This window comes from Tamandua tetradactyla, chromosome 5 (genome assembly GCF_023851605.1).
Source record: "Tamandua tetradactyla isolate mTamTet1 chromosome 5, mTamTet1.pri, whole genome shotgun sequence".
NCBI lineage: Eukaryota > Metazoa > Chordata > Mammalia > Pilosa > Myrmecophagidae > Tamandua > Tamandua tetradactyla.
Window position 1 is genome coordinate 13,163,982 of NC_135331.1, and position 288,358 is coordinate 13,452,339.

The 288,358-nt window shown below is 40.3% G+C and overlaps 2 protein-coding genes, 2 non-coding genes and 4 pseudogenes across 6 annotated transcripts; 3 read left to right on the top strand and 5 right to left on the bottom strand.

Annotated features, from left to right (window-relative positions):
* Nucleotides 1–6,820: 6,820 nt before the first annotated feature.
* Nucleotides 6,821–16,690, bottom strand: RPL6 (ribosomal protein L6). 2 transcript variants are annotated; one of them, XM_077159894.1, is made up of 7 exons: nucleotides 16,666–16,690; nucleotides 10,058–10,297; nucleotides 9,869–9,967; nucleotides 8,866–9,009; nucleotides 8,187–8,235; nucleotides 7,445–7,629; nucleotides 6,821–7,009 (listed from the first exon to the last, which is right to left on the bottom strand). In XM_077159894.1, exons 2-7 carry the CDS (start codon nucleotides 10,295–10,297, stop codon nucleotides 6,857–6,859), a joined length of 870 nt encoding a protein of 289 aa, XP_077016009.1. In that variant the 5' UTR covers nucleotides 16,666–16,690; the 3' UTR covers nucleotides 6,821–6,856. The 2 variants fall into 2 exon arrangements, with proteins under 2 accessions (XP_077016009.1, XP_077016008.1); XM_077159893.1 differs by lacking the exon at nucleotides 16,666–16,690 and adding an exon at nucleotides 11,160–11,230.
* Nucleotides 16,691–16,794: 104 nt separating this feature from the next.
* On the top strand, nucleotides 16,795–134,142 carry PTPN11 (protein tyrosine phosphatase non-receptor type 11). Of its 2 annotated transcripts, none has more exons than XM_077159891.1 (16): nucleotides 16,795–16,991; nucleotides 44,829–44,951; nucleotides 54,397–54,591; nucleotides 56,266–56,458; nucleotides 59,828–59,944; nucleotides 60,603–60,716; nucleotides 90,367–90,463; nucleotides 94,661–94,740; nucleotides 94,850–95,008; nucleotides 101,875–102,006; nucleotides 107,643–107,809; nucleotides 108,796–108,863; nucleotides 109,383–109,534; nucleotides 123,728–123,840; nucleotides 128,911–129,012; nucleotides 130,138–134,142. In XM_077159891.1, the coding sequence occupies exons 1-15, from the start codon at nucleotides 16,978–16,980 to the stop codon at nucleotides 128,978–128,980; spliced, it is 1,794 nt and encodes a 597-aa protein (XP_077016006.1). In that variant the 5' UTR covers nucleotides 16,795–16,977; the 3' UTR covers nucleotides 128,981–129,012; nucleotides 130,138–134,142. The 2 variants fall into 2 exon arrangements, with proteins under 2 accessions (XP_077016006.1, XP_077016007.1); XM_077159892.1 differs by having other exon boundaries at nucleotides 107,655–107,809.
* LOC143682248 (transcription initiation factor TFIID subunit 9-like) lies at nucleotides 35,695–36,486 on the bottom strand (annotated as a pseudogene).
* On the top strand, nucleotides 111,326–111,432 carry LOC143685307 (U6 spliceosomal RNA). The gene has a single exon (XR_013176554.1). It is a non-coding gene; the product is annotated as a U6 spliceosomal RNA (small nuclear RNA).
* A 95,649-nt stretch (nucleotides 134,143–229,791) lies between the features above and the next one.
* On the bottom strand, nucleotides 229,792–230,518 carry LOC143682132 (vesicle transport protein SEC20 pseudogene; annotated as a pseudogene).
* A 485-nt stretch (nucleotides 230,519–231,003) lies between these two features.
* On the bottom strand, nucleotides 231,004–231,746 carry LOC143682249 (shieldin complex subunit 3-like; annotated as a pseudogene).
* Nucleotides 231,747–233,586: 1,840 nt separating this feature from the next.
* On the bottom strand, nucleotides 233,587–234,574 carry LOC143682250 (vacuolar protein sorting-associated protein 26A pseudogene; annotated as a pseudogene).
* Nucleotides 234,575–277,827: 43,253 nt separating this feature from the next.
* Nucleotides 277,828–277,962, top strand: LOC143685433 (small nucleolar RNA SNORA64/SNORA10 family). The gene has a single exon (XR_013176658.1). It is a non-coding gene; the product is annotated as a small nucleolar RNA SNORA64/SNORA10 family (small nucleolar RNA).
* The last annotated feature ends 10,396 nt before the right edge of the window (nucleotides 277,963–288,358 follow it).

Genomic DNA, 288,358 nt, shown 5'->3' on the forward strand with positions numbered 1-288,358 from the left:
ACTTTCTGTCTCTGTGAGTTTGCATATTTTAGCTATTTTATCTAAGTGGAATCAAACAATATCTCTCTTCAGGGTTCAGCCATGCAGTGGTACATATCAGAACTTCATTCCCTTTAGAGACTGAGCAATATTCTATAGTATGTATATACCACAATTTTTAAATTCATCTTTTCTTGTACATTTGGATTTCCACCTTTTGGCTGTTATGGAACATGCTGCTATAAACACTTGTGTACAAGTTTTGGTGTGGCAATAAGGAATTGCTGGATTATAGTGCAAATTCTATGTAACTTTTTGAGGAGTCATCAAACTCTTCTGCAGCAGCTGTACCATTTTACACTCCTACCGGCAAAGCATGTAGGTTTCTGTTTCTCCATATCCTTATCAACATTTATTTTCAGGGTTTTATTATTTTTTTTAATTACAGCTAGCTCAGTAGGTATGACGTTTTATTTCATGCTTTTGATTTGCATTTCCTTAATAACCAACGGTGTTGAACATCTTTTCATGTGCTTGTTGGCCATTTGTGTGTCTTTGGAAAAATGTCAGTTGAAACTTTTGCCCATGTATTTCTTTTTGTTTTTGAGTTGTACCCACGGAAATCTGAGTTAATGGCAAACTGGAGCAAGCTTGGGTTCAAATCCTAGCTCTTTTACTAGTGACCTCCAATAAATAACTCAACTTCTTTGTACCCTAGTTTGTACATTTAAAAATATGAGGTTGTTAAAATTAAAGTTTACATATGTACTCAGACTTGTTGTGCCTAGGGTATTCAGTAAACATTAGCTAACTATTATTTGACTCTTTGAGACAACATAACCCGGAATGTCACCTGACATCTAAAGGGCATGAAACATGGCTGAGGTCTCAGGCTAGATTACCTACAAGCACAGCCCTGAGATGGAGATTTCTTGTGCAAATGCTTTATTGAGGGTGAACTTTTAGGAGATACCTTAAGGAAGTAAGGGAAGCTGGACACAAGATAGGGCAGGTGAAGCAGCTAGGGAAAGACATGGTTTTGCTGAAATCTAGCCCAGCCTGATCCCACGGGGAGCTCGTGTGAATGCCATCACAAATTGTCACACCAAGGCAAGCCTGGACTGTTCTAGCCCCACATCAATTAGTCACTAACCATGAGCTGCTCCCTGGGGCAGTGATCATAACTCTCCAGGATTCTCTAGCTAAGGTGGCACCCCTCTAGAAAATGGTGCAGTTGTGAACTGTTAGTGGCCAACACAAAGAGCAGCTGAGGGGTGGGCATGGAATCTGAGTGAGGCACCGGCAGCCATCAGCTTCAACTGGTATCCAAAAACCAGTGTTGGCTTTCAAATACTCTTTTGGGACTAGAGAGATCTGATGTGTGACAGAAATAAGTATTTATCTCCGCAATGTTCTGCCACTTCAGACTCTTCAGACTCAAAGCCCCATGAGTAGGAATCTCAAAGTAAAGCATAACCTACGACTGACTTTAATCCCAAATTTCTTATGTGGAATAGGACAAAGATACAGGACAGCCTCTGATTGCCCAGTAAGGATATACATTTAAAGTTTAGATTCAGGAAAGCTTAACGGGGAGAGCAGTCTTTCAATGCACCTGCCTACCAAGAAGTCACCATTTGGCTGATCGAAATCTGAGTCTGCTTCTTAGCTTTACAAGATCAGAAACATGATTTTTAAAGTATGATCCAGGGATCCTTAGGCATCTCTAATGTATTTAAAATGCTAAGATCTTCAAAATACTAAAATCTTGTCTTTCCCTTCAAGTGTAGAATGGAATTTTTAAGAGGCTATATAGCACATGTGATATTGCAAAATGACTAGATGCAATAGATGAGAATTCAGCGAGAATTCTCTCATCTGCAGATGAGATTTGCAAAAACAATGCCATTCTTTTTGTTTTGCAAGCTAATTCTCAAATTTGAATTTGTATGAAATGGATTTATTTTAAAATTTTTAAATTTCACATCCGGGTCAAGATGGCGGCTTAACGTGTGCATTTTAGTTCGTCCTCCAGAACAACTACTAAATAACCAGAAACAGTACAGAACAGCTCCTGGGGCCACATCAGTGACCAAACACACAGCATATCCCAGTCTGGACCAGCTGGACTGGCTGCGAGCCCCCCCAGAACCGTTAGTTCCCAAAGCTGCGGCGGCCAGCGCCCCTCCCCCACAGGCCGCTTCCCAGAGGGGAAAGAAAAGGACTTTACCAGCAGCAGGGACTCGGCACAATCAAACGCCAATTGTGGAACTAATTAACAAATTCTGACTACTAAAAATAGGCCCCCAGCTTAGGTGAACCTGATCAAAGCAGAGGTTGTTCATTTTTGCCCTGGCGCCAAGGGGGCAGGACTGACAGAAAAAGGGGGGGAAAAAAAAAGGAAACAGAGGTTTTTGTGGCTGTGTATCTACAAAGGCTTGACTGCCTCTGGATACAGCAGCAGGACTTTTCAGGCTGCAACTGTGCCAGGCATAGGTAGAAGTGAGCTCTTTTGGGGGCTTATCTGGAGCTTGCGCCTTCCCCAGGGGAGGGGTGAAGCCCCACCCAAGTGGAATCCCTCCATGAAGGAATTCAGACACCAGGGCTTGGTAAATTGAAGCCATTAAAACCAGCCTAGAACCTCTCCCTCTGTCTCCACCACACCCCCAGCAGGGAGAGTCTGCCAAAGTTAAAGGTGCTGCATCATCTTATGCTGGTGGGACCTGCAGTCAGACAAGCGCCACATACTGGGCAGGATAAGAAAAACAGAGTCCAGAGACTTCGCAGGAAAATCTTTCAACCTGCTGGGTCTCACCCTCAGGGAAAACCAATGCAGGTGACTCTTTCCCCCTGATAGGAGGCCAGTTTGGTCTGGGAAAATCTGGCTGGGGTCTATAATATCTAAGTAGACCCTCCTAAATGTGTGTGGGGGAAAGGCACCACACAAGCAGGGCAAGAAACAAGAAAACAAGAACTGAAAAATTCTCCTCTGTTAAACAGAGGTCCAGATAAAGCTGAATGGAATGTCAAAGAACAGACAGACAACAAATTCATCCAGCAAGAAAACCCTATATAAAAGAAGTGAAAGCAATCTCCAGAATAAACTAATTAAGGTAATTAAATGCCTAGACACCAGCAAAAAATAACAAATCACACTAGGAAAATTGAAGATATGGCCCAGTCAAAGGAACAAACCAACAATTCAAATGACATACAGGAGCTGAAACAATTAATTCAGAATGTACGAACAGACATGGAAAACCTCATCAAAAACCAAATCAATGAATTGAGGGAGGATATAAAGAAGGCAAGGAAAGAACAAAAAGAAGAAACTAAAAGTCTGAAAAAACAAATCACAGAACTTATGGGAATGAAAGACACAGTAGAAGAGATGAAAGAAAAACAATGGAAACCTACAATGGTAGATTTCGAGAGACACAACATAGGATTTCTGAACTGGAGGACGGAACATCTGAAGTCCGACAAGAAACAGAAACTATGGGGAAAAAATGGAAAAATATGACCAGGGACTCAGGGAATTGAAAGACAGTATGAAGCGCACAAATATACGTGTTGAGGGTGTCCCAGAAGGAGAAAAGAAGGGAAAAGGAGGAGAAAAACTAATGGAGGAAATTATCACTGAAAATTTCCCAACTCTTATGAAAGATTTAAAATTACAGATCCAAGAAGTGCAGCGTACCCCAAAGAGAATAGATCCAAATAGACATACTCCAAGACATTTAATAATCAAAATGTCAGAGGTCAAAGAGAAAGAGAGGATCTTGAAAGCAGCAAGAGAAAAGCAATCCATCACATACAAGGGAAGCCCAATAAGACTATGTGCAGATCTCTCAGCAGAAACCATGGAGGTGAGAAGACAGTGGGATAATATATTTAAATTATTAAAAGAGAAAAACTGCCAACCAAGAATTCTATATCCAGCAAAACTGTCCTTCAAAAATGAGAGAGAAATTAAAACATTTTCAGACAAAAAAATCACTGAGAGAATTTGTGACCAAGAGACCAGCTCTGCAAGAAATACTAAAGGGAACACTAGAGACAGATACAAAGACAGAAGAGAGAGGTGTGGAGAAGAGTGTAGAAAGGAAGACTATGAGTAAAGGTAAAAAGAAGGAAAATTAGATATGACACATAAAATCCAGAAGGCAAAATGGTCGAAGTACTACCCATGAACAAATAACATTGAATGCTAATGGATTAAACTCTCTAATCAAAAGACATAGTCTGGCAGAATGGATTAAAAAACAGGACCCATCTATATGCTGTCTCTACTCAAAGGACATGAGGCCAAGGACACAAATGGATATTTACACACCAATGTTTATAGCAGCATTATTAACAATTACCAAGAGATGGAAACAGCCAAAATGTCCATCAACAGACACTTGGCTAAACAAACTGTGACATTTACATAAGATGGAATATTATGCAGCTGTAAGACAGAATAAAGTTATGAAGTATGTAACAATATGAATGGACCTTAAGGACATTATGCCCAGTGTGATTAGCCAGAAACAAAAGGACAAATACTGTATGGTCTCACTGATATGAACTGACATTAGTGAATAAACTTGGAATATTTCCTTGGTAACAGAGACCATCAGGAGATAGAAACAGGGTAAGATATTGGGTAATTGGAGCTGAAGGGATACAGATTGTGAAACAGGACTGAACATAAAAACTCAGAAATGGACAGCACAATATTACCTAACTGTAATACAATTATGTTAAAACACTGAATGAAGCTGCATGTGAGAATGATAGAGGGAGGAGGGCTGGGGCATAAATGAAATCACAAAGGAAGACGATAAAGATTGAGATGGTGTAATCTAGGAATGTCTGGAGTGTATAGTGATAGTGACTAAATGTACAAATTTAAAAAATGTTTTTGCATGAGGAAGAACAAAAGAATGTCATTACTGCAGTGTGCTGAAAATAGATGGTACTTAATATTTTAAAATTTCAACTAATGTGTGAGACTAAAGCAAAAAAATATTTGGTACAAATCTATACTTTGACTAGTGCATCTCCTAATATAACTTCTGTAGATAGTTGATTGAACACCTTAAATACATGGAACTTTGGGGAGGACATGAGATTTTGTTGGTTTGCCCAGGTGATGCCCTGATGAATCCCAGAGTGATTTGGTCAGTGAGTGGAAAAGTATTTGCAAAGTCCCCTTCAGGGAATGGTGAGAACAGGGGAAAACTCAACTTCCCCAAGTTGAATTTTTGATATTCTCACAAGCAGTGTGGATAACCAAAGCTATAGGCTGAGCCCCCAGTTTTGGGGTTTGTTCATATGAAACTTAACCCCACAGGGGATAGGTCAAGCCTACTTAAAATTAAGCCTAAGAGTCACCCCCAAGAGAACCTCTTTTGTTGCTCAGATGTGGCCTCTCCAGCCAACACAGCAAGCAGACTCACCACTCTTCCCCTGTCTATGTGGGACATGACTACCAGGTCTCTTCCTGGCAGGGAAGTGGATCTTCCTGGCAGCGTGGGACAGAAATCCCAGAATGAGCTGAGATTCAGTATCAAGGAATTGAGAAAACCTTCTTGACCAAAAGGGGGAAGAGTGAAATGAGACAAAGTGTCAATGGCTGAGAGATTCCAAACAGTCGAGGTTATCCTTGAGGTTAACTTAGTAGACATCATCACCTTGTTATCCAAGATGTAATGGAGAGGCTGGAGGAACTGCCTGAAAATGTAGAGCTGTGTTCCAGTAGCCATGTTTCTTGATGATTGTATAATGATAGAGCTTTCACAATGTGACTGTGTGATTGTGAAAACCTTGTGTCTGATGCTCCTTTTATCTACCTTGTCAACAGATGAGAGGAACATATGAAATAAAAATAAATAGGGGAACAAATGTTAAAATAGATTTAGTTTGAAATGCTAGTGATCAATGAAAGGGATCAGTAAGAGGTATGGCATGTAAAAATTTTTTTTTCTGTTATAGTTTTCTGTTGTCTTTTTCTTTTTTTGAATTGATGCTAACATTCTGGGAAATGATCATGATGATGAATATGCAACTATGTGATGATATTGTGAATTGCTGAGTATATGTGTTGGGAATGTTTGTTTCTTGTAATTTTTTTAATAAAAAATTTAAAAAATATTTTAATTTTAGTTAAATATCAAGTTATACCCAGGTAAACAGGTTCTTTCAAAAAGATCTTCAATAGTTTAAGGTTATAAAAAGCATTGGTCTAATACTGGAACAGGAAGATTTCTTGTAGCAATTTTTGCATTCTACCTTGTGATCTTTTAGCAATATTCAAATTTTGCTAATTGTCCCCAAATTTCCTGTATTGGTTCATCTACATACAGATGGATTATGCATGTTGAAACTATCACTGCCACATTGTGTTGTTAAAATTCCAAATGATGAAAATACAAATATCCACACAATGGGATCACTATACAGCTGTAAAAAAAAAAACGTCATTATTTTCTATGGATCAAAATGTTAACTAAAATTGTGTACAGTAGTTTTTAAAAAAAGAATCAGGATAAATATTTAAATTCTTATTTGCCATATATGCTTAAACTGTAGATATACAAGAGACTGCCATCACTATAGGGAAGGAGCTAAAGGAGGTAAACACTGGGCAGATGAGTAGATGGGAGAGTGATGGACATTAGATAATTAAAAGGGAGGAAATAACTCATGTTAACAGTTTCTCATCCATGTGCAATTTAGTATACAGCTGAAACCACTGTCCCATTTCTCTTAGCAGTGGCAAAAATACCATTAAGCTGGCCGCATTATAACCAAATGTCCACCCAGAGAATTAACAACAAAAAAGACACAAACAAAATTTATCAATTATTTAATTAGGTTCTTTGCAAGTTTAGAACACCAATTTGTGAGGATAAACTCCATTTGTGAGAGAAAACACAGAACGCAGGTATCCTTGGAGCTGAGGAACAGCTTTGATTTTTGGCATAAGTTGTGAGTCCACAGTTTTCTGATCAACCTTGCGCTGCTCTGTAAGCTCGTATTTCTAAAGAAAGAACATTTAGAATTTAAAAAGCAGGGCAAAAAGTACCAAATTCCTTGGTCAACCAAGGAACCCTATTTCATAAGTACTAATTCCCAGAAATATTAAGACAACTGAAGGCAATTTTGAAATTTTGATAATTCTTTTCTTGGATTGCTATGAAATACCTCTTTTACCTAATAAAAACAAGTCTTATCCTTTTGTCTGCTGCAATTCACACCAAGCCTTGGGATTCTTGAGTTTAGCTCCCTGCCCCCATTAAGAACTGAATTTAGAAGAATCTGGAGCAGTACTAAATACTTCCCAGACATTCCTCATTGCTTACACTTTACTTTTCTTCTCTCTGTCTAACAATGCTTAAATCCTGTTGTTTATTCATATTCCCAACCTGAGGTGCCAATGATATCATCACAGTGTATTAGAAAAATAGAACCTTACCTCTTTCTCTGTGTCGAAGATCTCACCTTCCTGGTGTCTGGGCTTACGCAGCTTCTTCTTCTTGAAGTAAGTATCAGTGAGATGTTTTGGGATTTTCACACCACTTATGTCAATTTTGGTGGATGTGGCAATGACAAACTTCTGGTGGGCCCTACGCAGAGGAACTCGATTGAGGACTAGGGGTCCTAAGGGAAAAAAAATTGGCAAGGCAAAGGAGAAACAAACACTTAAGGACTAAGTAGATATTAAGCTCAGATTTGCAAAAACATGGTGAGTAGAATTTGTAATTTGTCTGTGAAATTTGAAGAAATCCAAAACACTCTCTACCGTCAGTATCACAAATTATTCAAGATCTCAGTTTGTCCAAGGCTTTTTCCCCCCTTAAATCTCCCAGGGTGGGAGAGGACAGTCATAGATCAGAACCTTCAATAACTACAGGGGCCTGATAGAGCTACACTGGAAACTGGCTGCCCAGCTGTGAGAGTGAACTACTTACTTTTCACCTGTTTAGAACAAACCCCGGTGTGATCAGTGACAGGCCCATTACAATTTTATGCAGGAGGCATTCCTTGGGGCTAGCAGCCAACCACTGTATTTCAGATGACAGGTTACTTGGTGCTATGTTATCACACAAAATTTAAAAATCACTTCCATTAAAGGCACACATGAAACTTCCCTGAAGACACTACAACCATTTAAAAATTTACGTTCAGAGGATACAAAATCTGTTAAGTTTTCTTACCAGTCACAAGTAGCAAGCCACTGCTTAGCTGCTTCAGGAAAACCACTCTCTGCAAGTTAACCAGAAATCATGTTTCTGCAATTAGAAACTGAATGTTGAATTAATCAAATCACAAATGTTCAAATGTGGTAAAGGAAATTTCTAGACATGCTCAGCAATTCTGGAAGTAATCATGCCAAACTAACAGGGGCAAACCAAGAATACAAGCAGTATGCTTGATTTAAAAAAAAAAGACCAGAAACTACTTTTAATTATAATAATAATAAAAACCCTTTAACTCAGTAATTTCATTCTAGCAATCCTATCCTAAGTAACTTTAAAATACAGAAACATCTTCAGGTAAAAGTTCATTTGAATCACCTGTAACAAGTGATATAACCAACAGCAGGAAACGGCTTAAATAAATAATTGTATGTTATGTATTAAATGTTATTTGTAACAAAGGAAAACATTTCCATTACATAAAAAGGTGGGAAACTATGCACAGTATGTATGACCATTTCTATACTGGAATGGCTACAGAATGACTGGATTTTACTGGATCATGTTTTCCCCCTATAATGGAAAACTACAATCAACACAGGTAAGTAAAGGAACTCTAGCTGGAGTACAAACACACAACGAACAAGCACTCCAGGGAACTAAAAGGAAGCTCTACCAGTGGAGGAGTTTCACTCACCTTGCCCCTGTGGCGACCAGTGAGGATGATCAGGACGGTCCCAGGAGTGATGCTGGATCGCAGCTTTCTCACATGCTGACTGAAGGGCTTTTTGCCATGGCTCAACAGCTTCCGAGGCACATCTTCAGTAGGATAATATCTAGGCTTGAAAGAATCATCATTCAAATTTATTTGAACAAGCCATTCAGATTAGTAAAATTGAGCTCAGTTACATACTTATTCTTTTGCACTTTTAATTTGGAAAAGGTCAACATTATATTTCTATAACCAATACATGAAGAACATAGGATGGGAAGCACTTAATGAAGGAACTGTGTTTAAGCAAAGTTGAAAAGGATCATGGAAGTTATCTTTGTAAATGTGGTATGAAACTAAACCTTAGATATCACATGGCAAAATAAATTATACACTGTTACGGTGTGATTCTCACGTTTTCCTGGGGTCCTTGGCCCTTAACATATACCATAACGCTTCATACCACATTTTGCACAGTGTAATTAAGAGGCTGCTTCCAATTCCAATAAAGTGCTTCACCATTTTATCTGATTCCCACAGTAACATGCATTGCTGATTATATTATATACAAATAGCAAAACAAAAGGTATAAAACTACTGCCAGTTTATTTTATTATAAAAATAATATACAGGATATGACAACGAATGACCCAAAAATCTGCTTCCAACTACGCCATATTTTAGTTGTCAGTCTTTCTTGACCGCCTGATAGAAAAACCAGCTCATTGTTGGATGGTCCAGGTAGTATCCCAGAGTATTATATTAACCCTCAGTTAAACCTTTATTACTGTTTTACATGTGAAGGAAGCAAGGAAAAGTAACTCAACAGTTAGATGTAAAGCCAAAAAGCAAATCCAGAACTATTACCTTAGATGATCAATTCTCTGGTAGACATACATAAACTTCTAAAATCTGAGTGCATAAAAATATTCACAGTACTCAAGGTTAAGCTAAATGGATCCAATTTACCATTTCCTTCAAATCTTACCATTTTGCGAAGCTTAACCACTCGGGTTCCTCCATTTTTGTCACCCCCAACGGGTTTTGTGACAGTAGCAAGAACCTTCTCCTTCTTTTTCTTTTCAATCTACAAGGAGATAAATACATCAAAAAGCCAAATAACAGACAAAATCTTCAAAGTTAAATGATGGTCTATGGTTCCTCTCTTCTCTTTTACCCTAGATTTAGCTGCTGAATACTTCCTCTTGTACATGGCCTTTCTGGAATACATTGCAGATCGGGAATATCTGCCTATTCCTCTGACGAGGACCGGGTTTCTGCTGCAGTGAGGCTTCCCCTTCTTGGGCTTTCTGGTCTTGAGGTTACTACCCTTCTTAACCTTGCCACTCGCATCAGTCTTCTTGGCTACCGGCTTCTTCTCCATAGCAGCCGGCTTCTCAGCCTTTTCACCCGCCATCTACCAATACCAAAACAAACAAACCAAAACGGTGTGATCCCTTAATAAGGCAATACTTAGAGCACAATGATGGGCTCCCCAGATCATAGCCTTCCCTCCACACTTTTACCCCGGCTGCATTATGCTTAGTATTTGCATGGCCTCCCCAAGACACCATAAACTTGATGACTTCGGGGTATTTTAAATTCGTTGCATTTTCACTAAAAGTTTAGCAGTCAAAAGTCCCAACCACCATCATTATCCCTATTTCGCGAAACAAACAACTTAGGTACAGAGACTTTTAACAAACCTCCACTGCTGGGAAGCAGCAAGGCTGGAACTTGCAATTGTCTGCTCCCTTGGCTTTTGTTTTTAACCTTTAAAAACTATCTCATTCATGAAACTCGATTTTAGGTGAAGATACCCGCACATTTAGATGAAACTCAGCCCCTACAGAACGAATAGCAAGGCCCAAAGCGGCAACTTCCGGCTGCGAATGGGGAAAAGTAGCATTTGGCTTCACACCCAAGTCCCAACGTGGCTGAGACAACCCCAGCGGCATCTTCTGCAACCGGAGCTCGGGATCTGAGGGCGCGAACCACCGCTGTGGTCCCTCCGGCCTCATCAGCCTACTACGGGTCCCCACAGGGGCCCTCTGCCCCCAGACCAGGAAGGTGGCGAGCTGCCGCAACCTCCGCAGCATTCCATCTCAAACCTTAAGCCGCAAACCCAATCGAAATAAATGGAGCGTCTCAGACCCCTCCTAGTTAGCCCCGAGCACGCCCGACCCCCTGCAGATGTGGTCTTCATGCCCGCCTGGTTCGGATGGCGAAAGATTAGGGTCTTGAAGTCGAGTCTTGCAAAGGAGGCCCGCCATTCTTACCTCGCAAGATGGGAAAGAGAACTAAGGAGCCAGCTTCCGGTCTATAAGCAATCACGGGAGTTCTCGAGTCCCACTTCCTTCCGGGTATGGGGCATTATGGGAGATGTAGTTTTCCCTTCTTTGGGATTTATAAAGAGGCAAGGGAAGTCATATTTTGTCTTCAAGTGTTTCATTTTATACATCAATAAAATTCTGGAAGTATCTCTGGGAACCTAAATAGGGTTACCAATTTTTTAGTTTGCCTAATATTATTAGACAATAACTACCATTTTCAACGTAAGCATGGCTAGATAGTTGAAGGAAATCCAAATCAAGTGAAATCTTTCATATGAAAAGCCTAATTGGATCCCTTTCACGGCCATTTTCTTCACAGTTGATTTAATGCCTATATTCCATAATAATAGTCAACGACGCTGGGTTAAAAAAGCTAGGATTTAAAATGCAGTGATCTGAGTCCTCTGAGGACCTCAGAGATTTCACTTTCAGCTGTTACACTCGTGGTTTACCATATATAAAATGCTTTGAAATTTGTGCAGTACTTTAATATTTTCAAAGCAATAATGCAGAGTTGTCAAGCTTGCTGAAAAGTATCGCTTATAAAGGTGTCTTCCTTCCAAACAGATTAAGGATAAGCATGATCCTATTAGGCTATATGATTTTAGGATTATACAGTCTAGGTATATGATCTTCTCAAGGAAAAGTTTAAGTACTGCTTATTTTTGAGATTGGGAATATCAGCAGCTTTATTTGTTCAGCTTCCTGAGCAAAGCTCTTAGAAACCTGCTTCAGGAAATGTATCAGAGTGAATCAACTGCAGAATAGCTTACTTGAGCCCCTCAAAAGTTCTCACAATCTCAGACACTAGTAAATTCCACAAAATATTTGTTAAAAGAACTGTCATTTAAATAGAACATAAATGAGCCCCTCTTTGTATTTTGTTGAGGTATGGCAAAACTTACAGTTTTTAGTTGGGCAAAATATCATAAGTAGTATAATAATCATAATGTTAATTATAAAGTAGACATTTTTATTACACTCCTGGTTTACCATATATAAAATGCTTTGAAATTTGTGCAGTGCTTTATTATTTTCAAAGCAAGCATTTTTACACTTACTCATTTTAAGCTTCATCATAACCTGTCTGTGAAGTGGAATTTCAGAAGAATTGAGGATTGATTAGAATAAATCACTTATCCAAGTCACACATATAGTTAAGTTGAATCATATCTCTTTGTGCCATAGAAAGGGCCACAGAAAAATATAAAACCACTATGCATTTGTGCTGCAGAAAGAGCACTGTCTTTCTAACCTAGAGACCACTTGCTGTATGACTTATAATAAGCCTCTGTACCTCTGTTTTCTTATTTATAAAATGGGAATGATATTAGTGATATTAATAATACCTCACACAGTATTAATGTTAAGATCAGCATAGTTATTCAATCACTCACTCAATAATGAAGTTCATGAAAGAATATTTTTAGTGTGTGGCAACCCTGAGATTAGAATTCCCTCTCTTAGGAGAAAAGATTAAACCTTAAGCACACAGTAGCCTGTGTGACCAGAGCACAAGCCAGAAGAAAAAAGACTCCCCAGAGGAGGAAAAAATGGTCAAGCCACTTATCTTAGTTATACATTAAACAGACCTGCAGAAACTTCTTTGATGATAATTTACCGTTTTTCTATATCTATGCTGTTGTAGTACTATTATCTTAGAATTACAGCCTAAAGATCCTTCTGACACATGTTGATTCTAATCTCAAAACCTCCTGAATCACGAGACCCAACTGTACCATGCTATTTGTCTCAGGCCCCTATAACTGGTCCTGTTGATTCCTACTTAATTGCAGAGCGCTATTCATGTTTGTTCAGACTGCCACTGCTGTCTCCTGTTCGTAAGTCCTAATAAACTCATGTCTAATTCCATGCCCGGTGTGTTCTTTGGTCTTGGAGCTGCTCAATCCCATACCCTAAAAGAGATAGGTCTAGACCGTAACAAGTGGCAAAAATCCCCTGGAAATTAATATGATGTCCATTTAAACAGAAATAGTTGACTAAATAACGCGCAACCACACTACAGAATATTATGCAGTTATGGGAAAGAATGAATTAAATTTGAAGGTCTAGAACTGCAGTGTCCAGTGCAGTAGCCAAATGTGGCTATTGAACACCCAAAATATGGCTAGTTCATATCGAGATGTGATGTAGGTACAAAATACACACCGGATTTCAAAGTCTTAGTAAGAAAAAAATATATATATAAGAATTTTTTATATTGAGTACATGTTGCATATTTTGGCATATTATGTTAAATAAAATATATTCAAATAAATTTCACCTGCTTCTTTTTATGTGACTACTAGAAAGTTTAAAATCATATATATAGCTCATAGTTTTACTGACAAGCAGAATTGTCCAGTAAGAGAATCTCTCTCTATAGAGAGAGTCCCTTACATAATTAAGTGGAAAAATAGATCACAAAGATCATGTGTGAATGATATATGCGTATTTAAAAAATAAAACAGGAGAAAATCTTGTTTATATTGTGTATGCGAATGACTGTGAGTATAGGTATAGAGAAAGCTATAGAAAGATACTCATCAAACCATCAGTGCTGGTGCGGGTTGGAGTAGAGATGTACACATTGAGGAAGGGGGACAAAATAACTTTTATTTGGCTTGTTGCAAGGAAATTGTGTTGCTTTTGTAGTTGAGAAAGGAATTCAAATAAAGTATCTCAAAAATGAATATTTCTTATTCATTTTATTATATTTGCCAGGCACCATTAGGCTCTGGGGATATAAGGATGATACATTTTTATTTAAAAGGAGCCTCATAATCTAGAGACAATGGCACTGAAGTGTATTAGGTACCAACAGAGGCACAAACAGGCTGCACCAAGAGCAGAAGGGGGCCTCTATTATATTCTCAGCAAGTGATCTAGGGGTGTGTGTGCAGAGAATGTTTTCTGAAGTGGGTGCCTGAGTTGGAGCCGAACCTTGCATGACATTTAGTTTTCTAGATGGAGAAGGGTTTGAAGGGTATTCCAGGCAAAGGCAGAGGAATTAAATTTTGGAAGGCAGGGATATAACAGTCAGTAGGAGGCCTTTGGAAACTGCAGGAGTATATGAGGGCATTGATTGTACATTTGGATGATAATATGGTGAATGTATCTCAATAAAATCACATTAAAAAGAGAAGAAAAGGAGAAAAAATAAGAATAAGGGTTGGGGATAAATGAAGTTGAGTAAGTAGGCATAGGCCATATCCAAAAGGGCAGTACTTGCTAATGGAAGGATTTTAATTTAATGCTAAAGGCTTTGAGCCTCCTTCATAAAACAAGGGAGTGACATGATTAGATTTGCATTCTAGAATGATCACTTTAGCTGCAGAGTGTACTGAATATACGAGAGACCAGTGAGGTATGGCTTCTGTATTCAAGGAACTTATAGTTTACTTGAGAAGAGACAAATGATAACTTGCACTTGTTACATTCTTACTTTGCCAAGCATTGCTCAAGTACTTCACATTAACCTTTTTAATCTTCACAACTACCCTATGAGGTAGGTAGATTTTTGATTCCCTCTTTACAGAGAAGCAAACTGAGACATAGAACAATCAAGTAATTTGTCCATGGCCACACAGGCACACAGCCAGGCTGAGCTTCACAGGTCAAAAATGTAATCCCCATATTACTGCCTCTTAGATTTACAATATTTAACTAAGCCAGGATAGATGTCTTTGGGATCTCCTAATCTGGACTGGGAAATCAAGTAAGGCTTCCTATTGCAAAGGAGTGACTTCTTTGAGATCTGACGCATGTATGGGGAGGTGGGGCAGGAAGAACCCTACAGAGACAGGATGCTATTATTTAAAGGCTCTGAGCTAGGAAATTGGCATTCTGAGGGGAAGTGAAAGTCATTCAGCATAGTGAAGCAAGGGCTGGGAGAGGAGGGAGCAATGAAGAGGGTAGGAACCAGACCAGGCTAGGTCTTGTACTGCATGTACCATGTCAAAAAATTGTTTGACTTAATCAGTGCAGGGAGTGTCTGGAGTTGCATTTTAGATTACTCTGGCTATTAAGTGGAGAATGCGTTGGAAAGGGCAAACCTGCAGTCCTAAGAACCATTTATTTGTGGTTTGGGTTATGTAGGGGAAAGATAAGGGTGGTCAAGATTTAGGGAGATTAGAAACAGGGGCTTGTTGAACAGGTATTATCTAAATGAAATAGGCACATAAGACAATTTTGTAAAGATAATTTTGCAAATAGCACATCAATGCTGAAGCAGTTTTTTGTAGAGGAGTGAGATGGGCATCACTCAGAGAAAAATGGTAATTTTGGAAGTAGATTGATATGTATTGAAATCATAGCTCTGCTATTTTATTAGCTCTGTGGCTCTTAGCCAGTCATATGGTTCATAAGGTAAGGGCTCTACCTTCTCTTCCTCTGAGTCGCTATCATCTCCAGCCTGGAAAGCTATAGGAGCCTCTGACCTGTTCCCTCTGACCTCACTCCCTTGATCCTAGACTTCAGAGTATCCAAAGTAAGACTTCAAAACATAGATTATGTTCCTCCGCTGCTCAAAATTCAAAGGCTCACATTTCATTATGAAAAAGCCCAAACTTATTAAATTAGCCTAGGGCCCTATACCAACTCTACCCCTCTTTTACTACATCTCCTGTTACTCTTCCCACCTTCAATCTGCTCCAACCACAGAGACCTCTTTATTGTTCTTCAAATGTAGGAGGCAGCCTCCTGCTTCAGGGCCTTTGAACTCATTTCTCCCTGGGCTTGAAATGCCCTTCCTTCAGTTATTCCCAGGGATTGCTCCTTTACTTTCAAGAGCTCTTTATTCAGATGCCATCTTAAGTTTCCCCTAAACACCCTGTTTAAAAATATAATACTCCCCTCCTCCTTCCTTGCCTTTTCTCCATATCACTTTATCTCCACTTCTGTCTATATTTTACTTATCTTCATTATTGTATCTTCTCCCACGAGCATGCCGAGTTCGTTTTTTTCTTTGCCTTTTTAATTCACTGTTATATCCTCATAGTCTAAAACAGCGCCTCGCATTTGAAAAACAATCAACAAATGTTTAATCATAAAGATAAAAAGAGCTAACTTAAAAAGCACTTACTATACAGGGCAAACTCAGTACTATGGACTTTACATGGTTAATTCTCATAATAATCCTAAGAAGAAAACATCATTACTTCCTCAATTTTACAGATGAGGAAACTGAGGCACAGAGAAATGAAATAACTTTCCCAAGGTTACACAGATAATAAGTGGAGCGGCGATTTATGGAATGAAATTAAGGAATGATTTTGGCAGTCTCGCGCGCAGGGATGGAAACTGCCACCATGCAAAAGGATGCAACAGGTCCATAGGAATTGGTACAACACCCAGCGCGGAGCTCACGCCCGGCGGCCAAGGTTTAGAGGGCTCGAGAGCGCTTTGGGTACTATTCTGCGACGGCTCCTCGCACTAACCGACCTACCATTACCTGTCTCCGCTCAGTCCTAGGCTGACGGGAAGCAGGAAGTGGCAGTGGGCGTCGCGCGAGGTGACGTCACGGCGGAGCCTCAGGCAAAGGGCGGGGGAGGAGGAGGAGCGAGTCGGGCTGTGGGGTGGGGGGGCCGGGCGGCTGCACTGTCTCCGGGATCCCCAGGCCTGGAGGGGGGTCTGCGCGCGGCCGGCTGGCTCTGCCCGCGTGTCCGGTCCCGAGCGGGCCTCCCTCGGGCCAGCCCGATGTGACCGGGTCCAGTGGAGCCTGAGCAGGAGCGGGTCCGTCCCGGAGCCGGAGGGCGGGAGGAACATGACATCGCGGAGGTGAGGAACCCCGGGGGGCCCGTTCCAGGCCTCAGCCTAGCCCCCGCTCCAGCTAGTCCGCCCCGCCCGGGAGGGGGCGCCCCCGCCGGGTTGCCGACTCTGGCTCTGTGTTGGGGAAGCAGGCTCTCCCAACCCTTTTGCTCTTACCCGGCCGGGGCTCCGGCCGCTCCGCGCCCCCACCCCTCGGGGACCCATTCATTTCCTGCCTTCCTGAGTTCCGGCTCCCGCAGCCTGGAGGATGCCTGTCGCTACGCGAGCAGGTAGAGCTGCCCGAAGATCCACCGACTCCAGCGGCTCGGCTCGGCGCCGCATTCCTGACCCATTGCCTCATGAGAATTGCCTCATGGTGATTCCGAAATAACCCCGTTCACTCGGGGAGGCTGGTCGACCCAGTACGCGGGAGGGGTGAGGAAGGAGCTGCCGGGGGCCAGGTCCCGATGGTCGAGCGGTTCTGGGTCACTCTGCGTCCTGCGTACATTTGAGGGCTTCACTCAGTATCCCTGACCCCGTTATATACCTTTGCATCCCTGTTTCCCCCCGCCTCTCAAGTGCCAGAAATGGAAAAATTGACGGTATCTGTAGCTATTAGAAGTATTTCCTTCCTCTGCGATCTTCGCTTTGGGAGATGGAAGGGAAGACAGCTCTATCTAGTTATTTAGTGATTAGCACAACTTTAAAAGTCAGGTAGTTTAATCATTCCCATTTTGTGTATGTGGAAACAGGCTCAAAGTAACATACTAGTAAATGGCAGGATTTGAACCTAAATTTGTGTCATTCTAGGGTTAGAAGGAGGATTAGTGAGTTAATGAGAGCTTTTGAAAGTAAACAGTATACTACTAAAAACTAACATTTAGCTTTTACTCTAAGCTTAACACGTTTAATTTTTGAACAGCCCTATAAGGTAGTACTATTCCTGTTTAACAGAGGAGTAGTAAGTTAGAAGAATACTCTAACTCTAATTCTAACTGAAGAAGTTAGACAACTTGCCCAACGTCGCACAATTAGTAATGATGAAGCCAGAATCCGCCGTTAATCAGCATGCTACTATTATTATTTTATAACTATTGCTAATCATTTGTAAACCTTAATTCTGTTGGTAAGGGGGAGTGTTACCTATTGTTTTCAGATAGTGATTATGCTATTTTGTATTACCACTCTCTTTATTCAACTCATACATAGAAGTTATCTATTCTTTTCCTTGATTATGGTCACCATCTTAGATGTTTGAAAAACTTTCAAGTTGCTGGGTGTTTTTGAATGAGAGGCTTTTCAAAATATTGGAATGTCTCGTTAAAACACACCTGCAAGTTATTCACTCATGGATCTGGAAAGAAAAGAAATAGAAAAAAGAAAATGCGAAGCTCCTAGAATTGAGTGACGTGGACAGGTCTGTTGGCAAGTGTCTGCAGTTTTGGGTAATATATAATTGCATTTCAGCAGAACAGTGTATAGCATCAAATGTTCTAATTCTTTAGGGATTTTTAAAATAAAACAGTTGTCTATTCTTTAATCTGTCAAATAGTCATTGAGCCTTTTGTTCCCTGTGTCTGCTCTTCCAGACATGTAAGGATCTGCTTCTTTAGGAGACAAAAGACTGAGATTGGGGGTAGGGTAAGGGCCTGGATAGTAATAGACCCTGCATTGTCCAGCTTGTTGGTTTAGAAGCATGAAAGTGTGGGCATAACCAGCTCAGCAAGTGGTACCGATGACAGTTTTAAAGGGAATAATTTCTCCTCCCCTCCAGCCTTGATATTTATTACTCACCTATTATAGAAAAGAACCTAAAAAGTCAGATTATGAACACAACACAAAATTGACGTTATTTTTTTATCGTAAATTTTATTACTTTTATTCAGCTTTATTGAGTGATAAATGACATGCAATAAATTGCATATATTTAAATGTACAAGTTGATAAATTTGACTTATATATATACTTGTGAAGCCATCACTATAATTTCCATAACAAACATACCCACTAATCCTCATGCTCCTTTATAATCCCTCGCGTGTTCCTAGGCCACCATCCACTGTTCTGCTTTCTGTCACTATTCATTGTTTTTCATTTCCTAGAATTTTATATACATGGATTGGTATTATACAGTGTGTACTTTTGTCTGGCTTTTATGCTCAGCGTTCTTACTTGGAAGTAAATCCATGTTGTAGTGTGTTTCAATAGTTCATTCCTTTTTACTACTGAGTATCCATCACATGGATATCCATTCATTTGTTGATGAACATTTGGATTGGCAAGTGTTTGTGTGACTTTCATTTCTTTTGGTGTGAAATAAGTTGATTATATAGTAGTAGATGTATATTTAATCTTTTCAGAAAAAGTTAGTTTATTTCTTTAGTTGGAGTGATGCAAATGTTCTGAAGAATGATCATGGTGATGAATATACAACTGTGTGATGATATTGTGAGCTATTGATTGTGCATTATGTATGAAATGTTGTATGTTGGGAATGTATGTGCTTGTGCATTGTTTTATCAATAAAAATTAAGAAAGAGAAAAAAGTTAGAATGGCCATAGCTCAAACACCCCTAAAGAGAGAAATAGAAAGATCAAAGGTAGTGGTGAATCCATACAGAAGAGACAGGATCTAACAAATGAATATCATTGCTGAATCATTAAATTGATATCTCTTTTAGTCTCCAGTATCTTAGAGCAGCTAGAAGTAAAAACCTAAAATTGTAATATTGTAACCAGTGTCAAACTCTGAAGTATAGTCTACAACTAATTGTGGTGCTGTGCTTTGAAATTTATTGCCTTTTTTGTATGTATGTTATTTTTCACAAGAAAAGAAAGGGAAAAAGTTGATTGTGGTGGTAAAAAAATATTTAAGCCTTCTAGCCTCCTACATTCTGGAGCAGCTAGAAGGAGAAATATGAGAGTATCGTATGGTAGCCCATGACAAACTCTGGCATCTGCCCTGTAACTACTTGTTGAAGAGTGCTTTGAAAATTATTGCTTTTTTATTTCTTTGCTTTGTATATATGTTATACTATATAATAAAAAAGTTTAGAAAAAAGAAAAGGAAAGGTCAAACTGTTTTCCAAAGTGGTTTTACCATTTACATTCACACCATGAGAGTTTCATTTCCTCACTTTTTACATTCCCACCATGAGAGTTTCACCACTTACATTTTTTTCATTCCCACCATAAGGGTTTCACATTTACATTTACATTCCCATCATGAGATTTTCACTTCCTGTACATCCTCACCTATACTTGTTATTATCTGTCTTTCTCATTGTAACCATCCTAATAGGTATGTAGCAATATCTCCTTGGGGTTTACTTTGCATTTCCCTGATTACCTATAACGTTAACCATCTTTCCATATGCTTGTTTGCCATCTGTATATCTTCCTTGATGAAGTATGTATGCAAATAGTTCGCCAATTTTTTATTTGGTGGTTTGTGTTTGTATTGAATTTTAAGAGTTCTTTGTACAAGTCCTTTTTCAGAATAACAAATATTTTCTCCAGTCTGTGGCTCGAGTTTTCATTTTTTTTTTAACTTTTTATATTGTAGAATATCATGTATACAAAGCAAAAGAAAGAAAAAGCAATAGGTTTCAAAGCAGTCTTCAACAACTAGTTACAGATCCCAGAGTTTGTCATGGGCTAACATATGATCCTCTCAGATTTTTCCTTCTAGCTGCTCCAGAACATTGGAGGCTAGAAGGAATAAATATTTTTTTGTCATCACAATCGATTTTATTTTCATTTTTTTAACAGTATCTTTCGATGACCAAAAGTTTTTAATTCTGATGAAGTCCAGTTGATCTGTTTATTCTTTAAAGGATCATACTGTTGATATTATTTGTGAGAAACTTCACTAATACAATGACTGATATTTTCTTTTTCTGTCTTCTAGAGATTTTATGGTTTTTAGGTCCATGATGCATTCTGAGTTAATTTTTTATTTGGTATGAGTTATAGTTAAATGTTCTCTTTTTTTGTATATGATATCCAGTTGTTCCAGCACCATTTGTTGGAAAGACTATATGTCTTCACTGAATTTACACTTTTGTTGAAGATCATTTGTGTGTGGGTCTATTTCTAGATTCTGTTCTGTTCCAATGATCTGTTTGTCTGTCTTTTTGCCAACTCAGATGTTCTTGATTACTGTTGCTTTATAATAAGTCTTGAAATCAGATAATGTTAATCATTCAACTTTGTTCTTCTTTTTCAAATTATTTTTAACCTCATTATTCATTTGTTTAACAAGTAGTTTTAGAACCATGCATGATAAAGGAGTGAGGGAGGCAAAGGTTATTGTTCTCATGGCTGAGAGAGAAAATAAACAAACACTGAATAAAAGATAGTATTGGGTAGTACTCAGGGAGGAAAATAATACTTGGGAATGTGAGAATGACTAGGGAGAATATGGTTCATTTTAACAGGAAATGTAGGGAAGGTCTCTTCAAGGAGTTTGATAATATGACTGGAGACCTGAATGGCAAATGTTATTCTGTTTTTGGTTTTGCTTAATTATGAAAATAATGTATCTGATTAGTATGTTTACAGTTTAGATTTTCTGTGTGTAGTAATTAAAATGTCAGTATATTTAGTGTACTGATTCTTTTCAACATCATAAATAGGAAAAATGGGGGATCGAACAATTAACTGATTTCCCTTTAGGTAATTACAGGTCAGTTGTAGTACTGAATTTAGATTTGAGAACTTTTTTCTGCCCCACTCTGCCTTTTTCAACTGACAAAACTGTATTCTCCAGATCTTGCTACAGCATATAGTACATCCTTCTGAAAGGCATGTGTGACAACTTGAGTTGATAAGAGCAGAGAATTTGATTTGTTCTCAGGCTGCGGGCTTTTGGTTTAGCACAGGTCAAGTACATTTTGTTCCAGCCTCTCCCTGGTGGCCATGTTTGTTTATCTCCTGTGGGAATAAATAAACATGCCTTGCTGAAAAACACCAGTTCTGTGTCTTTCCAGTTGAAACTGGGTTGTCTTTATTCATGTTATGTCCCAATTTAAGGTCAGACTTTTGGCCAGAGCTGTTGAAGTGTACAGGCTGCCACTGAGCTGACTCTTGCACACTGTCAGTATGGAGACAGCTACAGGGTATCACAAGATCCTGGAAAAGCAGGGCCGCTGTTTGTAACTGTTAGTAGTAGGCCTTGGTGTACTTTGTTAGGCGGTTACAGAACAATAGAGGGCACTGTGCTTATTCTAGTCTTTCCCTTTGGGAATCACAGACAGCCCTTGCCATCTAATACTGATGTTTTTAAGGAAAGGAAAGGCTGGTACTGATGATCAGCAGACTCTGTTGGTGTTGTGGACCCATGAGTAGAGTTCTACACCCTAAAATAAAGCCCAGTTCATTACTATGCAATTTAGAGGATAAAGCAACATATAAGTGCTTGGTTCTCTGGCAACATTGGAATATGAAAGATACCATTCCTATTTGCAAAGATGACAGTTTGGGAGAGAGACAGACTTGTATGCCAGGAATTAAGTGGATATTATAAAGTCAGTACCAAACTGAATTTATCAATATGGAGAAACAAACACACACATAATACATATGCATATGCATATATACACACATACGTATACATATACATATATATCTACACACACCCATTTTTTCTGTACAGATGATAGATTATAGAACCATTTCTTTATCATCCCATTGGCCTACCCTAATGAACGATCTAATTTTTCATTCAGGAACCTTTTATTGTGGGCTTTCTATGTGTCAGACACTGTGCTAGGTACTGGGTGTTCCATATATGTAAAAGTGCTGAGGTAGGAAAGTTCTAGGAGGATTGAAGAACAGAGGGAGCACATGGGAGCAGGTACAAGACTGGTAGGTGGGGACTTGATCACACAAGGATTTTTAGTATCTTCAGTGTCATGTGGACCATGGAAAGGCATTTGTCTTTTAAGAGCAATGCAAAACCATAAAAGGATGTGATCAGAGGAGTGACATGAGCTGATCTATTTAAAAATATTCTTCTGGGTGCTGTGGGTAGGAGATCAGAGAGACCATGAGAGAGGCTTTAAACTAGGGAAGAAGCAGTTAGTAGCAGGACTTTTTTGGAGGTAGTTTCCTTGTATTTCCATGTCATCAGAGCAGAGATGCTGAGCAGTGAAACTCCATGATAGTGATTTAAAAGGATGTAGCTGCTTTCACAATTTATTTTTAGCCTTCTGTTACCTAGAATGCTTGTCCCTATTGACTGCTTCTGTTCATGTCTTAACACTTTTCCTATAGAATATTAAAATTTTATTAGAAAAAAGGGATATTTTGAGAAATCTGAGGAGTGCCACAAACTATACACTTTCTCCCCAGGGATAAAGATAGTGATTTTTCTGGAGGAGTGGCTAGGAAAGATATACTGAATAAATTATCACTATTCAGGCAAGAAACGGAAAGTAGACTTTGGATCCCTACTTAAACTCTCTTTTTAGGGATATATAGCAATTTTGAGAATAAGTTCCTGAAATGACTAGCCTACTTGACTATTTCCCCATAATATTGGAGGTGGAGGATCCACAGCTATAACAAAATATTCGGCATCATTATATTTTCTTTGTAATCATCAGCATTTTTTTTTTAAAACTTGACATAATTAACTTCCTAGCTTCAGAGAGCTAAGCCTTTACAGAATGTGTGTTCCCTAATGAAGGATTTAGATTTCTCATGTGATTCACTGGCACAGTTTGGGTATATAAACTCTTTTGCAAGCAGGGATTTTGTCTTCCATTTCTTCAAGCCCGTTCAGCACAGGGCTTGTATATAGTCGGTACTGAAGCCTGCATAGATATTGATTTGAGGTGCTTTTTCACTAGTGCTGGTCTTGTACCTGAGTGTCCCTGTGTGTGCTTATGATTCTGAATGAGATGGTTGTTAACCATGTAAGCCTTATTATAACTTGAACCCTTAATTAATAAAAAATAATTGCAGAAGATGACCAGTTAGAAGGTGTTGGCAGGGGCTGGCAGGTTTTGCAGGTGTTAGAATAAACTAGAGGAGAATGAATACTTCTGGCCACCTCCCCATATAACTTTCCTTTTCTTTCTTTCTTTTGTTAATATTTTTATTGAGATATCTTCACACACCATACAGTCCATCAAAAGTATACAATCAATGGCTCACAGTATCATCACATAGCTGTGTATTTGTTTACCACCATGATAATTTTTAGAACATTTTAGAATTTTTAGAACTCCAGAAAGAGAAAGAAAAAAAAAAAGAAAAAACCCTTACATCCCATACCCTTCACTCTCCCCTTCATTGACTACTAGTATTGCAATCTGCTCACTTTTTTTTTACCCCTACCCCCCCCATTATTTATTTATTTTTTGTCCTTATTTTTTTACTTATCTGTTCATAGCCTAGATAAAGGAAGCATCAACCACAAGGTTTCACAATCACACGGTCACATTTAAAAGCTATATAGTTATACAATCGTCTCCAATAATCAAGGCTACTAGAATATGGTTCAGCAGTTTCAGGTACTTCCCTCTACCCACTCCAATACACCTTAAACACAAAAGGGATATCTATATAATGCATAGGAATAATCACCGGGATAACCTCTCAACTCTGAAATCTCTCAGCCACTGAAACTTTTTTTGCCTCATTTCTGTTACCTGTTTTGGTCAGAAAGCTTTCTCAATCCCATGATGCCAGGTCCAAGCTCATCCCTGTGAGTTGTGACCCACATTGCCAGGGAGATTTACACCCCTGAGCATCATGTCCCATATAGAGTGGGGAGGGCAGTGAAAATTCACCTGCTGAATTGGCTTGAAGAGAGAAGCGACATCTGAGCAACAAAAGAGATTCTCTGGGGGTGACTTTTAGACATAGGTATAAGTAGGCTTAGTGTCTCTTTTGAGTAAGTTTCATTGGGGTGAGCCCAAAGATTGGGGCTCAGCCTATTAAAATGGTTGGCCCCAGTGCTTGGGAGAATATCAGGAATTCCCCATGTGGAGAAGTTTAATATTTCCTCCTTTCTCCCCAGTCCCTCCAGAGAGCTTTCAAATACTTTCTAATTCTCTGCCCTAGTCCTTGATCCAGGTTTGGGGGTTTCACTGCTAAAGGAATTTTAGAGGTGAAAGGGCCAGTAGGAGTAAGTAGTAAAATTTATTTAAAAAGAGAGCGTACAGGATACTCTGCCCAAGGGAGGGGCAGGATGGAATGGGTTAGCTTGTTTTATAGGAAAGTTTTGTTGGTAGCAGGGTTCCATAGTAACCTTTGAATGCTAGGTATCTTCTTTATTCTAGGAGGAGATAGCTGGCTAGCATGGTTTGTTGTTACATACCTAAAATTTATGATGCTATGCTTCTATCATTAACTAAGAATTTTGTTCTGGGCCCAGAATTTTATAAACTTTTATGGTTTGGGGAGGTTTTGGAGCTTTAGGGGAAGTTTGCAGCTGAAGTTTGCAGTTTGCATTAGTTCCTTTGGAGCTAGATAAGAAACAAGAGACTTGCAGTTGTTGTTAACTCTTTCAGTGCTGAAGACCAGGGACTTGCAGTTGTCCTGTTTTCTCTTGTATCGGGGCATTGCACTGACCTGTACAAACCAACAAGATCTCACTCCCTATTCAAGATTCCATATAATTATATATTCGAAAAACTGACCATATGAGTTAAAAAAGATATTGTGCTACCAAAAATATAAATATTGCACCAAATAAACAGCTCTCCCTTTGGCCTCATGCAGAGGTTGACGTTTTAAAACATAGACCATATCATCTTTTACCTTGTCTTCTGGCTTACCTTAGTCCTATCCAGATCAGCTTCATTCATATCTTTAGTTGAAGTCCAATCACTTTTTCAACTTTTTTAACAGTTGCTGTATGGGGTAATGCTGACTTTCATAGCTTCAGAGCTCTAACTTTAAGTCTCAGGTATCACAAAAATACCTGAAGATTCAGGGAATGACCAGGTTATACACAAATAGCTCAGCATCTCAGAATTTAGAAACAACACTTTAAACTCCAGAATAGATGTGACTGCTGTAAGAATTTACAATCTAGGAACCTTTATAATAGGTCTTAATCTGATAACCTATGCTCTCGATTTCAGTTCTTTGAGTTTGTTTATGTTCAGTTTGTTGAGTAGTTAGTCCTTATGAGTGAGTCATGATAATATTTGTCTTTTTGTTTCTGACATTTCATTCAACATACTGTCCTCAAGGTTTATTCACCTAGTTGCATACCTCACCATTTCATTCCTTCTTGCAGCTACTCAGTAGTCCATTGTTATGTATACAATTCTCCCTGCCATTCCTCAGTGGGTAGACCCTTAGGCTACCTCTATCCATTGCAAATCCTGAAGACTGCTGCCATAAACACCAGTGTACAAATGTCCATTTGTGTTCCTCTCTCAGTTCCTCTAAGTATACACTTAGCAACCAGGTTGCCCAATCATATGGCAACCTCACACCTCGCCTCCTGTGGAGTCACGAAACTGCCCTCCAGAGGGGCTGCACCACTCAGTTTCCCTATCAGTTGTGAATAGGTAACATTTCTCTCTTAACATTTTCTTTGGCGTTTGTATCTCTCTGTTCATTTTTAAACAGTTCACACATCATACAAGCCAACATAAGTAAAAAATCAGTGGCTCCTGGTTATGATCACATAGCCATGCCTTCACCACCACTATCTATATGAGGATATCTCCTTTTCTTCCTCAAAGAATCCCATATCTCTATCCCATATCCCCCAATTACTGACATTTACTTTTGGCATATTGCCTTTGTTACATTCAATGGAAGCATATTACAATGTTACTGTTAACTATAGACCCTAGTGTGCATTGATTGTATTTTTTCCTGTATACCATCCCATTTTCAACACCTTGCCATGTTGACATTCATTTGTTCTCCCTCATGCAAAACTTTCCTATATTTGTACATTTAATCACCATCATTGTCCCCCCATAACTCTTTCTACCATACTCCCCCTACCCCAATGTCTTTTACCCTATCTATTTTCCTTCACTTCTTTCACTCCCCCTAAATTCATTCAGTCAACAGCAATTTATCAGTGGCCACTGTATACATGGTGAGAACTGTAAACTGGAAATTTACCTGTCTCTTCTCATCTTGTCTGGACCTACTTGCTTATCATCTTGATAACTCAAATGGAATCATACTAGTTTGCCATTTTCAGATATATAGTTTCATTAGCATTACATTTTTTGTAGACCAACCCCTGCCATATTCAATTCACTGTTTGTGGAAAATGGGAAATTAAGGATGTCTTTTTTTTTTTTTGCTCTTCCATCAGTACCTAATGTTACAAGTGCTTATGATCCTTGAGGCCAGTCTTCTAAATTAAGATTTCTATTAATTCTCCTGTTTGTCTTTACCCTCCCTCACTAAGATCTTAGGGGCTGAATTAATTTTTATTAACAATAAACATGGTGCAAATCTCAATCAGTTTTTGGAAACTAAAATTAAAAATACAATTGTTAGACTTTTTTTGGCAGTTACAAATGCTTTTAAAAATTTAACTGAGGGGCTGCAAGGGTAGTTCAGTGGTAGAATTCTCACCTGCATGCAGGAGACCCGGGTTTGTTTCAGTCCACGCACTTCCCAAAAAGAAACAAGCAAAAACAAACAAACAAAAATTCAACAAATGGTGCTGCAATAATGGGATACTCACGTGGAAAAAAATAGTGAAATGTGACCCCACTGTTCAGCATACAAAAAAAAAAAATTAACTGAGAAATGAGAGCCTAAAATATATTCAAGTGCAAATAGATGGGTTATGGAATAGAAATTGCAATTTCTAGTTACATGCTATTTAAAATAATATGCATCTAGTCCCTGAACCATGATGAAATTAAGCTTTTGAAGAGACAGTGTGGCATAAATTATATATGTTAAAATGGCTTAGTGAGCAATTATGCATGAGAAGTTGTCTACCCTGTACAGCTTCCACTAATAATAATGATAACAACAGTGATAATTAATGTTTATTAAGGCCTAACTTTGTCCAGGCTTTGTGCTAAATGCTGTTTACCAAGCTTCCCCTGTAAACATCACTCATCTGTTCACTCTTAATGACATCTGTAGGTATAATTATAAGTTGTAAATGAAATACTGTGGTTCATACAATGAAAGGTAAGGAGATGACCACCCTCCTTGTCTCCTGTTGATGATCTACCTAGTGGGCATAGGTGGTGTTTACTGCATTTCACCTTCAGCAGTGGAATCCGCTTTTGCCATGTCTTGTACACCCTCAGCAGAATACTCTACATGTTATTTCTGTAAAATATGCAAAGGTGAAAGCACATAGTTACAATTGGAGACTTTCTGGGTTCAGAGTCTGCTTTAGAATTTTTTAGAAACAGAGTAGAATGTAATGGTTAAAAGCTTGATTTTTTTTGTCCACTTCATACACTGGCACATTCAGTAAATGTATCTATAATTTTAATCAACCAGAATGTATGATAAGACAATATATTATTTTTTTTCTTGCTATTAGAGCTAGTTCATAATTGCAGGAAAAAAGTTTGCAATAATATAAACATAGAGAAATCTTTTTTTTTATAATTGCTAAAGGTTTTTAAAATTATAAAATATTATTATATACTCTCTCGATATAAATCATCCTCTTATCTCTTATTTACTTTCCTCTTGCAGGCATCCCTTTTTAGTACCTACTTCGGGGCTAAGGATGGCTTAATTCCTGTATTTCAGGAAGTGACAGTTTTTGCTGATGATTTAAGTCATAGTGGTAACTTAAGCATATGGATTTATCAGAAAATTTTAAAGCAGTTTAAACCTTTTTATTTGAAATTAGTTGTAAATTTAGAGAAAAGTTACAAAAATAAAAATAGTACAAAGAAAGCCCAGAATAGGATACATTTTACCCCCTTAGTGTTAACATTTTCTCCCATTTGCTTTATTCTCTCTCTCTTTCATGTATGTGTACATACATATATATAATGAATTTTTTACTGAATCATTTGAGGGTAAGTTATACACATTGTGGCCCTTTTCCTGAAGTACTTCAGTGTATATTTTTTACTTTAATTCTTAAGTAAATTTACCATTGATAAAAATACTTTTGTCAAATCTACTGTATTCCGGCTGTATCAGTTGACCCAGTAATGTCCTTTATAGCATTTTCTCCTCACCAGTACAGGATCCAGTTAGATTTACTTATTGGGTCTCTTCACTCTGGAACATTTCTATAGCCTTTTCCTTTTACAAGAGTGCCTTTTTTTTTTTTTTTTTTAAAGAATAGAACCCTTTCTCTCCTTTAAAAGTAGAACATTTTTCATTTTGGATTTCTTTGATGTTTCTTCCTTGTTAGATTCAGCATTTTCAGCCAGAATATTTCTTAGGTGGAGGAACACAATGTCCATCAATAATGTTAATTTTCCCCCTTTTAACTACATACAAAATTAACGTTTAATTTTTATTATGTTTTGATCACCTGGTTAAGAGTTTGTCCAGTTTACTCTTTTCTCTCTTATAACTAATAAGAGTTGATCTCTTGTGACTAATAAGAGTTGATAGGGAGACAGTGTAAGACAATGTGAATATCTTGCTCCTCTTAGAATTTCTCAGTAGATTTAGAACCCCCCTTTAAAAAAAAACATTTCTTATTGTGAAATATAACATATATACAAAAAGTGAGAAATTTCAAAGTACATTTTAACAAATAGTTATAGAACAAACTTCTAAGTATGGTATGGGTTACAGTTCCACAGTTTCAGTTTCAGGTATTTCCTTCTAGCTGCTTTAAGACACTGGAGACTAAAAAATATCAATATAATGATTCAGTAGTCATACTCATTGTTAAATACTGTCTTCTCTATTCCAATTCTTCCTTCTTCTTTGATCCTTCTCTCAATCTTTAGGAATATTTGGGCAATGACCATTCTAACCTCTTGTTGAAAAGAGGGGCCCACATTATGAGGTAAGGTTATGTAACTGGTTGATACTCTTGGAGAGACTGGTAACTCTGGGTTTCAGCACTTATCTGGAGGTTTTATGTTTCTGAAAAATAAACTTAGCGAGTGAAACTTTTATAGAGTCTCAATAGACCCCTGAATATTCTTTAGGGTTTACATAAATACTGTTGGTTGGGGCTTGACATACCATGCAATTAGCAATATCTTGCTGAAGCTTGTGTAAGAGCAACCTCAAGCATAGCCTCTCTATTTGAAATCTCTTAGCCACTGATACCTTATTTTATTATGTTTCTTTCCTCCATTTTTGGTCACATAGGGTTTGTCAATCCCATAGTACCAGAGCCAGGCTTATCCTTGGCAGTCTATGGCTCACGTTGCCAGGGAGATTGACACCCCTGGACATCATGCTCCACGTAGGGGAGAGGGTAATGGTTTTACTTGCAGAGTTGGGCTTAGAGAGAGATAGAGGCCATATCTGAGTAACAAAAGAAGTTCTCTGGAAGTAACTCTTAGGCATAATTATAGATAGTCTTAGCTTCTCTGTTACAGAAATAAGTTTCGTAAGGGCAACAGAAAATATCATCAGAATACCCTGTATTCTGATTTACCTTAATTCCAACAAGATTGGCTTCATTTTTGTCTCTAATTGAAGCCTGATCTCTCTTTTGGCTTCTTTAACAGTTGCTGTCTGTAGGAATGCTGACTTTCAGAGCTGCAGAACTCTAACTCTGCGTCTTAGATATCACACAGGTATCCAAAGTTCCAGGAAAATGCCAGCTTATACACATATAGCACAACCTCTCAGAATTTAAAAATAACCCTTAAAACTCAGGAATAAATGTGACTGCTATAAGACCTTACAATCTAGGCCCCAATTTTCTTACAAGTATTTTCTAAAAGAGACCATAAAATATTTGTCTTTTTATTCCTGGCTTATTTTGTTCAACATAATGTCTTCATGGTTCATGGACCTCCTGACTTCATTCCCTTATATAGCTGCACAATATTCTCTCATATGTATATACCACAGTTCGCCTTTTGCTTCTCAGTCAATGTACCCTTCAGCCACCTCCATCCATTGGGAATCATGAATAATGTCACCATAAATATCAGTGTGCAAATGTCTATTTGAGTCCCTGCTTTCAGTTCTTTCAAGTATATTACCAATAACAATCATGATTGCCTAATCATATGGAGACCCTATATTTAGCCTCCTGTGGATTCACTACATTACCCTCGGGAGGGGCTGCCCCATTCTACTATCCTACCAACATTGAATAGGTATACCTCTCTTTCCACATTTTCTCTGGTACTTGAATCTTTCTGTTTATTTATTTATTTAGAATCTGCAGAGTGTGTTGAGATATATTCATATAGCATATATTCTATCTAAAATGAACAGTGTTTCATAGTATCCACACTTAGTTGTACAATCCTTACTCTCAATTTTAGAAATTTTTCATTGCTCCAAAGACAAAAATAACAGACACATACATCCATACCAAAGAGAAAATCCAAAACTCTCCTTGCTCTTGTCCCCCTCCCCCAATTATTTACCCCTAGTATTGTGGTACTAATGATAAATTCCTGCTATAGACCATAGCATGCAATAAGTAGTTTTTCCCATATACTCCTCTAAACTCTTTGTACAAGTGTCATATTTTTGAAGTAGTTCATGCAAGAACTTATTTATATTTGTGGTGCTATTTGGTGAGGTATATGACTCTAAACAACCCCTTTCAATCATATTCCTCTTCAGTATGGCGCTATCACTTATAAACCCACTAATGATCTACCATCGCCTTTATCCACTCCCAGACTTTTAAATTCAGCCTCGTTAACTAGTCTGTAAATATCAGGTAGCTATTCCCCCTTCTCTAGCTTCTGTCTATCTCTAGGTCCTCTGTATTCTACATTTTAAGACTGAGTTTACATTTTCCAGGGAGTTCATATTAGTGAAATCTTATAGTATCTGTCCTTTTGTGCCTGGTTTATTTTGCCCAGCTTTAAATCCTCAAGGTTCATCCTTGTTGTCATATGCTTCAGGACCTCATTTCTTCTTACTGCTGCGTAACACTCCATCGTATATGTTTATCTGCTTGGCTGTTGATGGACACTTGGATTGTTCCCATCATTTGGCAATTGTGAATAATGCTGCTATGAATATCAGTGTGCAAATTCAGCTCTTTGGGTATATACCAAGTACTGGTATTGCCTTGTCATAGGACAACTCGTTTATCAGAAACTTTTTTCTTTGAAACTTTCTGATTATCTATCTATCTATCTACCTATCTATCTATCTTTATGTGTCTTACTACATATATGTGTTTTTATATCTATACATACACACACATGAGGTGGATATATGATCAATGTATCTATCACAGGGAATTTTGTTCACAGCTTTTTTGGGGGGGGGGGCCAAAATTTGCATGGGCCAGGAATGGAACCCAGGTCTCCTGCAGGGCAGGTGAGAAGTCTACCACTGAACTACCTGTGCACCCTATCAGAAACTTTTAAAGCTGTAATTCAGTTTCATACAGCATTAGCTTTTTAAAACAGACAAAACAAAAGCAAAAAAACAATTTTTTAATGTAATTTGAAATATTTCTTTCCAAATTAAATTGCAAATGGAAAAAACAAAACGGTACCTCATCTTCATTCTCTTTTCAATACAAAGAATTAGGAAGGGAAGGATAAGCTAGTGTTTTACCTTTTTGCTTGCTATGATAGGTGGGCTGTTTAATATTTAGAAAAATGTTACTCATATCAGTAAATAGAAATACCCGTATTTCTTTATGTTTACTTATTGGCTTTACTGAAGGGAAGGATAAATTCAGAATATACATGAGATTTTTTTTGGTTAAATGCACTTAAAAGAAGTGACTCCTAAATTAAACTTAAAATAAAATTTAAAACCAAAGTTTAGATTGTATCTATCATAATCCTGGTAGAATAGTTGCCAAACTTCATAGAAGTGTTTGTGACTTTGGTTCTCTCCTCTGCCATCCGGTATGATAGAACTTTCCAGTTACACCAGAGTGAATATAAAATTTCATTGCTTTAAATGGGGTCTGTAAAATGGACTGTGCAGGGTGTTCTACTTCATCTGGTCGTCGTGTAGAAAGAACTGTTGAAGCAGCCAGCAAGCGCTAAGCAGCTGTTTTTCATCTGCATTTGTTACTGTGGTTACCAATTGATGCACATTTATAACTGAGAGGCACAAAGCAAAACTGGGTGAAGTGCTGTAAAAAGGTACCAGTGTTGAAAAAAAGTAGGCAAAATTTCTTCTAACAGAGAGCAATGTCAAGGTCTTCACTACTGTATCCCTAGCCCCTAGTCAGTGGGCATACACGGAACAGTTCTTTAATTTGTATTTGAGGACAGAAAGGAAGGAAGAAAGCAGTCTGGGGTGAGCCCAGACTTAATAATATAAATTATTAAGTTTAATTAATAACTTAATTAAAATATCAACATTTGGTGTTTCTAAACACAAGGGGAAGCTTTCCAGAAGTTTTTTGACTTCTGCGCAGGTGTCCTAGATACTTTCCAAATTCCTATTAAAGTTATAATAGCGTACAGAGAAGGAAAAATACCCAACTCAGCACCACAAATCAGGGATGAGAACTGAGTGTATCCTCAAAACAGTAAGCATCTTAATAAAAAGAGCTGGTAGGGACAGTTTGTAGAGCGTCTTTGCCAGCTGATGTCTGTGTCTCTTCCTGACTAAATGCCTACAAGTAAGTAGAAGTGATCTTTGGCAGCCTCCTGTTGGCCTCAGTCAGAGATGCAAAGCTGTATGAAACCCTGGGGCTCACCCCAGACTGCTTTCTTCCTTCCTTTCTGTCCTCAAATATGAATTAAAGAACTGTTCTGTGTCAGCCCATTTGCTAGGGGCTAGGGATACAGTAGTGAAGACCTTGACATTGCTCTCTGTCAGTTTAACCTACCAGTTGTAGAAGCATGTAATTAGACATGATATATCACATGGGGGAAGCAGATGGTGTACTCAGAAGATAGGAATCACATGGATGGAGGAGTCTGACAGTGGGGCCCTTAGAGGGATAAACAGCACATGCAGAGCCCATGTGTGGCTGGATGAAATGTGGCACATTTAAGTAAAACCGAGCATCAGAGCATAAGAGTCAAGTATAGGCTGGACCTTTTGCAGGCCCATATTAAAATCTTTGACTTTATTATAACAAAGTATTTTATTTTGGCTTAAAAACTAAATTCCTGTTGTCCAGAGGTAAAAATAAGAGCTGATTCTGTGCTAATCATTTTGCATTTATTAATATATTTCTACTAAAACAGCAGTGCCATGAACTGAGTTTTCAGAGCGCGGCAGGAAACCCAGAAATGATAAACGAAAAATCTGATTAATTTAACCATGCCGCAGTTAGCTTCTTTAGACAGTAAAAAAGCAAAAAGTTGAGACAGATGTTAGCCACACATATGTTTTTATTTTAAACTGATACCTTTAGAAGGCAAAAAATTTGCCAATTCTTTTCAGGGCAAAATTTGGAAATATTTGTCAAAAAAGTCTTTTGACAAGGCAGTTTTGTTTTTAGAAATTTAATTTACAGATACGTTTGTAAAAGTGTGCAATTTTTGTAAAGGATCTGCTCTGCTGCATTATTTGTAATAAAAATCCGGGAATAACATAAATGTCCTAAAATAGGGATTAAATTATGGATGGTACAGTCATGTAGTGGAATCCTTTGTAGCCATTAAACATCAGAAAGTACTGATTCAGAAAGATCTTTAAGATGTAGTGAGTAAAAAAACCAGTTTGTAGGGCAGGATGTGTGGGAGGAATCCTATTTGTATGTGTGTTTTACACACCTGGGCATCGTGGGGGTAATGCGAATAAGCATACAGATATACATGTGAGTGTGTGTATGTGTATATATATATTTGTGTATATATATATGCATATGTATATATGCATAAAACATTTCTGGAGGATTAAGAAACTGCCAACCGTAGTTACCTCTCAGGAATATAACAGGGCACCCAGGGAAGCATGGACTTTTTCTTTGAATGTCATGCTTTTCTGTGCTATAATTATAACACTTTTCTGTGTTATAATAAAGGAATTGAACAGATTTTTTAAAAAAGTTGATGTTTGCGTTCTCAATAAAATTCAATTATTTATTTAAAAATTAGACCAGTCTGAAATAGCATAGATAAGAAAAGATTAAATGGGAATGAAAAACAGGACATCCAAATAAAACAAAATTCATTGAAGCAGTAAATAGTGTACTTGAGGCTGCCATCACAATGGTGAGGTTGAAGACCTATGAAATTCTTTTAGAACCTATTTAAAAATGGAATGACAGTGGTAAGAGCAAGGGTTGAATCAGAAGATAGATCGGAGGGGCCCAGGCTGAAAGACTGGTATTTAAAAAAGAAGAAACTGCTGAACCTGCCACTTTTCATTTAGTGAAGACTGATAATAGGCTAGAAAGCTGGGAGAGAGCAATAGCAGGAGTTCTCTACCTTCCATAAAGGGGAGACAAAAATTATTTTCCCTTCATTCATTTTTTTTTAACAATCAAATTGATGAATACAACTTTGTTTTTTACACTTAAAAGCTGATGAAAAACCACTGTTAATCCTCATAAAGAAAATCCAACATCTCAGTTGAAAATTATGGTAACCATATTTACTCATTAATTACTAGTTAAGTTTTCCAAAACAGAACTTCAAAAGATCCAGAATGCATGTTCAATTTAAGTACAATGGGTTCAAGACCAAGTATATATGTTACATGCATCGAGGCTAGATTACAAATTATCACATTCATCATCATCATCATCATCATCATCATCATCATCATCATCTTGTTTTCTTTTCAATGCATTTGATGATTCACTGGCAGTATTTTGTGATAGCACCATGTTAGGGGTAATAAGAATGTTTTTGGACCCAATTGATGATGGATTAATCAAAACATTCTCAACTGCTGATGTTGCAGGAAAGGATGCTTTTACAGCTGGGGACTATGAAATGGGCATCTGCGCTGTCAAACTTTGTCCTGTGAGGGATTTTGGAGCCCCTACTTTAGTTGAAACAGGCATAGTTTATGGAGTTGGTATGCCTAGTGTGGTAGTACTAAGTCTGCTAGCAACTTAACCCACATATAACTGGGGAACTTTAATTCTTCCTGCAGAAATAGGTGCTTTTTTTTTTAAATTAAGACTTAAGTTAATAGTTTAGAGCAGTTAAGGAGTATCTATCACATGGCAACCTAGGACCTGAAAATGGTTTGATTAATGACAAAGGGGTCTGATTTCTTTGCCTTGCAATATCTACAAAAAATCTCTTGGGGGAGGAGAGGTAAAAAAGACTGGTCATCAGGACACTGGATTGCCAATCACACATCATTGGCATCAACAATAGCTTTCGTAGCATGGCTTGAATAAATTTTTGCATCTTCTAGAATTGTGGTCACATATCAGAAGGCAATCTCCAGATTCTTGGCTTGTATTCTGTAATACCCATTCCTTCAGGATTTGTGCCATCCTCTGGGCCTGTTTCTGCATGCTCTTGGGAGAGGCCATCTTGCCAGACTCCATGATATCCCGTGATCAGACTTTAGCTAAATCACCCATATAAAGGTATTTCGGTCCTGATCTTAATGCAAGTTCTTTGCCTAGTGTAGTTTTTCCAATCCTTGGTGTGCCACAATGGCTCGGGCGCCCCCCCACACAACAGGGAGGAGCAGGAAGGGGCCCACAGTAGCAAGTGCCAGCAGCTGGGGGTTCTCTAGCCCTTGCACTGCAGTCCTGACCTACCCTCTCAGCCCCACTGTGGACCACTGGCTACCTGTTCTTTGACATGGTCCCGTCGTAGGGCCTGGGCCCCTTCATTCACTTCGATAACTAAATAATTGTAATTTTAAGAATATTTTTGAAAAAAAAATACCATGAGCCATTATTCTAATTACTAGAATAATTAGGATATTATTAGAATTAGAAACAGTGATCTTACAAATCACTGAAGTAGCTAAGTAGCAAAAGACAGAAAGAAAACAAAAAGATGGCAGGTGAAAACAATCGGTAGATATGAGACCTAACATAAGCTGTTAATGACAATGTAATGATAATGTCCCCCAATTAAAGCAAAGAGTTGGATGGAGTTTTTAAAAATCCAGTTGTGTTCTTAGAAGAGAATGACAGAGAATGATTAGCACAGAAAGAATGACAAAGAATCAACAAACATGGGCAAAAGGAATTTGGGTAGCAGCAACAATATATGGTTAAGTAGGATCCAAGATAAAATGTATTAAGTAATTATTTATTACTAGTGTAATTTCATATTAATGACAGGTCTAATCCATGGTAGAGAGATAATAGTTAAGACTCTTTTAATGGACTGAATAAGGCAGCAGCAAGCCCACAAACTATAATACTATTAGAGCTGTTTTACATTTATTAACTCATTTAGCCCTCATATCCTATAAAGTAGGTGCTATTAATAGCCACATTTTAAAGATAAAGAAATTGAGTCAGAAAGTTATTATCTAACTTGACCAAGAGGCATGGCAGAGCTGGGATTTGAAATAATGGTTTGACTCTGTAGTCTGTACTTAGTTATTTTGCTGTGCCACCTCAATAACTGAGAAGAGGTTTCAATCAGGTTTTTAAAATGTGTTTTTCTTTAGTGTTTTCTTGATATTTCTACCCTTGGATGGGTTTTAGACTTGCAAATTTGAAAACATGAAAAAATGATAGAATATACAAAATACTGCAGCTAGATTTAATAATATGACTGTCTGTCTTCTCTCTGAGCTGTGGAATCTCCTTACTTCTATCCGTGCTTCCTTGTAGCTCCTGTGGTTTTTGCTTCATAAAGGTGGTTGCTATGTTATTTGATGCCTAAGTATTCATGAGTGTTATATCTTCATTGTAGAGTGTCAATTTCTTTTCTTTTCTTTTTTTTTAACGTTTTTAAATTGTAAAATTTAACATATATACAAAGCAGAGAGAGAAAACACAATTTTCGAAGCACATTTAGATCCCAGAGTTTGTTATGGGCTACCTTTCCACTATTTCAGATTCTTCCCTCCAGCTGCTCCCAAACACTGGAGGCTAAAAGGAATACTAATATAATGATTCAGGAGTCATACTCATTCGTTAAATCTTATTTTCTTTGTTGTACCTCCTCCTTCTCTTCTGATCCCTCTCCCAAATATATAGGGATCCTTAGGCAATACCTGTTCTGATTTTTTTCATGTTGAGAAGGGGTGTTGACACTGAAGGATAGGGGGATGTAATTAATCCCTAATCTTGGAGAGGGTGGTCCCTCTGGGTTTCAGGATTTATCTAACCTAGGACCCTTCTGGAAATTATAGGTTCCTGGAAAGCAAAGTTAGTGCATGAAACCTTTATAGAGTCCCAGTTCAAGCCCTAGGTGTTCTTAAGAGGCAACAGGAGTGATGTTACTTGGGATTTACTCACTGGGGTTTGGTATGTTTTCTTTTTTATTAGCAGGTAAATTAGAAGTTTGGACATTTTCTGTCCTTTAATTAGTTGAGGTTTGGTTTTTATATGTTGTTATTTTTTGTTATTCTTTTTATTTTGTATTGTTTTTGGAGGAAATTTGGGAAGATATGATATAGGCAAACATCTTTGTCCTTGGGTACCCAGAAGCCCAGGTACGTTATAAACGTTAATTCATTTTATCCTTTCAACAGCCCTTTGAGTCTATCTAATTCAAGGATAAGTTAGCAGAGAGGTTAAATAACTAGCCCAAGGTCACCAAAACCTGGGATTTGAAGCTAAGCAATCTGGCTCTATAGTGCATATGCTCCTACCCACAAGGCTTTGCTACTACATGCCAGTGTTCTCCAGTCTTTTCACCACTAGGATTGTGCTCTCTTTCTTTTCACCATAAGCCCAATATTCTGAATGATTTGCTCTTCAAACCTTTATTTATTATATACTAATTAGTTTTCTCATGTTTTTTCCATGGTTGAAGGCATATGTTGCCACTCAGAGCTGGTCATGCTACTATACCAACTAACATAATTGCTTTATAGCCAGAAGCAAAAGAGATTTGGCATTTTAATTAACTTATATAGGTAGACAAATTGAGGGTTAATATAAGATTTCCATTATACTTTTTGAAAAGTTATAAATAGCTAGAAGCCTTTTATTACCACTTTTGATTCCCTAGAGTGGGGTCCCAGCTGGGAACCACAGATCAAAAGAAGCTATGGACATTTTTTTTTTTAATTGGATAGTTTAGCCATGCCTAATGCAGAAGTATTGGATATTAGAATGACAGGTATAAAATAAATTGAAGTTGAAGTTTCCTGGGGGGAAATTCTGTCTTGATCTTCTGAAAAGTTCCCTGTGAGAATAAAAAGCAAACTTATATTTTATTCTTTTCATATGAACCTTGTTATTTTTCTCCAGGGCAATTAATTAATCAGAATGATGTTTAGCTTCACCAACAAAGTTAATAAGACGCTACAGGTAAAATTTAAAATAAATTTCAGGAAATGTAAACAACAGAAATGTTGATATCAGACTACATCTTTTTTCTGATTGTTTCTGGGCAGGATAATCATATTTATTATGATGATTATCAATAATAATATCTAGTATTTAGTGCTTACTGTGTACCACACAGTGGAATGACTAGTAGGCATTCAAAATTAATGTTTCTGCATCTCTGTTCATGACACCTCCAACCCTCTAGTTGTTCAGGCCGAAATTCTGGAGTCATCTTACTCTCCTATCGCATTTGTAACCGATTAGCAAATCCTGTTAGTCATTCCTTAAAGTATTCCTAGTTGGACTGCTTATCACTGCTCCCTTACTGTTCCCACCCTGGCCGTGGCACTGTCATCTCTTACCTGGAGTATTTCCTTAGCTTACCAGTGATCTTTGCGCTTCTATCCTTGGTTTCATATGGTAACCTGAAGGATCATTTAAACATTTAAGTTAGATCCTGTAGCTCCTCTACCTAAAATCCTCCAGTCCTTTCCTTTTCTGAATTGATGTAAATGTACTAAGAAATGATGAATATGCATCTATGTGATGATATTAAGAATTACTGATTGTATATGTAGAATGGAATGATTTCTAAATGTTGTGTTAGTTAATTTTTTTAATTAATAAAAAAATAAATAAAAGCAGAGTTTCAGGAAAAAAAAAAAGATATATCTGATAAAACTCGTAAAAATCTTTTAAAACTATAAAATCTTATCCAACCTTAACCACAACCAATAAAATTCACTTCCAACAAGAAAAAAAAAAACAAAAAAATCCTCCAGTCCTTTTCCATGTCATAAAAAGTAAAAGCTGAAGTCTTACAGTATCCTCTGAGTCCCATGTGAAGTGGCCTTTCATTACCTCTCTGGCCTTATATCCTACCTCTTTCTCTCTTGCCCACTCTGTTCCAGCCACAGTGGCCTCTCACCTGCTTGAGCATGCCAAATATGGTTCCTCCTCTGGGTCTTTGATCTTGCTCCTCCCTTTGCCTGGTATACTCCTCTTCTATATGTATGCATATTGCTGCCTTCTTCCATGTCTCTGATTAAATATTACCTTATCATTGAGACCTTCCCCAACTGCCTTATATAAATAACATCCATTTTATCCCCCTACTTCTATTCCCTTTTCCTTCCTTTATTCCTCTTCATAGCATTTATCACCATCTGGCATCTTATGTATTTTCTTTCTTCTCCCATTATAAAAAGTGCTCCATGAAGGTAGAAGTTTTTGTGTTAACTGCTGTGGCCCCAGTGTCTTGATGCCTTACCTATAATAAGTGCTCAGTGAATGTGTGGAATGAATGAATTTCGTAAGTCCTTCTCTTTTATTATTTCATTTTGTTCTTGAACCGGACCTGTGAGGTACAAACTGTCATCTCCATTTTGCAGACAAGGAGTCTGAGGTAGGGAAAAATTAAATAACTTTTCCAGATCACAGAACTAGTAAGGGGTAGAGCTTCAGTGCACACCCAGGTCTGTCTAATCAGGAGCTCCTAACCATAATACCGTACAGTTTTCCATACGCTTTATGCATTTTTTTTTTTCATGGACAGGCACCGGGAATTGAACCCGGGTCTTTGGCATGACAGGCGAGAACTCTACCTACTGTACCACCGTGGCCCACCCTATGCATGATTTTTTTTTTAAATGCAATTTTATTGAGTTATATGCACATACCATATAGTCGTCTAAAGTACACAGTCAGTGGCTCACAATATTATCATAATTGTGCATTCATTGCCACAATCAATTTTAGAACATTTTCATTACTCCAAGGAAAGTAAAAATAAAAAAGAATGTCTAAAATGTCCTATGCCTCTTATCCTTCTTATTATTTGTTTACTTTTCTGTCTTTATGTTCTTACTCATCTGCCCATACGCTAATTAAAGGAAGTGTCAGTGACATGGTTTTCACAATCACATGATCACACTGTAATAGCCATATAGTTATTCACTCATCATCAGGAATCAAGGCTACTGGATTGCAGCTCAACAGTTTCAGGTATTTCATTCTAGCTATTCTAATACACCAGAAACTAAAAAAGAATATGTAATACATAAAACCTCCAGAATGACCTCACAACTCTATTTGAAATCTCTTAGCCACTGAAACTTTGTTTCATTTCTTTTCTCCCTTTTGGTCAAGAAGGCTTTCTCAATCATAGGATGCCAGGATCACACTTATCTCTGGGAGTTATGTCCCACTTTACCTGGGAGAATTACACCCCTGAGAGTCATATTCCACTTAGAGGGGAGGGTATTGAATTTATTTGCAGAGTTGGCTTAGAGAGAAAGGCCATATCTGAGCAACAAAAGAGCTTCTTGTGGGCGTGTTTAGGCATAATTATAAGTAAGCTTAGCTTCTCCTTTGCAGGAATAAGTTTCATAAGGGCAAACCTCAAGATCGAGAGCTTGACTTATGAATTTGGGAGTCCCTAATGCTTGTGAGAATATCAGGAATTCCCCAGGTGGGGACATTTAAAATTTTCACCTTTTTCACCAGTACCTCAAAAGGGAATTTTGCACATACTTTTTTTTTTTTTTTAATTTTCTACCCAAATTACTTTGGGATGTATTGGGTATTACATTAACTTGTCAAAACAAATCTCATTTCCTATTCAAGGCTCCATGTAATTATGTTGTTTGAATAAACTGACAGATTAAATCAGGTAGTATGCTACAGAAAATATAAATTTTGCACCACATAAACTTCTCTTCCTTTGGTCTCACACGTAAGTTGAAGTTTTAAAAAACAGTCGATATCTTCCTTTACCCGGTATTCTGAATTATCTTAGTCCTATCCAAATCAGCTTTACTCCTATCTCTAATTGAAGTGTGATCTCTTTTTCTGCTTCTTTGAGGTGGGGTAACCTGACTTTCAGAGCTGCAGAACTCTTAACTCTGAGTCTCAGGTATCAAACAGATACCCAAAGTTCCAGGGAACAATCAGATTATACACAAATAGTTCAGCATCTCAGAATTTGGAAATAACAGTTACAACTCAGAAATAGATGTGACTACTGTAAGAATTTACAATCTAGAAGCCTTTACAATAAGCCTTATTTGAACATTTTGTATTCCTTGCTTGTCAATTACCCCATGTCTGCCATGTTCTATTGCTTGATAAACAATGTTCTCATTCAGTTCTCAGAGTTTGCACATTATAGTTAGCCCACATTAGTGAGGCCTTACATTATTTGTCTTTTTGTTTCTAGCTTAATTCACTCAACATAATGTCCTGAAGTTTCATTTACCATGCCTCACTACTTTATTCCTTCTTGCAGCTGGTCAATATTCCATTGTATGTGCTTGATTTTTTTTTCATTTAAATTTATTTATTTTTTATTTATGATCTATAACCACATACAAACACAAATATGCTTGATTTTTTAAAAAAAAAACCTTTATTGGAATAATATATAAAAAACAAAAGATCCCATTTTAACCACTTTCAAGTAGTGCATGATTTATGACAGTTTTTCACCCTTGTGTTAGCTCTCTACTTCATTCTTAAAATACTTTAATTGGGCCATATTTGTTAAGAAGTCTCTTAAAAGTTCATGTAGTTTTCAGTGCCTTATGTTAGCATTGATTTATGTTCCTGGGGGCATTTAAAGCCATTGAGTTGGCTTATAAAAGTCCAGGGTAATTTGACTTTAGAAATTTGCTTTCTTTCTGTGAATCTTGATGACTGTTGGGATCCATGAAGGCAGTTTCCTTGCTGGAAACTAGAGAGGACTCTGTTGAAGTGAATGCTATCCATGGCAGATTATGTCATTTGTGTGTTGTGTGTGTGGTGTGTGTGTTGGGAGAAGGGGGTTAAACTTTTTATTTTAAAATAATTTCAAATTTACAGAAAAGTTGCAACAATAGTACAGAGAATTCCAGTTTACTATTTACCTAGACTTACCAGTTGTTAATATGTACTGCACTTGCCCTCTCTCTCTCTGTCTATATTATATATATAATTTTTCTCTGGACTATTTAGTTTCAGACATGATGTCTTGTTACTACAGAAAACTTTAGTGTGTATCTCCTAAAAACAAGGACACGTACCACAGAACACTCATCAAAATCAGGAAATTTAAAATTGATACAGTACTGCTATATCCTCAGGCTCTTCTCAAATTTTATTGGTTGTTTCAGTAAAATCCCATAGCAAAAAGCAAAAGAAACAAACAAAAAACCCGCCTTCCCTTTTTTCCCTTTCCTTCTGGTCCATGATACAATTCAGGATTGTTCATTTTATTACTGTATGTCTGGTTACAGCCTTCAAACTTCTACCCACAAGTTTCAGCATTCATTGATGATTCTTGCCATAACTATTGCTGTGATGGTTGCCAGATTGAAACTTTCTGATACTATCATTCCTTCTACATTTATTATTTGTGCTTTTATTGCAGAGAACTTTCCCTCTTTTGCCATGTCTTTTAAAATCAGTTTTTTAAAATATTAACATCACTAAGGGCTGTTGGTTTTGTATTTCATTCAATGATTTATAATCCATTAATATCATTGTTTATTTTGAAGTTCAAATTGTCCTTAATTTGGTCAGTAGGAAGAGCTTCAAGCTGGCTCCTGTATCCTTTTGGCATGTCCTCATTATTATTGGAACTCTTTCTTACTCAGGCACAATAAGATGTTCTAGGCTTATCTTCTTTTACTGCCCCTGCCCTAGAATCAGCCATTTCTTCTAGGAGTTTAGGTTCCTTTTAATGGAGAATGGTATTTAGAAAGCAAAATAGGAGTGCTAGATATGCTAGATTGCTATTAGGTGTTGTTGCTTCCAGGCCCTTACACAAGAGAGAGCCATTGTATTGTATACAATGTATACAATACATACATATATATGCATATATATACACACATACACAAACATCTGTATTTCTTTATCAGTATATCTATCTACATATATACATTAAAAACTGTAGTTATGTGATACTTCCAATTTCATTATAACACCACAGAGTTTATTCTGACTTTCTCCCTTTCCATATTTGTATCTCCTCCTTCAACAGTGAGAAATCTGGTTCTCATTATCTTAAATATATTTACTTATTAAGTAATTTATTTACTTACTTGCTTTTTTGTTTTTTATTTGCTTAATCCCACTCCATGTGCTTAATCTCCTGACCATGTGGACTGTCCTTCTGGGCCTGGCCTCACCAGGTACACTGGCTTTATACCCCCAGCTCCAGTCCCCATCAGCCATACCTCCAGTACCACCTGCTGTGCGGGCTGGATTCCAGGTCCCTACCAAGGAAAATGCAGGGAGGGGATGGCAACTAAGAGATGCGAGAACAGTCTTGATTTGTATTTTTATCAGCTACTCATAAGGTATATTATCGGTGATGGTGTGAAAGTAGTGCTGACAAAGTCCTTTGTTTTTCACTCCACTTCTCTCTCTCTTTTAAGATGGTTTCACCCAAATATCACTGGCGTGGAGGCAGAAAACCTACTGTTGACAAGAGGAGTTGATGGCAGTTTTTTGGCGAGGCCCAGTAAAAGTAACCCTGGAGACTTCACACTTTCTGTAAGGTAAGAAAAACACAGTATCCTGAGAGTGTTTTCCAGATAGGAAGTGATAAAATCACACTTGTACAGCTAGCTGTCCTCATTTTGAGTTGGAAGGCCTGTTTGTGGCACTGTTAGGAGACCATGCCGTAGCACTGGGTCACAGATCAGACGTGGGGTTTGGGGAGTGGCTTGCATGGGCAAGCCAAGAAAATTGTCTCCTTCCTGAAAGACCCCTGAGGATGAGTTGGCATGCTTCATTTGAGTTCTTATGTTCTTAAGGCCTCCAGTGCTTGATCCTCTTTCTACTCCTCTGGAGCCTGATTCCCCACATTTTTCTTCCTTCTGTTTCTTTCTTACTTTTTTCTAACATTTAGAAGCACTTATTTTATGCAAAAAACTTTAATATGATTTTGTGTACACAAAAAGTACACACATTACCTATGCTGAGCAATGCCAAGAAACATAATATATTGATGCAACAGTTGTCTTCTAAAATAAACATAAAAACTAAGCCCAGACTGCCAGACAAAAACAGACTTATTTCCATATAGAAATCCTAAACACTTCCAAGTTCCTTACAAAGCTGCCAAAGTCCAAATATTTCTAAAAATTGCCTTATTTTTTTTACATCAATAATAAGAATCTGGTGATGTCTTTACTACTTTAAAATTCCACATATTCCAACATACTCGCAGGAGTAAAAATCATTTTAAAGTGATATGCTTTATAAAACAAACGACAATGTGTACATTTATTGCAAATTATATTTAACTAAAATGGAGGGAAAGCAATAAAAGGAAGTGTTTACTACTTGCAGATCAATAATAATTTTAATTATTTTCTCATCCTGGTAAAAATCAGAAAGCAACATTTATAAAACTGCCATCACATCAATTTTCATGGCAGGGAATTGAAACCTGTACATCTCAGTTTTGCAGAAGAGTAGGCAGGCAGAAAAGAATTACACATAAAAATGTCCAAAAGGAAAAACAAATATCTGATCTCCTTTCTTCTTAAAAATCAATTCAGTAGACTTCTATTTTTTCTTGTGTAACATGATAATTCCTGGCTCTAAAATTGATGAATTTTCAGTTTCAGTGTAAGGACATTGTGTTACTTTCTTTTAAATAAAAAAATTCAGCATGGAAATTAATAGTGTATTATCCACTTTAAACTACAGAAATGCAGGAACTGGAACCAAGTGTTGAGCAATTTACTTAATTATTGACTTTTCATAAGAAAAGTCTGGGGGAAGGAGTAGGGAAAAAGAGTTGCTTTTTGGCCTCTCTTTCAAGTGTTTTTTTTCTTAATGGAAAAGCTTTTTAAGAGTCTTTCTCCATAACAATTTTCATTTTCAAGAAATATAACATTCCTGAGGAAGTTGTGGTCCCCTTTGTTCTCCTGCCAGTCCCATTCTGCATCCCACCCGCCTTTCCCAAGAGGAAACCACCATTGAGAAGTTGGCATATATCTTTCCTGAACATTTTGTTTGCTTATACTGCATTGTTGATAGATCAACAATATAGTTATTTTGTGTGTTTTTCGAATTCATATAGTTTTATGACATATGCATCATTCTGCAGCTTTAACTTTTTTTTTTGGTTTCATGTTAGTACCTATAGATCTATTATTTATTTTAACAATTATATATTATATAGTACAAATATATAATATAGTATTCCAATATATAGTACTCCAATAGTGTGACTATACCATTATTCAGTCTTCTATTGATGAAGATTATTTTCAGTTTGTAAAATTTTTCTGAACAATATCACAATGAATATCCTGTTACATGTCTCTAATCACATGGAGTTTCTCTAGAAATTGATGTTCTCCTATATGCTTAGCCTCCTTATCCTAGCTTAATCTAGGAGCTAGAACTGAACTGCTTTGTTAAGGTGTGTTCTAGTTTGCTAGCTTCCAGAATGCAACACACCAGAGATGGATTGACTTTTAATAAAAGGGGATTTATTTCATTAAAAACATGTAGTTCTTCAGAGGAAAGGCAGCTAACCTTCAACTGAGGTTCTTTCTAACATGGGAAGGCACAGGGTGATCTCTGCTGGCCTTCCCTCCAGGCCTCTAGGTTCTAACAACTTTCCCCAGGAGTGAGTCCTTTCTGTCTCTCCAAAGGCCTGAGCTGAGCTGCAGGTGCTGAGATGAGGTATGCTGAGCTGCTTAGGCTGTGCTACGTTGAGCTCTCTCATTTAAGCTTCCAGCCAATTAAATCAAACATCATTGCAGCAGGCACGCTTCCTAGCCAACTGCAGATGTAATCAGCAACAGATGAGTTTCACATGGCATTGGTTCATGTCCACAGCAATAGAACTAGGCATCTTCACCTGGCCAAGTTGACACTTGAACCTAACTACCACAAGGTACTTTTTTTAAAAAAGCACTTTTCATTTTGAAATAATCTCGAACTTACAGGACAGTTGCAAAATTAATAAAAACCCATACAAAAAATAAAACCAAAAACCCATACAGAAGACTACAACATACTTTCATCCCCCCAGATACCCAGATCACCAATTTTAACATTTCACCACATTAGCCGTTATCATTCTATTTACTGAATCTGTCTTTCCCTCCATCCACCCATCTGTCTGTATTAAGCTACTTTTTTTTTCACAGTTTAAAAACATATTTTATTGAGAAATATTTACATACATACAATCCATACATAGTATACAATAATGGCCCACAATTTCATCACATGGTTGTGTATTCATCACCATGATCCTGTTTAGAACATTTGCATCACTCCAGAAAAAGAAATAAAAAGAAAAATCTCATACATCCCATACCCCTTACCCTTCCCTCTCATTGACCACTAGTATTTCAATATACCCAATTTTTTTATTAATTAAAAAAAAATTAATAACGAACAAACAAAACAATAAGATATCATTCCATTCTACATATATAATCATTAATTCTTAATATCACATAGTTGCATATTCATCATTTCTTAGAACATTTGCATCGATTTAGAAAAAGAAATAAAAAGACAACAGAAAAAGAAATAAAATGATAATAGAGAAAAAAAGTTATACATACCATACCCCTTACCCCTCGCTTTCATTTACCACTAGCATTTCAAACTAAATTTGTTTTAACATTTATTCCCCCTATTATTTATTTTTATTCCATATGTTCTACTCTTTTGTTGATATGGTAGTCAATCTACCCAATTTTTTACCCTTTGTCCTCCCTGTTATTTATTTTTTATACTTTTTTTTTTTTTACTCATCTTTCCACACCCTGGATAAAAGGAGTATCAGCCACAAGGTTTTCACAATCACACAGTCACATTGTAAAAGCGATATTGTTATACAGTCATCTTCAAAAATCAAGGCTACAGGAGTACAGTTCAACAGTGTCAGTTGAGTTGTGTTCAGTTTCCCTCGAGCCACTCCAGTACATCATAAACTAAAAAGGGATGTCTATATAATGCGTAAGAATAACCCCCGGGATAATCTGTTGACTCTGTTTGAAATCTCTCAGCCACTGAAACTTAATTTTGTCTCATTTCTCTCTTCCCACTTTTGGTCAAGAAGGCTCTCTGAATCCCATGATGCTGGGTCCTGGCACATTATGAGGGAGATTTACACCCCTGGGAGTCCATGTCCCGCATAGACAGGAGGGCAGTAAGTTCACCTGCTGAGTTGCCTAGGGAGGCCATATATGAGCAACAAAAGAGGTTCTCGGGGGTGGCTCAAGCATACTTGTAAGTAGGCTTAGCTTCTCCTTTATAGGAATAAGTTCATAGGGACAAACCCCAAGGCTGAGGCCTCAGCCTATTGAATTGGTTGTCCCTATTGCTTGCAAGAATACAGGAATTCCCCGGATTGGGAAGTTGAATATTTCTTCCTTTCTCCCTATTCTCCCAAGGGGACTTTGCAAATACTTTTTTATTCTCTGCCTAAATTACTCTGGGATATATTGGGGCATCACACTAACCTGGACAAACCAACAAGATCTCACGCCCTATTCAATATTCCATATACTTACGGTGTTCAACTAAACTGACCATACAAGTTAAAGTAGGTAATGGGCTACCCAAAGTATAAATTTTGTACCAAGTAAGCATCTCTCCCTTTGGTCTCACATAGAGGTTGAAGTTTTAAAATATGGACTACATCAACCTTTACCCTCTATTCTGATTTACCTTAGTCCTATCCAGATCAGCTTCATTTATAATTCTCATCGAAGTCTGAGTTTTCACCATTTTTAACAGTTGCTGTATGGGGCAATGCTGACTTTCATAGCTTCAGAGCTCTAACTCTGAGTCTCAGGTATCACATAAATACCTAAAGTTTCTGAGAATGACCAGGTTATACACAAATAGGTTAGTATCTCAGAATTTAGAAATAACAGTTACAACTCCTGAATATATGTAACTGCTGTAAGAGCAGTCTGTCTATATTAATGTACTTTTATTATTATTTTAAGTAAAGTAAAACCTGTTCTTGAGGATTTATGTAGGATATATTTGAAACTTAAGTATTCCCTTTTTGGCTTCGATTAGTTTCTTGAAAGGTCCCTATCATTCACTTTTACTTTCCATTTACTGTAAGAAGTGGGTGGATGACTTCACATGTCTCTTGGGCTTATCTCAGCACAGACTTCTCTCATCTAAAGTTATGTGACATTTGACCTGTAAGAATTTGGATGGAAATTATAATAATTACAACTATGACAATGCTGATGATAGCAAACATTATTGAGGAGTTGCCATATACCAGACCATTGTGCTAAGCACTTTATAGTTGTAAATACTAGTTAGTATTTCAATTAATTCTCACAAACGTCTGTGAATAAGTGCCATTATCATCTTCCTTTCATAGATGAGGAAGCTGAGGTATAGCAGTTAAGTTACCTATCTGGAATCTTACAGCTATTAAGTGGCAGAGCCCAGACTTAGAACTAGTGTTTATTTTTTCCGAAAAGCTTTTCCTAGGTTTTTAATTTGAAAAAATTCAAACCTTTAAAAAAGTTGATACAGTGTGCAATTTCCCTTCTTTTACCTGTTAACACTTTGTCATATTTGTTCTTTCTCTTTATAAGTATGTTTATGTGTATGTATTTTTATATATATATATATATATATATACTTTTCCTGAATCTTTTTATTTTTTGTTCTTTTTTTCCCCTGAATCTTCTAAAAATGAATTGCAGATATCACAACACTTATTTTTACCTGTAAATAATTTACCGTGTATCTCCTGTGTGCCAGGAATTCTCTTGTATAACCACAAAATTATTATATCCAAGAAATTTTAATAATTATTCAATAATATTGTTTAATATGAGGTCTATATTCACATTTTCCCTGTTATCTCAAAAGTGTCTTTTGAAGTAGTTCTCTATCCCTAGCCTGACCAAATTCAGGATCTTATATTACATTTGACTGTTATATATCTAGAGTTTCAGATCTTGTTTAATGTAGAACATTCTCTGCCCTACCCCACCCCGCCTCTTGTCCTTAACATTTATTTATTTATTTATTTATTTATTGCTTTTTGGCATTGATATTTTTGAAGAAACTTGACCAGTTGTTTCATAGATTGTCCCCCAGCCAAGATTTGCTGATTGTTTCCTCATTTTTAGATACAGACTCAACATTTTTGTAAGCAAATTATTTGGATGATATTGACTCCATCTCATTGTTTTGTGTTTGCATCAGGGACTCATAATATGTTTGCCCCATCTTTTGGTGGTGTTCAGTTTAATTACTTGGTTAAAGTGTTTGCCAGATTTTCCTGTCTCATAAAGGTACCTTTTTCCTTTTATAATTAATAAGTAGTGGAATAATACTTTGTATATGTTTGAATATTCTGTTCCCCAACACATTTTCATGCAATGCTTTTAAATGTGTAGATGAATTTTGTCTGAATAAATTATTATATTGGTAATGGAAAAATTTGTATTTTTCTAATTTTGTTATTCTACATTTATTAGTTGGCATTCCTCTGAAAAGTAGTGCTCCACCTACCCTTTTATTTTTATTTTTGAGTATCAGTATGGACTCAGGAATGCTTTCTTTTTCACCAGTATGTTACATTTCATTGGCATTATTCTTTTTGATGTTCAGGTTGACCCAGATTTGACCAGCATGGCTCCTGTATCCTTTTCTTCCCCCTTTTATTTATTTATTTTTTATTTTATTTTGTTTTTTTCCTACATCCTTTTGAAATGTCTCTAGTAGTCTTTAAGTATTTCTCTACTTTCTGCTCAGTGAGATGTCCCAGGCTACTCTTAATGTTTTCCTCAGGGTGCATGGGTAGTTCAGTGGTAGAATTCTCGCATGGTGGGGGAGACCTGGGTTTAATTCCTGACCCAGGTCCCTCTCCCCCCAAAAAAGAGTTGTGAATAACACTCCCTATGATATTCATATCATGTATCTACCTCTGTGTGCCTGTCTATATAGATATACATATATGTGGAGAGACACATAAAAAATAAGTTTTCCTCTTCTTAGCATGGACTCACTCATTTCTCTAAGGAACTTTAGTTCTTTAGTTGGGATGCTTTTTACAAACTGAGAACAAGATGGTAAGTATGTTTATGCTTTTGGGTGCCAGTGCCTCTAGGCCCTCTCAGTGGACAAAAGTGGAAATAACATTTACATATTTATAATCATCACGTACAAGGGAAGCCCAATAAGACAATATGTGGATTTCTCAGGAGAAACCATGGAAGTGAGAAGGTAGTGGTATGACTATTTAAGATTCTAAAAGAAAAACTGCCAACCAACAATTCTATATCCAGCAAAGCTGTCCTTCAAAAATGAGGGGTAGATTAAAATATTTTCACTTAATCATTGGGAGAATTTGTGATTAAGAGACCAGCTCTGCAAGAAATACTAAAGGGAACACTACAGGCAGATAGGAAAAAGCAGTAGAGAGAGGTCTGGAGAACAGTATAGAAATGAAGACTGTCAGTAAAGATAAAAAGAGAAAACAAATTACATATGACATAAAATCTAAAAGACAAAATGGTAGAAGAATGTATTCACTTTTTTTTAATCCTTTTTTATTTATTGGTTTATCTATCACCAGACTCTAACCATCACACTCAGTGAATTTTAATTTTCATTTCTCATGCTTGAAGGTGGACATCTTTTCATAAGTTTAAAAGGCCATTGGTATATCTTTTTGTGTGACCTTAGAACCAATGCTTTTAACATCTGTAACTATATGTTTCATTTAAAAAAAATTAGTATGGTAAAGTGTTTCACTTCTTATATATTTGTTTATATGTGATATGTATTACAGACACTTTACATGTGTGCATGTGTGTGTCCATGTGTGCATGTGCGAGTGTATTCATATATGCTTTTTGTTCTGATTCTCTGTAGAGAATGACACCTGCAGGTGATGTCAAAACCTTTTTGTTATGTGTCCTTGCTGAATATTTGATGATTATTTTGCCATAAAGGAAGATCCTCTTTTTAAAACATTTAAGGAAAAATACAAGAAAATTCTTTGCCTCTGAGGCAACAACTATCTTGAATTTTATACGTATCTCTTTAGTACGTTAAAAAGGAAAAAATTAGCATAAATGTGTGTATCCTGAATAATATAGTATTATTTGTGTGTGCTCGAATTTATATAAATGGTACGAACTCAGCAAATCGTTCTGCATCATGCTTCTTTCACGTAGAATCATATTTTTGAGATTCATCCATGTTGCTATATATTGATGTAGTCTGTACCTGGAAAAATCTATGTTTGTATTATGTCATTAAATAAAGGCCCAGGTGTTAAAATAGAGTCAGGTGTACTTGGAGGAGAGTATCACCTGAAGTGCCTTTTTTACCCCTTGCAAAAGGTTGTCATCAAAAATTAAAAGTAGATATTGTCAGTAACATTATGAGGTAATAGTTCTTTGGTCCTTAGTTCCTTTTTCCTTTATTATTTGTTCTAAATACATTTGTATTTCCCAGCATCTTCATTAATAATGCTACAAGGTTAGACTAAAAGAAATAAACGTCAGTGGTTACCGTTTTGGTATTGCTAGATTCCTTGGGGTCCACAAATGTGGAAATGGGTATACTGGAGATTTCTTTAGTGATTCGGACAACCAGATGGAAATCACAGTAAAACTATTCAGACTAACTAAAATGACAAGTTTTAAAAACTTTTGGCAGTGTTATGTTAGCTCAGTGGGACAGCACATTAGCTATCTCATGATGGACACACTATCAATTATATGTGTCCTTAACATGGTTTTTAAAGATATAATTATATATAGTATCTTTTTTAATTCTTTTATTTTTTTAAACAAAACAACGTGCAAACATTCTTGCATGTGATCATTCCATTCTTGGTATGTAATTAAAAACCCACAATAGCATCACCATGATCATTTCTTAGAACATTTGCGTCAATTCAGAAAAAGAAATACACAATATATTTTAGTCTCTGGTTCCCCTATTTTTTTCTATACACTTTACCATGCCCTTTCATTGATCACTAGCATTTTAATCTACTAAGTTTATTTTAACTTTTGTTCCCCCATTATTTATTTATTTTTAATCCATATGTTTTACTCATCTGTCTATACCGTAGATAACAGGAGCATCAGACACAAGGTTTTCACAATCACACAGGCACATTGCGAAAGCTATGTATATATAGTATCTTAACATGTATAATGAGAAAAGTTTTGATGAATGTGTTTATTCATGTACCCAACATTCCAATAAAAATATAGAACATTTTTATTGTCCTGGAAATTTCCTCTGTGCTCCTTTCCAATAATTTCACTCCTCCCTAGAAGCAAGCAAGTCCTATAGGCCAGTTCTCTTTATTCTAGAATTTCATATAAATGAGGTTGCTCAGGATATACTCTTTTGGTCTGGCTTCTTTCTCTTAACCTAATATTTTGAAATTCATTCGTCTTGTGTGTGTATATATATATATATATCAATGGTTTGTTCTTTTTTTCTTATTAATTAGCAGTGGTCCATTGTTTGAGTATGCCACTGTTTGTTTACTGTTCTGATAATGGACATTTGGGTTTTCAATTTTTTGCTAATATGAATAAACTTGTTTTACAAGTCTTGTTGGCCACATATTTTAATTTCTTTTGGGTGATGCACTTAGGAGTGGATTTACTGGATCATAAGGTAGGTATATGTTTAACTTTAATTATGTATGACCTTGATCAATTAAGGATGGGAAAATTATTGTCACTTAATGTATATAATTTGGCAGCTCCAATCTTTAAAAAAAGGGAGATGTACAGGAGGAAGAAACTAATATATAGAGTCTTTTACGTTGGCATCAATGGCTGTGATGTTATTTAACCCACAGCAATTGTTACAAGAGAGGTATAAAGTCTTTTCCTGAGTTTGTTTCAACATTTGGGTAAAATCTGATATGGAACATGAGACCCATTTTTACTAGTATAGCTCTTTATTTATTTATGTTTCTCTTCCAATGGACTATTTTAGAAGAAATGGAGCCGTCACGCACATCAAGATTCAGAACACTGGTGATTACTATGACCTGTATGGAGGGGAGAAGTTTGCTACTTTGGCTGAGTTGGTCCAGTATTATATGGAACATCACGGGCAGTTAAAAGAGAAAAATGGAGACGTTATTGAGCTCAAATATCCTCTGAATTGTGCAGATCCTACCTCTGAAAGGTCAGTGCCATTTTAGTAACCACTGTGCCTGTGGTTTCTACATTTTCCCTTGGCCACGTGTGTCATACACATGTGTTATGGAGATTTGGCTTGCATCCTTTTCTCAAGCTGCAATCTTTAAAGCTTTACTAAAGGAAGAATAATAGGATCAGATTGTTTTCAGAGGGTCCTTTTCTTGCAAAAGCTTCACTGTTATTTATACTCATTCTATCCCTGTATATACTTGGTACATGTAGTAATTAGAATTTTATTGAACTTCAGCTGATAGTCTTTGAGAATTATTAGGGAAAAACAAAGGATAATGGAGACCAAAATAGCAGCAGTTTTCTGTGGTAAATCTCCATCAGTTATTCAGCAGTATCACCAACAGATGTCAGTTTAAGCTAAGAAGTGGAAAATCAGGGAACTGAGCGTCAGAGTTTTCATCAATTCTTTTACGTTATATCCATAAATAGGAGAATGACCTTGCTTAAAGGAAATTGTATTACTTTAGAGATCTTTCCCCTAGGGTTGGAACTTACCTGATAAAAGCTGAGGCTTGATTTATTTGTGTTGACTTTATTGGTTTTCTAGATTCCCAATCTCTTCTCTGACTCAGAGAGTCTCTTAGGGACTCTTCATTAGGTTTGTGTGTTTTTTATTCTTCAGGTACTTTTCTATTTTTTTGACCTTCCACCTTTACTTTAATGCTATTGTGTGCTGGTAATCTGTTGCTCCAGCTATTACTGTAGCTTCAAGCAGATGTCTGTCAACCCACTATTTATTTATGTTTCTCTAAATCATACAGTTTATTTAATAAATTTTACTCTGTTCATTTGAGTTCAGATGAAAACTAACTCAGAGTATATCCTTTTAATGAGGAGTCATTAACATTATCTGCCATGAATAGTACCTTACTTTCTTACTATGTTAGGATGTTTTCCATAGTAACTTAGAGCAGTGTTGTCTCAAAGTCAGTCCTTGGATGGCCTACGTCAAGATGATCTGGCATATGAATAAAAAATGCAGATTCTTGGGTCCTGTTCTGACTTAGTGTATTAGTATCTCTGGTTGTGGAGCCCAGGCATCTACATTTTTAGCAGAATCCCTCATTGCCACTCCAAGTCTTATGTGCATGAAAGTTTAAGATGATAACACAAACACATTACTAGCAAATTTGGAGGCTATTTAAGGGTAGGTTAGAAATATGGGATAATTTGGAATGTTTGAATTAATTTAAAGTGAAGATCCTTTATTTATCTAGTTTCACATCCCAAATCAAGGACAGACATTCAAAATGTTTCTCTGTCTCTACCGTACCTTTCTGTTATAGCTTCATTAAATGGCTATGATTGAAGAGTTCATCCTTTTAGGGTTGGGCAGTGGAAAAATGACAAATTGCTTTTGTTTTTTTGAAGATGGGAGATTTAAAAGAAAAAGGGAAAGATGGAGAACATTTGTCTCCAAATGAGTGTGGATTCATTTAAGAAATTTTTATCGTCATTCTAAACTTCTTTGTCATTTTTCCTGACAGCTGAGATGCAAGTTCTGTCTGTTAGGGATCAATTAATCCTTTGGAGGGATGTGTTTGTTCTTAAATTGTGCTCAGGAGTGCGACTATGAATGGTTGTTTTGTGAAAGAATGTTGGGAACCCATGACAGAACTACAGTTCATTTTCATTTTTAAAAATTTAGGTGGTTTCATGGACACCTTTCTGGGAAAGAAGCAGAGAAATTATTAACTGAGAAAGGAAAACACGGTAGTTTTCTTGTACGAGAGAGCCAGAGCCACCCTGGAGATTTTGTTCTGTCTGTCCGCACTGGTGATGACAAAGGGGAGAGCAATGATGGCAAGTCTAAAGTGACCCATGTCATGATTCGCTGCCAGGTGAGTCCCAGTTGAACTGTGAGTCTGGTAAAAAAAAATGTCTGCTTTGGATGATTTTTCTACTGGGAGAAGCTGAACACCATTATATCCAAAGCCAGAGTTTCTCTGCTTATTTAGTCAGAATTTCTTTGCTCATTGCTAAAAGTGCAGAAGGGCTTCTACAATTTTAGTAATGGTTTCATCATTTTGAAATTCTATTAAGTTGTTTATTTCCCGTCTATCTTGGACAGATTAAATTATGCCTCAGGGCATCGCCTTCTGCCCTGTGGTGTCCACTGTGTGAGTCTGGTTGAACCTGGAGTCTGCCTCCAAGTCTCAGTTTCTAAAGTGGAGCCTCAAGGTCTCAGGTCTTTCTTAGGGTTATTACAGTCTCACCTTCATATTATATAGACCCTGTATGAAGGCTGTAGAATTGAACTCAGTATTTCTTGTTTTTAAGGTGGCATCTGTATCAAGAAGATTGAACCTTTGTTTTGATATAGTTTCCTAAATAGAAACTCTCTAACCTCTTAGTACTTTAGTTTTTCAATTAAAAAAAAATTTTATAATAGCCTTATTGAGATATAATCATTATACCATACAATTTGCCCTTTTCAAGTATACAGTTTAGTGGATTATATACAATTTAGTGGAAATCTCTGGATTTGCCTATTCTGGGCATTTCATGTAAATGGAATCATATATGTGACCTTTTTTTTTTTTTTAGTAATTCACAATATCATCACTTAGTTGCATATTCATCATTTCTTAGAACATTTGCATTAATTCAGAGAAAGAAATAAAAAGACAATAGAAAAAGAAATAAAACGAACACAGGAAAGAAAAAAAAAAAAAGATTATACCTACCATACCCCTTACCCCTCACTTTCATTGATCACTAGCATTTCAAACTAAATTTATTTTAACATTTGTTCCTCCTATTATTTATTTTTATTCCATATGTTCTACTCCTTTGTTGACAAGGTAGATAAAAGGAGCATCAGACACAAGGTTTTCACAGTCACGCAGTCACATTGTAACAGCTGTATCATTATTCAATCATCCTCAAGGAATATGGCTACTGGAACACAGCTCTACATTTTCAGGCAGTTCCCTCCAGCCTCTCCATTACATCTTGAATAAGATGTTATCTACTTGATGCATAAGAATAACCTCCAGAATAACCTCTTGACTCTGTTTGGAATCTCTCAGCCATTGACACTTTGTCTCATTTCCCTCTTCCCCCTTTTGGTCCAGAAGGTTTTCTCAATCCCTTGATACTAAGTCTCAGCTCATTCTAGGGTTTTTCTCAATCCCTTGATGCTGAGTCTCCGCTCATTCCAAGATCTCTGTCCCACATTGCCAGGAAGGTCCACACCCCTGGGAGTCATGTCCCACGTAGAGAGGGGGAGGGTGGTGAGACTGCTCGTTGTGTTGGCTGAAGAGAGAGGCCTATGTGACCTTTTTTTAATGTATCAATCGATGGATGTCTGGGTTGTTTCTACTTTTTGGCTATTATGAGTAATGCTGCTGTGAACACTTGTGTAAAAGTTTTTGTGATATTCTCTATTTGATGAAACATCATTCTCATGCTTTCTTTTAATTTTTTAAATGTGATTTCTTTTAGTTCTTAGAACATATTTATACTAGCTAATTAAAAATCTTCATGTAGTAAATTCAGTGTTTGGACTTCCTCCAGGGCAGTTTCTATTGGCTGCCTTGTTTTCCTGTGTATGGGACATACTTTCCTTTTTCTTTGCACCTCTCATAAATTTTTTTTGAAAACTAGATATTTTAAATTTTGTGGCAACACTGGAAACTGGAAGTCTCCTCTTCCCAGAGTTTGTTGTTGTTGCTGTTTGTTTATTTAGTGACTTTTCCTGAACTAGTTCTGTAAAGTTTATATTCTTTGTCATGTGCACCCCCTGGCATCTGCTCAGTTAGCAAAGTGGTCAGTTAATGATTGGACAGAGATTTCTTTAAATGCCGTGAACCAAGTAAGCCTCTCAGCTTTGAATAGAGGGTTCTGTTTGTGCTCCAGCAGTTTACAACTCTGCCTTAGCCTTCACTTCCTGCTTGCACAGAGCCTCAAGGTATGGCAGAGTGGAAGATTAGGGCCCTCTTGATTCTTTCTTGGATTTCACCCAGCCTTGCCATGTGCACGTGGCCTTCCAGATTCCCAGGAATATGTTGGAGGTTTTTCCAAGCCCCTTGGGAATATTCCTCAGAATTTCCTTTTTATGTGTTGGTCAGTTCCTTATTTGCACAAACTGATAGTACATCTTCATTCAGTGCCAGTATTAGACAATTACTGCTGGTTGTTTTTGATACCCGCCCCCCCCCCCCCCTTAAGATAGGGCTATTCTCATTGAGTGAACTCTGAGTCAAGTCAAATAAAGATAAACTCTAAAAATGAGGCTCTTCCAGGGAACTGCCATATGCCAGATAATGACATTTCCCTGGGGATAGGGATCTTAGGGGAGTTCCAAACCCATTCTGGGCCCCTCCAGTTGTGCTCGGCTGCTTGTTTTCATGGCTACTCTTTGGTTGCAAGGATGTTGATTTTCAAGGCTAGTCTGAAGCTGGGGAGAGGTTGATGGGAATAGGGCAAATTGAAATGTCACAGAATTCTCTGTTCCTACCAAAATTCAGCCATTTTTCCTGAATAAATGCTCCTCAAATTATCGTAAATTCATTTTGACAATTTTTGCCAGTGTTCTTGTGACTTTTATGGAGGATCAGATTTTGAGAGGCCCTTATCTTTTCATTTTGGAAGTACTTCTCCCCTCTAGTTTTATTCTGAAATAAAGGATAACACTCAAATATTTTCATATATAATTTCTAGCATTTTGTATTTTCTGAGTTTCACTGTTTTCCTTAAATAGCCTATTCTGATCTTCTTTTCAGAAAAAATCTCCTTGTCTCTGTTTATAATTTCCCTTTTAAATTTTCATGAGATGATGAAAGTAATGATACGTATACTGAGATTTAGTATTGCCTCACCCGTCTCAGAGTTTGTTGTGCTTTGGAAGAAAATAGCTACTTTCCTTTTATTTAGCAGCTTTATTTATAGTCACTTAGCATAGACAATAAGTAAATAGTAAAGAATACATTTTTTTTCCATTTCTTTAACTGTTTCATTAACTTAGGAAGGAGAAACTTTTTTATGGACTAGTAAATTCTTGATACTTTTTTAGAGCTCCTCACAATGAGCTCCTTCTCATTGGATTAGTTTCTCTATTTTTATCATCTCCGTCACTTCCTTTACATTTTATTTCTCTAGCTGTTTGATCTTTACATTTCTGGATAGAAGACTGTCTCTATACTTCAGTTGAGGGAAACATTAGTTTAACATAAAGATAATTAAACATCATTTCTTTGCCTTGAAAGGAACTGAAGTATGATGTCGGTGGAGGAGAACGGTTTGATTCTCTGACAGATCTCGTGGAGCACTACAAGAAGAATCCCATGGTAGAAACGCTGGGCACGGTACTACAGCTCAAGCAGGTGAGCAAAAGCTCCATCTCCTTACTGAGTGTTAAAATCTCAATATAGACTATGTGGAACACACAGAAGTAGAAAAATACCACGGACCCCCAGGGGCCCACACCCAGCTCCTATCATGATGCATGCACCAGATCCTGTTTCATTTATACGTCTACTGCTTCTCTATTATTTGGAAACTGATTCCAGATGCTAAATTCATTTTTTGCTCATGACTATTTCCAGGTGTATGTCTAAAAGGCCTTTTAGAGTTTTATAGCAAGTTTTCACCAAATTCCACCGAAGATCCACTTTTCATTACCTTTAGGTGATCACATTCACTTCTTCTGGAATTACTGCTAGTTAAAAATTTACCAGTATGACTTAGTAGCAAATGATCTCATCTCTTGAAACACTGTTATGTGATATATTTGTAAAGAAAAATAGGTCTAACTTTATATCAGTGGAGTAAAATATGTGTGGAGTTTGAAGAAAGATACATTTCCTGACAGAACAAAAAAGAAAGTGAAACTTTTGAAAGCTTTTATTGTGAACTGCTGTGTCCTGTGAACACCCTGTCGTAGTCTTTATGAATATCAACATAGAAGTCTTTTTTTTTTGCATTAACACCTTTTTTCTTTAATATTTTCTTCATTTCACATCAACTGCTGAAATTGATTAGCCCCTCAACACAACTCGTATCAATGCTGCTGAAATAGAAAGTCGGGTTCGAGAACTAAGCAAATTAGCTGAGACCACAGATAAAGTCAAGCAAGGCTTTTGGGAAGAATTTGAGGTAAGTTATTAAAAAAAATTTTTTTTTTTTTGCATGGGCAAACACTGGGAATTGAAATTGGGTCTCTGGCATGGCAGGCAAGAACTCTGCCTGCTGAACCACCCTGGCCCACCCTAAAAAAAATTTTAAGAGGCGTTATTAAATCCTTTTGTTAAGGTAAGTGAAATTGATCTTGTGTTTGGAATTGGATCCATCTGAAAGATGGATCTGTCATCCTTTTTAAATTTGGCCATTGATTGACAAGGAACAAGTTGCTGAGGGGGCTTCTTTTAAATTGAAGAGGATTGTATTCTGACAGAATAAAGTTGCATTTAATATTAAATCGATGAACCAATAGCTCCCTTTGGCTTGACTCTTTTGGTTTGGACTGCTGGTCAAAATAATAATAATAATAATAATAATAATAATAATAATGATAATAATAATAAAAAGATCTAACTATTTTAGATTTCCAGCATTTGCTGGGGGTCTTTAGAAAGAATCTATAGCCTTATGGCAGTGGTTAGAGAAATATCTCATGGTAGCTTTAATTAAAAGTTTTGACAACTTTGTGAAGTTAACTGAACTGATTTCTTTCCTGAAACCAGCTTGGGTAGGAGCATTCTACCTATAGGAATTTGCTATGTTCCTATTACACTCTGGTATACTGCTTACCAATTAATATTGTCATCTTTTTCTCTCCTTATCCATTTGACAGAAAACTTTCTCAACAGCAAGGATTGTGGCATATTTACCTTCAGTGTTCACCCTAGTCCGTAGCATACTGCCTGACATGCAGCAGAAGCTCCTTAGATGTTGCTTAGATGAGTGTTTACATTTAGCCAATGTTTACCTGTAATCTTATTGTTACTACTCTGCTTATGGGACTAGTTATTCCATACTTTTCATAGAATTTTAGAGTTTGCAGGTATTTATGACAATGAGTGAGTAAATGAATGAATGGGCAAGTGAAGAACTTGTAGTCACATGTCAGAACAGCTTGGTGAGATAGATATTATTTCCACTTTACAGACGAGGGGCCTAAGATTCAAGAAGGTTAAGGAGATCAACTTCCATACCTTTTTTTTTTCCCTTACATGGGCAGGCTCTGGGAATTGAACGCAGGTCTCGGGCACAGCAGGCAAGACCTCCATCCATTCCTTTTAATGATCGTATTCGAGTCCTGGGGATGGGTACAGAATAGAGCTTTCACAGTCCTTGCTCAGCCTTGCTGAACAAGGACTTGAATGCAGGTCTATTTTTTTATTAAAAAATTATTTCTTAAGCACCTGCTGCATAGTAGGCATTGGGTTAAGTCCTGAGGACACCATGGTGAACAAGATGGGTAGGATTTCTGCCTTTAAGGAGAGGGAAAACAGTGATGTTGAGCGTCCCTGAAAAAGTGGGATTGAATTTTAAATCAGAATTTTAGCTCTCAGATTCACTGCTCTCTTGAGGCCACCCTTGCTGCCTGAGTAATAAAAGGCAGCATTGCATCACATGCACTTCATTTCATTCATTTCATTACATTCCTCTCATTTGGTCTTTGTAAAGCCTCATGAGCTAAGGTGGGTGGGTACAGAAGTTTTAGAAACCTTACATCAAAATTTGAAAATAAACTAATGTGGGAGATTACAAATATATACAAAAGCAGAGAGAAATATATACCTATAGCAAAGTACTTATCTTTCAGCCTTAACAATTTGTTGATATATGGCCAGTCATTTTTTTAAACTTTTTTTATTGTAAAATATAACATATATACAAAGCAAAGAAGGAAAAGAGCAATAATTTTCAAAGCACACTTCAGCAAGCAGCTACCGAACAGATCCCAGGGTTTGTAATGGGCTACTGTTCCACCATCTCAGATCTTTCCTTCTAGATGCTTCAAAACACTGGAGGTTAGAAGGAATACTAATACAGTGATTCAGCTTCATCCTCTCCTCTATACTTCCTCCAGCCTCTTCAATCCTTCTCCCAGTCTACAGGAATCTGTGGGCATATCTGTTCTGACTTCCTCATGTTGAGAAGGGTGTCAACACTGAAGAATAGAGTATGCAGCTAATTGATAATCTTGGAAGGGCTGGTCCCTCTGAGCCTCAGGACCCATGTGACCTAGGAACTCTGGAAATTATAGGTTCCAGGAAGGCAGACCTAGTGCGTGCAACGTTTATAGAGTCTCAGTTCGAACCCTAGGTGTTCTTATATATGTATTATATATTTAAATATATATATATAGAAAAAATATATATTTATTTATTACAAAATCTTCACACACATATAATCTATACATAGTATACAGTCATTGGCTCACAGTATCATCACATAGTTATATATTCATCACCATGATCAGTTTTAGAGCATTTGCTTTACTCCAGAAAAAGAGATAAAAAGAAAAATCTCGTACAGACTGTACCCCTTACCCCTCCGTCTTATTCACCACTGGTATTTCAGTCTACCCAATTTTTTACCTTTTATCCCCTCTATTATTATCTATTTTTTAATCCTTATTTTTTTACTCATCTGTCCATACCCTGGATAAAAGGAGTATTAGCTACAAGGTTTTCACAATCACACAGTCACATTGTAAAAGCTATATAGTTATACAGTTGTCATCAGGAATCAAGGCTACTGGAACTCAGCCCAACAGTTTTAGGTATTTCCCTCCAGCCACTCCAAGACACCATAAACTAAAAAGGGGTATCTATATAATGCATAAGAATAACCTCCAGGATAACCTCTTGACTCTATTTGAAATCTCTCAGCCACTGAAACTTTATTTTGCCTCATTCCTCTCTTCCCACTTTTGGTCAAGAAGGCTTTCTCAGTCCTATGATGCCGGGTCCTGGCTCATCCCTGTCCCAGGTTGCCAGGGAGATTTACACCTTTGGGAGTCATGTTCCACATAGAGGGATAGGGCAGTGAGTTCACCTGCCCATTTGGCATAGAGAGAGAGGCCACATGTGAGTACCAAAAGAGGTTCTCTGATATATATCGGGGCATCATACTAACTTATAAAAACCAACAAGATCTCACACCCTATTCAGGATTCCATGTAATTATGGTGTTCAAATAAACTGACTATACAAGTTAAATTAAATAATGTGCTACCCAAAATATAAATTTTGCACCAAATGAACATCTCTCCCTTTGGTCTCACATAGAACTTGAAGTTTTAAAATATGGACCATATTATCCTTTACTCTCTATTCTGATTTACCTTAGTCCTATCCAGATACACTTCATTTGTACCTTTAGTCGAGGTCTGATCACTTTTTCAACTTTTTAAACAGTTGCTATATGGGGTACTGCTGACTTTCATAGCTTCAGTGCTGTAACTCAGAATCTCAGGTATCACATAAATATGACCAGATTATACACAAATAGGTCAGTAGCAGAATTTAGAAATAGCAGTTATAACTCCTGAATATATGTGACTGCTTAAGAGCTGCCATACGTATTCTTAAGAGTCAACTGGAATGATGTTGATTGAGGTTTAGTTAACAGTGGCAATTAGCACTATTTAATTGAAGCTTGCATAAGAGTAGCCTTCAGAATAGCCTCTTGACTCCATTTGATCTCTCTTGGCCACTGATGCTTTATTTTACTACACTTTCCACTTTTTGGTCCAGAAAACATTGCTTATCCCATGGTGCCAGGGCTAGACTCATCCCTGGGAGTCACACCCCATGTTATCAGGGAGGTTGTCACCCCTGCGTGGCTTGTCCCATATAATGTAGAGGGCAGTAATTCTCCTTGCCGAGTTGGGCTTAGAGAAACAGAATGGCTAGTCATTTGTAATAGCATCCCACTCACTCTCTGGCCCTGGTTTATCTTGAAGCAAATCCCAGACGTCATTTTATATGCAAATATTTCATTATGTCTTTCTAAGAGGCTTTTTCAATACCATTAGCAGACCTAAAAATATTAACAATATTTTTTAATATTAGCACATATCCAGTTACTTTCTATATTTTTCTGATTGACACACACACATTTACATTTATAGCTTGTCTGAATTGAGAAGTGCTCTTATTTTTCCCATTTGATTATATTTGTAAATGTGAAACATTTATAAAATAGATTCATACAAAGGACTGCCCCCAAATATAGCATTATCAGCTTTGTCAGTTATCCCATCCAACATCTTATTTTATTCATAAATATTGCTACACATTTCTAAAAGATGAGGCAAATCCTTAAAAAAAAAATTAACCAAAATACTATTACCATATCTAAAAAAGATAGAAATTCATCAAGAATCTAGTCATTGTTCAGATTGTGCCAGTTGTCTTATAATTTTTAAAAATTTGCTTGCTGACTCATGGTTCACATACACTACACATTGTGGTTGGTTGATAGATATCATATGTACTTCTCTCTCTTATTAAAATTTTAAGTCTCTTTTAATCTTTTGATTTCCCTCCTCTCTCTTTCTTGTTTCTGTTTTTGTTTTTTTTGTTTCATTTTTGTTATTGAAGAAAGCAGGTCCTTTGCCCTGATAGTTATGGTCTAGATTTTGCTGATTGTATCTCTGTGGTGAAGATAACATATTTCTCTGTCTTTTGCATTTAAGTTGATAGATCTAGAGGCTTTATGAGACAGTTTTTTTTTGTTTTTTTTTTTAAAAGACCATATCTGTGTTGATGTCAGGGCATTTTACATACATCCTGTTGTTTCTCTTTTTGTTTTATAAGCAGTGACTGATAAATATTGCCTTGATTCATTGATTCACAAGGGGTTGTAAAATATGATATTCAGTCATTCTTTCTTCATTTTTTACTGGAGTATTTCTATAACGAGAAGCTTCCTGTCACTAAGGCAGGGTAAATGTTTGATTCCATCCTTTTTACTAAGCAGTTTTCAAAATGGCATCCTCAGATTTTATTTATATGTTCCGTTCTTTTTTTGAGGGGGTGGGGTGGTATATCATTACTGAACTCATAGATTTTAAGACATTTGGTGTCATTTATTATCATTTTTGATGCTCAAATTTCCCCATCTTTGGCTAGTGGGAGCTTCTGCAAGTTGGCTTCCAATCTTTCTTATGTAATGTTAGTAATCTGGTCTCCTTATTTTCTGGTGTGATAAGTTATTCAAGGTTATACATTTCCTGTGTTAAAACTGGAATGGGTCGTTTTTCCTAGTTAGCCTGTTTCATTCTCCTTTTCTTCTTCCTTCCCTCCCTCCCTTACTTCCTTCTTTCTCTTCATTCCTTTTGTGGGAAGAAGTATTTAGAGACTACATCTGGGCTCCAGGGTGTTCATTGCTCCTGGATTGGTTAGTGTTTATAGTTTTTCTTAATGGCTGTAACTGTATACAATTTTTTTTTCTTGAAATTAAATGCATTGAGTTAACTGTTACTGCTAGTTCAAAATCAGGACATTAGGGTTATTACTAACCTTCTTTCTCTTATTTCTGTATTTCCTTTCTTCCATACTGCAAATCCTACTTCTTAAAGCCATACATCTGATTACTCATTTGCTTTATCCCACATTGCGCATTCAACAGTTTCAAAATAAAAAGTTATACTACCACCAATAATATGATTACTGAAAATAATTTGATATTTTATCCAGCATTTTTTTTTAATCCTTGGAATAGATCCTTCTAGAGGAGTATAGTCAAATTACTGTGCTTTAAGATCGTTCGTAATAGAGTTCTCTGTGTGATTGTACAGCAAATGGATATATAGTTAGATGGATTGTTTCACTTTAGTTTAAATTTTAGAAATTTCTTCTGTTAAATTTTATTTATGATTACATAAAATATTGACTTTGATTCCAAAGTCAAATCTATAAAACAAGTTATACTCAGTGATATGTAGCTCATATCCCTGCCCTTTCTTCTCCACATTTGAAGCCATTGTTTTAAAATGTAATGAATTATGCTACATTGAAAAAAAATATTGACAAATATGTATATATTTCCATATTCCCACTCTTTTTTAGTAAGTAGTAGCATACTTTATACACATTTTTCTCCTTTGCTCTCTTCAGTATACTGGACACCATTCCATAGAAATATCTGGTGATAATCTTTTTTACTGCACAGTACTCCATTGTGTGGCTGCACCATAGTTTATTCAACTAGCAAGGGGCATCTGATTGGTTCCCAAATGTATTACAAAGAACATTACAATGAATAACCTTGTACATGCATCATTTCATATTTTTGGTATCATTAATATTAACATTTTTTATGTCCTATACTACAAAAATAATGATTATTACTCATTTTTAACTTTAATCATGCATGATTTTGGTTAGCATATTTAGAGTCTGTAAAATTCCATTTTTTTTATTAATTAAAAAAAAATTAACTAACACAACATTTAGAAATCATTCCATTCTACATATGCAATCAGTAATTCTTAATATCATCACATAGATGTATGATCATCATTTCTTAGTACATTTGCATCGATTTAGGAAAAGAACTAGCAAAACAACAGAAAAGGATATAGAATGATAATATAGAGAAAAAAATAAAAATAATAATAAAATAAAAAATAGAAAAAATATATAAAAAAGAAAAAAAAAAACCCAAACAAACAAACAAACAAAAAATCTATAGCTCAGATGCAGCTTCATTCAGTGTTTTAACATAATTACATTACAATTAGGTATTATTGTGCTGTCCGTTTTTGAGTTTTTGTATCTAGTCCTGTTGCACAGTCTGTATCCCTTCAGCTCCAATTACCCATTATCTTACCCTGTTTCTAACTCCTGATGGTCTCTGTTACCAATGGCATCTTCCAAGTTTATTCTCGAATGTCGGTTCACATCAGTGGGACCATACAGTATTTGTCTTTTAGTTTTTGGCTAGACTCACTCAGCATAATGTTCTCTAGGTCCATCCATGTTATTACATGCTTCATAAGTTTATCCTGTCTTAAAGCTGCATGATATTCCATCGTATGTATATACCACAGTTTGTTTAGCCACTCGTCTGTTGATGGACATTTTGACTGTTTCCATCTCTTTGCAATTGTAAATAATGCTGCTATAAACATTGGTGTGCAAATGTCCGTTTGTGTCTTTGCCCTTAAGTCCTTTGAATAGATACCTAGCGATGGTATTGCTGGGTCGTATGGCAATTCTATATTCAGCTTTTTGAGGAACCGCCAAACTGCCTTCCACAGTGGTTGCACCCTTTGACATTCCCACCAACAGTGGATAAGTGTGCCTCTTTCTCCACATCCTCTCCAGGACTTATCATTTTCTGTTTTGTTGATAATGGCCATTCTGGTGGGTGTGAGATGATATCTCATTGTGGTTTTGATTTGCATTTCTCTAATGGCCAGGGACATTGAGCATCTCTTCATGTGCCTCTTGGCCATCCGTATTTCTTTTTCTGGTAGGTGTCTGTTCGAGTCTTTTTCCCATTTTGTAATTGGGTTGGCTGTCTTTTTGTTGTTGAATTGAACAATCTCTTTATAAATTCTGGATACTAGACCTTTATCTGATATGTCATTTCCAAATATTATCTCCCATTGTGTAGGCTGTCTTTCTACTTTCTTGATGAAGTTCTTTGATGCACAAAAGTGTTTAATTTTGAGGAGCTCCCATTTATTTATTTCCTTCTTCAGTGCTCTTGCTTTAGGTTTAAGGTCCATAAAACCACCTCCAATTGTAAGTTTCATAAGATATCTCCCTACATTTTCCTCTAACTGTTTTATGGTCTTAGACCTAATGTTTAGATCTTTGATCCATTTTGAGTTATCTTTTGTATAAGGTGTGAGATATGGGTCTTCTTTCATTCTTTTGCATATGGATATCCAGTTCTCTAGGCACCATTTATTGAAGAGACTGTTCTGTCCCAGGTGAGTTGGCTTGACTGCCTTATCAAAGATCAAATGTCCGTAGATGAGAGGGTCTATATCTGAGCACTCTATTCGATTCCATTGGTCGATATATCTATCTTTATGCCAATACCATCCTGTTTTGACCACTGTGGCTTCATAATATGCCTTAAAGTCTGGCAGCGCGAGACCTCCAGCTTCGTTTTTTTTCCTCAAGATGTTTTTAGCAATTCGGGGCACCCTGCCCTTCCAGATAAATTTGCTTATTGGTTTTTCTATTTCTGAAAAATAAGTTGTTGGGATTTTGATTGGTATTGCATTGAATCTGTAGATCAATTTAGGTAGGATTGACATCTTAATTATATTTAGTCTTCCAATCCATGAACACGGTATGCCCTTCCAACTATTTAGGTCTTCTGTGATTCCTTTAGCAGTTTTTTGTAGTTTTCTTTATATAGGTTTTTTGTCTCTTTAGTTAAATTTATTCCTAGGTATTTTATTCTTTTAGTTGCGATTGTAAATGGGATTTGTTTCTTGATTTCCCCCTCAGCTTGTTCATTACTAGTGTATAGAAATGCTACAGATTTTTGAATGTTGATCTTGTAACCTGCTGCTTTGCTGTAGTCATTTATTAGCTCTAGTAGTTTTGTTGTGGATTTTTCCGGGTTTTCGACGTATAGTATCATATCGTCTGCAAACAGTGATAGTTTTACTTCTTCCTTTCCAATTTCGATGCCTTGTATTTCTTTTTCTTGTCTAATTGCTCTGGCTAGAACCTCCAACACGATGTTGAATAATAGTGGTGATAGTGGAGATCCTTGTCTTGTTCCTGATCTTAGGGGGAAAGTTTTCAATTTTTCCCCATTGAGGATGATATTAGCTGTGGGTTTTTCATATATTCCCTCTATCATTTTAAGGAAGTTCCCTTGTATTCCTATCTTTTGAAGTGTTTTCAACAGGAAAGGATGTTGAATCTTGTCAAATGCCTTCTCTGCATCAATTGAGATGATCATGTGATTTTTCTGCTTTGATTTGTTGATATGGTGTATTACATTAATTGATTTTCTTCTGTTGAACCATCCTTGCATACCTGGGATGAATCCTACTTGGTCATGATGTATAATTCTTTTAATGTGTTGTTGGATATGATTTGCTAGAATTTTATTGAGGATTTTTGCATCTATATTCATTAGAGAGATTGGTCTGTAGTTTTCTTTTTTTGTAATATCTTTGCCTGGTTTTGGTATGAGGATGATGTTGGCTTCATAGAATGAATTAGGTAGCTTTCCCTCCACTTCGATTTTTTTGAAGAGTTTGAGGAGAGTTGGTACTAATTCTTTCTGGAATGTTTGATAGAATTCACATGTGAAGCCGTCTGGTCCTGGACTTTTCTTTTTGGGAAGCTTTTGAATGACTGATTCAATTTCTTTACTTGTGATTGGTTCGTTGAGGTCATCTGTTTCTTCTTGAGTCAAAGTTGGTTGTTCATGCCTTTCCAGGAACCCGTCCATTTCATCTAAATTGTTGTATTTATTAGCGTAAAGTTGTTCATAGTATCCTGTTATTACCTCCTTTATTTCTGTGGGGTCAGTGGTTATGTCTCCTCTTCCATTTCTGATCTTATTTATTTACGTCTTCTCTCTTCTTCTTTTTGTCAATCTTGATAAGGGCCCATCAATCTTACTGATTTTCTCATAGAACCAACTTCTGGTCTTATTGATTTTCTCTATTGTTTTCATGTTTTCAATTTCATTTATTTCTGCTCTAATCTTTGTTATTTCTTTCCTTTTGCTTGCTTTGGGATTAGTTTGCTGTTCTTTCTCCAGTTCTTCCAAGTGGACAGTTAATTCCTGAATTTTTGCATTTTCTTCTTTTCTGATATAGGCATTTAGGGCAATAAATTTCCCTCTTAGCACTGCCTTTGCTGCGTCCCATAGGTTTTGATATGTTGTGTTTTCGTTTTCATTCGCCTCGAGATATTTACTAATTTCTCTTGCAATTTCGTCCTTGACCCACTCGTTGTTTAAGAGTGTGTTGTTGAGCCTCCACGTATTTGTGAATTTTCTGACACTCCGCCTATTATTGATTTCCAACTTCATTCCTTTATGATCCGAGAAAGTGTTGTGTATGATTTCAATCTTTCTGAATTTGTTAAGACTTGCTTTGTGACCCAGCATATGGTCTATCTTTGAGAATGATCCATGAGCACTTGAGAAAAAGGTGTATCCTGCTGTTGTGGGATATAATGTCCTATAAATGTCTGTTAAGTCTAGCTCATTTATTGTAATATTCAGATTCTCTATTTCTTTATTGATCCTCTGTCTAGATGTTCTGTCCATTGATGAGAGTGGTGAATTGAAGTCTCCAACTATTATGGTATATGTGTCTATTTCCCTTTTCAGTGATTGCAGTTATTCCTCACGTATTTTGGGGCATTCTGGTTTGGTGCATAAATATTTATGATTGTTATGTCTTCTTGTTTAATTGTTCCTTTTATTAGTAGGTAGTGTCCTTCTTTGTCTCTTTCATCTGTTTTACATTTGAAGTCTAATTTGTTGGATATTAGTATAGCTACTCCTGCTCTTTTCTGGTTGTTGTTTGCATGAAATATCTTTTCCCAACCTTTCACTTTCAACCTATGTTTATCTTTGGGTCTAAGATGTGTTTCCTGTAGACAACATATAGAAGGATCCTGTTTTTTAATCCATTCAGCCAGTCTATGTCTTTTGATTGGGGAATTCAGTCCATTGACATTTAGTGTTATTACTGTTTGGATAATATTTTCCTCTAACATTTTGCCTTTTGTATTATATATATCATATCTGATTTTCCTTCTTTCTACACTCTTCTCCATACCTCTCTCTTCTGTCTTTTCGTATCTGACTCTAGTGCTCTCTTTAGTATTTCTTGCAGAGCTGGTCTCTTGGTCACAAATTCTCTCAGTGACTTTTTGTCTGAAAATGTTTTAATTTCTCCCTCATTTTTGAAGGACAATTTTGCTGGATATAGAAGTCTTGGTTGGCAGTTTTTCTCTTTTAGTAATTTAAATATATCATCCCACTGTCTTCTAGCCTCCATGGTTTCTGCTGAGAAATCTACACATAGTCTTATTGGGTTTCCCTTGTATGTGATGGATTGTTTTTCTCTTGCTGCTTTCAAGATCCTCTCTTTCTCTTTGACCTCTGACATTCCAACTAGTAAGTGTCTTGGAGAATTCCTATTTGGGTCTATTCTCTTTGGGGTGCGCTGCACTTCTTGGATCTGTAATTTTAGGTCTTTCATAAGAGTTGGGAAATTTTCAGTGATAATTTCTTCCATTAGTTTTTCTCCTCCTTTTCCCTTCTCTTCTCCTGGGACACCCACAACACGTATATTTGTGCGCTTCATATTATCATTCAGTTCCCTGATCCCCTGCTCAAATTTTTCCATTCTTTTCCCTATAGTTTCTGTTTCTTTTTGGAATTCAGATGTTCTCTCCTCCAGTTCACTAATTCTAGCCTCTATCTCTTTAAATCTACCATTGTAGGTATCCATTGATTTTTCCATCTTTTCTACTTTGTCCTTCAATCGTATAAGTTCTGTGATTTGTTTTTTCAGACTTTCTATTTCTTCTTTTTGTTCAGCCCATGTCTTCTTCATGTCCTCCCTCAATTTATTGATTTGGTTTTTGAAGAGGTTTTCCATTTCTGTTCATATATTCAGAATTACTTGTCTCAGCTCCTGTATCTCATTTGAGCTATTGGTTTGTTCCTTTGACTGGGCCATATCTTCAATTTTCCTGGCGTGATCCGTTATTTTCTGCTGGCGTCTGCATATTTAATCAGATTTCTCTGGGCGTGGGACCCAGCAGGGTGAAAGATTTTCCTGTGAAATCTCTGGGCTCTGTTTTTCTTATCCTGCCCAGTAGGTGGCGCTCGTCTGTCTGCGGGTCCCACCAGTAAAAGATGCTGTGGCTCCTTTAACTTTGGAAGACTCTCGCTTTGGGGGAGGGTCGCCAGCCGAAGCGGCTTGGAGGAGTGCCGCTCCAAATCTCCCAGCCAGCCCGGGAATTGCGCGTGGGGGGGGGGGCGCTGGGTGCTGCGGCTTGGGGGAGTGCCGATCCAAATCTCTCAGCTGGCCCGGGAATCCACGCATGGCGGGGGGGCGCCGGCCACCGCCGCTTGGGGGAGTGCCACTCCAAATCTCCCAGCCGGCCCGGGAATCCGCGTGGGGTTGGGGGCGCCGGCCGCCACTTCTTGGGGTAGTGCCACTCCAAATCTCCCAGCTGGCCCGGGAATCCGCGCGTGGGGGGGCGCCGGCCACCGCGGCTTGATGGGACCGCCTGTCCAAATCTCCAGGCGGCCCTGGAAGGAGGGAGGGAGTGTCTCCGGCCGCCAGCTGCCACGGCCCGGGAAAGCGCGCGCCCCTTGTGGATCTCACCGCAGTGGATTCTCCCAGTGGTTCAGCCGTTCCAGAATGGGGTACGCGCTCTTTTTGGTTTCTGTCGTGGCTCCGGGAGCTGTTCTGTACCATTTCTGTTTCTTTAGTAGCTGTTCTGGAGGAGGAACTAAGACCTGCGCGTCTTACTAAGCCGCCATCTTCTCCGAAAGTGTCTAAAATTCCATTTTTAATTAAAACTGAAAGACATTGACTATCTTAGGTTAAATATAAATAACAGTGAACTATTTTTTAATTCAGACCCCATTTTGATGTTACACTTTCTTTTAAAGTGGAAGCTGAAGTGATTGTTTACATAAACGACTTGTTTTTTTAAAGTAACTATGTACTTTTTTTGAAATTACAGCAGCAAGGTGAATATGTGGTACAGCAGTACATTGTTTGAAAACTAGGTTCAGTCAGGACAACACTGAGTTTTGGAAAAAGAATCAGACTTTCCCAAAGAGCTGTGGCAGCAGAGGTATTTTTCATGATCTCCTTGATGGGGGAAGACGAGAACCGAGAAGGACTTGTAGCCTGATTTTTCTGGCCGTGGAGAGAAAAGGTTGATTCTGGATGTTGACCTGATGGTTTCACTCTGCGACAGCTTAAATTCAACAACAAAAAGGGAAAAAATTGAGTTGATTTTAGGGGGAAATGGAAAAAAGCGAAATCACGTTTGTACTTTACAAATTCTCCATAAAGGTAAGGTGGAGGTGGTAAAATTGTTATGCACTAAATCAAGACTTTTAACTGAAGCTACGTCTAGATAGCCAGTGGTCTACATTTACATTCTAGATCCCTTATGTGCCTGCTTCTCCAATTCATTCACATTTTTAAAATGCCTTTTAAGGTTGGGGCTATAGAAATAAGGCTGAGAATAAAGTAAACCATTATAGAAAAAGTGAGATATTTGGAAGCAAAGACTCATTATATTCTAAAATGCTCTGAAGTTGAAGTTTGATCCATATCAACAAGGCCTTATTATTTTAGGGATTGCCATCTTAGTTATTTCCCAGAAGGTAATACATTTGGAATTAGTTCCTTTTTACAGTGTACTCTGATAGTCTTTAAAAGGAACAAGAGTTCTAAATGTAATGCCATTAGTGATTTAACTCCGAGAGCCATGGTTTCTGTGTCTCTTTTCTCAACTCTTGGTTTTCTGTAAAATGCCACGTTTTACTTATAAACTATAAAAGTAATACTTATAAATTACTTTTGCGCTTCTGACACATCTTAAAATATGAAATCTCCTGTGAAGTTCTTTGATTCTTTTCCCCTTTGTTCCTGAAATAAATGCAGGTTGATAATTTTTTTCTTGGATATGTTGTATGCTAAAGATTTTATGAACCCAAGTCTTTAATTTTTCTTAGAGATTGCCCATTTATGATCTGTGTAAATATCTTGTGTCTCCTGCATATCTCTGTTCATACATGTAAAGAGGCAGATAACAGTTCAAGATTTGTCAGAATGAAATAAAATTCTGCTCAAATGAGACTGGCTCTGGATAAATAAAAAGAAAGTTTACAATCTTGTAATTTTGCACCTGTGATGTGCGTTTTACCAGAAACCTGAGTTAGCCCTTGCGTATTGTGTTAGGTGCATATTGCATGGCCACACTTAAAGGTATTTAAGTGTATGTATGCACTTTCTGTGCCTGGTTCTCCCTGTGAGCCCTCTAGGTCTGAGCTGCCAGGGGACACAGTAAGTGACCCTGGATGCTGTTGGCCTGCAGGATGCTGCAGGGCTGAGTTGGGGAGTGGAGATCTAGGTGCTGATAGTCCTTCTGGCTGCTTTTTCCCTTCACCCTCCTCCTCCATCTCGCTCCTCTCTCTATACCTGAGATCTCTGCTCTTCACACACCTGCTTTGTTCTTTCCCTTCAGACTGATTTCTCTGCTACTTACTGACAAACCTAACTTCTAGCCCCTTTCAGATATTGAGAATAGCAACTTCAGACTTTATACCAAAGTCTTAGAGAGAGATTCTCATTGGCTCAGATGGTATCTATCCATCCCTGATTCAAAAAGCAGTGCCAAATATAGTATCACATAGAACAACTATGCCTGCTATGGGTCATCCTGCTTGGGAGAAGAATAGTTCTCAGACATGAGGGCTGTTGACTGTTGAGCAGATGTCCCCAAAACACCTACCCAAGACAGTAGATATTAGTGGTTGCAGTGAGTCCTACTGTCCTTCAGCAAATATTTATTAAATACATACTGTATGCCAGGCTTTCTTCTGGATTCTGGGGATGCATAACCAAATCAAAGTCTTTATACTTATGGAGTTTATAATCATTTGGAGGAAACAGACAGTATACAAAGAAGTAGGTAAATATTCAGTGCATGAAATGGTGATGAGAGCTATGGAAAAAATAAAGTAGGGTAAGGGAAAAAGGGAATTTTGGTGGGGCATTGCTATTTCACATAGCCTCTGTGACAAGGTGAATTTTGAGCAGAGACTTGAAGGAAATGAGGGAATAAGCCTTTGTAGCTAATCTCAGAAAGAATATACAAGGTGAGTGAATTGGGGGTGTGCTTAGCATGTTCCACAATTAGCAAACAGACCAGTGCAGTTGGAGTGAAGTGGGCAAGAGAGAAAATATACATGGAGCCGTAGTGGGTGGTCAGATCCTGAAGGGCACTGTAGCTCTGTGTAAGTAAGGTGTGTGTGTGTGTGTGTGTGTGTGTGTGTGTGTGTGTGTGTGTGTGTGACTGCACAGAGGAGTGACGTGATCACCCTGGTTGCCATGTGTAGGACAGTTTGGAAGGGGAAGCATAGATAGATGCAGGGAGACCAGTAGGGATACTATTGCGATAATCCAGGCAAGAGAAATGATGGTGTCTTGGACCAGGGCAGTGGCAGTTGAGGTGATGGGGTTCTAGATATATTTTGCAGATAGAATTGATGGCATCTGTAAGTAGCGTAGACAGGTTGTATGGTATGACAGAGCTGAGTCAAGGATAAGATGAAAGTTTTTAGCTGAAGCAATGGAGCTGCCATTTATTTAGATGGGGAAGGCTTGGAGGACAGGTTTGGGGGAAGATAATCACCTTTCATTTTGGACATGCTAATGTTTGAACTTCTGATTAGACATCCAGTTGGAATATGAGTCTTCATATTCTGCAGCATTACAGTTGGGATTGCTGTTCTTCCTTCCTCCCTTCACCCAGCTAACTTCTCTTCACTGTTCTGCCCCAGCCTCTGGCATTTCCTCGGGGAAACCATCCCTGATCTCCTACCCAAGACTGGATTGGTTCTTCCTGATATATATGTCATAGTAGTATATCCTTTTCTTTATAGTACTTACCACTCTTGGAATTCATGAATAATTTATTTGGTTATTGGTTTAATGCTTGTCTCCTGTGCTTTTAATCCAAACAAGCAGGTAACATTACTAAGTCTATTACCATAAAGAGGTTTTGCCCAAATGAGAATGAAAGTAAACAAATAAAGAGGCAAATTTTGATCCTATTTTTTAATCTGCTATTTGCATTACTATCTAAGAAAAAAACCTGGATCAGTCCATGGGCCCCACAAGGGTAGATATTCTCATTTTGTTCATTGTAGTCCTGGTAGCCAGCAGAGAGCCTGGCACATAGTAGGAACATTGAACCTTAGCTGTTTTCTGTACAGAGAGTAAATTATATTGAATTCAAATCCTTTGTATATATTCACTTGAGAGCGGCTTTCTAAAGGTGAAAAAGTATGGGCTTTGCCTTAAGATGTTCTGCTTTACTATCATATAGTTTGTTTTCATTTTGAGCTCCTGTTTGAGGCTTGGTAGATAGTACCTACATACCTTACCCAGAGCATCTAGTTCAGGTTCATAGCACTAAATTTTAGAAACATTTTGGTTTCTGAATCTTCTGTTTCTGATTAAAAAAACAAACAGAAATAAAACACTTTATTAACTGGGGTTATTTTTTCCTAAGTGCATTAAAACTTATTTTCCATGGTAATTTGATTATTTTCTTTGCTTTTTTTTTTTTTTTATTTTCTTAAGTCCAGACTCCTTCCTTTATGCAAGCTTCTCTTGCCTGGTGGTTGGAAGCTGCTTCCAGTTTGCACAGGCATTGCAGTCATTTCCCTGATGTCTATACAGATGTCCTGGATGACCAGCAGCCCTGCTAACCAATGTGTCTCCGGGATAAGCTAGTGCCCGTTTTTAAATCCACTGTCCATTTTTATTTCTTTAAGATTATTACATCCTCTTTTAGGAAAGCTATAAATTCTACTCATAATGGTTAGGTTTTATGGAAGCAAGACTTTAAGTGTACCCAAAAGCTGTGTCTAGAATAATAACTCTTGTTGGTGAATTCTAGTGGAAATCTTCCCTTGGTGACTAAGCAACACCACAGTGAACAACAACCCCCAACCAGGGCTCCACCTGAAACTTAAAAATGCTCTAGGATGACAGCCTTGAGCTGTAACCAGGATTTTCCATCAGGGCCTGAGCCTATTAAGTTGCTTAATAGAAGAACAGCTACCTTCTTATGGGCAGAGCATTTTAGCGGTTTGAGGTCTCATTCCACAAGCAGAATACTCCCTTCCAGGGAAATTCCTTTGTTTCCTTTGGAATATTTCTCTTTCAATGTCTCTCTCTCTCTCTTATTCCTTGCCCTCCAGTGGCAGGCTGTTCTCTTTAGGGTCATTTTCATTTGCTGAAGGTGCTTGACATTTGTATACATAATTGAAGAACCGTGTTTTTACGTTATCATATCTGCCTAACCTGTTCCCTTTACCTTTAATTGACTTTGCTGCTCACTTCTTTGAGTGAGGCTGTGCTGGATCCTCTATTTCTTCTTTGCTCCTTCCTTCTTTAACCTTGTAGTATATTAGTGACTTCGCTAATGTATTAAAATGACACTTTTGAAAGACACCATGGCTTTCTTTTTTGGTAATTATGATAGCTTTTTCTCTATCCTTTTTCTTTCTTGTGCTGCTTTTGAGTTACTTGTTTAACTTCCTCATTCCGACAGTTCTTTTTTCTTGATTTATTTTATTTCTTTTTCTCTTTCATGCCTCCCTTGCTGTTCATAACCTTTTCTACTACTTTCCAGCTTACTCTGATGGTTCTCTATGCTCATTCTGCTTTAAACTCACAGTTTCTTTGCGAGAACATCATTCTCATCCTGAGTTGAATACCCCGAAGTTTGTGTTGCTTTTGAGCTCCAGTTTTCTCTTTTGAATTGTGCGTTCCACATTTCTTGTTGACTTCCAGGTCTCTTCAGACATGAACCTTCAAAGGAGGACCTGTTACTTTCTCTTTCAAACCTAATGCCACCTTTTACTTCCCTGTCTCTCCTGGTTGTACTCTTTATTCTCTGCTTCCTTACTCTTGTATCCTCAAAACACCCTTTAACTCCTCTCTTTCCTCTTTCTCCCATACCTTGGCATTCACCAAGTTCTGTTTATTTTTTTCTTTCCTAATGTCTCTCTGAAGGAAAGACAGAAGGAAGGAAACTAGCATTAGTTGTCTACTTTGTGCTGCACTTTGGGCTAGGGACTTTGATAAAGTCATCTCATTGCATCCTAGATCTTGTAAGGTAGGTGGAGGAATTCCCAGTTTGAGAGAAGAGGAGATATTTGCTCTGAGAGATTAAGGCACTTGCCTAGGACCACCCAGGCAGACAGTGGAAAGGACAGGAGTCTAGCCTGGTGCCGGGGTTCAGGCTGTCATTGCCTCAGAAGACATGAGCTCCATCCTTTCTGCCTCTGACCTTCCATTCACCTTTCCTCTGCTCTCAGCATTTCTCATGTCACTCTTCTGCTCAAACACCTGCAGTGGCTCCTAGAGGCATAGAATTTTCAGCAGTAGAGGATACCTGTTCAAACCTTCATTTTAAAAACAAAGAACCTGAAGCTCAGAAGATGTGAGAAAGTTGACCTAAGGGCGTGACTGGTAAATGGTTGGCTGAGGTTTGAATTTCCAGGACTTCAGACTGCAAGGCTGTATTATGTAATGTTTCCCATCACTCAGCCGTTGAAGTTCTTCTGTTCAGCTTTGAGCACCCTCCACTGTTTCTTGTTCTTCCTATTTAGCCTCACTTGTCCAACTCTTTCCTAGCGCACAGCTTCTAGACTCATCAAGACACACTCCATCACCCTCCCACAAACTTGCAGGCCTTTTAGCCACCTTGGCATGTGTCCTAGTTTGCTAGCTGCCAGAATGTGATATACCAGAAACAGAATGGTTTTTAAAAAGAGGACTTTATTAACTTGCAAATTTAGTTGTAAAGTTGTGAAAATGTCCAAATTAAAGCAAGGATATAGAAACGTCCAATCTAAGACATCCAGGAAAAGATACCTTGGTTCAAGAAGGCTGATGATATTCAGGATTTCTCTCTCAAACTGGAAAGGTACATGGTGAATATGTTGACATCTGCTACCTTTTTCTCCAGGCTTTTTGTTTCATGAAGCTTCTCTGGGGGCATTTTCTTTCTTCATCTCCAAAGTTCCCTGGCTGTGTGGACTCTCATGGTTCCCGTGGCTCTGTAGCTTTTCAAAATGGGTTCCCTCTTAAAGGGGCCCCGTAAGCAGCTCCACCTTATATGGATGGAGACACATCTCCATGGAAACCATCCAATCAAAAGTTAACACCCACAATTGGGTGGGTCACATCTCTTTGGATAATCACAAAACTCCCACCCAGCAATATTGAATGAGGATTAAAGGACATGGCTTTTCTGGGATACACTACAGGTTCAAACTGGTGCAGCATCTGTTTTCTGCCTTGCTGGGATGCCTCTCTTTTTCAGTTGTACCTATCTAAATCCTTGATTCCTGTTCCTCCACTTTCATTCATGAAATTTTAGTCAGGAGCCATGTCCAGTGGTTTTCAATCAGAGGACTTTGGAAACTTCCTAGGTATTTAGGGATGCAGCCCTGGCATTTGGACTAGACTGGATGGGGAGCAGATATGTTGACTGACTGCATAAATAAGGGATGGGTCCATACGATGAAAAATTGTCCCACTACAATGTTGATAGTATGCCTGGTTATTCTTAGTGTACGACATGGATTGGGGATTAACTTGTTCTTTTTGTGTGTGTGCTATGTGGTAGGAGTCACATTTCATTCTTTTCCATGTGATTATCCTGTTATCATAGCGCTGTTCGATGTGTGTGTCCAATTGCGGGAGCCGGTCCGGTCCGGTGCTCCAGCTTGGGGTCTGTCTCTCAGCGAACGGGGGCACTCGGGCAGTCGCGATCTGCTTTCGGTCCCGGGGGCTCGAAGGTGTGTGAGGGCGCGCAACGCTTAAAGGAAGAGTCGCGGGAACGAGTGGCATTGTTGAAAAAAAATTTTTTTTTTGAGTGCGTGGGCTGAGAATCGAAACTGGGTCTCTTGCAGGGCTGGCAAGAACTAATCATGTACCCCTTTAACCTGTTCTTGATGCTTTCTAAGGTTTAATAGATTGGGGCAAACTTTGAGTCATAAAATTAAGTACCTGTAACTTGCCCATGGCCCTTTGTATTATTATTATTTAGTTTTTTCCTGGAGAAGTTGTAGGATTACAAAAAAATCATGTAGAAAATACATAGTTCCTAGAACCTCCTCACCCACCACACACGTTCTCACAGTTTTGTCTGTTATTAACATTTGGCATTGGTTAGTGCCATTGTTACAAATTGATGAAACGCTATTATTATAATTACACTGTTAACTATAGTCCATAGTTGATGTTAGGGCTCACTGTTTGTGGGTGTGTTTGGTTGTTTTTTTCCTTAAATTCTAATAATATGTATATAACCCAAGTTTTCCCCTTTTAATCACAATCAGAAACTCTGTACCAATTAAAAACATTAACTCCCCATTCCATACCTTTCCTCCAGTCCCTAGAAATCTGTCTAGTTCCTCACTCTATAAATTTGTATATTTTACTTAATTTCCTAAAAGTGAGATCATGCAATATTTATCCTTTTGTGTCTAGTTATTTTCACTCAACATGGTATCTTCAAGGTTCATCCATATTGTTGCATGTTTCAGAACTTCATTTCTCTTTACGGCTGAATAATATTCCATCATGTGTATATACTACATTTTGTTTAACTATCCTTCTGTTATTGGGTTGCTTCCATCTTCTGGCAGTTGTGAATAGTGCTGCCATGAACTCGGTATGCAAATATCTGTTTGAGTCCCTGCTTTCAATTCGGTTGGTTGTATATCTAAAAACGGAATTGCTGGGTCATATAGTGATTCTATACTTAATTTTCAGAGGAACCGCCAAACTGTTTCTACAGTGGCTACACCATTTTACATTCCCATGAACAGTGGACAAGTGTTCCTATTTCTCCATATCCTCTCCAAAACTTATTTTCTGTTTTTAAAATAGAAGCCTTTCTAGTGGGTATCAAATGGTATCTTATAGTGCTTTTGATTCACATTTCCCTAATGGCTAATGATGTTGAACATCTTTTCATGTGCTTATTGGTCACTGTATATGATCTTTGGAGAAATGACTATTCGAATCTTTTGTCCATTTTCTAATTAAGTCTTTTTGTTGTTAAGTTGTAGGATTTCTTTATATATTCTAAATAGTAAACCTTCATGGAATATGTTTCTAAATATTTTCTCCCATTCTGTAGGTTGTCTTTTTACTTTCAGTATGACGGCCTTTAATGCACAGAAGTTTTAAATGTGGTTGTTTCATTGATCTATTTTATTGCCCCCTCTAATTCCTATAAGTACATTTCCTCCTCCTTCTAAGTGCTCTATTATAATGACTTAAAACAGGTAATCCTTTACTCCAGAATGCTTTAACTTAATAGTTTCTTATACTGCTTTAGCTGTCCTCAAGCTTCTTCCTACAGAGAAAGCTCTGGGAGGGTGAACCATAGAGGAATTTTTTAGTTTAGTCTTTGGGTTACTCTATTCCTTCTGGAGTAGGGCCAGGAAACCACCACCGGAGCACAGGCTGTGGCTTCACTCCATACCAGGGAGTGGGTGAGTGCAGAAGGCAACAAGTGTGCCAGGAGCTTCTCCCACCAATTTTTTAAAGCTTCATTTAATTGATTTGGCATTTCCCAAGTTACTACAACCTTTTAACTGTTTTCCAGAGTTCTAAGGTAAATGGCTCTTTGCTAATTGTTCAAAGATTCTGTAGGGGAACGATACCCTGGAACGTCTATGCCTCCATCTTGGTCAACCACCCTCTGGTACTTTTGAAGGTTCATGGTTTAGTACATACACTTAGGCTGTGGTACTCAGGAAAACTGGTTATCTTGCAGCCTCTGGCCCAGCTTTGTGTTGTCTCTTTTGCTCTCAAGTCTTATTGTTAGTGTTCCTGCCAAGGTCTGGTGGAGAATGACGGAGACACAGTGACTTTCAGCTTGATAGATCTTTAGTAACTTTTTGGCCCCCAAGATTTGCTAGTGAGAGGAATCCATGACAGGATTGTAATCCCCTTGAGGGTAGGGGTTGGGGATGCTCTCTGTCTCTTCTGCTGGTTAAGAAGTGCCCCTTAGCCAATAGTTGATTGTCTTGGCTGCAGTTGGGGAGCCTCTGCAGGCAGCATGGAAAGTCACAACTTCTGGTTGCTTTTTTAATTTTCTGTCTGACTCTAGGTGAATGTCAACCTTCTCTTGTGTGAAATGAAGTGTGATTAGGTAACTCGTGCTCCAGGCACATTCGGGAATGGACTGATGGGCACTAAGGAAGGAGCTGGAGGAGGGCTGCACCGTTAGTTATTATTAACCCACAACAGCTGCCAGTTGCCGGCAGTTAGCACCTGACTGTGCTTGAGATGCAGGGGCTTGGGGCCTGTACTTTGTGGAAATCTCTGGACTTAAAGGCTTTTTTTGTCCTCACAGCAGAGGCGATTGGGAATTCTGTGTAGGCTAAGGGAAGCGCCTGTAGATCTGAGTGGATGGAGTTGTCAGATGCTCTGGGTGCTAATGAGGATGTCCCTGGCCTGGAGCTCTGATTGTATGCTGGCCAAGCATCTGCTTTGGGTGGTACCCATTATAGTAAATGACAGAATTAGCAGATGGGAATGGTTTTCTGCTTTTAATCCTTATTTAGTCCTTTTGACATGGTCTCAGGGAGTATCTGTACGGTACTGATGTGCCTTTGACATCTACCTCTAACGCTTGCGAGTCTCTGCTTTTTACAAGAAGTCTCAGGCGTTAAACAGTATCTAGGTAGAACTGGATAATTTGCTTCATTATATTCTTTTTCTGGTTACCTACTGTATATGCTGGTGATACTGGTTTTCCTTTGTGCTGGTAATATGAAGTTTCCTCTTGAAATACATCTTATAAAGGGAAAAAAGAGGAGGTGAGTTAAAAAAATAAGTGATATAGCAGCTGTTTGTGTAGAGATGGCAAAGTATCCTGGAGGTGCTTTTAAAAAGACTGAAGATTGGAAAATACTGTTCTGGTATTTTGCATAAAACATTTTTTCTTTATTTTGAAATCTGGGTTAATGGTGTCAGAATTGGATTCTAAGTGTGGGACCTTTAAGTGCTGAGAGTAGCACTGGTGATGATCTCTGGTTTGTGTGTCTCCTACTTCTCTCCATCACCTCCTCATTTGATCTTTGTGCACATGTATTTTTAATGCATTTTTATTTTTTATTAATTTTTTTGCTAGAGAAGTTGTAGGTTTACAGAAATATATTCATAAAATATATAAAATTCAGAGATCCCGTATGCCATCCTGTTATTAACACCTTCAGCAAACACATTTTGAGTGCCAGGTACATGCTCACTGCTGGATGGGCTGCTAGTGTGGCAAGGCGACCCCTGCTCTTGAGCGATTCACAGACTATCAGGGAAGACAGACTCATGAAGACACAATTATTCAGTGTGACAAGTGTACTCATTGAGGGAAGTGTTGCTGACAGTGGGGCTAAGCCCTTTGTGGCACAAAGAAGGATGTTCTTTCTTTTGCTGAGAGGGCCAGGGGAAACTTCCCAGAAGAGGAAGTGTTTGAAATGAGTCTTAAAGAATAAAAAAATTTTAGATTCACTAGGTGAATCTAAAATTCACTAGATTCACTAGACAAGGAAAGAGAATTCTAGGCAGAGGAAATAGCACATATAACAGCATTGAAGGCATGAAGAAATCTGGTGAACTCAAGACTCACCCTTCTGTATATTTTAGCATGTCTGAAATATAAAGAGTGTTTCTCAAACTTTAATGTGCATTTGAATCACTTGGGGCATCTTGTTAAAATGGAGCTTCTGATTGTATATATTTGGGGCAGGACCTGAGTCTGCGTTTTAAGGGGCTTCCAGTTGCTGCTGCTGCTGAGGCTGCTGCTCAGCAAACCATCCTTTGAGTAGCGGGAGTGCAGGGTTCACGTGACAGTAATAATTTCATGGTAGTAGCCAGCATCTACCTTATGCTTAGTTGTATTCCAGGCCCTGCGATCTCATTTAATCCTTACAGCAACCTTATGGGGTAGGTATTTTGGTTATCTGGTTTTACATTTGAAGAAACTAAGCCACAGACCTCAGTAAGTAACTTGACCAAGGTTACATGGCCAATAAAGGGCAGGCTGGAGTTCAAACCCAGATCTTCCTGGCTCCAGCTTTGTTCTCTTTACTACTCTATTCCACAACCTGAAGGGAAGCAGAAGGGGCTGAAGTTAGAGGCAGGCCTGAACTAGCTCACAGATGAGATGGCCTGTGTGAGTTGAACTTTAAGTCAGAGAGAGCCACTGGAGAGTGATTAAGCAGGAAAAGGACTGGATCAGATTTGCCTTTTATAGAGATTACTCTGGCCATGTGCCTGCCCTCCACAAGTGAAGCATTACTTGAAGTTTGATTCATAAGTGAAAGTTTGAAGCCTTTAGTGCCAAGTTTGTTTTAAATCAAGAATGAATTATTTCCTAGCAACTCCCCGCCACCCTGCACCACCACCCCCCATCCCCAGTGGAGAATTTTTATTGTTGTTTCTGTTCACCTTGTCAATTTTTAAGTGATTGATTCAAGTCATAGTGTTTGAACTTTTTTTTTTTTAATTCTCTTTTGTATTTATTCTGTATATCTGTGCTAGGCAAAGCAAGCACATGGTAAATGCTTTTTTGTGTGATAAATAACATACAAAAAAGCAATAAATTTCAAAGCACATTGCAACAATTAGTTGTAGAACAGATTTCAGAGTTTCGTTTGGGTTACACTTCAGTAATTTTAGATTTTTTACTTCTAGCTGCTCTAAGATACTGGAGACTAAAAGAAATATCAATACAGTGATTCAGCAATCATATTGGTAAACCCTACTTTCTCTATATAACTCCATCATCACGTTTGAATTTCCTTTTTGATTGTCATATTACCTATCTAAAAATCAAGAATGGACTCTCTTTCTAGCATAGCAATATTCCTCAGTAGGACTGACTCACAGTTCAAAGTAAATGCCAGATCTAAGACGCCAACTCTAAGATTACTTTTTAGCTTGAATGACTGTTTAATTGTCAGTTATATATAAATTGTATTTTATTATTGTTCCAGGTTTCAGCTAGCTAAACACTTTTGTTATGAGTTATGTGTCAAGGCTGAATATTGCATTTTGAAATTGAGCATCAAATCCAATTTAAAATCCTTACTTTTATACCTGTCTGTGAAATTCATATAAATGAAATTGAAATATAGCAGGGCTGCTGTATTGTGAAATATTGACTTACTGTAGAAATCTTTAAGAGATAACCATTTTGGCATTGTGTATATGTATATGTATGTATACACACATATATTATCTTTTTTTCTTTTCAGATTGCCTTTCGTTGTCTTGATTTGCTTATTTATGATTATCCATTATTTATTCAATGTAATACTTGTCTGAGACTAATAATGCATGAAAGAGATGCTTTTTATACTTTTGAAAATGAAACGTACCCCTTGACTATCCTTCAGCCTGACTTGTCTACTTTTCTGCCTGATTCTGCAGGTTGTCCCTCTGTATTGTTATTCTTCCTTTGGGACGAGCCCTGCCTGGGGCTGCCTGTTTTTGTCTCTGTCCTTTCTCTGATCGTGCGCCTCATCTCCTTTCCCTGCAGAGATGCCCTTCTTGATTGCTTGGTTCAGGAGCCTAAGCTTTCTCTTCCTCACTCTTTGGTTCCAGTCCTCCTTGAATATGTTTAATCTTCTCAGGTTTGTTTAGGGAGTGGGTGTCTGTGTAGACATAGGCTGGCTGCCTATGGCCCTAATGTGGATTTTGGTGTAAAGCTCTAGAGCCTTGTATGCTTACAATCCATTGGCACCAAAAACTCCTTTACTGCCTTCCATTGTCCAAATTTGAGAACCGACTTTTGGCTTGCTCTGAATAAATGAATGGTACAAGCAGGCACGTCATAAAAGCCTCAGGATAATGGTTCACATCTAACGTTTGTATACATATTCTCTGCACCAGTGCTCATTGGCTTTCATTCTTTTTTTTTTTTTAACTTTTTATTCTGAAAAACTTTCAAATTTAAAAGACATTTACAAATTTAATAAGTACCCCATACAGAGAGTTCCAACATAACCTTCCCCTCTAGATACCCAGATCCACCAATTTTAACATTTTGCCACATTTGCCATTTTTCTTTCCCTCTGTCCCTCCTTACTCCCTCCTTCCTTCTCTCTCTCTTCCTTCTCATGTACTTATATATCTATTTATCAACCCATTTTCTGAGCACTTGAGTATAGGTTGTATACGTCATGTTCCTTGAACATGTTAGACTGTCATGGACATGTTCTAAAAACAAGGACATTCACTTATGTAACTACCTTAAGTGCAGTTATCATTCAAGAAATTTAGCGTTAATATAAAACTTACAAACTTTACCCCTAATTTTTCATTATGTTCCAATATGCTCCTTTGAGCCTTTTCCCCTTCCTTCTTAGATTCTCCATCCAAGATCATGTGGTACATTTTAATTGTGATTGTCTGTTTAGTTGCTCTTCCTTTCTTTTTTAATTGTGGAAACATACATACATTAACTTTCCCACCATAACCACGTTCACAATATTGCGTACCCTCATCTTCCGTTATGAAAACTTTCCCATCTCCCCCAACAGAAACCCCACTCCCATTATGCATTAACTCCCTATTCCCCCAAACTCCTCCTACTCCTAGCAACCTGTATTCTAATTTCTGCTCCATGAGCTTACATATTCTCCGATATTTTCTTGTAGTTAAGTGAGGCTTAAATTTAATATCCTAAAACTATAACAATTTTGTTTATTTTGGTATCAACTTAACTTCAATAGTGTACACAAACTGTTTTCTTACACTTCTTTCTTCCCCTACCTTTATGTAGTTCTTGTCCCAATTGCATGTTTATGCATTATGAGTCCAAAACCACTGATTTTCCTTTACATTTAATGCTTTTACAGTTTAGTCTATAGGAAGTAAAAAGTGGAGTTGGAAACCCAATACAACAGTATTGGCATTTGTATTTACCCCATTGTATTAGTTAGGGTTCGGTGGATAAACACAACCGACACGAGATACCTGTAAATATGAGATTTATAGAAGTGTCTCATGCAACCTTGGGAATGGAAGAGTCAAAATGCGTAGGGCAGGCTGTGAAGCTGGCAGCTCCGATGAATGGTCTCGACAGACTTCACAAGAGAGGCTCACTGGCTGAAGTAACAGTAAAAAAATCTCTCTTCTTTTTAAATAGTCTTCAACTGATTGGATCTTATTTGTGGGAGAAACCGCCTTTAGTTGATAGATGTGATCAACCACAGCTGCGATCAACTGACTGATGATTTTATACACCAGCCTTCTGGTTTATCAACCAGCCACAAAATATCCTTGCAGCAACGGTCAGCCCAGTGCTTGCCTGACCAGACAGCTGGGCATCATCACACGGCCAAGTTGACACCAGAACTCAACCATCACACCCCTTACCTAAATTCTTTGTTTACCTAAATTCTTTGTTTCTTCACACAGCTTTGATCTATAATCTGTTGTTTTTTTCTTTCAATCTGAAGAATTCTCTTCAGCACCTTTTGTAGGGCAGTCTAGTATTGATGAAGTTCCTTGGCTTTTGTTATCTGGGTATGTGTTAATCCCTCTTTCAATTTTGAAGGGCAGTTTTGCCAGATACAGAGTTCTTGGTCGGCAATTTTTTGCTTTCTGCACTTTAACTATGTCTTTCCCCTGCCTTCTTGCCACATGGTTTCTAATGAAAGTCAGGACTTAATCTTACTGAGGCTCGCTTGCATGTGACACATAGCTTCTCTCTTGCAGCTGTCAGAATTCTATCTTTGATATTCTACAGTTAGATTATAACCTGGTACAATGTGGGTCTATTTGGGTTTATCTTGTTTGGAGTTTGTTGTGCGATTTGGATGTATATATTCATGTCTTTCATTACATCTGGGATGTTTTCACCCATATTTCCTTGAATATGCTCTCTGCTACTTTCTTCTTCTGAGATTCCCACAATGCATATATTGGTAAGCTTGATAGTATCCCACAGGTTCCTCAGACTCTGTTCACTTTTCTTCATTCTCTCTTCCTTCTTACTACTCAGATTGGATGATTTCAGTTGTCATCTTCAAGTCCATTGGTTGTTTCTTCTGCCAGCTCCAATCTGCTGTTGAGCCCTTCTTGGGAATTTTAAATGTCTGTTATTGTGGTCATCAGCTCTGTTTGGTTCTTTTCATAATTTCGATCTCTCTGTTGAGACTCTTTGTGTTCATCTGTTGTTTTCCTGATCTCCTTTAGTTCTTGGTCCATATTTTCCTTTGGCTCTTTGAGCATATTTAGAACCATTTAAAAAAAATCTTGTCTAAAATGTCCCAGGTATGATCTTCCTCATTAATGGTTTCCAAGCTTTAATCTTCTCCTTTGTCTTGGCCATTACTTCTTGTTTCTTTGTACATTTTGCAATCTTGTTGAAAGCTGGACATTTTGATATTTTAATGTGCTATCAGTTGAATTTAGACTTTGAGATATCTGTTGTTAAGCTTATATCCATGTTATCAGAATTTCCTTGAATGCCAGGAGCTAACAAAAGCAACAACAAAAAAGAAGTAGCAAAAAAAGAGGAAAACCATTTCCCAGTCTTTGTAGACTGATCTGTGTAAGTGTTCTCCTAAGGCTTCACTATACAGTGAGTTTAGAAGATAGCTCTCTAGGCCAAAGTATAGGGACCTCCCTGGTCCTTTCTGTGCATGCATCTCATTTTGGGCTTATGCCTGTGGCCCTAGAAAGTGCCTCTTTAAACAGATCACATGCCTTCTCTTCCCTAGGAAATAGTTTCCTCACAGTCCCAGGCAGAGCCCCAGGCAGCATGAGTTGCCTGCTCTCCTGCAGCATTCTGAAGGTGAATTCTGTGAGCTGCCTCCACAAATAGTGCAAGTTCTGGAACAGCAAGTCCCTCAGGTCAATACCAAAGATTTTGCAAGACATACAAGGTTTCAGAATGTGCATAAAGGTCACTCTGGTCTCTCCAGTACCAGGACAGAGACTTGTACTGGGAACCTGGGCCAATCCACACTGAGTCAGTGAGGGGGTGGGAGACAGTCAGGGTACCACGAAAACTAACTGCTTTTAAGTGGCTTTTTCTTGATTCAGTGGTCACCCTGCTACTGCAGTCCTGTAACTGTTTTCTGGAGTTTAAAGAAAGATGTTTCTACTTTTGCTGGTTTTTCAGAGTTTCTGTCATGGGACAGAGCCCTGAAGCATCTAACTCCACCATCTTGAATGAGCAGGCATCTTTCATGCTTAATAAACTGTTACCTTAAAAATGTTTGTCTTGGAAGTATCCTATTTACTGTAGAAAATTTAGAAGAAAAGAAAATTAGATAATTCAAACGAAGAAAAGTCTTTCATATTCTCACTACCCTTGGAAAAAACAATTGGCATTAATTTTTGTGTGTATATCCTCCTGCTGTTTCTTACACACAAAGGTGAATGCAAGCATATGGTTTACACCAGACATTATATACTGTTTGAGATTTTTTTTTTACCTTTTTTTTTCACGTAACACCCAGTCTAATCATCTTTCCAAGACAATAACTATTTTAGCACATCTTTTTTCCCTACATTTTCAACTAGTCATGTATTTTATTTTTTAATTGTTAATATGACATATATATAAAAGAAAGAAAATGCAATAATTTTCAAGGTACACTTCACGTAGTTACAGAACAGATTTCAGAGTTTGTTATGATTACCATTCCACTATTTCAGGTCATTCTTTCTAGCTGCTCCAAAACACTGCAGGCTGGAAGAAATATTTGTTGAGTAGCACGTCTTTTTAAATGTCTGCAAAATGTTCCTTTGTCTTGTTGAATGATGGTTTTATTCAGGCAGCCCTTTCCAGTTGGACATTTTTGTTGTTACTAATGTTTTTGCCACTGTTGATGCAAAATTAAAATGAACACTTTTGTAGATTTTGCACAACTCTGAACATTTCTTGGGATAAATTCCTTAAAGCAGGAGTGCTGATCCAGGGCCTTTTAAAAAAGATTTTTATGTATGATATTTACTTTTGTTTCCTCCTAGACACTACAGCAACAGGAGTGCAAACTTCTCTACAGCCGAAAAGAGGGTCAGAGGCAAGAAAATAAAAACAAAAATAGATATAAAAACATCCTGCCTTGTAAGTATCAATATTCTGTTCAGTAATGTTCCCATAACTTCTTCTGGGGCTTATGCCCTTCTCAGCAGTTCAGAGGACTTAGTTCTTTTATTTATGAGCATTTTCCAAGATAATCAGCTTGGTGGGAATTGATGACCTCGTTCCCTGAGTTCCTGTGATACTCGTTACAGGGGGCTTTGTGTTTGTTTCCTTCTCTTAATGAATTTTCTATCTGCCTAAGAGTAATAATCTCTAGGCCTGAAGTCTCCTAGCGTTAGGCCATGAGCATTACAGGTCCCAGGCTTGTGTCCCTTTTCAGTGCTAGGTGACTCACCGGTCTAGGGCAAGGTGTCCTTCCTTTTTGTGACTCAGTTCCCTCACATGGGAAGCAGACAAGCACTTGTTAAATGCTCTTTCCACTGCTCACTCTCTGATGCCCTGAGCTCATGTTACTGGAGAGGAGGGTGCATACCTACGCTTTGCTCTGAAGAGGACCTTGTAAACATTCATGAAGTGTACCTTCTTTAAAACCCAAATGCTGCTCGGCAGAGCTCAGGTGGAACCAGTAGGGAAAAGAGGTCTGGAAGGATGTAGGCCTTGGATGAGGGTTCTAGAAATGGCAGTAAACACTAGTCGTAACTCATCTCTCCTGTGGGCTGTCTCTGGGCCTAACTTCCCATCTTATTTCATCTATACCAAATCCACATGCAGCAGGCTTTCTTAGTATCTCCAGTTTATGGGCCATTTTAGCAAGGTCTCAGAGCTAATAAGTGGAGAACTAGCTTGGGGCCCCCAAAGTCGCTGTTTTTACCACTATGCTTGAATGGAGGGGTCTCCAAAGTGCCCTGTGCCAGGCAAGCCACTAGGGGGAAGGGAAGAAATATTTAGAACTTGTCTTTATTATTATCTTTTATCTAAAAAAAGAGAGAAGACAATTTTTTTTCTTGTTTTTCTGCTTTTTATGGAAGGACAAAATAGCACTCTCCACATTTTTTTTTAAAAGAGACAAATAAGATTTACAATTTAATTCATGAAAAATATCAGGAATTTGAGTAAAATAATCCCAAGCAATCTGCAGTTCAAGCTGGGTTGCTATTAGTTATTATTATTATTATTAATTTTTTAATTTTTAAAAAATATAACAACAAACGCAAACATTCTTAACATATGATCATTCCATTTGACATATATGATCAGTAATTCATATCATCACATAATTACATATTTATCATCATGATCATTTCTTAGAACATTTGCATCAATTCAGAAAAAGAAATAAAAAGACAACAGAAAGAAATTCATACATACCCCTTACCCCTCCCTTTCATTGATCACTAGCATTTCAATCTACTAAGTTTATTTTAACATTCGTTCCCCCTATTATTTATCTTTATTATGTATGTTTTACTCGTCTGTTGATAAGTTAGACAAAAGGAGCATCAGAATCAAGGTTTTCACAGTCACACAGTCACATTGTGAAAGCTGTATCATCATACAATCATCTTTAAGAAACATGGCTACTGGAACACAACTCTACATTTTCAGGCAGTTCCCTCCAGCCTCTCCATTACATCTTGACTAACAAGGTGATATCTATTTAATGCATAAAAAGAATTTCCAGGATGACCTCTTGACTCCGTTTGGACTCTCTCAGCCACTGACACTTTATTTTGTCTCATTTTGCTCTTTCCCATTTTGGTCGAGAATGTTTTCTCAGTCCCTTGATGCTCAATCCCAGCTTATTCTCAGATTTCTATTCTGCATTGCCAGGAAGGTCCACACCCCTGGGAGTCATGTCCCACATAAAGAGGGGGAGGGTGGTAAGTTTGCTTGTTGTGTTGGCTGGAGAGAGAGGCCACATCTGAGCAACAAAAGAGGTTCTCTTGGGGGTGACTCTTAGGCTTAATTTTATATAGGCTTGACCTATCCTTTGTGGGGTTAAGTTTCATATGAACAAACCCCAAGATTGGGGACTCAGCCTATTGCTTTAGTTGTCCACACTGCTTGTGAGAATATCAAGAATTCTCCCCTTGGGGAAGTTGAATTTTCCCCTTGGGGACTTTGCTAATACTTTTTTACTCACTGTTTAAATCACTCTGGGATTTATTGGGGCATCACTCTGGACAAACCTACAAAATCTTTTGCTCTATTCAAGGTTCCATGTACTTATGGTGTTCAATTAAGCTGTCCATATAAGTTATATTAGGAACTGCACTAGTCAAAATATGAATTTTGTACCAAGTAAACATTTTTTGCTTTAGTCTCACACATAAGTTAAAATTTTAAATATTAATTACCATTTATTTTCAACACCCCGCAGTATTGACATTCTTTTGTTCAAGAAAACTAAATTTAATCCAGCATACAGACTGATGGCAGTGCATGCATAAGTTATACATACATGCAGATGTAATTCTCTGTTCAAAAACTTCATTTTTGGGGTGCATGTGGAGAGCATTACTCTAATGCCTGATCAGGTCAGAGCCATTTTGTCAAATATCGTAACCCCACCCTGAGTGTGAGTGTGTGTATGTCTGTTTATGTGTGTGTAGCATAGTTTTTCTCTTTCTGCATTTATATATATGTGTGTATATACGGCATGTATGTCACTTCTATATGTATATTTGTAATGTATGTTGGTGAATATGGGAGAAAGCAGAGACATTTACAATACATTGAGAAGGCAACCAGGAATTTGTCGAAAAGCAATTTGAGCCACAGCTTGGTACTGATGACCTTCAGGATGCCTCTTCCTTTTTATGTCTAAGTGTTCACTTCTGCTCAGGAGGTTTAATGATACTCATTAGTAAAATATAACGATTAGGAAAAGATGGAGGGAACGATTGCATGCAGTGCCTAAATAAGATACTGCTCTCCTCTCCCCCCAAAGATCTGAAATAGCTCCTCTTAATAATAACTAATTTGTTTTAAGATAGGGAGTCTGAGGTAAAATAACATTATTCTATTAAGACACACAACTATATTACTAATTCCCATTGTAAAACTTGTTGCTCAGATTTTTTTTACCCATCATGTTCTTTTGTGCAGAATTTAGTCAGTTGACACTATCAGAATCTTATCTTTTCAATTGCTTGTTTACTAGGTATTGTATTAGTTATCTATTGCTGGGAATCAAGTTACCCCAAAATTTAGCAGCTTAAAACCACAAACAGTTATTATTTCACAAATTCCATGGGTCAGGCATCTGGGAGCAGCTTAGCTGTGACTACGGGTTTCTTACAAGATTGCAATCAAGGACTTGGCTATGGCTGCATTTCTTTGGTGGCTCTGCCCTGGAAGCATTCAGTTCCAAGTTCATGCATGTGGCTGTTGGCAGGGCTCAGTTCCTCACTACATGGGCTGCTGCTGCATGACAATGGCAGCTGGCTTCCCTAGAGCAAGGATCCAACAGAAGTAAGAGAGCTGGTAGGCACACCTGAGACAGAAGCTGTAGTCTTTTCATAACCTAATCTTTGAAGTGACTTCTATTATATTCACTAAGTCCAGACCACTCTCATGGGAAGGAAAACTGAATTCTACCTCTCCAGTGGAGAAGTATCAAAGACTTTGCAGGCATATCTTTCAAACTGCTACAGATACTGAGTTACATTCTGCTTCTGTTTTTAAAAACGTTTTATTATGGAAATGTTCAAAATATTCAAAAGTAGAATTGTTTAAAGAACCCCTGTATACCTGTCACTCATTGTCAATGATTATCAATCTGTGCTCAGTCTTGTTGCATTTATACTTTGATCCATTTCCCCTTCTTCCCAGAATATTTTGAAGCAAATCTCATCATGTCATTTCATCTGTGCATCACTTTTCTTTTTCTAAAAAAGTTATTTTGTTGAGAGATATTTTAGTTTTTAGACTCATAAGTTGCAAAAATAGTACAGAGAATTCCTGTGTACCCTTCACTCAGCTTCCCCCAAGGCTAACATCTTATACAATCTTAGTACATTATCAAAGCCAAGGAATTGACATTGGTACAATACTATTAATTAAACTGCAGTCCTATTTGGTGTTTTTCTTTATTCTTAAAGAAAGCATTATGGGGCAGTTATGCTGTTTAAATTATTGTTTAATCAGGGATTAAATTTGTGTGTGGACCTCAATGAAAATTCACTAGGGCTTGGGCTAGGATGAGAATTGAGTGATTTGTGTTTGCACCTTTTGCATTGAGTACTTTGGTGACTGTAGTTTCTCTCTCTTTTCCAGTTGATCATACCAGGGTTGTCCTTCATGATGGTGATCCCAACGAGCCTGTTTCAGATTATATCAATGCAAATATTATAATGGTAAACTTTGTTTTTCACATTCTTTTCTGACCATATATCACTAACCTATTTTTGTATTTTAAATCATGGCTTTCAAATGTTTGAAGGATTTTTCTTGCTAAAATTCTAGCCTGAATTTGAAACCAAGTGCAACAATTCAAAGCCCAAAAAGAGTTACATTGCCACCCAAGGCTGCCTGCAGAACACGGTAAATGACTTCTGGCGGATGGTGTTCCAGGAGAACTCTCGAGTGATTGTAATGACAACGAAAGAAGTGGAGAGGGGAAAGGTATAATACATCACTCTTCTTATATGGTAAAATGTTTTTAAAGTATTGGACATGTCAGGTTAGCCATGGTAGGAACTACATAAACAGATTAAGTTTATTCTAACCAATCCTTTGATGAAAAAAAAGAGTAGAAGAAATTTTATTATGTTTTGTTTGGGTAGTGTTTTCTTTTACTTGGGGCTCATTGAGCTTTTAAATTCTGTGAATCTATAGTTTTCTTCAGATTCAGAAGATTAAAAAAAATATTTTTATTATCAAACCTTAACAAACATACAAACATTCTTGACATACAGTCTATACATGGTATACAACCAATGGTTCACAGTATCATCACATAGTTGTGTATGCCCCACCATGATCATCTTTTTGAACGTTTGTATCTCTCCAGCAAAAGAAAGAAAAAAGAGAAAACTCATACATACCAAACCCACACCCCTCCATCTCATTGACCACTAATATTTCAGTCTATCCAGTTTGTTTTAACCTTTGTTCCCCCTACTATTTGTTTATTTTTTTATCCATATTTTTTACTCATCTGCCCATACCCTAGACAAAAGGAGCGTCAGACACAAGGTTTTCACAATCACACAGTCATATTGCAAAAGCTATATCATTATACAGTCATCTTCAAGAAACATGACTACAGAACACAGCTCTATAGTTTCAGGTACTTCTCTCTAGCCACTCCAATACACTATAAACTAAAAAGGGGATAGCTGTATAATGTATAAGAATAATATCCAGGATAACCTCTCAACTCTGTTTGAAATGTCTCAGCCACTGACACTTTATTTTTTCTCATTTCTCCCTTACCCCTTTTAGTTGAGAAGGTTTTCTCAGTCCCTTTATACTGAGTCCCAGCTCATCCAGGAATTCTGTCCCATGTTGCCAGGGAGGTTTACACCCCTGAGAGTCATGTCCCACATAGAGGGGGAGGGGAGTAAGTTCACTTGCCATGTCAGTTTAGAGAGAGAGACCACATTTGAGCAGCTAAAGAGGTTCTCTGGGGGTGACTGCTAGGCCTAATTTTAAGTAGGCTTAGCCTCTCATTTGCCAGGTAAGTTTCATAGGGGCAAACCACAAGATCAAGGCCTTGGCCTATTTATTTGGTTGTCCCCTGTGCTTGCGAGAGTATCAAGAATTCTCCAAATGGGAAAGTCTAATATTTCCCCCTTTCTCCCCATTCCCCCAAGGGAAATTTGCAAATACTTTTTTATTCACTGTCCAAATCACTCTGGGATTTATCAGGGCATCCCACTAATCTGGACAAACCAGCAAAATCTCATGCCCTATTCAAGATTCCTTGTACTTAACGATGTTCAGTTAAACTGACCATACAAATTAAATTAGGAAATGCATTAGTCAAAATATGAATGTTGCACTAAATAAACATTTTCACACAGAAGTTGAAGTTTTAAAATATAGATGACCATCTATTTTCAACTCCCTGCAATACTGACATTCCTTTGTTCTTCCTCACGCAAAAACATATTTTAGTTTGTACGTTTAATTACCAGCATTGTACACTTTAGACATTTGTAGATTATACTATCTAGTCTTTATTGTCTGTCTTTCCTTTTGATTTCATATGTGCCCCCAGCCCTTCTCCCTCTATCATGAGATTCAGATAATTTTCAGTCATTATTACTTCAAATATGTTCCCCATCCTCTATCCAATCCCAGGACCCCATTTACACATATATTAGGCTTAAAAGGTTGTTCCACAGTTCACTGAGGTATCGTTTTCTTTTTTTCAGTCTTTTTTTCCCCTTTTGTATTTAATTTTAGATGGTTTCTTTTTGCTATCTTTAACTTTGTATTATTTTTCGCAGTGTGTAATCTGTTGTTAGTCCTACACAGTATATTTTTCACTATTGACATATTTTTACATCTCTAGAAGTTTTATTTGTGCCTTTTTTTCTATGACTCACTTTAACACTTGTATACCTTCCTATATCTTTTTTTTTTTTTTTTTGGTGGCTGGGAAGGGGGGGATTGGTGCATGGTTCGGGACTTGAAGCCAGGTCTCCTACATGGGTGGTGAGCATTCTACCACCGAGCCACCCATGCACCCTTTCCTATATCTTTTTTTTATTATTAATTAAAAAAAAATTAACTAACACAACATTTAGAAATCATTCCATTCTACATATGCAATCAGTAATTCTTAATATCATCACATAGATGTATGATCATCATTTCTTAGTACATTTGCATCGATTTAGGAAAAGAACTAGCAAAACAAAGAAAAAGATATAGAATGATGATATAGAGAAAAAATAAAAATAATAATAAAAATAAAAAATAGAAAAATTATATAAAAAAGAAAAAAAACCAAAAAACCCAAACAAACAAACAAACAAACAAAAAACTATAGCTCAGATGCAGCTTCATTCAGTGTTTTAACATAATTACATTACAATTAGGTATTATTGTGCTGTCCATTTTTGAGTTTTTGTATCTAGTCCTGTTGCACAGTCTGTATTCCTTCAGCTCCAATTACCCAATATCTTACCCTGTTTCTAACTCCTGATGGTCTCTGTTACCAATGGCATATTCCAAGTTTATTCTCGAATGTTGGTTCACATCAGTGGGACCATACAGTATTTGTCTTTTAGTTTTTGGCTAGACTCACTCAGCATAATGTTCTCTAGGTCCATCCATGTTATTACATGCTTCATAAGTTTATCCTGTCTTAAAGCTGCATAATATTCCATAGTATGTATATACCACAGTTTGTTTAGCCACTCGTCTGTTGATGGACATTTTGGCTGTTTCCATCTCTTTGCAATTGTAAATAACGCTGCTATAAACATTGGTGTGCAAATGTCCATTTGTGTCTTTGCCCTTAAGTCCTTTGAGTAGATACCTAGCAATGGTATTGCTGGGTCGTATGGCAATTCTATATTCAGTTTTTTGAGGAACTGCCAAACTGCCTTCCACAATGGTTGCACCATTTGACATTCCCACCAACAGTGGATAAGTGTGCCTCTTTCTCTGCATCCTCTCCAGCACTTGTCATTTTCTGTTTTGTTGATAATGGCCATTCTGGTGGGTGTGAGATGATATCTCATTGTGGTTTTGATTTGCATTTCTCTAATGGCCAGGGACATTGAGCATCTCTTCATGTGCCTTTTGGCCATTTGTATTTCCTCTTCTGAGAGGTGACTGTTCGAGTCTTTTTCCCATTTTGTAATTGGGTTGGCTGTCTTTTTGTTGTTGAGTTGAACAATCTCTTTATAAATTCTGGATACTAGACCTTTATCTGATATGTCATTTCCAAATATTGTCTCCCATTGTGTAGGCTGTCTTTCTACTTTCTTGATGAAGTTCTTTGATGCACAAAAGTGTTTAATTTTGAGGAGCTCCCATTTATTTCTTTCTTTCTTCAGTGCTCTTGCTTTAGGTTTAAGGTCCATAAAACCGCCTCCAGTTGTAAGTTTCATAAGATATCTCCCTACATTTTCCTCTGACTGTTTTATGGTCTTAGACCTAATGTTTAGATCTTTGATCCATTTTGAGTTAACTTTTGTATAGGGTGTGAGATACGGGTCCTCTTTCATTCTTTTACATATGGATATCCAGTTCTCTAGGCACCATTTATTGAAGAGACTGTTCTGTCCCAGGTGAGTTGGCTTGACTGCCTTATCAAAGATCAAATGTCCATAGATGAGAGGGTCTATATCTGAGTCCTATATCTTTTGAACATGTGGAGTTTATTTATAATAAACATTCTAATGTCCTTGTCTGCTAATTCTATTACATATGTCATTTATGGATCTGATTCTTTTGACTGATTTTTTCCTTCACCATATTTTCCTGTCTGTTTCATGCCTGGGTATTGGCTTATGTCACTCCTTTTGACAACTGCATAGTATTCCATGGCATCGATGTACCCTAATTATTTAACTTTTTTGCCCTTGATGGACATTTAGGTTTCCCTTTGCTCTTACAAACAGTGCCAAAGAAAACAGTCTTGTTCTTTCCCTTGTGTGCATGTGGTGTTTCTCAACACTAGATGTCAAGAAAAAGTATTGCCAGGTCTTAGGGCACGCATGTGCAAATTTTAATGAATTCTACCCTACTGCCTTCCAGAGTGGCTGCCTCAGTCTGCACTCCCCCAGCAGTGTATGAGTAGTACCCCCTCTGCCCACACCTTCATAACACTTCAGTGTTTTAAATTGTCACATGTGGCACCTACCACATACCCCACATGACTTGCTTTGAAATGAGAAGTAGACAAATCTCCTTGAGTGTACAGAAGTCCATGTGTGTTATCCCAAAGCAAGCCTATCCATGTGGGGTTATTGTGTTTGTTTGTTTTGTTTTTTGGGTGGTCCAGGTCCACATGTTTTGTTTTTTTTTACTTGGGCAGGCACCAGGAATTGAACCTGGGACTCTGGCATGGCAGGTGAGAACTCTGCCACTGAGCCACTGTTGCCCGCCCCGATGTGGGTTTTTAATATGATCAAATGCTCTGTTTCTGAGTGTGTACTAATCAAAGTTCTTTTTTGGATATACTTTAACTGGTTTATATAAGAATCACATGGAATCTAGCAGTCATATCTCTGTGTTTAACCTAAGACAGATTGATGGTTTGGGGATTTTAGCCCCTCCTAATGTAATTTTCCTATCATTTGTGAAGGGCCATTGGATTTTACAGGATTTTTGTTATTGTACTCCTTGTTGGCACATTTCTGAATACCTTTGAGGCCGACTCTGGTCATTGTGAACAAAGCTTTCCTCCAGCAGTTCCCTAAAATAACATTAGGTATTTTTGATTTAATGGACGTACTAAAACATTTTCATTATTTCTGCCTCAGTGTTACCTGTTTCAGGAGAGTATTGGAAAGAAAACTGAAGCCCTCTGGCCTGGTTGATGCCTGACTCTGTTTGTAGGAGGCTGCTTATTTTCAGAGGATTTGGTGACTAAAAAGAAGGTTCTCATGTCATTTCAGAGGAAACAATAGTGATCCCTTTCAGAAGCGCTTTCAGAAACTCATAGGACAGACATTTATCGGGCCGGACTTCTTACCACCTCTTCCTGTCTATGCCCACTTTCCCATTCTTTCTCTTCGTTTTTGCAGGGAGGATGGTACAAAGGACTTTTGTGTTCTCAGCAGGCCTTTCTGACAACCTGTTCTTGCTCTCTGTACCCTCAGTACATTGAAGAAAAGCCACTGGTCCTCTTTGCTTCTTAAGTTAGCCCTCACATTTTAGAATTAGTTTGCCAAGGTTTACATGAGAAGTTGGAAAATTGGAAGAGAGCTCCAACAGTTTGCAGCTGGTTTAAAGTCAGCTAGAATGTTCTTTTGAGAGTCGGGATCTAATTTTTTCTTCTCTATTGATTTCTCTGGAGTGATTGCAGAATTGAATGGCCAGTAGCAACAGTGAGTATAGTTAATATTAGAAATGTTTATTTAGGGAAAATAAAAAATTTCAAACCTTTCAAAGAGGTACTCGTATCTGCAAAGTATTAGGGGATAAGTTGAATCCAGAGCCTCATTAATCATGCCAAGCAAAAAATTTGCATCATCTGTTTATCCTTCTAATGAACTTTCTGCTTACCGTGTTTTTTATTTCCTATTAGTCATTGAATTTTGTGATGTTTGCAGCTGCTTTCTTATTTCACTTTTTATAACTGTAAATTTCTCTGTCCTCCTAATAATATAAGGTAAATTTAGATATTTAAATTAAGATAGTTGTGGAAAGGAAGTGGTTATAGATGACTGTCCCCAGGAAAAAAAGGCAATAAAAGCATTCTCTGCCCAGGACACCTTGCCAAATGTATACAAACTCATCTCTTGTTTAGCAAAATGTCTTCCTCATTGGCAGCAAGGAAGATTTTCTTGGTGCCATTTTTCTCAGTCTGCCTATTCTTGAAGCCAGCAGCTGCTGCAGACTTAGGCAGTCCCAGGCACCCAGTTAAGGGAAGGTGACGTGTCTAGTAGGTATCAGATGGATCTGGATATAGAAAAAGCAGCTGGTTCAAAACCCCATAGGCTGCCTGTCTGTGATAGCGTTGTTCACACTTGGATTAGATAAGGCATGTAGTCCTCCTACATTGGTGCGGAAATGAACCAGACAGTCTGGCTTGCTGGGCAGCCTCTCCACCTCCAGAGTCCTTGCTTGCCTTCCCTATAGGACTGGCAGATATCTGGAATTCCAAAACTCAGTGACTGCCAGATAGTACTCTCCTACTGGTTGGTACCTCTCTTTGCATCTTTAGTTCTTTAAAGATAAACAATTACTGACTCACCTTTGAGAAGTGACTTGGATTGGACAACTCTGCAAAAGCTGCTTTTCTCTTCCCTCCTATCCCTGGCTCTTCAAGCATCTGCTTTTCTTATTTGAACCCTTCTCTCTTTTTCTTTGAAAATCCAACAGTTAGACGTTAAATAGACAGTTGTCTATGTTAGTGGTCATTAAGTAAGACTAGAGCTTTTGTTTTTTTGCTGGTGTAGGCTTTTTGTTCCTTTCTTTTAATTTATTGAGGTGAAATTCACATAATATAATACATTCAGAATGTTGTATAACCACCACCTCTAACTAGTTCCAATACCAAAACATTTCCTTCACTTCCAAATAAAACCCTACCATTAAGCAGTTTCTTCTTGTTCCTCCTGAGAACCTCTAATTTATTTTCTGTCTCTATGGAGTTTTCTTTCTGAACATTTCATGTAAAGGAATCATAAATATACGGTCTTTTGTAACTGGTTTCCTCACTTGGCATGTTTTTGAGGTTATCCGTGTTCTGGTATGTCTCAGTGCTTCATTCCTTTTTAATGGCTCAATAATAGTCTATGCTTTAGGCTTTTATTTCTGAGTTCATAGAAATTAACTGTCATTTCTCTGATCCCTTCCAGAGTAAATGTGTCAAATATTGGCCTGACGAATATGCTCTAAAGGAATATGGCGTCATGCGTGTTAGAAACGTCAAAGAAAGTGCTGCTCATGACTATACATTAAGAGAACTTAAACTTTCAAAGGTTGGACAAGTAAGTATATTGTCGTATTTTAGAGACCTTGGTCACTGTTTATGGTATGCAGTAATCCAGGGTCATGCAGTGACTCACGTGTGGTGTGCATTTATGCACTCATTCTCTCATTTACTCGTTGGCCATTGATTTTTCCTTTTATGTGTTAGGTATAGTTCTAGGCACTAGTCTGACATTGTGAACATGGCAGGTGCAGTCCCTGCCCTCACAGAGCCTAGGGAGATAGAAGATTAAAAAGATTATAACCAAATATGCTTTTTGATTAGGCTCAATGCTATGAAGACTATAGGGTGATGTGCTAAAGAGTGATAGGGGTGCTTGAGAGTGAGTAAACAGAGAGGACCTCTCTGAGTAGGTGACACCTGAACTGAGACCTGAAGGAGAAGTGTTCTAAGCAGAAGGAGCAGCATGTTCCTAGGCCCTGAGGCCTATTTGGTGATCTAATTTTGTGGCATCAGGTCCTCTTAAATGCATTTAGTTCAGGATTGACCCTGGGGTGACTGATTTTACAAAGCAGAGTTAGATTTGGATTAATTTTAATTTGATGTTTAGAAAGGCTTGCCATTCAAGATCTTTGGTGGACACAAAGATTACACAAAAATTACTTGCCCTCAAGTAATTTACAATCATGTAGCAGTTAAAAGCCCTAAGTGCAAATAGTCATGCTACAAAGCAGATGTGGTCCATAATATAGGCATGAAGTGTTGTGGTACCACAAAAGCCAGGGCTTCCTTCTGTCTGGGGCATCAGGGAGACCATCTTGAGGAGAAGATTGGGCCTCTAAAGCTGGGAGAAGATGGTGGGAAAAGGCCTTCCAGGTGGTGGTGTCATCATGAGCAGTGAGTGGTACTGAACAGTAGGGAAATGGGATTTATAGGGACTTAAGGTAAATGGGGAATCAAGAGAATAAACTTGGAGAGAGGGAGGTTGTGATCAAGTCTCAGAGAGTCTTCATGATCATGTTAAGAACTTTGAACTTTCATCAGTCAGCACGGAACCCAGGACGTTTTTGTGTCCAGCAGGTGTAGGAGCGGAGCCTTGAGCTGGGAAACTGACAGCCTGGGGTGGGGAGAATGGGATGGAGTGAGATTAGTGACCAGTAGGTTTGATGACCTCCTCTCCATGTACCCCAGAGACTTCAGCTGTGGTTTTGTTTTGTTTTACTTCCTATTCCTTCCCTTGGAAATGAATATTATATAAAATGCCTTCATGAACTCTAGAAGAGAAGTGATGAATGTGAGAGATGTTTTGGGGTGAAATCTTCAGGGTGTGGAGATGGTTGGGCTGATAGAGGAGGAGGAAGGAAAGACGACTTGGTGTTTTTGAATCAGAGCAGATGTTGGTGCTGTGGCAGAAGTCAGGAAAGCTGGAAGAAGAACTGGTGTTTCGGGTGGTAGTTTGCTTTCTTTTTGGCTCACTGGGTCAAGAGTCTGAGTAGATATATCCCTCTGGCATTTGGACACTCATTTATTCAGAGATATCATTCACTGACTTTTTTAAATCAAGGAGGTTATTGGGAGGTTATGCACAAGTGGGCTGAAGCCTAAGATGGTTACCGCACCAAATAGGGAAAGGGGTACAGCTTATATAGGATGGTCGATGGGAAGTAGGGAAAGGGAGGTGGTGGATTTTCATTGTCTAGCTTGGAAGCAGGAAGTTGGCAGGTTTCCATTTGTTGGTTTTGGAAGCAGGGGGCTAAGTTGGGAGTTGGCAGGTTTTCATTGGTGAGGTTTAAAATTTAAACACTACCATAGTCATTCAGGGTTGCAACTGCCGGAGGGCAGGTGCTGAGTAAGGGGAGCTTATCTCAAGATTACAGCTGCCGGAAGCCAAGAGGGCATCGATTGGGATGGGCTTGGTGGGTTTCCTGGAAATCATGGATGGGGGAAGGTTTCTTGGAATATTTGCTAGGGATTGATCACATCATGGGGGAAGGGGTTCTGTCTAACATTCCAGCCTTCTCCTTTTAGCTTTCTTGGGAGGCTGTAGGGTCAAGGTCTGTTTTCTGTATCAGCTTCCACCTCGTGGTGGTGTAGAGCTGTCCCTACATTTCATCACAGGGCAGTGGCTATTACTGATGTTTTTGCCAACACCTTGACTCATCATCGTTTGGATGGTTTGGCAAATAAAGCTGGTTAAGAGTTTTAAGAGATAGGGCCCCAAAATGAGGAGGTGTATCTGGGTGGAAATTCTCTAATTGCTTCAAAGCTGAAAAAGGGCTTTGTCATTAAAGGGTAAAGGAATGATATGATGAAACTGGTTGTCATTCTTGGAGAGTCTGGCATCTCTGGGTTTCAGAGCTTCTCTGGCATTGGGACAGTCTGGAGGTTTTAAGTCTCCTGAGATGATTTGCCTATGTTGGTGCTAAAGTCAGACAAGTGGGTTCCCTGCCTCCTAAGGAGATTTCGTCTCCATTCCTGGTTCTGGGTTTCAATACCAAAATGATAGGTTTTTCAACTGGGAGGGAAGAGAAGAGGCCAAAATTTGATCAAAGAAGCTTTATTGGGAGGGTATATGCAAGTGGGCTGAAGCCTAAGATGGTGACAGTCCATTAGTGACTTCTTGGTCCCTGGTACCGTTGTTTGCTGGAGATAGAGTGGAGGAAAAAAACAGATACAGTCTCTTGCAAGAAGTACATTAGTTCAGTGATCACACATATAAATATATCATTACAAGCTGTATTAAGGGCTAGAAAGAAAAAATGCAGAGTTTGCGGGGCTTAATTTAGAGAGGAGGGACGGTTAAGGTTGTTCTCTACCTTCTTTAAGGCACAGGGAACAATGTGTTGAAGGACCTGAGTCCAAAAAAATTTTTTAGTGGTGATTTGTACTAAGTCCAGTGGGCAGCCACAGCTGAATTTGAGTTTCTAAATTATTATTCTGTGCTGAGTAGAAATTGGAGGAAGCAGGAGTGTTGGATTCTGTGGATTCAGAGATGTTGATCTGGAGGCCACCACAGTTGTCTGGGTAAAAGATGGTAGGGCTTGAACTAAGATGGCGGCAGGGGTGATGTAGAATGACTGAAAATAATTGTGGAGGTGACCTTGATGAGTGAATGAGGGGCTAGAGGCAGAGAGATGTTAAGGATGACTGCCAGTTTTCAGCTGGAGAGCCAGGTAGACAGTAGTGGGTTTGAGGGGGGAGGATCAAGAACCTCTTTTTGGGGCATGTACAACTTGAGATACCTTTAGAGATATTGAAGATGGCAGGGAGACAATTGTGGAGGTTGGACAAGGAGGGAAGATGGGGTCCAGGGCATTATGGATAAGAAGTACCCCTCTACCTATTGATAGATGGAGGGGTACTTCTTCAGTGGTAACAGAAGGGAAGGAGGAAAAGGAGGCCACAGATGCAGGCCAGTGAGCTGTTTTGGTGGTGGCGGTAAGAGGGTTTCTATTTTCCCTATGGCGTGTGAGGCAAGGTCCTTGATTGATACTTTTATTTACTTTTTCTTTTTAACACTTTTATCGTGAAATATATATATACCATAAAGCAATAAATTTCAAAGTACATTTTGACAAGTAATTATAGAACAAATTTCAAAGTTTGGTGTGGGTTACAGTTCCACAATTTCAGGTATTTCCTTTTAGCTGCTCTAAGTCCTGGAGACTAAAAAGAAATATCGATATAATGATTCAGCAGTCATACTCATTTGTTAAATCCTAACTTCTCTGTTATTACACCCCCTTCGATCCTGTCAGTTGAGATTTGAAGGGAATAAGAGAAGGTGAAATATTTGAGGAAAGTGGGAAAAGCATGAAAGAGTGATTGTGTAGAGAGGGCAAGCAACCCTTTTCTTATCCTCTCTACACAATTTCTGGCAATGTCGAATGCCCTGTTGAGGTGATGAACATAAATATTTAGTGATTGATACCAATCTACCTGGTTGTGTGGTGTTTTTTTTCTTCTCCAAGGACACTTTGTTTCTTGGGTTTTAAACAGAAGAAGTGAGTAGTTGTGTTGGGTTTGCCCAGGTTGGGGTTTTGCCAGGTGGGTGCAGTGAATGGATAGAGGGTCAAGGGGTGTAGATGGGGCATGGGAGCAACTCTCATGACAGTCTATGGAATCTAAGCTGATAAGGAGGGAGGTGAGGGCAAGCAGAGGGAGGGCCCGAAGGTCTGGTGAGATCTGTGATGTGGTCAGGGGGACTGACGGGATATGAACGCCCGTGTGGTTATGGTCCAGAGTGAGGGGTTTGAGTTTCTGATTTCAGAGAGGGTGTAGTTGTGGTGGTGCTGGGAGGGGCATAGAGCTTTTTCCTTTGTGAGAGGAACTGGAAAATATAGCTGTCAAGCAGAAAGAAGAAAGAAATTTAGAGGACATTGGGCAAAGATTGTGGATAGATTTTCCATCAGTTTTAATGATTATCTGCCCATCTTCTCATTAGGAGATGTCTCTGAGTAACAGGTAGGGGAAATGCTCTTGTTTAGGTTTGTGTGTTGCACACACGGTGCAAATGGCAACATAGGCTGATCATTCCTCCAGAATTGCTGCTGATGTATCTTCTGCTTTTTGAATGATGTTTTACATTTTTTCCAAAGTGCTGTCACATGATCTCATATAAGTCTTTCAGCCTCATGGTAAAGAGTTAGGGCAGAGACCTCACAGCTTATTCCCTTGGGAGGAGGAGCACAGCGAGACTGGGACAGGTCTCTCTCATTCTGAATTCCTTTCTGTTACCTGTGTGGACACCTGGTTTTTAGGCCATTCGGTCACATCAAGGAAGTTTTTTCATGACATCAGCGAATCTAAATGCATGTAATTCAGGGAAAGGTCTTGTGGTTCAGATTCTTTAGCTGCATACCTTGTTTAGAGGTCACTGGCAGTGGATACTGATCTAATTCTTCTGTTTTTTTAAACCTATTTGTAAAATGTCACTTAGTTTGGATCATCTTCAGGTGTGTCAGTTGGTCTTCTCCAGTCTCGGTGCCATTGTTGACCTCTATTAATTGTCACCACCCTCCAGTAGCTGCAATGTGCTGAGCATCTTACTGTGTGCTAGCACTGGCTGTATGTTTAAATGATCTCATTTAATCCTCACAATGATATTGTAAGAGAGATAATTATTCCCATTTTGCAGATGAAGAAATTGAGGTTTAGCAGGGCCCAAGGGCCACAGTGAATGTGAATGCTGGGATTTCAGCTGAAATCTAGCCATCTGATCATAAAGTCTCTCTTCATACCTATTTGCACTAAACAAAATATTTAAAATATAATGATAATATAATTTTATGTTGGTTGCAAACATACACAAAGGAGCAGATGTGGGAGGGAATTCCTGTCTTCTCATATGGTAGAAGAGTCTGTGTCCCCACAGGCCTCAGTCACCTCTTTGAGTTGCGCTACCTGTGATTGAGAAGGAATGGAACCACTACAACCACTGATAATTCAGATAGATGGTTCAGATTCCATTTTAGGCTCCTTGGTTCTTATGACAGAGGCATAGTTACCTCCAAGAGAGCCCAGCCAGATCCAGAAGGAGAAGGAATCTGGGAGACTCGTGAATAGGACTTTTAAATGGAGTGGCAGAGACTCTGTACCTGGTACCTCCATTGGTTCACATAAGAGCTAGGAAAGATGGTAACTGAGAGATCCCTCAACCCCTTGATTTATTTAATTCTTTTCTGGTTTTTCTTGGCTTTACTCCAGGGGAATACGGAGAGAACGGTCTGGCAATACCATTTTCGGACCTGGCCGGACCACGGAGTGCCCAGTGACCCCGGGGGTGTGCTGGACTTCTTGGAGGAAGTGCACCATAAGCAGGAGAGCATCATGGACGCTGGGCCCGTGGTAGTTCACTGCAGGTGACCAGCCCCTACCACCTCTCTAGGCTGTAGCCTACCTGCATCTCCCAATACCCACCCGTTCAGCTCTTTAAGTGTAGGAAAAAATTAATCAGTAATCAAGGCATGGACACACTGCATTAAGGGATATTTTGTGCCCCTTAATGTACATTTCCCATAGACCCTGCAAGACTGCCAGGTCGCGTTGGGAAGATGCAGTCTTTATTTTCCAAGTTTCCATATTGGGCAGTTTTTGCTTGTGAATAATACATCTTTTTTTAATGGTCATGGAGAAGGAAATCATACCCAAAGGGGTAAATCCTAATTTAACCTAATTTAGTAACTTAGGATTTACCCTTTGGGTGTGATTTACTTCTCTTTGACCATTAAAATAAGATATATTATTCTCTTGTCACTACACTTATTTACTTCAGAAGATTTGGGCTGCCCTGCCTCTCCTCACCCAGGACTTTGATGGGAGCTGTGATTATAGCCTGCTCACCAGGATTTGTGGGCTGCTGGGGCCCAAGTTTGGGCTTTCATGATTATCTGAGGAAGAATTTGGTTTCCTAAATCTCATTTGGATATTTGGCAAGTAGATGTGTGTGAAACTTTATTTGCTTACTTTTTTTTAAGTTACCATTTATGGAGTACTTGCTCTGTGCCAGTCCCTCTGATATCAGTGTTTTTCATACATTATTCACTTTTCATTCTCAACAACCTGGGAAGGTATTTACTGTTATCCCTATTTCACAGATGATGAAACCAAGAATCAGAGAGGTTAAGGGCCTTGCCTCAGCCACACTGTACTATAGAAACTGAACTCTAAATGTTGGTTTGGCTGACTATGTTCTTTGCTAATATATTTTCTAACATATATACGTAATCTTAAAAACACTCCCAAGAGCAGACATTGTCTCTGTTAATATTAATAGCTTGGTTTTGAGTTAAAAAAGAATCCCTGTGAATGGCTATATTGTCACTGCTTTTTGTCCTTCTACCCACAGTGCTGGAATTGGCCGGACAGGAACATTCATTGTGATTGATATCCTTATTGACATCATCAGAGAAAAAGGTAGGTCATCTGGAGGGCAAGAGACTACAGTTCCTGTTTGTAGTTCATGGGAGGGAAGCACTAATGAAAATAGCCTGGGGAAGAGAATTTGAATATTAAAAAGAATTTCACTAAAATCTAGATCTGGGCTGAAGACTTCAACTTTCAATATGTTTGATGGAGAACAGAAGTGATGTTATCTGAACTTTTGGCATAAAATGAGGCCTAGGAGTAATGGATCTCACTGCTTTGGCCTTTTGTTGGATTTGCAGTAGAAGTCTCTACTCAGCTATGTAACCTTTGCTGATAGGTGGTGCTGTAGAAAAGTGAAGGCATCCTGTCCTCTAACTCTTTATCGTGTAATCTTCTGAGATAATTGATATTGGTGAGAAGTACAGAGCTATTGCCCTTGGAACATGTTGAGTTAGAACATTAAAGACTATTTCTGTTTCATCTCTGAGTTTACTTAAAGTTGCACATTAAACAACTTCATCCTGGCTCTGCAGTTTCTTCTGATGCCTCACGTTGTTTGTTTTGTAGGTGTTGACTGTGACATAGACGTGCCCAAAACCATTCAGATGGTGCGCTCTCAGAGGTCAGGGATGGTCCAAACAGAAGCACAGTACCGGTTTATATATATGGCTGTCCAGCATTACATTGAAACACTACAGCGCAGGATTGAAGAAGAGCAGGTACCTAGCCTGGTGGGACTGGCATAGTGTAATTTTCATTTTCTTTTCTGGGCAGCTTCATCTCAGGTTACCTTTTGCTGTCCTGCTCTATCAGGCATGCTCTGATAGATGACCATCATTATTTGAGAAGGGGAAACAAATTCTCAACTGGGAGGAGACTCTCTGGAAATTTTAACTATTTACTAACCACAGCTCTGATTTTTCAGTATGGAGGCGCTCTCAGAGGGGCACCATACTGTCATCCTGACTTGAGAGATTGATTAAACTGCCTTGCAGAGAGGTTATGATTTTCTTAGGTTCACATGGCATGCTTAGGACACAAAGCCTTTTAAGTTTCCACTCTGTTCCAGCTTTGATCCAGGCCATATTTATCCTGATTCCATCTCTTAAAATGAATGCTTCAGTCTAATTATACATGGCAGTTTGAACCTCCAATTTGGTCGAGTTGGAAACAGTGGAATTTCAATGTTAATAAGTCATGCGTAATGAAGATGTGGAATAGGAGTCTTTCCATTTGAGGATGTTCATACCAGACACAAAGCTGAGTGAATTAGAAATATGCTGAATGAGGGAAATGGGGACAACTGCTTGTTTGGGGGAGCTGTACTTATCCTCCTACCTGGGCTCCAGCCCCAGTGCCATGCTGCAAATGGTGTGGTGTGTTAGCACCAACAACATTTGCCTGTTTTACCCTGTTTATTGCTTTCTAGAGAACTCAGCTTCTCAAAATGGGAATTAAGCTCTTCCCCAAATGGAACCTGCCACCTAATTGAAGGATTTCTAGCCTGGCAGAGTAGCAGCCGTTTATCAAGGCTTGGTTAGCCAAAGCAAGGTACCTGTTAATTAGTATGTTCTTAGTCCCCACAAAAATAATTTCTAGATGGCTTCATTATACAAGAACATCTTCAGAAAAAGTATATGTATTTAAATGTAAGGTCAAATAATTAACAAGCTATTGATTTTGAATGTTAGTGCTTTTAATCTGAGTTTGTATTATTGTAAGTGCTGTGAAATATTTAGGTGGTTACTATAGGTTATTTTATATTGGTCTTTCAGCTGTACGTAGTTTGGATCAGGAATAGGCTAAGAATAAAGTTGCCCAAACAGGACTCTCAGTAAATACAAAGAGAAGCACAGTTGCTGCAAGTTGGAAAATGTTCAAGAATATCTTAAAGCACACAAGGTAGTCTTGCTCAGAAAAGCTGGAGGAAAAGCTATCCTTATTTCATTTAGAAATACAGTTTTGGTTTCTATTCTTATTTTGGAGAATTTAGAGACTTCCCTCCCAGCTCTGTAGCACTTCAGGTCTTCTCATTACCGTATATGTTCTCTCTGACCCTAACTCTGAGGTTGTAAGATTTAGGAATTGCTTTGAAAAAGGACTTCATTGCTGCCTTCTCCTCCCCCATTTTTTTTTTTTGCAAAAGTATAACATGGTCCTTAATAATTTAAATGTTACAGAATATAGAAAGTGAATGTCCCTGGTAATCCTATCCTCGAGAATACTTGTATTTATTCATTCATTCAGCCAGTATTTTTCTGGCGCCAATATGTGCCAGCACTGTCTTAAACATGGTTAGCTACCATTTGGTATATGGGTCTTCTGATTTTTTTAAAATGTGTGGCCTAAATTAGATTATTTCCTTTAAAAAAAAATAGCATTCTTTGGTATATAGTTTTCTCCATTGTACTGTTTGATCCAATATAAGAATTGCTGCTGTTCGTGGTAAAGAAAGAAGTACTTCCATTTGAAAAAAATGTTTTAAGTGGCAAACTGAAAAGCATTAAACCGTGCTCACTTTGGCAGCACAGATACTAAAATTGGAACGATACAGAGAAGATTAACATGGTCCCTGTGCAAGGATGACATGCAAATTTTTGAGGCGTTTCATATTTGTTTTAGAAAGAGAAAATCTTTTCTTTAAAAAAAAGAAAAAGAAAAAGAAAGCATTAAATCAACCTGATTTTTAAATTAAGGAAAAGAATATATAATTCATTCAAAATAATTGATACTTTGAAATACTATTTCCAAAACAATGAAGCGCTAAGGGCCTTTGGAAGGGAAAGAATTTGCTAAAGAGGAAAGAATGGAAAAAAGAAAATGACAGTGAGGGATGGAGAACAGTAGAGAAGGAGGTAGAGAAATAGAGACAGCACAAAAAGGAAGAAACTGCATTGGAGGAGAGAATCAAGTGGAAAATGCAAACAAGGCAAGATTGAGAAAATTCTCAAGTTTTTATAAATATTCTTCTTATACTTGGCAGTTTACGTGGAGGTAGCCTTACACTTATAGTATATATTTAATGTATATAGCTTAAACAGTATTTGGAATTCTTGTATATCCTTCATTGCGATTTCCTGACTATTAACGTTTTACCACACTTAATCATCCATTCATTCTCTCTATTTATATATTGTCTGTTTTTCTGAAATATTTGTAAGTTGTAAACAGATGCGCCTTTATTTCTAATTACTTCTTTGTGCATTCCCTATAAACATGGACATTTTCTTACGTGATCAGTGATCATGTACATGATCAAAATCAGAAAATTAACAATGATACAATACTGTTATCTAATCTACCAGACCTTGTTCACATTTGAATTTGTCCTACTAAATATCCTTTATGTGGTCCAGGATAACATGTGCATTTGTTGTTATATCTCTTTGGTCTTCTTAAATTTGGAGTGATTTCTCTGTGTTTCTTTCAGGACCTTGACATTTTTAGAGTTCAGGCCAGTTATTTGGTAGAATGCCTCTCAGTTTGGGTTTGTCTGATGTTTACTCTTGATTCGATTCAGGCTATACATTTTTCTTCAGATTGTCACAGCAGTGATGTTGTGTCCTTGTTGGCACAGTTTGTTGATTTATTCCATTACTGGTGATGCTATCTTTGATCGCTTGAATCAGGTGGTGTCTGCCAGATGTCTCTGCTATAAAGTCACCATGTTTCTCTCTTTAATTAATAAGTGTCTTTTAGGGAGATACTTGAGACTTTGTAAATATCATATTTCTTAACATATGTTTTGCCCACTACTTTACATCTGTTGATGATTCTTGCCTGAAAGAATTGCTACTGAGGTTTTTGCCAAATGGTGATTTCCTATTTCCATCCTTCCGTTCTCATTTATTAGTTGGAAGCCTACTGTAAGGAAGCTGCCCCTTTCCTCCCATTTATTCATTCATTTGTTTTTATCAATATAGACTCATGGACTCTTATTTTATTTGGGGGGGTTATAATCTGTTGCTATTATTTGTTTTGTTGCTGAAGTTATCCCAGATTTGGCCAGTGAGCGCTTTTTCATGTTGGGTCCTATGTTCTTCTGATACGTTCCAAAAATTTTTGAGCACCTCCTTCTTTTTTGACACTACAAGATCATCCTGTCTCATCTTGTACTTTCCAAGCCATTTTCCCAAGGATCCCTGTTTGCCTTTATTAGAGAATGATATTTTGGAAACTAAGATCTGGAAGCTGGGTGTGCTTATTGGTACTGGTATAGTTTTCTTTGAATTGCTAATTGGCTAATTAATTACTGCTTAGTCTAACTATATAAACCTCATGTAACTTTCCTTTGCTCCACTCTAAAATATATATATTTTTTGACTTTCTGTTTTGGAATAACTTTAGCTAGGACAGAGAGTTCCGGTGTATTCTTCACTAGTTTCCCATAATATTAACATCTTACATAATCATTGTACAATTATCAGAACTAAAAAATTAACATTGATATGTTTTGATTAACTAAACACTAGACTTTTTTAGCATTTTTCCACTAATGCATGTTTTCTGTCCTAGGATCCTGGTCAGGATCCTGTTGCTCTTAGTTGTCTGTCTCCTCTGGGCTGTGAGTTTTCATGACCTTGACAGTTTTGAAAGGTCAGTTACTCTACAGAATGTTCCATGTTTTCTCATGATTAGACTAGAGTTATGGATTTGGGGACAGAATTTGGGGGCCTTTCTCATCACAGCATTTCAAGGGGTCCATGATATTAACATGACATATTACTGGTGACGTTAACTTGGATCATCATGTGGTTAGCTGGTGCCCACCAGATTTCTCTTACTATGAAGTTACTCTTGTTCCCTTTCCCTCCTCTGTTCTTTGAGGTGAATCATTAAGTCCAGCCTCCACTCAAGGAAAGGGGAAGCAAGCTCCATCTCCTGGAAGGGTTAGTATCTACATAGATGATTTGGAATTCTTTTGTAAGAAAAATTTGTCACTTCTCCCCATTTATTCATACATTCAGTTATTTTATATCAGTATGAATTCATGTGTATTTTATACTTTGGGTTATAATCCAATGTGAGGTTCTTTATTTTGTGGCTCACATTGTTCCGGTTTGGCCATCAGCAGCACTTTCAAATTGGCTTCTATGTCACTTTGACATATGACTGTCCTTTTGTTTCTAGAGCATGTCCTTTCTTTCCAGCACTACAAGCTGCTCTTGAATCATCTTATATGTCCTGTGCCCTAGACCTAGAATCAGCCATTTTCCCATAAAGTCCTGCTTCCTTTTGTTGGAGATTGGTATTTAGAAGCCAAGATTTGGGTGTGGGGTCTGCTTCTTGCTGTTGGGGTGTCACTGCTTCTAGGCCCTTTCAGGGGACAGAGCTAGGAAATTTTGCATATATTCTGACCCACATATACATACATGTCTGTAATTCTTTCTGTATATGCCCATCTGTGTATGTGTGTGTGTGTGTGTGTATATATATTATTAACCATGAATTCATACTGATGTCTCCAATCTAATGTAGTACCACAGGGGTCATAACTAGCCTCCCTCCTTCCTATTTGTAAGTTCTTTCTCTGAAGGCCAAAACCTGACTGCCATTATCCACAAGTTATTTACTTTTGTTCAGCCCTCCTATGTATGTAAAGTAGTACCAGAATTGCTATCTGGTACTCCTGTGAGAAGAAGATTTACCAAAACGGCAAATCTTCTTTGGAGGAAATACTTTTGCTTCCCTTTGGAAATGTCCTTTAAGCCTTAGTGTACAGAGACCTGCACATTGTTCTCTCTGAATGACTCATACTTAGGACAGCAGTTACCTTAGAATATTCTGTAATGACAGCTGAGCCGGGATAAGAATGCTGTAGCTCAGACGCTAAGTTTTTGCCAGCAAAACTTTAACTGGCTTGCTGGGATGCTTCCTGCCATGAGTCTTGCCTACAGAAGTGCTCCTTTAATTCCAGCTTCTTATGTTTTCTTGAACATTTCCTTTCTGTTTGCTCTTTTACCTTTAAGAAATATTTGGGTGCCTTTTGTGTTCCACACACTGATTAAATGCTGAGGATATAATGGTGATCAAGATAGACATAGCTGCTGCCTTATGGGACTTAAGTTTCACCATTTGTAAAATTTGAGTTAGCGTGAGAGTGCCCCGTTTGCCCTATTTTATTTCCTAAGACTTGTGCTTCTCACATGTTGTCCTTAATCTCCTTGACCCAATAAAATGGGCTTTTTATATTTCTTCATTCATTTGTGCATCAATCAAAGCTAGTTGTACTATTTGCCAGGTACTTGCTTGATACTGGGAATACAACAATCAGTCATTTCTCTAAATAAATCCAGTATGGTTAGTGTTAGGGAGACAGTTGAGTGCAATGGATGGGATTGGAAAAGTAAACAGAGACTAGATTAGGATAGGAAGGGACTCGCAGGCCATATTAAGGATTTTAGACTTTATCCTAAGAGGAACAGGAGATTGGAACAGGGAATGATGTAAAAAGATTCTCATTTTAAATAGATGATACTGGCTTGAGGGTGAAGAATGATTGGTCCCCAGGCTTCAGCAGCTACATGGGACCAGTAAGAAGACATGAGGGTACATGAGAACTGATGATGGTTTGGATGGGGGAGGAGCATAGAGAGAAGTAGAATCAGTAACATTTTCTGGTTAGATATAGAAGGCATCAAGGTATCTGTAATCCTGGCATCTGAACTTAGAGTACACTGGACAAATTAGTCTTGTTACTCTGTAATCTAGACAAAAATTTTCATCTCTTGATGCTCTTGATTATGGCTTTTCATAATTTAAGGTCTAAGAATGTAATCAGGTTACTTCCCATGGAAAGATAATACCAGATGATTTTAGAGCCTCTGGTTGGTCCCTTCTCAGAACCTTGTCTGTGCCTCAATTGGCAAGGCCATAAGATTGATAAGCATTGCAAAAGGCTGAGTAACCAGGCTATTATTGAATTTAGGTGGAGGATAGAACAATTTTAGATTATTTTGTAGGCCTCAAACACATTGCCTGCCATCCCACCCTTCCCTCCCATTCCCAATACAAAACAAAGCAACCTTTAGCCTCCTGAGAATTTTTCTTTATCCATAAACTGCCTGGGCTGAGCCACAAGCTCCTCTGTATTTGAGTCAGTTTTATTTTTTTATTCTTTCTAATAAGCAAAAAACCTCTAGTGTTTTTATATTTTACCTTGACTTCTTTAATTCATTGAAATAATTCTTGTCCTCTTTGTCTTAATCATTTGTCATTAGAAAACACGGGTGTTTTTTTTTTAATTGACAAAACGTAATAACATACAAACATGAACATTCTTAACATAGGAACATTCCATTCTTGGTATATAATCAGTGACTCACAATAGCATCACATAGTTGTATATTCATCACCATGATCATTTCTTAGAACGTTTGCATTACTCCAGAAAAAGAAAAAAGAAAAAACTCATCCATACCATACCCCTACGCCTCCCTCTCATTGACTGCTAGTATTTCCACCTACCCGATATATTTTAACCTTTGTTTCCCCTATTTTTTTCTATACCCCTTACCACTCTCTTTCATTGATCATTAGGATTTCAGTCTACTCAATTTATTTTATCATTTGTTCCCCCTATTATTTATTTATTTTTAATCCATATGTTTTACTCATCCATCCGTACTGTAGATAAAAGGAGCATTAGGCACAAGGTTTTCACAATCACACAGTCAGATTGCGAAAGCTCTATCATTATACAATCATCTTCAAGAAACATGGCTACTGGAACACAGGTCTACAGTTTGAGGCACTTCCCTCTAGCCTCTCTAATACACCATAAACTAAAAAGGGGATATCTATACAATGCATAAGAATAACCTCCAGGGTAACCTCTTGACTCTGTTTGAAATCTCTCAGCCGCTGACACTTTATTTTGTTTCATTTCTCTCTTCCCCCTTTTGGTCGAGAAGGTTTTCTCAAGCCCTTGATGCTGAGTCCCAGCTCATTCTAGGATTTCTGTCCCATGTTGCCAGGGAGGTTTACACCCCTGGGAGTCTTGTCCCATGTAGAAAGGGGGAGGGCAGTGGGTTTGCTTGCTGTGTTGGCTGAGAGAGAAATAGGCCACATCTGAGCAACAAAAGAGGTTCTCTGGGGGTGACTCTTAAGCCTAATTTTAAGTAGGCTTAGCCTATTCTTTGCAGGGATAATTTTCATATGAACAAACTCCAAGATTGAGGGGCTTTGCCTATTGATTTGGTTGTCCCCACTGCTTGTGAGAATATCAGGAATTCTCCAAATAGGGAAGTTGAATTTCCCCCCAGAAAACAGTTTTAATCCCTTTATGTGGAAATAATTGATTTTGATTCTCAAGAAAGTATTGGGTATAAAAGCAAGTTCACTTTGCATTTCTTATTTAAACTTTAGAATAAGTTTTAAAATATATAATGTCTTATGGTGATGAATGCACAACTATGTGATGATATTGTGAGCCATTGATTGTACACCATGTATGGAATGTATGTGTGTGAAGATTTGTCAGTAAAGTTCAAGCTGGCAGGTGATTTGGAGGTCAGGGGGGTGGGGTGCAGGTCAGCTTATGCTCCACAGGGTCATTCATGGACCCAGGTACATTTTATCCTGTTGCTCTTCTGTCCTAAGGGATGTTCTTTTTCCTGCATGGTTGCAGATAGCATGCGGAAGTGAAGGACCAGCAGTTGCTTATTAACTAGGGGTCAACAAACTTTTTGTAAAGGACAGATAGTGAATATTTAAGGCTTTGTAGAACCCCCTGTGGTCTCCATTTCTTCCCTTTCTCTTTCTTCTTCTCTTCTACTGCCTCCTTGGAGGCTATACAAAAAAAGGCTCAGGTTAGATTTGTCTCACAGGCCATTGGTTTATCAGTCCTTATTTTAATTTAATGGCATGATTTAGAAATTACACACTTCCTTATCTCTAAAGCAGGGTTAATAATAGTACTTATTTCAAAAGATTGTTATGAGAATTCACAGGATATTTTCAAATAGTGCCTGGAATGAAGTAAGTGCTCAGAAAATTTTAACTGTTATTATTAACACATTTTTTAACCTACTGAATTTTAATATGGTTTATGACATTTAATCTAGCATTCCCATAGTTATTTAATGTTAGCATTATATTTAAATTAATGTTCCCCACTAGTTCTTCTATCATGGCTTCTGCTTCTCTGAATTCTTTATTTTGATTTATCTGCATTTCATTATCTAGTTGTTTTCTAAAATATATGTTATATTCCAAGTTTTTGTATGATTGAAAATGTTTGAGCATTGGTTTTATATTTAAAGGATAACTTAGCAGGAGATAAGATACTTGGGTCCTCTTTCATTCCCATATGTTTTTTTTCTTCAATGATTTTTAATTGAAATATAATCATCCAAAGTGTACCATCAGTTGTTCACAGTATCATTATAAAGCTGTCCATTCATCATTACCGTCAGTTTTTGAACATTTTCATTACTCCCAAAACAATAAAAATAAGAATAAAAATAAAAGTAAAAAAAAAACACCCAAAACATCTCATCCTCCCTGTCCCCCACCATTGTTTATTTATTTTTTTGTCTGTTTTTTTCATACTCATCTGTCCATACACTGGATAAAGGGAGTGTCAATCACAACGTTTTTGTTTGTTTGTTTGTTTTGGCATGGGCAGACTCCAGGAATCAAACCTGGGCCTCTGGCATGGCAGGCGAGAATTCTGCCACTGAGCCACCATTGCACTGTCCATTCACAAGGTTTTCACACTCGTACATTCATACCTTAAAAGCGCTATAGTTATTCAGTCATCTTCAAGAATCAAGGCTATTGGATTACAGTTTAACAGTTGTAGATATTTCCCTCTACCTACTCCAATACACCAGAAACTATAAAGGGATCTATATACTGCATAAGAACAACCTCCAGAAAGACCTCTCAACTCTATTTGAAATCTCTCAGCCACTGAAACTTTGTTTCATTTGTCTTCCCCTTTATGTCAAGAAAGCTTTCTCATTCCCATGACGCTAGAGCCAGGCTCATCCCTGACCCACATTGCCAGGCAGATTTACACCTCTGGGAGTCATGTCCCATGTAGTAGGGAGGGCAGTGAGTTCACCTGTGGAGTTGGCTTAGAGAGAGTGGTTACATCTGAGCAACAGAAGAGGTTCTCTGGGGTAACTCTTAGGCATAATCATAAGTAGGCTTAGTTTTTCCTTTGCAGGCGTAAGTTTCATAAGGGCAAGCCCCAAAATCGAGGGTCTTTCCCATCAAATCAGCAGTCTCTGATGCTTGTGAGAATATCATGAAATCCTTAGTAGGGAAGTTTAATATTTCCACCTTTTTATTCAGTCCTTCAAGAGGACTTTGCAAATACTTTTTAATGTTCTGTGCATCCTACTCTGGGATATAGCTGGGCATGACACAAACATGTACAAAACAAAAGGCAAACTTACTATTTTTTACTTCTGAGACTTGTAAAGGTTAATATAATTTTAGCTTCAAATACTGGCTCAGATATTGGGAAAGAAAGACAAAACACTTTATATCTTAAAAGATTATATGTTTTAAAATTTTACAATGTATCAAATGGTATAAGTGTTTGATGCTGCATAAGTAATTTGATGTTCATACCAAAACTTGGATGATTCTATAGAATATTTCTTTACAGGATGAGGATCAAAGTCTCAGAGTTTAAATTCTCCATGAAATAAACCATAATTACATGGAACCATGAATTTGTTCCATGTAATTATGATGTTTGAATAAGCTAACCATACAAATTAAATGAGATATTGTGCTACTGACAATATAAATTTTGCATCAAATAAACATCCCTTCCTTTGGTCTCACACAGAAGTTAATGTTCTAAAATATATTCAATATCATCATTTACCCTGTAGTCTGATTTACCTTAGTCCTAACCAGATCAGCTTCATTCGTATCTCTAATTGAAGTCTGATCACTTTTTCAGTGTTTTTAATAGTTGTTTTATAGGATAATACTGAATTTCAGAAATGCAGAACTCTAGCTCTGAGTCTCAAGTGTCAGACAAATACCATGGAATGACCAGGTTATACACCACGAGCTCAGCATTTCAGAATTTAGAAATAACAGTTAAAACTCCAGGGTAGATGTGACTGCTGTTAGAGCTTTCAGTCTGGGAATCTTTACAGTAAGCCTTCACCTGATAACCTCTGCTCTCAAATTCAATTCTCAGAGTTTGCACATTATAGTTAGTCCATATTAGTGAGGCATTATAATATTTGTGTTCTCATTTGTGACTTATTTTACTCAACTTACTGTCCCCAGGTTTCAGTCACCTAGTTGCATGCCTCATGAATTCATTTCTTCTTGCAGTTACTCAATAATCCATTGTATATATACATCACCGTTCCTCCTTCCAGTCTTCCGTCGATGTCTCATTAGGTTACCTGCATCCATTCCAATTCTTGAACACTGTCATCATAAATACCAGTATGTACATGTCTGTTCGTGTCCCCAGTATATACCTAACTATGGGGTTGCAGGATCATATGGCAACAGTACCCCTAGGCTCCTTTGGAACCACCACACTTTACTCAGAGGGCCTGCACCACTATTCTTCCCTCCCAACAGTGAATAGGTACATCTCTCTCGCCACATTTTCTCCAGCCCTTGTATCTCTGTTCATTTTTAAACAGTTTTATTCACACATCATTAAATCTAACCTACGTTAAAAATCAGTGGTTTTTTTATATAATCACATAGCCATGCCTTCACCACCACAATCTATATGAGGCATTTAATCATCATTGTTCACTCTAGGTATCGCTAAATTATACCACCAGTCTTTATCCTCTAACCTTGCCTCTGGAGTCATTCATGCCTCCAGCCCTCCTTACTCAACCATACTCATACTCAGCTCGTTCTTTGTACTTATAATATTGTGCTACCATCAGATAGTATTGTGCTATCCATTTCTGGGTCTTTACAGTCAGTCTTGTTGAATACTCTGTACTCTTTCACACCAAATGCCCAATCTCTACCCTCTTTCTGTCTCCCAATAACCTGCATTTTCAACTTTAACTATCAAAATTCAGTCATTAATATTAGTTCATATTATGAGACCGTAAAGTATTGATTGTCCTTTTGTTTCTGGCTAACTTCACTCAGCATGACCATACAATTTTTTATAATTTTTTTGGCTATTTTGAAGTCTAAAGTCAATTTGGTTGTCCACACACACACACCTTATCTATATATACCCTCCTTTTTCTGCCTGGAAATCCATATAATTCCTTCCTTATCATTGATATTTGAGAGACTGTACAACTTTTCCTGCATTATGTGCTTTTTTAATATGGAGACTCAGGTGTTTTTAAAATTTTGGGAATGTTTTCTTGCATTCTATCTTAAAATATTTTTCTCTTCTCTTTATTCTCTTCTTCAGTAATTTCACTTGCATATAAAATATTTTATTTTCTTTCTTTGTCATTATGTTTTATTTTGTTTTTTAGTAGGTTTTCCTCTAGCCCATCTATAATACCCCGTCTGCATTTTCAGTTATTTTATTTCTTGTTGCCTTTAATTGGATTTTAATCTCTAATGTTTCTTGTCTTTTCTTTCCTTTCTTTGCCAGCTTGCTTTTATCTGCTCTATTGCCTTATAATCTCTTACTTGAGTGCTTTCATAACAAAGCTCATACCCATCAAGTCTGTGAGACTAATGCAGATTATGTGTTTTTACCTCTTCCTGTTTTTTTGTTAATTTCTTTTGTGATGTATTTTTTCTCCATCTGCCTTTTACTTATTGTTCCTTTTCTCATTTTGTAACCCTCCCCCCTTCCCTTATCTTTATGTAGGTCCTGGGCTGACCCTTTCTGATTATCCCCCATTATTGAATGCCTCCATATTGAGAGAAGGGTAGCAGAGGAGGCCTGCGGCTTTCCTTTGGTTTGTGGTCTTGAACGCCCTATCACTTTGTCCTGGGCACAGCGATAATGTTGGTGGACAAGGGATTATTGTGGTTTCTCACAAACCCCGTAGAGTCAGAGGCCTTGTAGGCTGCTTCTCCTCCTTCCTACCCGTGCGTCTCTTCCAGCCCACCTGAGCTGGGAGAGTGGCCATGAAACACAGAGAGGGCTCTTCAGACGTGGGCCTCTGTGCTGTGCTGAGCTAGCTGTCTTCAGAGGCACCCCAGTCCTCCCGCAGCCTGCTGGCCACCCACCCTGCCAGCCTCCCCTCATCAGTGAGAGGTTTAAGGCATTTCACTCACTTCTGTGACACCCCCCTCCCAGCTTCCTCCCTCTCTTAGGTCCAGCTTTAACAGTATTCTGGAAGAGATGCTTTATAGTTTATAGATTGGAGTTGTAGCGTTCCCTTGATTTATGGTATGAATAATGAGGTTTTCTACTTTTTTAGCTTTTGTTTTTGGTGGGTTTTGATTGAGGGGAGGAAAAGAAACTATACATTTTAGTAGTTTATTTATTTTGAAAAAATTTAAAATACAACCAATATTCAGCCATTTTATTACATCACATTTTTTCAAGTCTTTTTCCTTTTATAAAAGAAATGAAGTATAATAGATATAGCTGAGGCTCCCTTTGATACACATCTGGTTCTATCCCTCATCCCCACCCCCTTCACCCCAAGGCAATCACTAGCTTTCCAGTCTCTTTTCATATTTTAAAATACAAATACAGCTATCTGTAAGCAATATAATGTGGTTTTATGTATTTAAAATGTTTGCCCAGATAGTATCATGCTATTTTATTGTTCTGCAATTTGCTTTTTTCTGTTCCCCATTGTTTATGAAATCTGTTTTGAGATATAGATATAGATGAGATATATTTGTTGCTGTGGTGGTTCTCTGCTGCTGCACATTATTTCATGATAAGGACAGACCGCATCTGTTCTTCCTCTGCTGGCGGGCTTCAGTACAAGCAGCGCCTCCCGGGCACCTCGTAGGCCCCGTAGGCTTCTGTGTAAGAGCTTCTCAAGCAGGTAGACCTTCAAGGTTGTAGGGTTTATGCATTTTCACTTTTACTAGATACTAATTGCTCACCAAAGTGATGGTTCCACTTCACCCTCTCACCAGCAGGGAGTGAAAGTTCCTCACATGTGCATCAATATTTGATATGAATAGCTTTTCTAATATTTACTATTTTTTGGACATCCTATAATGAAGACGACATCACATAATGATGACAGTTTGGATAGATTATATTTTCAGAATTGGTTGTTTCTTGGTGAATTTAGGAGCAGAGATAAGTGATAAAAATCATTGAATTAGGTCTTCTATAAAATGTAATTCATGCTGCATCTGAGATTACATTCTTACTGGTATTCTATGCCAGTTTTTTCCTGAGTATCATTAGAGCAAAAAATAAAGTTTTATAAGTGCTGGGTATTTCCAAGAAAAAGAAAGATATGATAAAGTATATTATTGTTTCTGATAAAGAGTGCCACCATCTTGTGTATGCAGGTATCATTTCTACTTAGAGTGTATTTATTTCTGGAACTCCTTTCCCAGCTGTTTATATGAAGATCATTAAATATGTTGCAACTGATTAGATGCTAATGTGACAAAGAGAGTGTGAATTCCCTCTTAACTCAGAAACAGTACATTTGGCTTGAGAGAGCTAAGTTGTTAATGCATGACTGTCTGTGCTTTCGAATTATATGGTTCAAAAGTACTTTTCACCCATATGGTGTATTTACCTTAGGGAAGCCAATTCCGGACTATTTGGTCAACATATCAATATTCTCAAAGGTCAGCCTGTTTATTGCTCATGTATGTGTGTGTGTGTGTGTGTGTATGTGTGTGTGTGTGTGAGACAGAGAGAACTGGGGAGGGAGAGGGATAAAGAAATGTCTTTGCATTTTTTTTCTTTAAAAAAATTATTGTTTTTAATTGTTAAAAACAATAGGACTTATTGTTTAAAAAGTCATACTCCTTTATTTGCAATCTTCAACTTTCAGAAAAGCAAGAGGAAAGGGCACGAATATACAAATATTAAGTATTCCCTAGCGGACCAGACAAGTGGAGATCAGAGTCCCCTCCCGCCTTGTACCCCAACACCATCCTGTGCAGAGTAAGTAGTAATGAAGGAATTTTTTTTTACCTGAACATATTTCTATAGAAAGGCTTTAAAAAAAACAAAAAAATTTGCAATGTATGATATTCATTGATTCAGGTTATTGTTACCCAGCCAATTAGTCTATCAGTGACTGGCAATTTCAATGGATTGTTTGAAAGCTATACAAACTAAATTTTAATTTTCCTAAACTGAAGGCTGATTGTTCTACTAGCTGATATCTACTATGCTGGATTATAAATATATCAAGTGGTATTTCTCCAAGAAAAATCTCATTTTTCTTTTGATGGAGAAGATGTTGTTGCCAAGGAAGGTATATCTTATGATGTCTTAAGACTCTTTCCTAAATAAAAGTGAATTAACTGACGGTTAACTGTTAACACAGTCATCATCTACTGAATTTTCATCAGACAACAGAAATCTGTTTTGGGTATTCAAAGCAGGGGTCAGCAAACTAGCAGCCATAGACCTAACCTAGGCCACAGCTTGTTTTATACAAGCTGATAAGCTAAGAATGATTTTTAAAGGGTTATGGAGGAAAAAAAACAAAAAGAAGAACATGTGGTAGAGACTGTTAATGGTTTGCCTAAAATATTTACTCTTTGGTTCTTTACAGAAAAACCTTGTTGACTCCTTGTTTGAACTAAAATGTAATAGCAAAATATTTGTTAAAATGATTATGTGAATAGCAATTTTAAATTATTATTATGTCTAATCTAAAGTCACTCTAGAATAACATTTACTTTTTATCTTCCCTGAAGAATCTTGTCTCTATTTTCTTCTGATGTGGATTTTTAAGCCCGTGTGGATTTGAATATTCTATATAAAGAGTTTAGATAGCATATATGAGGCTTGTATTTACATTTGCTTTCTATTTAACATGGACATGAAATCATATAACAGAAGTATTCTCTCCACCAAGTTCACCCTTCTTCTGCCTGCTTTTTCTTCCCAGTGGACTGAGTGGAAAGTTCATATTTTAAATTACTATCTGCAGTCATTTGCAAGTAGAATGTCAGAGATCTCAGTTCTTGCCAGAAAACTTTCCCCACATACTGGTGTAACAGATCCAGGTGCATGGACTTCCTTATTACCAGTGTCATGCCTGTGACTAACAGGTTTTTTGCCTCACCATTCCTGTCATCCTGTTTTAATTTGTAAGTTGCTAAAATGCAAGATACCAGAATTAGAACAGCTTTCATAAAGGGAATTTAATACATTAAAAGTTTACAATTCTAAGCCTATAAAGATGTCCAAACTAAGGCATCCAGGGAAAGTTACCTTAATTCAAGGAAGGCCGATGGGTCAGGAACACCTCTGTCAGCTGGGTAGTCATGTGGCTGGCATCTGCTGGTCCTTTGCTTCTGGTTCCATTGCTTTCAGCCTCTGCTCCTGTGGGGGCTCCTCACTTTGCTTCTTTGGGGCTGGCCTTCATCTCTTGGTTTTCCTTGGGTCTCTCCAGGTTTTGGCTTGCTTAACATATGGCGATGTCTGCTGGGCTCCAAGAATCTCCAAATATCTATACCTCTATTCTCCTAGTGTCAGCATCTGTGTCAGCTCTGCTTTGACACTTCTATCAGCTCTGTCATTTCTAACTCTCTCCAAAATGTTTCCTCTTATAAGGGATTCCAGTAAGCTAATCAAGACTCACCTTGAATGGGTGGAGTCACATCTCCATCTAATCAAAAGGTTGGGCTGTGGAGATAATCTAATAAAAAATTTCCATACTATAGCTTTGAATCAGGATTAAAAGAAACAGCTTTCCTCCACAAGATTGAATCAAGATTAAAACATGGCTTTTCTGGGGTATATAATATTTTCAAACCAGCACATTCCACCCTCTGGACCCCCCAAAAGACATGTTTTTTCCACATACAAAATACATTCACTCCATCACAATATCATAAAATCCTTAAGCCATTTTGGTAACAATACAAATTCAATACAAAGTTAAAACCAGTACAAAATCTCAACAAAGTCTGTTATAGGCATGGTCTGTTAAGGCAAAAATTTTCTTCTGGCTGTGGATCTTTAAAACTCAGAACAAGTTATCTGCTGCCAGCATACAAAGGAGAGGCAGTTATTGGATACATATTCCCATTTCTATAGGGAAGAAGTGGAAGGCACATGGGGATCACCAGACCCAAACAGTTGTGAAAACCTGCAGGACAGACTCCATTAGATTTCTAAGTCTGAGAGTCATTTATCCTCAGGGCTTTAGAAAGCAGAAGCCCCCACCCTTTATAAGGGCCTACACAGTAGCCTGACTCTCTTCAGTTGCAACTTTGGGGGACATTGGGGAGACCACTTTTTTCTCACCTCCACCCTCTCCAAGCATTGGGGCCACATCCGGGCTCTCTGCTATCTCAGGGGGCACACGCTCAGCCCCCCCCAGAACAATGGGCTGGCAGCCAGGCTCCCCCCAACCCCCAAGGATTGTGAGCCACCCTCTCCAAGGCTTGTGGTGGCAGAAGCAATGAAGTGGAAGTCCTACCCTTTGCTTCCAGAACAAACTCACCCTCTCCATGTGAATGGGTGGGTCCAATCTCCTGACACAAGATTTCTTGACTTCAGACTGTGGTTTTGCCTCTGAAGTAATTTTTCCTTCAGTTTGTCCCTTTTCTGTCCCTTTTAGTCCTGACTGGCAATGGTTCAATTTATATAAATCCCGCAACACTCTTGTTGTTTTTCTATGCAGTGTGCTGGGATCATGCCCATTAGACAAAAGGACTTTCCACAGATACTTTCTGGATAATTCCATCTCAAATCCTTGCTTGTCCTGTAATGGCTGACTGCTTCTGTGTTTTGTTAAATCTTCACATGATGCCCTGTTCCCTGAGGTCTCACTTTCTGGGAGTCCAGAATTTTCCAGGCCACCAATTTCTGGTTTCTTTATACCTAAGAGTTCAGGTCTCAGCTAATCTCTTTCCTGTCACATTTCATTACAAGCTGCAATGAGAAACCAGGCTGCATTTTCTACATTTAGTTTGGAAATTTCCTCTGCTAAGCATCCCAGTTTATCACCTTTAAATTCTAACTTCCATCTAACAGCAGTGCACAATTTTGCAAGATTCTGTGCCACTTTAAAACAAGGGTCACCTTCCTCCCAGTTTGCAATGGCACATTCCTCATTTTTGTCTAAGGCCGTGTTAGAGGTATCTTTTGAGTCCACATTTCTACCAACAGTTTCTTCAGAGCATTCTAGGCTTTCTTATCAAGCACATCGCAGTTCTTAGAATCTTTCCCTTATCCATTTAAAAAGTCATTCCAACATGCTTGGTATTTGCAAACCACAGCAGTACCCCACTTCTCTGGTACCAAAATCTGTTTTAGATTGTAAGCTGCCAGAATGCAATATATCAGAATTGGAACAACTTTCATAAAGGGAATTTAATACGTTAAAAGTTTACAATTCTAAGCCTATAAAAATGTCCAAACTCAGGCATCCAGGGAAAGATACCTTAATTCAAGGAAGGCTGATGGGTCAGGAACACCTCTGTCAGCTGGGCAGTCATGTGGTTGGCATCTGCTAGTCCCTTGTTCCTGGGCTCAGTTGCTTTCAGCCTCTGTCCCTGTGAGGATTCCTCACTTTGCTTCTCTGAGGCTGGCCTTCATCTCTTGGCTTCCCTTGGCTCTCTCCAGTTTCTGGCTTGCTTAACATGTCATGGTGATGTCTCCTGGGCTCCAAGCATCTCCAAACATCCATGCCTCTGTTCTCCAAATGTCAGCATCTGTGTCAGTTCTGCTTTGACGTTTCTGTCGGCTCTGTCATTTCTGCCGGCTCTGTCATTTCTGGCACTTCTAACTCTCTCCAAAATGCCTCCTCTTATAAAGGATTCCAGTAAACTAATCAAGTCTCACCTTGAATGGGTGGAGTCACATCTCCATTTAATCAAAAGGCTATGCCTGCAATTGGACTGTGGAGATAATCTAATCAAAAGTTTCCATGCTACACGATATTGAATCAGAATTAAAAGAAACGGCTCCACCCACAAGATTGAATTGGGATTAAAAAACATGGCTTTTCTGGGGTATATAATACTTTCAAACTGCCAGATCTTCCATGTAGGGTATAATCCCAGGTCACTTCCTGACAGGCTCTGCTTGTCCTGGCTTGTCCTGCCCACAGCTGCTGGAGTCCTCGTTCTCCAGGGCTACTCTGATCTCATTCCTTCCTCAGCAGAAAGGAGTCCAGGCTCACACTGGGCCTTCATCCTAGGCTTAAGTCACCATCAGCTTCATGTTTACTGTTTCCCTTCACGTAGCCTGAGCTGAGGTTGCACAGAACTGTAGTCACTGCCTGACGGTACCTCCACTTACCTTCTTCAAGGTTTTGCCTATTCAGATCTCTCTACTTGAAATTAATACCGTTTCTTTCTATTTGTACCTGTCCCACCATTCTTCAAGACCCAGCTCAGATGCTTCATCCTCTGGGTTTTCTGTGCTCCTTATGGTCGGAAGGCAACTTGCTTTCCTCTAAACCCCAGACAGCACCGTGACTCAAGGCTTTACTTCACTTTAAAAAAAAGTGAAGTCCATACATGGTATACAATCCATACATGGTATCCATACATGGTATACAAATCAGTGGCCCACAGTATCATCACATAGTTGTGTGTTTATCACCATGATCATTTTTAGAACATTTGCATCATTCTGGAAAAAGAAAGAAAAAAAGAAAAAACTCATACATCCCATAACTCTTAGCCCTCCCTCTTATTGTCCCCCAGTAGTTCAAGCTACCTCTTTTTACCGCCCCCCCCCCCCATTTATTTTTTATGCTTATTTTTTACTCATCTGTCTATACCCTGGATAAAAGGAGTATCAGACACAAAGTTTTTACAATCACATAATCATATTGTAAAATCTTATTTCACTTTTAACTTCATAATTATATTGCTGTATAATTATGTCCTGTATCTTCTGTTAGACCATCCTTGGGGTAGGAATTATGTCTGAATCATTTCTGATACCCAAAGAATGTAGTATATGTTTTTTAAAGATCATGCAAGTTTAAACAGCTTGGTCTGCATTTTTGTAAATGCCTCTTTCTTCCTTTATTTTCAGAATGAGAGAAGATAATGCTAGAGTCTATGAAAACGTGGGGCTGATGCAGCAGCAGAAAAGTTTCAGATGAGAAGACCAACCAAAACTTCAGCATGGAAATAGGTATTGAAATACTAAGTGCTTTATCAGTAAATTGTTTATACAGTCATTTTTAAGCAGGCAAATGATTTGGGAGTGTTCCAGAAAATTATAGCATAATTAAGTTTTAAAAACCAGTCTCCTTTTTCCTTTCCTTATATGTCCTTTTCCAAGCTGGATTTATTTTAGGATTCATTAAGCATTAAAATCAGATGCAGAATTAATACTGTGAGGGGCAAGATGAGTACTGATCACAGAGAAGCGGTTCATATTAGTGATGAAGAGCAGATGCCTACCATATGACCCGGCAGTCCCACTTCTAGGTGTGTACCCAGACAGTGAAGACAGGGTCTCAAGTGGATATTTACACACCAGTGTCTGGCAGCATTATTTACAACAGCCAAAAGGTGAAAGCAACCCAAGTGTCCACCGGCAAATGAATGGATAAATAAAATGTGGTACAATTTGGCCATAAGGAAGGATAGAGTTCTGAGACATGCTGCAACATGGAAGAACCCTGAAAACATTATGCTCAGTGAAATAAATAAGGCACCCAAGGACAAATACTGTATGATATCACTTATAAAAGATGACCAGAAATAACAAATTCACAAGGATGGAAAGCAGATTAGAGGTTACTGGGGAACGGGGGGAGGGAGGATAAGGGGAATATTTGTTTAAGACATTAAAAAATAAATAAAAAGAATTTTTCAGAAAAGCAGATACCACCATCCCTGTAATTTTTTAAAGAGTTAATTAACTCAAGCTGTGCTGGGGGATGCTTTTAGGGGTCTGGGAAGCATCTAGACATATCTCTGGATGGTTGGGCGGCAGGAGGCGAACTTCTCGTCCCCACTGACCTCTGACTGGCTGTGTCACTTGGGGTGCTGGACTCCCTGGGCCTCCTGCTGTCAAGCCCATGTCTCTTCCAGATATGTTGCTGGAAATTCATCTTCCTGTAGGTCTCCTTCCTGTCAATCACCTTTATAAGACAGTGACCCAAATACATGATGTATGTTTTAATAGGTTAGAAATTCATCATTTCAGTATATCATGTTGAAATTCCTAAATACACTGTAAAATAGTTTAATGCTTTTGCCAAGCTTTTAGATCATGTTCTTTAAAAATTCTAACTTATTTCTTCCCTAGATACGGACTTTCACTCTCTCCCTAGAAGGATCAAGAAAAGATGCAAGAAAGTTTATGTGAAGAATGAATTTGAATTTGGAAGGTTTGAGTTGTAGTTCTACCTTTTGATAAGCAAAATTTGAAACCATTTAAAGACCACTGCATACTAACTCAAATATACCTGATTTCCAGTTACTCATTTTCTCAGACAAGAAGAAATCATCTCTACAATGTAGACAATATTTTATAGAATTTTCTTTTAAATTGAGGCGGCAGTTAAATTGTCCTGTATATTTTGCAGATGATGATGACTTAAATTCTAGTTATCAGCATTTTTTTGTTTGTTTGTTTTTTTCCCCCTTTTTATAACCTTAACAAATTAATTTTGTTTTCTCTTAAGGGATGACAGGGCACTTGTGAGAGGAGAAATGATTTGGGACAGTTAAGTAGCATCTGTAGAAGTGGGAACAGTTTCATTTAATATTACTTATCCAGGAGTGGATAATTCATTTTGATGGCCTCTTTTTTTTTTAGCTAAATGATAATTAAGTCCATGCTCCAGACTGTTAGAAGACAACATTGTTAAAAATCATGGGGAGAAAATCATGGACACTTTTGAATTAGGATAAGAGGTGTTTTTCTTCTTAGCAGATGACCAATTACCATTCAGCCTTTTGACTGAGAAGGTTGTGGTGGGAAAACATTTGTCACATTTTGTGTGCGTTGGAGTAATTGTCTTGTGTTTAGGAAAAAAGGCTTCTATGAAGACCAGTGCTTTGATTATCCATTGTTGCTGGCAAACCACCCCAAAACTTAGTGGCTTAAAACAAAATTTCTTTTGTTTGCTTATTATTCTTTAGTCTGGGCTGAGCTGTTCTGCTAGTCTTGCCGGTGGTTACTCATGGAGTCAGCAGGTTGACTGAGACCCTGGGACGGCTAGGCTTGTTTCTTTCCGCATGTAGTCCCAGGGTCTGTCCTTCTACATGTAACCTCTCCAAGTGCCCTCTCCAGCAAGGAAGCTGGACTCTTACGTCACAACTCAGAGCTCCCAAGAGCACAAAAGCAGAAGTGGACAGGCCTTCTTAAGACTTAGACCCAGAACTGTCACATCACTTTTCCTGCACTCTACTGATGAAAGCAAGCCACAGGCTCAGCCCAGGTTGAAGAAGGGCCCTACACAAGGGCATGAGTATTGGAGGCAAGGCTCATTTGGGGTCATCAGTAGAATAGATGGCCACTACCAGTGCCATGGGGAAACAACTACCATTAGCAAAACTAGAGGCTGCTAGTGATGTTGGGAATCTCAAACTGCTTAAGATGGTGTAAGCCGGAAGTCAGATTGAGAAATAGAGAGCTTTTAAGAAGCTTTCTGAACCAGTTCTGCCAGCTCTGACCAATTTTCTGAAACTTCACTTGGGAAAACTGGTCTCATAAGGATGAATTTGTTAGGGTGACAGAACATTTGAAAGTAGAACTGCCCCAATTGCAGCGGCATCAGTAGAGTGAAGTGAATGTATGGTTCCTTGATGCCAGTGATTTGCAGTAGGCTAGAGTGAAAAGGAGCAGTCCTAATAAGTTCTCTAACTTTTAATTAGTGTAGCTCATTTTTGTTTTAACCAAGCATTAATGTCTGCTAATGTTCTACCTTAAGTGCCTTTCCCAAAGACATCTCTCCTTGCCCTGTGTGTTGAGTCATCATTCAGTGAGTGTATTTGATTAAAGAATTATTGGTTGTCTTTGTTAAGATAATAAAATGCTATGGCAACTTTGCCCTTAAGTCATGGTCTCCTTACTCAGTTTTCTTGTTTTGACTCCTGAAAGAAGGGACTAGGTCCAGCCCTGATAGTAATTCCTTTTTGAACTCCGTTGAAACCTTTAGATAGCTGGGGCAGAGCCATGCTGCCATTTTCATAGCCAAAATGTACACTGATCTCTTCTTTCCTATCCACCCGCACCTCACCAACATCCACTGAATTTAGAGTTGCTTTAGAACACAGGTGTGGCCTTAAAGTAATTACCTTCTTAAGGGAATGTAAATGACTACATTTATCTTCCTGTCAAACCTGTAAAGAAAGAGATTCCAGTTTAGTATTTGCAACAAGGATCTTGTGAAATCTGTTCTTTTTATTGCATTGTCACATTTAGTAGTTCTCCATTTTGCCTCAATTTAAGTTTGGACTCTAGACTTCGGGGGCAAAGTCTTTCACTAGCATAGAAGGGTTAGATTGTACAAATATTATCTTCTGCATTAATCTCTCTGCCTGTAGCTTAAGATCAGTTGTTTTGCACTTGCAACTCAACTGCCTGCTCTTAGCTAGTTTTGTTTGTTATAAAACACTGATTTAATTTAGATTTCCCTCCACTAAGTAAGCAAACGATCATGTTGTTATGTAAACTTATGCCAAGACAGTTTGCTGAAGCTTGTCCAGTATGTTTGGTAAAAGGTGATTGCAAGTCAGATAGTGTGACTTTCCATGGGTTGGGATTAGGCAGAGGGGTTGTGAAGATGGGGGAGGGGGTTGCTCCCAGGGAGGGTTTTAAAAAATCATGGAAATGAAAGTTCCAAGGAAGTGGTTTCTGAGGAAGTGAAAGGGCCCAGGGCCACAGCAGTCAGAAGCAGGTGAATCAGGTAACCTGGAAAATGGTTGTTGTAGATACATGAGTGCAGATTGCAGCCAAGGAATACATTTAGGTTGTTGATAGACTCTACATTTGCATAATGTCCCATAGCTGGCTGAGTATTTGGTGAAGAAACAATCTGGCACATGGTACTGGCGTTAAAAAAAAAAAAGACTACCAAATTTCAGTGTTTTCATGTTTTGTTTTTTAAGAAAATAAAAAGACACCTCATATCCATAGTGGGGCCCTCTTGAAAATTATGTTCATTTCTCCCAGTAAAATCAGTGATTTCCCATGTGGCTAATTGGGAATGAGAACATAAATGTGTGAATATCTTGGTGCCGCTGCCTTCTTATAGAGTCCAGTTGCTTTGGTACAGCCAAGAAAATTGTTGTGATTATTCTTAGGGGTTATTTTACTGGGAATTTTAAGAACCAGTTTAACATCCTGGGCTATTTCTAGTTCAGGAGAATGTGGAAAGGGATGCAGTTGTGAAGTGTTTTGTAGATTATTAATCCATAAGGGAAATTTAGACTGTAGAATTAGTACAACCTGGTGTGGTTTTTGTTTTCTGTATGTTTTCAGGGGGAATAAAGTTTTATATAGCAAGCACATGGCTTCCCTGATTTCAAGATACCTTTATTAGGATCTGTAATCCCTTTCTTAATTTTGTTGCAATCTTTTTCCCTCTCCCTCTTGAATAATAATTTCCAAAAAATAGTTTATTATATCTTCCATCACTAAAAAGTTTGTTCTTTTTTTTTTTTACCACGGGCAGTTCACATAAGGCAAAAATATTAAACAGTTGGTTTTAGTATGTTGTGTAACTTTGGTGTATATCAAAACTAATTCTTACAATTTTCTTTTTAAACTTCAAAACATGTAATTAATAATTTGCCTGTTTATTTATGACCTAATAGTGAATTCTTTTATTAATAAAAGCTAATGAAAAAGGATCCTTTATCAAGCTGATGACTAGACCTACCTTTACTTTTCCTGCAGTATATGAAGAAGTATTGTACCAGAGTATTAAAAGATATGTAATATTTTATTGATAAATCTATCCTTTAAAAGGAATACGTTTTAGGATGCCATCATTTTGATGTGAATCATGTAAATGTTGATAATATGCACTGTTTATTATACATTTAGTGTTTCAAAAGATTCACTTAATTGCCTTTTTGCCCACATATATTATGTAGTCTATTTACAGTTGTTTTTAAAAGATAAATGACATTAAAAGAACAGTTTATGTCGAGACACGTTAGTGGATGTTAATTGTCTCCCCACCTGTATTTATGGGTGTTAGTTCAACTGCTTTGCTAGTTGCAGAGTTGTATTATCTGAATAAAAGTGTATTTGTAAACTGTATGGGAGCTAAAAGTTAGGAATAAAAGCATTTTCTTATATTGTGGTTTTTGTCATTTATTTCATCAGAAATGTCCAGGTAAAAATGGGATTGTAGATCATTCAACCTCATACTCTCACAAAATGTTGAATTTTAGCAGCTTTCTTCTAGAAGCTGAATTGGAATGTGGAATGAATGAATTAGTTCCTCAAACAGTTATTCAGTGCCTGCTATTGAACAACTTTGGGAGACAAAAAATGTATTGTGTTTGGAAGAACTTATGAGGAAGTAAAGAATAAAAAAATATGTATCTGTGTAAAATATTCAGGAAATGATTAGAAAACACAGAAGTGAATGTTAATGGTATTGGGGATATGCAGTAAAAGTATGATAAGGGAGGCTTGTAGGAGGAGTAAAGTACACGCTATAGGATTCCCAGCTCTTTCTTTTAAACTAGGTTTAGGCCACATACAAATAACGCCACTGACTTTCTGCAACAATGTTCATTAGCACTGGCAGCAAGATAGGAAGTCATTTTGTAAATAATAACGAGTGATTTGGGTTATTTTACACTGTAAAATACTATTGCCTGCCTCATAGTCTCAGTGTATTCTTATTTGCTTAATGCATGTACTCAGGGTTAGCTCATTTAATTGGTTAGCACAGTCGTCTATCCTTTCAAAAAATATGAGTACCTTTGAAATTGCAGGCATTGTACCTCTGCTAGGCACCGGGGCTATAGCAGTGAACGGAAGACATGATGACTGTTCTCGTTTGCTAGCTGTTGGAATGCAATATACCAGAAACGGAATGGCTTTTCAAAGGGGGAATTTAATAAGTTGCTAGTTTACAGTTCGAAGGCCAAGAAAATGTCCCAATTAAAATAAGTCTACAGAAATGTCCAAACTAAGGCATCCAGGGAGAGATACTTTGGTTCAAGAAGGCCGATGAAGTTCAGGGTTTCACTCTCAAGTGGAAGGGCACATGGCAAACACAGTCAGAGTTTCCCTCTCATCTGGAAGGGCATATGGTGAACACAGCGTCATCTGCTAGCTTTCTCTCCTGGCTTCCTGTTTCATGAAGCTCCCTGGGAGACATTTTCCTTCATCTCCAAATATTGCTGGCTGGTTCTCTCTGCTTCTCATGGCTGTGTTGTTCTTCTCTGCTCTTTCTGAATCTCTCTTTCTCCAAAATGTTTCCCCTTTTATAGGATTCCAGTAAACTAATCAAGACCCACCCAAATGGGCGGGGACACACCTCCACCTAATCCATCTTAACCATTCTTGATTAAATCACATCTGCAGGGGGGTGATCTAATTACAGTTTCAAACATACAATACTGGATAGGGATTAGAAGAAATGGCTGCCTTTACAAAATGGGATTAGGATTAAAAAATGGCTTTTCTAGGGTACATACATCATTTCAAACCAGCCCAATGACCTCAGGCTCGATACAGGTAAGAAGGCAGTTAATGATACTTGTAATAAGCACTACTAAGGTACAGGGTGCTAACAAAGCAGGGAAGTCAAAAGTTAGCTAATTACAAATGTGACGCGTGTTATGAATGGGATTAGGGTTTGTATCACAGAGGAATGTAACTTTCCACAGAGGAATGTAACTTTCCACATATGGAGGATCTGAGTTTTCATACCATGGTGCTATTTTATGTTTACCCTCTACTGTATTTCAGAAGAAGTGCCAAAAACACTCTTGGCCTGGAGATGTCTGGTTCCCCACAATCCTTTCCAAGATACTGGGTTACATCTTAGAGGACAGTGGCAAAATCCTGTCCTTTGACCTGCCATAAAAGTCCTTCTAGTTCTGTAGTTCCATTCACAAGAAACCTCCCCAAGAAAATGTGTTGATTAAAGTCAAAGCAGGACTCTCCATAAATCAATTGTGGGCAGAGAGCTAAGGGCTCATTCAACTTGGTCATTTTGTAAATGAAAAAGCTCTTGCAGAAAGCTCCACTTACTACTGGACTCCATTACTTGCATCCACCCTTTCTCTTTGATTTTACGAGGGATAGTAAAAAGGGAACTGTGACCTTGAGTGAATGGTTTTCTTTCAGGTGCAGTTTTTCTCTCCTAAAAACACGCTAAGTTCCAAATACTGAATTTGCAAAATGAAAATGACTCAGAAATAAAGGTTTCCTCTTTTATTAACGAGGAAACAATTAACAATGAACTGATATTCAAGTCATTTGAGGGCAGACATTTTAAATCCTCCAAGTACCATCATGGTATAAAATATAGCCAATAAGATAAGGGTTATAACAAAGCAATACCAGCTGCAAAACCTGTGGCAATTTATGAACAAAGGAACTGTGATGCTCAGATTTGAAGTCAGTTTCACCTGGTGTGGTAGTTAGATTCAGTTGTCAACTTGGCCAGGTGAAAGCACCTAGTTCTGTTGCTGTGGACATGAGCCAATGGTAGGTGAATCTCATCTGTTGCTAATTACATCCGCAGTCGGCTAGGAGGCGTGTCTGCTGCAATGAGTGACGTTTAACTTAATTGGCTTGTGCTTAAATGAGAGAACGCAATGTAGCACAGTCTAGCAGCTCAGCATTCTTCATCACAGCACTTGCAGCTCAGCCCAGGCCTTTGGAGAAGTCACCCCGGGGAAAGTTGTTGGAACCCAGGGGCCTGGAGAGAAGACCAGCAGAGACCATCCTGTGCCTTCCACGTAAGAAAAGAGCCTCAGTGGAAAGTTAGCTGCCTTTCCTCTGAAGAACCAACAAAATAAATCCCCTTTTATTAAAAGCCAATCCGTCTCTGGTGTGTTGCATTCCGGCAGCTAGCAAACCAGAACACCTGGTAAGAGCATAACTACACTGAGCTGGAAAGAATTTGGGGTTCAAATTCTCCTCCAGCAGGTAAGACGTATTAAATACCCACAAGGGGCCAGGCACTGGGGAATGGGTGAATAAAACAGTTACTGCTTTCCAGGAGCTCAGGATAGTCAAGGAGACAGATATATGTACAAATACTTACAATTGGGCAGTAATTAGGATATCAACATAAATTGATGGTATCTTACAAGGATAATTCTGGGAGAGTTAGAATTCAGGGGAGGCATCCCTTGAGCTTATTCTCTTTTTTTTTCTTTTTTTGTATGCTGTGTGGTGAGTCACATTTCATTCTTTTCCATTTGAGTATCTCCTTATTGCCGCACCATTTGTTGAATGTTGTTTTGGAATGCACAGTTGAATTCAACCCAGGTTGAATGAGAATCCAACCTGGGTTTCCCATGTGGCAGGCTTGAACTTATTCTTGACCAGTGGGGAAACTGTCTGTGGAGATAGAGAGATTCCAGAATTCAGTCAAGGCCAGTTTCTTCTCTGGATGGCTTTCTAGACTTGAACTTCCAAAGGAAATGGCAGTTTGTTCAACTCATTCTTCTTCTTTTTTTTTTTAATGGTCTGATCCTCATTTACTAACGCAGTATGTCTCATCTCTCAAAAAGAAGGCTCCAAAAAATACAAGCAGTGCTTTACTGCACTGTCATTAACTTCTGGAGCAGCATCCTCATGAGTCCATGCCCGCAAACGTCCGATCTATCCCACTGCACTTTACAAAACAGTCCTGAAGCTTAATCAAATAAAGCTATTGTACACGATATTTACATTAGAAGAAGATAACCGGATGTTGGGAATCTTGGTGTATTGTTCCCTATAAGCAAAGCTTGTACCACAGTTGGGCCATCTTCACATCTTCAATGCAAAACAGCAGATGAATCCAAGCGGAAACAAGATGTTGGCCAAGGAGATTCCCAGGAAAGCAGAGTCCTCCAAAGGACTCCCCAGCTGAGTTTGCCTTTCCTAAGGTTCTGGGCTTGTGTGTGCTTAGGTGTCAGACCTGACATACCTGCAGCCTGGGCGGCCTTCAGCCACAATGATGGAATTGGCACGGTTCTAGCAGTGGGTGGGTGAGTATCCCTGAGAGGACGCAGGGGTAGGTTGGCGGTGGGTCATACGTAATCGTCCTGGCTGGCCACCAGGTTGCAGACGGTTGGTTGTTCTGGCAGTACCAGTTTGGGGTCTCTGGCCGGTGACTTGGGGGTGGGGGCGTGGGGCCGGTTTGGGATGGGGCCCTTCTTGGGGCCTCGTGCCGGGGACTTCCCTTCCCGGCCAGTCACTGTTCAACTCCTGCTTCTCCATTCATCTCTGAGTGAAGGAGAATGATTCTCTTTACCATGATACATACCGATGCATCTTGTGGACACATTTTGCAGTGATATTGTACTTATTTTACTGTTTCCATTCTTGATCTATCTGTTGGTCCAATGAATTAGCCATTCAGTTCTTGATGAAATTTGTGGTCTAAATTCACTACTTTGGATAACCCAGGCCAATTCTGCCAGGATTCCCTAGCATGATTTAGTGTGCAGTATGGTTTGGAATGAGCCATTTCATTCTGAATGTAATTATTACCCAAGATCACATTTTTTTTCAAGGGAGAAATTAGGTTGGGCAAAGGATTTTTCCCCCTAGGTTTAAGGGTTTTCATATAAATTCACAAAGGCATAAAAATTAAATTACAATTTAGTTTCTTATTTAATAAATAACCTTGGTTTAAAAAGATGAGATTATATTCATTCAGTAGTATCCTAGAAATTGCAGGTGTTCTAATCCCCTGATTGTAGTAGGTTGCCAGAAGTGTGTCCTCCATGTGATAATATCTGAACGTGACCTCACGATTCAGTGTGTCTTTGTCTTTATTGTTTAAAGATTTTTCCTTCCCTTAGGCTTAACATCTTCTGATTTTTAAAATGTTTATTTTTTTGGAATTGTTAATATATGTACTTAGAACAAAATGTAAAAGGTTGAAAACAGCATACCTTAGAAAGTCTTCTTTAACCCCACCAACAAAGTTTCCATCTTGAGTACCACAAATTACTTTTTTTGTTGTTTTTACAAATTACTTTGTACATACAACTCACCATAAATATGCTGATTCCACGGGTTCTTCCATTCGTCCTTCGGATAGATAATGCCAACTTGTCCCCTGGTATGGATCGAATCATGTCCCCTACAAAGGCATGTTCAAGTCCCAGCCCCCATCCTGTGTGAACTCATCTGTAAATAGGGTCTTAGATCGTATTAGTTAAGGCGATGTCACACTGGATCAGGGTGGGTCTTAATCCAATACGACTGGGATCCTCCTAAGCAGAAGAAGTTTGGGCACAGAGGAGCGGACAGGTGGGGAGAGAGGCGGCCGTGTGACAGGCAGAGATTGACTTTGCCCGCCAGCCGCCACCACTACGCCGCAGACTTCAGCGAAAGCGTGGCCCTCCCAGTGCCTTCATTTTGGACTTCCAACCTCCCAAACTGTAAAACAGTAACTCCCTTTGTTTCAGCCAGTCGGTGGTACTTTGTCCCAGCAGCCCAGGAAAAGATGTCCCCCAACCAGGCCAAACTCAGCGGCGCCCCACCAGCAACACACGCGCCTGCTTACCTCGATCCAATATGGCTGACGCCCTTACGTCACGGGAGCCGGAAGTGCAGGGAACCTACGAGGGAAGGGAGCGCACGTCGCCCTGTGCGCAGAAGCAGTGATGGGAGCCGGGGACCCCAAGTGTTGCCTGCCCGCCAGCCAGAACACTGCTGACCCTGGGAGGAAGCCAGCCTTCTAGCTTCTAATACCGTGAGTCAATGTATTACTTTTGTTTAAGCCAATCCACGGTGCGGTACTTGTCACAACAGCCACGAAACTAAGGTATCAACTTGGCATGTTGTCACACTTTGGCATCCTTTTCAATGCCATAGGTGAAATACTACCGTTCAGTGTAAGTGAATTTGCGTTTTCCATCGAAGTTGGGCCGAGCATTTTTGCATACTCTTTGTGTATGCTTTCCTGTAAACTCTTGGTGTCCTTTGACATTTTCTTCATTTCGTTGTGGTTTTGTCTTGTTCTGAGTTTGAGAGTAGAGGTATTTAATTCTCTCTGACCAACTGACATGACTGGAAATGACATGACTGGAAATATTGAGTCACCAGGATCAGTTTCTATAAAATGCTGTTCTTTAAGTGCATATGCGCTACACCTGTGTGTATGTTGTGGGTTGTTTTCCTCCTCCCTTGCTTTGATTAACATTCTTAGTGGGAATGAGGACAGCCTGAGAAACGCCTTCTCAGCACTTCTGGAATGCTGAAGCCTGTACCATTTATCACGTGAGACCAGCCTTAATTATCCTGGCTAGCAAGTTGAAAATTATTTCATATTTTCTTTCGTATTCAAAAGTGCCAAACAGGGGCACAGTGTTTGCTCAGCAGGCAGAGTTCTCGCCTGCCATGCCAGAGACCGGGTTCTATTCCCAGTCTTTCCCATGCAGAAAAAAAAAAAAGCCAAACAGAATGCTTGCATGCACTCATTCAACCATTTTTTTCGGAACACAGCAAGCTAGCTATTGGGCTGGATGCTATAGGGAATACAGAAGGAATATGTCTTAATCCCTGGATTAAAAGACTTCATGGCCCATTTAGGGAAAGTGGACACACAGGCTGTATAGAAGATGGAAAAATCACTGCTGTAGACAAGGCCTTTTCAAAGACTAATGAGTAGAAGGAAACGACAATAATACCTTTCATTTACTAAATGACAATTATGTAACAAATGCTACCAGCGCCTTTATATAGGTTATGTCCAAACCTGTGAGGTAGGTACCTTCCACGGCTTGTTTTGCTCATCCCCATGTACCCAAGTGGCTAGCACGGTACCTGATAAGCAGGTGCTCAGAAGTTGTGGGGTGAATGGCCAATGTCCATTTTACAGATGAGTAAACTGAGCTTCAGGGCCATTAACTGACTTACCAAAGGCCTCTCCCACCTGGTAAATGGTAGGAATTGAGCCCAGGTGGGTCTGTGTGACTCCAAAGTCCATTACCACTCCTTTTCACCACACTGACCCTTGAGGAATCCTGGGAGAGAGAGAAGATCTGAGTGAGGACTTCATGCTAAATGGGACTGGGAAGGGTGGGGACCAAGGGGAGTGTTTCCAGAGATGTGGGCCAGGCAGGCAAAGCCACAGGACAGAAGAGCACATGATTTGTAGGTGGAAAAGGATCTGACGTGGCTGAAGCAGAGGGTGTGTGAAGGGCAGGAATGGGAGATGGGATGAGAAAGGCAAATTGGGTCCATGGACCAAGGAGATTGGACTTCTGGTTTTTGGACAGAAGATGGACAACTTTTTTTTTTTAAATCAGAATTTAAAAAAATTATTGTGATTACATATTTATAACATAAAATTTGCTATATTAATCATTTTTAAGTGTGGCATTAATTACATTTACAGTGTTGTTCTACTATCATCACCATCCATTATCAAAACTGTTTCATCACTCTAAACAGAAACTCTGTACCCATCAAGCATTAACTCCTCATGCCACTTTACCAACACTTATTTTTCTTTTTTAAAGATTACCCATCTACTGGATGTGAGGTGGTATCTCATTGTGGTTTTGATTTGCATTTTCCTAATGATTAATTAAGCATCTTTTCATGTGCTTATTCTTTGGAGTAATGTCTATTCAAGTCCTTCTTCCATTTTCCAATTGGGCTATTTATCTTTTTGTTGAGTTGTAGGAGTTCTTTATCTGTTCTAGAAGTTAAACCTTTGTCTGACATATGACTTGCAACCATTTTCTTCCGTTCTATAGTTTGTCTTCTCACTTTCTAGATAATGTCCTCTCATATGCAAAATTTAAACATTTTAATCAAATCCAAAATTTATTAAATCATAAGATTACAGGGAGACATTCCCTTTCTGTCTTATTTAGGTCAGTTTCCCTTGAAATGGAGCTTGGGATGGGGGGGGTTCTTGTACAAGTGACTTATTGAGGAGGGGGAGCTCTCAGGAGAAGGTAAGTGAAGGCAGTGGGAGAAGGAGGAGAGAGCCAAGCATGGACGTGGTCTCAGCTGGAGACGTGGTCTCAGTCTGATCTCATGGGGAACTCTCGCACAACCTACACCATGGAGTGGGTGCTACCCTGAGGCAAGGAGGAGCCTTTTGCACCTATGTCCTTGCTCTTTGACTGTGGACTGTCCCTGGGGGGCAGAATGTGTGTGTCATCTCCCAGGTGAGGCAGCTCCAGTGGCTGAGGACAGTCCTTTGAAGAACGGTGCCCATGTAGAAGGGGCAGCCATCAAGGGTGAGCAGTCTGCCTACCCAGGGCTAAGGGAAGGGGGCACCAGCTCCTCACAGGGCACCTGGGCGGACACCCCCAGCACCCACCCCATCCTCCCCCAGTTGTTTGGGTGAGAAGCATAAGGGTCCGACCTTGACTCTTCCTCTTCTCTCCCGTTCACTCCCTACTTGTCCAACCCATAAGCTAGTTCTCTCTTCTCTCTCTCCTGAATGTATGTCAAGTCTATTACGTCTCCCCCTCTTTACTAGCACCACCCTTACCTAACCACTGTTAGCGAGACTGATCAAAAGTGGTGGGTTCTCTGCCCAGTGTGCTCAAATGACCAATTCCTTAGATACCAGAGTTTCAAAGAAAAGAAGTTTATTGCTAAGTGCGAAGCAGGAGATCAGATGGCCGCGTGCTCTAAAAAGCTGTCTCCTGAACTGCGGTAACTCTGATGGTTTTATAGTACCAAAAGGTGGGCAGGTTTTAGGATAATGAGCACAATGGCTCAAGATGACAAAGTTAGAGATGATCTGATTATTGAGCGTGTGCAGATTGATGACACGCCTCGTCACAGAACGTGGGTCAGAAAATGGCGGCCTTAATATGATGATGGGCTCGATTTTTAGTATTATAACGAGGTATAGGTGACTTATAGGTTAATGTTTAAGGTACCGCACATGTCAGGTAGACCCGTTTTGTTTAGCTCCAGGTCTAACAGGATAGTTTTGGATTTGGAGTGTGTTAGTTCTGCGCTGACTCAGGACCCTTCATTAATAAACATTAGGGACTGTCTTTAGTGATCATAAGACTCTAAAGTTGAAAAACAGAATAAGGGGGTACAAGGGAGTATCAGTCACAGAATTTTTACAGTCACAAGATAAAGGCTGTATCCTTATGCAGTCATTATCAGAGATAAGGCAGCTGGATTACAGTTCAGTAATTTCAGGTATTTCCCTCTGGCTGATGCCTGTGGTGGGACATTTGCACAGGCAGATTCTCCCAGAATGTTCTCCCTCCATATGCTTATATGGCTAACTACTTCTTCTTCTTCTTTTTTTTTTTTTTTCATGTTTCTGTAGTCTCCTTTAATCTAGAACAGTTCCACATTCTTTGTTTTTCATGACCTCGACATTTTTTAATTGTGAAATATAACATTTGTGCAAAAAAGTGATAAGTTTCAAAGTACAATTTAACAAGTAGCTAATGTGACAAATTTCGAAGTATGGTATGGGTTACACTTCCACAGTTTCAGGTGTTTCGTTCTAGTGGTTCTGATACACTAGAGAGCAACTAAAAATATCAATATAGTGATTCAGCAGTCACCATCATTTGTTAAATCCTAACTAAGTTATAACTCCTCTCATGTGATCCTTCTCCCAGTCTTCAGAGATATTTGGACAATGGCCATTTTAACTTCTTCATGTTGAAAGAGGTGTCGACATTATAGGATAGGGGGATACAACCAGTTGCTGTTCTTGGACAGAACTGGTGCCTCTGGGTTTCAGGGCTTATCTGGCGTGCGAATAATCTGGAGGTTTTACATTTCTAAAAATAAACCTAGTGGGTGAAACTTTTATAGAGCCTCAGAGTGACCCCGGGGTATTCTTTGGGGAATACTTTTGGTGGGAGCTTGGCATACTGTGGCAAATTTGCAATATCTAGCTGAAGCCTCTCAACTCTATTTGAATTCTCTCAGCCACTGAAACCGTATTTTGTTACATTTCTTTCCCCCCTTTTTGTCAGAAAGGCATTGTTGATCCGATGGTGCCAGGGCTAGGCTCATTCCTGGGAGGGAGTCACGCCCCACGTTGCCAGGGAGACTTTCCCCCTTGGAGGTCATGTTCCATGTAGGGGGGCAGGTAATGGTTTACTTGTGGAGTTGGGTTTAGAGAGAGAGAGTCCACATCTGAGCAACAGAAGAGGTTCTCTGGAGATGATTCCTATTATAGATAGACTTAACTTCCCCATTATAGAAATGAGTTTCATAAGAGCAAGCCTCAAGATCAAGGTCTTGGCCTGTTTTGACTTGGGAAGGTGGGGAAGTTTAATAGTTCCATATTTTTTCTCCAGTGTCTTCAGGGACTTTGCGTGGCTGACTTCTTTTTATTAATCTTTCAGCTCAAATGTCACCTTTCCAAATATACCCTCCCAGACCATCCTAAGCAAAGTGGACACCTCCTGAATTACTTTCTATTATATCCCCTTGTCTTGTTTACATCACAGCTTTTCTTCATACATACTGCCATCTGAAGTTATCCTTTCTTTTTCCTTAGTTGGTTAGTTGTCTTGTCCTCTCCACTAGAATGTGAGCTCAAAGAGAGCAGGGACTTTCTCTTATTCACTGCTGCATTCCCAGTGCCTGGAACAGCACCTGGCATTGTAGGTGTTCAGTGAATGCTTGTGGAATGAATAAATGAGTGAATAATGCCCTTTTAGGTGAGGACAGTCAAGAGCATAAGCAGATTTGGGGGAAGATGATGGTTCAATTGTGAACATTTTTAGGTGGCACCTGAGTGTATCTGTCAGCATCTAGGGAAGAAAAAGAAGGCCACTCACGAAGGTTGAACTGAAGGTAATTTAGAGAAGGTACCTTTCACAGAAGTGTAAGCAGGTTTAAGGAAGGCAGCCTGGGATGGCAAAGCACCAGGGACCTGCATTGCCAGGAAGCTCTCCAGCACCTGTATGGGTTTCCTGTGGCTGCCTTAACAAGTGACCACAAACTTAATGGCTTCAAAGCAACACACATTTATTATCCTACAGTTCTGGAGATCAGAAGTCCAAAATGGGTCTCTCTGGGCTAAAATCAAGATGCTGGCAGGGCTGGTTCCTTCTGGAGGCTGCAGGGGAGCCTTCTCCAGCTTCTAGAGGCTGCCTACATCCTTTGGCTCATGGCCTCTTCCTCCATCTTCAAAGCTGGCCGTGGCTGCTCAAGTCTCTCTCATATCACGTCACTCTGACTCTCTTCTGCTTCCCTCTTTCACTTATAAGGACACTTGTGATTACAGCAGGCCCAGCCTGCTGTAAGATTACCATCTTAAGGTAATCATATTTGCAAAGCTCTTTTTACCATATGAAGTTGCACATTTATATGCACCAGGGATTAGGATATGGACTTCTTTGGGGGCTGTTAATCTGCCTACCATGGCACAGCACCCTTAGGCCCCAAGGGCGTGGGAGTGGGGGAAGTCAGCAAAATCTGGAGCCGTGGAGGACTCCCTTGCAGGAGCTGCAGGCACAGAGGGCCTCAGCAGGGAGAGGAAGACGCTCCCTGTCACTTTCTCCTCTCTCCCTCTGTCTCCTGCCCCTGCCTACAAATGGCCCAACCTATCTGCAGTCTGTAGGCTCAATCTCCAGGGCCCAGAGCAGCACAGAGACCAGATCTGGAGGGGCAGATGGAGAGCGTCAAGCCTGCTGGAGCCTTGACCCTCCCGGTATGGTCTGCAGACCAGCACCGTCAGCCTCCTCTGGGCTTGCTGGAAATGCAGAGTCCCGGGCCCCACCCCAGCCCTACTGAGTCAGAGTCTGTGTTTTTACAAGAACACCAGGGGATTCATAGGCACATCCATACTTTGAGAAGCACTGTGTTGGAGGATGTCCGTGTGGAATTAGAGGCCGTAGGAAACTACATCTGTGTTGCAGTCAGTCCGAGTCTGGGTGTGCACACTTGAGAATCATTGTTATCAGAGAGGAGCCGCAGCATCTAGGTTATAGAGTAAGAAAGACCGAGACAAGCTTATCGTCGTAAAACATCTTTCAGATATTCTTAGGCATCACACCTACCAAAATGGAGTTTGTGAAATCCCAAGCATATGTGATATCCATCCAACCATGGGAAGCAATGGAAAAAAACGTAAAGGAAGCAAACTCTAAAATTAAAGTCTGTTCGGGAGCTGACAGATGTCTGGGCCTTGACAGATTTCTAGATTTGTAAAAAGGAGCTTTTTTCCATCTTCATTCATACATGTTTGATTGTTGCTTTCCATACTGCCATTATCATTTTTTTCTCATACTAAAATCAATTTCCTTCTTTTTAAAGGGTTGATTCCATCAAGCGTTACTTTGTTTGAAGGCCTTAGAAACTCACACAAAGGCCTGAGTTATGGCTAGAAAAAAACACCTGACCTTCAGCGCACAAATAATCCTCGAGTAGTGCCCTATTGTGAATTGATTTATTGTGTTCAATACCTTTTCTGGTATTTAAAAATGGACCAGAATCCTTGTTGGAGACCATGCAATTCCTAACTTTAGATTTAAGAATAAAACCATCAGGTTTCTGCTTAGGATAAGTTAACATATGCATTTGGGCTTAAGAGTTAAGTATGCTTGGAATTTAGGATTACAGGTTGTTTTGGTTTGTTAATGCTGCCAGCAGTGCAGTTTATCAGAAATGGAATGGCTTTTAAAAGGGAATTTATTACCGAACAAGTTTACAGTTTAAAGGCCATAAAAAAGTCCAAACTAAGATGTCCAGGAAAAGACACCTTGACTCAAGAAAGGCTGATGGGTCCAGAGCGCCTCTGTCGGCTGGGAAGGCCTGTGGCTGGCATCTGCTGGGGTCTTTGGCTTCTGATTTCAAACAGCTTCCCCAGGGGCGTTTTCTTTTTGTATGTCCAACCATCTGGTTCTTGTGTTGGTTCTGAACTCTCCCTAAGATATTTCCCCTTTTAAAGGACTCCAGTAACTAATCAAGACACACCTTAAATGGGTGGAGTCACAACTCCATCTAGTCAAAAGGGAACCCTCATAACTGAGGAGATTATATCTCCATGGAAACCATCTGTTCTAGTTTGCTAGCTGCCAGAATGCAATATACCAGAAGCAGAATGGCTTTTAATAAGGGGAATTTAATATGTTGTAGTTTATAGTTCTAAGGCCAAGAAAATGTCCCAATTAAAACAAGTCTATAGACATGGCCAAAAAGGCATCCGGGGAACGATACCTTGGTGCAAGAAGGCCGACGATGACTTCGGGGCCAAGATGGCGGCTTAGCAATGTGTGGGTTTTAGTTCGTCCTCCAGAACAAATAGTAAATGAACACAAACAATATAGAACAGCTCCTGGGGCCACGTCAGTGACCGGACACACAGCGTACCCCAGTCTGGACCAGCTGCACTGGCTGCGAGCCCCCCCAGAACTGTGAGTTCCCCATGCCGCGGTGGCTGGCGCCCCACCCCCACAGCTGCTTCCCAGAGGGAAAAGGAAAGAGACTTTACCAGCAGCAGGGGCTGAGCCCAACCAAACACCAGTTGTGGAATTAATTAACAAATTCTGACTACCATAAATAGGCCCCCAGCTCAGGTGAACCTGGTCAAAGCAGAGGTCGCTCATTTTTGCCCCAGCACCAAGGTGGGGGGGGGGGGGGGGCATGGGGCTGACAGAAAAAGGAAAAAAAGAGAAGGAAAGAGAGGTTTTTGTGGCTGTATTTCTACAAAGGCTTGACTGCCTTTGGATACAGTGGCAGGGCTCCTCAGGCTGCAACTGCCCCAGGCATAGGCAGAAACAAACTTTTTTTGAGGGCTTGTCTGGAACCTGTGCCTCCCCCAGGGGAGGGGTGAAGCCCAACTCAGGTGGAATCCCTCTCTCAAGGAATTCAGACAACAGGGCTTGGTAATTTGAAGCCGTTAAAACCAGCCTACAACCTCTCCTCTGTCTCCACCACGCCCCCAGCCAAAATTAAAGGTACTGCATCATCTTATGCTGGTGGGATCCGCAGGCAGAGAAGCACCACATACCAGGCAGGATAAGAAAAACAGAGCCCAGAGACTTCACAGGAAAATCTTTTAACCTGTTGGGTCTCACCCTCGGGGAAAACCGATGCAGGTGACTCTTTCCTCCTGATAGGAGGCCAGTTTGGTCTGGGAAAATCCAACTGTGGTCTATAATACCTATGTAGACCCTCCTCAGGGTAGGGGGAGAAAAGGCACCATACAAGCAGGACAAGAAGCAAGAAAACAAGAACTGAAAAATTATCCTATGTTAAACAAAACTTAAGCTAGAGGTCCAGAATAAGCTGAACTGAATGTCAAAGAACAGATAGACAACAAATACATCCAGCAAGAAAACCCTAGGTAAAAGAAATGAAAGCAATCTCCAGAATAAACTAATTAAGGTAATTAAGTGCCTAGATGCCAGCAAAAAATAACAAATCACACTAGGAAAATTGAAGATATAGCCCAGTCAAAGGAACAAACCAACAATTCAAATGAGATACAGGAGCTGAAACATTTAATTCAGAATATATGAACAGACATGGAAAACCTCATCAAAAACCAAATCAATGAATTGAGGGAGGATATAAAGAAGGCAAGGAAAGAAGAAAAAGAAGAAACTGAAAGTCTGAAAAAACAAATCACAGAACTTATGGGAATGAAAGGCACAGTAGAAGAGATGAAAAAAACAATGGAAAACTACAATGGTAGATTTCAAGAGACAGAACATAGAATTTCAAAACTGGAGGACGGAACATCTGAAATCTGACAAGAAACAGAAACTATAGGAAAAAAAATGGAAAAATATGAGCAGGAACTCAGGGAACTGAAAGACAACATGAAGCACACGAATATACGTGTTGTGGGTGTCCCAGAAGGAGAAGAGAAGGGAAAAGGAGGAGAAAAACTAATGGAGGAAATTATCACTTAAAATTTCCCAACTCTTATGAAGGATTTAAAAGTTTCAGATCCAAGAAGTGCAGCGTACCCCAAAGAGAATAGATCCAAATAGACATACTCCAAGACATTTACTAATCAGAATGTCAGAAGTCAAAGAGAAAGAGAGAATCTTGAAAGCAGCAAGAGAAAAGCAATCCATCACATACAAGGGAAGCCCAATAAGACTATGCATAGATTTCTCAGCAGAAACCATGGAGGCGAGAAGACAGTAGGATGATATATTTAAATTATTAAAAGAGAAAAACTGCCAACCAAGAATTCTATATCCAGCAAAATTGTCCTTCAAAAATGAGGGAGAAATGAAAACATTTTCAGACAAAAAATCACTGAGAGAATTTGTGACCAAGAGACCAGCTCTGCAAGAAATACTAAAGGGAGCACTAGACACAGATACGAAGACAGAAGAGAGAGGTGTGGAGAAGAGTGTAGAAAGGAAGACCATGAGTAAAGGTAAAAAGAAGGAAAATTAGAAGGACATATAAAAGCCAAAAGGCAAAAAGCCCGGGCAGTAAGAACACTGATGTTGATGGATTAAGCTTCCCAATCCAGGAACATGGACTGCCAGAATGGATTAGGGAACAGGATCCATCTATATGCTGTCTCTACTCTAAGGACATGAGGGCAAGGACTAAATGGACATTTACACACCAATGTTTATAGCAGCATTATTTACAATTACCAAGAGATGGAAACAGCCAAAATGTCCATTAACAGATGGGTGGCTAAACAAACTGTGACATTTACATACGATGGAATATTATGCAGCTGTAAGACAATAAAGTTATGAAGTATGTAACAACATGGATGGACCTTAAGGACATTATGCTGAGTGAGATTAACCAGAAACAAAAGGACAAACACTGTATGGTCTCACTGATATGAACTGACATTAGTGAATAAACTTGGAGAATTTAGTTGGTAGCAGAGATCATCAGGAGATAGAAATAGGGTAAGGTACTGGGTAACTGGAGCTGAAGGGATACAGACTATGCAGCAGGACTGAATATAAAAACTCAGAAATGGACAGCGCAATATTACCTAACTGTAATACAATTATGTTAAAACACTGAATGAAGCTGAATGTGAGAATGATAGAGGGAGGAGGGCTGGGGGCACAAATGAAATCAGAAAGGAAGATAGATTACAAAGATTGAGATGGTATAATCTAGGATTGCCTAGAGTGTATAATGACAGCGACTAAATGTACAAATTTAAAAAATGTTTTTGCATGAAGAACAACAAAGGAATGTCATTACTTCAGGGTGCTGAAAATAGATGGTAATATTTTAAAATTTCAACTTATGTGTGAGACTAAAGAAAAAAATGTTTATTTGGTACAAAATTTATATTTTGACTAGTGCATTTCCTAATATAACTTATGTAGATAGCTTGGTTGAACAACATAAGTACATGGAAACTTGGGTAGGACATGAGATTTTGTTGATTTGTCCAGAGTGATGCCCCAATGAATCCCAGAGTGATTTGATCAGTGAGCGGAAAAATATTTGCAAAGTCCCCTTTGGGGAATGGTGAGAACGGGGGAAAATTCAACCTCCCCAAGTTGAATTCTTGATATTCTCACAAGCAGTGTGGACAACCAAAGTTACAGGCTGAGCCCCCAGTCTTGGGGTTTGTTCATATGAAACTTAACCCCACAAAGGATAGGTCAAGCCTACTTAAATTTAGGCCTAAGAGTCACCCCCAAGAGAACCTCTTTTGTTGCTCAGATGTGACCTCTCTCTCCAGACAACACAATAGGCAGACTCACCACCCTCCCCCTGTCTATGAGGGACATGACTCCAGGGGTGTGGACCTTCCTGGCAACGTGGGACAGAAATCCGAGAATGAACTCGGACTCAGCATCAAGGGATTGAGAAAAACCCTAGAATGAGCTGAGACCCAGCATCAAGGGATTGAGAAAATCCCCTGGACCAAAACAGGGAAGACTGAAATGAGACAAAGTGTCAATGGCTGAGAAATTCTAAACAGAGTCAAGAGATTATCCTGGAGGTTATTCGTATGCATTAAGTAGATATCACCTTGTTATCCAAGAGGAAATGGAGAGGCTGGAGGGAACTGCCTGAAAATGTAGAGGTGTGTTCCAGTAGCCATGTTTCTTGATGATGATTGTATAATGGTGTAGCTTTCACAGTGTGACTGTGTGATTGCGAAAATCTTGTGTCTTATGCTCCTTTTATCTACTTTGTCAACAGATGAGTAGAACATATGGAATAAAAATAAATAATAGGGGGAACAAATGTTAAAATAAATTTAGTTTGAAATGCTAGTGATCAATGAAAGGGAGGAGTAAGGGGTATGGTGTGTATGGGTTTTTTTTCTGTTTTTGTTTTATTTCTTTTTCTGTTGTCTTTTTGTTTCTTTTTCTGAATTGATGCAAATGTTCTAAGAAATGATCGTGATGATGAATTTGGAGCTATGTGATGATATTGTGAATTACTGATTATATGTGTAGAATGGAATGATCACATATTCGGAATGTTTGTGTTTCTTTCCTGTAATTTTTTCTTTTTTTAAAATTAATAAAAAAATTTAAAAAAAAAAGGCCAATGACATTCAACATTTCTCTCTCAGCTGGAAGGGCACATGGCGAACGTGGCAGCGTCTGCTGGCTTTCACGTGGCTCTACCAAAAGGGACTCTCTCCAAAATCTTTCCTCTTTTAAAGAATTCCAGCGAGCAACTCCACCTTCAGTGGGTGGAGACATGCCTCCATGGAAATCATCTAATCAAAAGTTACCACGCACAATTGGGTGGGTCACATCTTCCTGGAAACAATCAAAATGCTCCCACCCAGCAATATTGAATGAGGGGCAAAGGGGATGGCTTTTCTGGGGTCCACCACAGATTCAGACCAACACACCATATAATCAAAGGGCCCCACCCTACAATATTGAATCAGGATTAGAAGAACAAGGCTTTTCTGGGTATATAACAATTTTAAACCACAGGTTGAGACAGAATGTTCCGTTCTAGGCATGTCGATTTTGTGGTATCATTAGTAGGAAAATCGGGGCTTTGGAAGCCTGCAGGCTTGTGTTTGGGTGCTGGTTTTGCCACATTGTAGCTGTGTAGCCTTCGATAAGTCAGTCTGCACCTAGGATGCTCAGTCTTCTCCTTTAGAAAGTGAAGGTAATGCTACCTCCTTGTCCTGAAGGGTCATGAGAATTAAATGTCAGTAAGTAGCCCAGCGCATAGTAGGTGCTCAGTAAACCATCTGTGCCCTTTTTTTTTTAACATGGGCAGGCACCGGGAATCGAACCCGGGTCCTCGGGCATGGCAGGCGAGCATTCTTACCTGCTGAGCCACCGTGGCCCACCCCATCTGTGCCCTTTTTATAGAGTTCAGGAATGCCTTATAGACCCTCGACAGCCTGTTCCTATGCTACATGGATTTACTAATGGCACACGGCAGGAAGAATCCATGAACAAAAGTCGTGGGTTACAGTAGAGTTTACACAACCCTTCCCAGAGGTAATTGTTGAGCAAAAACCTTTTGCTTTTATTACAGTCAATTAGTCTTGGAAATCCTTGTCTTGCCTTTCTCCCTGGTATGAACTGCAAAACTTAATTCAAACACACTTAGGAAGTGCAAACATGTTTTTATTTGCTAATGGCTTTTAATCTTGGGAACAGAGATAAGTTGATCATACTTTGGAATAGTATGGGCGGTGCTTCATTTGGGGGAAATTTCAAAGAGCTGAGAGTGAGGGAAGGCCAAGGATAAAGGCCTGGTTATGGGTTCTGCCAGTGTGACTTTGTTGCCAGTGTGGCTTTTGGAGTCTCAGTTTCTTTATTGTGGAATGGGGATGACAATCATCAAAATATACTGTTCAGGCAGCTGTCAGGATAAAATTAACTAGTACACTCAGACGGGGTAAAATGAGCTAGCAGATTCATACAAGAAGTGAACAACTGGAGACCCTTCAAATGTCCCTCTACAGAAAAATGGATGAAGTCTTGGGACGTTTTCCATGTGCCGAAGTGCTATTCAGTAGTAGAAAGAAGTGAATTACAGCCACACTTGTCAACATAGATGAGTCGTACAAACAGGGTTGAAAAAGACAAGGAAATCAGAAGAAAATGAACTTAATGAGGCCATGTAAAGCCCAATTCCATGATGGTTGTTGCTTTGCCATGGGGAAGGGATGGGGATGAATGAAATCAGAGGGGTACACGGGGTTTCGATGGCTTCAGGAAATGTGGCACATTATTAATTTTTATACTTTATTGTACATTGATATAATACTGTTATCTAACATACAGTCAGTACTTACATTTCCTATATTTGTTTGAACATTTGAAATATTTCAGAGTAAAACATTAAAAAGGTGAAATGAGATAATAAATGTGACAGCCACCTTGTAAATATCAAGCACACTGCTGAAGTCTGCTTATATCGTAGCCATTGGTTACTGTTTGTTGAATAATTACTATACGCAGACACTATGCCAAGTGCTTGACATGCTTCTCTTATTAAATCCACACAATCACCATGTATTTAGTCAGGGTTCTCTAGGGAAACAGAGCCAACAGGAGATAGCTGTAAATTTTATAAGATTTTTTGAATATGTCTCATGCAGCTGTGGGGATGCGCAAGTCCAAAATCCACAGGGCAGGCTGCAAGCTACCGTCTCCCATGAAGGTTTTTGATGAATTCCCGTGGAGAAGCTGGTTGGTTGAAGTGAAGATAAAAATTCTCTCTTCTGACTGAGAAATCCTCACTCCTCCTTTAAAACCTTCAACTGATTGGATTGTAAACATCTCATTCATGAAGGCACTCTTAGTTGATTGTAGATGCAGTCAGCCATAGATGCAGTCAACTCACTGATTATTTAAGTGCACAAGATGTTCTCACAGTAACAGGCCAGTGCTCACTTGACCAAACAACTGGACACCAAAATCTGGCCAAGTTGACACATGAGCCTCACCATCACAGTCTACATCATGTCAGTAGTTTTGTTATCTTCAATTTACTCATCTGTAAACCTTCAATTTACATCTGAGTAAATTGAAGCAGTCAGCCAGTATACCTTGGCGGAGCACTCAGTAAGAGCCAAGCCCTGTCCTGCTGTACATGCACTGTCTTATTTCTTCTTCCAGTGACCTTGGGAACTATACTCAGTTAAAGAATTTCAAGTCCAGGGGTCGGCAGAGTTTCTCTATATAGGGCCACCAGGGGCTCAGTACACGTTTGTTGAATAAAATGAACTGATGTCTTAGAAGTCAGATGAAGGTGACATTGTCTCCCCACTTTATGCAAATGCCCTGGACGTAACTGAGGGGAGCGGTTTTTTAAGAGGCGCTGTGAATAATGATGCTGAAGTTGCAAATGTAAACCAGGGCTGTCCCAGGCAAACCAGGTTGAATACTTTTCCAATCTTGCCCCACGGGGAGACGATTCTTCACCATGGTAGCCACCGGGCATCTGCCTCTGCACGTGTGTTGTGTGCGAGTGTTGAACAGAGTTACTCTTTTTTTTTCTTCAAGCATATAATCTGAAAAATTAAAACCTGTAGAAGAGATTGCAAGACTGGCAGACCAGTACAATGACACGCAGCTATTTATCACCCAGGTGCAGCCACTGTGGACACTGGTGCCACGTTTGTGCTCGTGCCGTCAATATTATTCTTTTTTCCTGAACGCTGGGGGCAGATGTCACGACCCTTCGCCCCTTCAGTGTGCATCTCTTCACAATGTAGATGTTGTTCTCCATAACCACAGTACAGTGTTCACACTCGGGGAAGTTAATGTCGACACAACACTGTCATCTAACGTGCAATCAATACTTAAATCCTCCCCAATTTTCCCAGTCACGTTTTTTACAGCTTATAGTAGGCTGAACTGTGTACCCCAGATAAAAACAAAACAAACCATGTTTTGAATCTTAAGCCAGTGGTGCAAACCCAGTGTAAATAGGAACTTTTGCAGGTGTTCTTTATAGCGAAGATGTGACCCTTCGGAATGAGGTTGGGTTTTAATTCTATTACTTGAGACATGAAAGCCCTGAATTGCAAGAAGCTCGAAGTCAGCTGGGACTTGGAAGAGAGAGAAAATGGAGAGGAAACTGCCATGTGAGGGGAAAGCCGAGGCTTGCTGGCCAGCCTGGAAGGAAGCAAGCCTTGCGGCCTTTGAAACCGTGAGCCCATCAATTCCTGCTGTTTAGCCAGGTGTGGGGTTGGTTTTGGCAGCCTGGCAAAGTGGGGCCGACAGTCACGTCACTGATATTTGGAGAACACGGGTCAGTTGTTTTGCACAATGTCCCTCGATTTGGTTTTGTCTTATTGCTGCCTTCTGATCAGATTCAGGTGAAACGTTTTTTGGCAAAAATATCTCATGGGTGATGTGTCCTTCTGGCTTTGTCCCTGCAGGAGGCACTTAATGTCATCTGTCCCATTATTGATGATGTTAATTAACCTTGATCGCTTGTTAAGGTGATGTTTTCTGATTTCTCTGCTGTAAAGGAGGATTTTCTCTTTGTAGCTAACATCTGCTATTTTTTAGCTCAAGGAAAATGTAATTGGGGAGAAGAAAGTATTGAAAAACATAAACAGGGAGAAACAAACAGGTACAAGGGGCCCTGTTTGTCAGGTATAATTTGTCCAGACTTCTTACAAGATTAAGGGTGGCTCTGAATTCCACCAGTGAAGGAACTCGAGGCTCCTAGCTTGTTGCCTATATGTATGCAAAGCTGCACTCATGCTCAGCAGCTATAGATTTACTGTTAACTGTCCACAATTCGGGGATCGAGGCGGGCTGCTGGGGTGCGGCAAATCTTGTCTCGGCCGTTGTATTAGTTTTCACCAAGTGTAGCTATGGAGGTGTCGGCCTTGGCCAGCCTCCCCTCATAGGATCTTTCCAAGGACAGCAGTTTGGACACATGCCACTCTGTTCCAGGCCACCACTCATCCCCACGTCATCTCTCCCCAGCAGCCACAGTGTTCTCCTTCTTACCCTAATCTATTCTCCTGGAGATTGCCCTGGTGAGCTTATCAAAATTCAAATCAAATTCTTCACCCTCCCCCTTCTTGGAACCTTTCCCATTTCCCTTAGAATAAAGATCTAAGTCTTTACTGTGGCCTGGCTGGATGGGGTGGTCCTTGCCTTTCTCTTGGACCTCGTTTTCTTCTGTCCTTGCCTATCACTGCTCTCTGAACCCTGGCCACAGGGCTTTATTAAGTTTCATCAAAATGCTTCTGCCTCAGGGCTTGACATAGCCTCACTGTTCTTTTGCCTGAGACACTCTTATTTCCCCCCTAAGGTGTCAGTGTTTCTGTTATATGTTCATTAGATATTGGTTTCAGGTATGGCTGAATCCAAGGGCTCCAAAAATGTTAGTAGGCATTTATCTCTTGGCTCAGCGTTGGCTTCATTTAGGCCACCTCCTTTCCTCATGGTGGCAGGATGGCTGCCAGTATCTCCAGGCTTACATCCCATCTCTCTAATAATTCTTATAAAAATTATGAGATTGGCTTTAATTGGATCACCACCGGTCACATGCCCATTCCCGAGCCAATCCCTGTGGCCTGGGAGATGAAATACACTCATGGGTCAGGCATAGGTCATGTGGAAGGGAGAGTGAGTTGCCCATACCCAAGCCACATGGACTGAGAGTGGGGGAAGGGTGGTTCCTCAAGGTAGAAGTTGGGTGGTATTATCGGAAGGGGGAGTGGGTATTATGCAGCAGAATAAAAGATGCCCATTCCTGACTGTTGTATGGATTTAAGGCAATAATGCTTGAAATGCTCTTAGCCCAATTTTCTGGAAGATAAGAAGCATTGTATAAATAAAAGCTAAAAGAAAAAATTAAAGGCAGAATAAGCAAGATTTGGCATGATGACATGAATGTGGGTGAGGAAGAAGAGATGGAGCTCGGAGGTCTCAAGTCTGGCTGGCGGGGAGGATGGAATATATTCAACTAAGAATTCCCTGGGGAAGGGCAGGAGGGGAAGGTGGGGCCTGATGGAGCTGATGTGTTATGTGGGTGTATGGGGGCGGCAGCAGTGGCCACTGGTGGCAGGTGCTTAGAGACCACTTGTTTCAATTCCCTATTTTTCCAGGTGCGGAACCAGACCCCAGGAGAGGAAAAATAATTGATCCAGTAGCAAACATAAACCTGGTCTCCTGATCTCCTTCCACCCCAGGCTGCCATTTTAATTTTTTATTTTATTTAATTTTTTTTTTTACTTTTCCTTCATCTTCAGGAACACAAATTTGAATTAATTTTGAGCCCTAAAGGAGCATATCACATTTTCAGTAGCAAGAAAAAAAATTCTAGTTTCCAGTTTCCTGAGGCTAGCTACACGCTGATTGTAATATAGTAGGGTGTTTCCAACCCTCTGGAGGAGTGCTAAAACCTTCACACTTACTGCTGTTTGGAGAAGATGAAAATAATTGAGCCTTCTGCAGATCATTTTGTTTAATGGCCACCAACTATTCTTCAAGTTTTTATAGTTTCTTAAAAGCTTTCCTTTATATTTTGGGGCTTTTCATGTTGGATGCCTAAAGGTGTGAACGCATTTAATGGAGAACAGGTGGAGGCTCTCAGCCATTTTATTTCTAGGATCAATTCCAGGAGTCCTAAAAGCAAAAGAACCTCAAAACTAATACAGAGAAGGGCATCTGTATTAATTTGTTCCATGCCCCTGGGCAGCCCTCTTCTGGGTTACCCGGGTAGCATTTGCTGGACCAGGATTTGAACCCAGGCTGTCTGGTTCCAGAGTCCAGGTTCTCAACCATTCTACCATGCTGATAAGTGATATAACATGTCCTTTTAAAATACATTTAAGGAAAAAAGGGGGAAGCTGGGTGAGAATCAATTTAAAGAAAAATACTGAGTAAATACAAAGCCTGTGCAGCAGGATGATGGCAAACTGGTGACCACGGTTTTAAATAGGTAAAAAATTGAGAAATACGCTCGAAAGCTAGCATTCTGTCAGTTGCTAAAACACCTGCGTTGGAGCTGGGAAGAAGCAAGATGGGGCTCCTTCGTATACTTTCTAAGCAGTAACACTGAGTAGTTTAAAAAAATCTCTTGTCTAAAGTGCCCGGTCTCCTTTGATCTGACCCTGCTCAGGGGTCTAATATCTTCTCCTGAGATACTGACTGCCCGGTGAAGGGCCTTTGTTTTGCACGAGGTGTAAGTGAGCCCTCTGTGGAGTGGAATGAGGGTTGTGCGGGCTGACTTGCAGCCTAGGTAGTTAAATAACTTTTGCACAGAGCAGGCATCTCACGCTCCCTTAGGAAGCGTGACCGACACCAACCCTAACCCTGATGCTAATACTTAACTCCGACCCTAACCCTAGCTTTAACCCTTACCCTAACCATTTCCTCCTCCAACCCTAACTCTTCCCTTCCTCCTTGCCTGAAACTTTGCAATTATTTTAGCCCTTACGCCAGGTCTAACCTTTTCCTTAATCCTTAGTCTGATTCTCTATTTCTCCTCTTTACCCGTCCGTTCATTCATTTACTCATTCGATTATTTTTTCATACTTATGTGTTGGGCATCTACTAGCAGGAAAGAGAAGGCATACTTCAGCTGGGTAAGGAGGAGAGTTTAATGAAAGGACTGTAATGGCAAGGGTGAGATGAAGGAACCAAAAGGTATATCAAGGCACCGAGGGACTAGGGCAGCAGGGAGCTGCTGCCACCTCTGGGAGGAAGGGAGGAAGTGGAGTTAGGGGGCCCCAGGGAGAGGCGCGCTGTGGAGGAGGAACCGCCTGTCAGGAGCTGCCACCTGGGGAGGCCTGAACAGAGAAGGGGCAGGAGTGAGACCCTCACCTCGTCCTCCTGCCGTTCTGCCTCCTATGAGGACCTGTCTGCACTGGCTGGATCCGCCTTCAAGCCAGAGCGCAGAGATCCGTGCCGGCCGGGGCACAGAGCACGGTGGAGCCTTGAGCTGGGGGCGCGTGGACAGGACCGAGGTAGCCAGCGCACCTTCGGTCGCCACGCGGGCACGGGGCCAGGCCTGGCATGTGCAGGTGAGGGCGACGCACTGCCGTCCTCGCCCGCAGGAAGCTCTGTGCTAGAGGCAGTGGAGGGCGGAGTCAGCAAGTTAGCAAATGAGGAGACGGTTTCAAATAGTGAGAAATGCCAAGAATGAAGAAAATCAAGCAGAATGGTGGCTAGAGCGGGGGTTGGCACCCATTTCCTATAAAGGGCTGAATGGCAATTATTTTCACTTTTGTGAGCCACATGGTCCTGGCTGTGTTCCAATAAAGCTTTATTTATAGAACTGCAGCCCTGGATTTGGCCCCAGGACCGTCGTTGCTAAGCACTGGACTAGAGATTGACAAGAGAGGAGACGTGGTTATATAGGGTGGCCGGGGAAGGCCTCTCCAAGGAGGTGACAGATCTGAATGAAGAAGAGCGGGCTGGACAAACCCTTGGATCTAAGTCTCCCAACGAAAGGGGACAGTATTCTGTAATCCAGGAGATAGGCACTGAGCCCCTTCTATATGTTAAGCACCCGTTTAGGCTCTGGGGGGCTCAGTAGTGAACAAAGCAGACAAAAAATGCCTGCCCTGTAGAGTTGACAGTCCAGGCAGAGGCCCAGAGGGTGGGATGGTGGGATCATGGCATGGTGTTTGATAGAACATTAGATAAGCCAGTGGGACTGGGGAGAGGCAAGGGAGGTCTGAGGCAATATGGAGAACAGTTTTCAGAAAAGGGCATATATTCAAAGATGATCTTTCTCACTGTGCTTTGCAGAATGGGGTGCAGGGGGAACCCTTTGCATCAGGCTTGGGAGGCACCAGGTACAGCAGACAGAGGCTGGGCGTGCCCAAGGCCACCAAGTGCTGGTTTGAATTGGCAGGACACTGCCTGGAGGGGGGGCCCTGACTATCTCTGGCTTGGCTCTTGAGTGCAGTAACACATGCCCCTCTCCCCGCTCCTGGGTGACCCCATGTGGCGCTGTCTCTCATGGGGTAGATGCCTGGACCGGAGAGAACGGGGTGCCTTTATTCATGAAGCCAGAGCTGGAGGTCCTAGTCCTGGGGTCCCATTTGACAACCTTTCAGGCTGAATCTGCTCCATAGATGCATCTTGTTTGATCCCATAGGTTTTGATTTTTTTTTTTTTTTTAACTTGAGGTGAGATTCACATAACACAAGATTAATGATTTTAAAGTGTGCAATTCGGTCACATTTAGTACAGTCATATACTATGCAACCACTACTTGTATCTTTTCATCATCCTGAAAGAAAATCCTACACTCATTAAACAGTCACTCCCTATTCTCCCTTCCCATTAAAATGCAAAAGATAAAAACCTTCACAGGAATATTTACAGCAGATTTGTTCATAATTGTCCAAACTAGAAGCAACCAAGATGTGCTTTAACACGTGAATGGATAAACAAAGTATGGTACATCCGTACAATGGTATATGATTCAGTGAAAAAGGAAATGTGCTATCAAGCCATGCGATGACAATGGAGGAACCTTATATGCTCATTACCAAGTGAAAGAAGCCAATCCAAAAAGCTATGCACTCTATGATTGCAACTGCATAACATTCTGGAAAAGCAAAGCTAGAGAGAGAGTAAACAAATCAGTGATCGTCAGGGGTTTGGAATGGGGACAGGGGATGAATAGGGGGTGCACAAGGCATTTTTAGGATGAGAAACTATTCCATATGATACTGTACTGCTGGATTCGTGACTGTTCTAGTTTGCTAGCTGCCAGAATGCAATATACCAGAAACGGAATGGCTTTTAAAAGGGGAAATTTAATGAGTTGCTAGTTTACAGTTCTAAGGCCAAGAAAATATCCCAATTAAAACAAGTCTATAGAAATGTCCAATCTAAGGCATCCAGGGAAAGATACCTTGGTTCAAGAAGGCCGATAAAGTTCAGGGTTCCTCTCCCATCTGGAAGGGTGCATGGCGAACACCGTGTCACCTGCTAGCTTCTTCTCCTGGCTTCCTGTTTCAAGAAGCTCCCCAGGAGGCATTTTCCTTCTTCATCTCCAAAGGTCTCTGACTGTGGACTCTGATTCTCGTTACTATGTCATTCTGCTATGCTCTCTCTGAATCTCTTGGTTTCTGCAAAATGTTTCCTCTTTTATAAGACTCCACTAAACTGATCAAGACCCACCCAATGGGTAGAGACATGCCTCCACCTAATCCAGCTTAACAACCACTCTTGATCAAATCACATCTCCAGGGAGATGATCTAATTACAGATTCAAAACTACAGTATTGAATAGGGATTATTCTGCCATTACAAAATGGGATTAAGATTAAAACATGGCTTTTCTAGGGTCCATACATCCTTTCAAACCAGCACAGTGACATTATGCATTGGTCAAAAACCGTAGAATTGTACAGTGCAAAGAGTGAATTCTTATGTAACTATGGACTTTAGTTAATAATAATATATCAGTATGGACTTTAGTTACTAATAACATATCGATATTGGCGCAACAACTGTAACAAATGTACTACACTAAGGCAAGATGTCAGCAATAGGGGACACTGTGTAGGGAGAAAGAGGGTGGATATGGAAATTCTCTGTACTTTGTTCAATTTTTCTGTATGCCTAGAACAGCTCTAAAAAATAAAGTCTAGGGCAGGCCACGGTGGCTCAGCAGGCAAGAATGCTTCCCTGCCATGCCAGAGGACCCGGGTTCTATTCCTGGTGCCTGCCCATATAAAAAATAAATAAATAAATAAAGTCTATTCATTTAAAAATACAAATCAGTTAATGCTGAGGGGGAAAGATTTCTCATTTAAACTTAAATTGCAGCTTTTTCTTGAAAAGTAGGAAAGTCTGTCAACACCAGGCCTGAATTCTTCCCTGAGCACAATCAACAGCCCAAGCTCTCCTTTTGCCATTGTCCTCACCACTCCCTGTTGTCTCCCTGGCCTGTAGAGCGGGTTTCTTTAGTGCCCGGTATACATACCTGCTGCTGCAGTAGAGTTAGGAGGAATGTGAATATTTCTTTTAACTAATCTTCGGAGTAGGGAGAATAAATGGAAAATGGAGTGTGCTGTGTGTTAGATGCAGGTGAAGCATGAGCACTTTTCTTTGTGGAAATATGCTTTTGTACAGGTTTGATGTGCTAACAAAGTATATCTGTGAAAAAGGAATTCAACCTAATACATCATTAGAAGACAAACTTACTGGACTTTACTCTGTGTCATGTCTGACTTCTGTAAGGCATTCAAGATTGTGGCCTACTTTCATCGAAGCTCAGAGAAGACAAGCAGCTTGCCATGGATTCACAGCATATTTGTGAATGCAGAGCTGGGACTGAAGCCCCATCCTGCTCCTTCCTGACTGTGTGTCTGTTCTACCTTGTCACCATCTGTGAAGTCATCTTCAACTGCTATTTCTCTGACAGATGTTACGAGGGTGAAAATGCGAATTCAGGGACAAATGATGAACCCACCATTTTTCACGCTCTCTGTTTCAGTTTGCTAAAGCCGATACAGATAATAACTGCTAAAGCCAGAATGCAACTATACCAGAAATGGGTTGACTTTAAACAATGGGGATTTATTAACTTCCAGTTTACAGTTCCTAGACTGGGAAAATGTCCCACTTAAGGCATCAGCAGTATGATACCTGGACTCCCTCAAAGGAAGTACAGTGTTGTTCTTTAATCTCTCTGGCTGCATTTCTCTTTTCAGAAAACATCATGTTTCCCATCATGATGGGAAATGTTTCACAGCATTTCAAAAAAAACTCTGGGTTATCCTCCTGGTCCTTTGCCATCTTAGAGAGTGTGCTGGTTTGAAACTGTTGTATATCCCAGGAAAGGCCATGTTTTTATAATCCATTCCTGGGCAGACCTATTGTTTGTGGGACCCTTTGATTAGGTTTTTTCAATTGAGATGTGACCCACTCCATTCAAGGTGGGTCTTAATCCTTCACTGAGGTCCTTTTTGAGAGGATAAAACCCAGAGAAATTTGGAGAGAGCTCAGAGAGGAAATACAGAGAAAAAATTTGGAGAGAGCTCACAGAGAATAGCCCCAAAGATGATAAGTGAGGACACACAGAAGCTCAGAGCAATAGCCACGGGAATCAGAGCTGAAAATAATGGAACCCAGGAACAAGGATCAGGAGATGCCAGCCATGTCTTTTCCTATATGACAGAGATGTCCCAAGTGCCAGCGGCCTTTCATCAGAGTTCAGGTATCATACTGCTGATGCCTTAAGTGGGACATTTTCCCAGTCTAGGAACTGTAAGCTGGAAGTTAATAAATCCCCACTGTTAAAAGTCAACCCATTTCTGGTATGTTGCATTCCGGCTTTAGCGGTTATTATCTGTATCGGCTTTAGCAAACTGAAACAGAGAGCGTGAAAAATGGTGGGTTCATCATTTGTCCCTGAATTCACATTTTCACCCTCGTAACATCTGTCAATTCTGAACCCTCCTCCATCTCCCCTCCCTGCTTTAGCTCCATATCTCAGATTTCTCCTTTGCCAGGGATGACATCATATTCAGGCTTCCAGGCTGTCAAATGTTGAACTGATAAGTCTCTGCATCTTTTCTCTTTTATTCTCTAGCTGCAGTATTTGTGGAACTTCTTTGGTTAATGCACTTCTTTGATTTTTGCTTTTACTAAGCAGTGACCTGTGATGGTAAAACAAAAATTGGGACTTTGACCTCAGACAAGTTTGGGTTTGAATCCTGTCTCTGCTACTTTGTGTCCATGCAACATTGGGCAACTGTCATAAACTTGTCAAGCCTCAGTTTTGCTCAGATCCCCCTTCAGTGAGGAACTTGCTGCTCCAGCTGCTGGGGGTGCTATCAGCAGGTGGTCCTCAGCAGCCAGGCCCTCCAGGCTGGGCTCAGCTACAGAGCCGCAGGCCCAAAGTTCTTCCCCTTCCCAGGACAGCCCCCAGCCCATAACTGATGAAATGGTGTACAAAAGCCTGGCCATCTGCACCCAACACGGCACACCTTTGAAGGGCCAGATAAGCACCAGGACTCCCCGTGGCGATGATGAAGATGTGGTCAGATCTGCATCACAGCTCCACCTCTGCCCACTCCTGATACCTTCCCTTTCCTTCCCAAGGCACCCCTTGATAAATAGCATGTGCACCAAAACTTGGTCTCAGAGTCCGCTTCCTGGCGAATCCAACTTGGGACGGGGCATGGTCATCACACTGACACCACCGCCTTGTCCTGACCATCAGCGAGACAACCCCATGCTTCATACGGTGACCACAGCGAGCAGGTGCTCAGGTAGCATGCCACTTGTCAGCATCTCTAACTTCTGAGTGCAAGGCACTGCTCCAGGAATATGGGGTACAGTGGGTTCTCTCAGCTCCATTTCACAGGTGGGGAAACTAAGGCTTAGAGAGAAGCTGAGAATAGCCTGAACTAGGAATAAAGAAAAGGTTTGCTAGAGGAACTTGAATTAATGAGGTGGAACTTGAATTAATGAGATGGTCAGGGACTCGGGCAGTGTGGCCCGCAGAAGGGGCCCTGGATTCTGAATGGGTCAGAAGATCTGAGTTTTCCCCTCTCCCTGTATTTACATGGGCACATCTGGGCCTCAGGTATCTGTCTGTCTACAAAATCGAGTCCTTCACTTATCTCACAGCTTTGCTTTGAGGTTCAAGAGAATTACAAAAGTGCTTTGTAAACTATAAAGCACCTTATGAATTAATTAATTATTAAGGAACTAATTAATTCAGTATTTATTGATGGCTTACTGTGTACCAGGCACTGTGCTGGGTGCTGGAAATTTGGCTGTGGTCCCTGCCTTGTTGGAGTTTATAACCTGAAAAGGGAGCCAGACCTCAGTGTGCCTACCGTGAGGGCTTTGGTTGTATCTCCAGTGGAACAGGAGGTTGCTAAAAGGCTTGAACAGGGAGAGGTCATGATCCGATTTCTTTAAAAAAAAAAAAAAGCCTCTGGCAAATGAATGAAGTTACTATTATTAGCTGTATCACCATTGATAGTAATTGTAATGGATACTGATGTCCGATGTATAAAACATTCTCTCCTTTTCCCACTTACCCTGGAAACTTAAGTCCCCCCCGGCCCCTGCGTTGTCTCATTTCTTCAAAAACTCTGCTTGGGGGGTGGCGGGGAATTCCATCCTTCTCAGTGTTTCGGAATATTTGGAGCTGCTGTTGCAAGTATTCTTGATGTACAGCCACAACATCTGAAGTATTCATTTTCGAGTGGTTTGCAAAGGGAATGATTTTGATTTTTGCATACTTTTAAGTGAAAGAGGGATGCACAAGCACACTCAGTGGGCAAGGACCAGTTCTTCCCATGGGCCATTCCCAGCCCTTTGTACCCTCTCCCCAATCTTTTTAGTGTCCTGATAATCTCTCCTCCTCCCCTCCCACCATAGCACAAAAAGTGGTCTGTCCCCAGCTGAAACAAGTTCATCCAGCTGAGAGGATGATGTTTGCATAATTTGAATAATAATTTTGCATAATAGAGGCTCTCATTTAAATGATGTAAATTTCCCCAGTCCTCTCTGGAGATTATTATTCATCCATTCGGTGAGATCACTTTTAGGGGATGGGATATAAATATTTACAAAAGACAGAAAATCAAGTGTAGAGGCTTAGATGATTTCTAGCAAAAGAAAAAAAATTTTTTTCAATATATTTGAGGTTGAAGGCTAGCGCTGATGCATGTACAGCTCAGTGGATTTCTACATTTTTGTACAGCTCAGAGGATTCTAATGCAAGACTTACCTGGAATTACTGCATGTGGTGAGTGGGAGAGAAGGTGAGGGCCAAGAGTGAGGTCTAAGGTCAAGGAGAAGCAAGTCAGGAAGCAGTGAACCCAACTCCATCTCTGCATCCCTCCTTGTGAGATGTGCCTCCTCTCTCCTCTTTGTTCCTCTTTTGTACTAGGATGCAGACCTGGTATGTATGCACCTCCTTTTCTAATTGGAAAAACAAAGGTGTTCTAGTTTGCGAGCTGCCAGAATGCAATAAACCAGAGACAGGATGGATTTTGAAAAAATGGGAATTTAATAAGTTGCTAGTTTACAGTTCTAAGGCCAAGAAAATGTCCTAATGAAAATAAGTCTATAGAAACATCCAATCAAAGGCATCCAGGGAAAGATACCTTGGTTCAAGAAGGCTGATGAAGTTCACGGTTTCTTTCTCAAGTGGAAGGGCACATGGCGAACACAGTCAGGGTTTCTCAGCTGGAAGGGCACATGGTGAACACGGCATCATCTGCTTGCTTTCTCTCCTGGCTTCTGGTTTCATGAAGCTCCCCGGGAGGCGTTTTCCTTCTTCATCTCCAAAGGTTGCTGGCTCATGGACTCTTTGCTTTATGGTTCTGCTCTTTCTGAATCTCCCATTCTCCAAAATGTTTCCTGTTTTATAGGACTCCAGTAAACCAATCAAGACCCAAGCAAATGGGTGGAGACATGTCGTCACCTGATCCAGTTTAACAACCACTCTTGACTAGATCACATCATCCAGGGAGATGGTCTGATGACAGTTTCAAGCATACAGTATTGAATAGGGATTAGTCCACCTTTATGAAATGGGATTCTGATTAAAACATGGCTTTTCTAGGGGGCATCCATCCTTTCAAACCAGCACACACGGACTTGTGATTGGGTAGACCTTAGTATCTGTTAGGTCGCTGGTGAGTAAATGACAGAAACTAACTCAGGCTCAGTTAAGTGGAAGGTGCTAATGGGAAGGTTTAGGATACAGGTTTCAGGAAGGTGGCACCCAGTGGTCCAGCCTGAGTTCCTGGCCCACTTCTTGGCTGGGTGGGTGGGTGGGGGCACCTTGCAGGCCCAACCTCAATATTTATAGCCCCCCCAGGCAAGAGGTCAAAGGGAAGCTGACCTACCCTTTGTCTAAATATTTCTAAGTTATAAATCAAGTATTAAACTGTTAAGTAGATGATGACTGTCCTCCTACCTTGGCACAGGTGCCTGAAGATGGACGTGGAAGCCTAGGTTTGAGTTTAGAATCTCCCATGCCTCAGAGGTAAGGGTCAGAATGTGGGGACTTGGGAAGACCCAGCCCCTGGCCCATGGCGCATCCCACCTTTTCTTCCAGCCCTGAGCTGTCCCACACAATGAGGGACCTTGGGTGGACCCCTGGCCCATATGTCTATATTGTATTCTACACCCCCGAAAAACAACTGCCCCTTAGCCAGCCCTCAGGCCTAGAGGTCCCCACAGTGATGGCCTGGCTCACTCTTGAGAGGACAACCTGGAGAAGGGGCCCAGGCAGACCCTGGCAGCAGGAGGCTCTGGTACCTGCAATGGGGTCAGGGTCTAGATAGAGGGGCCTCGGCTCCTCCTCCCTCCTCTCTCAGGCACACAGTCTCGTCCCTGTTTCTGTCTGCCTAATCTCTTTCTTCATTCTCTTCTTCTGCTTTTCCCATGTCACAGATTAGCTCTGTCTTTTCCTCGTCTAAGGGAAATCTGGGGCCTCAAATTCGGTATCTTCAGGGGCCAGGCAGGTAGTGTCAGTGAGAGCAATGGTGAAGGAAAAATCGCCCAGCCTTCGTGGTCCGCCTTCCAAATCCCACCCTCGGTCTTGCTAGGTGGTATCACCGTCAGGCTCCCGTTGGGACACAGACGGCACACCCACTGTAGGATCATTGAAGAGAGTTTAATATTTGCTAGGATGTAGGTGGGCATTAGGAAGCCGCAAGGGCTAGTACTAGCAGAGCCTCCACCACTCCTCGGTCCAAAAGACCCGTGGAAGAAGTGGTTCTGGAGCTGGAGGGAGAAGGTAGGGCCTAGAAGGCCGCTGGGAGCCAGGTCTTCAGTGGAGAATTACGTCAGCTCTCAGCGACCCCTTAGGGTGGGAGCCAGGGAAATAACGAACCCAACAGCACACTCTTCCTGGCTTCCTCTCTCTCACTGCCATGTCCCATGGTCCAAATTCAACCAAAAGCAACAGGGCACAGGAGCCCACTGATCCAGTCCACGTAGGGCAGGCTCCGGGGGGTCAAGCAGGGTGGGCAAAGGGGCGTCTTAGTCCCCTTGGACTGCTGTGAGAAATTATCACTTGGTGGCTTGAAATGACAGAAAGATATTGTTCTAGTTTGCTAGCTGCCGGAATGCGATATTCCAGAAACGGAATGGCTTTTAACAAGGGGAATTTAATGAGTTGCTAGTTACACTTCTAACGCTGAGAAAACGTCCCAATTAAAACAAGTCTAAAGAAATGTCCAATCAAAGGCATCCAGGGAAAGATACCTTGGTTCAAGAAGGCCAATGAAGTTCAGGGTTTCTCTCTCAAGTGAGAAGGCACATGGTGAACACAGTCAGGGCTTCTCTCTCAGCTGGAAAAGCACATGGCGAACACGGCATCATCTGCTAGCTTTCTTTCCTGGCTTCTGGTTTCATGAAGCTCCCTGGGAGGCATTTTCCTTTTTCATCTCCAAAGGTCGCTGGCTGGTGGAACTCTCTGCTTCGTGGTGCTGCAGCATTCTCTGCTCTCTCTGAATCTCTCTGAATCTCTCAGTCTCCAAAATGTTTCCTCTTTTATAGGACTTCAGAAACTAATCAAGACCCACTCAAATGGGTGGAGACATGTTATCCTCTAATCCAGTTTAACAACCATTCTTAACTAAATCACATCAACCAGGGAGATGATCTCATTATAGTTTCAAATATACAGTATTGAATAAGGATTATTCTACCTTTAAGAAATGAGATTTATATTAAAACATGGCTTTTCTTAGGGGGCATACTTCCTTTCAAACCAGCACAGTTATTCCCTCACTGTTCTGGAGGTTCAAAGAGCAAAATGAAGTGTCAGCAGGGCCGTGCTCCCTCTGAAGGCTCTAGGGGTAAATCCTGCCCAGCTTCTTCCTGCTTCTGGCGGCCCCAAGCGTCCCTTGGCTTATGATTGCATCACTCCATTCTCTGCCTCCATCATCTCTGTCTGTGTCTCTCTCTGTCTCTCCATTTTCTCTTCTTATAAGAGGGCCAACCCTAATCCAATAAGACTTTGTTCTAGTTTGCTGGCTGCTGGAATATGATACACCAGAAACAGAATGGCTTTTAGAAAGGGGAATTTAATAAATTGCTAGTTTAAAGTTGTAAGGCCAAGATAATGTCCCAATTAAAGTAAGTCTATAGAAATGTCCAAGCTAAGGTATCCAGGGAAAGATACCTTGGTTCAAGAAGGCCAATGACATTCAGGGTTTCTCTCTCAACTGGAAAGGCACACGGTGAACATGGCGAAGTCTGCTAGCTTTCTCTCCAGGCCTCTTGTCTCATGAAGCTCCCCAGGAGGCATTTTCCTTCTTCATCTCCTAAAGTTGCTAGCTTGGTGGACTCTCTGCTTCATGGTTCAGTGGTGTTCAGAAGCTTTCTCCAAAATGCTTCCCCTTTTATAGGAGTGCAGTAAACTAATCAAGAACCACTTAGATTGGGTGGAGGTATGTCTCCCATCTAATCAAATTTAATACCTGCAGTTGATTGAGTCACATCTCCGTGGAGATAGCCTAATCAAGTTTCCAACCTATTGTACGGAATAGGGAGTAGAAGAAGCCATTGCTCTCACAATGTTGATTAGGAGTAAAACATGTCTTTTCTAGGGTACATAAATTGTTTCAAACAGTTTGTTTAGCCACTCATTCATTGATGCACATTTGGGCAGTTTCCATCTCTTGGCAATTATAAATAATGTGCTATAAACATAGGTGTGCAAATGTCTGTTTGTGTTCTTGCCCTCATGTCCTCTGAATAGATACCTAGCAATGGGTTTCCTAGATCATATGGCCATTCTATACTTAGCTTCCTGAGGAACGGCCAAACTGCTTTCCACAGTGGTTGTATTATTTTACGTTCCCACCAACAGTGTGCCTCTTTCTTCATATCCTCTCCAGCACTTGTCATTTTCTGGTTTTTTTTTTTTTTTTTGAAACTGGCCATTCTGGTGGGTGTGAGATGATATCTCAATGTGGTGTTGATTTGCATTTCCCTAATAGCCAGGGAAGTTGAGCATCTTTTCATGTGTCTTTTAGCCATTTGTATTTCCTCTTCTGAGAAGTGTCTGGTCATGTCTTTTGCCCATGTTTTAATTGGGTTGTTTGTCTTTTTCTTGTTGAGTTGAAGAATCTCTTTATATATTCTGGATACTAAACCCTTATCTGATAGTTGTTTCAAAATATTGTCTCCCATTGCATAAGCTACCTTTTTACTTTCTTGACAAGTCTTTAATTTTGAGGAGTTCCCATTTATCTTTTTCTTCAGTGCTCATACTTTGGGTATAAGATCTAGGAAACTGCCTCCTATTACAGGTTTTATAAGATATTTCCCTACATTTTCTTCTATAAGTTTTATGGTCTTAGCTCTAATTAAGCTGAGATTTTTTTTAAAAATATGAAATTTGAAGGTTTTAATAAATCATTAAATAATGATTTTAAAGCACTCTGCAGGCTGAATAAATCTCACTCACAAACCATATTTGGTCTGAGGCTGCTTAAACAGAAATTAATTTGAGTCTTTTGTCTCAATTCCATATTCCCAGGAGGGAGAGACTCTTATGAACCTATGTGGGTTCCATCGTCCACCTGTGCTGCCGTCAGCCTTGGCTGGGGAGCCGCCAGGTCCCTGCTGCTCTCAGCTTGGGTCAGGCACTGTCTCGCCGAGAGCTGGTCTGGTTTTCCCACAGGGCAGTAAATGGATTGTGGATCCATTTCACATATTCCCTGAATGATCTTGAGGCATACATTAGTTTCCTTTGGCTGCTGTAACAAATCACCACCAACTGAGTGACTTCGAATAGGTTTGTTATCTTACGGTTCTGCAGCTTGGAATCCAAAATGGGTCTCACTGGGCTAAAGTCAAGGTGTGGGCAGGGCTGGTTCTTTCTGGAGGCTCCAGGGGAGAATCCGTTAACTTGCCTTTTCCTCCTTATAGAGGCTGCCTGTATTCCTTGGCTTGTAGCCTCTCCCTCCATCTTCAAGGCCAGCTGTGGCGTGTTGAGTCCTTCTCACGTTGCGACATTCTGACACTAACTCTTCAGCCTCCTCTTCCCTGGTTAAAGGATCCTGCAATTATATTGCCTCTACCCCCACCCCACATGCCCTGGATAACCCAGGATAATCTCTTTATTTTGAGGTCAATGGATCAGCTACATTTACAACCTTAATCCCCCCTTGCAGATGACCTAACATGCTGACAGATTCTAAGGGGTAGGGACCTGGACGTTTGGGGGGCCATTATTCTGCCAGCCACAAGGCAATTTGTGAACTTCACTGGTACTGTGCAAAGTGGGGATAATCAAGCCTTCTTCCTGGGTGGTTAAGAGATTCAGATGATAACCTGTGGGCCACACGTAGCACAGTCCCACAAACATCCTAAGACATACCCCCCTCACCTCCTGCTAATTTCGTTTCCTTCTCTTCCTTGAATTATCGTTCATTTCAATCTGGGTGAGCCTCACCTTTTTACCTGCTAAATGGCAATAATGTAGCTGCCTCACCCCCCTCTCAGGGTTGTTCCCTCATTCATTCATTCACTCATTCATTTAACACATATTTATCAGGGGCCTACTCTGAGCTAGAGACTACTAGATGTTGGAGCAGAACAACAAATAAGATGTGAAATTTATTTTCAGATGAGAGAGTAAGTAGTAAGTAAGAAATTAGATACGTAATAATAATCTCACACTATATTAAGTACAACAAGGCAGAGTAAGGTAAGGGAACAAAGAGCTCTGGAGGTGGTAGTGGTGGTAATGATGGGGCATGAGATGCTATTTTAAAATATAGAGGTCAGAAAAAGCATATCTAAATGACATGTGAAATGACAGAGAATGTTTGTTGATTGGCTTCGTGTTGGTGTGCTGAATTCCAGCCAGATTATGGCAGGAGTGCATAAGCTGATTGTTGGTAATCAGTGTGAATCACAAAAGAATCCTTTTCAAAAACATTCTAAGGTTTTTCTGACTTCCTTTCTCTGTGTTGGATTTTACCATCTTTTAAAGAAGTGACCCAAAGGGACGGTTCATCTGTCCTTTCAGAGTTGCCTGGACATTCCTTTGAATTAGTTTACCTTCCTCCCGGGAGTCTCTCGAGGCAGCAGAAAGACACTCTGTCAGCCCCATTCCTGGCTCTGTCTGTGACCTGCCCCCCGGTGCTCAGCTGCTAGGATCCTCATGGTCTCGTTAATGTTGGAAAAGCACACTGGGTCCCTGGCTGAAAGATACCAGGACAGGCGGCATAAAATTATTTTGTTTTTCCCATATCTTCAATTGCAGAAAGGCCAGCAGAGACAGTTGGAACACTCTCCATCAAGAACGAGAGGCTGCAGATAATGGAGGGAGGAGAAGAGATGGGCAGGGAGAGGCTGAGCTTGGAGAGAGGAAAGGAAGATCTGGGGGGGAGGGGGGACAAGTTCTCCTGGTCCTCCCCTTCCCTACCTCTGCCTCATTTCTGCAGTCAGTAATGTTTCTGTGGTGCTGGTGATGTTTGCACCTTAGCGTACATCTCTGACAGGACCCATTTGCTTTCCTATCCCAGAACATCGCTCTACAAACCCCAGTGGCTTCCATGGAGCCGTGCGGAATGGTTAGCAGAACCACGAGGAGACAGAGATGGAATTGAGCAGATGATAATAATAATAGCTGTAATTTACTGTGCCCTGGCTCTCTGACTCCTTGTCACTGCCTTACTGGGAATCATTATCCCCATTTTCCTGTTGAGGAAACCAAGGCTCATGACAAAGAATATGGTAGCGCTGGGATTTGAACCAGCTCTGTCTGGATTCAGCACATTTTTTTTGTTCTCCTTTCAAAATATATCCTGAGCCTGCCCACGTTTCCCCACCCCCAGCCACCAGCACTTTCCACCAGGCCTATTGCAGTAGCCTCCTCCCAGGGTCTCCCTGCTTATGCCCTTGCCCCAAACTCCAACCCTCCTACTATCTGTTCTCAACCCTGCAGCCCCAGGAATGCTTAGTCCTTCTTCTGCTCAAAACTCTTTTCTGGCTCCCTTCTTACCCACAGTAAAAGTGAAAATTCTCACCCTGGCTTACAAGCCCTAACGTCTTGCCTCTCTCTCCTCATCTCCTGCCATTCATTGCACTTGTGCTCGTTGCACTTGAACTGCTTGGGCCTCCTTGCTCTTCCTGCATCACACCAGGCACATTCCTACCGCAGGACCTTTGCACTGGCGGTTCCCTCTGCCTACAATACTCTTCCTCAAATCTCCACATAAGCTTATTTCAAGTCTTTGCTCAGAAGTCACCTCACTGGTTCTCCCTGACCACCTTTTTGGTTTTTCTTTTTTCCTGACCAGATTCCTCCCTCTTTATTTTTCTTCCTGGCACTCATCATGATCAAAATACTCTGTCGTATACTTACTTTGTTGTTCACCTTCCCCACTAGAATATTAACTCCATATAGGCAGTGCTTTTTGTTTGTCTTGTTCTCTGCTACATCCCCGTACCAAGAAAAGTGGTACATAGTAGGTGCTCAATAAATATTTGTTGCATGAATGAATGAATTTCTTATTGCACTGTCTTCCTAGCGTCTTGTGTAAAAGAATTGTATACCCTTGTCAACACTTGCTATAGTTAAACATTTCAATTTTTCTCCAATATAATAGGTGTAAAATGGACTCTCATTGTAGTTTTAATGTGCATTTCCTAATGTGCCTTGGAACTGAGGCTTTGACAAATATGAGTTTCAAAGTGGACTACTGCCCAGCATTCCTTGAGAAACTGAAAAGTGGTCTTTTTGGGAAGTAAAGACAGCAAGTCATGTCAAACGAGAGTTAGCATCTGCTCTGCACACCAGGTTTAATATTTAGAGATAATTTAAAACCAAGGAAAAGGCAGAGTTATTAATAAACAGTTGGTGGTTGGCGGGGGGTGGGGGGAGAGTGTGAAGAAAGCGTATGAAAATCTTCCATTGAAAAAGCTGCTGTAGTTAGCATCCAGAATAAGGCCTTATTTAACATTCCATTCCACTCATTTGCAAATTAAGACATGTATTGTTTTAAAAATAATTAAGTGTAATTTTGCATGTTTGGGAGCTGGCTCTCCAGTGGCTTCAAAATCTTTTATTATTTATTTGTAATGTGGAATATAGATGAATTCCATGGCTCAGCTAAGCATTTGCTGCTTCACGTATTCTCAAATGCTCACCAAGGCCAAAGCATTGTCATTAAAGATGTGATGTCTGGGTCTTCAGGAGATATTTCTGGGGTCCTCTTTTGACCCTCAGTATTCCTGTTATGCACAGATCATAGGGTTCGTAACAATCATGGAATCCAGTTTGCTTTATTTTACAGGTAAGGAAATGGAGGCCCAGAGAGGCAAAGGGACTGTTCTAAGGCCACAGAAAGTCAGTGGTGGAGCGGGGTCCTGAGCTTGGGTCTCTTGCAGCCCCACCCTTGCATTTTTCACCACACCTGGGTGTCCCGTATTTCAGTGACTCTCTTACCACATCCATGTACCACCTGTACTGGTGTTGACTCAATTATTTTTTTTCCTTAAATTGATCCACTTTTTTAAAATGTGAAGACATTTATTTAATGTAAATGGAAAATCTTTTTACTCACCAACGTAGAAAGCAAATGAAAATTAATGCAATGCAAGCAAAGCAGTGTTATTAAAGCTCTAGCAAGACAATTGTGCTTGATAAGATAGCAACTCAGTAAAACAAAAGTTAGCATCTGCTCTGCATGCTAAGTCTATAATATTGAGGGGTGTGAAGGCTATTTAAGGCCCTGGGCTGAGGCTCACTGTCTGTTCAAAGGAAACAATAGCAAGTGTGAGAGGGGTGTTCAGGACCCTGTAGCCCCAACCTGAGACTTCCTTCTTATGGTAAACAGAAGAATTGGAAAGGACATTAACTTCTCCCAGGGTGATTGGGTCCCATCTAAAATCAGGTCAAGAACCACTGCACGTATAAGAGATGACTCCCAGGGTGGACCTGGCCCTGGTACAGTGGAATCAACAATGCCATGCTGACCAAAAGGGGGAAAAGGTGTAACTGATAAAGTATCAGTGGCTGAGAGCGTTTAGAGTTGAGAGGCTACTCTGGAGGTCACTTTTACACAAGCTTCAGTTAGACATTGCTGCCTATCATAACTTGCCAAAACCATTCCAGCCAATCCTAAAGAACACCTAGGGCGATATATAAGATTCTACAAAGGTTCCATGTGCTAGGGTAACTTTCCCTAAACCTACAACCTCCAGATCGTCCCTGGACCAGATAAGTCCTGAAACCTAGAGGGCCCAGCCTCTCCAGAACATCAGCTAATTCCATCTCCCTATCCCATGTTATTGACAGCTCCTTCCAACATGAAAAAGTTAGAATGGGCTTAGCCCAAATACCCCTAAAGCGTGGGATAGAAAGATCAAAGGTGATGGTGGTAGGGTAGGTAGGTAGAGAAGGTAGGGTTGAACAAACAAATATGATTGCTGAATCATTATACTGATATTTCTTTTAGTCTCTAGCACTTTAGAGCAGCTATAAATAAAACACTAAAATGGTGAAATTGTAATCCATACCAAACTCTGAAATCTGCTCTATAGCTAATTGCTGCGATGTGCTTTGAGATTCATTGCCTTTTAGTATATACGTTATTTTTCACAAAAAAAAGGAAAAAATTTTCTTGTAGCCTCCAGTGTTTTGAAGCAACTAGAAGGAAAAATCTGCAATAGTGGAGTGGTAACCCATTACGAACTCTGAAATCTGTTCTGTATCTACTTATTAAAGTGTACTTTGGAAATCATTGTTTTTTTTTTCCTTTTCTTTGTATTTGTATGCTATATTTAACAATAAAAAAATGTTTTTAAAAAGAGCGAAAACAGACACACACACACACACAAAGAACCTCTGTAGGTCCTTAGTTTAGACAGCAGTGGGAAGTGGAGGGCTTCTTTTTTCCTTCCTTCTTTCCTTTCCTCCCCTCGCCAATGCAAGGCACAGATGATAAGACCTCAACAGGACACTGTCCCCACGATCTTGAAGGCTGAGTCCTTGAGGATGACTGACTATTCAAGCCCTGTTTTTGGAAAGGACTTGACTTCCCCTGGGTGGGCCACTCTGAAGTCTTAGGTGAGAGGGCACCTTGAGGGCATGGCAGTGGTCAGATCATTTTCATTTCTCTAAAAGTGTGGAAAAACCAGCTTTCTTCTTAATGAAAGTTTGTTTGGTGTCCTAGGAGTTGGGGTTTGTAGAGGGAGCAAGTGGGAAAGGAGGAGTTGAAAAAAGGATGGAAAGAGGAAAAAGGGAAGACAGCTAGTTTGGCTCTATTCCTCACTTTAGAGGATGTGACTAAGTCTGCTGGTTTTCTCCCAATATTAGTTATCCCCTTAGTCTATAGTGACAGACATCCAAATTTTTAAGCTTGGCAAGTAGCTGACAAGAAGGAAAAATATATTTGCCAGCCTCCATTGTAGCTGGGTGAGGACCTGTAGCAGATGACATGTAAGGGGAAGTGTCAGGTAACAGTTTCAAGGAAACTTCTGTAAAAAACAACTGTTTGGACCCTTTGCTTTTATTTCTTTAATTCTTCCTCTTTTCTGTTTCTTGGAATTTGGATATGATGGCTGGAGTCAGGCAGCCATTTTGGACTATGAGGTGACCATGAAAATGGAGTCTACATAAAGAACAACAAGACTGAAGGAGACTGGATTTTTTTTTAACCTTTTTTTAATTGTAAAATATAACATATATAAAAAGCAAAGAAAAAAAAAGCAGTAATTTTCAAAGCACACTTCAGCAAGTATTTGCAGAACAGATCCTAGAATTTGTCATGGGTTACCATTCTATCATCTCAGATTTTTCCTTCTAGTTTGCTCTAAGACACTGGAGGCTAGAAGGGAATATTAATATAATATTAATATAGTGATTTAGCAGCCATCCTTGTCTGTTACATTCCATTTTCTCTGTTATACCTCCTCTTTCTCCTTTAATCCTTCTCCCAATCTATAGAGACTTTGGGCAATGCCCATTCTGACTTTTTCATGTTGAGAAGGGATGTCACATTAAAGGATAGGAAGATGAAATTTTTTAATAATTTTGGAGAGTTTGGTCCCTCTTGAGTTTCAGGATTTATCTGACCTAGGAATCCTCTGGGAATTATATGTTCCAGGAAGGCAAACCTAGTGCATGAAACCTTTATAGAATCTCAGTTCAAGCCCTCAGTGTTCTTAAGAGTCAACAGGAGTGATGTTGGTTGTGGTTTAGCAAACCATGGCAATGAACACTATCTCACTGAAGCTTGCATAAGCATTGCCTCCAGAACAGCCTCTTGACTCCATTTGATATTTCTTGGCCACTGATGTCTTATTATATTATACTACATTTCCCCTTTTTGGTGAGGAAGGTGTTCTCTATCCCATGGTAGCTCGGCCAGGCTCATCCCCAGGAGTCATACCCCATGATGTCAGGGAGATATTTTACCTCTGAATGGCTTGTACCACTTAGGGGTGAGGGCAATAATTTTGCTTGCAGAGTTGAGCTTAGAGAGAGGCCACATCTGAGCAACAAAGATGCTTCCTGGAAGCAACTCTTAGGTCTCATTATGGGTACTCTTAGCTTCTCCCCTACGGAAATAAGTTTCATAAGGGTAATCCTTAAAATCAAGGTTGGTTGAGAGGGTACCTGGGGTTTCCTAGATGGGAGAGTTTAATAAGATATATATATATCCCTCCCCGCCACCCTCAAGGGACTCTACTGATACTAAAAAAAAAAAATTTTTTTTTTACTGAGAAATCTTCATATACATACAGTTCATACATTGTATACAATCAGTGACTCACAGCATCATCACATAGTTGTGTATACATCACCATGATCATTTTAGAACATTTGCATCATTCCAGAATAAGAAATAAAAAGAAAAAACTCATACATCCCATACCCCTTACTCGTTCCTGTCATTGATCATTAGTATTTCATCTACCCTATTCATTTGACCTCTTATCCCCCCTATTATTACTTTATTTTTTATCCATAATTTTTTACTCATCTGTCCATGCCCTGGTTAAAAGGAACATCAGGCACAAGGTTTTCACAATCACATGGTCACATCATTATACAGTCATTTTCAAGAATCAAGGCTATGGGAACACAGCTCAACAGTTCAGGTACTTCCCTCCGGCCACTTCAATATACCATAAACTAAAAAGGGTTATTTATATAATGCATAAGAATAACCTCTCGATTCCATTTGAAGTCTCTCAGTCACTGAAACTTTATTTTGCTTATTTCTCTCTTCCCCCTATTGGTCAAGAAGGTTTTCTCAGTCCCATGATGCTGAGTCCCAGCTCATTCCTGGAGTTCTGTCCCAGGTTGCCAGGGTGATTTACACCCCTGGGAGTCATGTTCCATGTGGGGGGTGGGCAGTGAGTTCACCTGCTGAACTGGCTTAGAGAGGCCACATCTGAGCAACAAAGAGGGTCTCTGGGGGTAACTCTTAGGCATAGTTATAAGTAGGCTTAGCTTCTCCTTTGCAGGAATAAGTTTCATAGGAGCAAACCCTAAGATCAAGGGCTCAGCCTGTTGAATTGGTTGTCCCCACTGCTTGCGAGAATAGCAAGAATTCCCCAGTTGGGGAAGTTTAATATTTCTTCCTTTCTTCCCAATCCCACAAGAGGACTTTGCAAATGCTTTTTTATTTTTTGTCTAAATTACTTTGGGATGTATCAGGGCATCACACTAACCTATATGAATCAACAAGATCTCTCTCATGCCCTATTCAAGATTCCATGTAATTATATCTACCAATACTTTTCAGGTATCAACCTACCATAGGCTGAGATATATCCTGAGATTATATTAAGCTATACAGAATTACAAGGTCTCATTCCAGTTCTGAACTCCAAGAGTTTAGGTTGTTTCAATGAACTATCCAGACAGGTTGATTTAAATTGTGTGTTACAGAAAATTTAGGCTCTAGACATAAATTTGGACAATACCAGCTGATGCACCTATAGCTCAGTGTCTCAGAATCTAGGAATACATTTACAACTTCAGACTAAATGTGGCTGCAATAAGGACTTACAAGCTAGGCTCCCATTTTCATATAAGTATTTTCTGAGAGAGACCTTAGCATGTTTGTTCTTTTGTTTCTGCCTTATTTTGTACAACACACTCATCCCTGAGGTTTATTCAGTTTGTGGCATACCTCTCAGCATCCTTCCTTTTTGAAGTTGTACCACATATTCCATCACATAAATGTGTCACCATTTGCCATCTGCTTCTCAGTCATTGTACCCTTCGGCTCCCTCCATCTATTGGGCATCCTGGATAATGTCCAAAATAAACAAACTGTGTCCTACAGTAGCCTCACTTGGTTGTACAATCAGCAGCACTCTCAATTTTAGACAATTTTCATTGGTCCTTAATGACAAAATACAACGTCACCAATTATCAAATGAAAACTACCCTCTATCACTTGTCCATTCCCCCCAGTTAGTTGCCCCTGGTAGTGCTATGGTCCTATTGACGTCTTCTATGAACTGTTGGCCATAGCATGCATTTTAAATTTCTCCCCTATATCTTACTATTGACTGAGCCTGGATATTTGTGTAAAAGAGAAATAAACTTCCGTCTTGCTAAAGTCTTATTATGTTAAGTTTCTGTTGTTCACAGCCCAACTTCATTTTAATACAAAAGGAGAGTAATTGAACTCCAGATTAAGAATCAGAAGACTTGAGTTCTAGTATCACTTCTCCAACTCATACGCCATGCAAATTTGGGATTGGCAAAGGTACTTGCTTTGCAATACCCAGCACCTATTTTAAGCTTCCAGTGAGGCTGGCCACTGGGCAACTCTTAATTCTTCTCAGAGCCCAGTGGGTTTCTATTCCAAGGCAGAGGTGGGGGCAGGTTTCTGCCTGAGTTTATCTCAGGTGTCACGCTGTGGTGATCTCGGTACCAATGGGATGAAGAGGTGTGAGGGCACTGTGCCTTAGAGCGTCTTCAGTCTTTGATAACTTTGATAACTGCTAAACAGCATCACAAAGAGAGTGTATCTGCCCTTTTCTCTTCCTTCCCGACCACACTGAGTACATACCCATAAAAGAACAAACATTCCTCTCTTCCCCTCATAACATCCTCAGCAGCTGCACAGTTGTTATTTTAAATAAAGCATTTAAAATCTCTCAGAATTTAGCAGCAATCACCATGGATACCCATCACTGAAATCCTTTGTTACCATGGCAACATTCCACCCTTTCCACGCCCCCCCTGTCCCCACCCTCATCTTGCCTGTTTACCCTGACGCTGACACATTGGTTATGGTAAATGATAGGGAACAAATTTGAGAGGAACTTCCAAGGGCCCAGAAGCATGAAATGTCTTGCCAGAAAATAGGTATTTTTCCATTATTGTAATAAGTATGCTTCACTCTCCTATTTTATCAGGGATAGATGACTATCATTACATGGGAAAGAAAGAAGATCAGTGATGAATTAAAACTAAAATAACCCCCTTTCCCATATCCTGTAGGTGATTTTTTAATAGCCACTCTTGCTGCATTGAAAATGTGGTCAGTAGCAATTCAGAAGTATTAAACTCTCGGTGCCATTTGACCCATTTCTTGCACTTCTCCAAACGTTCCAAGAAGATGTCATTTAGGAGGAAAAAGCCATCTGTACAATGTATTCAGAGCAGCCCTGAATGGAAAGTTAAGGAATGAGAAACCAGCACATGCCTGTTGCTAGTGGACTGGTTAGGCCGCGTGATCAGTGTGGGTTACAGGGCAATATTTTGTGGTATCTACAAATGACAAGTAGGATATTGCTGTACATTTACTAGGTCAGGGGAATAATATTAAGTGAATCCAGCAAAGTGTAGTTTGCTCCAAGAGTTACAGATATGCATTCTGAAGATATTTGTATGTACTGTAAGCAAGATTAGAGAGAATCTGGAGCTCTTAACTCCTTATAGGTCAGAATCTGAGAATGCCCTGGTCCCTCTCCCCAGAAAAATCCCTGCACATGCATCATTTAGTCTAACATTCTAGGATACCCATAGCTCCCCTGATGCCCATTCAAGGACCATCTCTTCCTTCAAGAGGTCCATCAACTCCGTATTAAGAGCATAATGTTCAGTTATTTCAAACTTAGTCATTCAGTTACTTAATTCCATAAAAAGCCCAAGCCCGAACTAAAACATGATCAGACTGTCAGGTATATGACTATTTAATATCTCCTGCCCCCACCCCACTTCTAGCATGAAATCCCATGAAGGCAGGAGTTTTCATCAATCTTATTTACTGTCTCTATCCCCAGGACCTAGCAGCATGGCTGGCACATAGCAACTGCTCAATAAACATTTCCTGACAAAAAAACCTATAATGACATACCCAAATGCAAAGTATTATTATTAAAGTTATGACTTTGAATGTGAACAGCTGTCAGGTTTTGTCATGGCCAGGTCTATTTCTGATGGATGCATGTTACTAAATAGTAATAATAATGATAATGACATTATTAACATTTCTTGAGGACTTACTATGCTTCAGACCGTAGGACTAAGAATACCACCTGCATTATGTCTTTCAGTCTTTCCAATAGTTTTTTTTTTTATTTTTAACTTTTTTTGTTGTACAGTATAACATATATACAAAGGAAAGAAATAAAAAAGCAATACTTTTCAAAGCACTATTCAACAAGTACTTACAGGACAGATCCCAGAATTTGTCATGGACTACCATTACGATCCTCTCAGATTTTTCCTTCTAGCTGCTCCAGAATATAGGAGGCTAGAGGGCTTAAATATATACATTTTTTATCATCACAATAAACTTTTTTCCTTCTTTTTTTGTGAAAAATAACATTTATACAAAAAAGCTATAAATTTCAAAGCACAGCACCACAGTTAGTTGTAGAACATATTTCAGACTTTGACATGGGTTACAGTTCCACAATTGTAGGTTTTTACTTCTAGCTGCTCTAAAACACTGGAGACTAAAAGATATCAATTTAATGATTCAGCATTCACATTCATTGGTTAAATCCTATCCTCTCTGTATAACTCCACCATCATCTTTGATCTTTTCATACCTCTTTTTGGGGTTGTTTGGGCTGTGGCAATTCTAAATTTTTGATATTGGAAGGGTCTGTAATATGGGGTAGGGAGATGGAACTATCTGATGTTCTGGAGAGGCTGGGCTAGGTTTCAGGACTTACCTGGACCGGTGACCCATCTGGAGGTTGTAGATTTCTGGAAAGTTACTCTAGTGCATGGAACCTTGTGTAATCTTATGTATTGCGCTTTTCCAATAGCTTTTTGAAGTCAGGGCAGATATTATTTCCATTGTCCATTGGAGAGCATAGGCTTAGAAAGCTAATATAATTTGCTGAAGGTCAAACATCTAGATCCCAGATTCCTGACTCCAGAGAATTAATTGCCTTGACTCCTAAGCCATAGTAAATGAAAAGCTTGAGCTTTTCTGCTCTTACATCACTTTTTAATGATGTAGCCAAGATTGTTATTTTCATGGGGATCCATTAATATTACATAATTATCAGCTCTAAGTGATGTATCCTGATTTTGTTTAATGTTTGCTTCCTAGCAGTGATGTGTTTGCTTAAAAGGCTCTCGCTGTCTGTATCAGTCAGCCGTTACTGCATAACAAGTAACAACAAAATTTCAGCAGCATACAAGAATAAAAATGTATTTAGCTTAAAAATTTTTCTTGGCTTGCAGATCTTCAGAGGGTTGGCTAATACATACTTGCCTTGACTGGGCAGCCCTGGTGATCTTGCCTCAGCTTGCTCGCAAGACTGTGGATTGGTTGGGGAGTCAGAGGATATAGATTGGTCTTGGCTGGAAAACTCTGCTGATCTTGGCTGGACTCGCTCACATGTTTGGATATTGACTGGGGGGCAGCTGATCTAGGGCAGCCCAGCAGTAGCATCTGTTCAATCTGTCTCATCCTTCTCCTCAAGCCCGGAGGTTGGCTTGGGCATGTTCTTCTCATGCTGATGTCAGCAATCCAAGAGGAGAAGCAGATACATATGCAGCCTCTTAAGGCCTGGACTCGGAACTGGCTCACGGTCACTTCTGCCCATGTGCCATTGGTCAAAGCAGGCCCCACAGTGGAGACCAATGTCAAGGGATGAAGGATTTTGCACTGCCCCCAAAACAGCATAGACACTCATGTTTGGCCATTATTTTTGGAATTGCTCACCTAAGGATGTCCCTTAAAGTAGTTGAACTGCAATTTAGCATCTTCCTCTGATACTGGAAAAGGAGGCGAGAGACAGCTTGAGAACTTATTCATTTCTGCTTCTAATTTGAAGCAGTTCCTCAGCTGGTTGCATTTCCTAAAGTCGGTCACGCGAAGGTCCCTAAGAGACACACATTCGTGGATGACCATTTCTTGGGGCAGCGGGAGTTGTAACAATCCGTTTGTCCCTACTGGTGCAGTAGGTAGGTGAAACCAGGTGGAGGGAGGGATTTGCACACAGTGGGTGCTCAGGTAATTTTTCCCCCAATTTAAACTCTTTATTGAAGTAAAGCATTCACACGGAGAAGTGCATAGATCATAAGTGATTAGCTTGCTGAATTGTCACAAGCAGAACATACCTATATGCCATGTAACCAGACCCCCGGGAGGGCCCTTCATGTGCTCCTCAACAACCATAGCTGCCACCTTGATTTATACAATATATATTAGTGTTGCCTGCTTTTTTTACTTTATGTAAGTGGAATTGTGCAGTATGTACTTTTTGATGTCTGACTTCCTTCGTTCACCAATGTATTTGTGAGGTTCACCCATATCATCACGTATAGTGTAGACCATCCGTTCACACTGCTATAGCTATGCTGCAATTGATTCAGCCATTCTACTGTTGACGGTAGTAGGTTGTTTCTGGTTTTGTGGTTTTCTTTTTTCCTTACTATGAATAGCACTGCCCTGAACATTCTAGCACATGTCGTTTAGTGAACAGATGTGTTTCTCTTTGGAATATACCTAGGAATGGAATTGCCAGGTTACGGTGTATATGTATGTTTAGTTCTAGTAGATACTGCCAAACAGTTTCCCAAGGTGGTCGTACTAATTTGCACTCCCCATTGAGGTCATTTTAAATGTCTCCTTCTCCATCTCTAAGACTGCCGTGTCATTCCAAGACCTAGCATTCCCTGCAAAGCAACCTGTGGACCTGAAAATCCCTTTGACCCCTCTGAGCAGTTTTTTTCTCAGTTGTGAATGAATTCCTTTCTTCTCATGTGATTTAGCTCCTTGAGATAGCACCTCTTTTTCCACCAGTTGCCTTAAACACACTGGGTGCTGATGTCTGTTAAATGTCGAATACGTGAATGACTGGTTCCATTCTTCTGGAACGTTTGCTGTCCCATTTTTATTTTATTTTTGGTCTGTGTTTAAAGAGGAAAAATCCGAACAGTTTAGAAATAGTGAATTAAAAGCACACCATTCACTGAAAGTGACCACTTTGCTCTAATGCTCAGCTTATGCCACAACCCCCCTGGCAAGTCAGAAAGAGGATTCATCCCTAGTGATGGGGCGAGATAATTTCTGGAATTTGATTCCAGAATCAGATAGGAATGCCACATGGAATTGACAGTAACCTACCAAGGTAGGCTGTCATGTTTGCTTCTGTTGTGTATATTTCCCAGAGTTTAAAGGTTTAAAATTAATCATCTCTCCAGGACCCCGGCAGGCCTTGGCCTTGTCTTCAAAGAACGTGGGAATAGAAAGAGAAACACAGAACCGTGCTTAGTGCCTCACACAGGGCAGCCTGGGGGTGGGCGCGGCCTCTTTCCACGGCTCCTGGAACTGCGTGGAATTCCACAGCAATGCCAGCATCCTCTTCTCCAGTCTTTCCCCTCCCAGGGAATGACATCTTCACTCACCTGTCACTGCCTTAGTTTGTCAGGGCTGCTATACTAAAGTACCACAGGCCAGGTGACATAGGCAACAGAAATTGTTTGTCTCACAGATTTGGAGGCGAGATGTCCGAAATCAAGGTGTTGGCAGGGTCACGCTCTCGCTGAGTAGCGTGGCATTGTGGTGGTGGCTTCCTGGCAAACTCCGTATCTCCCCTCTGTCCCATGGCCGTCTCCTTCCCTGTCTGTTTTCTCTTGTCCAAACTTCCTGTGCTTAGAAGCACTCCAGTCTTACAGGACTGAGGCCCACCCTGGTTCAGTTTGGCCTCACCTGAACGACTAAAACCTTTGAAGGTCATATTTACAAATGGGTACCATCCACAGGACTTGGGGTTAGGACTTGAACATGTCTTTGTGAGGGACACGATTCAATCCCTACCATTTGCTAAAACCAGAGACAGGAGCTAAGCTTGACAGCTCCTGCTCCCTCATTCACACATCTGATCCATCACCAAGTCCTGTGACTCCTCCCTCTAAATATATTCTAAACCTTCCCAATTCTCTCTGTACCTACTGCCTCTGTCCTAGACCAAGCTATGGCCATCTCCTGCATAAACCCCTGCAGCAGGCCCCTGGCTGAACTTCTGCTCCCATCCTTACTGCCTGCACTTCATTCCCCACCCAAAGGGCAGAATAAGCTTTTAAAATCACCAATCAGACTGTGCCATTTCCCTATTTAAAATCCTTCACTGTCTCCCTTTAGCAGATGTAGCCCTGCTCATATTCCCTTGGCACATGGCATTTCTGGGCATGCGGACCTGATGGCATCCAACAGCAGCTCCTGTGACTCTCAGCCTGAGGGCTCTCTCTGGCGATTGGAGCCAGCTCAGCCCACTTAGGGAGCAGGCTGTAAGTGCCAGGAGTTAATGCAATCCCTGTCCCCATCCCTACTCTGTTCCCTCCTGCCAAGCCTCCCTCAACCATTGAGTGCTGGTGGCCGGTGGAGAAATATCCCAGATCCCCCGCCTCCTGGCTGGGATAATAGTAAGTGTGCTCTACACGGTCTTCCTAGATTCTCCACCTGCTTGGGCCCCAGTTGCCCCAGTTGAAACCTACGTAATAATACACCATGTTTTGGTTGCTGTTCCTTCCCTGTCTCACTTCCATCTCCTCTACCACTGCTTCTTGGGGTCACCTCCTGTAGTGCTTGGAGCTTCCTACCCTATAAAAACATGTTCTTAAACTTAATTCATTCTTTTGGGTGTGAACTCTTTTGACAGGGTCACTTCAGTTAAGGTATGGCCCAGCTGAATCAGGACAGGCCTTGTTTCTATCACTGAAGTCCTCATAAGGAGGGTCACATAGAGAGAGAAAGCCAGAGTAACAGCCAGTAGCTAAATGTCAGTGGAACCTGGAAGAGAAAGGAGAAGCCAGGAGAGGCCACCAGGTTTATTGCCATATGATAGAAAAGCCAAGGACCAAGGATTGCGGGCAGCTGGCCCCAGAATGCCAGTCTTTTGGGAGAAAGCATCGCCTTGATGATGCCTTAGTTTGAACTTCTCCTAGCTCAAAACTGTGAGCCAATAAATTTCCATTGTTTGGGACAACCATGCATGGTATTTGTTTTGGCAGCCAGGAAACCAAAACGCTTCCCAAATAAACTATTTCCACTCCTATCTTTGTGCCAAGGGCTGCTTCTGGGGGAACTCGAATTAGGACACTCCCCACTGTGTTTAGGATAATATCCAAACACCCCAACAAGATCTCCAAGGCATGGGTGATCTGATTTCTGGGAACCACCTCCTTCAATGTTTTCACTTCTTTGAACACATGGAGATTCTGCAGCCCAGGACCTTTCTACCAGCTATTCTGTCTTCCTGGAAGGCTCTTTTTGCTCTTCTCTTCTGGTTTTATCTCATGTATCATTTCTCCAGAAGAGCCTCCTCCGACTTCTTAATCTAAATTCGTGTTATCCCCTCTGACATACCCTCTTTCTTTTCCCTTCGTAGCACATATCACAGTTTGTAGGGAAGTGTTTATTTGTCTGCTTCCATTTGTAATGTCCACCTTCCTCTCTGGTCCGAGAGTCCCCTTGAGGATAATCAGAGCTGTCTTGCTCACCACTGTATCCCCAAAATCTGACTCAGGGAGGTGCTTATTAAATATTTATTGAATGAGTGAATAAGGTGCCATTTTTATTCCCATTTCACAGATGAATTAAGCCAAGGTTCATAGTGGCTAAATAACTCTTAGGTTCATATATCTGGAAAGTGAATATCTGGATTCAAACAGCACCATCTCTTGGGTAAATGCCTAGAAGTGAGTGGCTGGGTCATATGGTAGGGGCAGCTTTCACTTTATAAGAACCTGTTGAACCTTTTCCCAGAGTTGTCATATCTTTTGCTTCCCACCAGCAGTGTATGAAATTTCCAGTTGCTCCATATCCTCACCACCACTCGCCAGTCTTATTATTTTTAACCAGTCTAAAGCAGGAGTACAGTGGTATCTCACTGTGGTTCGAATTTTCATTTTCCTGATGATAATGATGTTGAGCACCTTTTCATGGGCTCATTGCCATTTACAAATCTTCTTTTGTGAAGTGTCTTCTCAAGCAAACTTTATTCACCGGGAAGATAAATGACTTAATTGTGGAACATGGTGGAAGCAAAGTACGACGCAAGTAGAGAAGAAACCAGGTCAGCTTGGTGCGGTGGGGAGAGGGGAGTTTCAAAATTAAAAACTTAAAGATTGAAGGAGGGAAAAAGTGAGGAATATTGCAGAAAGACTGTCTAGCTGCTGTACCCCAGTGTTGAACTTGCCTGCAACAAAGTAGGTGCCCACTAAATCGTGTTGATTAATAATAACCAGCTTTATGATCCTTTTATTATTATTTGTCCAAAGTCTGCCCTCCCTTCCATACTTCTACCCTTCTTTCTTCAGTATTAAAGAGTATATCTTATATCCCTTGGAACAGACTGGAGCTGGAGGTAGTGGGGTGGCAGAGTTGGGTCAGAGGCAGGGAATTGTGAAGAATTCAAAAGGCATGGACTTAACCACTGTATTAGTTTGCAAGCTGCTGGAATGCAATATACCACGATTGGATTGGCTTTTAAAATGAGGAATTTAGTAGTTAAAAGTTTACAGTTCTAAGCCTATAAAAATGTCCAAACTAAAGCATCTAGGAAAAGATACCTTAACTCAAGGAAGGTCGATGCATCAGAAACACCTCTGTCAGCTGGATAGTCACAGCTGACATCTGCTGGTCCCTTGCTTCTGGGCTCCATTGCTTTCAGCCTCTGTTCCTGTGAGGGTTCCTTACTTTTCTTTCCTGGAGCTGGCCTTCATCTCTTGGCTTCCCTTGGCTCTTTCCAGGTTCTGACCTGCTTAACATCTCATGGTGACATCTGCTGGGCTCCAAGCATCTCCAGACATCCGTGCCTCTGTTCTCCAAGTGTCAGCATCTCTGTCAGCTCTGCTATGAAGTTTCTGTCAGCTCTGTCATTTCTGAACTCTCTCTAAAATGTTTCCTCTTTTAAAGGACTCCAGTAAACTAATCAAGACCCACCTAGAATGGGTGGAGTCACATCTCCATCGAATCAAAACTTCACAACCGCAACTGGGCATGTCACATCTCCATGGAGATAACCTAATAAAAAATTTCTAATATGCATTATTCAATCAGGATTAAAAGAAACAGCTACTTCCACAAGACTGAATCAGGATTGAAACATGACTTTTCTGGGGTATGGAATACTTTCAAACGAGCACAATCACCAAGGAACTCACTGTCTTGCTTATCTCCTGCGACTGTGAGATAAGGGCTGGAACAGTGACTGCACGTACCTAAGGGTCCAATGACAGATGAATGAATATGCAAAACATGGTATATCCATGGATATATGCAATGGGATGCTATTTGGCATAACAAGGAATGAAGTTTTGATCCATATGACACCATGCATGAACTTTGGAAACATGATGCTAAGTGAAAGAAGCCAGACAGAAAGAATCACATTTTGTATGATTCCATTGTATAAAATATCTAGATCAGGCAAATCCATAGAGACAGAAAGTAGAATAGTGGCTGCCAAGGGCTAGGGATGGAGCAGGGAATGGGGAGTGACTACAATGGGTAAGAGGATTCCTTTTTAAGGAAAAAGGAAAATGTTTTGTGTGCTGAAAATGTTTTGGAAATCGCTAGAGGTGACACACAGCAATGTGAATGTCCTACATGACACTCTATTGTACATTTTTAAATGGCTAATTTTACGCTGTGTGGATCTTATTTCAATTAAAAAAAAAGTGCCTATAAACAAAAACGATTCCCTTTGTGCTTATTCTAGTTAATGCTAGAGAGTTTTGCAGCTGGTGCCTACTTCCACACCTCCTGCAAGGCTGCCGTGCTGCCCGACTCTGGGGACGCCTTTCACATATTATTCTACATGAATGGTGTGCCCTGAAATGGTACCACGTGGCAGCTCTGCTGCTTGGTCAGACACCGATGTGACTTGCTGAAATGTCAGTGCCTTCTCAAAAAGACTCAGGAACCACAGACGGGGTCCCTGATGATTCTGACTCCAATTAGGGAAGCAGCAGTGGAGGCTGGAGCTTGGGGTCCTGCCCTGGCAGGTGAGTGTCCCCCGAGGCCGGAGGAGCGGGTCCGCCTGCTCCTTACGTAATCTCCATCCCCTTGTTCGTAGACTGGGTCAAGGGCAGAGAGAGGCCTACGTGGTAATTGCATTGAGCCGCAGAGCTCTCTTCCCAATTACTGGGCATTTGAAGTCATTCGATGTGGGAAAAACCTCTTCGCCGCTGAACTGCCTCCAAGCTGCCGTGAAAATAGCCTCAAGAACACAGACTCAGTGTGGTCAAAGACAGCATGCCAGAGACCTCTGTCCCTTTTGGTGTTGGTGATTTCCTCTTTGTCACAGCTGGGTTAGGAGGCGCTTTTAAAAATAATCAACCCGATAGAGGTGTAATTTATGTGCAATGCATCCATTTTTTTAAAATTGTATAACATATATACAAAGAAAAGAAATAAAAAAGCAATAGTTTTCAAAGCACTTTTCAGCAAGTACAGGACAGATCCCAGAATTTATCATGGGCTACTATACGATCTTCTCAGATTTTTCCTTCTAGCTGCTCCAGAACAGTGGATGCTAGAAGGGATATATATATATATATTTTTTTTAATCATCACAATTGACTTTTTTCGTGAAAATATGACGTGTACAAAAAAGCAATAAATTTCAAAGCATAGTATAACAATTAGTTGTAGAACAGATTTCAGAGTTTGGCATGGCTTACAATTCCACAGTTTTAGGTTTTTACTTATAGCTGCTCTGAGATACTGGAGACTATAAGAAATATCAACTCAGTGATTCAGCAGTCATATTCATTTGTTAATCCTTACCTTCTCTATTTAACTCCACCATCACCATTGATCTTTCTATCCCTCTCTTTAGGGGTACTTGGGCTATGGCCATTCTAACTTTTTCCTTTTGGAAGGGACTGTTAATAATATGGGATAGGGAGATGAAAAAAGTTGATGTTCTGGAGAGGCTGGGTCCTCTAGGTTTCAGAACTTGTCTGGACCAGGGACCCATCTGGAGGTTATAGGTTTCTGGAAAGTTACCATAGTGCATGGAACCTTTGTGGAATCTTACATGATGCCCTGGGTGTTCTTTAGGATTGGCTGGAATGGTCCTGGTTGGGGGTTGGCAGGTTAGGATAGGTAGCAAGGTCTACCTGAAGCTTGCATAAGCGTGACCTCCAGAGTAGGCTCTCGACTCTATCTGACCTCTCTCAGCCACTGATACTTTATTAGTTACAATTCTTTCCCCCCTTTTGGTCAGGATGGAATTGTTGATCCCACAGTGTCAGGGCCAGACTCATCCCTGGGAGTCATCTCCCACACCGCCAGGGAGACTTTCACCCCTGGATGTCATGTCTCATGTAGGGGGCAGGGCAATGATTTCACTTGTAGAGTTGGGCTTAGAGAGTGTGAGGCCACATCTGAGCAACAACAGAGGTCCTCCAGAAGTAACTCTTAGGCATGCCTATAATAGGCTAAGCTTCTCCACCTCCTTCGTAAGCTTCACAAGAATAAACCTCAAGATTAAGTGTTTTGCTTATTGATTTGGGTACTGCTAATATCTGACACAGTATTGGGGATTCCCTCATGGTAAAGTTTAATAGTTCCGTATTTTTTCTCCCGTTCTTCAAGGGACTTTGTCCATACTTTTTGATTATCTGCTTAATATGTTCTAGGATGTATCTAGGCACTACATTAAGCTATACAAGATTAAAGGCCCTCATTCTTATTCTGGGATCCCTGTGTTTCAGTTTTTCAAATGAGGTATCCAGACAGGTTGAATTAGATTATGTGCTACAGAAAATTTAGGTTCTGGACAGAATAAACCTTTCTTCCTTTGGTCTCAAAAATAGGTGCGGTTCTAAAATATAGACAATGTCTTCTTTACTCCTGTGTTCTGAATTACCTTAATCCCTACCTGATGGGCTTCGTTCTTATAGATATATGTTAAAAAAACCTCTCAAAATCTAAAGGTAATAATTACCACTCTGGACTAAATATTTCCACCATAAGAGCTTACAATCTAGGCCTCTCTTTGCTTTCTTTCTTTCTTTCTTTCTTTTAATTTGGAAACAGCTTCATTTTATTCCTTCAAAGAATTTTTTTTTTTTTATCATACCATTTTATAAAGGAGACCATACAATACTTCCTCTTTCGTTTCTGGCTTATTTTGTCTCACCAAATGACCCACAGTTTCATTCCCATCGTTGCTTGCCTCATGACTTCATTCCTTTTTGTAGCAGCACAATATTCAATCATATGAATATACCATTGTTTGCTAATCTACTCAGTCAGTACATCCTCCAATCACCTGCACTCATTAGACATCATGTATGATGCCCAAAGTCCACAGTCCATCAACACTTCCAATTTTAGATAATTTCATTGTTCCCAGGAGAAAGATAATCAATAAACACACCTTCACCAAATAGGAAATCCATACCTCCCCATAATTCTTGTCCCTCCTCCCATTATTTACCTCTGCTCTTGCAGTGGTACTGCTGATGTTTCCTGTTAAACATAGCCCATAGCATGCAATCACAGTATTCCCCCCTGTACCTGGATTTAAACACTCTTTGTCCATGAATCATACTTTTGAAGTAGTTCATGCAAGAACTTACTTTTATTTCTAGTGTTAATCAGTGGGACACATGGGTCTATACAACCCCTTTCAATCATGTTCACCTTCAATATGGTAACATTACTTATAGACCCACTAGAGAACCACCTTCACTTCTATCCCCTTACATTTGAGTTCAACCTCATTAGCTAACCCTTCACCCATTTCTAGCCTCTGTGTATCTCTAAGTCCCCTATATTCTGTATTATATGCCTCTGATTTTACCTTCACCATGGTCATAAAAGTGGAGTCATATAGTAGCTATCCTTTTATGTCTGGCTTATTCTAGTCAGCATTATGGCCTCAAGTCTCACCCATCTTGTCATGTGCTTCAGGACATCATTTCGTCTTACTGCTACGTAATATTCCATCGTATGTACATACCACATTTTGCTAATCCGTTCGTCTGTTGATGGGCATTTGGTTTGTTCCCATCTTTTGGCGATTGTGAATAATGGTGCTATGAACATCGTTGTACAAATGTCTGTTTATGTCACTGCTTTCAGCTCTTCTGGGTATATACCAGTAGTGCTATTGCTGGGTCTTAGGGCAGCTCGATATTTAGTTCCCTAAGGAACCACCAAACTGTCTTCCATAGTGGCCTTACCACTATACGTTGCTACTAACAGTGCATAAGTGTTCCAGTTTCTCACCACCCTCTTGAATATTTGTAGTTTCCTGTTTGTTTAACAGCAGCCATTCTTATAGGTGTGAGGTGGTATATCATTGTAGTCTCGATCTGCATTTCCCTTATAACTAATGAGTGTCATCTGCTTTTTGCCATCTATATTTGCTCTTCAGAAAAATGTCTATTCATATCTTTAGCCCACTTTATAATTGTTTGTTCTTTTGTTGAGTTGTATGCTTTCTTTATGTATACCGGATATCAAACCTTTATCCAATGTATGATTTCTAAACATTTTCTCCCATTGAGTTGGCTGCCTCTTCACTTTTTTGACAATGTCTTTTGAGGCACAAAGGCATTTGATTTTGAGGAGTTCCCATGTGTCCTTTTTTCTTTTGTTGCCTGTACTTTGGGTGTACTCATATAATATTTTATTGAAACTTCACAAGAACTAGGAGGTAGATGCTACTATTATTAACCCCGTTTCACAAATGGGAAAACTGAAGCTCCAGGAGAGGAGGCCAGTGGCCAAGGTCAAGTAATAGAGCCAGGATTTGAACCTAGTTTTGTTTGTCTTGATTATCCTTGTAGAGTTTTCTGAAGAATTCCTGTGTTGAAACACTTATGCCATTGGAGTTTTCTTTTTAATTTCTAATTTTGAAATAAATTCAAACTTATAGGATATTTGCAAAAATAAGACAGAACCTGTACAGAGAATTCCCACCCCACCCCCACATACCCATATCTACCAGCTTTTAACATTTTGCCGCATTTGCCCTTCCTTCCTTCTGTTTTTCATTTTTCTTTCTTTCTTTCTTTCCTTCCTCCATCCCTCCCTTCCTTCTCTCTTTCCTTCCTTCCTTCTTTCATCTGTCTGTCTATCTATTATCTATATTCTATTTTCTAAACATTTGAGAGTAGGTTGTATACATTATGCTTCTTTACATTTAATAGTTCCAAGGATATTCACTTATGTAACCACCTTAAGTGCAGTTATCAAGTTCAAGAAATTCAGCATTGAGATAAAGTTTACAGTCTATATTGCAGTTTTTTTCTGTGTCCCAATAATGGCCATAGACTTTTTTAAAAAAACCAATTTTTCTCTTTATTAGCTTTCTCTGGAGAGGATGGGTCACTCTGAATTTCTGAAGTCCCCTCAAGTTGGATGCAGGTTATATTAGTTTTCTTTTGCAGCCTATCCATGTGTTGTCAACAGAGAAACAGATTCATGTCAGGGACATCTGTTGTCACTCTCTATAGCTTCACTTCCCCCTTCTTCATGTGTTCCAGGCCAAAGTGAATCAGTGCTTCCCATTTCTCTAGCCACGCTGATTGGTTCAAGAATGGGCATTAGATTAAAACTGGCCAATCACATTGAAGCTTAGAAACTTTTGTAGGCTACCAGTAAAGAACACTTTTCTTTTCTCTTAGGCTCAAACCTTAGAGGATGTGCGCTGGGATTGTTGGCAGCCATTTTGTGCTCATGAAGTAACAACATGGCTGATAGCAGAACTGAGCGGAGATGGAGAGAAACCAAGCTCCTTGAATCATGCTGTACCTGAAGTTAGATCGATTCCTAAACTATTCCATTATGTGATCCTATTTAGTTTCTTCTTTTTCCCAGTTTTAAGTTTGTTGTGTTTTGCTCTCTTTCAATTCCACAGATTCTAACTGATACAGCAGGTCAAAGCCTTCTGAGATAAAATATTTGCCATTTGATCTTCATTATATGAGTCCGGCCAAGTCACTATTAAATCCCAGACATCATGTCATTTCATTTGTAAATATTTCATGTCTTTAGAAGGCAAGAATTCTTCTAAAAAATGTAAATGGAATAGCATTACAATTTTTTTAAAAAGACAATGCTATAGGATCACTTTTATGGCTAATTAATGCAACCAAATTCTTCTGAAGCTTATATATTCAAGGTACCCTGATTCTCATTAAAAAAAAAAAAGTACATGACTTTAGTGCTTGGCTTTAAGATCTCTAAATAAATTTGGAATACTGAGACCTGGAGAGACGTTCTGAGGAGTGGGAGTGTGTGTGTATAGGTGTGTTTGTATGTACTTTGTACCTGTGTCTTCTCCTATGTGTGGTTATTAAGTAAAAATAAATAAATAAAAAAGAAATGGAAAAGAAAGAATACCTACAATTGCCAGTAACTAGGGGTGCATGAAATAAGAAACATTTTTAGTTTTAGTCAAACCTTTAGAATTTTTTCAGAGTGCTTAAATGAGAAAAATAAGGAGGTGGAGTGAGTGTGGGAGAGGGAGGTGCTAATTTAGATGAAGCTAAAAATGCACATTCTTGTTAAACAATCGCAGAAAATTGACATTCAAAGTATGCTATTAATGAAAATATTTCTTTGAAAAGATGGTTCAGTTTAAACTAGTTTGCCCCCTTATCATACTAAAGCATTTGTGGTAGTAAAAAGTGGGTTCAAATCCCAGTTCTGCTGTTTATTAGCTGTGTGACCTTGGACAAGTTACCAGACCTCTCTGCACCTCAGTTTCCTTAACTGTAAAATGGGGATGATGACATCAATTAAACTTCTTGGGAGAAGCTAGAGCTAACTCAGCATTATTAGACTAAACTCAAAAGGCCTCCAGGTCTGTAAAAAAGCAAGTGGGCTGTGTGGAAATGGACAGACTAGAGAGGAAACACCCCATCAAAGGGCCTGCTGCTCCTTAGCTCCAGACCCAGGGAAGTGGGCTCAATGGGACCCAAACTTTCTATTTTTCAAACGGTAACTGGAAATCCCCCAGTGTATGTGATTTCTCACTTTTAATTGTTAGCAATTAATTCACATTTTTTCTTGGACATCAATTAAACCTACAAAAGGTGTTCTGCAGGCTGCGTTTACATCACTTGCCTGGAAGAGATGAGAATGAACGAGGTGATTATGACGCTAGAAAGGAGGCTTGTTCTGTTTCAGCATTGGGGCTGGGTGTCATGCCAAATGCAAGTAGATAATAGCGGACACTCTTGGGTGTCTATTCTGTGACAGCCACTGCTCCGAGCACCTTCCGTGCTCTAATTCATTCACGACTGCCAAGAACGTCTCCATTTGAGTAGAATCACCAGGAGTTAAACAAACTGGCTGAAAGCCCTGTTTCGGGACCATCTGAGTCACTGATGACAAACCCCTTGCTTTAGGGGATGGAGCTGGAAGAGGCTCTCTGGTAGGTTGAGTCTCCAGGCCAACCCTGCCCCCTTGATTTTCTTTTGAAGCCCGGTACAAGAAGGATGAGTGTTTCTAATTTAGGGAACAACAGGAGCCCCCAGGGGACAGAGACCAGGTCTATTTGAGAAACAGCAAAATGAATGAGTGATTGAATGGGGAAGGGAGGACAGTATGAATGAGTTGGGCAGTGAGAGACCAACCGCAGAGACAGCTTTTATTCCCGCAGTACTGGTGGAGGAGAAGGGGGTGAGGGTGTCTTTCCCAGCGCTGCACTGGGCTCATTAACCCTTTACGAGCTTCCCCTGTGGGGAGAGGGATGAGGAGCCTCTGGTGTTCCCACATCTAAGGACAAGGTGTGCATGTGGATGGAGAGGGGCTGGGCGATCCAGGGTCACGCAGGTTGTCCTGCCGCGGTGGTGGCACCGCAGCAACACGGCAGGCGCAGGGAACGTGGGCTGGGTGAGAGCTGCGGGGACGGGGCGGGACGCCGCAGGGGACGGGGCGGGACGCCGCAGGGTCAGCCCTCGGAGCTGCGCCCTGCTCTGGGTGAGGGGGACGCAAGACCCTGTACCCGCGAATGGGGCTGCTGGAGCTAGAGGATGCCTTAGAACTGTGGGCGGAGCACAAGGGGAAGGCCCAGGATGGGTGGGATCCGGCGGGGGTTGGGGGATGGATCCCTGCAGGGGTGTGTGAGTCGCTGCCACCAAGTGCAAAAAACAGCTGATGGTGGGGAGCAAGCCGCTCTTCAAGGGGTAGAGACGATTCTGAAATCTGGATATTGAGAGTCTACACTCTTGTTCCCTTATCCTCACTTCAGGGCATTTAATCATCCAAGGATTATGGTTTCCCTAGCTGGTCAGAGATTGTCTTCCTAGCCTCAGCCACTGACAGCAGTCTTCCCTAGTTCACCTCCTAAACCGGTGGTTTCAAGCTGACACGACTGCAAGGACAAGGCAGATCAACAGGGATCCCCATCCGTTACCTGGTGCCAAGACGTGCGAGCACTGTCTAAAGAACTTTCCACTTTCATTGTTTAATCCTCCCTCTACCCCCCTGAGGTTGCTCCTTGTGATTACTCCCATTTTTACAGGAGGGAAACTGAGGCACAGCAAGGTCAAAGTCATTTGCCCAAGATAAAATGGAAGTGCCACCGGGCAGGCAATAGTGACTCAGTGGCAGAGTTCTCACCTGCTGTACTGAAGACCCGGGTTTGATTCCTGGTGCCTGCCTGTGCCGGGGTGGGGGTGGGGGTGGGGAGTGCCACCTACACGTAAGAAGTACAAGTCAGGATGGGAACTCAGGCAGGGTGGCTCCAGAGTCCAGGCCCTTAGCCGCAGTGGACACCCAGCAGGGGGTAGCCCCCTACTCAACCCCAGCCTGTGGTTGCCAGGCAGGATTGGGGGCTCCCTGTGGCCAGGTTGTCCAGTTTCTTGAGAGGCCAGAAATTGAGACTTTGGCAATTCATTTACACTTAAGCTTTTTACTAAAAAAAAAAAAAAAGTTAAACAAGCATGCCCAGAAGCAGAGAAACTATCATAATAAAAAGTTTCAAGTTTTCTTGAAAGACCGAATGAGTCAAATACAAGTTGCTCAGTGGTCACCGCTATGCCAACTGCTTCTGGTTGCTGATTGGCCACATCTCAGCGCTGGCTACTCAGGGTGTGGTCTCAGGCCTGCAGTAGGGGCATCACATGGGAGCTGGTTACATATGCTGAGTCTCAGGCCCTGCCCCAGACCTGCTGAATTAGAGTCTGTGTTTTAACAAGATTTCCAGCCCATCTAGGTACATATTAAAGTTCGAGATGTGTTTTTTGTCTGGATAAGGTTGTTAGCCTCCCTGCTGATTGGTCTTCCTGCCTGTCATATACCTGGGTTGTAACCATGAGTCTTTGGACGCTGGAAGGGTCAGATCCAGCCCCAGATTATTCGATGGAGGGAAGGATTTTCTTTAGGCATGCTTGCTGCCCTATAAAACCAACGCTGCTCTTACCCTCTTAGTCTCATCAGGATTGCTTTAGGATGAAGTGAGATAAGATGAGCAAGAACATTTTGTATATATTTTGTTAGGTAAGACTCTTTCAGTTAAAAGAGAGGACTTAAACCAGCTTAGGCACAAACAGGGACTTTATAGTTTCAAAGATCAGAAAAGACTAAGGATGAAGTATTTAAGCATGGCTGGATCAGGAGCTCAGTGTTACTGGAACTTGGTCTCTCCTGGGAGGCAAGAGGGGCGCTGGGGACCACCCTACCTGGACCAGGTAGACTGGGCACGGGAGCATGCTGGTGTTTGCAAGAATGTGGGCATAAAGCTTTGGCAGGAAAGGTCATGGGTCCCTTATGATAGCTGAATAACAACAATTGTTACTATTCTTTGTATTTTTGTCTGATCTCCCCTATTAGACTTCAAGTAACTTAGAGTGGAGGCACTGTCTCCCACCTCTCTGCATCTCCCTATTTAAGAGGTACTGCACTTCCCATAACGATGCTCAGGAAGCACTCGATCAAATGTAATTGACTCAGTACAGATTCAGTCTCTTAGACACTACCCTCAGGCCAAAAATCTCTCTCCCCCTCTGAGTTATAGTGAAAGTCGCTGTTCCCAGGCTCGTAGGGAAAGAACACCTCAGACTGGGACGCTGGATGCCTTTGCTTTCCTCTCTGCCACCCTCCGTTCAAAGTCATTTTGTCCCTTTGCAGGTGCCAAGCAGCTAGGAAAATGGGCCCAGCATGAGACGTTTCAAACAATGCAGCATTTTATTATGCAAAGGTACCAGGGTTTTTCTCAGCGTGACCCCAGCAGTGGTGGCTGGCTGTGATTGTGGCCTCAGAACCAGGGAGGAAAACAGAAACTTTCAGAAGTATGAGTCAGTCCAAAGGGGCTGCTGTTTTCATGTTTTGTTAGGTGCCAACATTCTTTTTAGAGGCAAAATTAGAGCGGCCAGCAGCTGTTAAAGACTCTTTAAAAAGAAAAAGAAAACACACACACACACACAAAACAAAAAACCACATACACATACACACAAAACAAAAACGAAACAAAAAATCAGCAAATGGAATGCAGAGAAATTTGGGAAGGTCTACAGAATTTAATAAGCTTTGCAGGTAGAATGCCAGTACCTGGTCTCTTGGTCCAACCCGAATGGCATTGAGAGTGGGGAGTGTAAAAGTAGCCTGAGGACAGCTCAAAAATATTTATCTTATGAATTCTGTCATTAGAGATTGATAGGTTCAATAAGCTCTGATTTAAAAATGCAAGCATGTTAGTCACTCACATTTTAATTTGAAATAGCAACTTTTTGACAGCTAGGACTTGCAAACTCAAATGCTTAAATGGCCCAGGCATGAAATAAAAACAAATAAAGTCAGCTGGGTGAGGAAAATGCAGAAGTAGAGATACAGTGAATTGCTCCATCTGTGTGAAATTACAGGCCTACTCACTGTTACTATAGCTTTTGGGAGAGAAGTTGGATATTTAGAGTTTTACATGAAATCTTGCAATTAAGAAAATTATTTAAAAATTTCACCTTGTTCATTTCCTAGTTCTTAACATTTCTTCATCACAGATTCTTTTGACAATCTGATGAAAACTAGAGAGTCTGGGGCATTCACACATATTTTATTTTGTATAGAATTTCAGGAAGTTCATAGAGGCGCTCCATGTGTCTTAAGTTAGAAGGACTCCTACTCTGGCATTTATACTTCCCAAGAGAGGATCTGATTGGCTGAGTTTGCCGCCATGAAATGTGCAGTTTCATTTATGGTGTCCCTCTGGTCATGTTTGGTTGCTTTTGGTTTGGGGACTGATTCTAGGCCCAAATGAGTCACAGGCACCAGGGCTGGCTTCATCCAATCTAAGGCTTAAAACACTGGAACTTTCAGAACAAAGTTACTTTCCCTGAGGTTACTTTCTCAGAAGCAGACTGTGGGCACCCCAGATTGTTCCAGCTTCACAGGTGGCCCTCCAGGATACCTCTCCTCCCTGACATTTCCCCCTGATAGTCCATTTGGAAAACTCCAATCTCTCCCTGCCCTTTCACCTGTCCTCTTGTATTGAAAAAAAAATCTGATAGAGTAATTCCTTTCAATTTTTATGGCATTTAAAAATCAGTTTTACTGTATCAAAGTACATAGTTTAAAAGTCAAATGATAACATATTTATAATTAAATATTTTTTTCCTGCTTCTCTCCTTCTAATATGCTTTCAGTTCCCTAACTGTTTCTGATGGCATTTTCCCATCTCCACATTTGTGATCTTGGACTTGACATTTATGTCTAGTTATTTCATTCACTCTCTTACCTATCAATTAATTAATTAACTCCACACAGAAAGCACCTACTTTGGGCAAGGGGCTCTTTGGAGCACTGTAGATTCAGGGGTGAGCAAAAAAAAACGGTATTTCTGCATGAAATTCCTGCAGTAAAGGAGTCAGATGTGAAAGAATCACACAAAAGTATGTAAAATTGCAACTGTGATAAGTGAACATCAAGAAACGTATACAAGGCCAGGAGAAAATTTAATGGGGAATTTTTCCTAGTTGAGAAAAGAAAAGGGAATTCTTCTCTGAGGAAATAATGATTGACCGGAGATCCAAAAAATGATCAGAATTTAAAAACCCTGGGGGTTGGGTAGGACGAGAGTGGAAGGTGTAAGTGAAGAGCATTCTTGCAAAAGGAACAAGTATATGCAAAGTCTTGGGATGGATGGACTTTAGAAACCATCTCCCTAGCCACTTGGAACTGCAGTCTTTACTTAATGAACTTTCATAGTAGGGACTTTGGAAGAGAGGCATTGTGGGTAACAGCTGGGCTGTGGATTCGAATTTTGCCTTGCTGAGTCGTGATCAGTGTGATCTTGAATGAGACACAATTTATCTGAGCCTCAGCATTCTTGCCTAAAAAATGGAATTACTAAAATGCAGAGGGTTGTATGCTAAGCCGAAAATGATTTAATTCTTGTAAAGTTTTTGCCCAGTGTCTGGCACCCAGTAAATACTCAAAAAGCTCATCAATATTATTATCCACTATCCTTATTGATTGTACTGGTTAAATATCAGCCAAGAGAGCAAACCCAAGCCAAATCCTGAGGTTACGAAGGCCAGCAAAATCTGGGGGACAAATGAACTTTGGTTTACGCTGATGACCCCTTTTGATGACTTCAGATCATGGTGGAGAGAGAGCACGTGGATTTTAAAAGTCACCCAGAGCTTCGCATTTCCTGGACTTCACTCGTTAGCCCTTATGGTATGAAGCACTTTGGGGCTATGTGAAATTTCACTCTCGCTCTCTATTAGAACTATAACCGAGAAATTAGAATTTAAGGGATGATCTTGACCGCCGACTCATTATATAGATATTCCTTTCTGCTTTCTGGCATATTGGAGCAGACAGAGGGAAATTCCTGAAATCTCTAAATTGTTATCTAGGTGCCTTGATCTCTGATAATGATTGCATAGCCCTTATCTTCTGCCCCTGTGATTGTAAAAGCTTGTGACTAACCTTCATTTGTACCCAGTCATCCAGTTTTTTAACTTTAGAGTCTTGTAATCACTAAAGACAGCCCCTAATATTTATTAATGAAGGGTCTTGGGTCAGCCCAGAACTCACCCACCCCAAAAGCTAAAGTTATCTTGAAGACTAAGGCTGGATCTGAAACCAAAGTGGGCCTGCCTGACGTGCGCAGTAGCTCAGACGTTAACTTACAAGCCACCTATACCTCGTTCTGCAGTTTTCTTACATATGTTCTGTGACTAAGCATGTAATCAATCGATGCATGTTCAATAAAGAAACCACCTCTGATTACATCATCTGGGGCCACTGTGCTCATTATCCTAAACCTTGCCCATCTTTTTCTTTAATAAAACTATCAGAATTACTGGAATCTGGGGAGACAGATTTTGGGCCGCTAGGCCATCTGCTCTCCTACTGCACGTCTAGTAATAAACACTTTCTCTTTTTGAAACCTTGTGTCTCAAGAATTGGTTATTAAGTATGTTGGGCAAAAGAATCCATGGCCTTTGTCCAGTAACAGAACTGTCTGGACTGGAAGCAGAAAATGGATCCTTTTAGGCCTGGTATGCTTAGAACGCACCGGAAGACTCTGCCTCCATGTTCAAGATGCAGAATCCTGGGATTCTAACCTCCTGCCAGAGAACTTTGCTGGTATTCTCGTCCTCTGTCTGTCTGCCTCTCTGTTTTATGTCTCTTTGCCTCTCTGTGTTTCTCTCTTTGTTTGTATCTTGGTCTTTTTGTTTTGTTTTGTTTTTTTGGTCTCTGTTTCTCTCTCCATTTCTCTCTGGACTTAACATTCAATTCTCTCTTTCCATTATCTCTGTTTCTTTCTGTCTCCTTTGCTCTCCCATCTTTCCCATCTCCAAGCCCTTCTTTAACATCCTACAACTCTATGAAATAGAACCCTCCAGATGAGCCTGTTTTTAACCAGGGTATCAACAAATGTCATTTTTGTGTTTTGTGTGTGGGGGTTATTGGGGGGAGTTAGCTGGTTTGCACTTTGATATAGTTTTGCCAAAATAGCTTTTTTATTAACAAATTTGTGCAGATTGGTTTACAGGAGATACAACTAAAATTTTAAATTCTTACACTGTCAAAGCACTGATGGGTTAGGAAGTTAAATTATAGAAGTGCATTCTCCCAGGGAAATTACACTAACGTTCAAAATTAACTTTTCTCAATACTATGCCCACTGCCTTGCTACATTATCTACACACTGGCTTTGGGAGGAAGCATTTAAATCCCAGTTCTTGGTAAGCACCCAAATAAGACAATCACAGTGGTAATTAAATTAGAAGGCAAGGACTTCCGGGGAAGATGGCAGTATAGGGGACTCCAGGACTCAGTCCTTCCATCAAAACAACTATTAAATATGCAGGAACTGTCTGAAACAACTATTCTGACTCTCCAGAGGCCAGAACACTGTGTAAGATCTAGGGAAGAGCAGGCGGAAGGGGCTGAGAAACTGCGGTAATGAGCTGTGAGCAGCTCTTTTCTCATGGGTGTTGGTGCCCATCTACCCCTCTTGCAGCAGGTTGCCCTGGGATGGAGCCCCTGGCTAGCGGCTGCTGACATAAAAATCCTCTTCCCCAAGAACAGAAGTGTGCCCCTGACCACTGAATTCGGATTGCTGGGACCTGGCTCTGATGGCATCTGTTGTTTCAACCCTACCTGGACAGGTGCAGAGGTGATGGATATTTAAATATGCAGCACTTCCTCAGGGCTACCAGGGACAGTTAACTGAAGGGCTGCATTTGCATTTCCCAGGCCAGGAAAACTCAACTTTGAAATGCCATTGGAGAAGCTTTTGGCAACTTTCCTGACACCCTCCCCAGGGTGCACTTTGGAGCCAACCTGAGCCCCATTCATGGGTCCTTGGCCCTGTGTTGACTGGGAAATTTCAAATCGGAAAAGTCCTCCCTTGGGTGACCCAGTTCCCGGAATTTGCCCTCCAGGCAAAAGCAGCAATGAGACACCAAAAGGAATGTGAAATCCTAGAGCAGTGGCTGACAATGTGGGACAAAGTTCTGCCAACTTTGGATACCCGTGAAAGGGAGGTTTGTCATCTGGGAAACAAAAGGGCAGCCAAACTTTTGTAAACAGAGGAACTCCAAAACACCAACAGGCAAAATCCTAGAACAAGGCAGAGGTTCAATAAGACAGGGGAAACCCTGCACAGTGCATTTGCCTTGGGCAGACTTTCCTGATAGGAGGGCTGAGGCTCAAGAAAATCTGTCTTATCATCAGCTGGCTACAAAACCAGGAAACAGATATCCTAGGGAGAAGATCCCAGAGTTAACATTTTAAATTATTAAAATGTTCAGTGTGCAACAAAAGAGTACAAAACAAACGAAGAAACAGGAAATGATGGCTCATCCAAAGGAAAAGAATAAAAATGCAGAAAACAACACCAAAGAAGAAGAGAATATGAACATACTAAACAAAACCTTTTAAAAAATTATCTTAAAAATGTTTAAGGAGATGAAGGAAAGTGCAGAGAATGAACTGTAGGATATTAAGAAAACAATGAATGAACAATTTGAGAGTTGAATTAAAGAGAGAAATTTTAAAAAGGAACCGAAAAGAATTACTGGAGTTTTAAACCACAATAACTGAAATGAAAAATGCCCAGGAGGGTTTCAAGAGCACAATGGAGCTGGAAGAAGAAAGAATCAGTGAACTTGAAAACAATACACTTGAAATGACTCAGACTGAGGAACAGAAATAGAAGTATTAAAAGTGAAGATAGCCTAAGACAGGTATGGGATATCATCAAAGACACCAAGATATGCATTATGGGAGTCCCAGAAGGAAAAGAAAGAGAGAAAGGTGAGTGGCAATTTCTCATCAGAAACAATGGAGGCAAGAAGGCAATGGGTTGAAACACTTAAAGTCCTGAAGGAAAACAACTGCCAGCCAAGAATTTTATATCCAGCAAGACTCTCTTTCAAAAATGAGGGAGAGATTAAGATATTTTCAGATAAACGAAAACTGAAGCAGTACATCACCACTAGACCTGCCCTACAGGCAGTTTGCAAAAGGGAGTTCTTGAGACTGAAACAAAAGAACTCTGTACACTAGTTCAAAGAAGCATAAGGAAATAAGAGCCTGTGGTAAAGGTAACCATTTGGGTAATTATAAATGCCAATATTATTGTATTGCATTGCTTGGTATATAACTCCACTTCTCACTTCCTATAGGTGCTAGAATGCAAATGCATAAAAAGTGATGATAAATCTAGGTTTTTGGACATGTGACATACAAAGATATAAGGGTAACAAGTACAAAAATGTGGTGAGGGATAGAGGGGCATAGGAAGTGTATGTGCATGCTATTGAAGTTAAACCAAATATAATTATTATATATCTGGGATGTTTAATTTTAATCCTATGGTAACCCCAAGGAAAAGAGATTAAAAATATATCCAGATAGAAATGAGAGGGTGCTCAATATGGTATAACACAAGAAGGCAAATAAATACAAAAGTGAACTTGTGAGGGCCAAACATGGTAAGACTTACAAAATCTAAATAGCAAAATGGCCAAAGAAAGATCTGAATCACCAATAGTGACTTTAAATGTAAATGGATTAAACTCTTCAGTCAAAAGGCAGAGATTGGCAAATGGATAAAAAAAAACCATAACCCGACTATATACTGTCTGCAGGAGGCTCACCTTAAAATAAAAAATGCAAGTAGGTTGATAGTGAAAAGATGTGAAAAAATATACCATGCAGTTAGTAACCAAAAGAGAGCTGGGGTGGCTTTACTAATATCAGATAAAGTAGACTTTAAGTAAAAAACAGTTACAAGGGACAAAGATGGTAATTATATACTGATAAAGGGGACAATTCAAAGGAAGATGAACGGTTATAAATATATATGCATGTAATAACAGAGCTCCAAAATATATGAAGCAAAATACTGGCAGATTTGAAGGGAGTAACTGAAGGCTCTACATTAATAGTAGGAGACTTTAATACACCACTCCAATGATGGATATAACATCTAGTCTGAAGCTCAATAAGGAAGTACAGGACTTGAATGAAACCAACTAGAACTAACAGACACATATAGAACAATGCACCCAATGCAAACAGCATATGCATTCTTCTCAAGTGCACATGGATCGTTCTCCAGGATAGAACATATGTTAGGTCACAAAACAAGTCTCAAAAAATCAAACAAACTGAAATCATACAATGTATATTCTCTGATCACAATGGAGTGAAACTAGAAATCAGTAACAGAGGGAGAAATGGGAAATTCACAAATATGTGGAAATTAAACAGCATACTCCTAAATAACCAATGGGTTAAAGAAGAAATCAGAAGCAAAATTAGGAAATATCTAGAGGCAAATGAAAATGAAAATACAACATACCAAAACTTGTGGGATGCAGCAAATGCTGTGCTGAGAGGGAAATGTATAGCTCCAAATGCTTACATTAAAAACAAAGAAAGACTTCAAATCAGAATCGTAGCCTCAAACCTGTAAGAACTAGAAAAAGAAAAGCAAACTAAACCCAAAGTGAGCAAAAGCTAGGCAATGACAAAGATTAGAGCAGAGATAAATGAAATAAAAAACAATAGAATCAACAAACTAAAATTTGGTTCTTTGAAAAGATCAACAAAATTGACAGACTTTTAGCTAGACTGACAAAAAAAGAGGATACAAATAACATAAATCAAGAATGAAAAGGAGGACATTACTATCATCCCTGCTGATATAAAATATCCACTATAAGTGGATACCATGAACAACTGTATGCCAATTAATTAGATAATCTAGATGAAATGGACAAATTCTTAGAAACGCACAAACTGTACATTGACTCAAGAAGAAATCGAGGATCTCCACAAATCAATTACTAGTAAAGAGATTGAATTGGTAATCAAAAACCTCCCAACAAAGAAAAGCCTGAGACCAGACGGTGTCGTAGGGGAATTCTACCAAACGTTCTAAGAAGACTTAACTCTAATTCTGCTCAGACTCTTCCAAAAAAATTGAAGAAGAGGGACCACACCCTAACTCATTCTCTGAGGCCAACATCACCCTCATATCAGAGCCAGATAAAGATACCACACACAATGAAACTACAGACCAATATCTCTTATGAATATAGATGCAGAAATCCTCACTACTAGTTTTGGTGTACTGGTTTACTAGCTTGGTTTACTAGTAAACCAAATCCAACAGCATATTAAAAGAATTTTATCAACTATGATCAAGCAGGATTTATCCCTGGTATTAAAGGTTGGTTCATCATAAGAAAATGAATTAATGTAATACATTGCATTAACAGAATGAAGGGGAAAAAATCACATGATCATCTCAATCAATGCAGAAAAAGCATTTGACAAAATACAGCATGCTTTCTTGATAGAAACACTTCAGACCATTAGGAATAGAAGGGAACTTCTTCCTCATGATACAGACATATATAAAAAGCTCAGAACTAACATCTTACCTAATGGTGAAAGACTGAAAGCTTTCCCTCCAAGAACAGGGACAAGATAAAAATGCCCACTGTCAATGGAGAGGCTGAAGGGAACTGCCTGAAAATACAGAGCTGTGTTCCAGTTTCTTGAACTGGCCATGTTTCTTGAAGATGACTGTATAATGATATAGTTTTCACAATATGATTGTGTGATTGTGGAAACCATGTGCCGGATGCTCCTTTTATCTACCTTATCAACAGAAGAGTAAAACATATGGATTAAAAATAAATAGTGGGACCCACCAGAATGGCCATTATCAACAAAACAGAGAATGACAAGTGCTGGAGAGGATGCGGTGAAAGAGGCACACTTATCCACTGTTGATGGGAATGTCAAATGGTGCAACCACTGTGGAAGGCAGTTTGGCGGTTCCTCAAAAAGCTGAATATAGAATTGCCATACGACCCAGCAATACCATTGCTGGGAATCTACTCAAAGGAATTAAGGGCAAAAACCCAAATGGACATTTGCACACTGTGCTGGTTTGAAAGGAAGTATGCCCCCTAAGAAAAGTCATGTTTTAATATAAATCCCATTTCTTAAAAGTAGAATAGTCTCTATTCAATGCTGTGTATTTGGGACTGTGATGGGATCATCTCCCTGGTTGATGAGATTTAGTTAAGAACGGTTGTTAAACTGGATTAGGGGATGATATGTCTCCACCCATCTGAGTGGGTCTTGATTAGTTTCTGAAGTCCTATAAAAGAGGAAACATTTTGGAGAATGAGAGACTCAGAGAGACTCAGAGAGAGCAGAGAATGCTGCAGCACCATGAAGCAGAGAGTCCACCAGCCAGCGACCTTTGGAGATGAAGAAGGAAAACGCCTCCCGGGGAGCTTCACGAAATAGGAAGCCAGGAGAGAAAGCTGGCAGATGATGCCGTATTTGCCATGCGCCCTTCCAGCCGAGAGAGAAGCCCTGATTGCATTCGCCATGTGCCTTCCCAGATGAGAGAGAAACCCTGAACTTCATCGGCCTTCTTGAACCAAGGTATCTTTCCCCAGATGCCTTTGATTGGACATTTCTATAGACTTGTTTTAATTGGGACATTTTCTCGGCCTTAGATCTGTAAACTAGCAACTCATTAAATTTCCCCTTTTAAAAGCCATTCCGTTTCTGGTATATTGCATTCTGGCAGCTAGCAAACTAGAACACACACCAATGTTTATAGCAACATTATTTACAATTGCAAAGAGATGGAAACAGCCAAAATGTCCATCAACAGATGAGTGGCTAAACAAACTGTGGTATATACATACGATGGAATATTATGCAGCTTTAAGACAGGATAAACTTATGAAGCATGTAATAACATGGATGGACCTAGAGAACATTATGCTGAGTGAGTCTAGCCAAAAACTAAAAGACAAATACTGTATGGTCCCAATGATGTGAATCGACATTCGAGAATAAACTTGGAATATGTCATTGGTAACAGAGTCCAGCAGGAGTTAGAAACAGGGTAAGATAATGGGTAATTGGAGCTGAAGGGATATAGACTGTGCAACAGGACTAGATACAAAAACTCAAAAATGGACAGCACAATAATACCTAATTGTAAAGTAATCATGTTAAAACACTGAATGAAGCTGCATCCAAGCTATAGGTTTTTGTTTTGTTTTGTTTTGTTTCTACTACTATTACTTTTATTTTTTTCTCTATATTAACATTCTATATCTTTTTCGGTTGTGTTGCTAGTTCTTCTAAACCGATGCAAATGTACTAAGAAATGATGATCATGCATCTATGTGATGATGTTAAGAATTACTGATTACATATGTAGAATGGTATGATTTCTAAATGTTGGGTTAATTTCTTTTTTTCCGTTAATTAATAAAAAAAATTTTTTTAAATAAATAAATAATGGGGGAACAAATGTTTAAATAAATTTAGAAGATTGAAATGCTAGTGATCGATGAAGGGGGGGTAAGGGGTATGGTATGTATGATTTTTTTCTGTTTTCTTTTTATTTCTTTTTCTGAATTGATGCAAATGTTCTAAGAAATGATCATGATGATAAATATACAACTATGTGATGATATTGTGAGTTACTGATTATATATCAAGAATGGAATGATCATATGGTAAGAATGTTTGTGTTTGTATATTGTTATGTTGAATAAAACAAAAACAAAAACACAGGAGAGATCCCTCAATGTAACATTGTGATGTTTTCACGCTTTCCAATATCCCCCCAACTCTTCCAACTAAAAAAAAGTGCCCGCTGTCACCGCTGTTATTCAACATTGTATTGGAAGCTCTTGCCAGAGCAATTAGGCAAGAAAAAGGAATAAAAGGCATCCAAAATGGAAAGTAGGAAGTAAAACTTGCTCTGTTTGCAGATGATATGATTCTATATACAGAAAATCCTGAAAAATTCACAGTAAAGCTCCTAGAACTAATACATGAGTTCAGCAGAGTTGCAGGGTACAAGATCAACCCCCCCAAATTAGTAGTGTTTCTTACACAAGCCATAAACAGTCAGAACAAAAAGTCAAGAAAAAAAATTTCCATTCACAATAGCAATTAAAAGAACCAAATATCTGGGAATAAATCTAACCATGGATGTAAAGGACTTGAATAAGAAAACTATAAAACATTGCTAAAGCAAATTAAAGAAGACCTAAATAATTGGAAGGATATTCCATGTTCATAGATTGGAAGGCTAAGTATCATTAAGATGTCAATACTACCCAAAGCAATTAATAGATTCAATGCAATCCCAATCAAAATTCCAACAACCTTCTTTGCAGAAATGGAAAAGCCAACCTTTAAATTTATGTGGAAGGGTAAGGGGTTCCGAATAGCTAAAGCCATCTTGAAAAAGAAGAATGTAGTTGGAGGGCTCACACTTCTCGACCTTAAAACTTACTACAAAGTCATAGTAATCAAAACAGCATGGTACTGTCACAAGGACAGACATATAGACCAATGCAATTGAATTGTGAGCTCAGAAATCAACCCTCACATTTATTGCTCACTGATTTTTTTTTTTTTTTTTTGCCAATTGATGTTTGACAAGGTGGCAAAGACTACTCAGTTGGAAAAGAATAGTCTCTTCAACAAATGATGCTGGGAAACTGGATATCCTTTTTTTAAAAAAAAGAAAGGAGGACCTCTGTCTCACACCATATACAAAAACCAACTTAAAGTGAACCAAAGATCCGATTGTGAAAGTTAGAACTGTCAAACTCCTAGAAGAAAATGTAGAGAAATATCGTTAGGACCTTGTATTAGGCAATGGTTTCTTAGGCTTTACACCCAAATTACAAGCAAGAAAAAATAATAGATAAACAGGACCTCATCAAAATAAAAAACTTTTGGTCCTGAAAGGAATTTATCCTGAAAATAAAATGACAACCTACTTTCATTTGGAAACCACATATCTGATAAAGGATTAATATCCAGTATATATAAGGAAATCCTTTAACTTACTGACAGAAAGACAAAACCCCAATTAAAAAAATAGGCAGAAGACTTGAATACATATCTTGCCAAAGAAGATATACAGATGGCCTAAAAGCACATGACAACATGCTCAGCATTTTTAGCCATCAGGGAAATGCAAATCAAAGCCACAAACCCATTAGAATGGCTGCTATTAAAAACACAGGAAATGCGTGTTGGAGTGGATGCAGACAAATAGGAACACTCATTCATTGCTTGTGGGAATGTAGAATGATGCACCTGCTGTGGAAGACAATTTGGCGGTACCTCAGGAAGCTAAGTATGGTATTGCCACATGACCAGGCAATCCTGCTGCTAGGTGTGTACCCCAAAGATTTGAAAGCAGAGACTCTAACAGCTGTTTGAACACCAGTGTTCATAGCATATTCACAATTCCCAAAAGATGGATGCAACCCAAGTGTTCATCAACTGATGAATGGATAAACAAAATGTGGTGTATACATATAATGAAATATTATTCAGCCATTAAGAGGGCTGAACCCCTGATATATGCAACAACATGGATGAACCTTGATGATGTCATGTTGAGTCATGTTGAGTGGAATAAGCCAGACACAGAAATACAAATGTATGATCTCACTACTTTGAAACAATTAGAATAAGCAAACTGAAGAGAGCCAGAATCTAGAATAAAGGTTATCAGGGGACGGGTTGGGGATAGGGAATGGGACGTAAGGCTTAAAATGTACAGTGTTCCTATTTGGAATGATGGAAGTGTTTTGGTGATGGTAGCACAGCATTTTGAATGCAGTCAACAGTACTGAAATATATATCTGAATATGATTAAAAGGGGAAAATGTTAGACTGTACATATGGTAACAGAATAAAAGATTTCTTAAAAATCCATGGAACTACACTAAACAAACAGTGAGCCCTAAATTAATCCATAGATTTTAATTTTTATAAATGTGCTATCATCGATTGTAGCAAATGTTCTGCACCAATGAAGGGTGTTGGTGGTGGGGTGGTATATTGGGATCCAGTATTTTATGCATGAATGTTCTGTAAAGCTACAGTATTTTATGCATGAATGTTCTGTAAACCTACAACTTCTTTAACAAAGGGGAAAAATTGGAAGGCAAACATTGTTCTTTGTTTACTTCCTAATTTTTTTTTTTTTATCTTGGGTAATATTAGTGAGAGGAAATGTGTTCAGGGCCTTGGCAAAACTAAGAATGTTAGCCTTGAAGGAAATGAGCACTAACTTTATTATATTATATAACTAAAAATGTTTTAAAAAATTATAGGTACTTTGGGAAGAGTTTAAAATCCTCTTCCCTCCCCAAACTGCTTGGTATGAGCCAAACCTAAATTGACATTCAAGTCACCTGAGTCTGAATCCCAACTCTGCTCCCATCAGCTCTGTGAACTTAGGCAAATTTTTTTGACCTCTCTGAACCTCAGTTTCTTCATCTGTTGAGTGAGAGGATTGGACTGCATGGCTGATTTTCTAGATTTAAAAGTCTTTGGCACACACACACACACCAACAAATATTTAATTTTTTTAATATGTATTTATTCCTATAATGATGAGGACAAACCCAGTAAACAATTTTTTTTTAAAATGGGACAAAAAAAATGATCTGTAATCCTACACCCAAAGAGCTACTGAGAAGATTTTGGTGTATTTCTTCTTATTCTTTCTTCAATATATAGCTTTAAAAAACCATGGCTGTTTAATGGTGCATAGTAGTTTTGTATCCCCTCTTTATTGTTTGGCATTTTCTCCTAAACATTTATTTGTATCTTGCTTGTCTTCACGAATATTTTTCACTGGTGTATAATATTTCACTGAGCAGCCATACCCATTTACATATCTCTCCCTGGTTAGTGGACATTTTGGTTCATGCCAACTCTTCTTTCTTATGGCTGAGCTCTGGTACATATCTTTGTTCATGAACCTTTTTCCGTATTTTTATTTTCTTTGAGTTTATGATTCTTCCATTGGCAATCTATTCGTATTCTCTGGACAAACCTGGTAAAATGGTCCAAAAAGGTGCTGGCTGGCTTCGTGAATTCTGCTGGGAAATAAAGCTTATTTTACCCATGTAATTGAGTTGACTGTGTGCCAGAGGGTGGTGAGCTGCTGGGTGGTGACTCTGAATCCCAGTCTTTCTGATGAGAGCCCTCACTTGCCAGCAGCCTCGCTTTTAGGTACATCCTAAGTTCCATTCAGTTCTTTTTCAGCATGGGTAACGACAGGGACATCAGCAGCAATGACAACAGGAGCTCATGTTTAAAATGACCATCTGCCAGGTCCTGTGCACTTTCTTATTTCACCCTCACAACAACCCCTCAGAGACCAGTGCTATTTTTTTCAACATTGTGCAGATGAGGAAACTGAGTCACAGAAAGGCTCAGTTCCTTTCTCAGGATCATGTGGAGAATGGGATTGCACGCAGCTTCTCCTCATTCCAGCGTTTGACTTCTTAACCACTATCTTTTCCCCGTCCTGCATAATAGCTCTCCCAGCACCATCTCTGTAATTAAAAAAAGAAGGAAGGAAGGAGATGGAGAAAGGGAAAGAAGGAAGAAGGAGCCATTTCTTTAATGGCTAGAGGCAGTTCTGTATTCAGAGCTGGGAAACCTGGGCTCAGAATCTAGCTTCTACCCAGCTTCTGTGTGACCTTGAGCAAGCGGAGTCCTATTTCCAGGTTCCACTTTGTCATCTACACCGTCACAGGGCTGACGTACAGAATCTCTAAGGGCTCTGAGACTCCTAGGACTCTCCTGTCAACCGCAGCTCGTGGGAGGGCCTCAGGGGTGATTGGGACTGCCGAAATCAGGAAAATTCTCCAGCATCACGGAAGTCCAGCAGGTACTTTGTACTTTGGGGCATCTCTGTGAATGGATTTATCAAAGCTGAAACACAAAATGAGACTTGAGTAAGGATTCTGGGAGGCCACGGGAACCCGAGGGTAGGAAGTAAGGGAACCAAGTGTCAGGCCACCTCTTGTTTCTGGGTTTCCATGCCTGGACAGCCCATCCCTCCCATTTCCTAGATCTACGACCTCCACGTCCCAGTCCGAGGAAATTCCCGCGTTTTCACGTCTTTGAGTCTGAACTGACACGTTCAGCCTCAATCGCAGGAGAAAGCATCTGATTGGTCCAGCTACAACACACGTCCACTTGTGGTCCGGTTCACTGTGAGTGACCAGCTGGGGGCTGGTCCAAACACGGTGTCCCAGAGCCCACTGCAGGTGGGGCAGAGTCCCCAGGAGGCGTTGCCTCTGGACAGAAGTCCTTCCCATGGTGGAACAGCCTTGGTTCCCACGCAGCGACAAGAGCTGGGGCAATTGTTATTAATGGTAGAATTTTAAATTAGTTACTTCCATTTTATGTGAAGTAGATCCCATGGGCTGGAATAAACAGGACTGAGGATGCCCGGGGGCCAATTACTGTTCAAGGCTTTGAGGTGTGTTGGTGAGAATGAGTTTCAAGCAAACTTTATTTGATGATGTTCACTAAGGAGTAATTCCCCGGCAGAGACCTGCATGGACTCATCACCCCATGTTGAACAACCTTTCTTTTAAGCGCTCACAAGCTCAAAGGGGGTTGAGGGTGGGATAAAAATGGCCAAGAGATACCCTTTGAGGCAACGAAATGTTTGCCAGAATCTGCACACTTAGATTCCTGATTTCAGGATTCAGGAACACCCAGTCTTCAAGCTGGGATTTTTTGAGACTGTTTGGTAATTACCTAGGATGTTTGTTGAGCTGTAGATTCCTTCATCCCATTAAAAATTCATTTGTCTCAAGGTAGGGCTGGGGAACTTGCATTTTAAGCAAGTGTTTCAAGATGAGTTCAGTGCTCATAATATGATCCGTATTACTGCTTATCAAGCTTAGAAGGAAAAAAATCTGTGAAACTCTTTGTAGTAGGTTGAATCACGCCCCCTGCCCCCCCAAAAAACAACAACAACAACAGCACATGCTCCTAATATTAATTTGCATTCCTGAAGGTGTGAGCCCATTATAAGTAGAATCTCTTGGAGATGTTATCATTATTATTTTTAATAATTTTTTCAGAGAAGTTGAGGGTTAAAGAAAACCATGCAGATAAAACAAACTCAAATATCTCTCCTATTAACACCTCACATTAGTGTAGGTATATTTGGTACAATTGAGAAAAGAATATTTTTGTAATTGTACCATAAACTATAGTCTATTCTTTACACTAGAGTTGATAGTTTTGTACAGCCTATGCTTTATATATATAAATTTCTTCTTTAAATAACATTCAAATATATAAGTGAAGTGAGGTACACAGAGCAAGGATTGAGGGTCTCTGTTGCTTCCACTGTATCCTTTTACTAATAGGCACAGAGAAGTAAATGTTTGTTGAACAAACAAATGGCTGAAAATGATCTTTTCCACATACCATTAAATGGAGCAGACTGTGCATAGGTTGGTGAAATCGAATTCCAAGAGGCTCAAGTGCCCAAATGCATGATTTAGAGCCCATAGGGCTCTCCTACCTCACTCTTGATCTCTTTCCACCATATTCTCAAGAACTGCACTTTAATGTCTCAGAAGAACAGTTGAGATCTTTTTCTGGTATAGGGGACCCCAGAAACCCACCTCCCTCCCCCACCAAGAGGCCACTGGACTTGGGGCAAAAGATAGGTAACCTGGCAGTTACACCCCAGTGTGAAAAGTGCTGGGGGGGAGCAGGCCAGGGACCACACCTGAGCACTCAGAGGGGCTGTAGTTCAACCAGGACAATCTGAAAAGGCCACTTGCAAGTGGAGACACCAAAATCGAAATCCGAAGGATGGATAGGGATTAAGGGAGGAGGGGAAAGCAGTGGAATTTTGGGGAGACAGTGTCCTAGGCAGAAGGAACAGCATATACAAAGGCCCTGAGGTACTGGGTTTCTGGTATGGATGGAGGAGAGGAGGGTGGGCTGTGGAAGGTGTTCAGTGGAAGTATAGTGATGAGGCTGGAGCAGAAAGAGAGACAAGCCAGAGGGGGATTGCAAACCCAAGGCCCCTCCCCAAGCCTCGCCTGCTCACTGGCCCAGCTGGTTCTTGCTGCCTCCACTTTGCTCTTGGACTTCCTTTCACTAGTAATGCCTTCTGTCCCCCTTTGGGCTAAACCCTTGGTGACTTCAGCACCTCCTAAACTTCCCACCCCCAGGATCTGCTTGATCCTCTGCTTCCCCCACTCGCTTGATTCCATCCATTTTGGCCTCCTCGCTGTTCCTTGAACACACCCAAGAATACTCCCACCTCGGGGCCTTTGCACTGTGGTTCCCTCGGCCTGTAATGCCCCTTCTGCAGAGACATGCCTGGTCCCTCCCTTCCAGCAGGTTTCAGCCCAGGCCAGCTCCTCAGAGAGACCATCTTGACTACCCTCTTGAAAATGACACCGCCATTCTCCATCCTTCTGCTGCTTTATTTTTTGTGACAGCGATGAATACTTCAGAAATCCATTTGTCTATCTGTGGTCTGTGTCCCTTGTGAAGGTAGAGACCTTGTTTGTTTGACTCATTCCTATATCTCCAGTAATTGGCACAGAGAGGGTGTTGGATAAACATTTGTGGAATGGGTGAATAATAAATACTGTTTCCCACTTCCTAGGGCCAATCTGTGTTTGCTTCACAAACTTTTTGCTTCATATACTTAACTCTTTTCATCTTTGTAGCATCCAGGCATTGTCATCGCCCATTTTACTGATGAGAAAACAGAGGCTCTGGGAGGTTAACAGAGCTGCCTGGGGGCACAGAGCCACTAGGTGGCACAGCTGACACTGGGCTCTGGTGCCCAATCCCACCGAGTTCTCTCAGCTACCACCCTGCATTCTGTGCCGCTTCCTTGGAGATCACACTGTGGGCAAGGGTTCCATGTTGGCTGAATAACCCTTTCTCCCAGTGACCTTGGGCAAGTCTCTTCTCACTGGCCTGAGAATCCCATAAAGCCATGGAACACTGTAAATCCCAGTGTATTCCTGGTAACCTGCAAGGGTAGAGACAGCTTCTCCTTTGTCCGTGTGTCCCCTCTCAGTGGGATGGATGTGGGAGCTCAGTGCCTTGGAGGTAGCTCATGGGGATGACCAGACTTGACTAAGGCTCATGGCTCCCTGGTTTTGGAGTTTAAATGGAGCACTGAGGCTGCTTCCCAGCTGAGTTTCTCTCACAAACACCCCGAGCTGGGCACACCCCAGAGCTGACCCGGTGTGTCACACTGGGTCAATGGCAGCATCTAGCTTTCCAGACAAAGAACTGGAAAGAGTTGCTCAGAACTCTCCCAGGACTCCCAACTCAGTCAAAATCCTCACCACAGCCTACAAGGCCTTATGGCCCTGCCTCCCCCTCCCCTGCCCTATTATCTCTCTGACCTCATCTCTCAACCTTCTCCTCCCCCCGCCACCACCGCTCGCTCCAGTCCCACTGGGCTTCCTGTTCTTCCAATAACATGCCAAGCATCGTCCTGCCTCAGGGCCTTTGTACTTGCTGGTCCCTCTGCCTGGAACATTCTTCCCCCGAGATATCTGTGCAGCTCACTCTCTCTTCTACTTCAGATCTTCATTTAATGTTCTGCCTTCCTTCATCACTCAATTTAAAATTCCATTCCTTCACTACTCTGTATTCTGCATTTTTCTACCCTCCTTTATTTTTCCCCTTGGCACTATGGTAAGAAACCATCTGTGCTGATTTGAAACTGTGGAATACCCCATAGAAGTCATGTTCTTTAATCCTCATTCAGTATTGCCGAGTGAGATCTTTTTGGTTGTTTCCATAGTAATGTGACCCTCCAATTGTGGGTGGCATCTTTTGACTAGGTGGTTTCTGTGGAGCTGTGTCTCCATCCAATCAAGGAGATTCCCTTACTGGGGTCCTTTAAGAGGGAAACGTTTTGTAAGAAGCTTCAGAGCCCGCACGGCCAGAGACCTTTGGAGATGCAGAAAGAAAATGCTCCTGGGGAAGCCGTTTGAAGGTAGAGAAAGCGAGCAGACAGTGCCATGCGTCTTTCCAGCTGAGAGAGAAACTCTGAATGTCATTGGCCCTTTTCTTTGGAGTTAAGGTATCTTTCCCTGGATGCCTTAGTTTGGACATTTCTATGGCCTTAGAACTGTAAACTTGCAACTCAATAAATTCCCTTTTCAAAAGCCATTCCTTTTCTGGTCTATTGTGTCCTGGCAGCTTTAGCAAACTAGAACACCGTCTAATATACTCTGTTGTGGTTGAGGGAGTGGGTGGTGGTGACGGCAGCCCAGCACCGATATGATTAACACCACGGCACTGTATGCTTCAAAGTGGCCAAAATGGGAAACTTTAGGTGGTACGTATGTTGCCAGAATAAAAATTTAAAAGAAAATAACCATAGAACTGAACAACGCAAAGTGTGAACACTGATGTAAACGTAATAATATAATTATAATGATATTGATTCATCAGTTGTAATATAGGTACGACTCCATTGCAAAATGTTAATAATAGAGAAAACTGTGGGTGGGGCGGGGGGAGAGGTATAGGAACTCTGTACATTCTCCATGATTTCTCTTAAAACTTACAACTGCTCTAAAAAAAAAAGAAAAAGTGCACGTGCTTCCTTGTTTGCCCTGCTCCCACGGGACTGCTTCTCTCATTTAGTGGCCCCTCCAGGCATTTGAGTTTGAGACCCCTGCGAGATTCATTTTATTTGAGCTAAACCTTGGTACCAGTTAGGAAGAGACTATTATGTGCTGAGCTTTTGGCTTTCAGGAAAAGACCCATTAAATAAATCGTGGGCATTGCGCCACATCAGCCTGTTTTTACAAGTGTTATGAGAATTGTGTGGCTGATTTCTGTGCTCTGCATTGTTTAGAGTGATTTGTACCTAGAAATGAAATTATTGTTTGCATTCTGCCAAGCTGTTGGGACAGGTAACTTGGCAAACTCCTAACCTGATTTAGAACACTCAAAAAAAAGTCTCTGAATGGACTGTCGTTTATTTCTTTTTATATGTGGTTATATGTGTGTGTGTGCTGCATTTTGAAATCTTAATTTGGGGGCCTCAGCCAGACTGTCCATAGTTAGACACCTCCTGGCACATATTGCAAGTGTGATTAAATCCTCATTTGTGTGTCTACTTGTGTGTGAGTCCTCTGTGGCAGAGACAGCACTGTTTTATCAAATTGTCCACATGTTCCTTTACATTCCCAGGCCCCTTGCAGCCAAGTGGGGCCATGCGACTGGTTCTGACTGACAGAAGCAGCCCTAAGTGTAGGAAAGCGGGCTCGAGTTCTCTGTGTTTATTTATCTGCTGTGTGGAATGTGAAAGCTTTACATGGGAATGTGGGATCAGAGTATTGGGTTAGGCACAATTTTTTGAGTTACCTGGACCTGCAGCAAACTCTGTGATGGGGGAGTAAACTACTGTTGGGCTAAGTCATTGAGATTTTGGTGTATTTGTTACACAGCATAACCTAGCCTATCCTGACTAATATACTTTCTATATTAATTGATCATTATGGCCTACATCTCAATAGCTTTTGATAAATAACTAGTGCCAAATGAATCTTTATAGACTAGATAAATGAACAAATATAGTTTGTGTTTTTAGACTATATATAACCAACTCATTTTCCTCATGTAGCATGGTAGATGGAAGGACTCCTTCCTGGAGGTATGAGTACCATCTTTTGTGCCAATTAATATCCATATTTAAAGATGAAAGTGAGATCCAGGGAGATTAGAAAATTTGCTTAGGTCTTAGAGCTATTTAATACATAGTTCTGCCAGAATGCTTCCTGTTCATCTTTTCCTATTCATCTTTAGTCTAACTTCAGTGCTGTCTTTTCAGGGAAGCCTTCCCTGATCGCCAGGCTGGGTTAGTTCTTGCTGATATATACTCTCCTAATTCCTGGTACTTCCATCATCTCACACGTACCAACTCCCATTAGATTTTAAATGACCTAAAAGTAGGTCCTGTGTCTGTCTTACTCAATGCTGCATAGTGCCTGGTACACAGTAGATGCTCAATATCTATTTGTTGAATGAATAAAAAGATTAGCCTGTATTATTATGCTGGTACCACCATTAATCAAGTAATTTTACTTCTCTGGATCCCAGCGTCCCCATTTGTACAGGAGAGTATTTAATTAAGTTAGTTCCTTTTGGCTCTGGTATTCCATAGTTATTTCAAATTACTCCCTGAGTGCCTCTCATACTCAACAGAGATGGATGCATTGGCATTCTGATTTATACATTGCTCTCTTGTGAGTTTGGCTGGTGTGAGTCTAGAAAGACTGCCCCTTTTGGGGAGTATTTGACAAAATTGAGCTCCTCAGCTGATAAAACCTAAGACCAAGTTTGAAAAGTGAAAATCCAAAAATTGTACCAGGCAGAGATCATGAATAAATGAAGTGGGTAGGAGGGAGATACTATACACAAAGTGCTTATACAGTGCTGGCACATGATAAGTGCTCAATAAATGCATCAGTAATAACCACAACTACTATAGATTTTGAGGAGAATGGCTTTAAGGAGGAAGGAAGTGGAATGTGAATACAAGTTATTGCAGGGATGCCAAAGAAATTAGAAAACTAATTTAACCAGGAGATCTTGCCTAAAACTCCTTGCCTAACACTGGTCTCTTGTTATCGACCTTGTAATTAGAATGACAGTTATTTCTGTTAATTGCTGTGATTGTGATTTTTTAGATGTGAGGTTAATTGGTAATATGGGTGTGTAACATCCTCCCCTCAGTTATTTCCGATGCCAATGATTAACCTCTGTGTTCTGGGGTGCAGCCCTTAATCATTTGTCTCCTTGGCACCTGCTGCCAGCATCTTTCCAGGCTGCCTGCCGCATTGGCTTTGATGTATTATCAGGATCGATGTGGAGGAAGACAAGAGCCAGCAGTGGCGTTCATGTATCAAGACAACGTTGGCCTTCTAGTCATGTGGCTGAGATAAAAAATATGGTTTGTCCATCAGGCACCAGACGGTCCTGTGCTGGGTGCTTATGAGCTTTGTAAGGACCTGTGAAATTGTACGTGCCCTCAAAAAAAGTTGTGGCCTCTGAGATATGAAAAGAAAACCATAAAGTGGAAATTAACATGTATTTTATTTCATGCCTGTAGGATACAACATTATATTGACTAGTCAGTGACAGCCCAATGCAACTCAGGGTTACATATGTATTTTAGTTTATGTGGAAACATTTAAATATTTTCACATATGAGGCAAGGGCCTCCACGCTGGAGCTGGCCGGACTTTAAAAGGGGTCCTGCCCTGGGCACAGGCTGCTGATAGGAATGTGATTTGCAGGAAGATTCTGAATAAATGGGTTTGCTGTAGCTTGGAATATCATTCCCTTTCAAATGGTCAACCTGCTTTGTCACGGTTGTTCTTTAGAACACAGAAGTTTTCATTGCTAAAGCAAATTTATGCTCGTTGGAATAGAATAGTAAATATAGCGATATATAAAGCAAAATGTTAGTGGTGTCCCATCTCACCCTAACCTCCTCCCTTGATTTATTTATTTTATTTACATGTAGTGTTTCCCACACTTTCCTGGGGGTTGGGGAGCTTTGGCACATGCCCGTACTGCCTAGTGGTTAACACTCAGGAATGCTCAGGCACACTCCGTGTCTGTCATTAACTAGCCCAGTGGCTTTAGATAATGCTCTGCTGCCTGGAGCCTCATCCAGCCTTCTCCTGGGTCCTGGGGACCACATCAGTGCCTGCCTCCTGAGTTGCTGTGAGTCTGAGTTGGTATGCAGAGAACATTCAGCCTTGTGCCTGTCACAGCATATGTGATCAATAAGTGCCATGCTATTTCCTAACTCATACCATGAGCCTGACAAAAAGAGACCATGTAACACATATTTCGGTATTGTAGTGTACAAATTTCCCAGTGCTTGCAGATTTCAGGCACTGCCTGGAGGTATAATTAGAGTCAGATTTTGGAAAAGATTTTGGAAAACACAATCATTTGTTTTCCTTCTGTTCCCCACCTTTTCCTAGCTTCGTTGAAATACAATTTAGGGGCAAGTCACTCTCCCCAGGTGAATTGATTAATGAATGCCAGATTTGATAATCCAACCTGGTTTAAAAATGGTTCATCAGTACTGATGACTACAGCTGCCATTTACTGAGTGCTTACCTGCATCAGTCCTTGCCCTCAGTCCTTTTGCAGTACAGGGACTAGCAGTCAGGGCCAGCAGGCAGGGAATCTGAGTTCACATCCCATTCTCATCTCTAGCAGTGTGTCCTCATGCAAATCAATTCCCCTCTTGCTAACCCTCAGTTTCCTCATCTGTAAAATGGACCAATATGAGCTGCTCTCTCAATTGGGTTGTGCTGAGGACTAAATGACACAGTTAACGCAGAGCACTTAGCCTGAAGGTGGGCAGGCCATAAGCACTTGATAAATCTTAACCTTTATCCTTATTATTAATTTTTACAGTGGCCCTTTGAAGTAGGTATTAATGCTTGACTCATTTCATATGGAAAAGCTCTAAAAAACAGTTACCTTCAATATTTAGTTCCATTATAATCTTTTTCACGGTGTGTTTGGGAATGTGCATGTAAATTTGCTCCTCAATAATAAGAAAGTGATTATGTACGTTATATTCATGTCAGCTTTACTGAGCAAGGGCTTGCTGCCTGACGCACACAGAGGCCACTGCTATGACACTGGGATTTTGAGAAAAGAAAGTTTTGTTGTGACGTTGACCTTCAAAGCGACAGGAGGCAAGGCTCAAATCTGTCTCCCTGTTTTGAGAGTTAAGAGACATTCTATTGGAATCGGAGGTGAAAGGTGAGGACAGAAGTGGGAGGTTTAACTTGGCTTAGTCCAACGGGTTAATTATAGACCTCTCCATATGTGATACAGTGGACTTCAGCTGGATCTTCCTTATTGAAGGACCTCTTGCATTTGATTTGCTTCCAATGTCTCCCTGTCCTCATAATCTTGGCTCCGAGGGAGGTGACCTTTATTTCTGGTATCTCAAAGGTAGTCTGAAGGACAAGTAGTGTTTTCTATGCATGCTCAGGTTATATGACCTACAGTTAAACAAGCTCAGGAGAAAAAGTTATAGGAACAGAGGCCATCCCACCTCCAGCTGGTTTTGGCCTGTGCATGGTTTTACCAGTGAAAAGGAAGGAGCCAGGGCTCAGTGAATCAACATGAGTAAATGCAAAAAAAAAAAAAAAAAAAAAAACACCATAATGCCAAGATAAGTAGACGCAAACCGAAAATTCTATATGTAAGCCTAAAAAATACACAGAGCAATTATTTAAAGTAAGGATACATTACTATACAAATAAGTAGTAAAAGTGTAGACATGAATGGGGCTGAAAAACAGTTAATTCAGGATAGGGGTTCCCTCTGTGGAGGCAGAGAGGGTGGGATGTGATTGAGGAGAGACACCCAAGGGTCTTCAGATATTTTGGAGCTGTATATTCTACGTCTTCTGATGCGGTATTTATTATTCTTTTTTTTTTTCACTTAAAAAATTTATTCTATTGTATAATCACTGGGCATTTTTATGAGGTGATGTGTACACCCAATTCATAACATTCTGCTTAAGGGAAACAGGGATCAATTTTACAATCACTCCAAGAACCAACCAATTAATAATCAGCAGTAATAGTCATTAAGATCAAATTGCCTGTATTAGAATAAATAAAGATGAATTGATCTTTTGTCCACATTTGACATTTTCCTTCTAAACAAGATAAAGCTTTGAAGAATGATTGTATTTCTTGTACCTTTGTTTCAAAACAGCACATCAACTGTTGTCTACTACATATCTCTGGAAACATTCAGAAGAATCTGGCTTGGTCTCCCACTTTGCACTGCATTCATGCAACCTGAGTAACAGTCCCAATAGATTTTATATGAGAAAAATTGTGTTTGGTTTTATTAGGAAAAAACCTTTATACTTCAGATGAATAAAGAGAAAAGTTACAGTAAAATTAGATTTGGAGAATTCACCAAAATTCAACCTACTTATCTTAAATAATAGGAGTAGCTAATTCTATCACTCAAAAGTAACAACAAAAGGAAAAGAAACAATTTACCTTCAAATTCACTTTTTTTTTTCCCTCCTAATTTGACTTTGTGGTAGTTAGATTCAGTTGTCAACTTTGGCCAGGTGAAGGCACCTAGTTTTGTTGCTGTGGACATGAGCCAATGGTACGTGAACCTCATCTGTTGTTAATTACATCTGGAGTCGGCTAGGAGGTGTGTCTGCTGCAACGAATGACGGTTGACTTAATTGGCTGGTGCTTAAATGAGAGAACACAACGTAGCACAGCCCAAGCAGCTCGGCATACCTCGTCTCAGCACTCATGACTCAGCCCAGGCCTTTGGAGATGCAGAAAGAAATCACCCCAGGGGAAAGTTGTTGGAACCCAGAGGCCTGGAGAGAAGGCCAGCGGAGACCATCCTGTACTTTCCCACGTAAGAAAGAACCTCAGTTGAAAGGTAGCTGCCTTTCCTCTGAAGAATTAACGAAATAAATCCCCTTTTATTTAAAGCCAATCCGTCTCTGGTATGTTGCATTCTGGCAGCTAGCAAACTACAACAGACTTGTATGGTCAGTTCACTCGAACACCGTAACCACATGGAGTTGAATAGGGAGTGAGATCCTGCCGGCCTGCACAGGCCAGTGCGATGCTCTGACACACCCCAGAGCAACCCGGGCAGAGAATAAAAAAGGACCTGCAAAGTCTCCCTGGGGGACTGGGGAGAAAGGAGGAAATACCTTATATTCTCAAAAGCAGTGGGGACAACCAGCGTGACAGGCTGAGCCCTCAATCTTGGGGCACGCCCCATGAAACTTACTCCTGCAAAGCCAAGTAGCCAAGCCTACTTTTTAAAAAAATACATTTTTATTGATAAAAGTTAACAAACATACAAACATTCATAACATACAAGCATTCCATACGTGGTGTACAATCAGTGGCTCACAATATCATTACATAGTTGTGTATTCATCACCATGATAATTTTTTAGAACATTTACATCACTCCAGTAAAAGAAAGAAAAAAGAAAAACTCATACATACCATACCCCTCACCTGTCCCTCTCATTGACCCCTAGTATTTTCATCTACCCAGTTTATTTTAACCTTTGTTCCACCTATTATTTGTTTATTTTTATCCATATTTTTTACTCATCTGTCCATACCCTAGATAAAAGGAACATCAGACACAAGGTTTTCACAATCACACAGTCACATTGTGAAAGCTATCATCTACAATCATCTTCAAGAAACAATGCTACTGGAACACAGCTTAACAGTTTCAGGTACTTCCCTTCAGCTACTACAATACACCATAAACTAAAAAGGGGATATCTATATAATGCATAAGAATAACCTCCAGGATAACTTCTTGCTCTGTTTGAAATCTCTCAGCCACTGACACTTTATTTTTTTCTCATTTCTCTCTTCTATCTTTTTGTCAAGAAAGTTTTCACCATCCCTTGATGCCAGGTCCCAACTCATTCCTGGATTTCTGTCCCATGTTGCCAGGGAGATTTACATCCCTGGGCATCATGTCCCACATAGATGGGGAGGGCAGTGAGTTCATTTGCCGAATCAGCTTAGAGAGAGAGCCATATCTGAGCAACAAAAGAGGTTCTCTGAGGGTGACTCTTAGGCCTGATTTGAAGTAGGCTTAGCCTATTGTTTGCAGGAATAAGTTTCATAGGGGCAAACCCCAAGATCAAGGGCTTGGCCTGTTGATTTGGTTGTTCCCAGTATTTGCAAGAATATCAGAAATTCTCCAGTGGGACAGAAATCCTAGAATGAGTTGGGACTCAGCACCAAGGAATTGAGAAAAGCTTTTCGACCATAAGAGGGAAGAGAGAAATGAGAGAAAATAAAGTGTCAATGGCTGAGAGGTTCCAAACAGAGTCGAGAGGTTATCCTGGAGGTTATTCTTACGCATTAAATAGATATCACCTTTTTAGTTAAGGCATAACAGAGAGGCTGGAGGGAACTGCCACAAAATGTAGAGCTGTGTTCCAATAGCCATGTTTCTTGAAGATGATTGTATAATGATATAGCTTTCGCAATGTGACTGTGTGATTGTGAAAAAAAAATTGTGGAATTGTAACCATGTCAAACTCTGAAATATGTTCTATAATTAATTGTGGTTCTGTGCATTTAAATTTATTGTGTTTTGTATATATGCTATTTTTCACAAAATAAAAAAGAAGAAAAAAGGCGAATGTGATGATAAAAAAATATTTAAACCCTCTAGCCTCCTGTATTCTGGACTAGTTAGAACGAAAAATACAAGAGGATTGTATGGTAACCCATGATGAACTCTGGAATCTGTCCTGTAACTACTTGTTGAAGGGGGCTTTGAAAACTATTTTTTTTTATTTCTTTGCTTTGTATATATGTTATACTATACAATAAAAAAATTAAAAGAAATTCTCCAAATGGAGAAACTGAATATTTCCCCCTTTCTCCCCATTCCCTCAAGGGGACTTTGCAAATACTTCTTTCTTCACTGTATAAATCATTCTGGAATTTACTGGGGCATCACACTAACTTGGGCAAACCAACAAATCTCATGTCCTATTCTAGATTCCATATACTTACGGTGTTCAACCAAACTGACCATGCAAGTTAAATTAGGAAATGCACTACCCCAAATATAAATTTTGCACCAAATAAACATCTCTTCCTTTAGTCTCACACAGAAGTTGAAATTTTAAAATATGGACGCTATCATCCTTTACCAACTCTTCTGATACAGCTTAGTCCTATCCGGAGCAGCTTCATTCATATTTCTGCTCAATGTCTGATCACTTTCTCAACTTTTTAAACTGTTGCTGTATGGGGTACTGCTGACTTGCATAGCTTCAGAGCTCTAACTCTGAGTCTCAGGTGTCACATAAATATCCGAAGTTTCTGGGAAAGACCATGTTATATAAAAACAGCTCAGTATTTCAGAATTTAGAATGAACAGTTATGCCTTCTGAATATATGTGGCTGCAGTAAGAGCTTACAGTCTAGGACCCTTTACAATAAACCTCAACTTGATAACCCATGATCTCGACTTTAGTTCACCGCATTTCTATATTATAGTTAGTCCATATGATTGAGCCATGATAATATCTGTCTTTTTGTTCATGATATTACATTCAACATACAGTTGTTAAGGCTCATTCCTCCAGTTGCATGCCTCACAACTTCGTTCCTTCTTCCGGCAGCTCAGTAGTCCATCGTAGGTATACGCCATAGTTTCCCTTTCCATTTCTCAGTCGTTGTACCCTTTGGCCACCTCCATTCATTGCGGATGATGAATACTGCTGCCATAAACACCAGTGTGCAAATGTCCATTTGTGTCCCCACACTCAGTTCCTCCAGGTATATACTGAGCAATGCGGTTTCAGGATCATATCAAGCCTACTTTTAGTTGTGCCTTAGAGTCACCCCCAGAGAACCTTTTTTGTTGCTCAGATGTGGTCTCTCTGTCTAAACCAGCTTGGCAGGTGAACTCACTGCCCTCCCTCTTACATGGGATGTGACTCCCAGCAGTGTAAATCTGCTTGGCAACATGAGACAGAACTCCCAGGATAAGCCAGGACCTGGCATCATGGGATTTCGACAGCCTTCTTAAACAAAAGTGGGAAGAGAGAAATAAGACAAACTAAAGTTTCAATAGCTGAGAGATTTCAAACAGAGTCGAGAGATTATCCTGTAGGTTATTCTTATGCGTTACGTATGTAATATTTAACATTCCCCTTCAATCCGTGGTGTAGTGGAGTGGTCAGAGGGAAGCACCTGGAACGGTCAGACGGTACCCCTGTAGACCCAGTTCTTGAAGAAGAGTGTACAACCGCATAGCTTCCACATGTTCCTCCCATCCAGGGCATGGTCAGATGAGCAAAAATGAACAAAACCAAAGGAAAAATAAATAAATAATGGGGGTGGGGGGGTAAGGGGCAAAAAAAAAAAAAAAACCTGGGCAGATTACAGATTACAATACCAGGGCTCAATCAGAGGAGGGGCAAGGGGTGCGGGATGCATGGTGTTTTAGTTTGCACGCTGCTGGAATGCACTATATCAGAAATGGAATGGCTTTTAAAAAAGTCAATTTATTATAAAGCTGCAACTTAACAGTTCTAAGGCCATGAAAATGTCCAAGTTAAGGCATCCTGGGAAAGATACCTTGGCTCAAGAAGGCTGATGACATCCGGGGTTTCTCTATCAGCTGGAAAGGCACATGGCAATGTCTGCTAACTCTCTCTCCATGCTTCTTCAGCGACTTCCTGAGGGGCATTTTCTTTATTTATCTCCAAAGGTCTCTGGCTGTGTACGCTCTGTTACCTCTAAAGCTTTTTCCAAAATGGCTCCCTCTGAAAGGACTCCAGTAAGCTACCCCGCCTTGAATCGAACTCGAATCAAAAGTTACTACCCACAATCAGATGGGTCACATCTCCATGGAAACAATATAAAAGATTCCACCCAGCAATATTGAATGAGGATTAAAGGACATGGTTTTTCTGGGGTACATAATAGCGTCAAACCAGCACACATGGGTTTTTTTCTTTTGTCTTTTTATTTCTTTTTCTGGAGTGATGCAGATATTCCAAAAACAATCATGATGATGCACACACCACTATGGGTTCACATTGTGAGCCACCGATTGCACACTTTGGATGTACTGTGGTACACGAAGGCATCTCAAAAAAATATGGAGAAGAAAAAAACGAAGAGATTAAGACATTCCCAGATAAACAAAAGCTGGGAGGGTTTGTCACACTAAAACGGACCTACAAGAGGTACTAAAGAGAATCCTGGCAGTTGGATAGGAAAGGACAATGGACAGTAGACTGAAGCTGCATGAGGAAATAAGGATCTCTGTTAAGGGTTAATGACAGGGTAAATATAAATCCCAGTACGATTGTACTTTTTGGTTTGTAACTCCACTTTTTACTTCCTACAGGATCTAAAGGCAAATACATAAAATGCAATGATAAATTAGTAGATTTGGACTCATAATCTATAAACTTGTAATTTGTAACAACTACATAAAGGCGGGAGGACAGAGGGGTATAAGAACAGAGTTTGTGTGCACTTTTGAAGTTAAGTTAGTATCAAAGCAAATGAGATTTTTATAAATTTAGGATGTTAAATTTAAGTCCCAACTACAAAGAAAATATCAGATAATATGCAAGCCTGTAGAGAAGAAGTTAGAGTACAGGTTGCCAGGGGCATGGAGCAAGGCGAGTGGGGTGCTAATGCAAAGTGGGTATGGAGTTTCTCTTTGGTAAGATGGGAATGTTTAGTAAAGGTGGTGAGGACACCACAACGTAGTGACTGAGATTGATTCCACTGAATGGTATGCTTGGGAGTAGCTGAGATAGGAAAGTTTATGCTGTATGTATGTTCCCACAACAACAAAAAAATAAGGAAAAAGCAACTAAAGAGACAATGGGAATTAAAGGAAATACATAATCCTAGATGAGGTATAGCAAGGGAGGAGAGAAGGTTCAAAAGGGCATTATTGGGGCATATTAAACAATTGAAATATAGACTATAAGCACTATATCAATGTTAAATTTCTTGAACTTGTTAACTGCTTTTAAGATGGATACATAAGTGAATATCCTTGTTCCCCGGAATGAAATGTACAAGGAATATGATGTATTCAGTCTACACTCAAGAGTTCAGAAAATGGATTGACAAATAGGTGGATGGACAGTCAGACCAAGAGCTAGATAGACAGAATCATGGATTGATAGGTTGATGGACAGATAGATGGAATGATACAAATGGGGCAAAATGTTAAAACTGGTAGATCTGGGTATCTGTGGGGATTAAGTGTATGCTGCAGTTCTGTGTATGGGTTATGTGTTGTTTTTGTAACTGGTTTGTAAGTTTGAAAGTAATTCAAACTAAAACGTTTCAAATTAAAAAAAAAATAGTACTGATTTTGGAGAAGGGAACATGCTGAAAGTCTAGACATGGCAGCTGTACGTACCTCAGCTCCTAGAATCTTAAATGAATGTGAAACAGTAAACTAATGAGAACAATTCAGCTGTGATGTTAACAGTCCTTCCCTTCTTATGATAGCTAAGAGATTCTTATTCTTTTTCTTTTTTTTAAATTCTTATTCTTAAGAGGTTTTTTGAAATACATGCATACCTATTTACAATTTTAAAAGGAAGTATTTTTTACTTTTTTTTTTTGGTGGTTAAAAGCTGTATGTACCCCCAGAAAAACATGCTCTTCAACCTAATCCATCCCTGAGGGTATGAACCCATTGTAAGTAGAACCTTCTGATGAAGGGACTTCTGAGAGTATGACCCACCTCAGTCAGGATGGACCTTAATCGTATTGCTGGAGTCCGTTATGAAAGGAATGGATTCAGAGAGAGAGAAAAAAGCCACAGAAGCAAGAACCCGAAATCCATGAAACCCAGAAGAGAAGGGAGAGACCAGCAGGTGCTGCCATGTCCCCTCTATGGGGCAGAGGAGCCGAGGATCTGTGGCAGCCAATCTTCTGGAAGAAAGCATCACCTAAAAGATGCTTTCATGTGGGATACCCTTCCAGCCTCAGAGCTGTAAAATAACAAATTCCCATTGCCCAAGCCCAAAAAACAAAACAAACAAACAAACTAGTAGGAACCCCGCTCTGGGAAGGACCAAGCAGTCCAGACAATTCATGAGTGAGAAGCCACCCAAATCAGGAAGCTTCAGGAGAGCAGAATTTGAAGAGCTCCCAGGGGAGATGCTGGGCAAGGGCTTGGGAGCAGGTATGTCCTTGAGAAGGTCCTCCTTCAGGCCTGGCTTCATCCTGAGTCTGGATGGCTTCTTCACTCTGCTGGCGCTGCTGCGATGCCATCCTGCTGACCCCATGAGGTTCTCTGTGAAGGTGCTGGCCATCTGGGCCAGGCTGTCTCTGATGGTTTTTCCTTTGCTTTGAGAGATCTCCTCCCTGGAGTTCTGCTTTCTCTAGACTATCGACTGCAATCTTTCAAATGAGATTTACTTTTCTCCACGAAGTCTGATGGCTGAGTACCAGCTTTCTGTGATTCTCCACTTCCTGGAGCAAAACTTGCTTCTCAGACTCTTCATCTTGCTCCTTGGCTGACTGCTCAAGCACCTGTATTTTGTGTCACAACTGTTGAAAACTTCTCTTTCACTTTAGTGTTCAGTTCGATAAGTGCGCTTCAATGGGCCTGAACAATCAGGAATATCCTGGGTAAGCGCCTTCCCCTCAGGTCAAATTTGACAGTTTCTTGATTACTGATCGGGACGTGGGCATCTTGGGAGCCACCATGTTGGGAACCTCAAATTCACTTTAAACAGTAATTTATCACAATCAATTTAAAAGAAGGCTGCTAGTAAGTAGAACCCAGAAAGTTTTTGTGCTAATGACGAGGCTAAGAATTTGCCTGATACATACTCATTTCTGGGATATAGACTACACATAATACCACACAACTATTTTTCCGCGATATTAAGAGTAAACAGGCTATATCAGCAAAGGGTCAAATAAAAAAAAAACAGCTAAAATTTGAAAACCAGTAAAACATTTATTCATCTCACTATTTTAGTCCATGCTCAATTCATTCACAATATTCTTTTTAAAATATATTTATTTTTTATTTATGATATATAACCACATACAAACACAAACATTCTCATCATATGATCATTCTGCTCTTGTTATATAATCAATAACTCACAGCATCATCACATAGTTGCATATTCATCATCATGATCATTTCCCAGAATATTAGCATCAATTCAGAAAAAGCAATAAAAAGAAAACAGAAAAAAATTCATACATACCCTACCCCTCACTCCTCCCCTTCACCAATCCCCAGTATTTCAATCTACTAAATTTATTTTAACATTTCATAATATTCTTTTTGACAATCAGTGAAATCCATTACATACTAAAAATAACACCATATTTATATACAGATAAATTCATTTTTCCAGTAAGAACTAATCTTTTTCTAAGAAGATTTCCCACATATCCACAATACGTAACATCACAGAAAACCTGTATTTGACCTAAATATCTCTGAAATGTTTCATTACAAGATGGTGCTTAACTGTGCCTGATAATTTCACTGAGTTTTGCCCAAATGTCTTCCAGAGTTTGGCTGTTACAAAAGTGTGTTCTGTTGTCCATCTTCCTCTATAAAGAATATGCGTATTTAGTGCCTTTAAACTACCTTGCAATTTTTTAGATAAAGGAAGAATCTTTTCAGTACAATTAACTGCTGGGAGCACTCCAAGACCTCCTCAAGTAGTAGGTTTCTTTTTCTGATTATTCATATTTCCAGAATTAATCTGTTCATTCAGTGTGTAAGACCGAATTAAATGCTCCTTTATTTTTTTCAAATTAGGTTAAAAATCCAATAGATCTACTGTACAGTCATAACTATGTGATTTAACAGCATGTTCTGAAATGGTTAATTACCATTTCACATCTTGAGCTGCCTCTTGGAAAGTGATGGTCTTTTAGGTTTGAGTGGAAGTGTGGACCCACTGTGTAGAAATCAAGGAATAGATCTCAATAGCAGACTATTCAGAAAGTCTGGAATTGCATTTTCCTGCAACTTTCAGCAGTTTTGTGGGGTCACTTTCATATGGTTGATAATGTAACATTACTTCTGTGTTCATTCTATAGCAATCCAGTTACTCTTAAGGAAGAGACAATTTCTCAGCTGAGTTCCTCAGACCTCAGTTATATGTTGTAGAATGCGTATTCTAAATCCTTGCTACTGGTGTCGTGCAGTACTATACTAATTTACAGATGAACCTGAAGCCTGGTAACTTCTTCCAGGCTGCAGGAAGGGACATGAGACAATGAAAAACCACTTTCAGTGCACACTGTAAATCATCTTGGTTCATGGGGCTCTCACCCGCAGTGTCCGTACATCAGCTTCTGTAGTTCAGTTCTGGCTGGTGATGCACGGCATTGACCAGAGAGAGTGATGAGTAAGAATAAAATTAAGTTTAGCTTTCACACCAAATGACGCAGGATGAGAGAAACAAAACTAAGTAAGTAAAAGGCTGAAAAACCGGTTCAGACAGGTCTCGCAGGCAAGGGGTAGGAGAAGTCATAAGCCTAGCATTGGCGCCATATCCTTATATGGGTAAAAATAAGCTTAAACAAGTAACGAACAGGGTCACTGGAATGTGAAACATCATCAGAAGAGGGAACTTTCGGCAGGAGATTTGAACTAGGTAGACTGCTGGGATAGGTTGTAACCTCTGGAGTAGCCAGTCAGTGGAGAAACAGGGCAGGGACCTGCAGGCTAGGCTGAGGGAATAAATGTGCTACTTCCTCTCACTTGGTGTACCAGCCACCACATTTTGGTTGCTCGCCCATTCTTGCAAGATCATAAATAAATTCTTTTCTCCTCCACAATTTGGGTGAGCATGTATGCTCTTTCAGGTACAGCTTTCTCTCCGACAATGCACCAGGTATCCATTCCATTCTAGAGGGCGCTGCTCAAACCTCTCAGTCCCAGCAGGTGCCTCCATTTTAGGGCGGGGGGATTCACATCCATCCTGACCAGTGCTGTGAACCCACTGCCTAGGGGGTGAGGAGGTTGAGCCTGGCCGGGGAGAAAACAGAAGAGCGTGCCTTTGGGAGGACCGAACGTCAAATACCTCCAACAGCTTCTCTGCCAGTGGTGCTTAAATTCTCCTTCTCCTACATCCTTTACAGGCCCAGCAGCTTGTTTTCACCAGTCATTCCCTGTCTCTTAGACATCTATCCACAGAATACTTCTCCATGTTCCAGCTACGTTCACACATTGCAGCTTAAACCACTTCCTGGCATCAATACACCGCCCTATTCTGTTTCTTTTCCCTTGAAAAAAATTTAATATTCCTATGATGGAAGACTTCTAAGAGGGTACAATTCCAGGAAGCCATGAAATGGTAGACTCAGAGGCATGTACAGTTAACAGTCCACATGTGATTCTCAAAGTTATGTAAAAATATATTTTTTTGAAATTGAGATGCTTTTCAAAATCTTTGTACAATGCAGAGACTACTCAGGTTGTCCAATTTCACTTCAACATAAATGTTTTTTTTTTGCATGAAGAGAATAAGACGTAATCATCAGCATGAAAAGGGAGAAACAAGATTTATGATTACACTATGCAGAAAGAAAGCAAAATTTTATAAATACTAGCCTACCATTAGGAAAATCTTTAGTATTTCGCTTGAGCATATCTGAGTGCTTATCATTAAATCAAAGTACAGTTAACTAAAAAAAAAGAGGCAACGTCAGAAAGTTCCAGTGTCTCAAATAAAGCACTTTTTAAAATGTATATACATGAAGAACATTTCATTATATCATAAAATACATGTAGCACTGTAAGATGGAGGAAGACTGTTATAAATGGAGCCCTGGCCTTTTTCTCTCTGCATACTGCAGCCATCTCTAACCAGCTGAACTTAATTTCAATATTACAGGAGTTGTTTTTCTTCCTTTCTCCCATTCAGTTCACATTTCAGGCTGTGCAGCAGATGCCTGTGATTCTGGAGATTCAAATCGCTGGTGAGAGGATGTTCTCTGTTTCCTCAGTTTTTCTGGTGCTTCTCTCTGTAAAATGATCTCCTGCTGCTTGAAGTACTTTCTGTCTTCCTCATCAACAAGGAGCAGATTCAAAAAGCACATTACTGACATTTTTTTGCTCACCTCTCTTATTGTGGAGTTGGGTGATATCCCACTGAAAATAGTCTTATTGGAATTGATGCCCCTTTTACTGGTGCACCATCCATTGTTTCGTATTTGGCAATTGTTTCTGTTTCTGTTGTAGTACTGGGTCCAATTCCTGTGATCTCCTTTTTGATCAGTTGTAACTCCATATGTTGAATTTTTATTCTTACTAATAAAAATAAATTTTTCCAACAATCACATCCTTTAAATAGTACTTTGATTTATTGTGTTCAAATCCTATGTGTAGACAATCTTCAATGCCCACTTCCATTTTAACAGAGTTGTTTCTATCAGGATGGTAGACCATGTAATATCATATTCTTTCACCAAGGCTGTCAGTCATCTTATTATTGTCCCTTTAAGGAAATACCTCAAGCAGACATTGGTGCCAGTGTAAGATTCATATGGCTTTTCAACTTGCATGAATTCAAAGTCATAACTTCTTTCTGAGTTGGTTCTCTAGGTAAGGCTAATTCTTTCACTGGTTTTACAGGTTTTTGAGTATTACTCTTGTCTTGAAAAGTTCAATTTGGCCTACAAGTTCAATTTTAATTCCATGGTGCTCTAGCCTCTTTCTAGGTTGCTTAAAGGCTAGGTTTACCTTTCCTGTAACAGAGTCTCCATCATAGAAAAGATAATGTTTTCCTACTTTCCCATCTTCAGTTTTCATTTCTGCCATTTTCCTGGATTCCCCATCCTTAAGGACAACATCAGTCTCACTAATGGGACCAAAAAAGCTTCCAAGAAAACTCATTGTCAGCGCTGCTGCCATGTCCCCCCCTCCCCCCACTCCTCTTCTCTCTGGAGAGCTCCCAGTGCCCCGTCACATCCCTATTATTCTTTATACCTTTAAAAATATGTCTTAAGAAGGTAATAGTAATTTAATAAATGCATGCCAGCCATGGAGAGGGGTTTTGGGGGTCTCTCATTGTATTCCCAACTCTCCCCTGCCACCCACCCCCACCCCATCCTCTTGCAAAACCAGCTTCTTTAACTTTCCTGAATTTGCTTTCTTTCCACCCCCCTCCAGCTCTTCATAGCTCTTCACCGACAAAGCCCCCAGTCCACCCGGCTCATAATGGAGCTTCCTTGTAGACAAGATGATATCTGAAACTGAGGTTGTCCAAAGTCAAGGATTGTGTACTCTTAACTATTGGACTAGTATACTGATAAAACATTTCTATTTTACTGAGGCCGATTTCGATGGCAATCATTCCAAGAACCACCTTCTTTAAAACATTGTTCTACTTTCTAGAAGAGGACATGGAAACAATTTAACTTTTCTTGATGACTCAAGGGTCACCCTTATGAAAGTTAGTTCTCATCTTCTCTGGAATTTGTGCTTTTAGTTGTATTTAAGGAGCAAATGGGGAAGAAAACAAGCCCATATTCATCAACTACCAAATGAATAATCAGTTAGACATCTTACATGTTCCTACTTATGTTCTTCATTCTCAGTAATTATTCTATTTACAGCTGGAGAAACTCTGGCTCAGTGTATCAGCTACCTATTGCTGTATAAGAAATTCCCCTCTGCTGGGTGTCACTGTGCTGTACCCCAGAAAATATTGTAGGGTGGGACCTTTGGATTAGATTGCTTCCATGGAGAGGTGACATACCCAGTTATGGGTGTGACCTTTTGATTAATGATTGAGATGTGACTCTGGGCATTCTAGGTGGGTCTTGATAAGTTTACTGGAGTCCTTAAAAGAGCTGACGCAGGGAAGCATTTAGGAGGAAACTTGGATGCAGAGGTTTGAAAATGCAGACGCCCCAAGAGACGCCAGGAGCTGAGAGAGCTGACAGAAGCTAAGCAGGAGCCAAAACCCAGCAGACATCACCATGTTCCTTTCCATGAGATGCTAAGCTAAGAGATGAAACCCAGAGTCTTGTCTCAGAGCATCTAAATCAGGACTCACAGAGGCCTAAAGAGAAAGCCACTGGAATCAGAAGGTAAAGACAATGGAACTGGGAACAAGGACCTGCAGACGCCAGCCATGTATTTTCCCATGTGACAGACATTGGCCTTTCTTTGCAGTCAAGGTATCTTTCTCTGGATATCTTAGTTTGGGCATTTTTAAGGGCTTAGAACTGTAAACCTGTAACTTAATAAATCCCCTTTATCAAAGCCAATCCATTTCTGGTTTATTGCATTCTGGCAGCTTTAGCAAACTAAACCCCGCACCCCAAAGGCAGAGTAATATAAAACAATATTTAATATTTCACACAGTTTCTGAGCATAAGTATTTCAGGAGCAGCGTAGCTGGGTGGTTCTGGCTTAGGGTCTCTCATGATATTGTAGTCAGGATGTTGGCAGGGGCTGCCGTCATCGAAAGCATCGAAGTTGGTGGGGCTGGCAAATCCACTTCCAAGATGGCAGACACACATGGCTGTTGGTTGGAGGCCGCATGTTCCTTCCTCATGGATCTCTCCATGAGCTTCTCAGGTAGCTTCCTGACATGGCCATTAGCTTCCCCCAGAGTGAGAAAAGAGGCAAAGACCAAGATGGAAGCCACAGAGCTTTTTACAACCTGGTCTCTGAAGTTGCACACCATTACTTCTGCTTAATTCTATTTGTTAGAAGTGAGCCACTGAGCCCAGTGGAGGACTTAAGGGAGGGCAATTAGCCTCCACCTTTTAAAGGCAGTATTATCAAAGAATTTGTAGACGTATTTTAAAATCACACACAGAAACGTGCAGAAACATGCCCAAGGTCACGTAGCTTATAAATGGTAGAGGTTGGATTCAACCATACTTCTAACTTTTCACTATTCCATGATTTCTCCCTGACCAAGGAATGAAGAGCCATTTGCCCTTGAATGTTATGGCCCTAGACTGCTAGGCTTTTTGCTTGCATTTAGAGTTTTTTTCCTCTTTCAGTCTCTACTCAGCTATTATCCATTGTTCTAGTTTGCTAGCTGCTGGAATGCAGTATACCAGAAACGGAACGGCTTTTAACGAGGGGAACTTAATAAGTTGCTTGTTTACAGTTCTAAGGCTGAGAAAATGTCCCAATTATAACAAGTCTATAGAAATGTCTAATCAAAGGCATCCAGGAAAAGATACCTTGGTTCAAGAAGGCTGATGAAGCTCAGGGTTTCTCTCTCTAGTCAGAAGGCACATGATGAACACAGTCAAAGCTCCTCTCAAACATCTGGAAGGCACACGGCGAACACAGCGTCATCTGCTAGCTTCATCTCCTGGCTTCCGGTTTCATGAAGCTCCCCGGGAGGCGTTTTCCTTCTTCATCTCCAAAGGTCACTGGCTAGTGGACTCTCTGCTTCGTGGTGCTGCAGCATTCTCTGCTCTCTCTGAATCTCTTATTCCCCTCTTATTGGACTCCAATAAATCAATCAAGACCCACCCAAACGGGTGGAGACATGTTGTCCCCTAATCCAGTTTAATAACCATTCTTGAGGAAATCACATCATCCAGGGAGATGATCTGATTACAGTTTCAAACATACAGTATTGAATAGGGCTTATTCTACCTTTATGAAATGGGATTTATATCAAAACATGGCTTTTCTTAGGGGGCATACTTCCTTTCAAACCAGCACATCCATCATGTCCAATTAGCATCCTTTCTCTTCTACACTGGAAATGTGAATCTCCTGTGGCATTGGAAAACCTGGACCCCTTAGTGTGAATTGTGTATAAACCAAGAGTCAATGGGCTTTGAGTGGATATAGGAGAGTTTCTCCTTTAAAGGTGGATTTGGTACAATTTGGAGTGCTGAAGTTGTTGGGTATATTTTGGATGGAATAATAACAATAACAATTAATAAGATCTGTTTAATCTATACTTGTTTAACGTCACTGTTTTCAAAAGTCATGCATATGCATCTTAGTGCTTGATTATCAAAAAACCCTGTCAATACTGTGGCACAAGGGATAATAAAATCTTCTGGATAAATGAAATGTTGAGAAACCGCTTATTTTGTGTCTTCCTTCTCTTAGCACCTGCTTGGAGTTGGCTCTTTCTCCCCTGCAGGCTGCCCCGCTGCCTTCCTACTGGGTTCTACAGGAGCTTGTGGTCTTGGGGTTAATATCCTAATTTCCATATACTCTAAAGCATAGGTTTGTGTCAGACTTGTTCCAATTCTGGCTTTACCATTTACTAGCTGTGGATCCTGGGGCAAGAGACTTCCTTTCTTTGAACATCAATTTCCTCATTTGTAAAATGGGGATAAAAACAGGACCTACTTCATAGGGCCTTTATGTGAATTAAATAAGATATGAGAACTGCTTAATTCAGTGGGTGGCATGCAGACCCCACTGAAAGGTCCTTACATTCCCAAACAGATCTGCCCTTCTAGAGCCTGCTTCCACGCACGCTAAGATCCCTGCTTGCTGTGAGACGGACAAGTTGCTCAATCTCTCCAGGCTACTTTCATCTGTGAAATGAGTGGGTTCAACTGCTTAATTTCCGAAGATCCTTCCAGCTCTAACAATTCACCACCCTCAGATCATCTACACAGCACACACATATTCTTTTTTTTCTAGATCTATTCATTATATCCCATTTGCCTTTGCTGACTGCAATAATTTTAGATAATAGTTGCACAGAATTAATACAAACCAGAGGAGTTGTTCAGAATGTTTTTTTTTAATGTTGAGATTGCACAATATACTTATGTGCATAATTATCCTTTTCTTCCTGCAATCTAAGACGGCATGTGTACATATTTTTAAATGAGCAGTGATTTCCTTCTCCTCTTGGCTCAAGGAACTGGCTAATGCAGTTTTATGTTAATTTGAAGACATACTGAATAGTATCGCCAAGAGAAAGAAACTCACTCAATTGTAAAAAGTGCTTTGTAATCACCTACCTGAATCTGAGTGTCTGAAAGGTTTGCAGCAAGTTTCATAACCCTCTGAGGGAATGCTTTTCCTGTCTTCAGTGTAGAGCGGAAGAGTAAAGTATTCCGTGCATGGGACTCTTGGTGAAATTCCCAAACACCAGTGAACTAGATTTTTCTTGGCTTCTCTTTTCAGTTTCTCTTCCCCCCAAAAGCCTAGCTATAATTTTAGTCTGGTCTCTTGTCTCTTAAATGCACTGATCTTAGCATAGCCCATAGTTCATTTTATGGCTAACTAGAAAGGCAATTTGCTTTGAGCCCTGCTCTGAAATCTTCAGTGGCTCCCCATTACCTATGGAATTGAATACAGACTCCTTGGCCCAGTGTCTGATCGTCACATGCTTGGGAAGCCAAAGTGGATGACTTGCTGTTTCTCACACAGACCCTGAGTTTAAAAAACACGCCTCTGTCTGTTCATTTATACTGTGCTCTGTCTTCCAAGGTTCCTCCTTCCCTCTTTTCTTTTTCTGCTTACCAATATCATATCCAAACTTCCAGGACCCACAGACCAAGGGTTTCTCTTTCATGAATATTTTCAATCCCCTCTCTCTCCTCCAAATCAATATCACACTGATTTCAGGAACTCGGTGTCAAGTCAAGCAGTCAAGAGCAAAAGGCTTTGCAGTCCCACAGACATGGAGTTGGATCTGGGCTCCTCTTGATGTCATGTCAGCAGAGCCGCTTCTCCATCTGAGCTTCTTTTTTTTTCTTCACATGGGCAGGCACTGGGAATCAAACCTGGGTCCTCTGGCATGGCAAGCAAGCATTCTTGCCTGCTGAGCCACTGTGGCCCGCCCTGAGCTCCTTTTTCTTTAATTAATATATTTTTTTGTTAGAAAAGTTATAGGTTTACAGAAATATCATGCATAAGATACATGAAATACAGAGTTCCTTCATACCACCCTATTATTAATACTTTGCATTGGTCCGGTATATTTGTTACAATTCATGAAAGAACATTTTTATAATTGTGCTATTAACTTCAGCCCATCCTGTATAATAGAGCTCACTGTGTTGTACTCTCCTTTGTTTTTTCTTTTAATTTTTATTCTAGTAAGATATATAGAACCTAAATTTTCCCCATATAACTGTATTCACTATTAATAATTTGGGACTGTTAATTATATTCGCAGTGTTGTGCTACCATCACCACCATCCATTTCCAGAACTTTACAATCAAACCAAATGGAAATTCTGTACAATTTAAGCATTAACTCCCCATTCCCTGCCCCTAGTCCAGCCTGTGGTAAGCTACAGTCCAGCTCTGACTCTTCAAGAGTTTGCTTATTCTCATTGTTTTATATCAGTGAGATCAGACAATATTTGTCTCTTTATATCTGGTTTCTTCCACTCAACATGATGTCTTCAGAGATCATCCATGTAGTCACATGATCCACAGCTTCATTCCTTTTTAATGCTGAATAATATTCCGTCATATGCAGATACCAAAATGTATTTATCCATTCATCAGTCAATGGACACTCGGGTTGCTTCCATTTTTTGGCAATTTTGAATAATGCTCCTCTGAACATCAGTGTGCAAGTGTCTGTTTGCATCCCTGTTTTCAGTTCTTCTGGGTATATACCTAGTGGCAGGATTGCCAGATCATACGGCAATTCTATTCTTAGCTTCCTGAGGAACTGCCAAGCTGTCTTCCACAGCAGCTGCCCCAGTTTACATTCCAGCAGTGCATGCCTATTCTATTTATCCATGTCCTCTCCAACACTTGTAGTTTTCTTTTTTTTTTATAGTGGGCATTCTAGTAGGTGTGAAATGATAACTCATGATGGTTTTCATTTACATTTCCCTAATAGCTAGTGATATTGAACACCTTTTCATGTGCTTTTTAGCTTCTTTGGAAAAATGTCTATTCAAGACTTTTGACTTGGGTTGTTTGTAAGCACTTGGGCTTATAAATTTATTTTATAAATTATAAATACATTAATAATTTATAAATTGGGTTGCCTGTCTTTTTATTGTTGATTTGTAGAATTTCTTTATATATTGTGGATATTAAAACCTTATCACATATGTGATTTCCAAATATTTTCTCCCATTGAAGTAGGTTGCCTTTTCCCTTTCTTGACAAAGTCCTTTGAAGCACAAAAATTTTCAATTTTCAGGAAGTCTCATTGTTCTATTTTTTTCCTTTATTGCTTGTGCTTTGGGTGTAAGGTCTAAAAAACCATTGCCTACCACAAAATATTGAAGATGTTTCCCTACATTTTTTTCTAGGCATTTTATGATCCTGGTTCTTGTGTTTAGGTCTTTGACCATTTTGAGTTAATTTCTACATAATATGTGAGATAGGGGTCCTCGTTTATTCTTTTGTGAATGAATATCCAGTTCTCTCAGCATCATTTTTTGAAGAGACTATTCTTTTCCAGTTGAGTGGACTTGGCAGCCGTGTCAAATATCATTTGGCCATTGATCTTGTATCATCTGATACTTGCTGGATTCATTTATTAACTCTTGGACCTTTGTTGGGGATTTTTCAGGGTGTTCTATTTATAGGGTCATGTGATCAGCAAGTAGTGGAAGTTTTATTTCTTCCTTTTAAGTTTGGATACCTTTTATTTCTTTTTCTTGTCTAACCACTCTAACTGGAACTTCTAACATGATGTAGAATAACAGTAGTGACAGTGGACATCTTGTTTTGTTCCATCCTGGTCTTAGAGGGAAAGCTTTCAGCCACTTTCCATTGAGTACTATGTTAGCTGTGAGTTTTTCATGTGTGCCCTTTATCATGTTGAGAAAGTTTCCTTCTATTCCTATATTTTCAAATGTTTTATCAAGAAAGGATATTGGATTTTGTCAAATGCTTTTTCTGCATCAATTGAGATCATCTTGTGTTTTTTCCGTTTGATTTGTTAATGTATTAATTGCTTGATTTTTTTTTTTGTATTGAACCACCCTTGCATACCTGGGGTAAAACCCACTTGAACATGGTGTATAATTCTTTTAATGTGCTGTCGGATTTGATTTGCAAGTATTTTATTGAGAATTTTATATCTGTGTTCCTTACAGAAATTGGTTTGTAATTTTCTTTTAGTATCTTTATTTGGCTTTGGTATTAGGGTGATATTGGCTTCATAGAACAAGTTAGGTAGTGATCCCTCATCATCAATTTTGGGGAAAGAGTTTGCATAGGGTTGGTATAAATTCTTCTTGGAATTATTGGTAGAATTCACCAATGAAGCCATCTGGTCCTGGGTTTTTCTTTTTGGGGAGGTTTTTGATGACTGATTCAGTCTCTTTACTTGTAATTGGTCTGTTGAGATCTTGTTTCTTTTGGAGTCATGGTAGATTGTTTTTGTGTTTCTAGGATTTTGTCCATTTCTTCTAAGTTGTCTAATTTGTTGGTGTATAGTTTGTTCATAGTATCCTTTTATGGTCCATTTTATTGTTGTGGGGTCAGCAAAAATGTTCTTGCTGAGTTTCACTTTAAATCTGTATAATAGAGATAATAACATTTACTTCATTGGGTTGTTTGGGGGAGTAAATTAAATGAGGCATAACACCTAGCTAATGCTTATTTTCAGAAACAGAGATCATAATAATGGGTTTCTTCATTTATTTATTTGTGTTTCTTTATGGCACACGCTATAATCAGTGCCTTCCCCACCTCCCAACATTGCAACCAGATTGCAAACTCCTTGCATACTCATCTCTTTATCCCTGTGTGGTATCTTGCCTCACTGACCTTAATTTTTTGTTATCTCTTCTATCCATGACTTGGCCATGTGATTTTGCTGTGACTTGTTTGGGTCAAGATTTGACATATTTAACCAAAGGGATTTAAATGAAGAATCAAAAGTATTATATTCAAAATTCATTAGAGTAAATAAGTATAAAAGAAAGTCAAATAACCTTTGAAATGATGGGCTTTGTAAGCTTGCAGCATTTACACTTCTGAAGTTATTAAAGCTTAGAGGGGCCATGCAACTTTTGGGACACCTTGTATCTCCCCACCTCTCGGCTTTGGCTTCCTTCCCATGTCTTGCTTTGGCACAAAGAGCGAGGAGGTAATGAAGGTGACACTGTTCCACAGAGGATGAGGGACACATGGAACAGAGCTACCCCAGCTGTCCCTAACTGTGGTCTGCTCACTTGCATGTGCTTGGGAAATGAATGACTGTTGGCTGAAACTGCTGAGATTTCGGTTGGTTTGTTACATCGAAATAGTTAACAAATATGCACTGTTAAATAGTATTCTGCCCATGGTAGGTTCTTAGTAAATATTTATTGCATTAAATTAGCAAATCCATGTATTTGTGCTTTGGGGAACACGTTTGTTCTTAAGAGTAAATAATTGTTTCATTAGTTAAGAACTTCCCCTTTCATTTGAGACATTAACTCATTAGGAAACTTGTGGAAACTGGCTTCCAAGATGCTAGGACTCGAGACTTGGGGAATGCAAATCTCCTTTGTGAAAAGCAAGTAGCTGACAATTCCCAAGGCCTTGAACCTCTATATTAAACATACAGTAAGCTTTGGAAAGAGAGGTGAAGCAGAAACACAATTCTTTTTTTGGTACTAAGTCTTTGAAACTTTTTTTTCCTGCATGGGCAGGTACCAGCAATCAAACCCGGGTCTCTGACATGGCAGAAGAGAATTCTGCCACTGAGCCACTGTCACACCACCCAAGTCTTTGAAATTTGGCGTGTAGTTTACATTTACAGCATAGCTTAATTCAGATGCTAAATTTTGACTGGAAATATTTGATCTGTATTTATATTTCATAAACTCATATTCAAAAAGTAGTTTCACTTAACCAAGTCCTAAGTATACGTAAAAGTTTTCCAGTAACTGAATTGAGTCTCGGTTTCAAGATTAAATTTAAAATTATTTAAAATTATATAAAATAAATGTGCTTTTTTTTTTTTTAGTCATATGTTGGTCACGTTTCGGGTACTTAATACCAATACTATGGCTGGTAGCAACTGTATTGGCCTGAGAAGCTTTGGATGTTTTTTGACTACCATCTTCCTCAACCTCCCCCAAATGGCTCCTTCTCCATTGGCACCACTGTGTAATGTATAAGTTGGATCCCTCTCTCTTTTCAATCCTAAAATCCCTTCAGTCACGAGTCTGTTGAATCCACCTCATCCATGGCTCACATATCCCACTTCTTCTCTCCAAACGCATGGCCACATGTCTAGTCGAAGCTTCTATCATCTCTTGCCTGGGTATCCTTCTTACTGGAGTCCCTATCTCCTATGGGTACTTGCCCCCAGTCTCTTCCCCTATTTCAGGCAAGTTGATCTTTCTAACATGCAAATGTGTTCATCTACTCCTTTCCCTGTGACTTGAACCTTTTCCTTGTCTCCCTGTGGCCCTTGGGGAAAAAATTCCAAGTTCTTTAGTGTGACTTATAAGGCCCTGCTGACTGTCTACACTTTCTTTTCCAGTCAGCTTGTTCTGCTGTTCCTTGAGTGCTTTTGAGACCTCCGGGCCTTTGCATATGATCTTCTATCTAAAATCACATCCCTTCTCTCCATCCATCTCCAATTGTCCTTCAGGTTTCAATTTACTTCCTCTGAGAAGTCTTCCCAGGTCACCCCAAGTCTGCACAGGCACCTCACCGGTTCTTTCATATCCCTGTATGCCCCTCCCTTGGCTCCTTCCAGCATTGATGATAGTTCTGTGTGAGAATGGACCAGGTCTTCTTTGTTTCATGCTATGATCTCAGTACCCAGAGCAAAGCTTAAGTAGGTGCCTGGTAATATATGTGGAATAAGTTATAAAGCAGGCCCTCAAAACAAGCCTGCAATTTTGCATCCTGCTTTTCAGAAGGGTCCCAGTGATAGAGAGCAAATCCAGCCCTACTTTCTGGAAAATCAACCTCAAATGCAAGTCTGGCACTTATTGGACCCATGGTTCTAGTGTCCATGGTAATAGAATGGCTAATTCATCTCCCAGAGATTCCTTCATGCCCTGGAGTAATTGTTCCACTCCTGCTGGAAACCCACCAGTGGCTTCCCATTGGCCTTTTTACAAAAACTCAGGCTCTCCCTATAGCCTGCAAAGTTCTGAGTGGTCCTGTCCTATCACTCCCTCCTCGTCTTCCCCGACTCCCCTTCTTTACCCCAGGCTCACTTGACTTTAGCCACGGTGATCTTCTCTGTTCCTACTTTAGGACCTGTGCATTTGCTGTTCCTTCTGGCTGGCCCCTTTCCTCCTTTGGGGCTCAGTGTACAGGACTCCTCCTCCAAGAAGCCCTCCCTGATATAACCAGAGTAGCTCCTCATCGAGCTCCTCTGCATTCCATTCTCCTATTTTATTTCCTTCCCAGCACTTAGACTTGTCTGGAATTATTTTATGTATCTACTTTCTGGTTGACAAGTAGTCTCATCTCACTTAAACGTAAATTCCTTGAGGTTAGGGATTTTGTCATTCCCTTCACTGCCCTATCCCCAGTGCCTAGAACAATGTCTTAAACATAGTAGATATTCAATAAATACTCGGTCAATAAATGAGTGATCAGACAATTAAGCTTTTCAATAAGTATGATGCTTCCAAGGATCAGTCTTAGGCAGACCCCAAGCATTCTTTTTTCTTCACTTTTTAGTTTTCTCAGTTTTATTGATTAATTGCAGTTATGCATTTTCACTCTCACGTGATAACCTAGATTCACGGTCCCACAGTTCTATAGTTTAGACAAATGCCTGCGATTATGTAACTAGCCAGCACAGTCAGGGGACAGTACAGCTGAGCATTCTTTTCACTGTCCCAGGAAAGGTGTAAGAATTCAAGTCTTTCCGCTCTTCTGGGAATGTTTTCATCCTGCACAGATACTTATACAGCCCGTTGAAAGCATCTTGGGTCATTATTATTACCTCTTATGATAATATTTAGTCCTAACCAATGGAAATCCTCTTACGTAACTGGCATTGTTCTGGCCAGGAGGGGGCAAAAGGAAAAGTATATTTGAGTCCCCTCAGTGAGGTCAACAGGCTGCGGTAGCGTAATTGTCTTCCTACTCCTTAATTTAAAAGGATGTGTGTACGACTGGTAATTGAAGCATTTGTCAAATCCACATGCATCTGCCAGAATCTTAGCTGCTCGTTTCCACATTTTCAAACCCTGCTCTGCAGTGTGGCATTCTTGGAGTGATAATGAAATCAGGACTATAAAGACTTCAGTGAAGAAATAAAGTGGAAACAAAACAAGCTCTTCCCAACCCACGCTCTGCTTTAAATAAGAAGCGATGTCTATTGAATAATTCAGCTCAGCCTGTCAAAATATTTTTTGGGAGGTGGGCTATTCATTTGGAAATACTCCAGGGGGCTTTTAATTACAGCCTTTCGTGCATTTTCAGTGTCGAGAAGAGTCCTCGTGCTTGTTATTTTATTTTCCACATTGCACATCCGGCTTTTGAGAGGCTCTGTCGGGGTAATTGCGGTGAAGTGTGCTGTTCCCCAGGGTCTGAGAACACACACCCATTTAATAGGTCTGGGAATCGGAGTGGAAAACTTGTAATTTTTTTTTTTCTCCTCTGAAAGTTTCTAGGCCTTCACATTTGTTCTGTTAAACTTTTCACCTGTGATTGGGGCTCTCTTGTCTGTCTCTGGGGCTCCCCACTAGGTGTCTATGCCTTCGGGGGCCATAAGAGGAGGTCTCCCTGCCCCAAGAGAGGGTTTTACTTTTAAACCCAGTGATCTTCAAGGCAGGGTCCGAGGAGAACAGCCAGGCTATAAACAGGGTTAGTTGGGAACCCTGGGCTGGCTGGTGACCAAGTTTTACCTTTTCAGTAATAACAATAATAATATTATCGGTATCGCTGGAATTCCAGCTTTTTTTGCGCCAGGTGCTTTTGAGCCCTTTCCATACATAACCTTATTTAACCAGCACAAGCAGCCCTGTCAAGTAGGTCTAATTATGCCCACTTTACAGATGAGGTCACTGAGCTCAGGGCAAAGTGCATGCCCAAGGTCACAGGGCTGGTCGGGGTCATTGCAGAAATGGATGCCCGGAAGTGTTTGACCCCAAAGCCCACGGTCTTCCCTGTGATGCTAAGTGGTCTCACAGGGTGACATACAAGAGTGCTAATCCTGGAAGTTGGCCGCCATGCTGACTTCGTTTTGCGGCCTGCCCAGCTTCATGAGAACCCTCCAGGGTCCTAGTTGGAGAGCCCAGGACGGAGGCATCAGGGAGGTTCAGAGAACAGGCTTTGCAGTCAGACCAAACTGGAAGTTCGAAGCCTGGCTCTGCCACTTACCAGCTGAGGTAGCCGAAGAATGGCCTTCAAATGGGTCTACCTCCCGATTCTTGGAACCCATGAAGGTGTTACCTTATGTGTCAAAAGAGACTTTGCAGGTGTGATTTATGGGGAGATTATCCTGTATTAAGTGGTTGGGTCCAATGTCATCACAGGGTCCTTACACGAGGCAGGTGGAGCATGTGTGAGGATGAAAGCAGAGACTGGAATGAGCACTCTGAAGATGGCAGAAGGTGCCATAAACCAAGGAGGGCTGGCAGCTTCCCGAAGCTGGAAATGATGGGAAATAGATGTTCTCCTCAGAGCTTCCAGAGGGAACCAGCCCTGCTGATATTTTATTTTATTAAAAATTTTTTTTTAAGGTGGGAACATAGATACAACATAAAGTTTTGCCTTTTAACCGCATACAATTCAGTGATCTTAATTGAGTCACAATGCTTGCCATCTTGACTTTAGCTCAGTGATACTGACTTTGGATTTCTGATCTACAGAACTGCAAGAAGATAAATTTGTGCTGTTTTAAGATGTGACGCTTGTGGTTATTTGTTCTAACAGCAGTAGGAAATGGATATGACTTTGGATTGTGAAGGTATGTCTCTGAGCCTCAGTCTCCTCACCTGTGAAATGGGGATGATAATAGTGATGCCCACATCACGGCCCAATGCAAGAATGTAAGAAGTTGGTGCACCTGGCATGGTGGATATGCTGATTCCACATTGGCTGACATTATTGTTATTATTTAGTATTGTTACAAAAATAAACATGACAGTTAAAGAGCCATAAAATAAAAACCAATCCAGGAGCAACTTGTTGTTGAACTAATCCTTATTGTGTATTGAGGGTTCTTAAACTGGGAACCAAGTACCCCAAATAGAGGACTCATGATGAGCTTCAGAGGTTCTGTGCATCCCTTATAATTGCATCTCAGCACCCTGCATAGAATCTGGCATAAGATAGGTGCTTCACAATTATTTCATGAGTTAAAGACAGAGAGGTTTTGGGTGTCTGTGTGTTTTTCCTGGTGGGCTTTGGTGACTTTGAGGAGACTCTTGTAGCACCAGCATAACTGAGGACTTGCCTAGTGGGGATGGAATAGCCTCCTGACCCCAGCCATCTGGTAAACCCTGGGCCTCCAGCACTCACTCCCCAGGCTTGATGCCAGCCTTTCCCTCTGCCTCCTGCCACTCAGCCCCAGCTCCTTGGCTCCGGCCACTCGGAGAAGTCATCTCCATGGAACATTTTCAGGGGCACTGGGCCAATGGGAGTCAGAGGGAGTGAAGGAGGGAAGTGTGTCCAAGCCAGCCGGCCCCTCTCAGAGACCCAGTCAAGACAGGATGCTGCTTCCTGTGCTTCTGAGGGAGGTCTCAGCTGCAGAGCGCGCAGGTCCAGGAGATGCTGGGAGGTGGCTGGACTGGTCTTTGGGGTGGCTTCTTTTTGTAGCTCACTCCCTCTATTTGCCATGTCCTCCCCTCTCTAACCTCTGTCCAAGGATCCCAGTGCCCTCAAAGAACATAAGACATTCACTGTTACCGGCTAAGGGCTCTGGAATTTCAGTCTGCTGCCCCATAGCCTGATGGTGAGAACTCGAATAAGTTCCTTTGCTTCTCTGGGCCTTGGTTTTCTCATCTGTAAAATGGGGCTTTTGCTAACACAGGGAGACCACACAGCCATCAGCCTGATGCCTGGTTTATTGTATATTGTCTCGTTTCCCTCAGACCCTCCGTGACACCAGCCCTGGGCCCCCTCCTCAGGCCTTCTCCCGCTTCCTTTCCCGCAGTCAAAACTTACCTGCCGGTGGGTGCCCCTCGTCAGGGTCCCGCCCAGCAGCCGGTTTGTGCATTTCTGATAAATGAATCTCTAGTGTCCATGGATGAGTCGCTGACCTTTCAAGGGCTATTTTTGCATTTTAGTAAAGATTCCAGGGATGATAATGCCTTAAATTCCAAGACAAAAATCTTGGGATGGGAAAAGTTTCCAGCAACCAGGCCCATTCTGAGGTGGGTGGGGATTTTTTTTTTTTTTTATAGATGGTGTCACTGAAGCTCAGAGAACTTAAGGAATTTTCTCAATGTTTCAGAGCTGGTAAATGATGGAGCTGGCCTGCTTTTCAAATGATCTCCTGTTACATTCTTCTTTCCTTCCTCGCTTGGCCTCTTATTCCCTTCAGTGATGGCTATGGGAGAGCTGTCCCTGTCAGAGGCCCTAAAACCCACAGGCAGATGCTGATCCAAAAGGTAAAATTCAGAGGCTGCAGCTTTCTGCAAGGAGACAAGGCCCCTGGCCTGCCAAACTGGCCTGGGAGAGCTGCCCTTACCTTACTGCCCCAGCACCCTGGGTGGACTCGGGGGGCACTTGCAATGCAGCGCTCCACTCTGGGCAAGGACCCAGTTCCCCACCATCACCTCTGCCTGAGCCATTTCCTAAGAATAAATAGAGGTATCTTTTCCCCCGGCAGGAGCCCTGCTGCCCAAGAAGCCCCTGAAGCCTGAGCTCCCCCCATTCCCTGGCCCCTTTGAAGCACTTCTCTTCTCCATTCTCATCCCCTGCTTTCCTTAGGGAGCAGGTGGCAGAAGAGAAGAGAAAGGGGCCAAAGAACACTGGAGACTCTGGGGCCCGAGTTGGCAACAGAGCTGTCCTGTTGCGCCCCTGTCACCATAACGAAGACTCTCAGAGCCAATTGCCTAATTAGCCTGGGCACCTGGGGGGCCCCAGCAACCCCAAATGGCTACTCTTGTCAGTTAGCCAGTCTCAGGAGGCTGAGCCAGGGCCAAAGGCCGGTGAGATTCATTGTTGCTTGTGAGCATGGCTGAACTCATTCACTTTCATATTCACTCACTCACCCATTCACTCATTCACCCATTCACTCATTCCTCAGAAATTTACCCGGTAAATTTATAGGCTGAGGATGGGAGACACAGGGAAAGGCTCTGCCCTCCAGGGCTCCCAGAACACTTCACTCTGAAAAGGCAGAGTGAATGAGGTTTAATTGGAGGGCTGGGAGGAGTCCTTATCTGGGCCTCCAGGACTTCCTGGAGGAGGCAGCCTTTTATATTTTCAACCTTTAAAAAAATGGCAAGATCATTCTTGCCCATTGTAATAGGCTCAAACAATGAGGAAGCATGTAAAATAAAGAAAGGAAAGTCTCCTTGCTCTCAGTCCCACCTCCAGAGGAAATTGCTGCTTTGTGGCATTTATCCTGCATTCATTCTATATTTACACATATGCATATCTGTGTGCCCCAGATGTCAGCTTCCTAGCCGTGGCTTGACTTTGTGGTTTTCCCCAGGCCAGCTGGGGTGTAGGAGCTAGCTTGTGTTTGAGTTCTCACTCAAGAATCCATCCATCCATTTGCACAAATGCTCGGGTAAGCTGTGTGGTCTATTGAAGCTTCCTAAGAGGAAGGCGCACCCCAATTCGAGCCCATCTTGGCCTCCCACTGCTGGGGTTTCTCCCCCTCAGTCTCTTCCCTCCCACAGTGCCCATTTTACCTGCCTCTTCCCACCACTCATATCTCCCTGCTAGATGTTCAAGTCCTCTTCCCTCTGTCATCGGAACAATTCCACAGAACCCCAGATCTACTCCAGACGGGGTGCCTGGGACCTCACAAGCTGCACCTAGCAAAGGGTCCTCCAGTTAACAGGAACCCCCTCTTCTGAAGACAGTTCAAAGCCATATCTTGCCATTTGGGTGTGCCCTGCCTGCTTCTCAGTCAGTTGCCCAGGAGTCAATCTTTGGGCCTTGTGCTGGTTGGAAACTGTTCTGCACCCCAAGAGAGCCATGTTCTTTTAATCTTAATCAGTCTTGTTGGGCAGACCTATCGATTGGGTGGGACCTTTTGATTAGGTCGTTCCCATGATGATGTGGCGCCCACCCATTCAAGGTGAGTCTTAATTAGTTTACTGGGTTATTAAAAAAAACCCACACCGAGAGCATAGAGATGAAACCAGAGGCAGACGTTTGGAAATGCTAAGCTAAGAGATGAAATTCAGAGTTTGCTCAGGAGAGAGCAGGTGAGGACCCCCAGATGCTTAGAGAGGAAGCCACTGGAATCTGAAGCTGAAAGCAACGAACCAGGAGCAAGAAGCAGCACAAGTCAGCCAGGTGCCTTCCCTGCTGACGGGTGTTCCAGGTGCCGGCAGCCTGTCTTCAAAGTCAAGCTGTTTTTCTCTGGATACCTTAATTTGGATATTTTCATGGTCTTAGAACTGTAAATTTGTAACCTTTTATAAAAGCCAATCCATTTCTGGCATATTGTATGCATTCTGGCAGCTTTAGCACGCTGAAACAGTCCTCTTCTCTTCATCTATGTTTGACTAAGGTAACATTTAACTGTGCATGATTTCCAAATTTATTGTTTCAGCCTGGGCAGTTTCCCTGAACTCTAGACTTACCAAGCACCCACTGAAAATCTCCATGTGGGTGTAAAACAGGTATCTCAAATAATATGTTCAAAACCAAACTCTTGATATCTGCTCTCCCTCCAGATGAAACCCTGCTCTTCAGTTTTCCCAACTCCAGTAAATGGCAACTCCATCTTCCTAGTTACTCGGGCCCCAGACCTGGCATCAGCCTTGACTCCTCTTTTTGGCTCATGCCCCCACCCCCATCAAATCCATCAGCAGATCCTATCTGCTTTGCATTTAAACTGTGCCCAGAATCTGGGCACTCCTGACCACCTCCGCTGCTGTCACCTGGGATCAACAGCTGTCGGTCCTGGGCAGTGTGTGCCCTCTTCCAGCATGTTCTCAGCAAGCAGCCAGGACAACCCCATTAAAGCACGAGTCAGGGTGTTCTACTCCTTCGCTCAGAACCCTCCCATGACTCCCTATTTTGTCCAGAATAAAAGCCAGCCTCATTTACATGCATGATCTGGCTGACCCCCATTACTACCTTGTCTTCTTCCCTCACTCTCAGCTCCTCAGTCTGCTGCAGCTCTGCTCCCCTCCCTGCTGCTCCTCACACTTGCTAATGATGTTCCCCCTAATGCTAATGAGGGCCCTTGTCATGATGTTCCCTCTGCTTGGAATGCTCTTCTCCCAGGAAGCCACTTGGGTAACTCCCTCACCTCCTCAGTCTCTGTGGAAATACCATTTCGTTAATATTGTTAGTATTCCCACTGACCACCTGTTTGAATGACAGTGGCTTCCCACACTCTTTATTCCCCCTTCTGCTTTACTTTTGTTGATAGCACTTGTCATAATGTGGCAGGATATATATTCTACTTATGTATCTTGTTTATCGTATCTCTCCACCAGAAAGTCAGCTCCATAAAGGTAAAGCATTTTGTCTGTTTTATTCACTGTTATGTACTTTATGTCTAGAACAGTGCCTGACATGTAGTAGGGGGCCACTAACAATTTGCTGAATGAATAAACGAGTCGAAAGGGGCTAGGGAGGAGAAGAAGGAAAGGCATGTATCAGTTAGCGATTGCCACAGTAATGCTGCATAACAAGCAACCATGAAATCTCAGTGGCAAATAGCCAGAGGTCTGCAGTGTATCTGGGGTGGCTTGGTTCAGGCTGTTGTCAAATTAATGTCTGTTCCATATGGCTCATTCTGGGAACAGACTGAAGGAACACTAGCTAAATGGGCCATATTCTTTTTATAGTGGAGGTTAGAAACACCCCCAGGGTGAGTAGAAACACGTGATGCCTCTTAAGGCTGCTTGTCACCTCTTTTTACATTCCACTGGCCAAAGCAGACCCATAGCTGAGCCCAGCATTAGTGGGTGAGGAAATGCACACTTTCCATGAAGGTAGGGGAAGGGAGGGAGTTAATGTTTGTTGACTAATACTTTATTCTCCCAGGCCTGTGCAAATATGAGATATATTTATTGAACTCTTGCGATGTGTCTAGGTCCCACTGGGGAATATGAGGGGAAAATCCTACAGCTTAGTCCCTGATCTCAATATTTATTGAGTTCTACTGGGAAGAGGTAGATATGGCTAATATACAGAGAGTGATCAAAGAAATGATCAGGTGTTAAACTGGACAGGATCACCTGCCAGCTTGATCAGCATAGTGGGCAAAAACTGGCCACAGTTAGCATAGAAATCATCGTGGAGACGGGAATGATAAGAAAATTTCACCGATGACTTGGGTACTTGAATTGGACTAGAAGAATGGGAGAGGGAGGATTATACTTGGGAGGGTAGAGAATACACTCAAGGGAAGGTGAGTGGGAATGAGGAGGGCTCTGTGGATGCACGGAGGAAAGCTGATGGGGCTTGGGTAGGAGAGAAAGAACTTTAGCAGAGTTGGTCTGAGCTCAAATCACAGTTAATCATTCATTCACGCAGTTCATCCTCTCTATTTGCAGATTCCGTATATGCAAATTGGCCTAATTACTAAATGTATTTGTAACTCCAAAATCGATACTCATGATACTTTTGTGACCATTCATGGACATGCTGAGAGCAGCAAAACGTTTGAGCGGCTGGCAGACTCATTCCCAGCCGAAGTCGAACAAGTCGATGCTCTGCCTTCTTTTTTGAGCTCTCCTACTGTAAATGAGTGTCCTTTACATGGTGTACTTTTGTGTTTTTTGTGGGTGACTTTACTGTTTAAAATACCCACTATACCAGTGCTGAAGTGCTGTCTAGTGTTCCTAAGTGCAAGAAGGCTGTGACGTGCATTATGGGGGAAAAATGCTTCATTCGCGTATGATGTATAGTGCCATTGGCTGTCCAAGTTAGTGAATCAACAGTGCATACTAAATAAGGCATATTTAAATGGAAACACACATAGAACATGGTTATTTATTTGTTGGTTGATGGAAACGTTGTGACCTGAGGCTTGTAGAGGCCTTACCCTTTATTTCCGCTGGGAGCGATGGTCCAGTTTTCGGGAATTCAGCACCCATGGTGACTTATAGAACATAACAACCACAAACAATGATAATTGACTACAATTTTAAAGAATACTAGTGATGTTTATATGATATACTTTATTATTTATATTTTGCTAAAATTTCAATATATTACAAGTATATCAAATATTAAAACTGCCTATATTTATATGGTACAGTAATATTTATTGTGCCTGACACTGTTCTAGGTGGTGGGGTTATAGCAGGGGACAAAAGAGAGAAATATCCCTGCTCTCGTGGCACTGACATTCTGGTGGGGAGATTAATGTGCTACGGGCAGGGGTGGTGTCAGCGATATGTCTTATGGAGAAAAAATAAAACTGAGAAGGGAGAACTTGGGAGGGTGAAAAAGGGGTGGGTGTACCTGCCATTTTACACAGGGAGGTGGGGGAAGGCCTCACGGACAAGGTGACATTTGAGCAGAAAACTGAAGGAAGGGTGAAGTATATTCATTACTGCGGCAGTATTCCAGGCAGGAGAATAGCAAGTGCAAAGGCCCTGTGGTGGAAGCACACCTGGGTGTTTAACTAAAAGCAGGCCAATCTGGTTGGAGGTGAAGCAAGCAAGGGGGAGAGAGTTAGAGATGAGGTCAGTGAAGAAGCGGGGGGAGGGCAGAAGTGGGGGAGGGCAGAAGTGGGGAGGGCAGAAGTGGGGGAGGGCAGAATGGGTAGGACCTTGGAGTCACTGGAAGGACTTCGGCTGTTACCCTGAGTAAGATGGGAGCCATGCAGGTGTTAAAGCACAGGAGTGACATGATCCACCCTCTATTGTGGTAGGATTCATGGAACTGCTATGTGAGGTAAGGGAGGAGGCAGGGCTGGCAGGAGGCTCCTGCAGTCACCTGGGCGTGTCATGATGGAGAGAAGTGAGAGTGGAGAGAAGCCTTGGGTCCTTTATCCTTGCTTGACCTAATGCTTCACACTTTCAAAACTTCCTAGGCTGTGGATTCCTGGTGTTTAGGGATAATGCGAAAACTGTGCTGAGCTGACATATCTGCATATGCCCAATCATAAATAATGAAAATTAATCACAAACCCCAGAGGGATCTGGAGACACTTACCGATTGGCTCTAGATAAAAAGGCAAACACTCATTGATGAATGCTCCTCTGGAGTTCCAGGCTTACAGAGAGCATATAGGGCAATTTCCTATGATGAGATCCATACTTTCTTTCCCCAAGAAATTAGCCTCTTTTCAGGGCGGGGCTTAATTTTACCAAATAAGGTAAAACTCACTGCCTTGAATTTAATCTCTCCCTCTTGAACAATTAGCTGTCGGTGTTTTCTTGGTTTTTATGGCCTTTTGCTTGTTTGACCATATTGCGATATAACAGGGGAATGCATTTAGTATTTGACTTTTAATTGGAACAATAGTAATAATAAAAAATGATGACAATGATGATAGTAATAATAGATGTTATTTATCAAGCACTTATGTGACATGCACTGCGCTAAGAGCTTTACTATAATGACCTTGTGAGATAGATATCATGACTGTCCTACATATTACAGATGAGCAAACTGAAGCTCAGAGATATACAGTAACTTGCCCAAGGACACACAGCAGGGAAGAGGTAGAGAAAGATTCAGGTCCATCTCATGAGTTTTTACCTCTTCCTTACGTGTGGTGCTGGTGTGTTTGCTTTTGCCCTCATGGAGTGATGGATCCTTCTGTATATCCATCCATCCATCCATCCTCCATACGGTCAGTTATTTCACAAATATCCCTTGAGCCCCTATATGTGTTAGGGTGAGTGCCAGTGACACTCAGATCCCATCTCCTCCTTGAAATTTACAGTGATTTAATGAATTTCTCCTGGTTTAGGGTTCTCTGAGATCTGGGGATTCTTGTTCAAGTGATTTATTGAAGGAGAGTTCTCAGAAGGGGAATGAGAAGAGCAGGAGAGGGCAGGAAAAGCTAGGCACGGACATGGTCTCAGGTGGAAACAATTTCAGCCTAATCCCACTGGCAGCTCGAGCACAAATTGCACCATGGAGTTGGTGTCATCCTGAGACAAAGAGGGCAGGTTTTCATGCTACTGTATCGGTCAGTTAATTAACTTCACGATGCCCCGGGGGTGGGGGTGGAGTGTAGCCTTTGAGTGCAGTGGCTTCCGCTTGGAGACCGTAGCAGCCAACATTCCCGGTGGATAAAAGGGTCTGGGCAGGGCTCCAGCAGCCCCACTACACATCCTCTTCCCTATCTCCTGCCATTCAGGCCAAGCTGACCTTAGGTTGTTCAATAAACAACCACTCATGCCCCCCCTTCTGAGCCACGCACTGGTCTAGGCACTGGGCCCATACAGACCCTGCCTCACTAAATCTTGGTGTGAGTGGAGGGGAGCCAGACATTGCACAGGTAACTGGGCTAAGTCTTGTGAAAGTATCTGCGGGTGGCTGTAGAGGACAGAAGAGGAATTCAGAATGGTCCTGGGTGGAAGGTGATGGCGAAGGTGACACCTGACTAGCCTGATGGAGTGGCAAGGGGTGCAGGTGTGAGGTGGGGGTGGGGGTGGGATGTTCCAGGTGGGGGAAACACGACATGTTCTGCAGGCCAGCTCTGCTGCATCAACCGCCCCCCCCCACCCCCGCCAGCCTGTATGCATCTATTTGGAGTTTTTGTAGTTGTTTTGTGGGTTATTCAGATGGCATCTACCTCCTTGTCCTTTGGCTTCTGCCTCTGCTCGTGTTGTTTCTGTTTTAATCTTGTGCCGCTTGGACACAGAATTCCATATTTCTGTAGGGTCCTTTAGAGAATCCAGTTGAAGAGAAGCATTACTGAGCAACGTGCACTTGGCTGAAGATTTCATAGTGACATGGAGGCAGGGCATGTGTCACACCAACCAGTACTGATGACGGGAAAAAACAAAAAATCCCCACTGGACACTTCTGTTCTCGTCCTTGCAGAGCAGGGCATTCTCTTAGAACTGGCTGCTGATGAGTTTCTCTCTTCTCAATGGGATGAGGAGTCCAGCCCTTATGACTCCTTTTCCAACTCCTTAGAACTTCAAATCCAATTCCTCACCCTTTCTTATAGCAAACAACTCGATCTGCCCAGCCGCAGGCTCAGGCGTGCACGTCCAAAGCCATCATAGCGAATGTACCACAAAGGGCTCTCCAAGTGAAGAAACCACCCTCCTTGGCTGAAAGTGGTTATTGAAGCATGTTTCTGGGTTTAGAGTACCTCTTCCGGAGTAGATATGTATGCTTTATTCGAAGAAAAGACACAATAGGCGGTGTTTTTGTCCCCAACCCCAGGGGACATTTGGCAATGCCGGGAGACGTTTTTAGTTGTTGTGACTGGGTGATGTGACTGGCGCCTGGTGGGTAGAAGCCAGCGGTGCTACTGAACACCCTACAATGCGCAGGGCAGCCCTGTCCTGCCACCACCCCAACAAAGAATTACCTGGTCCAAAATGCTAGGAGCACCAAGACTGAGATTCCTGCACTAGAGGAGTCCTTTACCACTTTCTAAGAAATGTCTCTGCAACATAGTAGGTGCTTGACTGCTATTTCATACGCTTCTGGATTTCTCTTCCTTGCCTGGAACAGTGCTAGTCAGTGAATCCTTGATTGACTTATTTACTTATTAATTGAATGAGAAGATCCTGTTTCCTTTTCTTTATGGTGATTTCCTCCCAATACTTCTGCTCCTATTAGATGTGAGTTTTTATATAACCAGGCAGGGGACTCCAAGTCTTGTGACCTCCCTCCCTGAGTTTCTAATAGGTAGAAATAAGATGTGAAAGCTAGGGAGAGATTGCCTTTTGGTGAACTGCTGAGGCATGACATGCCCCATAGTTTCTGTAGATTAATGGTTGATTATTATTTTTCTGATTTGGGGGTGGGGTGGGGCGTGCATGGTCCGGAAATTGAACCTGGGTCTCCCTCATGGAAGGAAAGCATTTTACCACTGATCGCTTGTGTACCCGATGACTATTTTTAAAATTTAATTTGTATTTTTCTCAAAGTCTGCATGGGTATGGTTAAAAGAAATAGATAAGTACTAGATGCAACTAGAATTGAATTGTACTTATTATTAAACGTCCCTTCACCCACCATTCTTTCACTCTTGCAGCCATCCCACTCCCTAGAAACTACAATTTTCAGTTCTTTAGCTCTTCTGGTATTTATCACCATGCTTCTAAATATTAGGCATATATGACATTTCTTGATTCATTGTGTTAAGATATCTGGTGACTTCCTCTGGTAGTAGGTGAGAATTTTCATTTTTTACCTCCCCAAAACTCTTCCCCGACAAAATAGATGTAGCAAATTTTTGGCGAAATCAGGGATCAGCAATTATAACTATAAATCATAATTTAAATATTGTCTAGCCAAGTTGGGTACTATGATATCCTCATATGACTCCCCTCCCCCTGGAGTTATTAATTGCTTCTTTTTTTTTTTGGCTTTGTTTTTCCTGAACTTATCCTGAATTTTTTTCTACTGCACCACTAGATCTGTCAAACAATTTTTTATATTCTTTTGCACATATTCAGATAAATCTGAGGATGTGTTTTTCCTTCCCTAGAGACTCCACTGGAACTCTCCTCCCTCAACTTCATTATGGGCTAGTTGCTTCCAGATCTTCGGGGACTCCTCGTCACTGCTTTTCTAGGTTTAGCTTCCTGCTTCCAGGGTTCTCACATCTGCTGTTGGTTTATGCCTCATTTCGTTGGGCCACATTCTTCCGTATCAGTTAGGTACTGTTTTCTGTGTGCATGCCTCCTGCCTGTCGGGCTCACCTTGATTCACAACATCCTTCTTTCTGTACATTTGTCTTTTTGTGCATCGTTGACATGTTCACAGCTCTTTCCTACCCCAGGACCTTTAACTCTGCTCTTTCCTCTGCCTGTAATACCCACCCTTCTCTGCTTCCCAAGAGCACTGCCTGCCATCCTTCAGATCTCAGCTGACAGCCCTTCCTGAGGAACCTGCTCTGACCTCCCCACCGCCATCTGGGTCAGACTCCCTTGCTATTCCTTCACATTTACCTCTCCTTGGAACAAGCCACTCATTAAAGTTGTAATTAAATAATTAGCAACTTAGTCGTTTGTCTAATGCCTTCTCTTCTCTGCTAGACTGTCACTCCATGAGGGAAGGAGCTGTATATGTTTATTGTACCTCAGGGGCTGGCACAGTCATTGGCAAAGAAATATCTGAAGAATGAATGAAAGAATGGAAATTTAAAATACTAAGCTGGCTCAAACACTCAGTAATATGTCATGTTCATTCTCACAAATCACCAGAGATGATGAATTGTCAGTGAATGAAAACACATTTCGATATTCCTATTGCACAGATACAATTAGGAGACTTAATTTGAGTCTCTTGGCTAATTGTAAATGATTTTGCATTATCCTCTGTTTGTGATAATGATGCAGTGCCTTCTTTAATTAATGACTGTCCTTTAAGTTGAAGCTTCTGTTGTTGAGATCTGGTACAGTGGTTCTAAGTGATTTTTATGAATCTAGAGGTTAAGATAAACTGCTGGGAGGTTTAATCAGGAATAGGAGCATCTCTATCCAGCATTTTCAACAAAAACAATTTTGGAATCTTTTGAGAAGAGCTTAGGATTGGTGAAAAAGGAACTAAGTTAGAACTTTAATTTCATTCCACCAGAATCCTTGAGCATTACCTTAATTTCCTAGCAAAGCACCACAAACTATGTGGCTTAAAGCAACAGCAATTTGTCTCACTATTCTAGAGGCTGGAAATCAAGGTGTCAGCAGGCCATGCTGCCTCTGATTCCTGGAGGGGAGTCTCCTTCCTTGGGGATTCTGGAGCATGCTCGTAAATTCTTGGCATTCCTTAGCCCTGCAGCACTTCACTCTCTTTCCTTTGCATGTGATGTTCTTCCCTCTGTCTGTCTGTGCCCGCATTTCCCTCTTCTTACAAAGAAGTCACGTTGGATCAGGACTCACCCTAATGTACTGTGGTCTCACTTTAGGTGACCACAGCTTCAAATAAGTTCCCAGTCATGGAGCCTGGGGTTAGGTCGTCAACGCATCTTTTGGAGGGATACAATTCAACCCATAAAAAGCCTTTTCTGTGTGTCACACATATATGACTGTCACCGGGAACAGCAAGGGCAAACACCTGGCATGTTTGCAGAACAGCGAGGGCCAGGGTAGCTGGAGCAGAGGGGACAAGGCGGACAGGGGAGAGGGGGAGTCTGAGGGGTGGGCAGGGCTGGGGTCAAGCGGAACCTTGTACACTAGAATAAGGAGTTATATTTAAAACCTTGGTCCATGAGTGTGTCATGTTCCACTTTGTTTTCAGAAAGAGTCATGTCTTAGTTGGAAGACAGCAAATCCTTACTTATGATTTGGAGCTCAGAGGCGACATGTTTCTTATGTTCAGAATTTATGAATATCTCGAGATCTGGAGTGGGAACTTGGATCCAAATTTTGGTTCAGCTGATTCACCTTGAGCAAATTACTTAAAATCTCTGTAGTCTTCTCCCTGTAGACTCACATTGCTTAAGCTTCCCTGCTCCCTAATTTTCTGTCCGTGAGATGGCATTTGAGTTCCCATTCAGCATGGGAAGTGAGCACTATTCTCAAAGGTCATGATTCCCAGGGACGACAGTGATGTTCATGTTTAATGCCAATTAAAAAAAAAATTACATGGGTCACCGGTTTGAGGGGATGACATCCATGTAATCGCCATTTTCTTTGTGATTCACATGATGATTAGCTCAGTATCTCTACAAATGCAGGACATTCCTCGGACAGTATACAAGATGATTTCTTTCTTTTTTAAAATTTTTTATTTGAAATAATTTCGAACTTACAGGACAGTTGCAAAAATAATACAAACCTAGGGCGGTGCGATGTTGGCCCAGTGGCAGAATTCTCACCTGCCATGCTGGAGACCTGGATTTGATTCCCGGTGCCTGCCCATGCGAAAAAAATATATACAAACCTGTACAGAGAATGCCAACATACTCCCACACCCCCAAATACTCAGATCCACCAATTATAACATTTTGCCACTTTTGCTGTATCATTTTAGCTATCTATCGATCTATCGATCAGTCTATATCTTTCTATTTATTGATCAATATCTATCTCTCTATCTCTCTATATCTATCTATCTATCTACTCTTCTGAACATTTGAGAGCAGGTTGCATACATCAGACCCCTTGAACATATAATACTTCCATGTACCTTTCCTGGAAACAAAGCGATTTACTTATGTAATCATCTTGGGTACAGTTGTCAGGTTCAAGAAATTTGACATTGATACAGAGTTTATATTCTGTATTTTAATTTTTCTACATCTCAATAATGTCCTTTTGAGCCCTTTCTCCTTCATTCTTAGATCCCATCCAGTATCATGTATTATGCATTGCATTTAATTGTCATTATCTCTTTAGTTTCTTTCTCTCCTTTCTTTCAGAATCTCTTTCCATCTCTCTCTTTCTACCCTTTTTTCTCTTTCCTTCCTTTTTCTCCCTTTCCTACTTTCCTATCTTCTTTCCAACCATCCTTCCTTCCTACCTTCTCTCCTTCCTTCCTTTCTTTCAACATGTATGCAACACAAATCTTTCCATCCCCACCCCTTCCAAGCATGCCACTCAGTGGAATTTGTCACATGAACTATGCTGTAGTGCCCTCACCACCATCTATTGTTAGAACTTTCCCTTCACCCCAAACAGAAATCCTGTACTCATTTTGCATTAATTCCCTATTGCCCTTGTCCCCTGTCCTTGTTAAGCTGTACTCCACTTTCCATCTCTATAAATTTGCAGATTCTCTGACACTTTCTTTGTGATCACCATGGGACTTAAATATAATATCCTAAGTCTATAACAATCTCATTTGCTTCGATGCCAACTTAACATTGATAGCTTACATAAACTTTGTTCCTTTACCCCCTGTCCCCCCAACTTTATGTAGTTCTTGTCATAAATTACATATTTATACGTTATAAGTCCCAAACCATTGATTCATCGTTATGTTTTATGTAGGAAGTAAAAAATGGGTTTACAAATCAAAATAATACAAAGTATTGGTATTTATATTTACCTATGTCATTATCTTTACCAGAGATCTTATTTCTTCATGTGGCTTGTCGATTGTCTAATGTCCTTTCCTTTCAATCTGCAGAACTTCCTTTAGCATTTTTCGTAGTGCTGTTGTAGTGGTGTCGAACTCCCTCAGATTTTGTTAATCTGAGAATATCTTATCCCTCCCTCCTTTTTGTGTTTTTTAATATTTTAAACACAATTTTGTTGAGATATATTCAAACACCATACAATACATCCCTTTATTGTTTTTGAAAGGTCATTTTGCTTGATATAAAATTATACTACAAGTGTTAATTTCTCTAAGCTTTGGGATAAGGCCAGGGGAATGGTGAGGGAGAGCTTCCATACCCATATTTCAAAACTCTCTAGGGAATTTTAAATTTCTGTTACTGTCATCTTCATCTCTGTTTGGTTCCTTTTCATAGTTTCTATCACTCTATTGATTTTTATTGCGTGTGTACATCTATTTAGTTCTTTGTCCATGTTTTCCTTTAGCTCTTTGCGCATATTTAGGACCTTTTGTTTTTTTTGTATGCTGTATGGGGAGGGTCACATTTCATTCTTTTTCCATGTGAGCATCCCATTATTGCAGCACCATTTGTTGAAATTTTTGCCTGGTTGGCTTTCTATTTGGTTACTTGTTTATTGGGGGAAGTGCACATAGGACCATTTTTTAAAAGTTTTTGTCTGGATCATCTCAGGCTTTGACCATTCCTAATACTTGAATCTTCTCCTTTGCTTGGGCTACCACTTCCTCTTTCTTTGCATATTGTAATCTTTTGTTGAAACCTGGACATTTTGATATTTTAAGGTATTATCACTGAAATTTAGACCCTGAGGCTTCTGTTCCTTAAGCTTGTATCCTGCGAGGGTTATGACAGGGGATAACAAAATGCCAGGAGCTAACAACAACACAAAAAAGGCAAAAAAGAAAACACCTTTCCCAGTTTTTGCACATTGACCTGTGACAGTGTTCTCCTTCAGAGCTTATCCATGCAATGAGTTTAGAAAATAGCTCTAGGCCAAAGCATAGGGGCCTCCCTAATCATTTCTGTTCATGCATCTCGTCTAGGGCATGGGCATGTGGATTTCAGCAATTACTTTTCTTCTCATGGTCCAAGATAGCTGCTCTGGCTCCTGCTATCACATTTGCATTCCATCTGGTGGGAAGGGAAAGACTTAATTGAGACATATCCCCTTCCCTGAAAACAAGACCCACAAGTGGCACATATATCCCTTCTCCCATCTCATTGACCAGAACTTAATTATATGGCCACACCTAGGGCAAGAGAGGCAAGAAAATGCAATGTTTAGCTGGGTAGTGTTAGGCCCATCCAGACATGTTATTATTATAGAACAGTGTTTCTAAACCAGAGGCAGAATTGTCCTTCTAGTGAGTATTTAGGAACGTGCAGGGGCATTTTTGGTCTTCACTGTATCTGGGGAACACTACTGGAATTTGTTAAATTGGGACCAGGGATGCTAAACTCCCTGCACTGTGTGGACAGTCCCATGCAGTGAAGAATTGTCCTACCATGGACAGTCCCATGCAATGAAGAATTGTCCTACCATGGACAGTCCCATGCAATGAAGAATTGTCCTACCATGGACAGTCCCATGCAATGAAGAATTGTCCTACCATGGTGCCAACAATGCCTCTGTTGAGAAAGACTCCTACGGAATAAGCGGAAAACAGATATAGGGAGACAGTTGGCCATCTGCCATTCTTGGCTGGCTTACAGCGATCACAACTGTGTCAGAGAGCAATACCTGTGAAGTTCTTGAGTGTGCAGGCTTGGGGAGGTCTTCCATATGCCGTCCAAGCCTTTCCCCGTATGATCATATTCTCTCCAGGTCTACCCCAGACCTTCCCCAAGAAGAGTCCAGGAGAAGCCCTCACCAGGTCATGATCACTTTGCCCCAGTTGCTGTTTTTTGATCTGCACAGAGCTTACTGTAATTCACATGCAGGAGGGCTCTATCCCTTGTGCCTATGGAGTTCATGATCAAACCCCACACCCCACTTTGTTTAATCCCAAATGGAAACCCCTTCTAGCCTCCTCTGGCTTTTGTCTTCCTATATTCCCTAAATTGACTTCTTCATTACATTTTATTCCTATTAGCACACTATGCAAAATATTTCCAAACACAGATAATCACTCCTAATTGCATCTTTATAATCCTTCAGACCATTTTATATATTTATTACTTAACTGGATATATTTCCTTCTTCTAATAGAATAGATTTCTTTTTAGCATGATCCTCCCTGATGTGCTGTTCATATAGAGACATATGTTGTACTTTTGTTATGGTCAATGTTGAACAGTGTGGAAGTAGAAAGAATAGTACATAGTGAATCCACATCGTCTATAATCCAGCTTTGCCAATTATCAACTCGTAGCCCAAATTATTTGTCCTATTCCTGCCCTCTCTGTCACTCCGATATTATTTTGAGCAAATTCCAGGCATGAATAGGTATCTTGAATGTTAAATAGATGAATTTTTCCCAGAGTTCCTATAGTCAGACCCTTTTCTATGTTACAGTAGCTTTTCTGCTTTCCTCCCTATTCAGCAATTTCCTGTCACCATAAAACCCCACAGCCCATGATCAGCAGCAAGGACAGTTGTGGAGAGAGCCTGAAAGTGGAAGCTTTTGACATTCCTCTCCAGGAGTCCCATCTGTTCTCTAGCACCTTTTTGGTTCTTGGCATCTCATGATATAGGTGGTACCTGCCAAGTGGTCCCGTTTCACTCCCCAGATGGATCTGGTTGGTGTTGGCTTTTTGATACAAAAAGTAGTACTTAAACCCATGTAATCTATCCCAGTGGCTGTATCCATACACCCTAATTAGATGGTCACCAAAGTGCATTAAATTCTGCATAATAGTGAAGGCGCCTAAAAAAGGGTAACCCATCATTGGTGGAACTAGAGAATATGGCTGAGGTTGGACACTTCGTCCCATTGAGGGGGTACCCAGGAAAAGCTGTCACACCACCCTCCCTCTCTAAGGCATTTCCTTACCATCAGCTCCAGAGACACCACATGGAGAGTGATCACAGCATGTAGGGAATCAGACAGTTCTTGTTCAAGCCCTCTGCTCCTTTATTTAATAACTGTGTGACCTTGTACAATTGCCTTAACCTCTCTGAGCTTCTGTTGTCATTTGGGTTCCTGGAGAAACAGCTCCCATGATTTATTTAGGTGGTGCAGAAACTGCCAGAAAGTGTGAGGCTGATTCAGGGAAGAGTAGGTAATGGTTGAGGAGGGAAGGAAAGACAGCTACAACAGATGCAACATTTAGCCCGACTCGTGGTCAAGGAGTGGTTGGTTGAGGACTACTTCCTTTTGAGAGAGGGAGGTTAATTTCCTGGCACTTCCAGCCTCTGCTCACTTGGCCAGAGAGAGGGGCCTCTGTGGTTTTGCAGAGCCCCACAAAAATGCAGATAGCAGCAGCTGGAAGTGGCCAAAGGTCATTGGAGAACTCCCAGCTTCTGCAGCATGTCCTGATCTGTACATACTGTACTGATACCTGTATCAACAGGTTAGGTAAGGATGGGGCCTGAGAGCTCTCAGCAAGGCGCCTGCTCATAGCGATGACATCTGCTGGTTTTTGAGCATAGACTAGTGTGCCAGGCACACGACTGAATCCTCACAACAGCTCAGTCAGGTCTGGACAGTTGTCTCCATTATATGAGGAAACGGAAGCTCAGAGTGGTTAAGTAACTGACTGCAGTCACACAGCTAGGGAATAGTGGAGCCATAGGGCTCTGGCTGACTTTGGAGGCCATGATATTAGTCACTGCTCTGCATAGCCTCCAGTGCCCAGACCCTAACCACCACCCTGCATAGCCTTCAGTGGCTGGTGCCTAAACACTGCTCTGTACAACCTCCTGAGACTCAGGTGCTCATTAATTTGCCTCCCCTTTCTTTTCCTCCCCTATGTCTCCCTTGCACCCTTCCTTTTCCCATCGTCATCCTCTCCCTCCTTCCCTTTCTTCTTTCCTGCCTTCCTTCCTTATTTTCAGAGGGCAGAGGAGAACAGTTACCCCAGGACACTCAATGCCTGATAAATAAATCTTGAATTGAATAGCATCCCCATTTGGAACAATAGACACTTAGTTCACGAAATTTTGATTGAATCAACTGTCAGAGAAAACTGAACGTGTGGAAGTTCTGCAGAGCTGGAGATCGTGGCCATGGAATCTAAGATCCCTCACAAATCTCAATCACTTTCTGAATCTCTCTGAAGTGGGAGTGGAGGGCGCGAGGAATGATGGGCGTGCAGGTGGGAACTCTTGTCTCTGCTCTCTCCTCGCCAACATGCTAGTTTCCCCCTCTGCTTTCTTCGCCGGTTTTGTCTCCTCTCCTCTGCAGCCCTCCCCACCCCATTGCATGGATGGTGGAAAACACAACAGCACTGTGGACAGTGTCATTCTTACAGGGACATGTGTGTGCCTGGCTCACAGTGAACCGACGAACACAAAGAAGCTTGTTGAAGAAAGAGAACGGGTGCCGGGTACTTTTCCATTTTCTGTGCTGTTGGAATTGTCTGACCATAAATCAACTAATCAGACATGCTAAATCTCTGGTTGCAGTCATTGGGTAGGGTTTGCACTGGAGAAAGCAATGTTTTGCCTGCTGCAGGCAGCCTATGTCCTGGCTCTCTTGGGTTCACAGCCCCCCCCCTCCCCCGGTTAAAGCCTTGGCTTTTTGTTTGTGACTGTGAGCTCTGCTGTGAGCACAACTCACGATTCTGGAGACCTGGATTAGAGGGGTGTGCTAAGTGGCGCCATGGCTCAACGTGGAGGCTGGATTCTTAACCTCAGAGAGGTGCTAGAAATTGTGGAGGTCTGTACGGTATTGTCAGGAGAGAGGCCAGTGGGCTTTTGTCTGGCTTGATAGGTGGTAAAAATACAGCTGCCTTCAATTACTCCACTGGTTCATTCAAAGAGGATCTGGGCAGCGGGTAACAGGACACAGGCACGGCTCTGAGTACCCTATATTCTTTATTAACTCCGCCATTCATTCCTCACAGGAGCCCTAGGAGGTAGGCTCTGCTATCATTCCCGTTTTCCAGATGAGTAAATGGAAGCATGGCGAGGCTAGGAAGCGTGCCCCAAATCTCAGAGTTAGTGGGTGATGGAGTCAGTATCTAACTCCATGGAGTTAGTGGGTGATGGAGGCTCTGCAGCTCACATGCCTCCTGCTGCCTCCTAAGGGCAGGTGCTGCAGCACTGACCACAGCAGATGGTGCCTGCTCACGAGGACCCATCTTCTTGGTAAATAACAAACAGGGCATTTAAATTCCTGTATCTGCTATTCTGGTGACTACCATTCATTTCTTGCTTACTCTATGCCAGGCACAAACTTTACATGTATTTCTTCTAATGCTCACGACAACTGTTTGATTTGGAATTTTCATCTCTGTCTGGCAAATGAGGAGACGACAGCTTAGAGAGCCTTTTTTTTTTTGGTTTTTCTCTTTTTTTGCATAAGCAGGCACCAGGAATTGAACCCGGGTCTCCGGCCTGGCAGGTGAGAACTCTGCTGTTGAGCCACTGTGGTCCACCCTGGCTTAGGGAGGTTCAGTTAAATTGTCCAAAGTCATGCCCATCTAAAGTGACTGGATTTAATATATAAAAATAAAGCACACCCAGTTAAATTTGAAGTCCCCCCCCAAACAATTTTTTAGTGTAAATAATATTTCCCATGGAATATTTGGGGGCAAACCTATACTATATAAAAAAAAAGTGTAGTTTGTCTGAGATTCAGAATTATTTGGCTGTACTGTATTCTATCTGGCAACCCTAAACATTTAACATGTGGCCATATCAGGACTCAACCCTGGGTCTTCCTGATTCCTAGTTTTTCAACTGGCCGATTAGAGAACAGTTACCTCAACTACGCCTTGAATTCCACTAGCTGTTTTAGTCCCACAATTTCCCTGTAGATGTTGATAGGGCAGATGATAATAATAATAATTATTATTATAATCAACAACAACAGCAGCGGTGATCATAAAACACTTATCTGATAACTCTCACAGCAGTCCTAGAGGTATGTCCTACTAGATCCATTTTCAAGTAGTGGTTTTCAATTGGGGTCATTTCCCTCCCCCAAGAAGACATTTGATAATGTCTGGAGACCTTTGGGTTGATCCATCTGGGGGGGTGCCACCGGCATTTAGTAGTTAGAAGCCAGAAATGCTGCTCAACAAGTACAACACACAGGAAACCCATCTTACTGTCTCCCCAACAGAGAATTATCCAGCCCAAAATGTCAATCATGCTGAGGCTGAGAAACCTTATACGAGAGGAACTCAAGACACAGAGAGGCTTATTAACTTGCTGAAAGTCACACAGCTGGTTGGTGGCTCTAAGTGAGATTTGAACCTAGGCATCCTAGCTTCAGGATCTGTGAACTTGACCCCCATGTGTGCAGGTGAGGACAGAGAGCATGAGGAAGATTAGATCAGCTGCCCAAGGTTGGCAGCCAGTTGGTAGCAAGGATGGAACCACAGCCCATGTATCTTGATTCCTAATTCTTTGCTTTCCCCCTGAATCCCTTTATCCATGTTTTCCTAAGCAGAAGCCCATAGCTCCAGAATAGACTAAGTTGGAGTTAAGCATTTTCATGTTTGCCTTGTATCCCAAAATATAATTTAAAGTGTTCTGCTCATCCATTCATTTAGCCAGTATTACCAAACACCTACCATGTGCTTTCCCTCTTTGGGCAGGGGAGGTACAAAGACAAGGCATAGCTTCCAAGCAACTGTCATACCCATGAACTTATGAATCATATTCCCTGGAAGCAACTGGGGCTTAAAATCCAACCAAACATTCATTTTAGGTTAAAATTCTATGATTTTAGGTGATTTGCATTCATGTTTGGCTTTAGGCTGGATTTCCCTAAAAGCAAACCCTGAGATTAGGATTTGGGTGCAAGTGGTTTGTTTAGGGGATTATTTTTTGGGAGTAACTATGAGGGTTGCAGAAAAGAAGCTTAGGAGGTGTCCAGAGTTTGAAATGATCGCCAGTATACCAAACCACAAGTCACTGTTAATTTCATTATCACGTTGGGTACCTACCACCCTCATTCTTTGGATGCCACAATGAAGGAATGTATTGTAGGACTCAGTATGTATGAGTTTCTACTTCTTTTTGAAGTTATTCCACTTGGTCTCATCATAAGAGTGCTTGTTCCTTTGGTCTTGTCAAATGATGCCCTTGTCTCTGTGGCTTTCTCTAGATTCTTTTGGTCTAGGTCCTCCAGCTCTTTCCAGGCTTTCAGTATTGCCGGGAAACCTTGTTGTCTGAAAGGTGTACTTCATGCACTTGAGCAAAACCCTTGAACCGTGTTTTAAGATCGTTGTCACTCCTAAGAAAAATTCTGCAAGCAGTGCTTGGATTAAATTGGAATCTCGCTTTTCGGGAGGCAGATGTAGTGTTTCAAAGCAAAGAGAGGTCTCCTCTGCAAATTTCATCTTTCCACTCCAGCTACTCTACCTGGAGCTGAATCGCCATCCTTGGGGGTAAGTCACATCTGGTTTGCATTTCCTAAGATGGCTCTTAAGGGTCTTCGTGGAACTGTTTGAAGATTGAAGCTGCTTCCAGTGAAAATGATTCATAAGTTCATGGGCATGACAGCTGCTCTGTGAATCGATCTGTAAATACGAGTGGGGTTTTGAACAGAGTGAGATGGCGGCAGACAGCTGTTGACCGTCATGGTGGGCACTTTTGTGGATGGGCGGTTAAAACACAAGGGCTTCTAGTCCAAGTTCAAATCCCAGCTCTGCCATGGGCTGCGGGACCTTGCTCAATTTTCACATTATGTCTAAGCTTCAGTTTCTTTATCTGTAGGAGTAACATTACCTGAGCCATGGGTAGATGTCAGGATTAAATCTGATAATAAAGTACAGCACTTAGCCCGGTGATACAGAGTGGGAGGGATCGCTGTGGGCACACAATAAGTGCTCAGTAAATGGTGACTGTTTGTATCAATTAGGATGCTGTTAGTATGACAAAAATCCAGATTCAATTGGCTTAAACAATGGGGAAAATTTATGATATCAAGTAACAGTCACTCTAAGTTCAGGGCCTTGAAAACCTCGCCAACGCCCTGTCATCTCAATGCCAGCCACCCCAACTGGTCATGAGATGGCTGTCCCGGTTCTAGATGTGGCATCCAGCTGCAATTTAATGTCCAGGCATGGAAGAAGTTCTTTCTACTTCCATCTCTCTTTTTTAAAATAGATTTTATTTTTTAAAGCAGTTTTGGGTTTGTAGAAAAATTTCTCAGAAAGTACAGGGATCCCCAGATCCCCGCTTCTCTCCCTCCATGCACAGATTCCCCCTGTTATTCACACCTTACACTCGTGTTACATTTGTTACAATGATGAGCCAATGGCAATACGTTATTATTAACCAAAGTCCAGAGTTTACACTAGGGCTCATTCCTGTGTTGTACAGTTTTATGGGTTTTGACAAATGCATAATGTCACATTTCCACCATTACAATATCATTCAGAATAGTTTCACTGCCCTAAAAATCCCCTGTTCTCCACCTTCTTCCTGCCTCTCTCCCAATGGATCCCTGACAACCACTGATATTTTTATTGCCTCTTCACAGTTTTGTTTTTTTCCAAAATGTCATATGATTAGAGTCATACAGTATGTAGCCTTTTCAGACTGGCATCATTCACTTAGGAATGGGCATTTACGTTTCCTCCATGTCTTTCCATGGCTTGATAGCTCTTCGTTTTTTATTGCTGAAATGTACTCCATTGTGTGGCTGTACCACAGCTTGTCTATTTATTCATTCACCCATATCTTGGTTGCTTCCAATTTTTGGCAATTATGAATAAAAGTGCCTGTATTAGTTAGGGTTCTCTAGAGAAACAGAATCAACAGGGAACACTTGCAAATATAAAATTTATGAAAGTGTCTCACGTGACCGTAGGAACGCAGAGTCCAAAATCCACAGGGCAGGCTGCAAAGCCAACGACTCCAATGGCCTGGATGAACTCCACAGGAGAGGCTCACCAGCCAAAGCAGGAATGGAATCTGTCTCCTCTGAGTCCTCCTTAAAAGGCTTCCCATGATTGCATTTAGCATCACTAATTGCAGAAGACACTCCCCTTTGGCTGATTACAAATGGAATCAGCTGTGGATGTAGTGGACGTGATCATGACCTAATCCTATGAAATGTCCTCATTGCAACAGACAGGCCAGCGCTTGTTCAATCAGATGAACAGGTACCACAACTTGGCCAAGTTGACACCTGTCCCTAACCATGACAGTGCCCAAAAGCATTCGTGTATAGGTTGTGTGTCTTATTTCAAGAGCCCCAAATTCTTTCTCTGGAGACCTCAACACACTTCCCACTACATTTCATTGGCCTAAGCCAATGAAAGGAAATGTTGCCATAATGATGGATCAAATGGGATATATATATATATCCCAGGGATTTGGAAGAGGGTCGCCCTTCCCCAAACATCTTATAGCAGATGGTATTTTCCAAGTTTCATGACAGTATCTCCCATCTCACAAGCTCTAAACTCTCCTTCTAACATAACTTTGACACATTCCTTTCAGTGAGTGGTGGTGTCTTTTTTCCCCTCCCCCTGGAGCCCAGGCACACCTGTGAGGCTGGATTATAAAAGCCTAATATAGCTTCTGCCTTGTTTTCTTGGGGCACTTGCTATCGGAAGCCAGACACCATGTTGTAAGGAAGCCCAAATAGTCTAGTAGCCTGAGCTGAGCTGAGCATGCCTGAGGCCAAGGGGTGAGCATTTCAGAAGTGGGTTCTCCTGCTCCCTTCTACCTGTACCTGCTGGTCCTGCATGGACCACAGACAAGTTGTCCTAGCTGAGCTCTGTCCAAGTTGCAGATTTGTAAGCAAAATAGATGATGGTTGTCTTTTTAAGCTACTAGTTTTGGGGGGTAGTTTGCCACATAGCAAGAAATAACCAGAATAGGTGGCTAGACATGTGGCCAAAACTGGGACAGAAACAAGAAAGGAGTAAAGGCTGTTCGGAAGGCCACCAGTTGTATCTGCCACTCAGTTAAATAGAGTGTGATAATGTGCTGATGGGAAACTTTCTTCTGGCAAGTTTAAATAGACCAGGCCTTTAGACATGGGGAGGTAGGCCTGGGCCAGGCTTTCATGAAGGGCCTCACATTTAGACTTGTTGTTCTTTCCAAATGAGGTTATACATGTTGTCATTATGTGTGGCCAAAGAACACCAATTTATTAAATATTAACATTTAAGTCGTACCAAAGTTTCTAATTCTGTGCTTTGGCATTTCTGCATTGTACCATGAATCTTAAAAGATAAAAATGGGTTGGGTGTTTCTCAGTTCATAAGAAGTCTCATTGATGGATGTCCTAGTTTGCTAGCTGCCAGAATGCAATATACCAGAAACAGAATGGCTTTTAAAAGGGGGAATTTAATAAGTTGCTAGTTTTCAGTTCTAAGGCCATGAAAAATGTCCAAACTAAGGCATATAGGAAAAGATATCTTGATTCAAGAAAAGCCAGTGGGTCCGGAACACCCCTTTCAGCTGGGAAGTCACAGATGTGACTGATATCTGCTGCTCCTTTGGCTTTTAATTTCAGACAGATTCCCCAAGGGCATTTTCTTTCTGGATCTCCAAACTTCTGCCTCTCCTTTTGGTCCTCAAACATTTTCCAAAATGATTCCCTATTAAAGGACTCCAGTAAGTGATTCACCTTTAATAGGTGGAGATATATCTCCATGGCAACCACTTAATCAAAAAGATCCCACCCAACAGTGTTGAATTAGGATTAAAGAACATGACTTTTATGGGGTACACAACAGTTTCAAACCAGCACATACTCCTACAGGTCGACATTAAAAAGGAGGAAAGAGCTAAAATCAAAGACCTAACTGAATACCTTGAGAAACCAGAGAAAGAACAGCAAACATCCCAAAACAAGCAGAAGGAAAGAAATAACAAAGATTAGAGAAGAAATAAGAGAAAAGGAGAAATATTATAATAGAAAAAATCAATAAAACCAAAAGTTACTTCTTTGAGAAGATCAATAAAATTGACAAACCCTTAGCTAGACTGACGTGACAGAAAGAGAGAAGATGTAAATAAATAAAATCAGAAACAAGAGGGGGTTATTACCACAGAACCAAGAGAAATAAAGATGAACATAAAAGGATGCTATGAACAACTGTAGGCAAACAAATGAGACCACTTGATGGAACAGACAACTTCCTGGAAACACATGAAGAGCTGACACTGACCTGAGAAGAAACGGAAAACCTCAGTGAACCAATCATGAGTAGAGAGTTTGAATCAATTACTAACAAACTCTCTACTAAGGAAAGCCCAAGACTAGAAGTCTTCACAGGTAAATTTTTTACCAAGCATTCCAAGAATTAATGCCAATTCTGCTCAAACTCCTCCAAAAAAAATGTGAAAAACTGTTAATGCCAAATTCATTCAATGAAGTGGAACATCACCATAATGCCAAAACCTGACAAAGATACTACAAGAAAAGGAAACTACAGACCAGTATTTCATTGAATAGATGTAAAAATCCTCAGCAAAATACTTGCAAATTGAACCCACCAACACATTAAAAGATTTATAAACCATGGCAAAGTGGGCTTTATTTCAGGCATGAAAGAGTGGTTCAGCACAAGAAAATCAATTAATGTAATAAACCTCATTTAGAAATTGAAAGGGAAAAATCATATGATCATGTTGAATGACACAGTAAAAGCTTTTGAAAAAAATCAAGCATCCTTTCTTGGTAAGATTCTTCAAAAGAAAGGAAGGAAATTTCCTCAACATAATAAAGGGCATATATGAAAAAACTCACTGCTAACATTGTACTCAATGGGAGGAGACTGAAATCTTTCTCTATGAGATCTGGATAAAGACAAAGAAGGCCCCTGTCACCACTGTTATTCAACACTTGGCTAGAAGCATTTAGGCAAGAAAGAGAAATTAAATATATCCAAATCAAAAAAGAAGTAAAACATTCACCATTTGTGCACAATATAAGCCTATCTTTAGAGTGCTCTGAGAAAAATTTGACAAGCTACTGAGCTAATAAGTTCAGCAAAGTGGCAGATTAAAATATCAATATGCAAAAACCAGTAGCCTTTCTATACTAACGAGTTCTCTGAGGAAAATGGCAACTAAAATGATCAAATATCTGGAAATAAACTTAACCAAGGATGTAAAGGACATGTACACAGAAAACTCATTGCTTAAAGAAATAACCAAAAACCAAAACAAATTGAAAGAATTCTATGTTCATGGATTGGAGGGGTAAATATCATTAAGATGTAAATTCTACCCAGATTTATCTACAGATTCAATGTAATACCAATCAAAATTCCAACAGCCATCTTCGCTGAGATTAAAAAGCTAATTAGAAAATATATTTGAAAAGGAAACACAAGCCTCAAAGATCCAAAAATAGCATAGAAAAAAAATAATGAAATGGGAAGACTCATGCTTCTGGACTTCTAAAATATATTTTAAAGCCACAGTGGTCAGAACAGCATGGTGCTGGCATAAAGATAAATATATTGGTCAGCGGAATTGAGTTGAAAGTTCTAAAATAGACCCTCAGGTTTATGGTCACTTGATTTTTTAAGAATATTTTTATTGGCTGTTCTTGACAAATATACAGTCAATATATGCTGTACAATCAATGGCTCACAATATCATCATGCAGTTGTGTATTCATCACCATGATCATTTTTTAAACACTTGCATCACTCCATAAAAAGAAAGAAAAACAAAAAAGAAAAAACTCATACATCCCATTCCCCCTACCCCTCCTTTTCATTGACCACTAGTATTTCCATCTACCCAATTTATTTTACCCTAATCCCCCCTATTATTTGTTTATTTTTTAATCCATAATTTTTACTCATCTGTCCATACCCTGGATAAAAACAGCATCATATAACGGTTTTTGCAATCATACAGTCATACCGTAAAAGTTACATCTTTATACAACCATCTTCAAGAGTCAGGGCTATGGAACACAGCTTAACAGTTTCAGTTACTTTACTCCATCCAGTCCAATACACCATAAACTAAAAAGGGATATCTATATAATGCATAAGGGTAACCTCCAGGGTTACCTCTTGACTGAAATCTCTCAACCACTGAAACTTTATCTTGTCTCATTTCTCTCTTCCCCCTTTTCTCAAGCCCATGATGCCAGGTCCTGGCAAATCCCAGGGGTTCTTTTCATGTTGCCAGGGAGACACATACCCCTTGATCATGTCCCATATAAGGGGGGTAGCAGTGATTTCACCTGCTGAGTTTGCATAGAGAGAGAAAACACAGCTGCGTAACAAAAGAACCTCTCTTGGGGTGACTTAGGCATAGTTGTTCAGTTGACTTTTTTTTTTTTTTTTTTTTTTTTTTTTTTTTAAGGAAAGACAGAGAGAAGGAAGGAAGGATAGAAGGAAGGAAGGAAGGAAGAAAGGGAAACATCTTTAAACATTTTCTTGTTTTATTGTATTCTGTTTCTCCGTTTTTGTTACATGGGCTGGGGCCGGGAATCGAACCGAGGTCCTCCGGCATAGCAGGCAAGCACTTTGCCCGCTGAGCCACCGCGGCCCGCCCAGTTGTTCAGTTGACTTTTGACAAGGCTCCCAAATACACTCAACTGGTACAGAACATTCTCTTCAATAAATTCTCTAGGAGAACTGGGCATCTATATTAGTTAGTGTTCTCTAGAGAAACAGAATCAACAGGAAACCCTCACAAATATGAATTTATAAAAGTGTCTCACATAACCATGGGAACACAGAGTCCAAAATCTGTAGGGCAGGCTGTGAAGCTGACAATTCCAATGGAAGATCTGGATGAACTCCACAGGAGAGACTTGCCAGCTGAAGCAGGAAGACAGCCTGTCTCTTCTGAATCCTCCTTAAAAGGCTTCCAGTGATTAGATTATGCATCACTCATTGCAGAAGACACTCCCCTTGGCTGATTACAAGTGGAATCAGCTTTGGATGCAGCTGACGTGATCATGATATAATTCTATGAAATGTCCTTATCACAGCTGACAGACCAGCACTTGCCCAACCAGACAAACAGGTACCACCACTTGGCCAAGTTGACACATGAACCTGACTATGACAGTCCACCCCTTGTCAACTTGGCAGCTATACCTATCACCTTAAACCATACCTAATTTCTAAATGAAAAACAATAAAACACATTTCTTCTTTCACCTAACAATATTCAACTGTCCTGCATGTAACTGGGAACATATTAAATCTCTCCAGAATAGGGTGCAAGTCCTTGGGTAATATTCATTCTTAAACTAGATATCTTATGACTTAAATAGTATAACATGAACAAAACAGCATTACAGTCCTTGTTTCTGTAACTGATCACGTGGTTGTAGTTCATATTTATCACTACCTTCTTCCACTACAATAATCCTTATTAAGTACTGTATGTTGGAATCTGTAATTAGATGATCTCCCTAGAGATGTGATTTAATCAAGAATGGTTGTTCATTTTGCTTGGAAGGAGAACTGGCCAGAGGTGCGTTTGTATACTGATTCATGGGCTGTTGCTAATGATTTGGCTGGATGGTCAGGGACTTAGAAAGACCATAATTGGAAAATTGGTGACAAAGAGGCCTGGGGAAGAAGTATGTGGATAGACCTTTCTGATTGGGCTAAAAAGGTGAACAAATTTGTGTCCCATGTGAATGTGCACCAGAGGGTGACTTCACCAGAGGGAGGTTTTAATAATAAAGTAGATAAGATGACCTGTCCTGTGGATACCAGTCAGCCTCTTTCCCCAGCAACTCCTGTTATTGCCCAATGGGCTCATGAACAAAGTGGTCAGGGTGGTAGAGATGGAGGTTATGCAATGGGCTCAGCAACATGGACTTCCACTCACCAAGGCTGACTTGACAACAGCCACTGCTGAGTGCCCAGTCTGCCAGCAGCAGAGACCCACACTCAGCCCCCAATATGGCACCAGTCCCCAAGGTGAGCAGCCAGCTACATGATGGCAGGTTGATTACATTGGACCACTCCCTTCATGGAAGGGGCAGCGATTTGTTCTAATTGGAATAGACACATACTCTGGATATGGGTTTGCTTTCCCTGCATGCAATACTTCTGCCAAAACTACCATCTGTGGGCTTACAGAATGCCTTATCCATCATCATGGTATTCCACACAGCATTGCTTCTGATCAGGGAACACACTTCGCAGCAAATGAAGTGTGGAAATGGGCACATACTCATGGAATTCTCTGGTCTTACCATTTTCCCCATCATCCAGAAGCAGCTGGATTGATAGAACAGTGGAATGGCCTTTTGAAAACTCAATTATGGTGCCAACTAGGTGGCAATACCTTGAAGGGCTGGGGTAATGTTCTCCAGGAAGCTGTGTATGCTCTGAATCAGTGTCCACTGTATGGTGCTGTTTCTCCCATAGCCAGGATCTATGTATCCAGGAACCAAGTGGTGGAAATGGGAGTGGTACCACTCACTATTACCCCTAGTGATCCACTAGGAAAATTTTTGCTTCCTGTCCCTGTGACCCTGAGCTCTGCTGGTCTACAGGTTTTAGTTCCAAAAGGGGGAGTGCTTCCACCTGGAGAAATAAGGATTCCATTGAACTGGAATCTAAGATTGCCACCTGGCCACTTTGGGCTATTCATGCCCCTGGATCAACAAGCCAAGAAGGGGATTACATTGCTGGCTGGGGTGATTGACCCTGACTATCAGGGGGAGATAGGACTGCAGCTACACAATGGAGGTAAAGAAGAGTTTTCTTGGAATATAGGAGATCCCCTAGGGCATCTTTTAGTACTACCATGCCCTGTGATGAAAATCAATGGAAAACTACAACAACCCAATCCAGGCAGGGCTACCAATGGCTCTGAAACCTCAGGAATGAAGGTTTGGGTCACCCCACTCCTGGTACCAAAATCTGTTCTAGTTTGCTACGGGCCGGAATGCAATATCCCAGAAACAGATTGGCTTTTAAAAAGGGGAATTTAGCTCTCTCAGCTCTGCAGAGTTACACCTGACCTGACATGTGTGACTTTCGTAATGGAGGAGAGAGAGAAAGGATCTCCTTGGGACCTCAGAGGGGCCTCACTGTGGCCTTTCTTTCCTCGAGGGGTGCTACAGGCCCTTGGGGGGAAATTTAATAAGTTGCTAGTTTACAGTACTAAGGCCATGAAAAATGTCCAAACTAAGGAATATAGGAAAAGATATCTTGATTCAAGAAAAGCCAATGGGTCCAGAACAATGGATATGCTTTCTATTAATCAGTGCTTGCTTGTTGTTAAAACTAGAGTCCTTGGGCCATATCCTGTATTCTTATTTGATTGACAGTTAATGCATTTCATTCATTCATTCATGTTTGAGGTCTGCCTTGGTCCATCCCACTTTCAGAGTTCCTACTTATTTTTTGTCTTTATGGCTCTGATCAAAGCAAGCACATCTCTGGAGCAGCTCCTCAACTAGCCAGAATATCATCTTCTAGTGTAGTGATTCTCGCTATTCCTAGACCACTGCCTACCTTGGACTCTACCCCTTCCCAGATCTTCTGAATTTCCAAATGTCCTCTTAGGTGGCAAAACCCAATAGTCTGCATTTTAACAAGCATCATTGTGACTCTTGTGTCCACTGAAGTTTGAGAACAATTGGCCAGGCTTTTGCAAGGTGTTCTTTTTTTTTTAATTGACATATCTTCACAAACATACAGTCCATACACGGTGAACAATCAGTGGCTCACAATATCATCACATAATTGTGTATTCATCACCATGATCATTTTTAGAACATTTGCATCACTCCAGAAACAGAAATAAAAAGAAAAAAGAAAAAGCCTCCGGTAGTTAGATTCAGTTGTCAACTTGGCCAGGTGAAGGTACCTAGTTCTGTTGCTGTGGACATGAGCCAATGGTATGTAAACCTCCTCTGTTGCTCGTTACACCTGCAGTCAGCTAAGAGGCGTGCCTGCTGTAATGAATGATGTTTGATTTAATTGGCTGGTGCTTAAACAAGAGAGCTCAAAGTAGTAGCACAGCCCAAGCAGCTCAGCATACTTCATTTCAGCACTCACAGCTCAGCCCAGGCCTTTGGAGACGCAGAAAGGAATCACCCTGGGGAAAGTTGTTGGAACCCAGAGGCCTGGAGAGAAGGCCAGCAGAGACCACCCTGTGCCTTCCCATGTAAGAAAGAACCTCAATTGAAAGTTAGCTGCCTTTCCTCTGAAGAACTAATGAAATAAATCCCCTTTTATTAAAAGCCAATGCATGCCTGGTGTGTTGCATTCCAGCAGCTAGCAAACTAGATCAGAGCCTCATAGATCCCATACCCCTTCCCTCTCCCTCTCATTGAACAGTAGCATTTCAATTTACCCAATTTATTTTACCCCTTATCCCCCCTATTATTTATTTATTTTTTATCCATGTATTTTTATTCATCTGTCCATTCCATGGATACACAGAGCATCAGGCATAAAGTTTTCACAATCTCACAGTCAAATTATAAAAGTTATAATTTTCAGGAATCAAGGCTACTGGAACACAGCTCAACAGTTTCAGATACTTCCTTCTAGTCCCTCCAGTACACCATAAACTAAAAAGGGATAACTATATAATGCATGAGAGTAACACCTAGGATAAACCTTCGACTCTGTTGGAAATCTCTCAGCCACCCAAAGCATTCTTTAAGATGCTGTGTTAAAAAGCGTCCTTAATGGGGTGCAAGGGTAGTTCAGTGGTAGAATCCTTGCCTGCCATGAGGGAGACTTGGATCCAATTCCCAGCCCATATGTTCCCCCCAACCCCAAGAAAAAATTCAACAATTGGTGCTGCAATAACAGGATAGTCATATGGAAAAAGAGTGAAATGTGACCCCCAATCATGCAGCATATAAAAAAAGAAGCATTCTCAAGTGGAGTCTGAGAAACGCTACATCATTTATGATCCTTCTTAGAGACTGATAATGTAAACTTGCCTATTGAAGGCTCTGAGAAGTCCTGCAGGCAAGACTCCTGTTTATCTTTGTTCAGTCCAGTGTGTCCCCAACACGTTTGTCCACACAACTTCTTTTTTCATGCCAAACTTATTAACATTCTGAGAACTAATGTCGGTTGCATGGCACTTGCTTTAGTAAATGCTGGTATATCCCAACAGTGATGATTCTATGGCTAATTTACATTCACAAGGAATATGTGCTCCTTTTAAGAAAGTTTTCTTGAGATAATAGTTTTAAAAGTTTGTTGTTATGAAGACAGTGAGGAGTAGAGAAGTAACCACAGGCATTGTGGCCAGATGGATACATGTGCACACTCTAAACTCCCTGCTTCTTGGCTAGGAAATCTCAGACAATGTCCTCAAGCTTCTTGAGCCTCAGTTTCCTCATCTGTAAAGTGGGACAAAAAAATACCTGCCAGGCCAACTTGCTGGGAGGATGAAATGTGAAAGCTTCCAGCCTGGGGGCACATAGTAAGCTCACAGCAAATCCTAGATTTCTTTTCCCTGCAGGAGTAAGGTCCAACTATTGGCAAATTTGCTTATTTGGAACATTTAATTGCTAAATAAGAGTAGGTAGATTAGGTTCTCATGTATTTCTGCAGGATGTAGACACTTGGAAAGGAGATTGAAAGGAGAATGGTTAGCAAGTCACTGAAGGGCAGAGACCATGGCTTTTAATTCACTGGATTAAATCCCCCCACTGCGAGGTGTTTGCGGTTCCTGGGAACTTCTCCTCAAGGCTCTTTTCACGGTTGCCATTTCTCATTTAATATTGGTAGTGCCATCTGGACAGGGCGCACCCTGAGAGCAGAGACTGGGCTTTGTCTTGGTCAGCGTCCCTTCCCCAGTGAGCAAATTATCCTCTGAAAGGGCGGATGAAAGTGGGAACTAGAACTGTGGGGGCCAGGATTGCAGGCAGACAGCTCTTTCAGAAGTCTAGTGAGGAGAAGAAAAACGGTCTACCTTAGTCAGAGTGCTGGGATGGAAGAGGAGGTAGTTAGTGGAAAAGACTCATTGCTTTTTGCCTGAACAAAATATCTCGGGGGAACTAGGAGGGAGAGTGTAAGAGAGTCATGAATTTTTTTCTACCCAGCCTTCATGATGCTTTTAATCTTGCACAGGAAGCCATCCCAGCATACGCAGGGATTTCAGCAGGTTTTCAAAATTAAATCTAGTTTTTATTTGATGATTCGGAGTTGAGAAGATGCAAAAACAAGTCACTAGCCATTTCCTCTGAAAACCAGAGAAGGTCATGAGTCACACATGTGGGGCTTCTGAGCACAATGACCGAGGGGCCCCAAGTCTGGGATCAGATGAGGGTTGATATCTGATGGGGCAGTTTACAGCTGTGTGACATAGGACAGTCATACCACCTCTCTGAGTCCTTTTTTCCTCATCTTTAAAATGGGGATAATTACCTTCTCTCAGAAAGTGGTTGTAAGGGAGTATCTAGGATAACGCTTCTGTGACACCTGGCATATAATTAATGCTCATTAAACTTTAGCAATGATAATAACTACAGCCATTTTATAAGTCTTCACTTGATGCCAGGCAGTAGCCTCTTAATTCTCACAACACCCCCGGGGTAGGTATGATTATTAGCTCATTTGGCAGATAAGGAAACTGAGGCACACACAGAGAGGTTAAGTAACTGGCTCAAGGTTGCATAGCTGGCAAGTGGCAGGTGAGGATTGGAATCCAGATGTCCTGGTTTGGAAGCTTAGTTCTAAACCATCCTGCCTTGGTGCTGCAGAGAAGGAGTTAAATACTTTATTTCTTTTTAAATTTAAGAAAATGGTCGAATGCAGATTGGAAACTTCATGAGGGCAAGAGTCATGTCTATTTTATTTCCCTAGGAATATCTAATATCTAGGACAGGGTTTGGCAAACTCTGGCCTGTGGGCTGTTGCCTGGTTTGTAAATAAAGTTTTATTGGGACACAGCCACACCCACGCGTTTACATCTTGCCTCTGGCTGTTTTTACCGGCAAAGCCTGAAATATTTACTGTCTGATCCTTTACAGATAAAACGTTTGCAGACTCTGCTCTCAGACAGCATGTGGGTAACCTGGCACGTAGCAGGCTCTCAATAAATATGTATGGAATAAGTGAGCGAATAAGACAGGGGCAGACACCAGAGCGCTGCTTCTCCCTTAGAGGAAGGTTGGTTAATCATAGAATAATCACTGTCATCAGACATATCCAGCCTCGGTAAGGGGCAGGTCACTCTGTGAGCAGCCCTGCAACATCGGTTACATTTCTAGGGAACTGTTAGAGTCACAAGTGACCAGTCCCAATATTCAGAGAAAGAAATGATGGCTCAGGGTAATAGGTGACTTGTCCACGATCCCACAGCTAATAAATAGTGGCAGAGCTGGGATGTGAAGCCAGGACTGGTCCCTGACCTTTGACCAGAGGTGTAAGCACATACATCGGTACTGGGCAGCACAACAGCCTGGAAGAACCTAAGATGGTAAATGGTGAGCTGTGCCATCCACCCTGCCAAAGGCACTGATTAATCTGTCTGAGAGGTATCATGCAAATGCTTTAATCATAGTATAATATGTTACTATCTATTATTCGTTTCAAGTAGCAACACCACTGAAATCTTTAACAGTGTGAACAGGGATCTTGCGTTTAAAATTTTGTCAATGTGATGATCCAGCTACTCTTTATACTTTATAACTGTATCGGTTTCCTCTTGCTGCTGTAATAAATCATCACAAACTTGGTGGCTTAAAACAGTGCACATTTATTGTCTTACAGTTAGTTCTGGAGGTCAGAGGTCCGAAATGAGTCTTACGGGGGCCGAGATGAGGGTATTGATTGGCAGGGCTGAGTTTCTTCTGGAGGCTCCAGAGAATTGTTCCTTGCCTCTTCCAGCTTTAGAGGCTGCTCCATCTCCAAAGCCAGCTGTGTATCATCTTCCCTCCTCCCTTACCCTCCTGCCTCCCTCTTATAAGGACCCTGATGATGACATCCGGCCCACCTGAATAATCCAAGATGGGCTCCCTGTCTCCAAATCCTTACCTTCATCACACCTGCACAGTCCCTTTTGCTGTATCAGGAAACAGCCACAGGTTCTGGGGACTAGGACGTGGGGGCCTTTGGGGCTATTATTCAATCAACCGCTATGACCTGGAATCCTTCAGAAGCCTATTGCATGGGCCTGGTTTCCACTTGAGAATCCATCTGTGCCAGTTCAGGTCCTCCAAGATGCAGAAGGCAGGAGGGGAGTATGGAAGTGCCTGTGAAGGAAAAAGAGGTGAGGGAGCAGCACTAGAGTGTGACACCTGTTGAAAGGAAGGGGGAAGGAAGGACACTGGGTAGGCAGAGGCTCAGAACATAGGGCAGCTGTGGGAAGTTTCCAGTCAAGCTGATGGGGAGCCTCAGAGCAAGGGTTACAGTTGAAAATAGTCCAACAGGAATGGCCCAGCCCTGTTACCCATACTGGGCTCAGTCATTGACTGGGAGCAGCTAGAGGAGAGTGGGGCTGTGTGTGTGTGTGTGTGTGTGTGTCCTGAAGGTGCAGCAGTTGGAGATCTGAGCTGTGCCCTCCTGCCACGACCATGTCTTCCAAACAGGTTTAGAAAGCTTCGCCCTTCTCTACCTTCAAATCTCCAAGTGCACTGGTGTGAAATCCTTATTCTGGGTGAAGATGTACATACATCTTGGGATGCTGAAGAGCTAAGGAAGCAGTAACTAGCTGTGTGACTTTGGAAGAGGAGCTTCCCGTCTCTGACCCCCATCTCTAATATTTGTGGCATCTTTGATATTCATGGTTTGTTGATTGTCTGCTAGATGCTACTTGAGGGGTCAGGGGCACCGTGGTGAACAAGACAGACAAATCCCTGTCCTCATGTCGCCGGGACCTGGCCAGAACCCCCAGTTCGCAGGGTCATTCTGATGCTGAAGTGGACATGGCTTTGTGACATGGTCAGGTTCTAACTGCATGGTCCTTTTACTAATACTCAAGGGGACACATCTCATAATTGGGGGGGGGGACTGTGCTAATTCTTTTAGGCCATGGGGTGCCCTGAATTGGAATCTTTACCACAGGTAGCTTAAGTTCTTCCGGAGCTGAGAATATTCTAAGAATTAAAGGAGCCTGGGTGTATCGTGCTTGTATGAACCAGTTATTTTTTTTCTGACTCAGAGACCCAAATTGAATAATTAACTAGCAGGAGTTACGCTTCCCTCAGCTGTCTTTCCTAAAGATGTTTGTAAAATCAGTTCCCTCTTTCTCCAGCCTCTGACTCTCACAACCCCACCTCAAGCCATTCCTTGATTAAGAATGTGAACTCTGGAGCCTGCTCTGCCCAGCTTTGGGTCTCATAACCCTGAGCAAGTAGCTTAGTCTCTGCGCCTCAATTTCATAATCTGTAAAGTGGGAATAATAAAGGTACATACCTTGTAGGATTGCTGTGAACATTAATTCGGTTAATATTTATTGGCACCCTCCTGTGTGACAGTGTTAGCCCGAATGCCAGGACAGAAGCGGATAAAACAGATTTTCTAATGGGGGTGATGGGCAATAAACAAGCAAATGACATGATAGGCTAAGTGGGAGGAGTGCCGCGAAGGAAAATAAACCAGTGTAATGTTGCCTTAGGTCAGGTAGACAGGGATGGCTGCTCTAAGGAGGGGCCTTTGAGCAGAGACCTGAAGAGAGTGAGCCATGTGGGCATATATCTATGGAAAGACCATTCTAGACAGAGTGTCCGGCGAATGCAAAGGCCCTGATGTCAGGACAGGTATGAAGAGTTTGAGGTACAGTAAGGAGGCCAGTGCGGCTGGAACAGAGAGAGAGCAAAGGCTTAAGTGAGTTAATAAAAGTCAAGTAACTGTGCCTGGTACCTAGTAAGTGCTCAGTAAATGTTAATTGTTGCCATCGTTGTTATTTTACCACTATTAGTCTTCAGAATCTGATTCATTTCAAGAGGGACATTTCAGGCTGTATATTTTTCCAATGTTGCAAAATATATTAAAAAATAAATTTAGTTTTCTTCCATGTTAAAAAGAACATGCATATGCTCTTTATGGATAAATTTGTAAAATACAGACACGATAGACACAATGGTTAATATTTTATTGTAATTCCCACTGGTATTTTAAAAATTTATCACACTTGTGATCACTCCATAGACCGTATACAATGATATATTCTATTTTTTTACTTGACTTGATGATATACATATTTTCCTTAATATAAAAGTGTCATAACACAATTTGTCATGGTTGAATAATAGTCTAATGAGTGCCACTAATTTAACTATTTCCCAGTTAATGGACATTTAGTTTGTTTTCCATTTTTCTCTATATGTACAATCCTTTGTGCGTACTTTTTTGGTACATAATGCTTTTTTCCCCCCTCATTCTTGGGATTGTTTCCTTAGGCAGCATCCTCAAATATGAAATAACTGTTTCAATGTTCAAGGGGAAAAAATATTTCTTTGCTTTGTATATATGTTATACTATATAATAAAAAATTTTATTTTTAAAGTTCAAGGTGGTTGGTTTTTCACTTAAGAGATGTTTAAGACCAACAGTATTTATTTGTTGGTTCTTTGGTTCTCTGGGGAGACTTCAGAGAGTGCTGCACTCCATTTTATTCCCCTTTAGAGTTGGAAAAGTTCAAGTCAATTCATTTCTGAACATAATGAAATTTGCTACTTGGTGCCCCTGGCACTTTTCATTTGACATTATTAAAAAAAAAATGTCTCCATCCGATGCTTTGAATTCTTGGCAATACTGAAACTAAGGCAGAGGCAGAACAGCCATTGATGAGATAATTCATGGAACTACTAACCCGAGGCTTGAAGTAAGTCCCACCTTCCCTTTGTACCTCAGTTTCCCCATATATATGAAAGAGTGCAGCTCTTCTGTGTTCTGAACACTTGAGATATATATTAGCTCATGTAGTTCTTACAGCATTTGGGTGTCGGTACTTGCAGAGACACTTCCTCCATCTATAAGCCCCATGAGGGCATCCCTTGCCTGCTCTATTCACTGATGCCTGTCCAGTGTTTAGCATAGGTCCTGCATGTAGCTTCTTAGAAAACATTTGTTGAGTAAGCGAATGAATAAAGCATCTCAGAAGTCCAGAAAAGCTGACATTTCCAGTTTAGTCCAGGCAACCCAAGCAACCACACTGGGCATAAGCTCATGTATAATATTACCCTGTTTTACAGGTGAGGATGCAAAGTGTAGACAGGTTAAACGACTTGTGGAAGGCAAGCTGGGACTCAAGTCTGGGCCTCCCTGAAGTCAGAGCCACAACTTCGAGCCTTCCTGCCACATCCAGGGGATTGCCTTGATCATTGCCAAGCTCTCTTAATCCCACCTTGGAATTTTCTGGAAATCTTCCCTTCCTCACTGAATTAAAGCTTCCTTATCAGGTTGAGTGAGAGTAAACCAAGAAGAAATTCTTGCATAATGAGGAATGATTTGGGGGATCCAGGAATAGAATCTTTCTCCTTCCCTCTTACATCTTTTTTTACAAAGTAGCTTTTAAACTAGGACAGTAACACATGCTCATGGTAAAAAAGTCAAACAGTACATAAAGGCAAAAAGGAAAATCTCCCTCCTCATCCTCAGGCCCACTTATCAGAAGTAGCCTATGAGAGCTGGAAGGTTTGACTTTGTCTTGCCATGCTGCATCCTAGCACCCCAAACGATGTTTGGTGTATAGGAGCCACTCAATGTATATTTATTGGATGCATGAATGGATATGCAGGCGCTTTCCTTTTTTTTTCTTTTTTATCACATAGTTGTATATTCATCATCATGATAATTTCTTAGAACATTTGCATCAATTCAAAAAAAGAAAACAACAAAATTCATACATACCCTACCCTTTACCCTTCCCTTTCATTGATCACTAGCATCAATCTAAAATTTATTTTAACATTTGTTCCCCCTATTATTTATTTATTTTTATTCCATATGTTTTACTCATCTGTCCATAAGGTAGGTAAAAGAAGCATCAGACACAAGGTTTCCACAATCACACAGTCATATTACATGTGCCTTTAATTCTCTTAAATGCAGACGGGTTCATGTTATAAATACCATTTCTTATTTTCTTTTTTACTATTTTATCTTGGTACCTGTGCTGGTTTGAAAGGAAGTATGCCCCCTAAGAAAAGCCATGTTTTGATATAAATCCCATTTCTAAAAGGTAGAATAATCCTTATTCAATACTGTATATTTGAAACTGTAATGAGATCATCTCCCTGGTTGATGTGATTTAGTTAAGAATGGTTGTTAAACTGGATTAGGGGATGACATGTCTCCACCCATTTGAGTGGGTCTTGATTAGTTTCTGAAGTCCTATAAAAGGAGAATGAGAGATTCAGAGAGATTCAGAGAGAGTGACACTACGAAGCAGAGAGTCCTTCAGCCAGCGATCTTTGGAGATGAAGAAGGAAGATGCCTCCCGGGGAGCTTCATGAAACAGGAAGCCAGGAGAGAAATCTAGCAGATGACGCCGTGTTCGCCATGTGCCCTTCCAGCTGAGAGAGAAGCCCTGACTGTGTTCGCCACGTGCCTTCTCACTTGAGTGAGAAACCCTGAACTTCATCGGCCTTCTTGAACCAAGGTATCTTTCTCTAGATGCCTTTGATTGGACATTTCTTTAGACTTGTTTTAATCGGGACATTTTCTAGGCCTTAGAACTGTAAACTTGCAACTTATTAAATTCCCCTTGTTAAAAGCCATTCCTTTTTCTGGTATATTGCATTCCAGCAGCTAGCAAACTAAAACAGTACCCTTCTATGTCATTTCTGTAGATCCGCCTCACTCTTGTAACCAGTGGCATTGAATGCCATGGAATGGATGAATCTTTATTTTTAAAGCCATTCTGTGCATTTCTGCCACTAGCCTTGGGCCAGAGCAGGCAGGTGAATTTGGTGCCTGGTGAGTGACCTGGGAGAAGACACGAGGCCCTGGCGCTGGAGAGGTGCCTTCTCTGGGTGTGGTTTCTATGTACATTTGTTCTCCTCCTTCCTTTTTCTGCTCCATGTAAAGACCCATTCATTCATTCATTCATTTTTTTTCCAACGCATATTTTGCTTTTTTGCCAAATGTCAGGCACAATTTTAGATGCTGGGATATTTTGGTGAAAACAAGCAGCCCAAACCTCTCTCCTTGAGGAGCTAATAATACGATAATTAAAAATAACCCATAAAAAGGAAACAAAAATAAATAATATAGGATTTTTAGAGAGTGAAGATTGTAATGGGAAAAATGAAAAGAGGAAGGGGGTAGGGAGTGCTGGGACAAGGGATGTTATACTTTTAAATAAGGATTCAGGGAAAGTCTCACTGAATAGGTGGCACTTGAGCAAGGACTTGGTAGAGGTGAGGGAGATGGCCGTGTAAGGGAAAAGCATTCTGGGCAGAGGAACAGCCAGTGGAGAGGCCCTGAGGTGGGAGCCTCCTTGATGTTTACCAGTGAATAGTGTGACTGGGGCAGAGCTAGCGCGAGGCCGAGTGGGAGGAGACAAGGTTGGTGAGATCTTGGGAGAGGTAGAAGGTTGT

What these genes read in the sequence shown, in the direction of transcription:
- PTPN11 (XM_077159891.1), top strand. An exon ending in ATGTCATGATTCGCTGCCAG is followed by an intron (nt 56,459 to 59,827) that starts GTGAGTCCCAGT and finishes TTGCCTTGAAAG; the next exon opens with GAACTGAAGTATGATGTCGG. An exon ending in ATATAAAAACATCCTGCCTT is followed by an intron (nt 90,464 to 94,660) that starts GTAAGTATCAAT and finishes TCTCTTTTCCAG; the next exon opens with TTGATCATACCAGGGTTGTC.
- RPL6 (XM_077159894.1), bottom strand. Translation starts at nt 10,297, where the DNA reads ATGGCGGGTGAAAAGGCTGAGAAGCCGGCTGCTATGGAGAAGAAGCCG. An exon ending in CTGGTCGCCACAGGGGCAAG is followed by an intron (nt 8,236 to 8,865) that starts GTGAGTGAAACT and finishes GTTAACTTGCAG; the next exon opens with AGAGTGGTTTTCCTGAAGCA. An exon ending in TCTTCGACACAGAGAAAGAG is followed by an intron (nt 7,010 to 7,444) that starts GTAAGGTTCTAT and finishes TTCTTTCTTTAG; the next exon opens with AAATACGAGCTTACAGAGCA.